We start from the raw sequence: 228935 nt of genomic DNA on the forward strand, positions 1-228935 counted from the left end.
ACCCCGATGACTCCATCCCAGCCCCTCCCCTCGCCTGCACGCCAGGCTGGAGTATCCACATGGACCAAGCACCTGTACCTACCAAGTGGTCCCACAGTCCGCTCAATCCAAACCTGTCTCAGGCCACCCTCGTCTCCAACTCCCCATCCCTCCCCCCTTTTCCAACCCCTGTCTGCCCTTTTCACCCCCTCTCTCCCATCTTGTAATTCATTCATTTAATCCTCAACACTCTGGAGCATTCACAACGTTAAGAAAGATCTTTACAAAGTGGTTCCTACTCTCAGGGGTCTCCCAGGGCCATGGGCAGGGGCAGATAATTACAATTCAACAAGAAAAGAGGTTTGACAAAAGGAAGCATAGGACTTAGGTAAGAGGGTAGGAGGGGGTCCACCTAGTCTCAGGATCAAGGCTGACTTCTCTTAAGGGGGCATGTTCAGCAGGAAAGCACCGGAATAAATTTTCCTCCTGGAGCAGGCAAGGGTGTGATGGGAGACCTCTTGATGCATTGCTTATTACCTGAGGGAAGGAATAAAGGTGCCTTGGCCTGCCAGACCTCCAGGCCTCAGGCACTCTCGCCTGCAGCAACCCTGTCCTACCTTGGAACAGGCATTTAAACCCATGTCTATCCCACAGGAAACATAGTTGTATCACTGTTTCTCTTATCGCTTTGCTTTTAAAAATTGTATGACATGAAAAAAAGAATTTAATATATATTTGCTATGAATTTCTTTCAAAGGTCACGAATAGTCAGAAACTCTTGAATATGAGAAAAATTTAACCTACAAATTGATCTTAAATTTAATGACATTTTTATGAAATCAAAGGGAACGATGAAAGGAGTCGACCTCATTTACATTTTGTAGCTACGGCAATAAAAAATTGTAAATTTTAATTTTGCACTTTTCTTCTCGTATTTTTGAGCCCATAATTTCCCCACCCCCACACCACCAGATTTCAAGTGTTTTAGTAGGACCATGGCACATTTGTAGCCTTGGTGATGTGCTTAGGGAGTTTACTGGGTCATCAGAACCAAGCCTGCATTAGCCACGATGGAGAGGACAGTTGGCTTCAAAACTCCCAGAGGTGACAGTTTCCAGTGCTGGTTCCATTCCACCCATAGTGGTGACATTAGGCACCAAACCACAGACAGGCAGGGGTATAGGGGACCCGGGAGAAGCAGAGGGCAGTGCCTTCTGAGACTGAATGGAAGGCACATGGCTGACCTTTTAAATGTTCCCTCCTTTACCAAAGTAATACACGTTCATTAAATATAACTTGGAAAACATAGGAAAGTAAATTGAAGAAAGTATATCCTACATGGACCTTTTAACCAAACACAAGCATTGCTCACTGATTTTTGCGGGGGGGGGGGTGGCGTGGTAATTAGGTTTTATTTATTTATTATTTAATGGAGGTACTGGGAGTGAACCCAGGACCTCGTGCATGCTAATCCTGACTCTACCGCTGAGCCATACCCTCTCCCCATTGCTCACTTTTTAATCTTCTTGTGATTTTCTCTGCATAGAGTTGTTCCTCTTTTTTTTTTTTTTTTAACATAGTTGCCATTGTGCCTACAATTCCATATCCTGCTTTTCCTACTTACTGTATTGTGTTTCCTCCTGTCATGACTCACTTTAGTTTACTAGAGAGTCCCTAAAATGTCATTATGGGATTTAGCATAGTTTTCTTGACCCTGGCCCTGTAGTTGAACATTTAGATTGCTTTTAACGTTTTGCTGTCACACATTTTTTGTTACTCTAAATGATATCGCGATTTAAACCTTTTTTTGACATTTTGAATTGTTTCTTAAGATAGAGTCTCAGAAGTGGAATTAACGAGATAACAAATATGAATTTTTCTAAAAGTTTAAATCCATATTGCTGAATTGTTCCCCAAAGAGGGCTGTATTATAGTACACAGCCACTAGCTGTACGTGAAAATTCCAACTTTGCAGTGGCTTCAACTGCATGGCTGTTATCACTTAAAAAAAAGAATTTTTTTTTTGCTGCTAACTTAAAAGGTAGAAAGTGAGATTTCTTATGTAAACTTTATAGTGAGATTTATCATGCAGTCAGAGAAGTATACAAATCATAAGCGAATTTTCACAGTGAACACCCCTAAGGAGCCAGCACCCTGATCAAGAAACTGAACATTAGCAGAAGCCCTGTTGTGCCCCCTTCCACCCTCTTCCACCCCACCCAGGGGTAGTTGCTAGCCTGACATCTCACACCGTAGGTTAGCTTTGGAAACTGGCATTGTCAGAATCTTCATTTCCTTGATTGCTAGAGGAGCTAACCATTTTCCATGTATTAGTCAATGAATTGTGGTTCCTTTTTTGTAAATTGCCTTTCCAAGTTCTTTGTCCAGGAAATGGCTGACTCTTAAGCAATCCTCTAATTTGAGTTTGGCTAAAGTTGGGCTGTAGTCATCATGACACTGTTAAAAAATGGAGAAGTGTGTGTATGCATGTGTGTTTTTATGCTCCCATGATCTCACTCTGACAATCCTCCTCGTTTGTTTACGCTTCTCTCCTGCAAAGCAAGATGGCGACTCTGTAGCCAACACCTGGCTTTTCGGTGACAGAGCTGAGCCTAAATAGACTGCTCTTCTTTCAGTGTCTGTGAGATTTACAGAAATAGGTCACTGAACCTTTTTAAAATTAGAACTGACACATTTGAGGAAAGCATTTTTTTTCTGCTGAGATAGCACACAGTACAAGATGAAATGATCTCTAGAGGGTAGATGAATTTAGACATTTTATATGAAAAATACATATTCTTAATGTTAATAACTCACAGGAAATGCAGTGTCTTTCATAAGAGAGGTCTCTAAATATCGTCGCCTGAACAGCTTATGTAACATTTTCCCACATGAGTCCCAGTGTGGGTTCTTCTGAGAGGCAGGCAGGAGCTTGCTAACCCCTGCCAGCCACACCCGGCGACAGTTGCTGATGGAGAGAGGGGCCACATCACCAGCTGTGGTCAGTGTTTCCTCCATCACCAAAGCCAGGATCTCCTGGCTCACTGGGTTTGCTTTCTCCCTTCTTAAGTTATTACACAACCACCTGCTCACCCTTGGCTGGCTATCCACAGCTGCAAAACAGGCAGGGACAAGGTCATCTCGGCACCTGGGTGCTGCTCCATGCCAGCCCTTCCGAGGGCTTGAGTGATTTGTGGCAGGCAGGCCCCAGCACCTCCTACGACAAGAGCTGTCTAGGGTCCCCCGAGTCTATCCTGGGGCAGGGGGCCGTTTTCGGCCTGCTCCTGAGCCAGCCTCAGAAAACTCTCTCTGGCTGTTGCCCCAGCCTCGGCCACTTCTCACACACCCACCCATTCTGCTGCCTTCAGAAGCCCCACGCACCTCAGGGGCAGACACATTTCTTCTCCAGAGATTCCTACGGAGCTGCCTACACCACCCACCATGCTTGGGCTCCACTAATAAGAGAGGCAAAAAATCTATTGTCTGGGAAAGCAGGGCGTGGAGTTACTAGGGGAAAGACACTTTGATTCAGCCCCTAAAATGACCAGGAGGCCGCATGAGAAGGCTGGCTGTCCCAGGAGTGGGGGTTGAACCAGAGCAGAGGAGAAGGATGCGGCGCTGGGGCAAGGAGACCTGTGTTTGAGGAATGTCTGGCAGCAGGGTGAGAGGTCCAGGGTGAGTGAGCAGCGGCCGTAGAGGTTGGAGAGATGGTGGTGAGGCATTTCGCAAAAGCAGAACACACACCGGACAACTTTGACACTGGCACTTAGGGAGGAAGAGGAGTCAAAACGCTGTTGCAGTACTTTCTAACCAGAACTCCGTTCCTTTTATACAACAGGTATCCATTCCATAAGTCTGTGTTGAATGCTTCCCTGTGTCAGCTACTATTGGAGACTCAGGGAATAACATGTTACTGCCCAAATCGTGTTTTCACTCTGCTGGGTGGGGGGCTGGCAGTGCAGACAACAAACAAGTAAGCGAATGAAGAAGGTGATTTCCCATCGTGTTGGTTGCTCTTGAAGAGAACTGGGGCTGGGGAGACTGTGTGATCAGGGAGGACCCCTCTGAGGAAGTGACAGTCCAGTTGAGACCTGGATGATATGAAACCAGTCAGGAGACAAGCCAGGGCAATAACATTCTAGGTAATCAAAACCACTTCTGCATGAGGCCCCAAAACAGGAACGACCTTGCACATTTCAGGAACAGGGAAGACCACTGTGGCATGACAAGTGTTTTGCAAGACACAATTGTTTTCTATTTGCTGAGCTGCGCATGTGCCTTAGGGTTTCATCTTTGCTTTCTAGACACTACAGACCCCTTCCAGACCCTTCCCACATCTCTTTTCTCCTTCTCTCCAGACCAGCTCCAGCAGGAAGTGAGACCATAGCCAGAAGATTCAATTGGGGGCTGAGGGATAACCTAGAACCAGTTCAGTCCTTCCAGAGCCAAACGAGGAGGGGGCCCTGGGGCCAGCCTGGCTCCTTTTTCCAGGTGGTTCTTAATCTCTTTTGAACTGAGAGCCCCCTTAGCAATCTGGCACAAGCTGCAAAAAAGACACACATACGTAACATAACTCTGTACACAATTTCAGGGGTGTAGGGACCCTTAGGAAAGCTCATTGTAGACCTCCTCTAGGACCTCGACTTCGGCAGTCCTTTTTAAGCCAACCTAGTCCATTTTCTCATTAAGGCTGTGTTGCTTCCACAGCCTTAATGAGAGGATACACGGAAAAATCATCTTATAAAAAAGAAAAAGAAAAAGAAAAATCATCTTATACAGTAAAGTAGGCTATCACTACAAATTCTTATGACCTTCATATCTTCCAGAGAGACAAATCCATATATGATAAAATGTGACTATGATGATTATAAAAAATGCATTTATACAGTGTTTTACTTTGCACACACATTTCCACTTATATCATTGTATTCCTCTGACAGCTTTGTCTGTCATATGGGTAGGAAAGGCATCGTTGTTCCATTCTACAGATGAAGACACTGAGGAATAGGAGGCTAAGCGGCTTGTGATAACAGGGCCAGTTGGCAGTGGCTTGGGAGAGGAGCCCAAGTCTTGTCACTCCCAGGCCCAGGCTCCCCAGGGAGCACAGGTCAAGGCAGTGGCCACCTTGACCTCTCTCCCCACTGCCTCACCCCAGGGCCTGTAGACACTGCAAGGGCAATCTTTGTGGGCACACACTCTTGGCCCACACAGCATTCCTGATGGAAAGAAACAAAGACATGGTGGAAGTCGTAATTTCAAACACAAGGAAGAAGTACCGAGCTGGCCTATATGAGCCTAGGTTGTGTGGATGGAGGGAAACTTCCCAGTAGAGGCTTCCCCTTGGCCAATCAAACCTAACCAGTCATTTCCTTTTTCTTCTCAAGACTTTAGAGCATTTCCTCCTACGGTCCCGCACGAATGAGTCTAAAGGAGCGCCACCTAGCGGTGGACACCGTAAGGGCGATCGCCGCTTATTCCTCCTCACCAACGCCCTGTCCCTCTCCAAGGGGCCAACCTGCCGAGCAGAAAATTGGACCCATACTTCTTAACATCCACCAGGATAAACGCCAAATGGACCAGAAACCTAAATGCAAAAAATTAAACCACACAAGTATTAGAAGAAAATATGGGTGGACTTATTTATACTCTGGGTGTGGGAAAAGCCTGTCTATGACTCAAACCCCATGCAAGCCAAGGGCAGCTCTGGGTACCTGCCCCTCTGGCTGAAAGAGAAGATGTGGGGCAGCTTTCTCTCCTGTGTGGCATCTACCCCTCCAAATGAGAGGTAAGTGACTCTCCCCAAACAAGGTTTCTTGGGTCAAGGAGGACTGTGGAATTCCTGAGAGAGGAGAGAAAAACCAGTCAGACTCGCTTGGCTCATGGCCCTCATCTTCTTGGCAGAAGGGGAACGAGGTCTCACCCTAGAGCCTCAGAAGAGGGAGACACAACACCAGCATGCCGGGAAACCCAGTCCAACCCCAGCCCAACCCCAGCCCAACTTCCAGATAAATGCTTTCTAATGAAAACTAAAATATTCAGATGCAAGAAATAAAATATTAATTAATTCAACAACATTTTAAAAAAACCCTTCTGCATGGCAAAAAAAAATGTGCAAACTGAGAGAAAAGTTTTGTAACATTTATTACAGATTCACAGATTCACAGATACAGGCTAACCTGTAATGTTAGGAATATAAGTAATAGTTAAATATCAAAAAAAGGGGGGGGCTAAGACTTAATAGAAAATTGGGGAAAAGCATGAATAGACAGTTCACACACACATACAAAATATGTAAATGGACCTTAAAAATATGAAGAGATGTTTAGCTTCCCTCATAATGCTATAGATGCATATTTGAACTACATAAAGATACTAGTCATTATGGAATTATCAAAAATGCAAAAGTTTGGTAATGCACTCTGTTGGCAAGGCTGTAAGGAAAAGGGGATTCTTATCATTGTTGGGATTGCAAAGTGGGATTGCATAGAGGGAATTTGGAATAGCTAGCAAGACTACATCTGCATTTACCCTTTGACCCAGCAATCCTAATAGCAGGAATTCACCCTGAAGGTACACTTCCACAAACATAAAACAACATATTTATAAGGTTATTTACTTAGACATTATTTATAATAACAAAATATTAGAAACAACTTAAATGCTCACCCATTTGTATACTAACTGAGTAAACTATGATCAATTCACACAACAGAGTAATACAAAATGGAAAAGGTTGAGGAATATTTCTGTGAATTATCATGTGGTGATTTCTGAGAGATACTGAAGTGAAAAAAGCAAAGTGCTAAAGAGTAGACATGGTATGCTACTTTTTGTATAAGAAGAAGAAACATAGGAAGAATAAACCAGAAACTAATAAAAATGGTTGTCTATAGTGGATAGACAGGAATGGAGTGGAAGGAATAAAGATGGGAGAAAGAACTTCTGAGTATACTTTTTATATACAGAGTTTTGACTTTTGAGCCATGTGAAAGTTTTATATATTAAAAATATATTAAATTTAAAAAGATTTGAAGAAAGCAAACCCTGAAACTCAATGTAAATAGAAACAAAGAAATTTAACTGCATATCAGATTGATAATGGAACCTCCCCAACCCCATACATACACAGAGTTAATTTCTATGATTAGTGATACTGTGCTCTGACTGTGCACCTTTAGTGGGATACAGTCTAAGAACAAATAGAACTGCAAAGGCTTGAATTTTTCTTAGAAGGCTTCTTGATGGAAATGGTATTGGAGTAGCAATTCTGAAACTATTTTGAGTTTGTTGTAGGATATAGCAAATGATTAAATATACTGATGTTGGGAATTGGAGGAAGAGACACAAACATGGAATGGGAAGGGGAGGAAGAACCCTACCGAGTTGGATTTGAATTGGAGGAAACTTCTTTTTAAAAATGCATTTCCTAATTCAGTCCGTGAAAAGGTCTATAAGCAATGATATCTCAGTAGCAATGAGCAGACTTAGTGGCCAGGGCCTGGTTTCTGAATGTCATTCTCCACTAAAAGAAACCTTGGAGAGAGAGAGATGGCTGATTCCAGGTCTGGGGCAAGGAAAATACAAAGTGAGCCAGAAAGTAAGAAAATGCTCAAAGACTGATGGAAACATGTCAAAAGGATACAGACCTCAGCTTGAACAAACTTTTACTAACCAAATTTGGGACAACTTGGCTATCAGAAAGAAGTTATGATAATCAATTATATCACTCCTGGGGGCCTCTCCATACAGTGCTTCACCACACACACACACACACACACACACACACACACACACACACACAAACACACAAACACACAAACACACATGCGGCAGCAGGCTTCCCCCAGGGCAAGTGACGCAAACAGAGACAGTTCCCAAAAAGAAAACCACAGTCTTTCTATAACCTAATTTCAGAAGGGACATTCTATATCTTCTGCTATATTCTAGTCTTTAGAAGTGAGCCACTAATTCCAGCCCACACTCAAAGGGAGGGGGACTCACAGGGTGTGAATACCAGGAGGTGGGGACCATTGGATGTGGGGACCGTCTTAGAGGCTGCCCATCACACCAAGCAAATATAACAACATCACTGATAATGGGACAAACTGACATTATTGACATTGATACAACGCAGTGGGATATACACGTCACCATGTAGTATTCTTGGGGGAAAAATACGAGGGAACAAACAGAGAAATACAGAATGTGGGACACTCTGCAAGAAAATTAGTCTGGACTCAAAAATGTTAGTATCATGAAAAAGAAAAAAAAAATCAAATTGTTTCAGGTTACAGGAGACTACAGAAAAAAGATAACTCAATGAAATTAGTGACCCTCAATTGGATCCTGGACCAAAAACCAAAAATAACTGTAAAAGGACATTCTTGAATCAATTAGGGAATTGGAGTACAGACCATATATTAACCATTAAATATATGTTAATTGGTTGGGTGTGATAATAGTATTGTGACTACAGAAGAGAATCTTTCTCCTTAACAGAAGCATGCCAAAATATTTGAGCTTGCAAATTATTCTCAAATCGTTTAATAAAAAAAAGCCAAAACACAAAAAACCCCAAAACTTGTAATGTAAAAATACATATATGTGAGTGTGTATATATATTTGCAAATATGAAGTATATAATCATGTTCATTGTCTTACTGACCTTTCTCTAGGTTTAAAGCTTTCCAAATAAAAGGTTGTGGAGCGGGGTACAGCTCAGTGGTAGAGGGCATGCTTAGCATGCACGAGGTCCTGGGTTCAATCCTCAGCACCTTCATTAAAAAAAAAAAAAACGGTCATGAGAATGGGAGACAGTGTGGGAGAGGGAGTGGTTATCAGGAACTCAATGCAAATCTCCATGAAGAAGACCCTTGGTATTTGCCAGACTGTCCTAAAGATTCCAAGTGCCATAAAGGTCTCTTGGTGGTGCTCAGTGTACATGTTTCGGATTCTTTGAGTCAGTCCTTACTCCATCATATGGATGAAAAAGTGATTTAGGGAGTCAGACAGACTTGCTCTGTCTAATCCTTGCTCTTGGGGTAAGTTACTAAACATCTCTGCCCCTCAGTTTCCTCATTTGTAGAAAGAGAGATCATGCTTACACTGCAGGATGGTTGGTATATGCTCAGTAAATAATACTTCCCAGTCCCACCTCCCAAACTGTCAATTCATTCATTCATTCATTCATTCAGCATTTATTGTTATTCCCTGCAATGGGCAAAGGATACAAATGTGACCCCAGGTTCATTCAGGAAACTCATGATCAAGTGTGAGGAACACACTATGGAAAATGCTGAAAGATAAGTGCCAGGTGTTAGAGGAACACAGACTTGGTAGGTAGGATAGGTGGGGTGACAGGATGTCCCAGAAGACTTCACAGAGGCGGTACAGTCTGGAATGGTGAGCTTGGTGAACCTCATGGGTGATGAGGAAGGAGAGTGACCTGCACAGCGGCCCTCAGGGGCAGAGGCTGGGACAGGGGAAGAGAGTTGGGCCGAGCGGGCAAGGCAGGGCAAGAAATGGGCATGAGGCCTCGTGAGCCCTGTGGGCCTGGGTCTAGGACGATGGGGCATCGCTAAAGGATGCGTTTCCAAAGGTCTTTTGTCACTGACCACAGCAGACCTTGATGTTCAGTCCAGAAAACAGTCAGCAGAGCCCAGCTGTATTATCCTGGTTTTAAAAACACTCAAGGGAGGATAGTTCCCCCATAGAGAGAAAAAAAAGAAGGTAAAATAAAAATGAAAAACACTTGAATTGACAAACAGAAGGAAGTTATCTGTATCCCCAGTCTTTCCCCTGTCCCCCTTCTCCCAGCCCTCTTCCCATTAGGGAAAGTGATTGCCAAAGAGTAAAGCTTGCCTGTCACCCTCCCTTTATCCAGTCTCTAAACCCAAGCACCTTAGACTGTTAGGTCCACCCACCACCCCAGACGGCAGGGACTTCCACTTTCCAAATCCCATATTTCTGCAATGAGTTACTTTTCCCCCCTCGCTGGGGGGAGCTGGGAGACCCCCACCCCGTGCCAGCGCCCCTAGGGGCTGAGAACTCCTGTCCGTACTGCTGGCCTCAGGCGGGCAGGGCGGTGAGGCTGGTGGGGGCGGTGGGGGCCAGGGAGCGCTCAGCCCGCCGGGGGCGCACACACAGAAGGAAGCTTCTTGCCTAATTCCAAATCATTTTTCTAAGAACAAAAACTATGTACAAATGAATATTTCCATCTTTATTTCAAATTCTAGGTTTCAACTGCAATATTAATGCTACTCCACAGTGTAATTTACTTGTAATAATATATCATTATTTCCATTTTACAGTTCTCTTCTTAAAGTAGTAAAGCAAATGTTTAAAACAGCACCAATCCACAGCCCCACAATTCTCCATTCAGGCTCAGAATTTGTGCTCTCCTTTCAGAATTGCACATAATTGAAAACAATGAAAACCCCCGATGTGTTAAATGCTCTAGTCATTAAAGCATTTTTTTACTTTGGAATAAAAGACTCTTCTTGTGGTTGTGGTTATTATTTATTTATTTATTTTTAGCAGCCCCAAACAAGCTGCTTCCTGTTCCCAGACTGACATCTGCTGGGGATGTCAGGCTGACCGGCTTCCCGCAGGCCCGCAGCCAGCTGCCAGTCAGCCCTCCCTGGGGGGCAGGGGGCTGACCCCAGGGTCCAGGGCCCTAGGGAAGGCCAGGGCCAGGGTGGCCCCTGCTCAGGACTGTTCTCCCTTCAGCCAAGATCCAACTGGCTCAGCAACCAGCCCTGAGGTCTTCATTTTCTCTCCTGCTCCCCGCAGCTGGCTTAAGCCCCAGAATGGCAATGGCTCGGCACAGGGTTCCTGGTGTTGGTGTCTCAGGCAAGGGGCTGATGGACAGGAGAGAATTTGGGGGCAAAAATAGGCACTCGGGCAGGATGGGTGTCCTCTGTGCGCAAACAGGTCCCCAGGCCCTTGAAAGGCAAGTCCTGTTTCCTTGCTTCCTCCAGGATGTCTCCATGTGCATCTTTCCTTTGTCTTTGGTAAAACAACTCCCTGCTTTGGCAGCCCAGGCCATCGGGTCCTTTAGGGAGGGTCTCCATCTTCTGTCAATCAGATCCCAGTTTTACTGGCTTCACTGTTAATAACCAAGAACCAAGCTTCCTTTTCCACCTAGAATGAGGACCCCTCTGCCGATTTCCCAGTTTGTAGGTCTCCTGGGTCTCCTCCCCAGTTTAAACCATGGTGAGGGTGAGGTTGGGAATGCAAGCGGTTGGGGGAGAGGAAGGTTCTTTTCTCTCTCTTAGAGATGCCCTCTAGCTCCAGGGCCCTGTTTTGCAAAAGGAGGACATCCAAACCTGCATCTCTGGCTCTGAGCTCTGGCTTCCAGTCCCATGAAAGATATTTTCCGTAAGGTGCCCTTAGCCCCCTCAAAGTCAGCATCCTGCCCCAGCCAGCCCCCTAACACACTGTCCTATGTACTCCAGCCCTGGCCTAACACCCCTAATGGGCCTGGATTCCTGCCCCCTTGACGCCTCATGTCTTCCCGCAACTGTCCCATGTCTACCCCTTCGTGACCACCAACCCTCCCCTTCCCTTGCCCAAGTTCTCCTGCTCCCGCCAAAATGCCCACCCTTCTTTCCCAGATGAAACTCTCAAGGGCAGCTCCCAACCTACTTACATACCAGTAGTGGGAACCTCAACATCCACAGAAAAAGCCTAAGCTCTTGGCCAGACCTTCAGAGACAGTGTGGCCCAGCCCAGCCCCAGCCAGGGTTTCCAAAGGCCTAGGTGTTGGGGAGTCCATGAGGTGATTTTGGGTGGAATGAGGACAGAGTATTAACAAATGAAATGATGGAATGAGAAGGTGATTCTGCTTTTTATTCTCTGTCAGTTCTTAATGTCAAGGAGAAAGTCGACTTTTCAAAAAAAAAAATGAACTTTTAACTTTAAGGTAGTTTCAGCTTTCTAGCGAAGTTGCAAGAATATCACTTAGAGATTCTGTCTCCTCTAACCCAGCTCCCCGCATTGCTGACATTGCCCGCAGAGGCTGCCAGCATCCAGAGCAGGGAGGGTGAGCTGGACTCAGATCACATGGCTTCCTTTGCCATGAATACATTTTCTGCTACCTTCTATTTCCAGCAAGTGATACTACTCATCTACATTCCAAAATCCAAAAAACTCTGAAATAAAAGGTTTTTTTGGTAAGGCTGGAGCCAAAGCTAATTTGAGGCAAGCAATATGTAGTTTTTATTTTAGTGTAAATATTCATTCATTTCTTTGCAGAAATATTCATTGATTCTTTTGCCTCCCTGGGGTGGGTGTTAGCTCATGTTGAGTATACACGTTATATCACCTTCTGAATCAGAAAAAAATCTGAATTTCAAAACACATTCGGTACTTTGAGCCTTCCATTTATGGCTGTGATGCAAAGCTTCTTTTAAAAATAAATTTAAGTAAAAATTGCAAGTCCGTTAAAGAAAAGTACTAAATAAATTGTAAATACAGATGACCTATATTTTTTAAATTTCCCTTTCACTCTTTTCCACTCTTCATATAAACACACATAACTAGCACCAAAACCCAAACAAAGAATCTGCAAGGTCTTCAGGATCCACACCAAATTCCTCAGCTGGTTTTCATGTTGCTCTGGCCACTCCCTCCCCCTATACGTTGGTTTTCCCAGTTCCCCCCAACACACCAGGCGTGCTTTCACACAATCATCTCCATCTCCTTGAAATGCCTTCTTCCACTTTCTTTCCCTGGCAAATCCCTAGCCCTTCTTCCAAACTCAGCTTGATGCCACTTCTGCAGAAAGCCTTCCTGGGTTGCACTGTTTTGACCTACATGGTCCTGCGGTACAATACATAGCGTTGTGGGTGGGGAAGTGGTTTGACCTCTGGCTCTGCTCCTTTTCATCTGTCTGATTCGGGTCACTTAATTATACTCACGAAGCTTAATCAGTGGATTTAGTAATGATAGCTACTATGTATTGAACCTAAGCCCTATTCTCAGTGCTTTGCATGTATAAATTCATTTCATCCTCACAAGCCTGAGAGGTAGAAACTGTTTTGATCCCTATTTAACATACGAAGAAACTGAGGCCCTGAAAGTTTAAGTTCCTTTTTCCAAGGTCACAGTAGGCAAGGGCCACCAGAATTTCTTCCTTCATCCCTCTTGCTCCTCATACAGAGCAGCTAGGGCAGTATATGAGTCACAGGGTTCCTGGGAGAAAAAGTGAGATAACCTTGGCCAAGGGTTGTGTTGTGCTTCATCCTCACAGGCTCCTCCTGGCCACACCTGCACTGGTACCCCAGACACAGTGGGCTCTTATTTGCTTCTGAGGGTAGCTCAGTGAGGGGCCTACAGGTCGCTGCTCCTGCTCTCCGCTGTTCCTCTTTGCCTTATCATCTCTTTGGAATCTTCTGGCCCAAGCCCAGGCTGGGTGGGGCCTGCCCACAGCTTTATACAGTAATCTATTTACAATTTTGGCTTCTCCCTCTGAGCTGAGCAGAAAGAAATGTGCCAGACTCACATTTGCCTTTCATCTAGCACCCTGCACAGGGTCTGAACCAAAAGAGTTTGGTAAATAGGCAAACAATAAATGATGAAGTCAATGGATGGATGGATGGATGGAGGGATGCATGGATGGATGGATGAAATAATAAGAAATGGCCACATTTTTGTCTTTCGAATGTCTAATGCATGTGACATACCATGACTAAAGCAGAGTGGAAAATAACATTATCCAGATAACATTCTTCTAACCAGATGTTCAGAGGCTGAAGATGAAAAGACAAAAACAAAACAAAACAAAACAAAAAAACCCCCAACCTTTTACACTGTATTGCACTCTGTCTGCATTTCTAGTGCAATAATGTGGTGGTAATATTCAACCCTTGTGATTCTCTCTTGAGATGGGAAGCTGAGAAGAGAACAACTGGCATTTGTGATAAAGTTAAGACACATTAACTGGCACTGAATAAATGTGATGGGATAATAACACTTATAAGTGAGTGTGAGGCAGGACCGTAAATGGCAGCAAACTGCTGTGGTGTGCCAGCAGGCATTGAAAGGTGCCCGGCCACGTGGGACCTTAAGTGATGGTCCCCACACTCCAGCACCGGGAAAGTAGCTCCTTAGGGAAAAACTACATAGATGACCAGATATGATCCAAGAGAGACAGTCCCTATTTCAATGATGACAAAGTGATAAAATGTCATTGACATTCAATTTATTAGACCACTGTCCTCCTTATCTTTTTTCTTCTCTTCTAAATTTGGCACATCAATGAGTGCAGGCTTTAAAAGTAGAAGTGTCTAATTAGGGGAGAAGAGGAAATTATTTTGCCAGGGAGTGCGGAAGAGTCCAGGAGTCGGGGAATGGCACCCTCCGGCACTGCTGTTTCATTTATCAGCTATTTATCTCCTCACTTACACCTGGCAGAAACAATTAGCACTTGGTAATTTGTTGATCTTATCGAGGCCCTGGGATCTGTTATGGTGGTTGTCACCAGTATAAGTGCTATGTGAAATAAACAACAGAGAAATGGCCTCCTAATAAATCATGCCCATTTAGTCGTGTTTGGATTTATTTTAGTTTGGTAGGGTCTGCATTTTGGTGTCACTTCTGAATCAATATGTTAATTCTCCAAGGGATTTTAGGATGCTTTCAGAGACCTACAGTATCACAGTGGGGATCAGGATCCTTTTCAAAAGTGCCATTGGCGCCTCAGAAAGCAGTGCCTGTGGAAACACAAGCGCAGTGGGGGAGATGCAATCTTGTAAGAAAGTTTTCAAAAGGCCACCAAGAACAGTAACCTCCCTCCACTCGCCCTCTGTAGCCCCCGGACTCTAGGTAAACTGGGACTCTCTTCACGGCAGCCTTCCTCCTCTTTTCCACCTACGCTCCGCTCCGGAAAGGCGGACAGGGTCTGGAGATGAAGCCTTCCGGACTTGACTGTGAGCCCTGAAGCCATCCTGTAGTACCTCCTGGGAACCCGGCAGGGTCCTCTGCAGGCCACGTGGGAAGCCGCCAGCAGAATTTTGCCTGGGCTGTTCCGAAGTTCAAACTGGTGTAATGGAGCAAAACGTATTTTCAGGTAAGAGCTTCTTTAGCCCATCTCTTCCAATTTCATACTTTCTTCCCCATTTAAGCAGATTGACGTACCTTGCTCAGTGCTTTAGGGGAGGCTTCTGTTAGAACTAAAAACAAAACAGCCAGCTTTCCTAGCTTTTGTTATTCAAAACCTAAATTCTTAGGAGAATTCAGCTGCTTCTCAAAAAAAGACTGCAAGACTTACAGAGGGACTTCCCCAGCCAGGAATGCTTTTGAGCGGGAGAAGGAGAGAAGGGAAGGGAGCTGGGAAGGAATAAGGAAAGGGGAGAGCAGGTGGGGAGCGGGTGAGGGGGAGGCGTGGGGCAAGGGAAGGGGGAATCGGGAAGAGAAGGTGGGGGGAGGGAACCCACGTCTGCGTGTGGTGCAGCAGAGTCCAGGGAAGTGGCAAAGGAAAAGGTGGGATTAGGGTTTGCATCTCAGAGGCTTTCTGGAGCCCTGAGGATGGGGGAGATGCCAGAGGCCCTAGGAGTGGTGCTGACAGAGATGCTGGAGAAAGTGCATACCTCTAGGTCAGGATTCCTTTGCCCTGAGTGTCACAGAAGGACTGGCCCTGACCTCAGAAACAGGGCCCTGTGGGCAGGGATGTGGGCCGTCTGAGCAGTGTCTGGTGCACCAGAGGGTGAGAACCAGAACCGGAAGGGCACCGCTCCTGCCACCTGGAACCAGTATAAAACCTGGCAGTTGGGGGGTGGGCGTGGTGAGAGAATTCCAGGAAGGAGGGAGGTTATGTCTTATTTTTTTTCCCTCGTCAATCTAAGAGAAAGGGACTCAGAATCAGAAATTGAATAGCTTCTTGTACACTTGAGACTGTGGCCTAAGATTTGTAACCATCTCATGTTTAGAAAATGCTTATTTCACAAAGTTAAACATTTTTCCTTATGGTAGGAATTCTCAGAATTTTAATAAGCCAAAATAACACATTCTGGATCTCAGAGAAAGGGATTCAGTAGATCGCTTGTGTGCTGGTAAATGATGAGTAACTGACTCAGGGATCAGATCAGGGATGAAAAACTCTGACTTGCAGCATTTGCCAATTTCCATGGTGTAAATACTCTAAAGGGCCATCCCAGCTCCAGAGCTCCCCTGGGCATGTGCTGAGGCCATAGCTGTAGTTCCACAACTCCCTGACCCCAGTCCTTCTGCTGGCACTCTCCATGGCGGGGAGTGCGGTGGCCTGGAGGACCGACTCTCCACAACAGATTTCATGCATGCACATCTCTGCCTTGCAGAGCTGACCCAAGACTTGTCCTTTTACACATGTGTCATCAGTTTTGATAAAGGAAACACTTTCCTGATTCACTGCAGTATTTCTGCATCATTGGGTTCTTTAAGTGATTATACCAATGCCAGTATCTATGACCTATGAGGAATGTAAGGAATGAATAAAAGGCAGGGTCCTCATGGTAGCCAGCCTCCAGGATGGCCACAAATGATTCCTGCCTCCTGGTATTCTCTACCTCAAAAGGATCAATCTATGTAACCAAAGGATATTTTGGAAATGAGCGTGTGACTTCTGAGCTACATCATAAAAGACACTGTGGCTTTTGCCTTGTCCTTTCTTGGATCACTCTGGGGGAAGCCAGATGCCTTGTCATGAAGGCTGTTGAGTAGGTCTGTGGAGGCATTCACGTGGTGAGAAACCATCTAGCGTCGATTTGCCAGCCAGGAGAGGGCACCACCTTGGAAGCAGATCCTCAGCTCCAGCCAAGCCTTTACTTAGATGACTGCAGCCCAGCTCCTGAACTTCTGACCTACGGAAATTGCGCTAGGTAATAAATGTTTACTGTCGTTTTAAGCTGCTAAATTTGGAGGTAATTTGTTATGCTAGTTTATAACTAACAGAGAATCTAATCTATAGGAGCTTTACAATTAGCAGGGGAGAAAAGACAGATATGGGTATATACAAACAGGTGAGGCTAGTTTGTGTATAATCATATACTGACTGTTACAGGTTCTGAAAAATGGGGAAAGGGCAGGGATGAGGTTGTACAGTTGAAAAATAAGGAGCCCCATTTGGTAAGCTTTCAAGAGGTCAATTTTGGAAAAAAGGTTTGAAGAAAGGCAGGATCATATTTTGGGGTTTGTCTTTGGAGAAATCAAATTCCTGAGGAGTTGACACAAATGTTCTTTGCAAAATGTGCAATTCACTTGAAAATCAAGAATATATCTTTAGAAGGGTAGGGTTTAGCTCAAGTGGTAGAGCGCATGCTTAGCATGCACAGGGTCCTGGGTTCAGTCCCCAGCAGTATCTCCTCTAAAAATAAATAAATCTAATTACCACCTCCTCCAAAAAAAAAAAAAAAACCTTAGAACAACATACGAATCAACCTGTTTTTATAAAGTAATTCAGTCTATAGAAAGCACAAAAAACTTACCAACACACACAAAAGTTGTTACCAGTTTGCTGTCTATCATCTTTTATGTTGGGTGAGAAATAAAAAAATATTTATTAGGTTGGTTTAAATTAAAAAATAAAAAGAGTCTGTTCTTGGTGGCTTGGTTTCTATGCTGGAGAGATGGATATAAGCTGAATAAAAGGGAATGAATTCTATTTAGTTGGAAGGAATAAACAAATAAACAAAAGTCCTTCAATCAACCAGAAAAAATTAGTACCTCTTTCTAGTCTATTGTTTTTCATTTAGCTTTGCTTTTTTTAAGGAAGTTTAAAACCATAGTGGAAGTCATGATGATGTGGAAATGCTGGCTGGGAAAGCATCCTGATATCTTTTCATTTTGCCTGATTCTCATTCAAGATATTAGTTTCAAATGGCATGGGAAGTTTGCTTAAATCAAATAGGAAATTAAAGCACATGAATTAAGCAGCTGGAAGAAAAAGTACTATAAATACAAAGTAAATGAATGAATATATAAAAAAAGATACCCAGCCTCACGATAATTAAAGAAATGCAAACTAAACTGCAAGGAGATGCAATTTTTAAAAGCCCATCAGACTGGTTAAGACTAAAAAGTTGGGTAATGCTCAGTAATTGGGACTAAGGGGAATAAAGAAGATCACAGGCCAGGGGTTGGAATGTAAATTGGTACAACCATTTTAGACAGCAGTTTGACAACACCTAGCAAAATGTTAAATGCATATACCCTTTGGCATACCAGCTCCATTCCTAGAAATTTATCCCAGATGTGATTGTATAAGTACACACTCAGGGAAATTCACTGTGGCCTTGTTGGAAATAATGGAAAAATTAGAAATAGCAACGTACACAATAGAGGATTGGCAAATAAACAAACAAATAAATGATACCAAACACGTGGGGTGCTTGCTTGTTGTGTGTCAGTACTGTTCTAAGAGCTCCACGTATGTGAAATCATGTGATCTCACAAGAACCTTGACACTTGGTTCCCTTCTTATGATGGTACAGCCATACCAACACCATTCAGCCACCCAAAAGCACAGGGGTAGGTTCAGATGTGCTGACACAAAGACTATTTATGAAATAGAAGGGATAAAAGGAAACTTCAGAACAGGCTCTAGAGCACAACTTCATTGATGATTAAAAAAATGATAAAGTGTGTATATATGTTTATATTTGTGCAGAAACCGGAAAGAAACAGTTAAAGTGGGATCCTCTGGAGAACAGGGATTGGTAAAGCCAGAGAAGGGGGGAGAATCTTCCATTTTTTAATTAATGCCTCCTTTACTTTTAAAATTTATTTATTTATGGACAGAACACATGTATATACTTTTTGCCTGGAGTTAGACAAACTGCAAAGTTTGAGGTCATTGTTCCCAAGACTGCCTTCCCTTCTGACACCAATTGCATGTTTGGGGTGGGGTTCCCAACATTGCCCTCAAGTTTCACAGTTCACTAGAAGGGTTCACAGAACTCACTGAGAGCTTTTATATTCATGGTTATGGTTTATCACAGGGAAAGGAGACAGATTAAAATCAGCCAAACGAAGAGAGGTGATGGGCAGAGTCTGGGAAGGTTCCAGATGCGCAGCTTCCATTATCCTGTCCCATGGAGTTAGGATGCATTTCCCTGCTGGCATCTATGTGTGACAGTAGGCATGGAGCACCGCCCACTGGGGAAGCTCACCTCAGTATCGGAGTCCAGAATTTTTACTGGGGATTCATTATGTAGGCATGATTAATTGATTGCCCACATGGTCAAACTCAGCCTGTAGGTTGATACTATGTGACCTAAGCTCCACCATAAATTATATGGCTGGTCTTTCTGGAGAGGCCAGTCCCCACCCTACCATCCAGTGTGGCCATCCAGTGCCTTACACAAAGACAGTCCTATTGGGTATGACATAGATTCATCCCACAAGCTGAGGGCAAAGGCCAGGCCTCTCTGGGCGAGGCCAAATTCTTTACTGCAGATTTTTATAATTAAAACCTGCAACAGCTATGTGGTTGGTTTTCCATGTGCTTGTCCATACATAGTATGGTTTCTAGGTTTTTTTGTGTGTAAGAGGATTGATTTGCACTGAGATCCTCTGATCATGTGGATTTTTTTTTTCTCTGTTTTCTTAGATTCTGTATTTGTCTACTTGGCATCCATTAGTCACAGGGCCAAACTAACAGCCACTGTTGCTGACATCTCCCCTGTAAGCCAACTTTTGTAGAGGCACAAAAATCATACTACAAACCTTCTAACCAATCATGAGTCCATACTCCCAACTGCCTCCTTTATTCATCCTCACACACCAAGCCAACACTCCTCTGCCCTGATCACCAGAGCCAGGTAGCACACAATGAGACATCACTCCGGTAGCCCAGAGCCCACCAACATTATTTAAACCAGGCAGTCCTCAGCTGTTTTCCCTGCCTTGCTTTGCCTTTCCTGGGAAAACAGTAAAGGCCTGGGCCATCTTTTGCCCTTGCTGCTTTTGCCTCCTGACCAGACCTGGTACTACCCCATAGGGCCCTGTGTAGTACAGCAGGCTCCTTTCTCTTGGGAAATGTAGGTAATCACAATCTTCTTTCAGTGGCATTAGCCTCTCTGTGTTGTCACTCAGTCACCTCCATATATTAAAATCCAGTGGGTACTATCAAGACAACTTTGAAACCCCTTCTCCACAGGCCTGGGTTTCAAGAGGCTGATAGTCCTTAGTAGTTGGCACAGGCCTGGCTCAAACATGCTTGTTGAATTTAATGAACAAGTTTACAGTCATTGTTCCAGGGATGCAGGAGATGAATTCTTCATCTGCTTGATGCAATCAGTGCTCTATGTAGAATCTGAAAATAAGTTCCATAAACCACTTGCGGAAATGCACTACAAATTCTGCACTGAGTTTACTGGAAGAATTATGTCCTAAGTTGGTCAGTGTTCTTTGTTCTTTTGTCACTCTTCCTTCTCCTCTCCCCAATCCCATTTCATTCAGCTAGCAAATAAGCTTGTATCTACTGTCAGTAACTAAATCTGCCTTGGCCAACATAAAAGCTAAAGCTCAGAATGAAGAGAAAGTTGTGCTTATTCCCTCTAGGCTTGTTGCATGGTTTATTGTAGGCTCTGAGCAAATGTTAGTTTAAGACTGTTTTTGCTTATTACAAAATGTCAGGAATTTCCTGGGGCTAGTTCAAACCTAAACACCTTAATTTTACTCTCAGGTAAAGATAAGAAAAACAGAAAACCTGGTAAACTGAAGTGTGCTTTTGGTAGTTAATCACAAATGACAGTATCATCATCTTCCAATTTGACCTAGTAGTCCCCACAATGAGGTTTGGCCATATTCCCACATTTTCAGGGATATAAGTTATAGAAATGTGAATGGGTTGGAAAAGAGGAAAAACTGTAATAAAAATATTTAATACAGAACAAATTTAAGCTTCTAGTAATAAACATGGATAAAGTGCTGAAGTTATGGACAAATGAGGTTAAGAAATGCCAAGCCATAAAGGAGGAAGAATATTTGGGATTTTAATAACACAGGTGATCTTTCATAGCATTAAAAAGAACCCACAGTGACTGCCTTAGGCAATAGCAGAGGCTGTTTATGGTTGGTTTTCAATAATTCCCAAAGGCTGATCCAGTCAAGAACTCAAATTCTGAACCAGAAAGGCTGAAAAACACTTTAAAGAAGAAAACTCTTAAAACGGCTATTTGGGAATACTAACATTCACTTTTCTATAGATCAGTTAATGAAAAAGTATTTTATTTATAATATTCCACTTAGCCAAAGTGCACTAGAAAATCAGAAGAATTAAAACATTTTGCTTTTATAATACTCTTGGACCTTTAACTATACACAACAAGCTACTAAGGAGCCGTGGCTTAACAGCCAAGTGGATGATGGGGAATTGTTTATGTTGAGTCGGGATAGAGAGTGTTAGTTATAAATGCTCTTGAGCATAGTAAGTTCTGTGAAGTCAGGTGTATCTGGAGGCTTTTAGCTGCAAGTAACAGAATACTCACCTAAAAGTGGCTTAAACAATGAAGGCATTTAATTCTTGCACAAAGAAAGTGTCTGGAGGGAGGCTGACCCAGTATTGGCCAACAGTTAGGGACGCTTCTTTGCCCATCTCTTGGCTTTCCTTTTCCATAGCTCCAAATACAGTTCTTTACTAAATCTATTTTCAAATAATAAAGGAATGATGTCCAGACGGCCCTGGAATTCACCCCCAAGTCCCTCGTAGCAGGAGGGAAAAGAGTGAGGCAAAGTCTTCTTGTCAGTCTCTTTTGATCAGGGAGGAATTTTCCCCCCAAAGCTCTGCCAAGAGCCCTCTCCAGACCTCTTTACATTTCACAGGCCAGAGCTGGGTCACCTGCCTATCCCTATCCCTGGCAGAGGAGAAGGGAGATTACATGATGAATTTAGACCAGTAATAATGCATTTCCTGGAGCTGGGCAAACTTACTCTCTGTTGAATAAAATTGAGATTTTTTTGCAAGGAAAGGGGGGTGTACTGGGTATGGAAGATGGTTATGGGTAAGTAATCAACAGTGTTTGTGATGTTTGGCGGCATTAGCAGGTAAAAGGTGGGACATTGGTCCTAATGCCTGAGCTGGTCATTACTTTCAAAGAATGCATAAGAAAGGAAATATATCTCTCATTTGTTATACTGTCTAGATTGGGTAAAGATCTTAGTCAAGCCAGACATCAGATTTGGCTTTGTAGGAGTTAAGCCATGGGACAGGCTCCCTCCTTGGAAATAAAACTTGGCAAAATCTAATACATTTCCTCATTAAATCTATTTTCAAGTAAAAAAGGAATCATGTCCCGAGGTCCCTGAAATTCACTCCAAAATGATACAAATATAATCAGCCAAATGGCTGATATCACTTACACACAGAGTTTGACCAGAGCAAATATGCTTGCTCTCAAGCTGCAGAACAGAGGAGCAGCAAACTGGAGGCTTTGTTCAACCCAGAGAGCAGTGAATTCTAAAGACAAGGGTCCTCAGAGGGGGCAGAAAAATATTAGTTAACAGGGCTAGTTAATTCACTCAGGCAAGAGCCACGAAAGTTCAAGACATGCTTTCTTGTCTGCACTACCATGGGATTTCAATGGATTGAAATGAAAGGCTATGAACTGTACACTGCCCCCAACAACACCCTCATTTAAATCACTGATAGCAGCAGCTGTAACTGCTATTCTCTGCCGAGACTAAAACTTTTTTGAAGAAGGGTAGTTGCCCTAAACAGAAACTGCTCATATTTGGCAGTCCTCACGAGAGCAAGAACTGAGGAATCTTATCACAAAAATAGAAAGATAAAACGCAGAGCCTCATGAGAGATTACCTTAAGCACTGGTTTTTCCTATTCCTGCAACAAGGTAAAGCGCAGGAGCACAAGGGGTGAGAAGGTGCCCATTCCCTCAGGACTGACACTCAGCTGATGCACTGTCCCCGCTGATTCTGGAATCCTTCTGAAGCAACTGGGAGTTGACTCGAACTGTGCTAGCCCCTGGAAATATGGTTTAAAAAAGAAAAAGAAAAAACAAAAGCCAAAGGGCAAGTTGAAGTGGCTTGTGGAAAAACTTCTGTTATCCCTTCAAATCTACTCTCTCCACACACCCTCTGCTATGGCTTCGATCCAAACATCACTGGGAAAACAAGCTACACCTCTACCCAAGTTCCCACTGTCTTCTATTTGAGTGGAAGCAGCATTCCTGCATCTACCAAAGGGCAGTTCCCCCACCAGTGTTCCAGTTTGTGCCTGCTCACCCCACAGCTTCTCAAAGCTACAATTCTTCTGTCTCCTCCTGTGTCTCTTGCCTCAACAGCCTCAAACTCTCCCCTTCAGGAGCATACCTATCAACATCCAGACATGCTCTAGCATTTCCCATCACACAGAACCAAAATAAAACAAAGCAAGCAACCAACCAACCCACTCACCCATCCTCTTACCTGAACATCTCCCTCCAGCCACTAACCCATTTCTCTTGTCTCCTTCAGAGAAAAACTTCTCAAAAGAGTAATCCAAACTTGGCTTTCAAATGAAACTTGTCAACCAGCACATCTTTATCTTCCTCTTTTTCAACTGCTCAGCAGCATTTGCTTTCCTTTTGAAACTGCTTTCTCTTGGTTGCTCTGACTGTACTTTTTTGGTTTGTTCCTGTCATTAGCTGCTTCTTTCAGTCTGTTCTGCTGATCTCTACTCCTTTCCTTGACCTCTGTACTAGACTCATTCTTGGGCCCTTTCCTCTTCTCTTTTTATACACTCTCCCTAGTCTGGGTGATCTACTCCAGTCCCCAGCTTTTAAACACCATCCATATAGTGATGATTCTAAATTTATATATCTGCTGCCTCAAACTTTCCTCTGAGCTTCAGATACATGTAGCTAGAGGCCAACTTGATATCTACCCAAAGGTGTTTAAAGGGCATCTTGAACCTATATTTAAAATATTTTTAATTGGGTTGTTTTTCTTATTGTTGAGTTTCAAGAGTTCATTGTATACTTTGGGTAATAGTTCTTTTTCAGATATGTCTTCTGCAAATATTTCCTCCCAGTCTGCGGCTTGTCTTCTCATTTTCTTGACAGTGTCTTCTGCAGAGCATAAGTTTTTAATTTTAATGTAACTCATCAATTCTTTCTTTTATGGATTGTTATCTTTGTCATATATAAAATGTCATCACCATACCCAAGGTCATCTAGATTTTCTCCTATGTTATCTTCCAGGACTTTTATGGTTCTGCATGTTTACATTTAGGTCTGTGATTTATTCTGAGTTACTTTTTGCAAAAGATGTAAGGTCTGTGTCCAGATCTTTTTTTTTTTTTTTTTTTGGATGTGAACATCAACTTGTTCCAACACCATCTGTTTGAAAGATTTGTTGAAAATCTTTGCTCCATTGTATTGCCTTTGCTCCTTTGTCAACGGTCAGTTGACTATATTTATGTGGGCCTATTTCTGGGTTCTCTATTCTGTTCTTGATCTATTTGTCTATTCTTTCACCAACATCACACTGTTTTGATTGCTGTAGCTTTATAGTAAGTCTTGAAGTTAGGCAGTGTCACCTACATTCAAAACAGATTCTTGATTCCCTTCCCCACACACATCCTATACCTGCTTCTCCCCCAAGTCTTTCTCGTCTCAGTAAGTGGCACCATCATGCATCCATTTGCTCAGGCTAAAAACCTAGAAGTCATTCAATTCTTTGGATCACAGAAAATAATTTACCTTCTCATCTATGGGAACCAGTCTTGTAACATAATTCCTGAAATAATACATCTTGTTCATTTGTGAAATGTGGCTATCTTAAGCATTAACAAACTTTTTGTATGCGGTTTGTATATCGATATCATCACTAACCAAAATTTTAAAAACCTTCAAGTACATAAGCACGTTATGAAGACTTAATATTGTAGTAATGCTTTGGACATAAGGGCTTTACCAACCAATCGTTTAACTGAGGGATGTATTTTTTTCTTTTTAAAACAGAGGTATACAGTAAAATACTCAAGTCTCAACTGTACAGCTGCATGAAAATGTGCATATATGTACATCTGCTCCTCAGATAAAAATGTAGAGCGTGCCCTCCACCTTAGCAGTAGAGGGGCAGCACATTTTCACTGAGTAGGATACTTTTTAAGCTTTTTTTTTTTTTTCCTTCTAATTTCCACATCCTTCATTTCTTTAGGACAAATACTCCTTTATAATTCTCAGGTAACAATAATTCAAAGGACAAAGGGTGAGGTGAGGAAATAGGGGCATCACAAGGGTCTGCTGGCTATTCCCTCATCTCTACTCATCCCTAATCATTTATTTATTTTTAGAAACTGCTTGTGGATATTCTAGTTTGGACTAATGGGAAAAACGTGTATTGCTGAAACCTTTTAAATATATATGATCCAGGCTGGTAGGATTTTCATCCTACCCTCCCAAACTTGTTTCTATTCATTAAGGCCAAAATGGGTCATTCAATGCAAATAATGGTCTACTGTACTAGTTGAAAAAAACGACCATCTTCTTTTTTTTTTTTGACAGAGGAAATAATTAGCTGTGTAATTTTGGTTAAAGAATTTAATTTCCTCGTGTCTTTACAAAAAAAGGAATAACGAGAGAAGTAGGCTGTGGCCAGATGATCAATGATCTCAGTTGCCCAGTTACCATGTTGAGATGTTTGTGATCTTTTTCTCATTCTTTTTTTTTTTTAATCAAGCAATTTTATGATTTTTTAACAATTTTGTTTGGGGGGAGAGGTAATTAGGTTTATTTCTTTAGTTTTAATGGAGGTACTGGGGATTGAATCCAGGACCTCGTGCATGCTAGGCATGAACTCTACCACTCACCTACCCCCTACCCTGAGATGTTAGACTTCCTTAGCCTTTTTTCTTGGCTGTCCAAGACTCCCTACAGAATTTCAGTGACACTGTGGTGAACAGGATTTTGTGGCTACCCTGAAAATACAATAACCATTTTCTATGTGAAAATTAATATCAACTTCCAAATAATGAATTTATAAATTAATCTTTGCAACAACATAGTTTATTATTTTATGACTTGTCATTACAGTTAGTATTACTTAATCTCTCTGCTCCTCAGTTACTTCTTATTTACAGTAGGTAAGTTAAGCAGGATACTCTGAAATGACATTTTCAGCCTGAGAATTCAATGATTTATATGAAGTCCTGGCATGTTATTAGCAAAATATCAACACTTATCACTCAATTCAACTATTTCCTCTTTCAGAAAATTCTTTAGCAATACTAAAATATTAATATTTCTTCTACAGGACAAGTATTTAAATAACCCCAGAAAAACATGCTCTGTATTTTCTTGTGTATGGTATGTAAGGATTGGGCCCGTTAACAGTGTTTACTTTAGGTGATGTTAAAGGGAACTCTCTGGAATTTACATTTATTGTGTAGCTATTATATACGAAAACTCTCTTTAGTCCTTTCATACTAGGCCATTTAATCTTTGATCTTCATTATACCTATGAAGAATCTAAGGCAAGGCAGGAAGAGTAATTTGCAGAAGGTGACATCTAAGTGGTGGAAGTGGAATCTGATCTAGATCTGATTGGAAGCTCTTTCCACCCAATAAAGCTGTGTTCATAACACAGAACAGAAGTTATAAACTCCAAAGAAGGTATAATGGAGACAAGAACAGAAAATGTCTATATTTGCTAGAGCAAAAAGCTAAGCTGCTACAACAGAAATATGGTAGCTCAAATACAGTAGCTTAAATACTGAAGTTTACTTCTCTTTCACATACCAGTCCCAGGGAAGCAGGTTACTGGGTACTCTGCTCTCTAGAGTCCTTCAGAGATGCAGGTTCCTGCCATATTGTTGCTCCACTGTCCCCTAAGGGGCTGTCCTCATATGCATTATTAATAATGGGTTCTCTGGAAGGAAAATAGCTGCTGAGGAGAGCACAGATCCAATGTTTTAAGGCCTATCTCTGGAATCAGCCTGCATTCGCATTCCACTGACAGGAGCTCAATCCTGCACCTACTCTTAGCTGCAGAGTCTGAGTAATAATCTGCAGCAGGTCAACCATGTGCCCAGGTTATGTGCCCATTTAGCGTTTTACAGGCATACCTCACTTTATTGCATCTTACAGATACGCTCTATTTAAACTGCGGAGAAAGAATGCTTTCTGGTAGACAATAAGCATACTCTCATATAATACCATTTTCTCAGAGTAAAATCAACATAGAATGGATCAAATAATGTGCAAATAACCTTCTTCAAACAAATAGTTTATAGTTATGATCTGGGGAGTAAAGTGTTTTATAAAACAATATCAAGAGGATGAGGAAAATGTGACTGAAACTTAATTAAACGAAGACGTGATCTATTCCTTATTCTCTAAGGCAACCAAGATTTTTATCACCAGAAAAAAAGGGCAATTTGCATGAAGACCAGAAGGAGAATCAAAGAATTGAACGTATCACTATCCTCCTCTCCCACGCTCTGGTGGCAATAGACCGCACTGACCTTACTGGGTGGGCTCTGCAGGCCCTCAAATGCAGGCCACATGTACAGGCCCTTATGAAAGTGTCTTCCTTCCCTAGTTGCTTGCCAAAGCATGAAAGCAACTCTATCATCCATATAAGAAAGCAGATACAGAAATGCTCCCCAAGAACAGCATCAAAATTGGTCATTCTCTGGTTGGGGAATCAAAAATTCAGTCAAAGGAAGAGCTGGATCTGAGAATTCCAAATCATGTGACTGAGTTTTTTTCATGCTTCACTAAGAACTCTGTTGCACAGCCTAGAGCTTGAAAGTCTAGGATGCTAAGAAGGCAAATCCCTCTATTATCTCTCATTTTTATGTGTCTTTGGAAGAAATACCGTAATTATTTGTGCCCCTTTTTACTGTGATCTTACAGAGACAGGACTAATAAAATGACCTACTGATCAAATAGACAGAAGGTAACCTCAACTAGGGACATTCATTAGAAGTCCTGGAAGTGATTTCCTAAAGAAAATTTACATTTCTCTCTTCTAATTTTATACTTAACCAAGCAACTCATTGTTCTATGGTTTTGTCTCGAGTGGACACAGATGCTAGAAAGAAGCACTCCAAATTATAAGTTAAAAGAATTGCTAACATTTACTAGGTACTTACTAGTTACTAAGCAATTTTAGCGTTTTACAGGCATACCTCACTTTATTGCATTTTACAGATACTGCCTTTTTTTTTTTTTTTTTAACAAATTGAAGGTTTGTGGTAAGCCTGTGTTGGGCAAGTCTATCAGTGCTATATTTCCAATAGCATTTGCTCACTTGTGCGTCTGTATCACATTTTGGTATTCTCACATTTCAAACTTTTTCATTATTATCATATTTGTTGTAGTGAGCTGTTGATGAGTGCTCTTTGGTGTTACTACTGCAAAATATTACAACTTACTGAAGGCTCAAGTGGATGGTTAGCATTTTTTTTTAGCAGTACTTTTAAATTAAGGTATGTTCGTTGGTTTTTTAGACATAATGCTATTGTACACTTAACAGATTACAGTATAGTGTAAACTAATTTTATATGCATTGGGAAACCAAAAAATTCACATTACAAAATGCAGTATTAGCTTCATTGCAGTGGTTTGGAACCCGTAATATATCTGAGGTACGTTTGTACTTGTATAAATTCATTTAATCCTCACAACCACCCCATGAGGCTGGTCCATTATCCATGATTTACAGCAGAAGAAATAGGCTCAGAGTAGTCAAGTAACTTACCTAACCAAGGTCACACAACTAGGAAGTGGTGTAGTCAGGATTCAAACTGGCCTCCTGAGTATGGTCCTTCACCACCATTTATTATTTATATATCAGGAACATCTGTAAATGAAAGAAACTGGGATTCTAGTTTATAAATTAGACTCCTAGAAGTTTGGAAAATGTCACACACAGCATCAGCTGAGCTGAAAAAATCAAGTCCCTGGACCTGCAAAGCCAAGAACCACATCCGATATATGAAAACTCTGTGAAGTGCCACCCTAGGGGTCACAAGTCTCCTCTTTTTTTGATTCCTAATTGCAACATGGGGCTTCTCATTGAGACACTAATTTACAAGTGGTTCAGGATATTAACAGAACATGAAGGCAAACCAAGAACTGTCAGTTTTTATATGGGGCCCCAAGTCAGTTAGGAGACAAAGTCACTCAAAAGTCAAACCTAGCTCTTTTATTCTATCACTAGAGTATATTTTTACAAGCTTAAAATGAGATCAATTTTCCCAGCTAAAGCACTGTGCTGTTAGAAACAACAATTCTGAAGTCTCTGGTAAAGTAATAATAATAATAATAATAATAATAATAATAATAATAATAATAATAATAATAATAATAATAATAATAATAGACTATTAAGTGCATTTAAGTAGACTAATCAAAAAAATATGAGACAGGAAAGGAAGGGATTTTCTGTCTCTGACTCTTTGAATGAGAGGGGACAGAGTTGTTACAAAGGAGCTTTGAGAATATAATACTAAGAGACAACTACAGGTAAGCATCAATCTGGATTTTGATGCAGGAAAGCTGATTACTCATGAGTAGGAAAACTTACTCTCCAAATGGAGCTGACAAATTAAAAGTGAACAGAAGCTTATGCACCTATGTTAACAATGAAAAGAGTCTGTGCTTTTTAGGGGGGTTCTGGTTCTGATTTGAGCCATGCCCAAAGTGAAGTTACGAAGGTAATAATGATACAACCACACTAAATGCTTATCACGAACTTTTTTCAAATCAAATCTCTTAACTACAAATCTGATTAAGATGGGTCTACAGGCAGGTGGGAAAAATGCACTTATAATCCTAAAAATACATTAATTACCACCAATATTAAAGGAGAGAAAACATGAACATATAGGCACATACCCAGTTGTCTACATGCAAAATTCTTGGAATTCTCAACTTTTGTAGAAAAGACAAATTTTTATACATATAGAATGTTGCAGAACTTCTAACTAAATTAAACATTTTTAGCATTTAATTTCAGCTCCTAATGAATGTAGTTACCTCAAAACTAACTGCTTTCTCTTATTAATGGTTCTGTTCTGCAATGTGCAATTATCACATTAGAAGTTAGAGTTAGTAAAATTACACAATCTTAAAAGCTTTTTCATGAGATTTCAAACTTCTTTAAGAAGTCTATGCAATTTATTTGGAGAGGACTCAAAACCAAGAGATTGGATTTCTTCTTATACTGCTGAAATCCCTAACAATCCACTAATCTATACATTCCTCTAACACAGATATATAACAGGAATTTTCACTGCAAACTTGGTCAACTACACCTGTACCTAAGTTTCATTTATGTTTTACTTAGTTCTTTTTTAAGAAAGGTTTTCACTTAATTCTATTCTTATTTCTCTGCTGCAGTTTACTAATTTTTATGTTAGCAAAAGATCATTACTTGAATCTCAAAAAGAGCATACTCACTAAAGAGCTTCTAAATTATATCCGTGACTCAACTGAATCCTCTTTAAAAATCCTTTCTTCTGTATAGCAAATCACCTTTAAAATCACTTCTTTTCTTGTTTTTTTGTGTTACATTAAGTAAACTTTCAATGTTAAGTTTATGTGTGTGTGTTTTAAAACTTCCTTATCTTTAATGGAACAAAGCAACACAGCAGAGGCAAGGGCTGGCTCAGGTTGGGATCTGTACTTCACTGAAATGGTCCTCTGATCACAGAGCAGCTCAAAAGGGCCATGGAGGGGGACAAGGGCGGTCTTGCAGGAGTGTTAACGGAGAAAGAAAGGGAGGGCTCAGAGAGGAGGGGACTCTAAGTAAGACTGTCATAAGATAAAAAGGCTAAGTGGCAATGAGCTCCAGTTAAGTAATTTATCATTATTTTCTTTTATAATTTTCTGCTACAATTTTAGAAAGTGCTTGACTTACATACATTAAAATTTCAACTGGTCTTAAAGTATTTTAACAGCAAGTATAAAAAAAGTTTTATAATTTTCAAGGTCTAATCTTTTTAGCAATGAACTCTTTATACTCACTCTAAATCGAAACAAAAGTATAACCCACCAGATATGAAAGGGTTAGTTTTCACAATAATTTCATAATTTCAAAGGAATGATTAAAAATGAGCGCTCTCTTCAATATGGTCAGAACAACAAAAACAACAACAAATTCTTTAATTTTTGAAGCAGACTTTTTTCCAGCATTATTTTCTTTTTGGTCACAGTCACGTATGTTACATCCTTTGGAATATCGTTGCTATCATCTGTCAATAAATGTCCATCTACAAATTAACTAACTTTCTTGAGACAAGCCCCTGTATACTATTCTTCTGATTCCCATGAAAGACCCACTTTTAAGACACAATTCCAGCTGCCCCACATGCCAGTTACTGTGTCATACACATGCCTTAAAATTCTGTAATCAGCAACCGCCAGGTGCCGTATCGCATTCAGCACACCACAGTCAGTCAATACAGACATCCCCAAGCACACCAAGGCTGGTTTTGTCAAATGTTTTATTGAGTGTAGACATCTGGAGTACTGTAAAACATGCATTATCTGTAGATTCAAAAAGGAGCAAGCCACATTGTCCTCACTGTCAAATGTGTCAGGCTTGGCATACATGATGGAGATTAATGAAGTATCATGAGAGTAATATGGTTCCTGAAAAGCTTCTACAATTTGGAGTAGGGTCTTAATCACATGAAAAGCAAAGCTGTTCACATTTAGTGAACTCGCATTTCATTGGAGGTACACAGTATTTTAATTTTAAAACAAATAAAAATAATTCTGTTTGTAGAAGAGTCCCATCCCCCAACTCTATTTGCCCCTTCAGTTCTCAGAAATTTTAATTTTAAAAAAAGCATATGCCTTTTGGAACTTGCATGTTTATCTGATCAATAATTAAAATTTATTTCTTCTTCGGTTGCTGAGGTGTATTAAATTTGAAGAAGATAATATCTCCATCTTCAACAATATAATTTCTGCCTTGTTGTCTGTACTTTCCAGCAGCCTGTAAATAGGAAATACAGAGGAAATGGGTTATTTCACAATTCAATATATGAGGTAAATGGTAGGAACACATGCAAAAAGTATTATACTTCTTGGGTCATACTAAAGGGAAAAAAAAAAAAAAAGAAATATAGGAAGGCATACAAGTTCAAAACCAGACTTGGAGAGAAGCAAAGTATTCCTGATTCGGGCAGCACTAGACTTTCCATATATACATAATCATAATGTATTCTCCACTAAATTGTTGGTACATAAATGTAATTATACCAATATCATTAAGTTTCATTACATGCTGTTTATGGTACATTTCTGATGTGTCTGCAAACATCCGGCAAGTCACTGTAACAAAACAGATCAAACCAGGCAGAAAAAATAATTATACAACTAGGTTAAAGCCGCTTCATTTGCTTAAAGAAATTCTTTGGTGATATCGATGATGCCAAAAAGACAGTTTGCTACAAGGAAAACTATTATCAACTGTAAGGTACAGATTTTTAATTAATTTCCTTGTGGCTTTTAATTTAGTCTCAACAATAGCCATACATAGTGGTGTAAACTAGAATTCATCACAGAGAAGTTGAGTGACTTATGGCCCTAGTTACAAGAAGACTCTAACAGGTTGGAACTGCAAAGACATTTTTTTTTCACTTGTAAATTAGTCGGCAAAGCAACTGATTCCACCTGCTGGCATGCAGATGAAGACAAGCAATCTGCTGGTAATTCTAATACAAACAAGCAGCGGGTCCCGAGACCCAGGTTCACCCTGTGGCACAGCACACATCCTTCATCCTAAGCACAACAGGCTCTTCAACATCTATGACATCCACACTTCCCACAGTACACAACCAACCCAGTCCCACATGACCACACACTGACCATGCAACATTGAGGACTTCAGGATCTTTTGGAAAAAATTTTCAAAAGCATTTTCCTTCTGTTGGAATTTACTGACAACACGAAACCTTTGCCCAACAAGATTAGTACTTCCCTTTGAAGATACTGATAAGAGTGTTCACAGTCAAGTCCAATTATATTAATCAGAAACAACACTAAGAAAGATCATACATCTGAAATTAAAATCAACAAATCAGATCATAGAGCCCTAGAAAGCATATTCCAATTATCTAGACCATATATAAAAAAATCATTTACTAATAATAAGTGCTATTAAAATGATGCTAATTTTTAAAAAGCCAATATACCATAACATTAAAAAAGGCACACACAGATGCTCTGACATGATTTTTGTAAAGGTGTGATGTATGGAACCCCATATGCTACTTATTTTGAGAATCTAAAGCCCAATGCTATAAAACTATATAGACAATTTAAATCAAACACATATTGACATGGTATATTAATATAAGTTTATATACTTTGTTATCACTCGTTTACTACTAATTAAAGGTGACAGTGTTCCTTTAAATTCTCTAGAGACCATTTAATCCATTTCCACTGCTATCAGAAACACTGGTTGAGAAAAAAAATCAATACCCATTTGTGAATCTTGAGTATGTATTAAACAAGACACGTCTAACCAGTTCATTTGCACTTGAAAGCAGCCATCTGTAGAAGCCAGCTTTGCCTAAGCAGATATGATTGCTAATAATGTGATATCCCTGTAGACTACAAAGCCCACACAGAGCTATTCAGTATATAGTTCACAGCACTGGCATTAAATTAGTTATGCTGCACTGGTGTTAGAAATACATATACATACATACATACACAAATACACAATCTTGGCTCTCAAACCTAAAATCTACTTGATAATATGCAGGTACGTATTTGTTGAATATAAGAACGTAAAGCAATTCATAAATGCTTTATTTTATTTGGAGCTCAAATTTTGAAATGTTAGTTTTAGAGATTAAAAAAACCTACATAAAATACTTAATGGTATTCTAAGCTGAAAAGTCAGAGGTCAATCTTTTCCAATTTATAGTATAAAAGCTCCCAGTTAGTGTTAAGCAATTCTATAAGCAGACAATATCATTTTATTGTGTATTATAAAATTTCTCTGTATTGTTAAAAGAAGTATTCACAACTTATATATCTTTCAAGTTTATTACAACATAGACATCTATTTAAGGATTGGTAAAACAAGCTTATCCCATGACAGCATAAAAAAGAAGCATCTGATTTCTGAATTCCAGTAACAGAAAAACATCCTTATTTTAATCATCTTTACTCTATGGAAAAAAATATACGCCAGCATGATGTAGCATGTTGAAAAATAATCTGAGATTTTTCAAGTCTAATTTGTATTCCTGACAAAGTTCAATCTAAATACACTATATTTTCATACCCATCTATTGACACAGATGACACCATCGAAAAGTTAATGACTTTATTTAGCTGTAAACTGTAACTTCTTTCACTTCTTTAAAAAAAAAAATAGCTCTCATTCCACACTGAACCAATTATACCAAGATTTCCCCCTCCTCTTCCTGGGGTTCAAACAGTTCTATTAACGTCCTGCTGTTCAGTATCAGCTTTCCAATGATACCAATGAGAATAAACTAAACTTCAAATAAACTTTTTTGCATTTCTTTCAAATTATGCAATAGTAAACACAAGAGCGACTTCTAAATTCTTTAACATTTTCTGTGGTAGTCTTCAAATAACAAATTAAAGATAAAGAGGCCCTCTTACGATGTCACTTTAATCACTTGACCTATCTATCAATTAGAGAGGACACATACCTAGTAGATTTTGCTAGGTAAAATCTAATAAAGCCAAACAAAATCAAGCCTGCAGCAGAATTTACATTTAAAAAATCATTTATTACTCATGTATAACATAGCTTCAGTATTAGTGGATGCAAATCAAATTATACTTATTAGCTAAAATAAAGCACAATTTTGGACCTGCCCTCTAGTGTTGAGAAAGCAAATCAAGTTCTCAAAGATCTTAAAAAAAAAAAAAAAAAAGTACAACCATGAAGTTTCAGCAAGAACAGGTTTTGTTTAACTAAATTCATATTGCTTTCTTTGAATTAATCATAAGCATACATATACTACTTTTATTTCAGATCTTCAAATGTAGTAAGTATAATTTTTCATTGGCCATCAGTGAACAAATTCTTTGAAATTATTTATAATTACTTAAAGCTAGTTTTTAAAAAAAATTTCAGTTTTAGAAAAACACCACAGAATTACTGACAATTCATACATTTAAAAAATTGTCTAAAAGCACATAAACATCTACAGCTCTTCAATCAGTTGATAGCAACACTAACACTGACACACAGTTTAAAAGACAGTTATCATTCATTTTAATCATGAGTATCTTCATATTAGCAAAGATTATAAAATGTGAAACTAGAAAATAATTCCTTACCTTGACCGCATTTTCAGAACCTTCCTCTTTAAAATCTTCGTATTTCATCACTTCAGCCATAATGAATCCTTTTTCAAAATCTGTATGAATCTTTCCTGCAGCTTGAGGAGCCTTCGTCCCTTTCTTTGAAAAGATAGACCAGAGAAAACTAATTGCATTTAAGATGATTGATGGTAAGCGTAGAGTTTCTTTTCTCTGATCTGCAGTTGGGCTCAACTTAAAGTTAGTTTAATATCAGTTAAGATGCCAAATATATAATTAGAACATTTTCAACACTGGGTACCTCTGCGCAGCAGACTTAGCACAGACAGATCAGTAGATATTAAAGAAGCGTGGCTTTGTTTTTCCTAACAGTCATCCACAGATTTATCGATTTAGATGCAGTGGTCTGGTTTTGGCGTAGGTTTCATTTCGATTTTCTATTCTTCACAGTGGAAAAAATAAGGATTTTAAAGTAGCTTTCAAGGTGAATTATCAAAGGATTTAAAAAGATAAAAAGCCTTTGAAATTTCAGCTCATCTAAAGAACATATAAAAATCAATATATAAAGGAACATTTTAAAGGCATTTCCAACAAATCATATAATCTATGCTCAGCAAATAATTTTGAAATCGTCATAAAATTTTAATAATAAAATTCTGAACACTTTACATAATGCACCCTGCCTCTAACCATCATGAAGGAAAATTCAAGTTGATACAGGAAGAGAAATGCCTTATAATTACCCCATATGTTAAATTACAAGGACATACATTCCAGACACACAGAACCATGGAAAGATATCTGAGAAATAATGGTGACCTAAAGGCTGCTTAATAAAGCATGTTAAAGTGATAAGGAGTCTGACACTATAAAGCACAGTTTTTACAATAAAAGATGTATTGGGTTAATATGGCTACTCACTGATGCTTACCTGACTAAATATCTTAGCACATTAAATCATGGATACTTACAATCAGTCTTAAGATAAACCAGCTTTCACATTTTCAAGCCTAGAACATGTTTTCTTTCCTGCTGCACATGCTTAAGTTTGGAAGTTTTAAGGCTTTAAAATATATAGTAAAAATAAACCCTGGCAATTTGTTTAGCAACTCAGATTTGCTTTGACATTATTTTCCAAGTCTGTATAAAAGGACCTTAGTTAGAAGTCAATCAAACTTTTTTTTTAACAAGGGAAAAAGGAGATCAAAGAAAAGTGAATCTCACTTTCACACAACGCATTTAACATTATGTTGAACTGACTCCATGTTCCTATCCATCTTAAATCAAAATAAATGCAACAATAAATTAAGGTAGTCAGTAAAAACAGAAATCAAAGCAGCCCTACATTTTTTTCATGTAGCATACATTAAAAAAGTATAATAAAAGAATGAATAAGACATTGAGTATTTCTAAAAGTTCTGACATTATTTTTATATTCTGTAACACTATTTCAGACCTCATGTATTTCAAAATATTTTTTAAGAGTAACCACCATATCACAATGTATTTTCATTTAAAAGCAACTCATTACAGTTCAGTTTCTATTGTCCTCTGGGAATAAATTAGTCATTCTCTCTGGTTGTAATCAGTTATACATCAATATTTAAAATACATATCACATTATTAAAGAAGACTGAGTATATAACATTGCAAAAATAAACACTATTTCTATGAATTCAAATAAAAAAAGGCATGAATTATCACACATTGAGTTTAGCTCTTTGAGCCTAACTGTGTATCTATGAAGAGCATAATGATGTCATATTGCTTTTATTGCTGAAAATGTAATCCGAGCAAAGCAAAGGAGGAAAGAACCACCCGCAACCCAAACAAACTTAGCGAATACAAAATGAAAAGCAACATCAATTTCACTGCAGACAAACCCAGTCACACAGATTAAGCAAGCACAATACTGGTGCGTCTTATCTCTGACCACAGGAGGAGGGTAGACAGATTCTACAGGATGAAGAAATTCAGACTATGTAATAGGCAGAATCAATTGTTACCTGCCTCAATCAATGCCGCTCCACTTTCACTGTTCAGCAGCTCACAAATAATTAAAGTTATCCTGGACAAAAACCTCATCTGTAATGACTAGCTAACCGCCACCATGACAAACTTCAAAGTCAGTGATATCAATCTGAATTCAATAGTGTGGAACTGGATATAGCTGATGAATAAGTATGAATCTTACCCTGATGGTCCATGCACGCACTTCATCTGGGCCTGCAGTGAAAAAGTATTCTAGTTGGAGTGCTGCAAACCCAGCCTTAATGATCTTTGGCAAAGCGCTGAAATAAAATGAAACAAATTCACTCAACATATAAGTTGATTGTGCCAGAGATCAGTACAGAGCTAAAATTATGCATTTCAAGCAGAAAATGTTAGAGATATTAGTAAATGACCATTCTTCTTTTATAATACACTTGAGGAGGTCAGAAAGCATAAAACTATTCCTAAAAAATCCCTTCTAAAATTGGTTTTAATTGTTAGTCTAAACATATCATTTTGAATTGTTTACTATAAAACCCCCAAAATCTGATCTACCCATTCTTTGATTAATTTCCTCCAATATCAATTATTTCCAGGATGTGGGTCATGAAAGCAAAATTATTTGATTGAAATCCAATGTTTAAACAATATATTACTGTTACTCGGAAAAAATTAAGGCAACTGATTCACCCTTTCCCCTCCCCCACTGAACATGACGAAAGAGTTTTGGCGATCATTCCTTCTCAAAAATATACATAACTAATACCTATGTTATAATTAAAACACTGTGGAGAGATGACAGATGACAGTTAAAAACTTAATTTAAAATAAATCTTTTCACTCTGTCTCATGGTAAAGAAAGGAGAAGATTCCCTCTTTATAATGGTAATTACTCTGTCATTTATTATTCTATCAGCGCAAGCAATTAAATTACTGCAAGGAAATAGTTGATAATAAAGTGTAGGGAAAATGAATGCTAATTAACCTTTGTGTCATGTTCGCTTCCAGATACTTCTGTCTCTCCTCAGCACTCAATTCTTGCAACTTGAGTTCCAAGGCCCCACTAAAAGGAATGACCAAGGCACCTGGGTCATACTTGTCCACCCACTCTTTAATTTTTATCAACCTGTAGACAAAAAAGGGCACAACATTATCTTGTAGTGCATGCATGACTGTACCACATTCATTATTATCAAGTAGCACATACATATTCATAAGAATTGCACGGTTTTATGATGCCATCTTTTTGTGTATAGCTTTCCAAGGTCAAGGCATTAACAGGCAGCAACTGCTTCAGGTATACACCATAATATTTTACTGTAATCTAGTTTTACTTTAACACATTATCTATAGGAACTATTATACAAATATTTTTAAACTTTTTAAAGTTATACTAAATTCATTCAGCACTAATACCTGTGACCTTGAAAATCTCAATGTTATGATTTATTATTTTCTCTACTTTACAAAGTAAATTTTTACAAAGCAAAAACACAAAGTTCTGTTATGTATAGGAATCACACCTATAAAGTGTCATTGAATTTTGAAGAGCTCTGACAAATAAATAATTTGTTACACCCAGATAGCTGTATGCCTGGTTCAGTTCCTTCTTGGACTAACAAGAGCTTATCATTGTCACTGGTTTTTAGGGAGATTTTTGCCAATCAAAAAAAAAAAGTGTCCAGAAATATAGATTTACAAACTTAGTTGATTGTGTACATATTGTTTTTATGAATCTCACTTTTGTAGGATCATGAATAACAGAACTACAGAGGAAATGAATTCCTTTAATAGCAAAGGGTTTGGAAAGGCAAGTTAGGAAATTGACACCAAGTGTTACCTGAAAAAAAATTATTGAGTGATTTTTTTTCTTCCAAAGCATGGAATGTTTTAGCCAAGTGGTAGTTAGAATATAAATGAAATAAGTATAGTGAATGCATTAACTAGGTTCTGGTCCTACAACTTTGCTAGCTTTTTATTACTGGGCAGGTTACTAAAACTTTTTAAGCCTCAGTTTCCTTATCTGTGGAGATAATAATAGTACATATTATATTGTAGGTAAAGAACCTAGAAGGGTAAAGTTTGGTACATAGTAAACAAATACTAACAGCAATTACTATTATTCATTTTCATTCTCAGGTAACCATAGCATATAGGACTATGATTCTGGAGTAGAGCTTAGTATACAACTGGATATAGATTTCATAGTTTAATGTATATCATAGTCTTACACAGTTCCACTTCTCTCCCATATTTAGACCAAGGTTTTAATAACTACCAAGGAAAAAAACTGGCAGGAAACCTTAAATAAACAATGCAAATGTCACTTTTGTGGATAAGAAACACAAGAACTAAACCACAAATTAATCAACACTCACTTATGAAAGAAAATGGCAGGGATCAGAATTATTAGAAAATTTAAAATATGCCCTATTGAGTAGAATTTAGGATGGGATAAAGAAAGGAAAAATTCACACAGTAGTTTGCACATGTTTGTTATACAGGCTAACCAATGATTCACTTATTTAATATGTTATCAGTTGTTTTTGATCTTTGTATTATTTTTTCTTTTCGGTCACATCCTAAAAATAATGGACCAATCCCTAAGATTTATTTGGGAATAAAGTATGTGTCCTTTAAAACAGGGAATACAAACCAGCTATTTTTTTTATGCAAAGTCATGAAGCAAAGGTTAAGGAAAAAAATGAAAATTTAAATTGATACTTCTGCCTTTAACAACATGAGATTCTAAGTCACTTTATAGATTTACACTATTCAAATAAAGCTGTACATTAAAAATGTTCTCATCAATGGTTTAGTAACATACACTTACTATACAAGTCAGAATAAAATATGTAATTTAAAAAAAAGAAAATCACATACCAAATATAAATTCAATGAAAGTGAAATAAAACAGGCCAGGTAAAAGGATAATAGAAAAATATCAAACACATTTTATTTCATAAATATGGTCAAAATAACTAATAAAACTAGAACTGTTATGAGACAACAAGATAAGAAATAATTACTTTGGCTAAAACATCAATTCAGAATAACAATAGTTCTACCCTGTCATTTTAACAGCCTTTCCTGCAGATTCCTCAGAGGGATTATTTGCATTCCTCAGGTGTTCTATTGTACAATTCAGATGAATAAAGACTTACAAATCATTCCTCTACCGCCAATGTGAGACTTTGATCTGGTGAATACACCATTGTACCTTAACTATAATTGGCAAAAAACCTGACAGTGTAGAGCATCACAAGCTTAATAACAAAGGAGAATATCTCAAAGTGTTGACAGATGATCTTCATAATGCAGAAGCAGAGCTGGTACATTTTAGCAATAAATGAGCACTGAGGTCTAAAGGTCTCTAAAGTGACTGACATCAGACCTGCTACAGCCTCACTAAAAGAAAAAGGTACCGTAGCACTCTCCGTAAAGTGAGTTAGGTCTTTGCCTGCAAGCTTTACTTTTGTGACTTTCACTGTCATAGAAAACACAGGGAAGATGAAAAGTGAGTTAGGTTCTTTGGCTGTCTGCTTTACTTTTGTTACTTTTACTATCAAACAAAAGTGAGAAATGCCCCAAAGTGATTTTTAATTACATATTTCAAATAAGCCTTGGGTAATTAAAAATATGAACTGATTTCAAGAGTACAGACTGAAATACATATAATATATCTATTAGGCCTGATGGTTACAAGAGTGTGATAATGAGGCCAAGATCACAAGTTTGAACCCCATTGGGACCAGTTACCTTTTGCAGAAAAATGTCTATTCTATTGCTACAAACCATACCCCAAACTACAGTTAGTCATTTCAAAAATGTCTGTTACGGGCAGATGAGGGCTATTTCAGTACCATTACTAGAAAAACAATTTCAGGTACATTCTGTCAAAGTGACTGAATAATAATCTCTGTATACAAATGTTAGCAAATATCTAAAGAAAACTATTCAATTGTTAGTGACCAAAATAATAATGATAATGATATTGTCATAAGATAATCAAATTATATGAGGGGAGAAGAAACAGTAAAGACAGTACACTCCCAAAGAGTTAAACTGTAGACTTCCATAGCATTCATTTCACAAACATATACGAACAGATTATTGCATAAAGCTGGAGATTACTCATAAAGAGATGGAGCCACAATGGTTTCCCCAAAGTCTTATGATTGATAAATGGAAAGAGGAACTGCCATTAATTGTATTTATCTTCCTAGTAATGATTCCACAGAAAGTGAACAAAGCAGGGACAATCAATTTTAAGGCTAAAAGGGTGATGCTTTGAGATACACTGGCAAGTAGTGATGTGTTAAGAGTCTTCAAGCAGAATGAGATCTTTAATATTAAATTAGTATTAGATTTCTAAAAGATTGTCTCAAATTTACCTTTGGTCTTATAAGCTGACCTTATCCAGCCTTGAAATTTCAGATTCCATAATTTGATTTTCCTAGGGTTAATTTACGTGGTTTGTATATCTCTTCCCAGATACTAATTTTATTTCTAAAAATTACATTTCAAAATCTACCTGCTCTTTTTTGGTAACATTTTACTCTTGTTTCATAAATTCTTATTTCTTTTCAATATTTTTAAAAGATTAATTTAAAAGTTCCTTCAGAGAGTGCTAATTAATTCTAGTTTCTTGTGTGTAACTCTGTCCCCTACCACTTGTCATCTGCTAATGAACTCTCAAAATAGTTGGTTCTTGTGTATAGGCTGTGATGTTCTTGAATGTGTGGTCATTTGGCAGAAGCTGTTATGTTTCAAGAGAGACTGTGGTCAACTCCTGGGTTGCTGAGATATATCAATGCGGTAGTTTTGTGGTTGTTTCTTCCAGGCAAAGACCTTATGGAGGGTCTTGGGCTCTGGATCATTTTGAGGCCTAGTGTTTCTGCACTACGTTATTGGCAATGCAAATTAAGACCCCCTTCCTTCTTACAGTGCAGTTCCAGTCTATAATTTCCTGAGAGTAACAGTTTTCTCCCTTTTTTGGAAGGGGTGGGAGTTGGGGGGTGCATTTTTCTAGTATTTAATCGTGGAAAGAACAGTTCTTTCTAGGCTTTATGAGTGAGCTTCCTTCCAGCACCTGTAGCCTGAGGCCTGTGCTGAGTCTTATTCCTATATAGACACCAAGGCCTCTAAGCCATGTAAGCTCAGCTTCCCCTGAGGGCCATATACTGTTGAGTTCACCTACTATGATCACTGAGCTTTCCTCTTTGTTTTTGGCACCCAGAGAATCCCTTTTCCTGCTTTCAAGTCCTACTGTGTACTAAAAATACCACACATCATCAATACTATCCTTTCCTGGTTATTTTTCTAATGTTTCTATATATTAGAAACAAGAAGGGAGGTTCCTGTATTGGCTCTGTCCACCCTCTTCACTGGAAGCTCCCTGGACTAGATAGAGTTAAATCCTCCATTTTATTATGTCCTAATACAGCAGCTTTCAAACTTTTTTTGATCATTACCCACAAGAAGAAATAGATTTCATACTTGATTCTAACATATGGTACACAGACTCATTAACTTCATACTCATATCCAAATTGAGACTTCTTACAAAACAGTACTTACCTTTAGAATGGGAAAGAGAGTAATCTCAATGGTGCTATTTGATATTCTGCATAAACCTAAATTCTTGCAACTTAAACTCCTGAGATCATTTTCTCTAATGTACTTTAATAAGAATTTTAATTTATTCTTTTCAACATTTTGTGTCCAACTAGCCATTCAACTACAAATGGTAATAAATACCATAAACCTGCACTAAAATTAATACCACAAACAACATACAGACTGAAAAATATACCATAAACAATATTCATTCAAGGTCAAAAATTAGCTCTAGAAAACCCAAGTTCCCAACTCTTCAAAATTCTTTGTTTGAATTAAGTTATTAGAAGGGGGTTATTAAGGAAGTCAGTAGGGAAAAAAGAGGGAGAAAGAAGAAATACCAAAAAACTCTAGTCCGATTAACTGATCAGTGTCGGAAATCTAATCCCTCTTCTAAAAGAGATACCCATCTTTCATGTATATAATAGATGTCAAGTTTCAATGGTTTTGTCTGGCTTTATGGACTTGTACAGAACAATTAAACTTTACTCCTCCAAGTATGGTCTTATCTCTTGGGTGCTCCCTAGAAAAGCAGAATCTCAGAATCTGCATTTTAACAATATTCTCAGGTATTTCATATGTATGTTAAGCTTTCAGAAGCACTGAACTAAAGGACTTTGAAAATAAAAGCACATTAACTGAAAGCATAAAATGTCTGAGATAACTCTGCAGCCAACTGATAACTAAGCAGATACTAACTACCTTATACCACTGATAAGAGAGAAGTGAGAATAATAGAAAAACACCTGCTTATAACCCTCAGGCTCAAAACCAAGAGGAAAAAGTCACTAGAACTTCAGGAAGTATAAGGGGAATGTTTGCTCTGAATCCCCTGCAATGTCAGAGAAGTTTTAGATTCACAGTAAAAATGATTAGTTTAGACCGAATTACTATGGTCAACAGCTCTTACTTTATAAGACCCAAGTATGCCTCTCTTATTCTAATAAGCCTCAATATCTGGAAAAATATCTGTAGTAAGTTAGCTTCAGAATCTAGATTCAAATGATAAGAAATGATTACAGAGCAAGACTTTGTGGAATCTGAATCCATAACAAGTAAAAGAGATATTACCACAAATTATTACCTATGAGGACCTCACAGAACCACTGTCTGAGAAACCCCATTCATTTTGCAGTCACTATATTAAAATGGCATTTGTAAACACACACATACAGGAAATAAATTCTCGGGAAATAGACATTCTTTTTGCAGCAAATAAGTGAAAACTGGGCTTCAGATTTTCCGTTTCAAGGATTAACAAGCTTTCTAACTCTAGTGGTAACTGGAATGTTATGAAGAAATTAAAATGAGTGTTATGACAAGCAGACAAACTTAAAAGCAAATTAGAAAACCTGGGAAATACTTATCCCAACACCTTGGGCTCATCATGACTTTGGGATTTAATTCTGAATATGCTTAAAAAGAGAAGATAATACAAAGATAAGACATGCAATTAATCTACATGTGATGAACATGTAACAACTCTACGGAGGTATTTTCTATGTTCAGCAAAAAGGCTCCATTAAAAAAATCATCTTGCAATGAATAAACAAGAGGAAACATCAGGATGAATCCTAATTACTTTGAGCAAATTATAGTAATCCCATTCTCCAGCTAGCAATGTCTCTGAGAGTGGGCATGTGAACCAGTTGTGGTCAACAGGGCATGAGAGGAAGCCTGCTAGGGGCTTCAGGAAAAGATTCTGAAAGGCTCATTTGACTCTTAAACAGGGAAAAGACGAGCGTCTGGATCTTATCTCTAGAATTCTAGCAGCCCTACTGTGACCAGAAGAATGGATGTGAGGAAAGATGAGAAAAACCCTTGTTCTTGAAACTATTACAGCAACACTGAATTAACCAACCCTGGAGACAAACTTCCTTGGGTCTAACTATCACATATTGGGACTGTCTTTGTTATTTGTAGCTGAAAGCATCCTGATACTGATAAGACCACATTTTGATGTTGTCCTCATTTAAGTATATGATTGCATCTCCTCTTAACTGGTCTAACTCCAATTTATTCTTTAAGAAACCAGCTCCTACAGAGCTTCCCCTGAGCTTCCATATGGATAGATGCTATTACCACCCTCCACCCTATACTATACATTGCCTATTTTAAAAATCTCCTCCCACAATCACAAAAACTTCTTGAGATCAGGGACTTGTCTTTGTTCCCTGATACATCTAAAGAACTTTCCTAGCACAACACTGGCACACAGTGAACGCTCAATATTTTCTAAATGGACAACAAGGTGGAAACTGCTTTGGCTAATAATCAGCTGAGTGACTACAGGTAGTATTTAAGTTCTCTTAGCTTTAGATTACCCATCTGCAAACTGACGAGTAGTTTTCAACCTGTTCTGGGTTCCCTATAGGAGCTCCTTTCTGCTAGGAGGATAAAGGGTGGAAAGAGCAAGGGAGGGAGAATAGGGAGGTTATGGATCCTCTACTTTTGCATTTCAGCCAGAGCTGCATCATTCTTATGTGCTGGATTTCTGCATCAGTTTTCATAAGAAAGAGTTCTATTGTTTTTAACAACTCTAAAGTTCAACGATTGAACGATTCTTTATAGATGGCAAATTCTAACATTTTATGGCATATGCCAGAAAATCGAATGGACAAGCGCTGAAATCTTTAGGCACTTCAGATCGCTGCTTAGATGTTACTTTGCACCATCTTTTTTTTTTTTTTCTAAACTTTTTTTTATTGAGTTATAGTCATTTTACAATGTTGTGTCAAATTCCAGTGTAGAGCACAATGTTTGTTATATATGAACATACATACATTCATTGTCACATTCTCTTTTACTGTGAGCCACCACAAGATCCTGTATATATTTCCCTGTACTACACAGTACAACCTTGTTTATCTATTCTACATTTTGAAATCCCAGTTCCTTCTCACCCCTTGTCCCGCTGGCAACCACAAGTTTGTACTCTATGTCTATGAGTCTGTTTCTGCTTTGTATTTATGTTTTGTTTTGTTTTGTTTTGTTTTAGATTCTGCATATGAGTGATCTCATATGGTATTTTTCTTTCTCTTTCTGGCTTACTTCACTTAGAATGACATTCTCCAGTAATATCCATGTTGCTGCAAATGGCATTATGTTGTCGGTTTTTATGGCTGACAAGCGCTGAAATGTTTAGGCACTTCAGATCGCTGCTTAGATGTTACTTTGCACCATCTTAAAAAAAAAAAAAAGCCCCTCCTTTCCCATTTTCTGGCACTCTCTACTCCCTTACCTTGACTTATTTTTCTCCATAGCACTTAATATATTACTGTCAACGTTTAGTGTCTTTCACATAGCATTGATGAACCCACTCACCCAGTTATTAGGGCAAGGAACTTTTTGAATATTTTGTTCACAGCAATATTTCCAGAACCACTTATGACAGGGCCTGGCAGAAGTATATGCTCAATAAATGTTGGGTAGGTCAAAGAAAAGGAATGAATTAAGCTGAAAGTTAATCTAAAAAAGATTAGGTAAATGAACACTCAGAAATACATATGACTCTTATAGATTCTAGCTACCTGTTTCTTCTGCCAGAGTCAACCTTTAGAAATTAATAAGCTATAGATGACCTGACAACTGGGGGTAATGCATGTTTACTAGAATGGCAAAGTGAAAAACCATACCACCAGAACAGGAAGGAATTATATCTAATTCAGGTAAGGCTACACAAAGAAAAAAAATCATAGTGTAGTGGGGTTATTTTCATTCCCAAGGTAATCTATGGCTTGAACTACTGTAATTTAAGTCAGAACCATCAAGGTTCACTGCGAATGTACCAAAATGAGTGCCTCAAACTTCAAGATGTTCCCAGAATCTCAGGCTTCTTACCCCTTTCAAGGCTACAAAGTTATGATTTACATTCATACTAAGTGGCCCTAAGCAGGGTACAGTTTAGCAGTGTTTCTCAAAATAATTTCTGGACCACCTGTGAATCTAGGACTCTACCAAAAACCCCCTAGATTTATGATCTCTGGAAGTAGGAATTGTACCTAACCCTTACAACACTTTGCACTTTGATGTCTGAGAGCCAATATTTGTGAATCTCTGCCATTTCTCTGCATATTCTAATTTTAAATATTACACATAGAAAGATTCTGTAACTATAGTTGTCATGAGGTATGAAACCAACATTTGCAGTTTGAGACTATGAAACTCTGTTAGTTGCAAGAAAACTTCCCAACTATAATACGATCCTATAGATGAGATTAAATTACTTCTGGCCACAGGGTTCTGGGATAAACTATCTTTCCTTCCACTTTTGTGCAAAGACACCAGTTGATGCAATCCATAATCAAAACATGAACTTATAGGGAGAGCCACAAATCTTGATTTAAGTATCACAGATAGAACATAAAATCTTTAATGTAGATGGTATCAGAAATGCGACGTCCATACCCAGACTACTTATGAAGATGAAGAAAGTCAAAAGGCTATCCTTGATCTCTTGGGAGAGATCAAGGAGAAGATACTTGGAACAAGAGTGAGTTTGTGTATATGTGGGGAATGGAGAGAGAGAGCATGTATTGCAACACGTGTTATTGTGGCAGTGTGCCAAAGAAACACAGTACCATAAAAATGATGAAAACTTCTGAATTAAGTCTTCATAAATTTAGACCAATCTCAAAAATGTTCTGGAACTAGTGGTGATGATGGCATAATATGGTGGATATACTAAAACTTACTTTAAAAGGGAAAATTCTGTGTGTATTATCTTAAAAAAATCCAAAGCTAAACTAAGAATTTAAAGATTTAAAAATGCTAACATTCTGCACAGTATGATCCTATAATGTCTATTCTTCCTGCAGAGATAGAAGAGATCAATAGATAAAGCAGAGATTTTGGAGTAAAGCAAATACTAATTCAAATGCCAGCTTAATCATATACTAGCTATAAATAACATTCTGGGAAAGTCATTCAAGCTTCCTGAACCTCAGTTTAATCACCAGTAACACAAATAATATACCCTTACAGGTTGATGTATTAAAGTGCCTAGAACCCAGGAGGTCTTCAAACATTAGCCCCCGATCTTAGCTGTCTCCTATCAGCGAGTGGGGTCATTCTCAACAGTAACTATAGAATTAATAATACCTTTAGACTACCTGCAAGTAAAGAATGAGAGTTCTTTTTAAAAATCAAGTCTGTACTTCTGAGAAGAAGTCTTGTCTAAACAACTTTTTATAGATAGGAAAGTAACTGGAAAGAATTCAAGCACAATGACTGCAAATATATATGGTAAATAACTATGTGTACTAATAAGCATTATGTTAGACCCTGGAAAAGCAACTGTGAAAAAGAGGGTGTAGGGTTGGGAGAGGAAAAACAGACAAATGCATAATTTTAAAAGGGCATGATAAGTGTTATGATAGGGGAAGTAATGTGCCACAGGCATGACAAGGAGGAGGGAATGCACAATTTCAGTAAAGGAAGATTTTGGCCTCATTAAAACCAAGAATTTTGGAAAAGGAAACCAATATATTTAATAGTCTTTTCAGTTATATAACTTTCTCTTTTTTTTTTAGGAAAAGTGAAAAGGAAAGGGTTTTTTGTTCATTATAGAGCTGGGATTTTGTGGGGCCAGTATGAAAGTTAAGAAACCCCCAGGGGAAAGATAAATATGGGTATGTATGTCCGAATCACTCTGCACAGACCTCCTCTCCCGTATAGATCCTTCTTCCTGAAGCTGTTCTTAATTCACCCACTCTGGAGGGTGCTTCCATATTCTAACAAAGGAGTCCATTCCTTCATGATCCTATTTATCCAAATTCTCTCACTATTTATTCATCTGGGATACATGTGAATTTCATAAAGGAGCAGACACAGAAGGATACAAACCCAAGGCAAATAGTCACTGTAAAAAAGGGAAAGTTGCTGTTTCTGTATCTTTGGAGAAAAGTGATTTGGGGACAGGGGAGAAGCAAGAAGCAATAAAAAAGAGAAGCACTCTAAAGCACACCTCAGTAATTGCAAATAGGCACATGCAATCATTCTTATTAACAGACATTTTCACAGGTGCTAAGTGGAACCATGTTAGATGAGAAATGAAGTGACTTTTCCCTATCCATGGTAAGCAGTCTGTGGCAAAACTACCAGCTGCTTCTGAAAGAAGACTTATTCTCTGTTTTAGGAATATTTATTTTAACATAATTTGGTGTGCATAGTCATATACAAAGTGCCAAATGGCTTAATGGAATATTTTCACACAAGAAAAGGGATACTTAGGAAACATGTGGGAGTAGAATCACATCTATCAAAATTTGTAGTTGGTTTCATAGCTTGTAGTTTGTCCTAGCAACTAATAATATACCAGAGTCCCTTATTTTACTGAAAAGACACTGTACACAAAATGAACTTTTGTAAATAAAATATAGAAGTTAATTTACTTTAATGCAAGGAATTCTATAATTAAAGGATTCCTATACACAATCCCTTTGCAAAAGGAGGTAAGTATAGAATATGGTTACAGAGTACTGAGGCCAGACATAGGAGGGATCCTAGTCACATCATGGAAACCCTCCAAAGTCTGCTTTCTCACCTATAAATGGAGATAGTAACAGCATCTATTTCAGAGGGTTGTTGTGAAGATTAAATGAGAAAGTGCACGTAATATGCTTAGCATGGTATCTGACACAAGGTAAGTGTCCAGTATATATTAGCAATTACTATTTATAAAGTGAAGAATGGCTTTGCCTTTTATGAACACCTCAATGTTCAAAACAATTTCTTAAACAGAATTGTGTTGCATATTTATCTGTTAATCAGATTTATCCGAGAAGGCAGGTCTAAGCACTAACCACTTCAAAAAATTTTTTAAAGGGATTTCTTTCCTGATTTCCTCCTCAAACTGTCATATTCCAGCAGATTCTAAAAAGGGGCAAAAAATTACTCAGGGTTGCAAGTATATATAAAAAATAGATTTGAAGTACACCAGTAGGACGTATACTTGACTTTGCTAAAATTCCTAAGCCAATAGTAATCAAAATAGTCGGTCTAGAAACCACTTGTTACCTGCCTCTGAGTATGCTTCTCACATCCTGTTCCCTGGCCATACTGGGAGATACAAAATTGATAAAACATTTATTCCTCTGCTCCCATTCCCAGTTCAAAGGTTTCTCTCTTCTGCCTTTACACATTGCCTGCTACATTTATCTACTGTTTTAAATAAAGTCACTTAAAAATGCCAAAAGTAATTTTATTAATGACACATTACAGTTAAATGCATATTCTTGAGTGGTTTCTCTTACTTTACAATAAGATTTCTGCTCTTAGAATACATCAAAATAATCACTATATATGAGAAATCAATGCAATGCAACTGACATAAGCCCATGTTTAATTTTGTTCCTAGTGGAGATACATCTTTTCTCTAATGATTAGTCTAACAGATATTAAAGGTACTCTATCTTTACATTGTAATCAAAGAAATAAAAATTAAAATAATATACCATTTTTTGTCTATTAGATTAGTAAAGGTTAAAGTAACAATAATACCCAGTGTTGGCTGGGGTTGAGGAAAATGTACCTTCTTGAATGGCTACACGGTGTTCATTGTACTTCATTTACACACACAAAAGTCAAATAACCTCAAAAGAAAACACTGGGGGATCTGGATAATCAAAAGGGGTTAAAATTGAAATTATACTAAGAAATTATACAACTCAATATCAAAAAACAATCTGATTTAAAAAATGGACATAGAAGTTGAATAGATACTTCTCTGAAGAAAAAATACAAATGGCCAATAGACACTTATTACAGGAAAATGCAAATCAAAACCACAATGACATATCACTTCATATCTGTCAGAATGGCTATCATTAGAAAGACAAATAACAAGTGCTGGTGAGGATGTAGAAAAGGGAATGCTTGTGCACTGTTGATAGGAATGTAAATTGGTACAACCACTACAACAGCCACTACAGAAAACAGTATGAAGTTTCCTCAAAAAATTAAAAATATAACTACTATATGATCCAGCAATTCTGCTTCTGAGTATTGACCTAAAGAAAATAAAGGCACTAATTTGAAAAGATACATGCACCCTTATGTTCACTGTAGCGTTATTTATAATAGCCAAGATATGGAAGTAATCTATGTCCATTGATGGAAGAATGGATAAAGATGACACATGTGTACACACAGGAATATTACTCAGTCATAAAAAAGAATGAAATCTTGCCATTTGCGATAACATGGCTGGACTTAGAGGGTATAACTATTCTAAGTGAAATAAGTCAGTCAGAGAAAGACAAATACCACATGATCTCACTTATATGTGGAATTTAAAAAACAAAACAAAATGAAAACAGACTCACAGATACAAAGAACATACTGGTAGTTGTCAGGGGGAGGGTGGGGGAGGTTGGGTGAAATAGGGCAAAGGGATTATTAAGAGGTACAAGCTTCCAGTTATAAAATAGACAGGTTATGGGGATGTAATTACAGCATAAAGAATACTTAAGAATACTGTAATAATTTTCTATAGTGACAAATGGTTACTAGACTTATGGTGACCATTTCATAATGTATTTATTTGACTATCAAACCAGTATGTTGTACACCTGAAACCAACACAATATTGTATGTCAACTATACTTCACTTTAGTAAACAAATAAAATATAGCATATCAATATAATAACATATCACATGGTAATTAGAAAAAGTATTATAAAATATGTGCAAAAACATTCATGGTACATTAAGACTATTCACTCACACAAGAGATATTTATTAAAAATTTACTATGTGCCAGCAAAGTGCTGAGTTGGTAGGAATAAACAAGACAAACATTGTCCTTATCTTCACAGAACTCACCAAGCCAGCCTGTTGATCTCTTTAGGTATTTTAATGTATATTTGGGTACACCTGATAGGAAACAAGGAGCCACTGATGGCTCTTGAATTTTATATACACATGTAACCACTCTTCAAAACAGATAGAGAACAAATAGTTCCACATCCTTAGAAAGTTCCCATATGACCTTTCCAAGTCAATCCCCACTGCTTCTCCAAGATACTCTGTGTATTTTATTGGTGAGGTGTTGACTTCCATCATATAAATATGCTACAATTTATTTATCCATTTTTCTAATGGACATGTGAGCTGCTTCCAGTTTGGGGCTATTATGAATAAAGCTGCTATTATTATTTTGTGTAAAAAAAAACATTTATAACATATTAATATATTTTTCATTTCTTTTAGATAAATACTGAAAGTTGGAATTACTGGGTCAGAGGTAGATGTATACTTAACTCAAAAGAAACTGCCAATTTTCCAAAGTGTTTGTACCATTTCATATTCCCATCAGTAATGCATGACAATTCCTATCCTCTTCCATGTCCATATTTGGTGTTATTAGTTATTTTGATTTTAGCCATTTTAGTGATTATGAAATCATATATCACTGTGGTTTTAAACTGCCTTTCCCTGATGACTTAAAGATGCTGAGTACCTTTTCATGTTTATTTATATATCTTCCTTTGTCAAGCATATGTTTAAATCCTTTGCCCATTTTTATAACTAGGTTATTATATCATTTGTTCATAGAAATTTTAAAAATATATTCTGGATGTAAGTTCTTGGTCAGATATATGTATAGTGAATGTGTTTTTCCAGTCTGTGCCTAATCTGTTCATTTCCTTAATGGTGTTTTTTGGTGGACAGAAGTTATTCATTATAATGAAGTCCATTTTTTTCTTTTAATATTAGTGTTTTTGTATCTCATCCAAGAGATCTTTGCCTATCCCAAGTTGTGAAGATATTCTGTGTTTCAATGAAGGTCACGGATTGAGAAAATGGCAGAGTGAATATATTTAAAGCAAATCAGAGTGCCTTGCATATGAAAATAAGCTACAAAGTCAAGGATGATAAGCTAGAAGGCTGTTACCCAACTCAAAAATGAAGTGATAAGATTTTAGTCTGGGTTGATAAGCGATGTAATGGAAGAGGAAGGAATGAGTTAGGGCCAGATTTATAAGAAAAAAGATAGAACTTAGTAATTAACTGAATATGATGTATGAAAGAACATATGCTAAAAAGATTTGAAGCACTTGAGCTTAAAAGGTTCAGAGAGTGCTGGTACTACTAACAAAGACAGGAAAGTTTAAAAGTAGATTCCACTGTGGATGTATCATAGGAAAAAATAAAGAGTTTAGTTTTGTACATATTAAGCTTCATAACGATAATGGAATAGCCAAATGGAGATTTCTTGTTGACAGTCAGGAATCATGAAACTTGAAAAGGGATAAGAGGAAAAACCAAGGCTGCAGATTTGCAAATCATTAGCAGCGTGCAGTGCATCTCAGTAACATCCATGTACCAGCAGCACCAGCAGCACCGAGGAACTTGTTGGACTTGACAATTCTCAGGCCCCATCCCAGACCTAATGAATCAGAAATGCTGGCAGTGAAGGCAGCAATCTGGTTTTTAATAAACCCTCCGGATGATTTTGGTGCACACTAAACTTTGAGAGTCACTAGCATTACAAGTTGGAGTTGAAGGTATAAAAGTTAACAAGAGTCACTCAATTTACTAATCCCTAGGGAAGAGCCATGGCAGACAGAGAGAAAATTAGTAAAGAGAAGAGATTAGAAGTGGAAGGCTAATATGCCTGTCACGCATAAGCCAAGCAGGAGAGAGTATCACAAAGTTTCTAAGTACAGTTTATTCAGAAAGGAACAGAGACAGAAAGACAGAGACAGGTACACAGTATGGAGCCTTCTTCCATCTACTGTATACCTCTTCCTCCCCATCTTGCCTCCTAATGGGGTCATACTGTTTTGAGGAAAAATATTATTCAGGATATATTTTCCATACTAGTTTTCCTTTAAATAAGGAAAATCTGCAAACAAAATTAACACAAAAAATGCTACTATACAACCATATTTCTTTTATAAGGAAAGGAGAAAATGATGGGCATCTTATATATGTAATTTCATTTAATACTTATATAACTCTTTTCAGAAGAAGTACAGAAAAGGCTGCAGTGTGAAAGGCAAATGGGGTCAAAATAAGTTGTTCTAAAGACTGGAGAAATAACAGCATGCTTATATGCTGATGGAAATGTCCACTCAGGAAGGAAAAATTGATGCTGCAGGAGAGACAGAACGAGGAACTATTTCAGTAGATGAGTGGGGTTATATAATCACATGTACAACTGAAAGGCTGGCTTGGGCTAAGCACAGAGAACAGGGGTCAGCAAATCACTGCACATTTTTGCATGGCCCACAAGCTAAGAACGGTTTTTACATCTTAAATTGATTTCTCAAAACAACAACAACAACAACAACAACAACAACAACAACGAAGACTATTTTGTGGCAGTGAAATTATATGAAGTTCAACGTCAGGGTCCATAAATGAAATCTCACTGGCCTGTGCCATGTCCATTTGTTTACACACTGTCTGTAGCTGCCCAAGCAGTACAACAGCAAAGGTGAGTGGCTGTAACAGAGACCGTGGTCCTCAAAGCTGAAGACACTATCTGACCCATTGTAGAAATCATCTGTGGCTCCCTGGCACAGTCTACCCACTTGTGCTCTAAACTTCAGATGTATCTAACCAGAACAGACAGACTTCAAGTGATTTAGATATTCCTATTAATGAAGACTAAAAGAGTGGAAACATTAATGGATAAATTCAGCTGGCTTTATCCAGCTGGCCATTCAATCAATCAACAAAATTTACTGAGTCCAATGCCAAGTGCTGGAGATAGAAAATGAACAAAACAGGCACGGTCCTCATTCTTATGGAATTTAAATTCTTATGGGACCAAAAGACAGACAAATAAATGAGATGATATACCTTGTGGTAAGTGCTCAGGAGCAAATACACATGATGCTGTGAACAAAAGGGAGTCTGAGGATTACTCTAGGCAGAGTTGTTAGGGAAAGGGTTTCTGAGGAGGCCACAGGAGCCAACCATGGTGGGGAAGGGTTGTGGTAAACAGAAGGAGCAGACAATTAAATGTTCTTAGATTTCCACACATATAGAAACATGTCAGGACAGAGAAATTTATACATTGTGAGTAGCACATGCATGGAACACTTTCCCTGATGAATTTTCCAACGGTATTTTTACTACAAAGTACACACAGTGTAATCATACAATGGGTTCAAACGGTTTGGGAACAAAATACAAATTTGAAAGAAAAAAAAAAAAACACCCAACACTGTATAATTACTTAATTACCCGAGAGATAGGAATGGTTCCAGAAAGCCATTTCTGCTTATCAGGTATATACAGTAACAGTCCTTTTTTTTTTAATGGAGGAGAAACATTCCATACAATGTAAGTTTTACAGGATACTGGCAAATGCAAACAGGCCAAAGAAAGTACAAATGGTAGGCATTTCTTAATTGCTTAAAACAAAGTTAAGCTTTTCTTACTATATCACAATAAATAAATACCAAAAATGATCATAAAGAGACAAACAATACTAGAAGTCATAAAATGTGCTTCAGTTGTAATTCATACATAGCTAATGCAGCATAACATACCAGTTGAAGCTTGACAAATGATAAGCTATGAACTTTGGGAAAGAGTTAGTGTCATTAGATGCTTGATTCTAATTTTCTTATTTGGCATATACCAAAGTAACTATTTAAAACACAACTTGTCCATTTTGTGGGTTGGTTATGTAGTTTATTCCATATTAAAATAATTAATTCCTTCATTATCTTGTTTTTCAGGCACAAATAAATTTCTACTTAGAATTTAAGCAGGTTAAGGAGTACAAAATAAAATGTTCAGTAATCTTTTAGATATTTATAAAATTATGCAATTCTAGCTTATTTCTCCTCATGAAAAATGATAAAACATGACTTTCAACCATTTGAAAAGCCAGACACAGGTCTGTCAAAACGTAAGGTACATTCAATGTAATGATTCATAGTGTCTCTAATAGAAAGATTCAGCAGTTCTCAATCGAGACCTTTATTTCTTCTCTGAATAAATGATGCCTGAAATTTTTATTCTTGTTCTAATGGAATTTCAATGGCCTTCACTGCAAATCTACTGGAAATTTTTGCATATTAAGTGGAAAAAATTAAATGATGTTAACCACATTTTAATGTGATTAAGGCTGACAGGGTCATTATTTCTGCTAATCACTCAGTTTAAAAAGCTCAAACAAAACTTTGTAACAGACAAGGTTTTTAATTTTCTGTATATCTTGCTGAAATTTTTTTTTAAAACTACAGAGGAATAAGAAGGAAAAGAAACCCATACAGTCCTTGACAAAAACCAATGAGTATTTCCTACAATTCTCAGATGGCTTTCATTATACTTAATCTGGTGATGTAAAAACAAAAATGCAAAACAATCTTATACAGCACATGCTTCCCTGGTCTCTTTCCCTTTAAACATGAAGAGGGTAAGAAAATACACTTTGTAGAATTCTGAGTTCTGTGTTTCCTATTTGTTGCTAAATGGAAACAAATACAGTTTTTTCTTTAGATCTTATAGCAAACTAAAAACAGAATTAATGCATAATACTCCCTCAAACAATACTTCAATGTTCTGTTTTTTAGATTAATCTATGCCATGCAACATGGAATGTTTCAAATTTATCAGTATAAACTAAAAATCTTCACCAATACAAATCTCCAAAAAGAGTGACACTAATCACTGTTAATAATAATAGGAATTCTAATGATCAGCAGTACTTACAAATAATTTGTCCTTTCTGTTTTCTGATAAGAAATTTATTCTGTTCATGGTCATTCTACATTAGAAACTTAATATTAAATTAATTACTTAAGATGGCAGGTATATTTGATGTAATGTGCTCTACTTGCAAAGAATTGTTCTTACAAGTATATAATATTCTTGAAGCAAAAATGAGTAGGAACCTAGCCTAAAAGGACTTAGACAGTATCTCTTCTAATTTTCCAAAAAGAAAAAGCTAGGTATATAACCCATACCGCTACACAATGAATCAGTCAAATACCTCACTACTCCTTTTGTTGGCTGTCAACTGCTTAACCAACACTGGTTGTTGAAAATCATCTTTATCTTTCAGCTACTAAAATGGTAATTTCTAAAAATGATTTGAGGACTGTAATTCATTTTGACATATGAAGGAAATATGACTATTCCTAATCCAGAAGTTACAGATTTTACAGAAACAAAATTAATTAGCTTTTACAAAAATATGACGAGCAAATGATTTTTGAAAAGAAACACACACCTGAAGTTCAGGCAGTCTAATTCACCTCAATCTAGTAAACTTAAATCAGATTCAATGACTAAAAACAAAACACTTCATACATAAAAAAAAGATTAAGTAACTATTTTTTGCATTGTAGTTTTTCTAAAGCTGTTTGAAACTGTGATCACTGCAAATAATAAACCAACAATTATAAATCTTAAGCTACAGGTGCAGTACCTTTATCCAAAACCAAAAACATCAAACCACAAACAAAACAAACAAAAAAAGATCATCCTTTTCATGGTAAATTACTCAACTGCATGCAAATAGATAAATGAGTTTTCCTCACTGATCACAATCTAAGCAGCTAACAAAAGCAGGCCACCTGGTCACAAACAAGTCCTTTGAAATATAATTTAGCATAAAGTTTGAGAAATTGCTGTTCCACTTTCATATTAAAAATCATAACCAAACTACTTTTCAGCAGGAAGCTCAGCCTTGTGTGAAGAGAAAGAGATTAAGGTCTGAAGTAGATTATATGAGTATCAGGAAGTTCAATATTAGTGCTGCATTGTAGTTATAATCTTTGACGTCTGTAGAAAGAATTAATATTGCTGAACTTTTAAAAATTTTTAGTGTGATGCTATGCACTGGTGCATCAACTAATAACCCTCCAGAATTTCTGTGCTCATCTAAAAAGAGTCCCTGCTGAATGTTCTAATGCATCTTATTGTGAATCTTCAGCAAATAAAACTTCATGTATGAGCTCATGATGTGCTTTGCTGCTGGAAAGTCACAGACTCTGTGGGAAGCTTTTTATCTTCCCAGCAGTCAGTTCTCTGAGAACATCAGTGCAGCTACTGTAGTTACCTGTAGATTACTTGTATTTTCTCACATCTGTGTCCAGCAATCTAAACCATGATGATAAAGGGTCATTAGGCTTTGAGTGAGGAAGGGGATGGACTAGACAATTTGCTCTGATAAGCTCCTTGTTGGGAGCTCCAGTTTAGAATGTGAAATGTCGGTATGTACAGTCCTACACTAAAAAGAAAGAAAGAATTTCAGTTTTCTGCACTAATAATTAAAAATGATGCAATTTAATATCTCCCTATAGTCTACTGAATCACATTTTATTTGGGGGATTTATAATTAAAAGTATTTAAGAGAAATAATTTTCTGCTTGTAAAATGGACGTCTACGCTCTATTAACCACAAAGAATTCAGGTACAATTACTAAGATAACTGCTGTTTGGAGCACAGCAAAGCAATTTCCCGCAGTGGGACTTACAGTTCAATTTACCAGTTGGGCAAATATTTTGTGCTCCGTAGTAGTCTAGAGAGTTAAAAGCTATAGGTAACATTTGAGCCGTGTTATACCTGGAGAAAAGTTTCTTCAATCCAAATGGATCGTCTATATTTCAAAGTAAAGAGAGTATCCCAGAAACATTCCCCCAAATTAATATTATATAATTTTAAAACTAACATAAAATACAGTTGTCACAAAAACTCTGACTGACCTCTTGTCCTCCCAAAAATAGAGCTCATAATTTAGAACTCAGCACTGTATTTTAATATTTTCATATTTGTGTTGGATCCTAAATCATTCTGATACTTAATCACATTTTCCTAGTAATCAGCTGATAGAATGTGTTATATTCTTGATTAGATTATAGAATGGGAATACTAATTACTTAATTTCAAATGGCTTAGAATAACTGTCAGGTTACAGAAATATAAAAAAAGAAAAAAATTTCTGGCATCCTACAGTTATTATGTGACCAACTATATACACAGGATGAAAAGGAGAAGTGTTTTTGTTTAGTGAAAGAAAGAGGGACTTTAAAAAAAAAATGCTTGCTAAATTTGCCTATCATAATTTATCTCTTTATTTAGGTATGCTTATTTTTGTACAATATTATATCCTCTACACATCTTCCTCCAAAAGGAAATTTTAAGAGATAACAGTGAACAAATAAAACACTACCCTGCCTCAAAGAACTATATTAAAGTTACAAAAGTATGTGAATAAAAGCATACAATATTTTAAAACATCAAGTAGTGATTTTTTTTTTGGAAATAGCTTGAAAATAGTATTCATTTGAGCCATTTGAAGGCTTTCCAATGCTGCTGGAAAAGAAAAATAAAAATACTTATTTTGAAAGTTGTTTGCTAGCACTAAACACAAGCAAGCAGTATTTTCCAACAGATTATAAAGATAAACTAAGCATTTTTAAAAACTCCTGTTCTTCCTTTTAAATATATGAATTGTCTAAAATCCCTTTAAGAAAGACCATAAGATGGAAGATATGTCACTATTACCAATGTGGGGATATTTCTTAAAATAAAAGTTACCATAAAATATAACATTTGGGTAACTAACATTAACATCCTCAGGCAATATGAGAACACAAATCCATAATAATTATTCATACACCAAGCCACTATAAACTTAAATCATTTCTGAAGACCTAAATGTGTCAAGAACTTTGACAATTATGACTGGAGCCAGGAAACTGTAGCAGCGCAGAATTTCTTATGAATTTCTCCAGTTACTTTTTATAAATGCTGTCTTGGATGACAGCTTAATGTGTACCACATGCAATATTTATTCTTCTTCAGTGTCAGACTGTCTAGCCATCCAAGGGAATACAAAGAATGTCACTTATTAGGATAAAAGCACAAGGAAGGTAATCAAGGACATATGTAACATCAGCCAATCATGCCCTATTTCAACATCCTATTCCATTCATAACAGTTCAACAATTATTTGCTTACTGATAACTTGCTTTCAGGCTGTTTGTGTTCACCATAATGGTGGTTTGCATTTATTTTGCTCTTTAGAATTGGACACTTGCTGTGCCATACATGTTTGTCAAAACTTTGTATCTTCTGTCAGAAATGGCTTAGCATATCAAATAATTTCTATTTGTCAGGAACCACAAATACAACAATCAGCAACCCTTGATGTCAACAGGGCACTAAAATAACCATAAGCAAATGTATAACTATTAAATATTTACTTTAAAAATTCTATAAGTGATATACAGTAAGAAAGTCGTCATTATTAGCTAAGTCACACTCACATACCTTTCCCTGCATATAGCTAAGAATATTTAACAGGCATTGCTTTTTCTTTGTTTCAGTTTTCCCAGATTATGAAGCTGATAAGAATTTCCCAGTGTAAATTTGGTGGCCTTTAAACTATATATCCAAAATGCCTAAGTAATATCAAGTCACATTAAAACATATACTTGACCAACAACACAAATTTCATTTGATAATAGATTTAAAATAACACCCACCACACATCATAATCGCAATATATGTAACTGTAGGAAAGTAATTACTTAATCATTAAACTTTTACCAGATACTTCACCCATGTATCCTATTAACATTTAAAAGCTTTTAAAAGTACTAATTTCAAGAGATCTAGACAACTAAGATGTTTACCTCTGAACATAGGAAAGGAAGCAAATGGTTGATACTCTCCATGTTTTCTCTCTTGGTCTCTTTTTTTCTCTTCTGTCTCAGATTTGTCCTGAAGTAAAGTTCTCTGATGCAAGAAGTATCCCATGCAAACTATTCTATACAATATCAAATTAGACTCAGAAAAAACCCACTTTTAAATAATAAAAACATAATTATGAATTTTGTTTTTTCAGTCTACATCTAAGAACGATCTTGTAAACCACTGATTTTCTTAGCTACATAGTACATGTTACAACATAGCTGCTGAAAGGACTAGGGAAAAATCCATTTGGATAGAGTTGGAAAGGTACAGGGATTAGTCTAGATTAATGAAAAGAGAAACACAGTCAGATTTCCTGAGTGCCACTGTTCCATTTAAAAGTCTTGAGTATTCACGAAACAGTAAGATCTCTCTAAATAGGAAGTTTGGTACTTATATTTCTAAACAGATTTCTAACTGGATTCCAAACTTCAAAATAATTTTTTTTTAATAGGGGATAGAGAGGAAACAAAAATACGGTGAAAGAAAGGGGAAAATGCAAATGACCTTACCCTTGTTAATTTCGGAGGGCAGACCATTACAAAATTATAAAAAATAAAAATAAAAATACGTATATTTAGGAGAAAAAGAAGAAAATGTGAAATTGCTATCCTTTATTTATTGAAAATTAACAGGTTAAAACAAACATTTTATTGCATTTATAGCATGCTTTTCAGCCATATGTTTATAGCAACAAAAAGTGTTAAAAAAAAGAGTTGTCTATATTGGTTGTACACTAGTGAAATGACAGAAACCCATACTTGTTGGAAAGCAAAGATAAATGCAGTATTTTATGTAGGTAAGACTCAAGTCCGTTAAGAGAATTTATTGTGCAGACACTAATTAATTAACTATGTTTTATCATATACATGCATTTTTCATCAAATTATGAGAATTAAATCTCAAGACAAATGGACCTATTTACACCACAGAATAATTTAATTTAACATATGGAAAATATTTAATTCTCATTATTCTATAAGAAAATTGTTTCTTTCTATTTCACAGGTGAGGAAACAAGGGCTACAAGGAAACTAACCAAACTATCTTGAGTCCTGCTTATGTAAAAACACTGCATTTATGTTTGCTCTCTAGCTGGTATGGGTTTCCGTGTAATTTTTACCAAGATACAACTAACACAGACAACTCTTTTTTGTACCTTCTGTTTCATGAACAGCATGCTATCAATGCAATAAAATGTTTTATACTTTCTCTCATGAGCTTGAAAGAAAGATAGATATTTGGGTAGATATTTGCCATGTTAGTAGGATTAAACCAAATGAAAGAATATATATAAGTGCCTCAAAGTCCAGCATACAATAGATGCACAAAAATGGTAGTCATTATTTTGCCCAAGACTTGGATGTATGTATAGATAAATATACATATATATGTATATACAATGTTCTTTCCAGTATATTGCTATGTGCTAATATAGTATTTGAACAGAAATAGTATACAAATTATCTGTTTGCAATTCAGTTAATAAAAGAGATATGCACACGTGCACATATATGCACAATTCCATGTCTCAAAAACACATCCAAGGTCCTGAAAATGCAAGGAAACAGAACAAACCACTATGAGGTTAAAAAAAAACACATAAATAAAACAACCAAGTGGCAGAAGAAAGTACTTATCTTAAACAAGGATTAATTATATGTATTTTCCATGTAAAAATATATAAGCTATCTTAACTGTTGGCCTTACACAAAGGGCTATTAAACTGGTATATGTTTGGAAAATAGTTTTCAGAGATAAGCTCATGAAAACAAAGATACAGTTTTAGATAACATTTTTACATTATGTTCAGTTAGCATTCTTTAACCAAGTTACAGTGAATTTTTAGTCTCATATTTTATAGTACATGAACTATTATTTCACAACAACAAAACCTAGGCTAAATGAAATGTATAGTGATAGGAAACGTGGCTAGCATGTGACCCATTTCTCAGGCCTTTTCTACCTTTCCAGCATCACCAATGCCCCAGTGGTGAGATACCATGACACAGCAAAGAATAAGAGCTATAGACATAAACTGCGTAGGCCTGAATCTTGGCACCACTGACTGGCTCTGTAGCCTTGGCTAAGTTCTCAATCTCTCTATACTTGCTTTGTCTTCCTTAAAATAATAATGGTACTTTCTTCATAAGGTTGCTGGGAGTCTTAAATGCAGTGCATATAGGTAAGTGTTGAGTACATGTTGAATGATGCCACTACTACTAACACAACACTTTAGGCACATGAATTACCTGCTGCTATTCTAGTTCCTGATATTCTCTCATTTCCCTGTTTATTTGCACATCAACCCCCTCACCCCAGCAGTGAAGAACTGCTCTTAACAAATTGTACGGTATGCTAGAGGAAAAAAAGAAGGAAAATTCTGCCTGTCATATTCATACATAAAAACTGATCTGTGGTTATAGATATATTTTCTGGGGTCTATTCTGTAGTATTATTTTAGACTTGGCAACTTGATGTAATTTTTAGACTCGTTTCAATAAGAATGATTATATTTTTTCTACCAAAACTTTCATATATGGTATGTTTAAAAATGAATGCTAAAGTAGGTGCTAAAATATATTGCTGTAACAATATTATACAGTTAACAAAATTACAGCAGTTAAAACTTATTACCCTAAGAATTTGTCATCTTGAGAATGGTTTTCTTTTATTAACTAAAACCCTAAACAATTTAGTAGAGACAATATTTTCTGAGATAAAACAGAGCAGAATGCAAAGTTAATTAAAGCAATATTTTCAAAGATTTCTAAAGATTCACAAATATATCTGGTACTGTCATGTGTGGAACTCCACAAATATTCAAGTCAAATGGGTCTATTTTTTCCACTTGCCTGCTACAAGGACCTGTGCATGTTCCATAATCTCTCCCGCTGCCTCATCTGTAAAATGGGCATGATAATAGCTATGTTTTGTAAGTATTCTTAAAATTTTCATGTTTTATCTATCCTTCTATTAACACCTCACCAATTTCTAAGCTCAAAAGGGAGCCTGGAACTGAGCAGGAACTCAATAATAAATGATGATTTGCTATGTACGTCTTTTGGTTTGGTACATGAAAAGCTAAGTCATTGTCATTTAATAGGAAGGTAGGGGCAGGAGAGAGGAAAGAAAAATGGCACAATTTAAAAGGTAACAATTTTAAATATAAATTATATATGAAAACTACTAGTGACCTTCATGTAAGCTAAAAAACAATTACCAACAGACAAATTTTTTCAATCTTTTCCTTTTAAATTTCAAAACGGACTAATAAGCCCAAAGATGTTTTCCACAAACTGTTCTTTTTAAAGAATTTCTGAGGAAAATGTTGATAACCGCCTAGGAATACTGATGCCTACCCCTTGATATTAATGACAGATTAAAATTTAAAGTACTGAAAAGGTACCTTTGTAACTGTATTAATGGAAACACAAATCTTGTTTATCTCTTTGCTAGTTTAACCCATTCTTAAACTAAAATGCAGATCTCTTAATCCAATTACGAACATACTTCACTTGTATAAAAATTCACTTTAAGGACAAAATAATAGTGTCATGAAGGCTATCTCTGGATTTGTATGAGGATCCAATGAAGTAACGTAAATTGAAACATTGTAAAATTTTGACAAACGTAGGTTGTTATTATTCTTAATAAAGTTTAGTCTACTTCTTTGAGGTCATTTACATCAAGGGACTTTTAAAAGAAGTGATTTATGAATAGTAGTCTGGATCAGCAAGCTGTTAGACAAGCATGAAAAAGGAAAGATGAAATTCAAAGTAAATCTATGTAACTGCAAATTTTACTTGAACACATTTAGGATACGTTTTAATATTTATTTAACTGTAATTTATTTGAATAAGAATTTATAAGCTCTTTTCTAGTGGTTGTCTTCACATTCTATTCTTTTTCGATGCTCCATCATATCTGCCTTTGCATTTTCTGTTCCCTCTCCATGGACCGAGCTTTCCTCAGATCCTCTCTCATGGTGCACTCCCTGACTTCACAAAGGCCTTCCCTGACTACCCTAACTAAACTAACACCCTCTTACCCTGCTTTACTTTTATTCGTCCTAATCACTTCCTGACATTATATTAAATATTTGTTTGTTTGTTGTCTACTATCCCACAAGGACTATAAGCCTTGTGGGGGCAAGGGCCTTTTCTGTTCAGGCTCAATGATTATTTGCTTAGAAAAGGAAAAAGGAAACAGTACTTATCTGCTCAATGAACTCATAGTCTTCATAAGAAACATAAATTTGAAATTTATATTCATAATGACAGTTTTCATGAAGTTAATTTCTCTTCTTGATATAGCATTAAAAAGACTGAACGAGGTACCACTGTGCAGCTCTATCCTTTTCTACAGCCTTCTCCCAGGAAAACACTGTTATTCAGATCATGCATACTGCATTAACACCACACCCTTCACAAGGCCCTGCACTCTCCTATCACCAACAGTCCTTAAGATTTCTGGGCTTCAACATTTTCCTCTACCTCTACCAACTACTGCTCAAAACTCTCATTTTATGAGGGCAGTTCATCTCAACTCATAGTTTTAGAAACAAAATCTGACTCAGTAGTCCTTAACCTTTGGGGAACAGATTTTGTTAAAAAAAATATTAATAGACCTCAAAGTATTCACCAGAGTCGGGCAGAGAAATTCTTTGTGTATATGAAACACTTGTGATTTGAAGAACACTATATAGCTGTATGCCAAAGTTTGTCTTTCATTTCCTAGAAATGTGTGTGCATGTATGGGGAATATATGTTTTAATTTCATCAGAGAATCCTAGAGAATACTTGTTTTTTAAAAGAGCTTTAGTCTCTCAGAATTAGAGAAAAATTTGTGAAACTCCTCCCTATTGTATGCAGTGAAATTCTTTACCTACTTGAAGAACAGATGAAAGCCCTGACGTATTTGATAAACCATATCACTCATAAATCAGTAAGTCAACAGACGGCGCTAATGAAGACAACAACTGCCTCTCCTGAAAGTACCACTTTCTCAAATTCAGTGAATGACCTTGCAAAGAGAAATTACTGTCTCTAAACTGTATTTTGCAAAAGGCAAATAAGCCAGGGGAAATTCCTAACATGCATAATATGGTGTGTCAGTAGCGTTGTGTCCATATAAAAGGATGTGCTTTCTTCCATAATTATGTTTTTCAAATATGGAATCATAAGTCTGATTTGGTTTCATTATGACTATGTGTTCTAGGGCACTAATACCTCTTGATACGAATATGAAATTGCTAAGAGTAACCAAAACACATTTAATGAAAACCAGAAAAGTTTACAAGTAATATTACATGAACACACTATACAAATGCCAAAGGACATTTCAAGTAAAAAGATTCCTGAATGGGCAAAGGTCTTTTTTCTCCCACTCCTTTCAGCCTTTCATCTTTTGTAATAAAAAGATTGTCCTGCTTTAGTACATTCTTTTTAGCACTCAAGATTTTGATCAGAGATATTAAGAAATAATCAATTCCACAAAATACATTCATCAGTAATTATTTGAAATCCCAATTCATATTGCATATGGTACTGTTTCAAAGTTTTATCATAATACAAATTAAAAAGCAAACAATTGGTTATTATACAGTAATAAAAACAAGGAACTGTAGCATAAATAAGCAAAACTTTGCCAGAAGTCAGGATACGGATTTTCTTCGGGAACATAAGTAATGACTAGAAATGGTTCATAAGTGAGGTTTCTGGGATGCTGGTAATGTTCTAGTTCTTGATATTGGTGGTAGTAATATGAGTTATTTAATTTTTTAAAATTCATTGAGCCGTGTACTTTTCTGTACGTATAATTCAATAAAAACTTTACCCAAAACTCTAAACCTCCCCCCACCCCAAACCCTCCAAGAAACTGTAAATCAGAGAAGGGGTCTTAAGAAAATATTTTCTTTTTAGATTAATTTATAACTTGCTTCAGTAAAATTAAGAATATATTGTATAGGATTTACCAATTTAATCAATTCCATACTAAAAAAAAAGCAAAGCAAAGCAAAGCTCAGTTTAGACTTCCAGAATACTCTTGACCTGTTCTATTACCCTTTTACATCTGTCAAAGGAGCAAACAAGCACTAGTCCTCATAAAGGCATCCCCACTAAAAATGACAATTTATAGCTTATAAAATTTAATTCAGCTAAAAAAACTCCTTACATGTTAAACTTATCAACACTACATTGTAATTTCAAGTCGGTAGAAACATACTTGGAAAAATAATGTATTCTCATAGGCTTCATAATGTTAGATGCTTCAAGATGAAGCTCACACAACATTCTCACAAAACCGTATGAACCACAAGTAATTAAAAAAAAAACCTAGAAATTATAATCCCCCCCAAATACTGCATGAATATATCAGCTTTTACTCTACCAGACTAGTGGATGATAAAGTAAAACATTTTAAAAAAATCTTAGATATGTGTATATTGCTTTATATACTAGGGTATGTTTCTGAAACCTTTATATGAATTGAACCTAATTTCAAATCTACTTGAGAAGTCTCCTGCACTAAAATGAATAATTTATTTAGGAATAATTAATCATTTCTACTTTATTTGTTTCAAGTAAATGAAATGTATAACAATCTGGTTTTTTCAAAGCAGCATATCTGTGTTAAATTTCTAGCTTCAGTGAATAATCTTGTCAGAAATTGATGACTCCTTATAATAGTTTTACAGAATACATCATAGTATTCCTGAAAGGCCAAGGAAATGTTGTGGGAAAAAAGTTATATTAACCTTCTACAAATATAATAGTTAAGTGGACTTCTGCTCAAGTTGAGTTAAGTATATAGCCTGAAAATAATGGAAATCAGTGAACAAATCTTCCTATAGTGGTGCATACTGCTCATATTGATAAGACACAATGGAAATGTGCTACTACATAATATGTGCTGTGGAGAACAACGTCCAAGGATGAGTTAGGTAGAACAATTCCTGTCAGACCACCTACTGTAAACAGGAAAATAAAACCTAAGGTTCACAGTAAGGCAAATGATCATTTAATATTACCTCCATGGAAGGTTGCCAATCAACTACTTTTACTCCTGTAGGAAAAGCAATAATTATAGTAGCTGTGTAAAGTATGCTCGTGTGTCAACATCTATACCTACTGTGAATATATGATGAGCTCATATGAAAAAGCCTAAGAAACCAATAGATATTATAGCTCAAACTACCCCTATATACCTGAAAGGTTTTTTCCTGAGGAGTATGTAATATATATAAATATAGCTTTATATTGTATATGTACACATGCACTCAAATTAGATGCAAAAAATGAACATACCCCCTCTGTAGGGTAGTTAGTGAGATATAGTACCTGTAATTCTTCCAGTTCAAGAAATCAAAATAATATTGGACTTATTCCATAATTTTCCCCTAACCAGGTACACAGTGCATATCACCAAACTACATTTAGTTGTTGTGTACAAATTAAGTGAAAAAATAACAAAAACAGAAAAGTGAGGGTAGAGAAGACTGAATCATAGAAAAATAATAATTAATAAAACATTTTTCTATTTAAAATTTATTTAGTGAAACTGACACATTGTCCTTGATTATCCAACAGTTTAAAAGACTTTGCAAATACTTGTCTACCTATCTTGAACCAATTTCGAGACTCAGATTAATTGACTCATATAATATTAGCCAGAGAGTAATGTTCAGTGACCACAAGCTTACCACGGCATATGCAAATAGATTACACACATACAGAGTCTGACTGTCTTAAGTTTTAGTTATACTTTCCAGTTGAATAGGAATATGTAGTATAATAAATAACAAAATACAATTATCCTTTATCAACAGTTTCAAGAAAGATGGGGACAAAAAGAACACAAAAATGAAACATAATTGGAAACTAGGTACGTGTTCTACTGATTTCATAATTGGATAGCATATACTAACAGAGCAGCAAAGGTATAAAGATTGAAATTCATATCTCTAATTAAGCAACAGTTTGGCAGGTCTAATGTCCTGTACCTGCTTGACACCATAACTCAGAAGGCAATCTCAAATGAAAATTAATACTACATGTAATAGAATCTTAGTTAAAACTAACTAATCACATTTGAAAAATGAAATCCTCAAGTGTTCAAAAATCACTGACATAAACCAAAGACAATAACAACTTCTGCATAGTTTTATTCTTCAAAGAACAGCAATATATAATGATAAAAAAAAAAAAAGATCTCTGTGGATTCCCCTTACAACATCTTGATTACTGTCATCTGATCACAACACAACTGTAACCAACCCAGCTGCCATGTCAGCTTCCATTCAGGGCCTAGGTCTTAATCATAAATCAACAATATGACCAATTCAGCATTGTTAAAATCAGTGAGTAGATGCTTGGAGCCATTCCAGTTTTTACATGTTTCAAAAAGGTCACCTACCCAGTAACACAATAGACTTAACTTTCAAAATGTTTCCTTCTTTTACTAGGATTGAAAAATAATACGTTACCATTTAAATTTAAAGTGAACTTTAGCTAGTAATTAAAATGTTCATTACTTCTGAAATAGTGACCCACTAAAATATACTTTGTCTTCCTTTTGTGGCCAGAATCACAAACCACTCCTTCTCTTTCCTGACCATTCAAAATAGTTTTCTAGATATAAAAGACCCATGAAAATATTTATTACTGTTTCCTGCATCAGTCTTAATTTGCTACAGCAATATTACATAATCTTAAAAAACAACTTTTCTTTTGTTAAAGGAGCAACCAATGTAAATGGAGCTTAGATATAAACATTACCCAAAAAACAAGATGCTAACACAAATTAAAAGGATTTAGTAATTAAAATATATTTCAACAATCTACATCTGCTTGCAATGTAATAAATGATGAAAACTTAGCATTCATATCTTTCATAATAAAAATTTATTCTGCACTTTAATACAAAGGCTATGTTGCACAAACAGAGGATTTAAAGCTGTAGCAGAATGGCTGAATGAAAGGAAAATGGCAATCTTTCTGGCTCCAGTAGATGCCATTCCCTATCACACAATGTTTCCCACTCATAAATACATGACAAATACTTCCTCAATCATTTTTTACGAGCAGGGATGCACAGGGGGTAGTCAATGGCTAGCTTGAGGGAAAATAGGAACAGCAGGCGGCAGAAACTGTACAGAAAATGGCTATGTGGTAAATTCTCTTCTGGAACATCACTCAGTTACCCAGTCTTTGATCTTTCAGCTACAATTACACTAACTTCCACAAGATCTGATCCCTCCACCCCCATCAAACATACACACTACCCCAAACCAGATCATTAGTCATACATAAAATCTAAAATTTGGTTTTATAAATAGGATCATCCGTACCTCTACATTTTTATAAATTAAAATTTGCTATTTAGACAAGAGTTTACTTTCAATTGGCTATAACCATATCATCATCACAACTGGTCTCACAAAAAACATGGGGTGTCTGGCGACAGCTAAATCACAGACTGGCGTCTCCCAAGCAGTCTGTCTACCATTAGGGTCTGGGAAATGGTATTTACTATACAATTAGAGCCAGGGAGTTCTACCTGTAATCATCCAAATACAGGTGTGAGAAGCCCCTTTGGGCAAGGAAACTGACTCATCCCTTTTCATGTAAACTTTGATGTCTGTATTGTTTCACAGAGCCTCAGGAAACCTTACCATTCATACCACAATGAGATTTATTAACTGAGGTCAAATAATTTATTTTAAAATTCCTTCCCAAAGGTAACAATTTTTAAATACTAATCATGAAATTTATAAGAATTTTATATAAGAAACAAGACAGAACTGTTTATTTTTAAGTAAATTAACTATTGGAGGACACTGACCAGGCAGAACTAAAGTTTCATGTCAGGTTTATGTTTTCTAGAACATTACCAATAAAGAGGCCAAATTCAGCTTCCTATCAGGAACACAAAATGTCTTATAGTATTATCAACAGGGCATTTTTAGTTGCAGTAATTTCACAGAATTTATTCTAATGATTTATTGGAGTTAACCATCTGACATTAATTATTGTTTTGGCTTCCAGTCTATGAATGTTTATTTTTCAGTTTAAAGCTTCTCACTCTTTGATATCATATGGAAATGAGAATTTTTAATGGAAAATTGAAACCATGTGCATCTAAGTACTTAATGAAGTACAGGGGGAAAAAAACGACAATATATTTTAGAAGAATTCAGATATTTTGCTTTGGATAGTTTTCATTGGTTTGTATGGCTTAATAGTATAAAATAATGAGGGTCCAGTGAGCACTATGCCAAATGTGTACATGCCCATATATTACAAGAACATAGGATTTTTTGAAGTTACTAGTGAATGAAAGGAAACCCTGTACATTTTGGTTACATGTCAAAAATAACAATCAACACATGAATGCATAGTTTTTACCTTTGTATATTTTAAAGTATTTGAATCAAATACCTGGTCTTTCCTTCCACTTACATATAGTTTTTTTTAATTAAAAAAAAATTCTTAAAGCATTCAATCTGGACTTTAAATATATATGCCCAGCTACAATCCCAAGTGGGTATTTTAGAGTCACATATAATATTAACATAGCTAGAAATTTCTAGTTCAAAAAGGTTTTTTTTGCTCTAACTACTTTTATTCTGATTTTGCAAAAGAAAAAAATTAATGTCTATTAAATTTAAATTTGATAAGTAAATATGTATAATTCAATATTGCCTAATTTTTTTTTCCCTTAAGTTCTCTCAGTGTAAATCATTAGGAGACTCATCTCCAAATGTAAACAACAGGCAAAGATTTCTCACCCATTTTAAACTTTTTAATAATGAGAAAAATAAAATCAAACATAGCAGCAAGTACATATGTACGTGTGTGTGTGTGTATGTGTACAGATTTGATATATCTGGGTATATCTGGGGAGAAAAAAACTTACCATTTGTTTTTCTTTCTAATGTAGTCTTTTTCAGAAAGATTAACCAAGTAGACCATTGGTTTTGAAGTCAGAAATAAGTGTTTATTCAACACTTCAATCTAAAGTGAGAGATAGAGAAAGAATCCTTTTAAAAAGTTGAGTAAATATTGAGTAAGTCACTGAAGAACTTGAAAGAAAACTCTTTTTAAACAAGTAGCCATTTTCATTTTTATAATTCTTGTTTCTAGAAGATTAGTTGTCATGAAATACCAGGAGTAGGGGAAAAGAAAAAAAAGCAAGCCTAGGAATAAGCAATCATTGTGAGAAATAAAGTTTAACTACATATAATAATAAGTGTAAAATAATGACAACTCTAATTTGTGGCCTAAGAAATCAAAGCAAAGGTAATAACAGATGGCATCATATTTGTAACTTACCTCTTTGTCATTCCAATCATGATAGAAGCGAACAGGTTTCTTTTGATCTATAACCCAGGATTTGACTTTGCACATTATGTCCTATACACAATTGAGAAAAAAGTAAATACAAGATGAACACTAAGCATTTAGATACTAAATATTAAAATTAAAAGTTTTCAAATTCTCAAAATAAAAATAAACTCAACTTTTTTACAAAAAGAGAACAAAGTCACACAGATAATTATTTTCAGTATCTCATTAAAAAACCAAATAGCAATGAAACATTAACGTGGCACTAAAATTTTAACATAATGAACTTGGAATACTAGCAAAATTAGTTAACAGTCTTAAAAATTTCAAGACAATTAAAACATAAAGACTACAAGAGTTAATAATATTTCAACATTATCTAGTGATGTCACTTGCAAGATAAACATGCTATTAGGAAACAGAGGGGGGTACTGGAGAAAGACTGAAATACAATTTTTTCCTTAAAAAGAAAAACAAACAAACAAAATAGAAAAAATTGAGCCTATTATTGATGATATACCCTCCAAAATATTAAGTCAACTGACCAAAACCCTTTTTATTCTGAATTAATTTTTTTGTCGACACCTTCTCCCTGCCCACTTCTCCTGTCCCCGCTCCAACCCTACCCCCCCCACACACAACCTGCCAAAGCCTCCATTACACAATGGCAAGAGCCCTGCACTGGTGACCTCCAACCAGCTGCATTCACTTTCAGAACATCTCTCTCTGCTGGAAATCTAAAGGCCTTTTAGTTAGCAAGCTAGTGTGCATTCAGAAGGAGTAACTGCAGGAAGAGCCCAATGTGCTTTGTTTCTCTGGCCTTTCTTCACAGAAAGATTAATCATCTGTGAAATGGAAACGGCAAACAGCAAGTGACACAAACTGAACCCTTCAAGCCTTTCCTCATCAGTTTTGTGGTTCTGAATCTAAAAGCTGCGTGTGGCAAGGTTCTCCTTACAGGCAGGTGTTAATAAAAGGCTCTTGGGTCTGAAAGGTCAAACTTAGCTCTTCCAGAAGAAGTGCGTTTGAGAGTCATCTGCTTTTGTTATTGTTGTTGTTGTTGTTAAAGATAATTTATGGATATGTTTTAAATATGCATTTCTCAAAATTTATTGTAATACATAATTATTAGCAATAAATTTCCTACATTTTCATTGATGTATTTTACTTTACCATAAATCAGTTAGTATTCTATAAATATCCACTTGTATAAATTACCTCAATATTTAGTATACCTTCCTTCCAAATCTTGCTGTTACCAACAGGAAAAATAAGGAAAAAGCCCTATAGCCTTAGATCCTGATTTGAAACCCTCCAGGAAAAGGACTTCCCACAGATTTTAACAAGGAAGGGGCAAGCTGAAAACTTTTAATGAAATCTAACATGTTCTGCTTAAGAATAATCACTTTTACTCTTCTATAACTGAATTTCACTCATAAATGTTAAAAAGTGGCTAATGTAACACCATTTCCTACAAGGAGAAGATCAAAGTGCTATATTACAAATGCATTATGATTAAAAAAGCCCTGTGCAGCCTTGCTATTAACTGTTCTTTAAACCCTAAAAGGCTTCCCATAGATCTCACTTGGCACTGCATATACAACCTTTGACAAGTAATGTAGACCATTTTTATTCATTGCCTAAAATTGTAGGCAATTATGTGCGTCACACTGGCCACCTGCAAATTCTGAATGCCTGCTCCAGTTGTCAGTGCAAAAAACTAATGTCGGAGGGGATTAATCTAGGGGGAGAGAGTCCTCTTTAATGGCTCCAGCAGGTGAAATGGCCCAGCTGGTTACTATGATGAGTGGCCAGAACAGCTTATGTAGAGACACGCAACAAGATTATACAAAAGGAGAAAACAGTGGTACCATCTTATATTTGGTCCCATTTGTTTTTTTCAATTAAAAAAAGAAAAGGGAAGAAAACAGACAAAAGAAAGCCAAACCAAAAATAAGGAAGGAAATTAAATTTTAATCGTATAAAAGTATAAAATACTTTTGTAACTATAAACATTTTTACAAAACCAAAGGGCCTCAATAACTGCTGATTGCTAGTGAAGGAATTTTGGTATTTCTCTTTCATTTTAAGTTAACTAGATCATCACTTCAGACGTAGAGATCTTATCGCAAAAGATTTCTGGCATTAGTTTTTTTTTTTTCCCCTTCACACCAACATTATATTACAAATTAGGAGCATTCAAATTTTAGATAAAGAAAATTAACTCATAATTAAAGTTCTCAAGCAGTATATTCACTAAACCACCTTCAAATCTTTTTAGAAAATTTTATAGATTATAACCAAGTTTTTAAACAGTTGAAAGTAAAAATATTTTAAAATTTAAAATATTTTATTTCGCACTCAGTAGTCTTAATTACCCCCATAAAAGATTTAACAGCCAAGAAGACACCTTAGATTACTAAGATGATAGTTTTACTTAATACAAAACAAAAATAGATTGCTCTCAGATAAGATAATCTTATGTAAATGATCTTTATATGGTATAGTTGCAAAGTGCTATTTTTGTTACATAAGATAAAAACTAACTTTAAGTTCAGCAAAATATCAAAGCTATTATTTATGTTCCTTATCTGAAAGACTTCTGATCAGATGAGAGAAAACGTTTGGACTTATCTGTATAAAATACTTAACGGACAGACTGAATTTTTTCTTATGCTTGTATATAATAATTATAGTTATAGGTATATTAATAATTATAGTTAGAACAATAAGGTTCCAGTTAATCGAATTTAGTTAACTGAAAAAAAAATCTACTCCATACTTAACGTACTTTCAACAAATTAGAATACAATAAAAGCATAAAATAAAAACACTAATGCTTGATGCATTAGAAGTTACTTTAGGATTTTGTATTTCTTTAGTAACATCATTATGTAGAAATTCAGATGTAGGAGGAGGACTGTTTTGATAACTAACAAATTGCACATTTTCAAAATAAATTCTGTACATGATGAAGATTATGCAAAAATCCCTAGTCATTTGAACTTTTGGTTATACTGCAGCAACGTGAGTATACTAATTTGAGAGGTAACAGCTTGATGCTTAAATGTGGGAATAAGTCCTAGATCCACCACTTACCAGGTCTATGTCCTATTACTTCATTGATAAAATGCAGATAATGATGCTGTCTACCCTCTGGGGGCTATTGCCAAGATCAAGAGAGATAATGCATATAAAATATTTAGCATAGTTCTTGGCATAGAGTAAGTTCTCAATAAATGTGAGTTGTTGCCGTCATGATTGTTGAAAGACTAAAAGCCAATGATCTACAAAATGGCAATATATTCTCTTGGGTATTCCTTTAAAGCACACATACATCTTCTCCAATCAAAATAATTCATTAGTCCTTTTCTTCAAATGTCTGAAGGATACCAACAATACAGGCTTTCTTAGTGAAATCTCAGTTCAGGCTTCTAGTCTTAACATTCTATAAGGACTAGCTTTTGCTGAACAACTACAATTTAATAACAAAGAAACTTAATTCAAATTCACCTCTAATACTTTGCTCTTCTGCTCTGACTCTTCTTTCTGATGATAGCCTCACATTTAACTTTAGAAATGCTCTATGTTCTCGGTGTATTTTATTACTGTTGTTATTAATAGCAGCTGTAACGTATATAGACTCAGAGAGGATGTATGACTTGACTAAATTCCCATTGCCAGTAAGAGGCAGAGCTGAGATTCATTGTCAGGTCTAAGTGACTTGAAAATTCATGTTCTGTCCAATCACCCTGGCCTCTTGTCTTCCTTACTACTCCTCTAATTACTCCTGGCTTAGCCTAGGCATTCCCAAGGTTGTTATTCAAAGTCCTCACTCTTATTCCAAGGTCATCAGGAAAATTCAATATTCTTAGTATCTGCATACAATAGGTATTGTGAATCCATGTATCACAAAAATAATATTTTTCTTTGCAAACACTAATATATAACCCTTATGTAGACTTTCTAAGATTACTTACTAGACTTCTCTATTTTGGTGTTCTTCAGTCCCCATAGCAGAAATTATTAATCTATGATCCATAAATGGATTTCAGGAGTTCCCTAATACCCTGAAGTTGTATGTAAAGTTTGGTTTATGTGCCTTTGAGGGATGATGGCACATTTCTTATAAATGCTTTTAAAAAGGGTTCATGAGGCAAAAATCCAAGAACCATGCTTATGAATGACTCAAATGCCCCAACAACAGTCAATTAAGTATATGTTCTAGGTTCATGAACTTCCAGGGCTGAGGTCCAGAGACAATGACCTAAAACTTGCTTTACCCAGACCCTGCACTCAAAATTTATCTATTCTTACCAACGTTGTGCTGATAAAAACTCCAGCCATTATAATGTTTATCTAACACAATTCATAACAGGGATGTTGGAGAATATTACAAATTGATATATCATTATTCTAAAAGAATGAAGTGAGGAGGTAGGGTATAGCTCAAGTGGGAGAGTGCATGCTAAGCATGCACAAGGTCCTGGGTTTAATTCCCAGTACCTCCTCTAAAAATAAATAAATAAGTAAACCTAATTACCTCACCCCCACCTCCAAATAAAGTTAAAAAAAAAAAAAGAATGAATTGCTTGAGAGTTAAAAATGTTTAGAAAGAAAAATATGTAACTTGCTTTACTATATATTTAAATAAACCATAAAGCTACAGTAATTAGAACAGTGTGAGACTAGCACAAACAGAGAGGTATAGATTAGAAACAACCTAAAAAACCATTAATTGGAGATTTATTAATGCATTCTGGGTCATTCAATAACGGAACAGTTTTTATCCATTAAGACAAGACATATATGGATATACATTTGCATGGGAAAATGTTAAAAATATATTGCTAAGTAAAATGCAGGTTCAGAACAATGGAATAAAGTTAAGAATATAGATTCTGTGGTCAAACAGATTTGGGCTCAAGTCCTGGCTCTGCCACTTTCTAGCTATGTAACTCTGAGGCGGTTACTTAACTAAAGTTTGTTTCTGCAAAATTTGGATAGTAATTTCAATTCAACAATTAAATGAGAAAATACATGTAAAATAACTGCCACAGTTCCAGGCACACAGTAAATACTCAGTAGATATTAAGTATTATTACTTATGGCAGAATGCATAATGTGATTCCATTAGTGGTTCTGAAACTATATATATTACATATAAATATAGTGTACTCATATAATGAAACTGGACAGATGCCTTACCAAATTGGTAGCAATAGAAATCTTGGGGAAGACTGGATTCCAGAGAGACTTTCCCATTCTGTCTTCTTTTTTTAAAACTATAATGCTGTTTTATTTATTTTTAACCAGTAAATATCTTAAAAACAGGGAAAAAATAAAGGTATATTTACAAGGTGAGGACAAGGGAGGACTTCATCTATCCTCAGCCTACCAGCTATAATCCTAAAATTTGATGGCTAACTGGATAGACTTGGCAGTTTATCAAGGTGACTGACTCTTATTCTGCAATAATTAAAGCTTCCAAGCCTGAAACTTCTCTCTAGCCAAGCCCACCACCTTAAAACCTGAAGCTAACACCCAGATGAACTGACCTATGCTGGTTGGGTAGCTTTCACACACATGGCCAACAATGCACTCAGGCCAAAAGAATGGGGGGCAAGGCCTCCAGCTCAAAATAGTCTGGCTAGAAGTCCACTAATACATCTTCCTCCTGCTCCAAGAAAGACCAATCTAGGCTTTCACTCACAAAAAAGACTTCCAGTTTATATTTTAAATTGAAATTTAGGATCTGCCTGAGTCAGAATATTAAGCATTTGTTGCTCTACTAAATGAATGCTGCTGTTTATGGAGACCAGAGTACTGACCCCTGACTACATTCTACATACTTCAGTGACTAACACTCCCAGAAAAGAAGTCAGGCAACACAGGAGCAAACTAAGACACCTGGCAGCAATGTTCTACATGGCTGAGAGAGTGTGTATGTAAGGGGGCATGTCCTTCAAGAATTAAAATGATAGGTTAATTCTAGCAATAATTTACTAGAATATATGCTGGCAGTTGTGGGTTTTCAGTTACATGATTCACTGAGAGTAAATAGTGGAAACAACACAGCAATGCTCCTGGCCCATGTTGGCTATAAAGTGGCAACAGGAATGGACACAAATTCATTTTTGAGGTATAAATCTCAGCAGAGGATTTGAGCATTACTAAGAAGAAGGCAACTGTCCCTATGATTCCTATAAATAAATCTGAATGGATTTCACCATATTCAAGAAAGGACAAAGAGAATCTGATTTTAATAAAAAAGCTACTGAATAAAGAGAATCATAAAGGAATAAGAAAATGATCTCTCTCTCTCACACACACACACAGGCACAACCCCCTCTTAATGAATTGTTTGGCATACTTGGCAGAATGCAAAAAGAGCACCTATGAAACATGAGGCCATTAAAGAGAGGACAGAGTGACATTAGAAAAAAATGGATGAGATGTCAAGAGAGTTGACAAACTAAGAAAGATTTTTAAGGAAACCAAAATCAATATAGGAAAATAAAAATATAATAGAGATTCAACTGACACAGCAGAAGATAATCAGTGGTTTGGAGGCCAAACTTGAAAAGGTGCTATACTGAAGTATAACATCAGTATAACATAAGTAGACTTGATGAAGTATCACAGATGAACACATGCATATAATTACCACCTTGATCAACACACAGAATATTCTTAGCAATGTAGTCACAATGTTCTACTCCTCTCCAGATATCCTAGCTTTTTTGCACCACAAATTAACCCATTATTGAAATTTACAGAAATGGAATCATACAGTATGTACTGTTTTCTGATCAGTTTCTTTTGCTCAACATTGTGAAATTCATCCATTGTTGGATGTAGTCTTAGTGTGTTTTTTCTTTGCCATGTAATATTCCACTATAGGAATATACCTCAATTTATCCATTCTACCATTGATACTTAAGTTGTTTATACTTTAAAACTATTACAAATAAAGCTGTTATAAACATTCTTGTACATATATTTTAGTAGATTTATGTATGCATTTCTCTTGAGCATATACCTAAGACTGGACTTACTCTGACATAAGTCACACATTTACTCAAACACAGTATACATTGCTAATCAGTTTTCAAAAGCAGATGCACTAATTTACACTCTCATCAGCATTGTCTGAGAATTCCATTTGCTACATTCCCTCCAACACTTGGTATTGTCAGTCTTCTTAATTTATGTTAAGTGTGTAGTGTCTTGCTGTAGTTTGAATTTGTATTTCCTTAATGATTAATGGGGAATTTTCTCTTATAAAGTACCTGTTCATGGCTTTTGCCTATTTTCCTATTGGGCTGCCTTTTTCTTATTTATTTGTAGTTTTTTGCATATTATGTAGACAAGTTCTTTGTTAGATACTGTAATATGTTCTTTCACTCTGTAGCTTAGCTCTTCAAATTTTGTTTAATGTAAGTCCTAATTTTAATGTAGCCCAATTCAAAAATATTTGCAGTTATAATTATTGCTTTCTATGTCCGGTTTTAAAAAATTTGTCTATCCCAAGGTCATGAAGATATTCTATGTTAATATGATAGATGTTTTATTCTATAGGAGTTTTACCTTTTAACTCTTTGTAAACTTTACTTTTTCTGTATAGCAGGAGGTGGGTGAGAATTTATTTTCTCTCCTACAAGGATATCCAGTGGACTCAACACCATTTCTTGAAAAAAGGATTCCTTTCTCCATTACTCTGCAGTGCCATCTTTATCACAAATCAAAGTGTATTTGTGTCTATATACTTATTCTGTTCCATTGGTCAATTTGTCTACCCTTGACTGTCTTAATCACTGCACATTTATATAGTCTTGATTTAAGATTCATGTATACCAAGTCCTTCAACTTTGTTCTTTGAGACTACCTTGCCCATTTTGGGACCTTTGCATTCCCATGAAAAATTTAGAGTCAGTTTGTCAATTTCTACAAAAAATAACATGATAGGATTTTGACTGGGATCTGGTTGAATCTATAGATCAATTTTAGAGAGGTTTGACATCTTTAAAATATCAAGTCTTCCAATCAAAACATGATATAACCTTCCATTTATCTAATTATTCATTAATTGCTCTCAATACTTTTTCATAGTCTTCTGGGTGAAATTTTAGAACTTTCACTACATTTATTCCTAGGTATTTGAATTTTTTAAATGCTACTACAATCAGCATCTTTTTAAAAAAAATTTCCTTTAAGTTCTCAATTATGAAATACAAATCATTTTTTATATTGGCCTTGTATCCAACAACTCAGATGACTTCATATACTAATTCTAATACTTTATATCCCAAATTCTGTCATGTTTTCTAAATACACAAGCATGTTGTGAATAATGTCACTTTTATCTTATCTAATATAAGAATTCTACAAGACTGAATAGAAGCAGTGATAGTAAACATGACTTGCTCTGTTCCCAGTATGAGGGGGAAAGCATTCAATATTTCACCATTAAGTATAATTGTTTATGTAGTGTTTTTTTTTTTTTTGTAGACACCCTTTCTCAGATTAAAGAGATTACTCTTTTCCTAGAAATCTGTTTTTAAATCACGAGTGATCAAATCTTATTAAATTTTTTTCCATCGTATCAATATGATCATATGACTTTTCTCCTTTATTCTGTTACATTAATTTTTTAACATCAAATCTGCTTTGCATTACTAGAATTTTAGTCATATCATATTGTCATTAATGTTTATTACAGCTTGCTAATATTTTACTTAATGTGTATTTATGTTCATGAAAGAGATTTGTCTTTAACTTTTCTTTCTTACATTGTATGGTTTCGGTATCAGGACTCTTCTGACCTCATAAAACTAGCTGGCAAGTTTTCCTCTTTTTCTATTCTCTGGAAGAATGTGTGTGAGACTTTAAATGTATAGTGAAGTCACCTGCACCAGTTTTCTTTATAATAGAGTTTTAAATGATCAGTTCAAAATTTCTTCCGTAGATACAGGACTATTTAGATAATTTTTATCTTTTTATGTCAGCTTTGTTGAGTAGTCTTTAAAGATATCTGTTCATTTCGCATATTTTTCAAGCCATTGTCATAAGTTGTTTGTAATATTCTGTTATTAGCATATTAATGTGTTGGATCTTTAGTAACATTCCTCTTTCATTCCTGATGTTGATTTTATGCTTCCTTTTATTCTCCTTCACCAATCTTACTAAGAACTTAACAATTTTATTAGTGTTTTCAAAGAAGCAACTCTAGGCCTTTTTGAGCCTCTTTATTACAAGTTTCTTTCTTTTCTGTTTCATTAATATTTGCTCTTATCTTTATTGTTTTTTCCACCTGCTTTCTCTGGGTTCTTTTTTCAACTCCTTCAGATGGATAGTTTGAGAACACTGATTTTATCCTTTCTTATTTTGGATATATACATTTGAGACTATTAATTTATAGAATTTGATTGTATATGTCAGAAAAGAATACAACAAATTTTGATATGTTGTATTTTCATTATCATAGGGTTAAAACATTTTATTTCCACTATGATTTAGCCTTCTAACATGAAATCTTTCAGATGTGTACTATCTAATTTCCAAACATTTAGAAATTTTCTAGTAATCTTTTCGTTATTGATTGCTAATTTTAATTCCATAGTGGTCAGATAACATATTCTTTTTCATTTCAATCATTTGAAATTTGCTCATTTGCTATATGGCTAAAAATATGGACAATTTTGGTAAACATTCCATTTGTACTTGACAAGAATGTCTGTTGTTGTTATGTACAGTATTGTGTATATGTCCATTGGGTCAAGCTCCTTAATCACATTGTTTAAATCTTCTATATTCTTACTAAAATTTTGTTTGCTTGTTCTATCAATTACTAAAAGAAGTATTAAGATATTCTATTATGATTGTAGATTTGGGTCTTTTACAAAATTTATTTAGTTCTATCAGTTTTTGCTTTATATATTTTGAGATTATGTTACTAGGCATATACAAACTTAAAATTATTTTATCTTCCTGGTAGATTGAACGTTTAGCATTACGAAACGTTCCCTTTAACTCCTTTAAAGTCTACTTTGATATCAGTATAATACATTAGCCTTTTTTTTAAGGGGGGGCGGTTAGAACTTGCACAATATGTATTTCTCCATCCTTTACTTTCAATATTTCTCTATCTTAATGTTTCAGATATGTCTTATAAGCAGTATACAGGTGGGTTTTTAAAATCCAATCTGATATTGTTTTATTTTTTTAAAAATGTATTGAGACAAAATTTACACAAACACAAAATTAATCATTTTAAAGTAATTTAGTACTTAAGCATTCATGCTATGCAACCACCACTTCTATCAACTTCCAAAATATTTCCATCACTCTAAAATAGAGCCCCATACTCATTAAACAGTTTCTCCCATCCCTTCCCACTAGCCCCTGCAAACACCAATCTGCAGTTCTGTCTCTATGAATTTACCTATTCTGGATATTTCACACATATGGAATCATACACTATGTGACCTTTGTGTCTAGGTTCTTTCACTTAGCATAATGTTTTCAAGGTTGATCCATGTCTAGCATCTACAGTCATTTACTTTTTAAGGCTGAATAATATTCATTGTATGTACTTACCACAATTTGTTTATCCTCTCATCCTGATAGGCATTTGGGCTGCTTCCACCTTCTGGCTATTGTGAATAGTGCTGTGATGAATGTGCTTGCACATATATTTGTTTGAGCACCTGTTTTCAGTTCTTTTGCAAATATTAATCTGGGAGTGGAACTCTTGCGTCATATGGTAATTCTATGTTTAACTATACTTTGTCTTTTAATTGGAGCACTATAACACTTTTAATTACTCCATTACCCCCTCATTGTGCCATTATTGTCATGTATTTTAACTGTATCTCTATACATTAAAATCATACATTTTAATTTTTGTTTTGTTTTTACCTTTTGTTTTGAAATAATTTCCAATAAAGAAAAGCTACAATAATAATGTCTGTATACCCAGATACATTAAAGTATCATTTTGCCATATATGTTTTACCCTTTATCTCTATGTATGCATACACACAGGAAAATATAGGTATATTATTACATCGATATATATATACATGTTGCCAGAATTCCGTGATGGACTACATGTGAGAAATGATGGAGAGAGAATGGGTTAAAGATGATTAGGTTTTTGGCTTGCATAATCTAACAGACAGTGGTATGATACATTGAGCTAAGAAATCCTGAAGAGAATCAGGTTTGAGAGAGGGAAATTTTTGTTTGATATTTAGATGTCCTAACTTTAATACGTCTTTGAGAAACATATGAGATGTCAAGTCAGGGATTAAATATGCTACCTGGAGCTCTGAGGGCAGATCAGGGCTAGAGATACAAATCTGGAAGTTATTTGTATTTAAATAGTAATTGTATCCATAGATACAGATGATATCCATAGGAAAAGAATTGAGAGAAGAGAGGAGAGCCTAAGACTCAACTTTAAGTAATGCCAATACTTAACAGCCAAGGTGCAAGAGGATGAGCCTTCAAAAGAAACTGAGAAGTTGCTAGAGAAGGAGGAGGGAAATCAGGAAAATGCTGTCATGGAATCCACGGGAATAACAGTTCAAGAAATGACCCAACAGCATCCAATACTATTGACAAGTCACGATGACTGAAAATGTCCCTTGGACTTAACAAAGCAAAAGCCACTGATAACCCTAGCGAAACCTATTTGAGTTTGATGAGCAGATAAACTGGATAGATTGAACTGAGTTATTAGGAGGCTGAAAAAAATAAGTCTTTCAAGAGGTTTTAAAAAAGGAAAGTAGAGAACATATGTTAATTGAAGGATGAGACGTGTGGTATTCAAGAAGTGTTTTTTAAAGATTAAAAAAGATACCTTTAAATAGTTGATGAAAACAATCTAGTTTGAGAGGGACAAGCTGTATATATAAGAAAGAAGGAACTACTGGTGATTGAAACAACTTTGTGAATAAACTAAAAAAAAATTGTATACTTTAAAAGGGTTAACTTTATGATATGTGAATTTACCTCAATAAAATCACTTAAAAGCAACAAAAGGAAAAAGAAGAAGAGATGACTAATAGTGTAAAGTTTCTAGAAAGTTAGTAAGTGATAAGATCCAAAGAACTGGGAAAATTAGCCATAAATAAGGAATGAATAGCAGGCTTTAGGTTTGGCTAGTGTAAAATTAGAGAGAAAATGAGAGAATTCCTATGTCTGATGGCTTTTATTTTGATTCGAAGTAGGAGGCAAGGTTGTCTGCTAAGGATATTGATGGATGAAAGCAGGGAATGGGCATAAATAAGAGGTTTGAGGAGAGTAGGGGAGCTGTGACAGCAGAGGGCAGGAGAGCAAACAGGAAAGCTGGATATAGCTGAGGGCCCACTTGAGGTTGGTAACATTGAGTTTACGGGGATATACTAACCTGTCCTATTTTTAATTCTCTTTATCTGTGTTCTGTTTGCAATTGGCAAGGAGAAAGTAGACAGGTAGGAATATCCAGGAAAGTATGTCTCTAGCATATGCACCATAACATCAGCTTTTATATAAGTTCATTCACCTCAAGTATACATAGATTGATGATTTGAAAGTAGTTTGGTCTCAAATGAGTCTAATTCTCGTGACCCTTGGCCCAAACACAATACATTTTTGTATTACCCTGATAATCGTAAACAGCTTTGCACTTCCTAACTGCTGTCTTCAAATAAATAATAGTGAACACTGAGGATCTATAAGCCAGACACAAAAAGACAAAAATTGTATAGTTCCACTTACATGAGGTACCTAAAATAGGGAAATTCATAGAGAAAGGATGTAGAACAGAGGTTACCAGGGGCTGGAAGGAGGAGAAAATGGGATGTTATTATTTAAAGCATACAGAGTTTCAGTTTGGGATGGTGAAACAGTTCCAGAAATGGATAGTGGTAATGGTTGTACAATACTGTGAATGTACTTAACGCCACTAAATTGTACACTTAAAATGATCAAAGTGGTAAATTTTATTTTATGTATAGTTTACCATAATAAAAATGTTTTTTTTTAAAGAGTAGGAAACTTCTGCTTTAGGCTATGTCTTAAAGAATGACTAGGAAATGGGGCTGAGCGAGTAGCAAAAGGGTAGAGTTCCAGTAAATGAGCCCATGTGAAGGCAAAATCTTTAGTTTACTGTTAGAAGAGTTGAGAAAATATGTCAGGCAAGGTTGCAACACAAAGAAATTTGTGAGCCATAGACTTTATGTTGGCAGTATCTTGTAGGAAGATGGCGAGATATTTTAATCAAAGGCATAACACAGTGAGATTTGTATTTTCTAACTGTGGAAAACAGCAGCAAGAATGGAGGTAAAGAAATCAATTTAGGCATGAACAAGGCTCAAATTAAAGAATTCATGAAAATAAGGAGGAAGGAAGAGACAAAGGAAATATTCAGGAGATAAAATCAAAAGGATGGTATATAAATGGTAAAGGAGAGAAGAGAGTCAAAGATAATGATTTTCAGTTCAAATAATTTGAGAACACTGAGTTAGAGATCATGAGGACTGCGAGAATTCAGGGAGAAAGTTGAATGAATGCAATTCAGGCTAAGCACTCTTAGTGTTGTTCTTTTAGAAATGATCTTTTTAAGTCATGGGGGAATAGTTTTGGAAAGATACATAAGAATCTAAAGAGGAGAAAAAGGTAAATGAGAAGACAGAAGTGGGAGGGAGAATTTCGTTTTTACAGTATACTTTTTTGAATATTTTGCTTTTAGTGAAAAACACATCTATTACATATTTAAATATGTTGTATGTTCTTCTAAAGTTATGTAAAAATCAACCTTAAAAACTGCCATAAGAATAATTAGAAGAAATCTGCTAATAACTATATGTTTGGAGGGATTTTAATTATTTAATTCAGAGAGGCTGACAAGAAAAAAAGACCCATTAATTACAATTCCTGGTTGCCTTTTTTATTCACTTAATTAGATAACTGTTAGTTTGAAAATATTTTTTAAGTATGATGATTTCCATCATTCATTGATCATTGATCATCAGAAAATAAAATCTGCCTTAAAGCTTTCTTTCTACCTTCATTTTCCAAATTTTGTCTTTCCAAATAGAATGTACACACACTTAAATGAATTTTAAAATCAGTCTTGATCTTGATGCCTTGGTGTTAATGCTATGGCTTAAAATGTCCTCCAAAAAAGACAGGTTAAAGTCCTAACCCTTCAGAGTGTGACTTTCTTTATTTGGGAACTAGCTAAAGAGGCCTATCTGGAGTAGGGGGGGCCCTTAATCTAATTATGACTGGTATCCTTATAAGAAGAGGGAAATGTGAACAGAGACACAGAGGGAATGTGGCCACGTGAGGATGGAGGCAAAGACTGGAGTTATACTGCCACAAACCAAAGAAAGCCTGAGGCTACCAGAAGCTGAAACAGCAAGAAAGGATTCTCCCCTAGAACCTTCAGAGGGAGCATGGCCCTGCCAACACTTTGATTTCAGGCTTATAGCCTCCAGAATTGTGAAAGAATACATTTCTTCCTATTTTAGCCATCTGGTTTGTGATACTTGCTATGGCAGCCCTAGCAAATGAATACACCTGGCTAATTAATACCAATAGGAAATGTCTACCCCACTCTTGCCTTCTTTGGTGTCTCAATTTTCACACAGCAGCAAGACCCACCTTATAAAAGGTATCTTTATATCAGAATCCATGAGTCTTACACTTAGGAAAGATTCTGTTTTAGCATTAAAAAGTTGGCTCATGTTTTATGCTAGAGTATATCTAATCCAAGTTTTTCCTGCTTATTTACATAAAAATACAAATGATTTCCAACTCTAGAAAATGTAAACTTCATAGGAAGAGAGGTTTGAATGTTGAATTTCTGAAAGATTATCCAAAAAATAGAGACACATTTGAATGAATATTAAGGAATAATCAGTAAATACCTAGTGAACAACATGATCTATCTATTTTTCTTATAACTTTCAAGTAGCTTTTATTAGCCTAGGATCTATGTCCAATTGAAGTCCCTGGTTCTGTTAGTCAAGATTACAAACACAAAGTGAAGAAAAGAAGTCAATCACATTTTGTACCTTTAGATCATTTGTTAAAGAATATAAAAAAATATTGGGAAAAAAAAAAAAAACCTCCCTGAGAATAACTAGTCGGTAACATAATTGCATTGGTACTCTTTTACTGGGAAAACTAAAGATAAATCAGAAACAAGGAAAAATATAAAATACCACCAAATTGAACTTGTGATCCTAAAGAAGAACCAAAAATAAATAAAGTGATTAGGATAAAAAATTTAAATGCACATTGGATGAAGAAATGTGTAGTAGAGACCATCAGTGCCCTGCCCATGTCTCACTCACCCACACAGACCCAGCACATGCTGACGGCTTCTTACTGTAAGCATCTGTAACTGCCTGAGTGCTGTGCTTAGACCACACAGATATCAGGTGCCAGGGAGTTAATGCTCCCAGGAGCAACCCATCACCAATGACTTTTGGAAATTAACTGATAATTACTCCATCTTCCTCACCCTTCCAGTAGAAAAAACTACAAAACACTTTCTACACTGTGTTTCAGAGGACCTTAGGAAGACTGATCCCCATCTGCTCAGGGTTTCCCACCTGCTCGTCTACATACTTTGTATTAGTTTCCTTCCTTTCTGGGTCTTAATTCCCCACTCCCTGATGTGTGCCTCCTGAGATACTCCCAAGGAAACTACTTGCACTCCAATCCTTGCCTCAGGGTCCAATTCTGAGAAAACCCAACCCAAATTTAGATTAAGAGGCAAAGACTCTCAGATGTGATTCAAAACGGCTTTGCAACTCAAAATGGCACGGTCTTGAGAAAACTCATAAGGAGCTGCTTCTTAATCTTTATAAAATACATTGCCTATCCAGTTTTTCAGGTTAGTGAAGATGGAATTGATGCTAAAGCCTACAACTTCCCATCTGTGTTTCTCTTCCAAGTTCACATAACCTACGATATTCCTTTACCAATTTCAGGCAGAAATTTCAAAACCTTTTGCCTGGTGCAAAGCTAAAACTGTAGTTTGATGAATATAGGTTAGAAACAGCTAAGGACAATGTAAATGCATTTAGTGCTTTTTTTAAGAGGCCACCTAAAGGAAATTTCCTTAGGCCTTTTAAAAACAAAATAGTAATGCATTGTTATGAAAAAAAGTCAAGTAACAGAGAAGTATAGAGCATAAACAGTCAAAGCACCCACCCCAATCACTCACTCTCCCACAACCACTTCCCTTTCCAAACATATTACTGTTAAAAACTTTTTTTACTTTCCAAATGTTTACTGTAAAACACAACTAAGTGTATTTCCATACCTCTTTTGATGAACTTACCAAGAATACAGGTATCATTTTTTACATAAACAGGATTATACTATAAATATTATTGTGACTTGCTTTTTTTAGGCGAAAGTAGTTGTAATGTAAAAACATGCACTAACAAACCAACTACTTAAAATAACCCATCCTCAAACGCCTTTCCCTGCTTAATGTTGGTTTTTGTCCCCACCAACTGTCATATGATGATATCAGGCAAATTGTTGGTAATATTACATCCAGTAGACCTCCACTTTCAGTAATAGTGAACTAAGTGATTCAGGGTAACTGCCCCTCTAAAGACAACAATAAAATAGGTCTAAACAGAAAAAAAATATCTTCTTAATACTACCATGGACCTAATAAGATAGTGAAGTATTGCCAGACTAAGAAAGCAGTTGGGGAAGGCCTAAGACACCTCTACCCTGGAAGGGGCAGGGTGGTGGCGGTTGCTCTAGAGGAGTGACCCTCAAACTTTCTTTAATATGCATAGGAGTTACTTGGAAAGACTGTTAAAACATATCCCCAGAGATTCTGATCTAGTAGATCTGTAGCTTGCATTTCTAACAACCTCCCAGATGATGGTGATGTTGGTGGTCTAAGGACCACACTTTAATTGTCCCTGATCTAGACTAGAGACTGGGACAGCAGGGGATGAGGAAAGTATAAAAATGATGTAGGGAACATATATAAGGCCAGAGAGTCAGTGGGACATCAACCCCTCATTCCATCTTCTCCTTCTCACCTTCATCTCAGCAGATCCCACTGCTGCTTTTGGTCACTTTTACCTGGACTCATCTGCCAATCCTCAGGAAAAAGTAAAGATGTCACAGCCCTTTGACTTATGACAGAGGTGGCACATCATTGGAGTAGGGAAAGGACAGTCTTTTTTAAAAATAGCACTGGAACAATAGGTTTTCCATATGGGGGGAAAAATAAGACTGGATGCTTGCCTTACACTATTTATAAAAAATAAATTCGAGGTAGGTTAATGACCTAAATGTGAAAGGTAAAACAATAATGCTTTTAGAAGACAAGAGATCATCTTGAGGACCTTAAAGTAGGATTCTTAAACAAGACACGAAAACACTAACCTTAAAATTAAGATCTGTTCATCAAAAGATACTATTAAAAGAGTAAAAGTAAAAGCCACAGAATGGGAGAAGATATTTGTAATCCAATCAAAACAAATGACCGCTATTCAAGAATATATAAGTCACTTTCACAAATTAATGAGAAAAAGACAATGATTCAACAGAAAATGAGCAAAAGAATGAGCAAAAGAAAATGAGCAAAACAGGCACTTTACAAAAGAGGAAATCCTAAAGGGCCAATAAATACATTAAAAAAAAAAGGTCTCCAATCTTACATAGAGAACTGCGAACTAGAATCATAACCAAATATGATTACACAGCTATCAAACTGCAAAAATGAAAAAAATCTGATAATACCAAGTGCTGACAACAGGATAAACTCTCATATACTAGGAAAACAGTGTTCTCTAGTGAAGTCAAAGATATACATACACTACTGACTTCTAAATGTATGCCTTAGACTACCCTTATGTGCACCAGCATGTAAAAGAACGCTCACAGCTGCATGTTCATAATTATAAAAAAATTTTTGAGGGAAAATTCATACACCCATTGACAGTAGAATAGATTTTTAAATTACAGTATATTCTTTCAGTGAAATATTTTACAGTAAGGGAAACAAATGAATTAAAGATAAATGCAACATATTTGTAAAATCAACTACACTTCAATAAAAAAATTTTTTAAAAAGAAATGCAACATAAATGAACTGTATAAAATCTTGTTGAATGAAAATGCTCATATAAATATATACAACATGATACCAATTATATAAAATTTGAAATTAGGAAAATAATTCATATTGACGTAGGTGGCACATACACTGGCAAGGAATTATTATAAATTTCTGGATTACAGTTAGCAGTATGAAGATAGAGAGTTTTAAGACTGGTAAGTGATGGAGATATTTTAGGGTGCTAATAATGTTCTATTTCTTGACATGGAAGTAGGTTTTACTAGCCTTTGTTTCACAACTGTTTGTTAAACTATACATATGAGGTTAATGCATCTTTTGGGACATATTTTACAATTTTTTTAAAAGTTTAAAAAAAAAAAGCATATTTGCCCTGTAGTTGGACTTATCTGGCTGAAAAAATTTGATCTACAATTTAGTAAGTATGAAATCTTGAGCAATTCATAAAACCTTGTGAAACTTGGCCTTCCTCAGTTTTAACATGGAAATAATATATATCTTGCAATCTTGCATGTTGTGAGGTTTAAATAACATATATAAAAAGTGCCCAAGAGTGCCTGGCTCAATAAATAGAAGATGTTCCTGCATTGAAGGATTCTGTATTGTAAAGCTGTAAATTCTCCCCAAATTGAGTAATAGAAGCAACCAAAATTCTGCCTTTGCTAACAACAAACTAAAGAAAATTTTCTAAAGTCATCTGCTTTATCTTATTTACCAGTACTGGGTTTGCTACAAGAAAATCTATAGCATGAATTCTTAATGGGGGTAATGTTACTACTAGAGAGGCAAAAACTGATTCTTGGTGGTGAAGAAAAAAATAGTTATTAAAAATGTTGTGGCCCTCCAAAGCTCAACCCTATCCAACAAAGTCTTACTTGTTAATATTTATCTCATTGGGGGAAATTAAATTAATTTATTTAAATTAAATTTTAATTAATTTTTTTTCCTTACGGAAGGTGATAATTTTTTTCGAAAAGGTTGAGAAACACAGATCTATAATTTATTCTGAAGCAGCTGAATCTAACATGAGGAAAGAAAACAACAAAATACTCAGTTTTTGGAAAGAAGAAAATTAGGCTATCATGCTCTCTAGCTACCCAGAAGAGCTGGATGGAAAAAGGGAAAATGAAGGGGGAAGTGTTCAGATTTTTCTGTAAATACAAGTTCAAGCCATCCTTTCAAATCTTGTAAAGAAATTTTAGGAAAATGCTTAGAAATGAGAAGAAAATGCTTTTTAGTAGCACCCAACATTCTAGCTTTCTTTGAGAGGAAAGGCCAGGAAATGGTAGGCCAAGAATTTCAGAAGAACTTGATGCCCCTACCTCCTATTTATGTAAAAGCTAGATTGATAAATTTATTTTTAAAATTTTTTCAAATTGAAGTATAGTCAATTTACAACGTTGTGTCAATTTCTGGTGTACAGCACAATACTTCAGTCATATAGGAACATACATACATTTGTTTTCATATTCTTTTTCACCATAAGTTACTACAAGATAATTGAATATAGTTCCCTGTGCCATACAGTATAAACTTGTTGTTTATCAATTTTATGTATATTAGTTAGTATCTGCAAATCTCGAACTCCCAATTTATCCCTTCCCACTCCCTTCCCCAACTGGTAAGCATAAGCTTGTTCTGTCTGTGAGTCTGTCTGTGTTTTGTAAATAAGTTCATTTCTCTCTCTCTCTCTCTTTTTTTTAGATTCCACATAAAAGTGATATCATGTGGTTTTTTCTTTCTCTTTCTGGCTTACTTCACTTAGAATGACATTCTCCAGGTTCATCCATGTTGCTGCAAATGGCATTATTCTGTTATTTTTTATGGCTGAGTAGTATTCCATGTATAAATATACCACAGCTTCTTTATCCAGTCATCTGTTGATGGACATTTAGGCTGTTTCCATGTCTTGGCTCTTGTAAATTGTGCTGCTATGAATATTGGGGTGCATGTATCTTTTTGAATTAAGGTTCCCTCTGGATATATGCCCAGGAGTGGGATTGCTGGATCATATGGTAAGTCTATTTTTAGTTTTTTTGAGGAATCTTCATATTGTTTTTCTTAACAGCTGCACCAAACAACATTCCCACCAACAGTGTAGAATGGTTCCCTTTTCTCCACACTCTCTCCAGCATTATAGTCGTTTGTGGACTTTTGATGATGGCCATTCTGACTGGTTTGAAGTGATACCTCACTGCAGTTTTGATTTGCATTTCCCTCATAATTAGCGATATTGAGCATTTTTTCATGTGCCTATTGGCCATTCATATGTCTTCATTGGAGAATTGCTTATTTAGGTCTTCTGCCCACTTTTGGATTGGCTATTTTTTTTTTTTCTTATTAAGTTGTATGAGCTGTTAATATATTCTGGAGATTTAGCCCTTGTCAGTCTCATCTTTTGCAATTATTTCCTCCCATTCTGTAGGTTGTCTTTTTGTTTTGCTTATGGTTTCCCTTGCAGTGCAAAAGCTTGTAAGTTTAATTAGGCCCCATTTGCTTATTTTTGCTTTTATTTCTATTGCTTGGGTAGATTGCCCTAGGAGAACATTACTGAGATTAACGTCGGATAATGTTTTGCCTATGTTTTCTTCTAAGACGTTTATAGTGTCTTGTCTTATGTTTAAGTCTTTAAGCCATTTTGAGTTTATTTTTGTGTATGGTGTGAGGGAGTATTCTAACTTCATTGATTTACATGCAGCCATCTAGTTTTCCCAAAACCATTCGCTGAAGAGACTAGACTGATAAATTTATTTTTAAGACAGTTAATGCTTCTGAAATATATGGGTGTCAGTAAGTTTCAATGAACTAAGGGTGACTGCATAAGGCTTTATTCTAATCAGTAACCATGCCATTTGGGGCAAATGAATTGTTTTCAATCTCAACATCTTTCTCATGATCTTTTTTCCCTTTTCAAAAAGGAATATTTTTCATACTCACAAGTGAAATCCTCCTTTCCATTCTAAATCTTGTATAATTTCCTCAGACAAATCTCTCTCCTTTTCCCGTTCTACTTGAATAGGAAAAAAGTGAAGTAACCATGATGTTAAGAAAAATAAAATGACGTGAGCTCACTCTAAATTATCAAGGAAATCAATCAGTAGCACAACACAGGTCTCCCTGTTCCAAGACCAGGCACTTTCGACCATAATTTATTGGTAGTGTGCCTAAGTATAGAGGTTGATTCTGTATTTGATTTCTTCCTATTAGAGTCCCCTAATCAATTGTATGTTTTCCAAACTTATTAAAAATAAATGAGAAAGAGGGGGAGGGTATATAGCTTGGGAGTAGAGTGAGTGCTTAGCATGTACAAGGCCCTGGGTTCAATCCCCAGTACCATGATTTAAAAAATGAATAAAATAAACCTAATAACTCCCACCCAAAAAGTTAAAAAAAAAATAAAGTGCCGTTCTTTAAAAAAAAGAGAAGATAATCACAGTTTCTGAAAATGAGAAAATAGAAAATAAACGTGTATTAAAAACACACAAAAAGTTAAAAAGAAAACTCCCTATGACAAAAAGCATATAAAGCAAGAACATTCTATGAAGTGTTAATAAATGAGAAAATATATAATTAAGACTGCTTTTTTAACATCAAAGACAATTTGATCATATTTAAACTAAAAGCTTCAAAACGAATTTTGAAACATTTATTTCAATAGAACTAATAATTATTTACTACAATGTGATAGAAAACACATTTGAATGTTAAAGACAATGGCATGTGTTTCCTCCCTGAAAGATTAAAATTACCTACTTTAATAGTGCATTCATTCAGTCAATCGCTATGGGAGATGAATTCCTCATATAAATCACTTCTTCAAATCTATAAAACTCATACTCAGTCATTTCTCTAAATCCAGTAAGTTTCCATCATCTAACCTTACATCTAACACTAAAACTTAAGGATATACATAGTAACCACATAAACACACAATATCACTGCTAAATGTTTGCTAAGAACACCTTAAACAGCCTGTCACCACAACCAGTGTGTTGCCAAAAGAAAATGAAGCTTCTCAACAATTATGTAACAGAAATAATCCTTGAGTTCTAAAATTCCAAATTAATATTAGATATTTTATGTGCTTTATTTAAAAAATTTAATCAAGGAAAATGAACTCAAATATCTAAAGAAGCCATCAGTTTTTACTTACATATTCAGGTTTTAGTTTTTTATCTCCTCCTCTCACAGCCACTTTTTCTAGTTTATCTATAATGGGCCCAATCATTTCCTCATCTTTAAGCTGAAGTTCTTCGTGTATTATTTCTATATCTCGAATAGGATCTACACTTCCTTCAACATGCGTGATATCATCATCTTCAAAAGCACCTAAAATAAATTAAAGGGAAGCAATTCAATAAACAAATAACACAGAAGGTCATTGTTAGAGTGACTTAAGATTCCCAGAAGGTTAACAGTGTATTCAAATTATTCTGAATTCTTGAAAGTAGGACATAGTAATTTTTTTTTCCTATTTAGTAATATTTAGGGCACTAGCAACAAAACACTAATTCAAGAGCCTCAACATTTCAAAAGCTGATTGAAATAAATAAAATTATGATCTTAACAGAAAGAAAATTATGCTCCAGAACTACTGGTATTTTCAGGCTTGGTACATTAAAAGATACTAAATTCCAGGCATGAGAGTCTGAAGTTCTAAACTGCACTATTAGGGTTTCCAAGGGAAACCGGATTTGGACGGGTGGGGGGGGTGAAATCATCTGGCAGACCTCTTCCCTGCTTCAATCTACTTTATCACTGTGGTTCTGACGGTGATTAGATAATGAACCACTCAGACACACAATTTACACAGCAGCTAATTTCATCGGCCTGATTTGAGGGTATGGTTTTTAGGGGGCTATCAAAGAAGCAGATGAAGGTGCATTTGTCATATATGAGTGACAACCACTCACACTATCTGAACAAAATGGTGCTGGCCCTTATTAGAAACACATGCTATTATCACATATTTAAAGTGCAGTTGAAGCCATAATTTCAAATTGCCAACTGGAAACATAAGGGTAAAACAACCAGACATTACTGAAGCATGTGTACTGACTTTATGCCCTTTTGAAGACATAATGTGGCAACATAATTTAACCGGGATTTACTCAAATTATGAGATAACAGTATCACGAAAATGAACAAATACTAAGAAATATTATAAACAGAAAGCAGTGGTATACTCACAAAACAATAAATACTTATAAATAAATAAATTTAATTAAAATTACCAATCAGATTAGAAATATTATAAACAGAAAGCAGTGGTATACTCACAAAACAATAAATACTTATAAATAAATAAATTTAATTAAAATTACCAATCAAATTATATTCTCAAAATGAGATGTTTTCAAACATAAAGTATCAATTATTTTAGATAGAGGTATCACAGGAACCTTGAAAGACCATCTGACTGAGACTGATAAGAGAAAAACAGTCACGATAGCTCATTCTCATACACCAGAAGACCAAGACATTCTCATTACAGGTTGTAAATTGAGTTTTTAAATATAATTTCTCAGAATTAAAAACAATTAAGTTGTTTGTATCTTAATGTGGAATTACTCAGTGAATAATAATTTTTAAAGTAAGTAAATTATTACAATTGAAATATAAGTATTTAAAATAATACTTAGGTGTTTTTGACAAACAATCAATGTTATATAGTACCTGATTCATATGAACAAAATTAGCAAGAAATAAGGAGGTATATTATACCTTACTAATAAACACATCAGATAGTAATTTAGGTAAATTTTTTGAATATTTGAAAAGTATGAAAGAAGTTTCCCTGGAAGTACAATATTATTTAGTTTTTATCATGATTTGAGGCATCTTATACAAATAGCACAATCAAATAGGAAAATTTAAAGTTAGCTTCCTGGCAGTCAGAGCAACAAAGGAAACATGGTCAGTACAGTTATAGAAATAAAAAAACTTTTTATGATACTCAGAATAAAAAATTTTCTATACAGTCATCTTGATGAAGGAGGTAAAAACGTAAGTGTACTCATTTCCTCATCTTTTACAGTGAGGAATCATGCCATAATAAAGATGAAATATGTAATTAAAAAATAATTTTTCCAGTCTTTTAGTGTTTTCATGATCCTTTTTCTTAACTCAAGCAGGATCATTTAAGAATATATCTTTTGCGAAAAAATTACCTGAAGTTCAGTAATTTCTTCTTTATTACATCAGTTCTTTTTCTTTCTTTTAAACTACATACAGTATTCTACTTAAAACAGTACATAGATTAATGACCACATTTTTATAAAATTGTTTCTTTTAATAACATGGACTAAATGCCAATGAAAATAACTCTTGGGCAGTGAGCTATTGAGCAATTTTTAAATCTTCTTTATCATTTTTGTCTTGCTTAAACTTTTCATAATGAACATGCATTTGTCCATACAAAACAAGTGATTTTTAAAAAGTCATCCTTTTTTAAACACAATAAGCAAGTTTAACTTGCAGAAAAATCTGCACAAATTTTAGTTAAAATTTTGGTTTTGCAGTGACTAGCCACAAGAAGAAAACCACTATTACCATAAAAATTATTTTACATCTGTACATTTCTTATATACATATAAAATGGGTGACAAAATAATACTAACTAAAGCCTCATTATTAAATGAGGTGTTATAAGAGAAATTTAACCCTAAGCTAGGCTCAGACTGGATTCCATCACAAAGGTTTTTCATCCAGCAATTCTGCATGTTTCCTTTCATAACAAAACACTTTTTTCAAACCTTTTTGACTTCTCTCACATTTCCAGTGCTTTCCTCTTCTTTCCTGCTACCCAGCAGATAACCTATTCTTTCTTACTTCACAGAGAAAATGCATGTCATCTTGGAACACGAACCCCCATCCCGTTTTTTAAACCAATCTTTTCTTCTTTCCAGCAGTAAAATGGAGAGCATTACCTTCTATTATTTATGTCCAACTTCTCTACTATCTCTGCCCTGGATCTTATCCTCTTCCAAGGAAGTTTGTTCCACAGACTGTTCTTTGTATTTCCTGGGATCTCAATCTACTATGCCTCTCTCTCTCTCCTATAGTTGTATCATCTCCATTTCAACTAATACTTTCCCATCAACATGTTAAGTAGGCTTAAGATTCTACATTGAATCAGTCATGTCAGTCACCCTCGGACATTAATTCCCTTTCCAGCTATTGCTTTCTCTCCTCTGGTTCAGGGCTAAACTTCTTGAAAGAGCTCTACCTGCTCTCTCCACTTCTTTACTTCCTATTCAAAACTTAACCTACAGCAGTTTGGAATATGCCTCTATCATGCTATCAGAAATTGATTTCAAAAAGGACACCAATGATTTGTCTTTATGATGCTAAATGAAATAACCATTCTTCAGGAATCCTGAATGACCTCTCAGTAGCATTTAACTTCAGAGCACTGACATCGTCTCTTTCCTTGCTTCTTTCCAAAGGCAGTCTCCTAATTTTCTTCTATTTTCTCTGGCCATTTCTTGTCAGACTATTTTTTCCTTGCTTTAACTACCCCAGAAATGATACCTCTCTTAGCTCTCTTCTCTCTTCCCTCTATTACACACTCATTAACAGCAGTTTCCAGCCCTGAACTCTGCTGACTGACTCCAGTATACTTTGAGGTAATAGCAAATAAAATGAACCAAAAAGTACCTTTTTAGTTGTTAAATAAATCATTTCTATTATAAAATCTATTTACACTAAGTGAAAAAATGCACAATGTCAATGCTCATACTAAATCTGTAACTTTTAAAAATTTTGGGTACTTCTTCACTGAGAGTCAGTCAAAATACAGAAATACTTGGTGAGAATACATCTGACTATCCACATGGTTTTGAACACTCTGCATCATATTTATTTCTTGGTATGATATGGTGGAAATGAGATGGCTATTGCCAATTATAAATGAACTGAAGATTGATCAATTTACTCATTCATTCATTCAAACCTATCTTATTCCATAAAGATTTGAGTATAAGACAGATAAATTCATACTTTTAGGGTGCTAAATCTAACTGGGAAGGACTTCAGAAATAAAAATACACTTCAAAAATTGAGGATGTCAATGAATTGTTTTGCTACATTACTACTTAGGTTTTGGCTATATTTAGTTTACAAAAGAAAAGCATCCCTGGCTAGATTTTTTAAGACATGATATATTTAAGTATATAGGCTTCACAGCAGTACTTTATAAACTACCTGTCATGGAAACCTTGATATCCCAAACTCTAAAATGTCTAGAATTTTCTTGGGAATGGGAATAAGAGGATATGTGGTCAAGATGGGCCTCTTTTACTTATGTTTTTTCCATCCTCTACCAATGTACAATGCAGAAATAAGGAATTCCTTAGTATATAAACCAATGCATAAACTGTCACCCTCTCAACACATATGCAAACCACAATACACCTTGCTAAACGTAAGTTCCCAGTTAAAGGAAGCTTGCTTGTATATTTAACAATCTGCTAAGTCTTGTTAAGAATTAAAAACAAAAATCAAACTAATAGGACCTTGGTAATCACTGAACAATTGGTTGGGAAAACAAATCTAATCTAATTAAAAAGGAGAATAATACTAGCAAGGACCTTAAAAGTAGGTTTAATTAGTAATAATTAGTTATCAAGGACTTTATATAAATTTGGTATAGGTAAAGAAGATAAAGAAAGGCATGACAAGTAACAGGGAAAACCATCAGAGAAAAAAAGTAAAACTTGAAATAAATAAGGCTGTAAATCTGACTACAGTAAGAAATTATATTGAAGAGTAGTAAAAGACAAAAATTTATTACACCTGGTAGGGGTGAAGAATAGGAATGCCCATATAGCAAGTTAAGTCTGGATTCCATCTGCTAGTCAACAGGGAGTCAACACTGGTTTTACGTCAGTGAGTAACAAATGGAAAGCAGCATTTGAGAAAGATAACCAGAAGTAGGGAACCAGCTAAAAGAGAATTGCTGTATTCCAAGTGTGGTGATAAGGAAGTGCACGAGGATACTGACAGGAGATATGATGGCAGGACGTATATTGAGACTTAATTAAAGAAAACAATGTTGACTACATAAAAGCAACGAGAGAGAGAGAGATCCATCAATCATGACAAGGTGTCAAGCCAAAAGATCTTCATTTGCATCTAAGGTAACATCAGTACATGTAAGATTCAGAGCCTAAATCAAGTACGGAACCAAAAAGCATTATATAACCAAAGTATAGACTAGAAAAAAAGAAACAAAATTATTACATAAATCTACTGAATCTTAAATCACAGCATCAAAACATCCTGCATGCTCTATTATTTCACATTCTTTCCAGCTTGTCTTATGTGGTAAACAATAAATGTTTTGAACATTTACATTCTAATCCAGAGTCCCACCAAAATCACTGAAAGGTTGAGGCCACATTCCTAAACAGTAGAAGATAAATTATTAAATACAATGTTAGAAATCAAGACAAGGACACCCTATTCAAAAAGTTTACCTTTTCAAATTTCTAATTCATTCTTCAAAGCAAAGTCCTATCTTGTGTCAGAACTATGATTCTCAACTTCCTTATAATTCTATAGCTCATTAATATATAAAGAGAAGGGACAGAACTAAATTTGTATTGACAATCCACTTAACATCCACAGCTTCATTTATAAACACTGAGAAATGCCAGTTCCTACTTATTTTTCATAAATAACATGACAAAAATTCTTTACTGTATGGGGGAAGAGTAGTTCAAAGGGGGAATTACAGCCATAAAATAATAAAATCTCGCCATTTGTGACAACATGGGAGAATCTAGAGAGTATCATGCTAAGAGAGGTAAGTCAGACAGAAAAAAATAAATACCTCACTTATGGGTAGAATCTAGAACACAAAACAAACAAATAAACAAAATAAAATGAAAACAGACTCAGAGATACAGAGAACAAACTAGTAGCTGTCAAAGGAGAGGGGTGGGTGGGTCAGTGAAATAGGTGAAGACGATTAAGAGGTACAAACTTCCAGTTGTTAAATAAGTAAGTCACAGGGATGTAAGATGCAGTATAAGAAACATGGTCCATAGTATTCTAATAACTTTGTATGGGGACAGGTGGTTACTAGATTTATCATGGTGATGATTTTGTAATGTATTTAAATGTTAAATCACTATGTTGTACAAGTAAAACTAACATAATATTGTAGGTCAACTATATTTCAGTTAAAAAAAAAAGAAAAGAAAACATACCTATCACCCTAGAAGGTTCACTCATTTTCCTTTTCCAGTTAAATTGCTCCCCTCTCCCAGAATAAACACCATTCTGACACCTATTACTTAGATTAGTTTGCAGGTTCTTGAACTTCATATAAATGGAGTCATGCATAAAAGGGGAGGGGTGAAAGCTGTTTATTGCACACTCCAAATGCTATGATTTAGAAGTGTAGTTTAAACCCAGGTTTACAGATGCACTTTAAAACTCTAGTTTAAATCTAGATAAAGTCCCTTCTCATCTTGAAAATAGAAATGATTTGAGCAAAAACAATCTAATTCATAGCTGGACCTCAAGCTTCTAATACTTCTTTATCTCTGTATTAATAAATGTGTAGTTTTAACTACTTCCCTAAAGTCAGAAAGTGGGAGAAGAGCATCTCAATTTATTATACTTACTTCAAAAGTAAATTTTCCTTCTTAAAGATATCAGGGAAGAAGGCAAGTTTGGAACACAGAAGAGAACTAATAAATCATTCTGTTAACAAAATTCTACCAAAAAGGATGTCGGTTTAAGGCTCTAAGGCTTCAGAGCTTGAAACAAATGAAAAGGGTTGTATCAATCAAATTTTAATTACTTTAAGTGGATATATTTATAGACCCCTGGAGAAATAAAATATTTTGTAAACATATAAAAATAGAAATAGTTGGTCTAGTAATATAAACTGTTAATTACTTGATGCAATAGCATAAATGAATATCATAACTACACTTGGTGGACTGTACTTATTTATAATAACAAATCAATCAGAAGTGGCCTTTAAAGTCTTTAACCTTTATTTTCCAGGGGAAAACCTATTATATGAAAAATAGTCCAGGCTATGTTGCAGGCTAATTGTTTAATACTGGAATAGAAAAGAGAACTATGGGATAGCCAAAAATACATGCTCTTGCTTTGCTTCTCCTCTATCTCCTCTCTCTTCCTCCTCTCTCATTATAGGAAAAGGTTCAAAAACCAAATCCTAGCCAACAGGAAGAAAACTGCCATCCCTCTGACATATTCAAAAACTGATCAAGGTTTTCAGAAAGTTTAGTAACATAAAATGCACATATGGCTGACTTTGAGGGACCAGTCTAAAAATTAAAGAAATTATAAGTGATTCACACAGGGCTTCAACACAAAGTAACGAGCTTAAATGGAAGCAATCAAACAGTGCTAGGAGTGAAAAACCATTCCCAATCTTGAGACAAATAGATATTTACTATAGGAAATAATAATAAAGTGGGTCAGGTTCTGAGAAACATTAAATTTCTTTTAATTTATTATTTTCTCCTAATTTTAAGAGTTCATCTAAATTAAAAAAAATAGCATGCTCTTAAGTAGTGACTCAAAAACAAAACATTAAGGTGAATATAATCAAAAAGAAACAGATTCACAGATACAGAGAACAAACTAGTGGTTACCAGTGGGGAAAGGAGAAAGACAGGGGTAGGGGATTAAGAGGTTAAAAACTACTGCATATAAAATAAATAAGCTACAAGGATGTATTGTATAGCGCAGGGAAACACAGCCAATATTTATAGTAACTATAAATGTAGTATAGGAAATAAATAATAAAACTACATATCTTATTTAATACAGAGATAAAGAAATATTATTAATGATACTATTTAACTGACTAGAAGCAACACATCACAATACTATACAATGTAATTTTTATACAATATAATTATATAACATAGTATAGATAATTAAACACACACCATTAACCTGTTGATTGCCACATCACCTATATCCGGGTGACAGCTGTGTTTCCTCAGGGGCACCCAATCCACAGTGGGCAATCACGTGTTAAGGAACCCTTGAAGACACTTAAAAGTTATGAACTATAACCCAGAGTCAACACCTGTACTTAATTATATTCAATTGTTCAAGGATTTTACATTTTTAGTTGCAGCAATATATCAACTCTTTCCAAAGAAGCAGGCAGAAAAGAAGTATCTCAATGAAAACTAACATTAAACTCTCAAGATTTTCACTTCTTACTCTCTATAATACTCAGATGTATAAAAGGTAAAATTAATCAATGCTATTTTGAATTAATATTTAATGAGATTCTTCTCTACTTCCAAGGTTCAGCTAGCTGCTTTTATTATATTTAATCTTTCCTAGTAAACTATCTTACTAGCTTCCTAATTTCTAAAACGGCGCTTAGCCCTCTGCCACTAGAAAAGGTGTTCTATAAACTGTCCTGGCCCCACCCTCAGTCTCCACAAATCCTCGGCTCAAGTCAAACTCTTGTAACTGACTCCCTAAGCCCTGAAAATTCTTAATACTCAACTGTCAGTAAACTTTTGCCCATTCTCTTACCTGGGCCTCAAAGTTACATACCTTTTCTTTCTATTATAAATCACACCCATCCCTAAAATACAAAGCTTAACTTCGCCTCATCTACACACCAATTCTGGAGGAGTCCAGGTCTAAGAGAGCTCTACTACCCCTATATAAGGAGAGGAGTTAAGAATACTCATTTGCAATCAAGTATGGTAAAACTGACAGTTTAATGCATTACCCTAAATATGACTCCTGGGAAAATCCATTTTTATACCTTTTTAAAAAATACTGTTGTGTACACCTGAAACTAACACAGTACTGTAAATCAACTATGCTTTAATTTAAAAAGGAATAACTTTATAAGGAGGGAAAATGCAAATCGAGAAATTAACAAAAACTAGAATTTTATCTTTACAACCAGTACTTAAGGAATGCATAAAAGGAGTCAGGTGAACTCTCTGCCATTCAAGAAATAAACTAAATGACAAATCAAAGCTTTAATTTTTTTAATGCTGATACCCATTAATATCCCACCTTTCAATTAAACTAACCTACTCTCAATGCTTTCATTTTACATTTTCAATGCTGTTACTCATATTCTGCATGGAATATTTTCCTCCCCACTTCTGTCTTTTGAAAAAAGTTACATATCTTTCATGGCCTTAATTAGATGTCACTGAAATGGTATCTTCACAATGATGCCTCCTCTAACCATATCCTAGCCTGTAGCATGTATATCTAGTATTAGAATATGTAATTCTATCTCCTAGTTATTTAAGCTCAAGGATTCTGTCTTAAATGACTTTCTGGTTCTCTCCAGTGCCTTAATCAGAGCTGATACACAATTAGGTATAACGTAAAGTGAAGAATAAAGGAATCAATGAACGAATGAATGTCTCAAGCACTTTTTAGCACTCAGAATGAAAAACTGTTAGAAAGGAACTATAGATTCTAAATGAGGCTAGACATGCAGCACAACAGCAAAGGATCAATTTTACAGCACACAAAAAGATATCTAGCCAGTATTTCAAAGAAACCAGAGCTAAGCATGTCAATCACATAAATGAACAGAGTAAATAAAGCATAAAACATAGCAAACTGAAATAACAGACATGAGAGGTTTCTTGTGTTTCATTGTTTCACCTCTGAATTGCTTGACTATTAGTGATGATATTCACTTAATTATTTTCTGAGGACTTCTTGGGCATGTTGCACTGGATTACATATTATGGTAAAATTTTTTACATGTATAAATTCAATTAGGAAGAGGGAAAACATACCTATACAACCTATAACTAACACCAATTAAAAGAGAGAGAGAGAGAGAGAACAAATTAATCAGCATGATTCAGGGTTAAGGATGGAAGGCCTGAGTACAGATGAAGACTGTTAGGGACAGATATTAGCAAAGGTAAATAGAGAGTCAAGAGAACATTCCAGGAAGGATAGAAGTATAAGTAGAGCAGAAGCGATGGAGGGCACAGATTCTGGAATCATATATCTGGATTCAAATCTGGATTTCAGACTGTTTGATTCATTACCTGTGTGATTATTTAATTTCTCCTTATTTGTAAAATCTAGACAATAATACCTACCTCGTAAGATTGTTCTGAAAATTAAAAGTGGTAATATATAAAGATCTCAGGATGTAAGTACTCAAAAGATGTTAACTACATTTGTAAATGAAAATCTAAAGACAAGATATATACCAGGATTTCTCAACCTTGGCACTACTAACATTTTGGGCCAGATAATTCTTTGTTGTTGGGGCCCTGACCGGTGCATTGCAGCATGTTTAACAGCACCCCTATACAAAGCAGATGCCAGTAACGCACACGTGTACACAAGAGTGTGTGCATGCACATACACACAAGCACGCACCCCAGCAGCGAAGATCAAAAATGTCTCCAGACATTGCTAACTCAGAGTTGAGAAACACTGGTGTACACTAAAAGACAAAGGTTGTGCTATATGCAACTAAAAGATGTTGCCATAGGCTCAAACGTGTAGATGTCAACTGATGAAAAGGTTCTAACACTGAGCTCAAGAGCTGAAATTGAATCTCTTCGATTATAAAATTCCTGTGTAGATTTTCAGAGGTGCTCTTGTGATCCTGCCCTTGCTTGCTTATTCACTCACTCTCTTATGAAAAAGCTAAGTAAGATTAGTTTCTGCCTTCAAAGATGTTTACAATCTAACAGGGGAGATAGATTAGCATATAATAAATACAAGAAAGTAAATCCAGGATGAAAGGAAGCAGTGAGGGGTCAGTATTTAGTACAAGCTGATGGAAAGTCAGCCTCAAGGTGTCAAACTGGAACACTGGTGTTATATATAACCAATATATATATAACACTGGTGTTATTTAAAATGTAGATTAGGATTCCTGTACATATTTTAATGGAAGTATAAATTATTTTTAATCCTATAAATATATTGATGTTCTGATAAGAGAGGATATTGTCTCTGCTAGAGTTTGAAACTGGTGTTTAATGCTTAAAAAATTTTAAATGTGACAGGTACTTATCAGTCAAATAAATGGCTGGCTATTAATTTTTTTAAATAACTATTTTTAGCTTTATTTATAATATCAAAGGATTATGACTCTTACTTAGTTTTTCTAGGGGTGGGGTGGGTAGAAGGAATCGAAAAGGAAGGACTCACCAAGAACATTTGGTGTTAGAATAGGAAAATGATGGGGATAACATTCTTGGGTCTGAACTGTGAAGGTAAATGTCATAAAATGAGATAGCATACCTCACAAAATAATTACATCCTTAAGTGCAATAATCCACAGTTCTAAAATGAGAGCAAAAACACAGAATAAAAGGGTAAAGCCTAGAAAGATTAAGGACAGACAAGCAGACTGCATCTTTGGAAGCAGACCGTGTAAGGCAGGTCACTACATACTCAGAAGTCCTCCAACCCAATCCACCCTAACTGGCTCAGCAAAATGGGTACCAGCCATCGGAGAGATTCCTAGAATTCTACTGCTACCCTAAAGTCCTAAAGATCTAGTCATCACCATCAATAGTTAAGTGAGAGCAAACAATCACCACCAGGTGGTGCCAAATCAAAGCCAGTAACAGGAGGGATATGGCTGGACCTGCACCTTGCCACACCCCTCACCCCCTGCAGCTAGGTGTAGAGGTTCACCCCAGTCAGTGCATTCATCTAGCAGTAAAGTGACTTCATATTTTATGCAACTGAAACTACTGGACCCAAGTAGCTCATTATAACAGAGAAGAGGTGGTTACTGTAATACATTCTTGGACGGGAGACAAGGGATGAGAACCAAGGTTTATTTACGAAGACTAGTTACAAAAGAATAAAGTTTTAAAAAATTATCTTGAAAAAATATTTTGCTTTATGCCATTCCTCACTAATATAAACTCACATAAATCCTTAAAACAATCAGGAAATCATAAACAATTCAGCCTACAAAAAGTTCTGACTAATCAAGTCTTTAAATAGTTAAATATGAATAACAATTAATGCTTCAAGGCTTTCCCACATGGCTTTAAATTGAATATGATCTTCAGCAACAGTAGAAGGATACGATATCACTGATCCCCCTGAAGAAAGTTAAATGATTCTATAGCTCTTTCGTCTTGAGAGCTATTCTGTCTTTAGAGCATAAAACATGGTGACTATACTAATAAAGTAAGACAAATCTCCCTACCCCTTCCCCAGCATAAAAAAAAATATGGAAGTTCCTCTCAATTATTTTAAGAATCACCTCAAAATTTCCAGTAAAAGATTTCATGGCAAGCTTATTCTCCTCCATCTCCATCCCATCCTCACCACCACCAGATTTTAGCACTGCTTATATGTTATACCTGTCAAGATCTGATGACTGTATGTTATGTATTCATCTGAACAGAACCACTACACTTAGTTACAGGCTATCATCAACCAATTCATTCTCTTGCTAAAATCAAGTCATCCAATTACTCCTTGACTAATCAAGGCTGTTTTGGCTTTTTCTTTTTTCAAAAGGTACTCAACAGCATAAACAGTTCACTTACAAGAAATGGAAAGGGGCTAATCAGCAGAATTATTGTTTTGCTGCTACAATTTGCAGTATTTAAATTTAGTTGCTGATTGGACTGAAAGTTTTATGATATAGCATATGAAACTAGTTTAATACAACACTGTGTAGCTATATTGTCTTGCCATGACTCTACTGGTCTATTTTGAGGGATAGATTGCTTTCTTTGAAACAAATATATTTAAAAAATAAGTTTCAGTATACTTTCCAAAATACATTGCTTTTATAAAGCAACGAGCTATTAATTCCTGAGCGTTATTTTTAAAGTTAGCAACTCTGTGTACACATGCACACTGTGTTTGTTACGTGTATATAAAACCCACAACTGCTTACGTTTTTAATCTATATTTATTTTGGCTTCTAAAAATAATAAACTAAAGAGACATTATTTGAATATTATTTAAGAAAATAAGTATTTTCTAAAACAGGTACATGTTTTAAATAAATACGTTACCCCTCATAATAAATAAAACAGTGGACAATACATTTCTAAAATGGGGAGTATTTCAACTATATGAATAATTCTGGGTGCACAAAAGCTATAAAATCAAATTATCATCCATCAGTATTGTTACTTTAATCTATACAGACTTTCTGAGAGAATATTTAGCATAATGATTAAAGATTAATATCTGAATACCAAACTGAAACTTATAATTTTATTTATTCATTAAAAAATAAGAGAAGATTTATATGTCAAAACCTGGACTTAAAATTTTGAAGAGAAATGTGAGCAGCTTTTAACTCAGATTTACCTTGTTAAATATGGAAATACATTAACAAAAAGAACAGATTTTATCTTGCAGGAGGAAGACATGCTTTTACAGTAAAATGAATAGTTTGGCTTATTTTTTAAACCATAAAGCATGGCCAAATTCTTTATACATTAATATACTGCTATGCAATAACCATCAATAAGAACTAACATACAGAGAAAAAATAACACACACAAATAGGATTAAAATAATTTCTGAATATATTATGTATGTGCACATGTTACATAAGTAATACTCTAAAGGCATATATTTTATATGCTACAACCTATCCAGAAATTAAATTCTAGACAGAATTGTAAAATTATACTTCCATCATATGTCTGATAGGACCATTCAACATATACATAAATATTTCAGAAAAGTCTTAATTTCACAAATACGTATAAATGCCAGTACATTTCAAACCAATTCTGCTTAATTTCAAAAAAGAATGCTACTATTTTAATATTTTTTAAGAAAGATTCAATCTGGTTATCTATGCTGAAATTCAAGGAAGCAAATAAAAAGTAAAATACATTAACAACACAGAACTAATATTCTTTAAAGCTGAATATTTCTGAGAGTAGGCACACCTGCCAATATATTAAAAATAAGTAAAATCAACTACAAAAGTGATAAATCAAATGCCATGGTAGACTTGACTTCTTGAGACAGCATTTTCAGCCGTCTTTTGTGGCTTTGTTTGGCGCCATAGTCCTTTAAGTTTTGTCTTCATAAAGCCCTAACTAGTTGTAATCATTTGCAGCCTAATTGTGGACATTTATCTGCTTTTCTTATGCATAGAACATAGCTATTAAAGCTGAATGGTGATGGTGTGAAGTATAGGTTAAATTGGGTGAAATTAAAGCAAATTACTCCGGGATGTGGAAATCTGAAAATAGAAACCACCAATGATTTGCAACCCTCTTGATGATCTGCTTCACAGAACCCTAAACGACAAGAAAACTTACATATTTTAAAGTTAACTAGGTTTTTTAAAATAATATGTATAAATGTATTTTTAACTACATGCACTTCTTAGCAATAGTGGAAAGATTATTTGTTTAACTCAGCTGCAATGTGAAAAAGATTTCAGGTTTCTATTTTAAATATTGCAGTTCATTTCTTAAATAAGATTTCCCTTCTGTCATATAAATTTTTACCTATAAGAATTCATCCAATTCTATCAAACACAATCTATACATATCATATATTATTTTGCTAAGTTTTAATCATGAATAAAAGTATTAATACTAGAAATAATGTAACACGAACTATAGTAATAAAAGCAAATTTAATGTAAACATACATGTATTACATCTACAGGCTTATTTATATAGACACACACATATACCTATATATATATACATACATATACACACATACATACATACATACACACACCATATAAAAATCTTCATATGTGACTAGCATACAGAAAAAATATAGAGGTCTAACAATAAATGTAAAACATTAAAATACAAGAATTTTATTTTCATTTATCTAAAATCTTACTCCTTGATCCACAGTTTGAATAAAAACAATAAAAACACATTCATTTGCACCCTGCATATCTTAGGCAAGCATGCAAAGTAGTATAAAAACATTTACTAGACCACAATTAGAGGAACTTACTCTACAGCTGGAAAAAAATTCTAGCAACAAAACTGACACCTTCCTTTTATTTATTGACTGCTATGTAGAAAGCATATTTAGATTACCTGGAGAGAGAGTAAATTATATGATATGACCCACACCTTCAAGGAGCTTATAGTCTAGTTGGAGACTAGTTGGAGAAATAAGACAAGCACATGTAACTAAATCACAGCTGCTAAAATGGTACCTACCACATAAAGAGATCTCTTTGACCTCAAAGATAAGGAAGAAAGAGCAAAAGGAGTTTGGGGGAGGAGGATCATAGAGGATATAGACTTAGAGAATAAAGTTTGTTCGAGGTACAGCAAAGACAAGGATGAAATACATAAGGAACATTCAGAGTACAAACAGCAAATCTGTCTGAGGAAAATTTGGACCAGAAAAGAGAACCCTGAAAAACATACTAATGTTTGACAAAGAAGAGCCTTGAGTACTAGGCAGAAAATGGATTTCCCAGGAAGGCCTGAATATTTTACAAGAGGCAGTAACATGATCAAATGCAATGATTCACAAACAGTAGTACATCTAATTTCTCAATGGCTATAGCACAACTAACAGTGACATGCCAAAGACATGGTCCTCTGAAATATAAGCAATATCCCTAGATCTTTGGTGTTCCCTTTTCCTTGCCTCATACTAGGCTATGAAGGTACTGCTTCTTACTTAGTAACTGTATCCTTATGTACTCATTATCTCTGCGTTTGAGTTAGCATAGTACAAAATTTAATGCTCACTATAATATTCAGCTACTGGTAAATTTTTATTTGTGTATATTTTAAAATCGTAGCAATAATATATTCCTAACTAATATAGCAATGTTAATATAACTTAAGTTGGAAATTAAACAAAATGCACACAATTATTTCCTGCTTTGTGAAAAATAGGCATTTTTTTTCCCTTCATGGTACAGGACCCAAATTCTTGGACACAGTCACTGTGGGACATAAGAATGGTTGAAAACCACTACTCTTGAAAGAAGAACCTGAAGAAAGGAAAGACTAGAACAGTGATTTTTAAAAATCTCCTAGGATGCAGTTGATTTTCCCAGGCCTCTCCTTGATTCTGAATCACTAGGGTCCCACCTAGGATTGTGCATTTTAAACAAAACTTGTCTGACATAAATGGTCCCAGGGTCACTCTGATCAAAAAAAGAGAGGCTCAGCAAAATTCATTACAAGGGTCAATTATAATTCATAAAAGCCTGAACTAAGAAGTGGTAGTGGAAACAGAATGAAATAGAAAAAGAAGCACTTCTAGAAAAGACCAGCAGAAGTGATACAGATTATAGCAATAATATAAAATAAATCATTATCTCTAAACAAAAAGTATGAGTGACTACTTAGAAAGCTGATTAAAATTTTAAAGAAAACTTTTAACCTAAAAAAATGAAAAAAAGAAAAAGGTTTTCATTTGGAAAACAGAATTCTTTATTTAACCAAATAAACAGACTGTTCACAAATAAACAAAGAGAAATAAAACTTTTAAAACATGGTATTAAATAAAATTTGCATTAACCAATATAGAGCACTATGAGGAGGCTCTAGTATCATTCTGCTTTATGTTTGGTGACTTCACAAAGTAATATATCAGTTTCATTTTCATGAACAATAAACTTCACCACATATTTAATGAAGAGGAAATATTTTTATTACAACTCCAGTAATAAAATTTCATCAGAATTATACTGCTTTAACTCATAATGAGATGTTTAAAACTGATATATTATGAGGTATTACCATGAAAAGAAAGATATTTGCCAGTTAAGAATCAAAGTATCAAAATGAATTAGTTCTTAAAAAATTTTAAACTTAAAATTTAACAGGCATTTTCTCTCCTCCCCAATTAAGAGAACTGCAAATAACAATGTTCAAGTTTGATATTGGAATGTACAGATTTGTTATCAACTCCCCAGCATCTACCTATGCCCCCTCTCTTCTAGCCACCCTCCTCCCCATTATTTTTTAGGAGCTTAAGGAGTTTAGATGATTCCATCTACCCATAATGAATAGTCAAGGCTTGGGCATGTGACCCCAGTAGGTTCAAGTGGAGTAAATCTCAAAGCCTTTTATTGGAAGGCTGGGCCAAAGTCACTCTTTCTCTGATGGATGTAAACTAGAAACCACGTTGCCAGTGAGATGCCGGAAGCCATCTTCAGGCTATGAGAGTAATCAGTCTTAGGATAAAGTTGGTAAAGGCAGAGGGCAAAGATAGAAAAACATTAAGTCTTTAGGAACAGTTTTGAGTCAGTGGATCAAATACTGCCTGAAACCATGTCTTACCTGCTCAGTAATGCAAGCTAATAAGATTGTCTTTATTTTTAAGCCATTTTAAAAATAGAATACTATTGTAACTGGAAATATCACAACTCAGACATTATGCTTCCTACCATAGGTAAACCATTATAATAATAATGAGTATCTATTACTTCATATTCAAAAATTAATGATCCAACTGGTATTAAGTTACCATCAGGCCAAAAGTCCTGGCTTCAGAAATTATGAGTTCTGCTACTAACTTCCCTAAGATCATGTAGCTAACAATAATTTTCTGACTCCTAGTTTCTTCATCTCTAAACAGAGATATTATCTACTGAAAAAAATTTTTTTTAATTTTGCATAGCAAAATCTCTGACACACAGGAAGTACAGAACAAGTGTTATTCCCTTTTCTGGAGACTGTATGCCAAGGGAATTGTTGCTCCTTTTCATCTAACCAAAGTCTATCCAGCTCAAGTTTTACTTCTTCCTTAAACATAAAATGATTCATTTAAAGGAGTTTAAGCCCTCACCGATTGAATGCAAGAGTATCACCTATCAAAGAAATTGGATTAGTTTTGTCAAATTAAATAATTTCAATAACAGAGAAAAATGCATTTTTTAAGATACTGAGAGTGTCTTTCCTCTTTTCATTATATAGCAAATGATTCACCACTCATAGTTTAAATGTCACCTAATACTTATCAGAAGATAATATCTGACACAAGTTTAAGAATTTCAATTCACATAATAAAAACAAGCCAATGTACTTATACAAGTGAGCCTAAATTTCCCTGCTGTGGGACAGGAAAAATATAACAAAGCCTCTGAGAAGCAGTTTCCTAGGCAGATTGAAGACAGCTCTCTCTCTATCACTTCTGAGCATGAAGAAACAATAGAAGACTAGAGAGCCCTGACAGGAACTCAACTGTGGGAGTGGCAGTACCAGTTCACATATCGAGGAAACATGATCTGAGCATGAGGTTCTGGTCCCCAATAGGAAAGTTGTTTTAATTTCTACTAATACAAACTACAATAGTGGTCCTTTACCATTTTGCAAAGTATCTCTACCTATATCATCTTAAATATCTGCAAAATTCTGTTCTGTAATAATACAGTATGCTATAAAATTTGTTAGTGATAACCATCAGAACTACCTTTAGAATAATGAGCACATAACAGGCACATGCAAAGATGCTCAACATCACTAATTATTAGATAAATGCAAACCAAAACTACACTGATCTATAACTCACATGGGTCAGAACAGCCATCATTTAAAATTTCACAAATGATAAATGCTGGAGAGGGTGTGGAGAAAAGGAAACCCTCCTACATTGTTGATAGGAATGTAACTTGATGCAGCCACTGTGAAAAACAGCATGGAGAGTCCTTAAGAAACTACAAATAGAGCTACCATATGCTCCAGCAATCCCACTCCTGGGCATGTATCTGGAGGGAACTCTAATTTAAAAAGATACATACATCCCAAAGTTCATAGCAGCACTATTTTACAATAGCCAAGACATGAAAGCAAACTAAATGTCCATCAATGGTTGGATAAAGGAGATATGGTATATATATACAACAGAATACTACTCAGCCATAAGAACGAATGAAATAATGCTATTTGCAGCAACATACTAAATAAAGTCAGTCAGAGAAAGATAAATATCACATGATATCACTTATATGCAGAATCTAAGAAAAATGAGACAGATGAACTTATTTACAAAACAGAAACAGACTCACAGACATTTATTAGAAAACAAATTTATGGTTACCAGAGGGGAAAGGGTAGAGAGATAAATTAGGAGTTTGGGATTGGCAGATACAAACTACTATATACAAAATAGATAAACAACAAGGATGTACTATGTAGCACAGGGAACTATATTCAATAGCTTGTAATAACCTATGATGAAAAAGAAAATTAAAAAGAATATGTGTGTGTATAATTGAATCACTACACTGTATACCAGAAACTAACACATTGTAAATGAACTATACTTCAATAAAAAATTTTTTTAAAAAACAACAAAAAAACTTAAGAGAAGAATTCACTTAATATCTCCTTTTAAAATACTGTCATTATAATTGTTATGCAAAATAAACTCAAACATTAAAAAGTATCAACAATTATGTCTCAAAGAATCTTAAACTTAAAATGGAGGTGGGGGGAAGAACCCAGAAGTCAATACAATATTAGCCTATCCCTATTCCCCCGTTAGTAAATATAAACTAGCTACAATTTAGTCACTAACATACTGGACTAAATCTTTTGTATCTTCTTCAATTTACCCCCAAAGGCTATATGAGAAAGAGCATGCCAGCACAAGTAAAGTCAGAATCTTCAGAAATGTAATTCTTATCATTAACAACTATTTACTTGACAAAGTTTTATTATATAATAATAAGGTATAATGATAACATATTATTACTAAGGATAAAATACTGTGTGATAATCAATTCAGGGTTTGATTACATTTTGGTAATAAGCTGAATTTAACTATAAATCTCAAATACATTCTTCTTAAGGTTCAAAACACATTGCCTTAACATGCATACTATTAATACAGGAAGTAAAGTGCTAGTGTACAAATTTGGTAAGAAATTGTATTCTAGTTTTGCCATGCCACTGAGTTATTAGATGGCCTAAAATTCCACCCAAAAGGGTTCCATTTTCAATAAAGGCATTGTAAAATCTCAAAGGAAAACCACTACTCCCCACTCTAGGAACTAGGAGGAAAAAGCACAATGGATCAAGAACAAGATACTAAAAAAAGCAGCTACCTAAAGGCACTGAAGAACAAAGATAGACAGACTGGTTGAGAATATACACTTAAAGGAGGGGAGCTGTATGAAGTTAGTTCCCATTTTCAAGACTTTCAATCTGGGGTGAAGTGTAGGGAGTACAGCACAAGAAGCAGATAAACTGTCTGGTGTAGGGAACCAGAAAAGTAAAGCCAGGGAAACTATGGCAATAAAAGAGTACAAAGAGACAGGAAGGAGCAACAGAAAATAGAGGGAATTCCCAAATTCAGTACACACATCTCTTTGACTGATGCCAGAACCATGTATGGGCAGGACAGAATCAAAGCAGACTAGTTAAAGACAAAATATCAGAACTGAAACTGGAGCTGCCAACTAAGAAATAGAATTTGTAGTCTAACTGCCTACTAAAACAGAAGAAACAACACATAGTAGAGAAGAACAATAGAATTTAAAATCACAACTTAGCATTCATAATGTCCAGGATACAATTCAAAATTACCTAAGGAAAATCAAACATATTGTTAAGAGAAAACAAGTGAAATTTAAGTTGAGATGACCCAGATGTTGGAAGTAGCTAAGGATAGTCTTAAGTGCCTATTAAAACAATCTTCAATAAATAAAAACATGCAGATGATGAACAAAAAGTTAGGCATTCCTAGTAGTGAAATAGGAATGATTTTTTTTTTTTAATCAGCACTGATAAACACAATACCTTAAAAAAAATTGCATGGACATAACAGCCAAAATGAGATGACTGAGGAAAGACTAAGTTAACTCTTAGATAAATCAATACAACTATCTAATCTGAATAACACAGAAAAATAAGAGTAAGCAAAAATGAACAGAGCCTCAGGGATATACTAGATTATATAAATGGTCCAGTATGCATGTAATTGAAGTCCTAGGAGGAGAGGGCAAAGAGATAGGGCAGAAAAAATATTTGAAGAATTAATGAATAAAAATGTATCCAAATGTATTGAAAGAGGAATTTACAGATTGAAGAAACTCAATACCAATAAAAATAAACTCAAAGAAGTCGACAAAGAGACACACTCAATGGCAGACATAACGGCAGAGGTATGACACAAATGTCAAAAGTAAAGAGCAAATCTTAAAAGCAGAAAAAGAAAATGTTTCAATTAATGGTTTGCTTCTCATCAGAAACTAAAAAGGCCAGAGGAGAGCACAAAACTTTTAAAGTGCAAAAAGGAAAACCAAAAAAGCCTGCCAACAAAGAATTTTATACACAGCAAAAATATTCTTAAACAATAAAGCTGAAATTGACATTTTCAGATAAAAGAAAACTAAGAGAATTCATTGCCAATAACCCTGCACTTTAGCATTCTAAAGAAAAGTCTTCAAGTCTTCATAATAGAACCTCAGATTATCAGAAAAAAATTACAAGTATCAAAAATGGCAAATATCTAAGTAAATGCAAAAGACTAATTCTTTTTGTTTTTTTTTCTCTTCATTTATTTGTAATACAAACATGTTTAAAGCAAAAGCTGTTTTGTGGGATGTACTAAATGCCACTGAAATATACACTTTTAAAGGGTTAATTTTACGTTATGTGAATTTTCTCACTTTTTAAAATTATTAGTTTATATATGTAGCATATTACATACAACTACAGCATAAAGGACTGAACGGGAATATGGGATTATATACTTGCAAGGTTTTTATATTTTACATGAAGTGATACAATATAAACTATATGAACTGTAAGAAATTTAAAGATATCTATATACCACCTGTGAAAAGTTAAGGATGTGTGTTGTAATCACTAAAGCAAGCACTAAAGAAACAGGTGAAAAGGTCTACTTAAAAATCTAGATGAATATTAAAATAAAATCCTAAGAAGACTTCAAATAATCAAATAATACCTAGAGAAACAGGAACAAAACACAGAAGTAACAAACAGGACACAAATATAAGTACACAAGTCTAAATCTATCAATAAGTACATTTAACAATGCATTTTAAAAGTTGCTGACTATCAAAATTGGTATTTTAAAAATAGGGCACAACTATATGCAGTGTACAAGAGATGTACTTTAAACATAAAGACATTGATAGGCTGAAAGTAAATGGATGGAAAACAATAAGCATAAGATAGTTACAATGGCTCTAACTATCTTATAATTTCAAAATTAAAAGTACTCCCAAAGATAAAAGGATATTTTATAGTGAGAAAAAGTAAATTTATCAGGAAGGCATATGTTCACATATGTGTATATGCTTTATAACAAAGCTTCAAAATATAATAAGTCAAAACTGACAGAATTAAAGACAAAATAGAGAATTCCACAATCAAGAGTTGGAGATTTTTTTTTTCTTGTGATAAGAACTTTTAAGATCTATTTTCTTAACCTTCAAATGTACAATACAGTGTTGTTAACTACAGTCATCTTGCTGTACATTATGTCCCCAGGATTTGTTTATCTTATAATTGGAAGTTTGTACCTTTTGATCATGTTCACCCATTTCACCTACTCCATACCCCTCACAGCTGGCAACCACCAACCTGTTCTCTATTTCTATGAGGTCGATTTATTTTTTAGATTCTACATTTAAGTGAGATCATAGGTATTTGTCTTTCTCTGTCTAACTTATTTCACTTAGCATAATACCCATGTTGTCAGAAATGGCAAGATTTTATTTTTTATGGATGAATAAGATTCCGTTACATATATATATATAAAACATTTTCTTTATCCATTCATCTGTCGATGGACACTTAGGTTGTTTCCATATCTTGGTCACTGCAAATAATGCTGTAGTGAACATGGTGCAGTTGTCTCTGACATAGTTATTTCATTTCTTTCGGTTATATTCCAAGGACTGGAATTGCTGGATCGTATAGTAGTTCCATTTTAAATTTTTTTTGAGGAACTTCCATACTGTTTTCCACAGTGACTGCATCAATTTACATTCCCACCAACAATGTATGAGTTTTCCTTTTCTCCACACCCTCCTCAACACTTGTTATCTCTTCTATTTGATGACAGCCCTCATGACATCTGAGAGGTGATATCTCACTGTGGTTTTGACTTGCATTTCCCTGATAACTAGTGATGCTGAGCATCTTTTCACATACCTGTTGGCCATTTGTATGTCTTCTTCTTTCAAAAAAGGTCTATTCAATTCCTCTGTCCATTTTTTAAATTGCATTATAGTCAGTTTACAATGTTGTGTCAATTTCTGCTGTACAGCACAATTTTTCAGTCATACATGAATATAAGACTTGGAGATTTTTAACACCTCCCCTTAACTAAATTGACAGAACTAGGCCAAAAAAGAAAAAATACCAATAAAGACATAGAAGATATGAAAAATGCTATCAATCAACTTGACGTAAGTAATTGATATTTATCAAACATTTACATCTAATAACAAAATACATATTCTTTTCAGAGCACATAGCTTCAATTAAAAAATTGCAGAATTAAAAATAAAAAGAGTACATAGCTCATTTGTCCCACACTACACACTGGGTCAAAAAAACAAGTCTCAATAAACTTAAAAAAGCTAAAATTAAACAGAATATGATCCTTCACCACAAAGGAATTAAATTAAAAGTTGGTAACAATAAGAATAATGGATAAACCCTAAACATTTAGAAACACATATATTTCTTAAGAATTAAGAAGAAATTACAAGAGAAGTAAGAATATATTTTATAAGATAATAAAAATACAACATATCAAAATATGTGGATTGCAGTAAAAGCAGTATTTAGAGGAAAGTTTGTAACTTTAAATGATTACATTAGGAAAGAAGCTCTAAGATCAAGTATCTGAGCTCTCACTTTAGGAAATTAAAAGGGGAAAGCAGATTTAAATCAAACAGGTAGAAAGAAGTAAATTTGATAGCCTAGATGAAATCACCGAAGTGCTAAAAAGATACAAATTAACAAAACTAAACCAAGAAGAAATAGAAAGTATGAATAGCCCTATATCAATTAAAGAAATTTATTTGCAAGTAAAATTCTTCCCACAAAGAAAACTCTAGGCTCAGATAGCTTTACTGGTAAATTCTATAAAGTATTTAGGGGAGGAGTAACACCAACCCTCCACAAACTCTTTCAGAAAATACGGGAAGAAATATTTTCTAACTCAATTTACAAGGCTATTATTACCCTCACAGCCAAATCAACCAAAGATCGGAAAGAAAACCACAGAACTGATAATCCCCTCATTAACATAGATGCAAAAATCCTTTTAAAAAATACCTTAGCAAATCAAATCAAACATAATGTAAAAAGGATTATTCATCTTGACAAGGTGAGTTTATCTTGGGAATACAAGCAGCTTATTATTATTCAAAATTCAGTCTATGTAATTCACCATATTAATAAAAAAGAAACACCATATGATCATTTCAATTGATGAAAGAAATGCATTTGATAAAATTCAGTATACATTTGGGATAAAAGTTCTCAGCCAACTAGGAATAAAAGAGAACTTCTTCAAACTGATTAGGGGCATATACAAATAACCTACAATATCATTTACAATAGCAAAAAAAAATTAAATACTTCAGGATAAATTTAACAAAATATGTACAAGACCTGTACAATGTAGCCTACAAAATATTGTTGATATAAGACCTACATAAATTAAGCGATCTACCATGTTCACAGATTGGTAGTCTCCATTCATAGTTTCAATACTAAGTCAAAAATCAATAAAAACTCAGCAGGCTTTTTTTTTAATTTGTAGAAATCTAAGTTGATTCTAAAATTTATATAGAAAACCTAGAAAAGCCAAAACAATCTTGAAAAAGAACAAAGTTGGAAGACTTATACTATTAGATTTCAAGACTTACTAAAGCTACAGTAATCAAGACAGCGTGGTATTGGGAGAAGAATAGACAAAAAGATCAATGGAAGAGAATAGAGTCTAAAAATAGACCTGCATTTGACCCCAAAATGTGGTCAACTGATTTCTGACAAGTTGCCAAGTTAATTCAATGAAAGAAAAGATATCCCTTCCAATAGATGATTCTGGAACAACTAGCTATGTGTATGGAAAGAAGTTAACTTTAACCCTTTCCTCATGCTATATGCAAAATTAAAATGGATGATAGACCTAAATGTAAGCACTAACAATACTAAACTTTAATAAAAGAAAATCTCTGTGACACTGAGTTATGTAAAGATTTCTTAAACAGGGCACAAAAAGCATTGAACCAATGGAGAAAAAAATGATAACATGAACATCATAATGAAAACCTTTTGCCTTCTGAAAGACACAATCAAGAAAACAAAAAGGCAAGCCACAGTCTGGGAGAAAATTTCACATAACATATATTTTATAAAGGACTTTTATCCAGAATATACAAAGAACTCTTTCAGCTCAAAATAATACAAACAGTTCGGTTCAATATGGGCAAAAGATCTGAACAGATATTTCACCAAGGAAGATATACAGATGGCAAATAAGCACATGAAAAGATGCTCATCACTAATTATCTGGAAAATAGACATTAAAGCCACAATGAGAAACATTTTAGAATGTCTAAGGTTTAAATGGCAGAACAATATCAAGTGTTGGAGAGGATGGGGTGTATTTGGAACTCCCATATTGCTGGTGAGAAATCAAAATTACAGCCACTTTGGAAAACAGTATATGGCAGTATTTTATAAAGCTAAACACATACTTACCACAAGCTTCAGCAATCCCACTTCTAGGTATTTTTCCAAAAGAAACAGAAACATATGTCCACATAAAGACTTGAATACATATATTCATAATAGTAAAATCAGAAACTTGAAATTCAAACATTCATCAACTAATGAATAGATAAGCAAATTGTGACATATCTATACCATTATTATCATGGCAATAATAAAGAACAAAATATTAATGCACACAATACGGATAAATCTCAAAAATATTATGCTAGTTTAAAAAGTCTAACACAAATATACTATATGATATTATATGAAATTCTAAAAATGATAAAACAGATAGAAAGCAGATTAGTGGTTGCTAGAGCAAAAGGGCTGGCAGAACTGCAAAAGAATATAAGAAAACATTTTAGGATGATTAAAATGTATTTACTGATTGTGATAGTGGAAACGTAACTGTATACAATAAACAAAATTCATTAAACTGTACAGTAAGAATGAGTGATTTTATTATACGTAAAATATACCTCAATAATATGTGGGAAAACTGCTTATCTAGAGAAACCTGATACATAAAATTATCTTTAATGAGTTTTCATACTTGATTACAGAAGCTCAACATTATAGGCCCTTGGAAAATTAACTAAGATTGAATTTCACCTATTTGAAATCTTAATATGGGAGAAAAGTAGTTTACAATGATTTGAAGTCAAATGAATTTCAAAAATTATTCTGGTCTCAGGTTTCTAGAAATAAAAGTAAAAGGTGATAAAAAATTTAAGTTAGTAAAAATAGTAGAAGAAAAAATTGGAAATAATATCAATTTAAAATACATATTGTCACAAATAATGAAAAATAAAAAATTTGAGGGGAACAATTCTATAAGAGGAATTAATTACATTCTACTCCTACTAATTTAGGGACTTTCCTAGACTCATCCCCTGAGATTTGGGAGCTTTTCTAAACACATTTTCATGTGACCCTGTGGCTAGGCAAAGGCTTTTGACATAGTACTTGGGATATTAAAAGCTGAACATTTTACCATGGTCTGGACCTAGAGAAATAAAGAGCTTCTTATCACAAAAAGGATGTGGGAAGGTAGATTAAAATGAAGAAAACAAAGTGTGTTTCTGCAAAAACTTTATTTTCAAAAGGAACCACTTTGTTTTAGGTGCCAAACTCATCAATGCAAAATTTTGTTTTGAAAAGATTTCCTCAATGAAGCAGTTCCTTTCCTGTGCTATTTAGTTCACTGTATTTTTACAAGCGCTAGGCTGAGCAAACCATGATTGAGAGAAGCCATCTTATGCACATTGCTGTTGTCCCACATCATTCAGAACAAACCTTTTTAGATCGTTAACTACCACAGGAGTGCTGATTACACAGGCACCAGCAATTTCCTAACCAATGACCACCTGAACAATGATGTGTTCAGCTTCTCAGACCCTGCAGCCTTTCAAAGGTGAATCATTTCAGTTTGGAACTAGATCTCCATAGCAACTTCCCTTTGAGGGTTTTAGAATCACCATCCAGTAATTCTATGATCATCAAGCTCAACCATTCCCAATGGTTCTTTTCACAGCAGATGGAAAAGGAAGCCTTGAAATTTTACAGTCTATTTCAAGCAATTCATCTGGCACCCTATTAGAATTCAAAATATTTCGACCTTCAATCACAAAGCATGTTATCTGAAGCTGTGGTGATCTCAAGTCAAGACAAGCAGACGTTTTAGTCTAATCATCCATGATGAGAAGAGACTGACAAAAACTCTTAATTCAACCACCATCAAAATGCTTATTTTAACTGCATGAAAGTCTTTCAACAGGCAATGAAAACACACCATGTACCATTTTATCACAACCTTCTGTTCAAGGAAAATAATGAATTCTGAATATTTGACATGGATCTCTGCACTTCTCAGACTGTTTGGAACAAATATGTTTCTTAAAAGTCAATAAAAAAAAGTCAGCATAAATCCAATTTAAGAGCACTATTATTCTCTGCCTGCAAAAGCCAGAAACCATAAGCAAATGGCAATGGACTTTTGATAAAGTCAGTCAGTTTAATAAAAGCAAGTACATCTGGATCACCTGAATTTTTTTTCAGGCAAATCCTAACATGCTTAATCATAAAATATCAATTCCTCAGGAAATCAATATCTTAGAACTAAGAGAAAAAGGCAGATCTTATAGAAAAATCTTAATTTACAAAGTCATTGACTTTTCCCCAATTGAACAAATTCTCCAATGGTTTCAAAATATACTCACCTTCTGTCTTTAAAATGCTGGATTCAATCACTTTAAAAAGCTGTACATTTCAAATTGCTAATAAATGCAGTTAACAAGTTTTATCCAAGCCCTTTTATACTTGAAATATCAACTATATGTAGTAATTTCATTAAATAATTTAAAGAATTTATTATACATGTAAACCAAATGTAAGTATTTCTTAGTATTTCTTACAGATATTTAGTGGCATGTTATAAGACTGTGCAAAATTTTTAAATGCCTATTTTCCAATTAACTAATCAAATCAAAATACATTTCCCTATGAAGAACTAAACTAAATTTAAGGATAAACTAAACACTGGTTAAAAAAAAAAGACAACCATAATCTATAAATCACTAAGTCAATTCAAAGATGATTTTTTAAAAAATGTCAGATCATAAATATTAACTATTTTTGCATAACCTCAAATGTAAACTAGAACATGGAAATATATATGGTTTTTTAAATAACCACCATTGAACTAATAAGTCAATTCTAATTTATGAATCTACCTCCTTCCACAAAGGAACACTATAAACAAACACCAGTTCCAAAGCCTCAGTGCTTAAGAAAAAGTAAGATCTAAATTTAATCATTTCATAAGCATGAAAAATTTTAATACTTACTCTACTTCCTTAAGACAGAGACATAGACATACACGCACTTCATATGATCAAACTGCTATTATTTTCTATAACAATTGTGCCAGCTAATTCAAACTGTCCTTATATGAGCCTATGAAATAAGTATATTTCAAGTCAAATACATATATATTTTATTTTCCACCTAATATCTTTAGCCTAAGCTTTATTCTTGGTTTAAATATTTAACCACAAAAAAGAGAAGACAGCAAATTATTCTACATTGTAGAATTAGTTGCCCAAAACTTGTACAAACTACATAAATGCTTGACTTCTGAGAACTAGTACAAATTTTTAAACGAAAAATAAGTAACTTTCAAATTATTTTAATAACAGCAAAATTAAACTCTCCTTCTAAGAAATATCTCTTATTTTCAGAATTTCCACTCCTACCAGGAAATACAGAAGAAGAATGTAAGGAAGATGCCAGAACATTATGCCTTACTTGCCTTATTTTGGATTGGTTTAGTTTATGACCTGAGGTATATAACTTAAATTTAAACCAAGGATAATGTTTAAATTAAAAGGGTGATGAGCAGAAGATTATATGCACATGTATTCATCCATTTTCTATTTTTAACTGTAGGTAGTTTATTTTACTTATATGCAGGGGTAAAGCACAACCAAGAGGATCATAAAAAAAACTTACTAATGAAATTCTCACTAATACCTCAAATTCTCAAAGTAAAATTTAATGGTTACAGAATGACAACAATGTAAAAAATTGCTGGCTATTAATACAATACATCAAGGTTTAAATGAACAGAAACTTCTCAAAGTAGTTATGCTTTGAGTTCAGAATACTATTTGAGTTTATCATAATACTATTTGAGTTCAGTTTATTAAATATTCTAAACTTCATATCCATATCCAGCAGGATATTCAAATACATATCTTTGTTGGCCTACAAGGCTCTTTTAGGAGCACCCTAACTTAACTTAGGAATATTCATAAATTCTTCACTATCAATAATTATGGATCTTAAAAATATTTTTACTCAATTATCTACAGACAGAGGCTCATGTGGGATGCCTGACAATATATAAAGGCTAAGTAGACATTTCTATTGGTGGTAAAACATTATAATAAACTTCCTAAAACCACATGCCCCTTTAGAACATGAAGCAGATTCATTCTGAGTTATTATCCATTCCATCATTCGTCTTAATTTCCCCATTTGGTCATGAATTTTGTTAAGGATAGCTATATTATGAAATTCACCAACCTTAGGGCTTTACATTTGACACTATAGGTACTTAATAAATACTTGCTATCAGTTATCAAACAGCAGCATTAGACATCAGTTACTAGATGACTATAATTCAAAAACTCCATGTTCCTAAAACATTCTGGACTGGTAACTAAACTTATTTTCACTTGCTGGTCACATGAGAACTAGAAAAAGAAAAAGATTAAGTTGTGAAAGCCTAATGAAAGAGAAAATATCTTGATATTTTTATTTTTTACTTTTATCTTTCCCTTCCCTCCCAAATTTACAAGAAACCTACTCCTAACAATAAGCTAACATGCAACTACTGAGTTTAGCAGCCTAGGATAAACTTAAGTTTACTTATTTTATAACATATAATCAAGCAACATACTGTAATTGAAGCATACTGAAAACAGCAGTTACTAGCTAATTAACAATAGCAGAAACATTTCTCTCAATGAAGAAAACCTGAAGATTCCAAAATAAAATATAGTTTGTTATAAATACAATACTTATTTGGAAAAAATTTACATTCAGTAAAATGCTACAATTATAGGACAAATGTATCCATTTTTATTCTTAGCAATAGCTATGCCTACATTCTCACAACAAGATACTGGGAACATGCAAGTAAAATCAAAGTATTTGACTAAATCCAGAATCAGAAATCCATCCATATAATCAGAGTACAAATTTGGGGGTGGGGGGGTGTTAGTGCTCTATTTCTTCAATCAAAATAGCAAGAGTGCAGTTACCACAATACTTGACCTCTGACTGGGGCAGCAATCTAAAGGAAAATACCTCTGGCAAATGAGTTATTCCTCAGATAAGGCAGCAGAATGCAGTATAATGGCTAAAACTTCTTTCCTTAAAGACAGTCATACTGCTTCAATGATATTCTAAGTCTCCAATACTCTGTGGATACAAAACTTCAGGAGCACCTTTTTCTATTTGACTGTCTAGCCTCGACAGAGTATTCAAGTATGAAACTGCAAGTTATACTGGAATTTTAGCAATGTGGGAAAAGATACAAATCTGAAATAGTAAAAATATTTAAGAGGTGTTCATAATAAATGCTAAAGCCATAAAAATAAACAAATACTAACAGAATGTTCTGGTTAAGGAGGCAGCTTAATAATAAGTAACAAAAGCCTCTAAAATGTGTGTAGTCTGACTCAGTAATTTCTACTTTTAGCAATTTACTCTAAGGAAAAAAACTCAGGCAAGTGGACAATGGTGCATATAAGGTATGGACAAGGAGGTTGGTAGCATCATTTACCCACACATTCAACAAATATTGAGAAGCACCCATGTGCCTGCTGTTGTGGAACTTACACACTAGTAGGTAGAAACAGGTGATAAACAAGTAAATGGATAACTGGCTAATATTTATTCAGAGAGAATGATGAAAATGGAGCATTTGTCAACATGGAGGTCATTGGTGACCTAGACAAGAACATTCTTAAATGCTCTTTGGGGGTAAAGCCTCACTGGAGTAGGTGTAAAAAAAGAAACAAAAAAAAGAATGGACTGCAAAGAAGTGGACATAGTGTAAACAATCTTTTTTCAGTCCCACTGTGACAGAGAACAGAGAGCAGTAGCTGGAGGGGGTCATTACACCATGTCTGCATGGTCATGGGAACAAATTAATAGAGATGGAAAAGAGAGGACATGGCAGCAGAATAGCACAATCATACATGAGAGAGAGGGAAGCAGATTTAACATACAAGTGAAGGGGTTGGTCTTGGCAGGGACAATTCACCTGTTATATGAAAGGTAGAGTACGAATCAGGTGGACATAGGATAACAGAGCTCAAAAACACCTGGCCCCACTCGGCCTCGGGCCCTTTTATTTCCTATTACCTCTGTGCCCCAAATATTTGCATAATTTGACCCCCTATTTCCTTTAGTTCTTTACTCAAATATCAACTTCTCAGTGAAGCCTTCCTTTGTAGTGTTTAATACTGCAAACACCACCCAAACATTTACTATCCTCTTTCCGTACTTTATTTTTCTTAGTATTTATTACCATCAAATATACAAAATATTTTACTTTTTAAACATTTTATTGTATACAACAAATCTCTAAAGATACCATTAAAGAAAACTCTGACATCTCTTTAATAAAATGGGATACTACTTCAATAACAAAAAAAGGTCAATCTTTTAATACAACTACTGTATCTGCATAAAAGGTACTCTCAGAAAAATCGTAAGTTTATTTCACCATCATCAGTTCTGAGGGAGAAATTGGTAAGTAAGCCACTGGCATCAGAATGAACTGGCCAATGGCAAAATCAGACTATTGATAATCCAACCATTAGCTATACAACAGTAAGCCAGAACTGAGACCAGGAGAGTCCAGTCTCTCATGAGTTTCTTCTGGTATTCAGGAAGTACACACTTGGGCAGAGAAAACAGGGAGCATATGATCTAGGTTGGGGAAAAGAGAATCCTTACTTGAAAATCTGATTATATCAAATAACATTAATGAGAGGTTTGTTTTCCTTTTTTTCTCTTTTTTCCCCCATTAATGGTTCTTATCTTTTCACACTACCTGTTAAGTACACCAAACAGCTATCATATCCCTCTATTTAATGATAACTAGGTTGTTCTCATTTTGTCTTAGAGACAAAAGAGCTGCTGGCACTGTGATGTATAGAAGGAAAAGGTGGGGTTGGAGTGGGGGGGTGGAATCGTTTTCACCTGGATACTCCTCCTTGCTTATAAGCTGAATGACATTAGGCAAGTCAAAATCTAGTCTCAGTTTCTTCATGGTAAAATGTAGATAACACTGGTACTTTCCTCTTAAGATTGTTCTAAAGATTAAATATGATTCATGTAAAAGGCCTAGCACAGTACTGGTTCCAAATGGAACTCAATAAATGGTACTCAGTAAATCTTCTTCCCATTAAAACTACCAGAAATGTTCAGGTCTCCAGAGACAGAGAATTTAATTTTGATATCCAAACCAAGATGACCAACAGAAAAATTAGGTATTTGGGGAAGAATACAGGTATATTCTCTGATCCCATTTTTTTCCCTCTCTTGTTCCCAACTAGTAAGCTATACTCTATGCAATTAAAGAAGGAAATTTCAGCCTGGTTCCATGCTGACTGGTCAGCTGCCCATAGGATCAAACAGAAAATTTCAAATATCCAAAGTTGGTCTGGCAGACATCAAGGTTGATACCTATCGGATTAAATTTAGCCTTCAAAAATGGTATTTTCCCCTTTGCCTTTGAATGTGGGCTAGATTTGGCTTATTTCCAAAAAAAAGGAAAAGTGTAAAAAAGAAAAAATATTAACTTTGCAGTGACAAAAACCTGGCAAACAGCACCTTCACCAAGTGATTAAGGTTTACATATCACTGATGTCATGTAGATACCATGTACTCCTGGATATGATGAAAGGGGCATATCACCTCTGCAGTATTCTTTCCAAAACCTAACAACCCTGGTCTAATAGTGAGAAAAACATCATATAAAACCAATTTGAGGGGCATACTACAAAACACTGCAACAGTCAAAACTGTCAAGGTCATGAAAAAGAGTAAAAGACTAAGAAACTATCAGAGGAAACTGGGAAAGACTAAGGAAATATGACAAGTAAATATAATGAGGTCTCCTGAACTGGATCCTGGAACAGAAAAAAAACATCAGTAGATAAACTGGAAACCCAAATAAAGTCTGGAGTTTAGTTAATTGTAATGTACCCATGTTGGCTTAATAAAGTAACACATTTTATGTACTTAGTTTTGACAATGTACCACGGTAAAATAAGGGGATACTAAAACAGTAAGGGGAAACTGTCACTGCGTAAGGGGTATATGGGAATTCTCAGTGATAGCTTTAAAACTTTCCTGTAAATCTATAATTATTCAAATAAAAAGTTTATTTAAACAAAAATGGGCATTGATAGCATGACAAGATATTCAAGATACAGTAAATGAGGGGGAGGGTATAGCTCAGCGATAGAGTACTTGCTTAGCATGCACAAGGTCCTGAGTTCAATTCCTGGTACCTCCATTAAGTAAATAAACCTAATTACTTCTCCCCTAAGATATAGTAAATGAAAAAAATCAAGTTTCAATAAAATATGTATATGACCCTACATTCTTCAAAAATGGATTTTATTTTTTTAATTATGAAAGTACTGTGTGTTCACATATTTAGAACACACAGGTTTATTAGCCAAAATAAAACTAGAACACAAAATAAAGAGAGCCAAAAATAGAGTGCATTAAAGTTTATTTCTGTTTAATTTCAATCTTGAAATGAACGGTCCAGCTTAGTGAGGCAGCTCTGTTCTTTGTAGTCTTTCATGGATCCAAGTTCCTTCTAAGACATGGCTCAACTATCCTCTCAGGCGCCACTATCGCCTGCATGATCTAAGCACTTCCAATTAAACCAGCATAAAAGAAGAAAAGTAACTACTAGAGGAGGCTTAGCCAATGCCTTAAAATCTAGGATAAGTATCACATATCACTTCTTTTCATAATCCACTGCTAAAAATGCAGACATGTCTATTCTCATGGTAGGTTTAGAAATGTAATTTAAAAAAAAAATTAGTAAAGATGAATAGAGATGTGCAAGGAAGAAGAACCTGGATTTTTGTGGACAACTAGTAATTGCCACCAGAAAAGGTAAGCAAAAAGAAGAAATTATCTAGCAATCTCCAATTAACCATTGTTAATATTAGAATACATTTTTGAGACTTTTTTCCCTAGGGCTTAAACAAAACCAGAATACTTCTGTATATACAGCTTTGTATAACCTACTTTTTCACTTTAAGTATCACAGAAAGCTGTTCATTTTAATATAAACTGCAGAATATTCCACTGAATTAATGTATTATGTATAATTTCACTTAATTTATATGTTATCCATTTTTAAAGACCTTCTTCAAAATCTATGTCATCTTGTAAGGCCTCCCCTTGCTGAGTTTCATAAATTCATTCTGCTGATGCTAAGCTATCATTAAGTCTCAGCTGTAATCTGAAATGTGTAATTTAGATATGAATGTAAAGTATTCTGAGTGTTTCAGATATATAAGCTTTATATATTCAACCTATGTATTAGTCATTCTGGAATATGGAAAATTTTTCACATTTTCTTTGGGTAATTTCTATGGTACCTAACAAAGAATCATGTGAACTGGCTAATTTTTCAAAGTATTCTTTTTTTTAAAAAACATTTTTTATTGATTTATAATCATTTTACAATGTCATGTCAAATTCCAGTGTTCAGCACAATTTTTCAGTCATTCAAAGCATTCTTAATGTACAAACAACAGTCAAAAACATAATGAAAGAGTAGACCACATTTACAATACCAAAAGCAACAGAAAAAGATAAAATACCTAGAAATAAATTTTATAAGAAACATACAAAACCAACACAAAGAGGATCTTTTCAAACATTTCAAAAGTAGATCTGAACAAGTAAAAGAACATGCCATATTTCTGAATGAAAAAATTATAAATTCTTCTTAAATTAACTTGTAAATTTAATGTCATCATAGTAATAAGGCCAATAAGATTTCTTTTTCTGGGATGAGGAAAGTTGATTATTAAGTTTATATAAGAAAAGTAAACGAGCAAGACTAGACAGGAACACCCTGAAAATGAAGGGAACAGCCCTACCAAATACTACAATATATAAAAAGAATTAATGATTTAAAAAGTGTTGCCTTAGCACACAAATAATAAACTGACACAATGATGAAACAGGCTCAGAAGATTCAAAATAGACCCAAATACTTATAGAAGTCTAGCATATGATAAAGGTGGCATCTCAAGTCAGTAAAAGATAGACTTTAATAAACATTATTTTACAACCAAAGAACCATTCTCAAACAAAACAAAACAAAACAAAAATATATGTGTGTGTATATATATCTGTGTGTGTGTATGTATATATATATATACACGGGAGAGTAAGAGGGTATATGGGAACTCTGTACTTACTGCTCAATCTTTCTGTAAGCCCAAAACTGCTCAGAAAATAAAATCTATTAATTAAAAAAAAAAATATATATATATATATATATAAATCCATGTCTCAAAGCACAAAGATAAACTCTGAATGGATTAGAAATTTACAAATAATAAATGAAACCATAAATATACTGAAAGAAAACAGATAAATCATTTTATAATCTTGAAGTGGAGAATACCTTTTTGATAATAAACTTTGTTCAACTACCAAAAGAAATTTGTATAGCAAAACACAAAGACAAATGACAAATTGGGAAAAAATATCTGCAACTCATAGATCTAATAATCCCAACATATAAAGAATTCTTAGTTATTAAGGGGAAAAAAAGGAAAGAAAGAATATCCCAACAGAAAAATGGGCAAGCAACATAAAAAAGCAATCTGAAGAAAAACGCAAACAGCTATTAAACATATGAAGAGATGCTCAACTTTACTTACAATGAGAAAAGCAAATTAAAACTATACCCACATACCAATTCTCACCTAATGACCCACAAAAATCTGTAAATTTAACATATATTCTGCTAGAAAGGTTATAGAGAATTAAGTATTCTCATACATTGCTGGAGGCAGTACAAAAACTGCACAACCCCTAGGAAGGAAATCTGCTATAATTACCAATGCATTTTCCCTTCAACTCAATCATTTCAATTCTAGGAACCTATCTCCCATAAACTTACACATGTATGAAATGACATATGTACTAGATTATTCACTGTGGCATTTTAACATTGGAATAAACTGGAAATAAGCCAAGTATCTGGGAATACTGAATCTTCTGAATAAATGACAATACAGCCAGCCACACAATGAAATACAATGCATCTGTGAAGAAAGATGAAAACAATCTCTGTGTATTGATATGGAGAGCTGTCCAGGACATTTTAAATGCCAAAAGGAAGGTGCATCACACACTATGTCAGGGTTTTTGTTTAGGAAAGGGAAAGAAAAAATATTTAAAGTATTAATATTTAATGTATTTGCTTGTATCTGCATTAAAAAAACTGTAGAAGAAAAGCAATAAACTAGTGAAAATAAATACTAGAGTTGAGGGGATGACAGACAAGGTGCAAGGCTTTTCAGCATATAACTTTAGATATCATTTCTACTTTAAAGCCACATATATAATTATATATTCAAAACAATTACTTTGGGATTTCAATTTGTATAATATTTCTCAGTATTTAGTGTTTGACATACATTATATTTCATTTAAACCTCACTATAAGCCTGTAAACCAGGTATGATAATAATCTCTACTTCACTCAAGGAACCTAAGTGTTACTGCCTGCACAAAACTAGTTAGTAAGTAACAAAGCTGGAACTGAAAACCACCAATCTCTTTCCAAATATTGGATTATTTTCAAAGACAATCAATACTGCTCAAATTATTTACAAGAAAGTTACCAATACAATGTTAAGCACAGACTCTGACTAACCACACGGTAGTATTTATCACAGAGTAATGTGGAAGCATGCTTACAGTAGTATATAGTCAGCAGTATTCCAAAGGGAAAATTATAGGAATGCGTGTGTATCTAATATACATTACATTTCACAAATGAATTTTGAAAACTTCCTACATAAAAAATTACTCCTAATCCAATGTCATTTAGGTAACTGATAAAGCAGAACAGCTTCAGTGAAGGTGCATTTACTGTAATGCTTTATTATCCTTTATTTCAGATTGATGTTTCCAAAACCTTAAATACAATGTACTCTTTCATCTCCACTCATACCCAAGTCAGTTTTTACCCTTAAAATGAAAACTATTTCTTGAAGGTAAATTACCATTAAACTGATGGGTATCACAGTACACTATCAAAATTCCTCCGGAAGCAGGTAAATGAGTATCTAAATTCCAGGAACTTTCTTGATCACAATATACATGTAGAAACAAATGAAACTGTAATTGGAAGTACTGTGACAATCCTTGGTTTAACCACCCATATTTAATATGATTATTGATACAACTAAATTAAAATCCACCATCTTGCTATTTGATATTTGCTTCCTTAATTCTATTTCTTTAGTCCTCTTTTTCTAACTTCTCTTGTGCTAAGGATTGTTTATGATTCCATTTTATTGCTTCCACAGATTTATTATTTATGCTTCTATTTCAAAAATTTTAGTGGTTGTCCAATATACATTCTGAGGCCACTTTCAAATATTATACCATTTCATGTATAGTAAGTACAAGGCTTACAGAAATATTTTTCCAACTCCTCTCTTCCATCTTTTATGCTATTGTTGTCATACCTTTTATTCTTAAATATGCAATAAATATATAATACTGTTTTTGCTTTAGACAGTTATCTGTTAGAGCAGAGGTGAACCAAGTATGTAGTCCATGGGCCAAGTCTAGCCCATCACTTGTTTTTAGAAGTAGTTTATTATTAGAATACAGTCATATTCATTCACTTACATATTTTATACTACAATGGCAGAGTTGAGCAGATGCAACAGGCTCTCAAAGCCTAAAATACTTATTGTCTAGCCTTTTATATAAAAAGTTTGCTCACAGAAATTAAAAATAAGAAATAACTTTTTTTCATGTCTAATGGTCTTTATATAGATCTAAGTTTGTGTAGATTATATTACTTCTGCCTGAAGAACTTACTTTAACATTTCTTATAGGGCAGGTCTCCTGTCAGAGAATGCCTAGTTTTTGCTTGCCTAAGAAAAACTATTTCTCCTTCATTTTTGAAAGATATTTTCACTGAGTATATATCCCTAGACTGACAGGCTTTTATTCATTCAGCATTTTTTAAATGTCACTCCACTGTCTCCTGACTCCCATAGTTTCTAATGAAAAGTCAGCCATCAGACAAAATCTTATCTTTGTTTTTTGTATGTAATGTTTCTTTTTTTTTTCTCAGTGCCTTTGAGATTTGCTCTCTGACTTTTGTTTTCTGAATAGTGTGTGTGTGTGTCTGTGTATTACATATCAAGGTTGTTGTTCTCTGAGCTTCTTGTATCTGTGTTTTCTGTCTCATTAATTTTGGGAAATTTTCAGTTATTACTTCTTGAAATATTTATTTTATCCCATTCTGTTTACCTTCTAGTATTTCAATTATGCGTATGTTAGACTTCTTAATGTTTTCCCACTGGTCTTCAATACTTTTTTTTTTTTTTTTAAGTTTTCTTCTCTTTGTGTTTCAGTTTTGGTAATTTCTATTGAACTATCTTGAAGTTCACTGATTCTTTCTTCCATTGAGTGAAATCTACTAATGAGACTACTGAAGACATTCTTACCTGTTACTGTGTTTTTCATTTACAGCATTTGCACCTGACTCTTCTCTTTTTTTCTCTCTGCTGAAACTACCCATTTATCATGCATGTTGTCCATTTTTCTATGTCATATCTTAGGTTAGTTCCAATGACTGCTTTTTCCGAGTGTGATTTTTCTTGCCTTTTTTGTATGTCTAGTGATTTTTTGTTGAAAGGTGAACATCTTGTGTAGGACAGCAGAGACTGAGGTAAACAATTTTTATGCCTGAGAAAGAGCAAGCTTTTTCTTCTCCTAGGCTTTTGGGGAGGGGAAAGTGAGTTTATTTAGTTAGGAGTTGAGCTGGGTTTGAAGTTATTGCTATTGTTACCCTCAGTGCACTACAGGTTTCAAATTCCTATAGAAATCAGAAGTTAGTGTATCAGAGTAATGTCTATTCTATTTTGAGTTTAGGTCTCCCCCCTGCACTGTGTCTCTCTGTCTATTCTTTTTCTTCTCCTGTACCTATTGTGCTATTATTCATATTAGAAACATCTTAGTTTGGAGGTAGAAAATGGTTGGGGAGGATGCATCTTCTGCTGTTCTGAGCAAGCCTAGGCCTTGAGATTGTAGTTTTTTCAATTCTCCTCCCCATTGACCTAACCCCCACAGTTGTGGGCTAAGCATATTCCTGAAGGTGTTCCTCCCTTCCTCTCCCCCAGCTGCAATGAATTTCATCAGCACCCAAAGGCAGAGGTGAGGCTTGTTGCCTCCTTTCTCCACCACTGCCATTGTCCACAGATTAAGGCTTTTGCTATGTAGCAGAGAGAGGAGAGAAGAATCCTGGCACTGCTGCCCTCTTCCCATAGGTGTGCATTATATTACTACTGAGATCTCTTTCCTATCTCCTATCTCTTAGGGTTCTTACCCCACCCACTTGGGTGAGTAGGGAAGAACACACATGAGGGTACAGGGTTCTCCAATTTCTGATGTCCTCAGAGATTACACATGTTCCTGTCAGCTTCTACTTGACCTTCACTAATTTGTCCACAATTCTAGCTGAATCCTTCTTACTGGTGTCCAGCTGTGTCCATCTCAGGTGAGTGAGTATTCATGTCTCCTCTTCCCCTGCAGGCAAATGTATGTCCTTAGGCTGTGAAGTCAGTCAGGTTCTTTTTCATTGTAAGGGTAGGAATAACACTCCTTCCAGCTCCCTACATCCCAGAGCAGAAATTAAAAATCCTGATAACTTTTTAAAACCCTCTTTTGGAATAAAAAATATTTCCTGATGACTATTCTCTATTTCCAATATTTTCAGTTCCCGATGTGTAAAATAACTGTGCCAACTCTTTTTCAAACCCCCGTACTCTAATTACACTCATTTTTCTCTTGTGAAAAACATTAATTGAATGGCGAAATATAAATTTTCTAAGAGAACAGGGCAGATTTCTTCTACTTTAGATTGTATCCTTTAGTAAAATTAAATATGATCATAAGAATTATCTTCTGTGACTTGCTAACTGTAAAGAATAAAATACACACACATATACCACACAATTCTCTGTATGTCATTCTCATCATCTGGTATTCTACAATGTGCTTTTGCTTAGAACTTTTTAACCTTGTATGAAACACATCAACATGCACATACACCTTCCCTCCTCTGCCCTCCTTCCCTCCACCTCCCTGCTAACTCTCTCTGGTGGCAATTTAAAAACTGTAGGAATGCTCTAGTTCAGCCTCAAAATATAATCTTCTATTTTAGTTAAATATCCTATCTGAATCCTGCTGTGCTTCAGGTTCCATTTGGATTTCTTTCCTGTTGTAACATCAGTATTTGCAAGAAAATGTCCTCCAGTAAGCATCTATGGGTCTTTAATGTAAAGTCCTATCATCAATAATCATTTTAAGTCAGGTAAAAGTAAAAGTTTGTATGCTTACTGCTATTCCTTAATTATTACTATGCTTAAAAAATCACTGTAATTTTTAAATTCAGATATCACAGGCACAAATTTTCCAGTTGCATGCAGGAAAAAAAGATTTTTAATATGCTGTCTTCATATAGTAACTAATCCAAAATAGAAAACTATCCTTGTACCAACTGAAGTCTCAGGGACAGATGCACTGATTAGAGACTTCAACAACATAACTTATGCTGTCTGAAAGGGCTTCTGAGGCAGATGTTCATCTTATGACTCATCTGATCATTTACTTATATACTAATGTCCACTATATTATATCACTCACATCAGAGCAACCACACAGTGAAAAAGAAACTCCAAATTTTGTCCCTGCAAATATAAAGTTTCCATTTAGTTTCAGATCATTTTTAAAAAGAAGAAAAAAGTCTTATTTGTGAGTAGGTTTCTGCTTCTGAATCACTGAACCCATGTATACTTTCTATATACAAACTATTGTCAAGTGTAGCAAGTCAATTATATTGCAGAGATTCACCACTGGCTAACTTGGAAAATGTACTTATACTATACTTTACCTTTATAATAAAACTGAATAGTGGCAGTCCTAAAGCTATTTACAAAATACAAGACACATTTGCTTTAAGTAAGTAATTTTATTCCATTAGTTCTGAAATCTGTTCCCTGAAAATTTTATCTGAAGGAAATACATATCAATTTAAATAATCCAAATATATTAGTGCTGTTAACTTATTTAAATAAATTATAACCAGGACTATTTTAGAAGACAACAAAGGGAAAATGTTCAGACTACTTAGAATCCACCAGTAAAGTTCTCTAAGCATCCAGATTGCTATGTAGAATTAATGTTGTTATAAGTATAAAAGAAGTTATCTAACAGTCTAAATATTTATTCTAGTATCAATCTTAAGTCTTAACCGAACAGTTATAGTTTGTTCTTTAACAGAAGAAAATGAGTAAAAATGTCTGCAAAACACTTTTAACTGGGAATTTGAAAATTAGAACAATACTATTAAAGTGCTCATGAATATATCATATTAGAAGTATTAAACTTTATTTGAAAATCAAATCATATTAGGATTATCCATATACATGGGGTTTTCTACATTTTATCTCTTAATGTAATATTTATTGAAAGCAAATTTTTAAATTGAGAAAAAACTTTATTAATATAAAGTCACCTTCTTATTTGTTACCAAAATAGGGGAAATTTTTATGAAACTCTCACATTAAATAGCAGTCAATAGTCGCATACAATCAGTAAACAAATTCAGTTCAAGGCAAGAAGAACTAAATCACCATTTAGTGGTTGCAATTTAGATTATTCTAGCGTGTAATACTTTAATTGTATAAAACAAAGCTGATGTCACAAATACAAAAGGACTTCTTGCAAAGCAAGTACCACAAGTAATTTCTACGCTGCCACTGATGGCTGACAAGTGATAAGCACTTTGTTCAAATATATACACTATGCACATAAGACAACAGGTGGTTTATAAAAAGAACATACTGAAGAGAAGCTCTTAAATTTTTCATAATCAACATTTCTATAATGTCATGCCAGAATATCTGTTTTAATCTTTGAATAGCCAAAAGATTTCTTCTAAAGGGAAATATAGTATTCTCAAAATAAAAAAGGTGAAGTTGAACCAGACAAACTAGGACTAATACTGGGCTAAAAGTGTTTATATGAGACAATGTATTAATATATTTCCAATGTGTTGATATATTGCCAGTGTATTTCATAATTTAATAATTTAGGTTAAAATATTTTCAAATTTTAAAAAAATCTATTCTCATTAATTGATATCTGGGTACTGCTTTTCAGTGCTAGAGAAAAATCTCCCCATAAAAGCAAACAAAGGAACCAACACCCAAGCTCTTTAGGCCTAATTAGCTAGCAGTGTTAGAGGTGTTTTCTCACTAATGGAAAGAAGTGAAACAGATGGCAGTGTCCAAAATGACTAGCACTCCTCACTACCACCACTATCCCAATCTAAGAATCAAACTTTTAATAGAGCACAAGAAGCTATGTTGTTTTTGATGTTGTTTTTAAAGGAGACTAATGCAAAATCAGACTGAACTAAAACTTCAAAAGTTTAAGATACACGGAACTCACTACCCCCAGTTCTCGTACTGCAATGAACTATCACAAAAAAGATTTGATTATGAATGGATTATGATTAAAAGATTCTCCCCACTCCCCCACTCCCAAATATTCCTATACACAAAGGATCCTTAATTGTCTTAAATGATTTTAACTGTTCTAGTTTTTTAAAAGGCAACAACTGGGGATGGAGAAGGGCAGACTAAGATACTAAAAAATAAGGAAAAAATAAACAGGCACATAAAAATATACAACTTCCCTTATAGTCACATTAATACAACCAAGGAATATTTAATTATCTCTATGGAGTATTAAGTTATCTCTAAAACTCACATTATAACTGTTTAATTCTGGGACACATATGTAACATCCAATTTATTTACACATTCTGGCCAAATATTCATTTGTAAGCAAAGTGCTTGAAATACGCCATATCTATTATTTAAAGTTTTTTCAAATGACCATGTAGCTGAAAGCTCTGCACATTTGCAGTGAAATTTTGTATGCAATGCTTGCAAAACCAAAATGGCAAAGTTGAGTAATAAACTATTTTCATTTACTGAGAATAATAGAACTTGAAGAAATTCAGGTTGTATTAACAGAAGATGAGAAAGTAGGCAGATTCATAAAGACTAACAAAGATTTCTGGGCAATTTCAAAGAATTTAGAACAGTGGTTCTCAAAGTGTGGTCCAGGGACCCCGAGGTATCTGCAAGTTTAAAATATTATTTCATAATAATACTAAGATGCTATCTGTCTTTGTCACTGTGTTGACATTTGTAGTCATGGTACAATATCAATGGTGTGAAAACTACCAGGATCTTAGCCATGAATCAAGGTATTGATGTCAAGCTGTATTAGTAGTCATTATATTCTTCAAACAACAATCAAGTTTCACTTAAGAATATCCTTAAAGTGAGTAGAAATTCCCATTTCTATTAAATCTCAACCTTGGGTACACATCTTCTTAATATGCTGAGGACACAGAAGTACACACAAAACACTTCTGCTGCATACCAAAGTCCAATAGTTGTCAAGAAAAAGCATTTGAACTGCAAGCTGAACTAACCACTTTTTACGTGGAACATCACTTCTACTTGAAAGAACAACCGATATTCAAACGATGGTAACTTAATCTTTGGTATCTGGCAGCCATTTTATTATAAATGATAAAATTCTTTTTATTTTCAATTGAAAATTAGAATTTTGGAAAACTTGTTCCTGCCACCATGAGGTTGACAGCTTCCCAATATTCAAAGACTTTTCTTATGAGACCTGTGATAATAACAGATGTGATTTTTTTGATACTGTATAATGAAATGTGTCATGATTTTAAAAATTTACATCACTTACTGAGAATTCGCATTTTCCAAGTGACTACAGGCATGCATGAAGTCATTCAAAGTGCAAGACAGACCAGTGGACTTTAATGTGAAAGAACAAAAAGTCCATTGCCATAGATGCAGACTCTACATTCCAATTAACTTTTAAGAAACTTCTATTTGTCAAGCTTTGATATAGTATCAAAGAATAATAGTCACCATTATCTGAAAAGGTTATTAAAATACACTTCCTTTTTCTAACCACGTATCCGTACGAGGCCAGATTTTCTTCATATATCTCAACCAAATCAATATATTACAAAAGATTAAATGTACAAACAAATATAATCCAGACATCCTCTATTATACCAGATATTAATAAGATTTGCAAAATATAAAACAATCCCACTCTTATTAAATATTTTGTTTCAGAAAATGTACTTATTTCTCAAGAAATACATTATGTTAACACATAATGGGTTTATCACTGCTATTTTAAAATACATTAAGAAGAAATAAAAATGTTTAGCCATCTTTAATTTCTAATATGATAAATATTGATTGCTATTAACCTATGTAAACACAAATTTTTGGTATATTTAATAATTTTAAGACTATAAAAGTCTTGAGACCAAAAAGTTTGAAAATTGCTGCTTTAAGAGGTTATTAATCTCAATTCCTTTTAAGATATTTTTCCATCTTTCCATATGGAGATGAGTGACTAGAAAAGTTGCATCCTTTTTTATAAAACTTAATTTCTCTGGGGGATCTGAAGAGAGATAGTTGAATGAGGAATATTGGAGTTAGAAAAAGGAACTGTGGTTCTTCGAATACTTCACTTTTTCCAGGCCTAGAGCAGGAAATGGAAAAGATAAGCCAGGAACATTCTTCATATCATACCAGATAGCATAAAACTATCAAAGACTAGTAGTGTGGTATCTAAAGAGTTTAGGAGCCAACTTGAAGAGGCTCCCTCAGCCAAAGCTGGAACAACCGAGTATCAGTAAGGATGGTATCTACAATGGACTGAAATACGTGTTTAAATCTATGAATTAATGATCCTAAATGAAGCATTAACCACCTTTAGAGGATGCTAATGAACCAACTCATTACTGTGCCAACTTTATCCTAGTAAAACACCAATATAATCCCATTTTTCATATCCCACCCAAATGCCCAAGAGGATGGAAAAGGCCTAAGTCAGAAAACTATTTCTTATTTAGTAAAAATAAGATCCTGTAAACTTTAAATACATTTTTTAAAATTCCAGATAAAATACTGATGCATCAACGCTAATTAACAGTAAGCATCCACTTAATAAAGTAAGCTGTATTTCACTTACCATACATAAATTACCTTCAAAGAAACGCACACAAAACATCTATCTTTATGAACCAAACAAAATTACAACTTCTCCGACTAAACATGATCTCTCCCTCTGAACTCTATCCCTAGAAATGCTTGTGAACATCAAAGTAATTACCACGAGTACTTTAGGTTCAAAAACAGAATGTGAAGATTTTCTTGAAGTAACTGGGTTCTAAGATAAAGGAGACTAAAGACCTAAAACATGGGCCCATGAACGTTACAGTCAATTAACTAAAAATGTACACAATATATGAGAGATAATGGTTAAAAGAAGGGCTTTAGATCAAAGAACCCAAGTTCAACTCCCAGTTCTGCCATTTACTAACTTGAGTGAGTTACTTAACTTCTCTAAGTGTTTCTCTAGTATGTAAAATGGGAATAGTAATGCATGCTTCACATAAATCTTGTGAAAGATTAAATAAGGTAACTGATGTAATAATAAAGCTTTAATAAACTATCTATAACATGTTAATCCTCAACAAATAAAGCTTCTGGTAATAGGACTTGTTATTCTTCATGTCATGTAAGGGGAAAGAAAGGAGATGAGGGGAAAATGTTGGGCAGAACAGTTCTTTTCACCAACTGTCAAGGGATATCATCATCACACCAGAAAGCTTAGCTACCATTCTGCCTTAGCTGGTATGGGGCAGTAAACAAAAATAATATGAAAATACAATGTATAAACATGTACATATATTTTTTACATACACCATCTGAAATAACATTAACTTTGTTTCCTTTATTAGATTTTCCTAGTAAAATCTTATCTAACAAATCATTCAGGGAAAAACATAGTGACGTTTATAACATAATCCTTTTATGTAAATATTCAGTATAAATCTATTTGCAAGTAAAATAGGTCAGTCTCCTAATGCCTCTCAAATCAAATGAAGCAAACTTTTAAATTCTCATCCATGAATTACAATGTTATAAAGAAAGGCTGACAAAAAGAACAGAAAGTGATTACAACAAAGAAGGATTCAAATTCAAATTATAGTCTGATCTTAATTTACATCAAATTTAACTCAGAGACTAACCATAAAACCCTGCCAAGAACAGCAAACCAGGTACAAACCATCCCTCTTGTAAATTCCAGTGCATTTAGTCTCCTCCATTCTTTCCCAACAACTATCTACCCATAGGCTTTAGGGACTGTCCCACTCTTGGGGCTTCTCCAGCTATTTCCTAATGAAAGTCACCAAACTCTTCCCCTTTACTCTACATAGGGTAAACAGTTACTAAGTAATCTCATTTCAATGATTTGTGTACACCTTAAGTTGTTCCCAATACAACTGTACAACTGACATTTACAATTGGTTAAACCGGGTATGGTAATATCCACAAAAAGCAAATTCAAGAAACCCTATTAAAAATCAACGTGGCAATGTCTAGCAAAAAATGAAATGTAAAAGAAGTGTATCTTTTGATTCATTAATTTCTCTCCAGTAAGTATTTCTTAAGGAAATAATACAATAAAGGCAAAAGGATATGAATAAAGTCACTCACTGAAGAGTTACTATCACAGCAAAATAAGTGAAAACATATTCCAATATTTAGGAAATTATAAATTGTAGATCACTGACACAATGAAATATTATCCCCTCATTAAAAATTATTATTAATATTAAAGCTATTTTAAAATAAGAAAAATGTTTTATGATATAATATTAAGCAATAAAATAGCTTTTAGGAAGTAAACATAGGATAGTAATTAAAGTATGGGTTTTGCTAAAAGTCTTGACTCTGCCACTCAGTAGCTGTATGATTTTTGAAAGTTATTCAAACTCTGAGACCTAGTTTCCTCATTTCTAAAACAGGCTAATAAGATCTAACTCACAGGGTTCTTAGGAGAATCAAATGAGAGCACTGCAAGGTGCCTGCTCCTAACTCAGTGAATTCCCTTTCCTATTACTCAATTGACTCCTTCCTATCACTGGGACCATGAATTTACAAATAGCAGGTCATATCTAAAATGGTGATGCATGATAAGATTGTGGTTCTTTATTTTAAATTATAACCTGTAGTAAATTTCCTTAATGGGGGCTTATATTTTCCTCAGTTCTTTAAAAGTACAATACCAACTCTTAGTCTGACTATAACCGCTAATATAACACTGCTTCAATTGTTTTTAAGAATCATATTCAAAATAATTTTAATCAGAATTCTTTCCCAAACATTTTACCCACAATACACAAATCAGAATTCAGCCTGAATATATAAAGATGGAAAATAACAAGTTAGTAAAATGGGTGGAGTATGTGCAATCCCCTGTATTTTCATACTAATGCTTCATTAAAATTTGAGTAATAAATTTAGTTGCAGGGATAAGGGAGAACACCGTTCCCAGAAAGCAGTAAATTAATGTATAACCCATTGTTTCAGTTCTATCCAGCTGACAATCTGGCATGCAAGAGACCTTCACAACTGTCCTAAAGAGAAGGTTGATACAGTTGTTCCTTTCAACTCAAGGAAGAGGGAAGAAGAACAGAACCATCTCTCTGAGACCCAACTCCTTATCTATGTGATGTGTAAAATATCTAAAGTTCTGGTACAACGGGCTCTTCCTTAGGTCTGATGGCAAGAACGGAGTCAATCAAGTCTAGACCAGCCAGGCAAGGTCCCTTCCTCCCTCTCACAGTGGGAGCAAGGACAGCAAAGACAGGGTTGGGGGGAGGAGAAGATGACCAGGAAGGGAACATCATGGATCTGGACAAGATAATTCCAGGCTCATGTGCAGTCTGGGGATTTTGAGGGAACACCTTGACCTCACCAGTGCAGAGGAGAGGAATCGTCTGGTTCTAACAGACCAGTGTTGCTACATAGCCTGTAGCCCTTAGAGGAAGCCCTGCCTTTCCTTCAACTGCCTGGTCTGGCAACCCATAAGCTCCAAATTATAAGTCATTGATGCAAGAAAACTGTATGGCCTACAATGGGTGGTTTAAGGGTATCAATGTAAAGTTTGCAAAAGGGCAAGTTATAAGGAAATTGAAGACTCACTGCAATAAAACAAGTGCTCATCTAATTTTATTCATGCAAGTTAAGTATAACAAGAATGCACTGGTTTTCAAAACCGAATCAAGTCTCAATACTTATATTGTTAACTTAACATAATGACAGGTTCCTTACAACTAACAAATACACAGTTTAAAATTTGATGTTTAAGGATCAAGAGACTCTCCAGGACCTTAGAAGATGCCCTTCCATCCCTAAGTAATTTCAACCTGTTAGTGAGAGAACAGTCTTAAAAAATAATCCATATAGTTGCTATTTCCAGCAAAGAGGACGGGAAACAAGACCTCTAAAACATGTCAGAAAAGACAATCAAGAAAAAAAATGAAAATGCCTCAAGCACCTAAAGTAGATATGAGACCACCATGAATACGAGGATATGTTCGAGCAATTAAATTGTAGATAGCTAGTAGATTAAACAGCTTCATACAATATTACAATGCAAACTAGAAGGAACTGTTTCTTACTGCGGCCATATTTTCCACAGTAAACAGAAGTTGGTTATTAGAATGCATTGTATATGTAGATGAGAACCACTACATAATTATTTAACCCACTGAATTTGTACTGAAGAAACAAAGAAAACATATGTTTTTTGGTCAGATTGTTTACAGCCATCCAATACCAGATTTATTTAATAAATACTGCTGAAAAGGAAAATTACAGGACCCAAAGAAAAAAAACTCCATTATTTTAGGATACAATCAAAGACAGCTTTATATTGGCAATTTGTGTCTGGGCAAAAATGTGTGACTCATTTTAAACTTTTAAATGATATGCTTATGAGGAGGGGGGATAGGCTCTTGAAAAACAGTAATTTATGTTCATGGTAATTAAAGGTGATTTACAAAACATATAAACACCTAACTTAACCTAAAGGAGGGGGTAGCAATTAAATGAAAGCATTTTTACCTTCTCATTTAGCAGTTCAATAAAGTTGTAGTGCCTTGAGGGCTACAATTCCACATAAACTAGAAAGGCAACTTAAGACCTATTCCTTCCATCAATGCTACCTTCATCCTTTTTTAGCAAACACAGGCAACAAAACTAAAGGCACTCTCTGGAATCTTACTGTTAAAGCTCTAACTAAGCAATTTAAACATATGAAATTCAAACAGATACAGAGAGACAGTAATACAAAACAGAATGAAGACCCATCTGTTATTAATAATAAAGGAGAAAGGATAAGGGCTTTTATTTTTCTTGGCCAAAAATTCTAACCATCTGTACAGAAATCATCTACCTAGATTAATCTTAGCTCTATCTCATAAGGACTTGTCTCCCCAGTTTAAGGGGGTTGAGCCCAAAAGAGAAGTGAAATCAGTCAAGGGCTTACAATCATATATGGATGGGGTGGGGACAGACATATTTTCTAAGAATTATAAAACCCAAAAAGAAGTAACATCAAAATCAAACAGTACAATCAGCAATTATTCCAAAAACTGAAATGCTCTACCTACTAAAAGGAGTAGACTCCTTTTTTTAAAAAGAAAATAAACACTGAAAAGTAAATGCAAATAGAAACTACACTCTTCCGTGTAATCAGGAAAAGAAAATCAGCATATATCTTTTCAGATTTTAAAGAAAAGAAAAGCAGACACTTCTGGAGATTGGAAACAAGGGGCAAATAAGAAATTTTATTGTGAACACCTTAATTATTTCCTATTTTGTTTATAATAACCATATATCATTTAGAATTTTTAAATATAATGATTTTTTTTAAGTAATAGCATTTGGCCATTTACAATCAAAAGGTAGAGTGACATCTGATAAAACCAAAACTGTCTACTCATTAGGTACAAGAGGGAGGTTAAACACACAATTAATGTACAATGTTATGTGCACTATGAAACAATGCTCATTTTTTTCTAAAGCACAAGTTTTTGTACCTAAATTGCATATAATTCAATCCATAATAAGGTGATACTTTTTGATATAAGTAGATGGCTACTGATCTCGAACAATAATGGGCTGGCATGGCTAGCAAGGGTTTCCGAGCTTTGACCAATCAACAAAGGAATTTTGTTTAGGTGACGACACTGTGCATGCTAAAATAATTGGTGTAAAGACAATAAAAATGCTAAGAATCTATTTAGAAGACTATGCTTCTTTTCCTATTATCATTCTTACTCTTGGGGGGAAAAAAAAACAGATGAAATGAAATACTGAGTTCTCAATCTCAATCTTCCAGTCTTTCAAAGTCCAGCTTAGGTTAGGTGGCCAGTTCCTGACTCTACTTGGCAAGGACACAGATAAGGCTCCGCAGATATCTTCTTACCAAGAATACATGGAAAGGGAAGAGATAAGTGCACAAAATAGACTTAGCTTGTTATTAGGACAAAGAGAAATAAAGGCAGTCCTGCCTCTCCCATAGCCTCCTCTTCTCCCCTTAACACACACACACATACATACACACACACATACACACTTTCACTAAGGAATCTTAGAAATGCAAGTATCATTTTATGGCAGAACAAACTATCTAAATATAATGCTGTGGGAGCTATCAAGGAAGTAAATTCTTTAACAACAGAACCCTCTAATTTAGTTATCTGAGAGTAAACTCCTTAACTAAATCATCGTGGCAGAACCATCCTGATTAGCACTGCTTAAAAACTAAACATTTTATAGAGATCACAATAGATCAATGACAACTCCAGAATCACAACATTCTAAGCCAAAGTCATCTTCTCATTGTGTTAATGCACAACTCTTGAGAATTTTATTTGAATCATTTGTGCATATCTTACATTGGTATTTAAATAAGAAAATTCCTCATGTTTTATAAATCAGAATAGTACATGTTCACTAAAAAAAAGCCAAGAGTCTAAAGTAAAAAAATAAAGTCACCCATCTCTCTCACCACCCCAGTTCTATTTGCCAAAAAAACTATCAACAATTTGATGATCCTCTTCAAATTTCTTTCTATGAATATAGAGCAGAGCTGATCTGTTCAACACTGTAGCTACTAGCCACATATGACTATAAAGTACTTGAAATGTGTTTAGTCCAAATGGAGATGTGCTCTAAGTATTAATTACACACCAGATTTCAAAAACATGGCATAAAAAATGTATCAATAATTTTTCAAACTGACTACATGTTGAAATAATATTTTGATAGATTAAATGTTATTAAAGTTAATTTCACCTTTTACTTTTTTAATGTGGCTATCAGAAAATTTTCAATTATATATATAGCTCACACTGTATTTCTATTGGTCAGCACTGGTGCAAAAGCTTACAATGCAGGTTTTGGAGTTAGCCTTGCCTTACTGAGTACTATTCCCAAGTACACCAGCCACCAGCTCTGTAACACTGGACAAATTTCCTAACCTCTCTGTACCTACTTCTGACTTGTTCTGGGAATTAAATGAAATTCCTCACATAAAGCACTTAGCACAGAGCCTGGCACCTAGTAAGTACTTAATAAATATTTGATGACAACAAAAGATTAAAACTATAACCTAATTCTTAAAAAAAAAAAAATCACTATATAGGACTTGTCTCTTCAGAAAAGTCTTCAGATATGCCTGTAGGTCACCTCTGTGCAGAGAAGGTAGTCTCTGAAAAACAATGTACACCAAGCACTTGAATTTTCTTTCTCTCTCTTTCTCTCTCTCACACACGCGCACACACACACACGCACATACACAGATACATGTATCTTGAACATGTTTACTATATAGATCTCAAACATTTAGATCTAAAAATGTACAACAGTAGTATGGTATAGTGAAAAAACTAGAAAGAGAAAAAACCTTAAAGAAGAAAGACGGCTCGATGCCCAATTTACTAGCTATGTACCCTAGGAAAACTACTTGGCCTTTCTTTCTCAATACCCTCATCCGTACAGCTGCAGAACTGTTAAGATTAAATAGAATAATACATTAGAAAGATCTACCATAGTACCTAATACATACCAGGTGGTTAATAATCATTTCCCTTCTTCTGGAAATCAAAATAAAATGCCAACAATTCAGACATATGGTAATAAAGTTAATATTGAATTGCTTGCCATGCCACAACTGCCAAAGCCTGCTCACATCCTGAAGAAGTAGTTTAAAAACATGCTAACTCTACAGTCAACCTTGGTTCCCTACATTTTATCCCTTATATGAATTGGAGCTACAAACCTATACTATTATATAAAACAGTATAGGTAAATACTCCAGAAAAGATGAATACTTCAGGGAAAAAAAAAAAACTAATGCTGCCCTCTATTTTCATCAAGTTTTACAGGAGGAGGTAAAAGATTGTTTCCAAACTACTGCCTTTGATGCAAACTAACAGCAAACACTACACAGGGGGCTGTGCCTCAGGTCTCCCCTACAAAGATGCAATAAATTTCAATTTAGAGCTAGGAAAGGGTATCTCTTCTGATATATAACAGATATATATGAAATTAGACAACGTATAATTTTTTCTCTTTGCCTTGGCTGTTTTGGATGCTCAATGGTAAGATTTATTCTCAATTTCAATATTTTATTTGGTGTTGGTTATATGTTATCATGTACTCAGATTCCTGACAGTCCATCCATCCCATTCGTTTTAATTCCCATTCTTCATTAATTGGCCTTTGTCATTTTCCTGTTATTTTAATGTGTTTGTCTTTCACTGTAAAGTTCCTTTTAGAAGTCAGTAGAGCAAAATAATAAATGCAACTGAAGTTCAAACAAAATTTTCAAAATAAATCCACAGGAAGAAAATTTAAGAAGCAACTGGAGAACAGAACTGGAAAGATCAGGACACCATTAACCCATACTCTCAGCATTACCACTGACATCACACATGCACATGCAAATCAATTTAGCTGAAAATAATCAAATTATATTTGAAATTTTGTTCTCTATAACTAATAAATGTTTATATACTTCATAATTATTAGTTCTATAAATCCAAACCTCATACATGTTTCTAAATTGGAAATAAAACTGTCCCATAGCTCAGAAAGCAGAATTCTTGTTTCTAGCCTACAAGGTCATATCTCTAAGCAGCTGTTGAGAAACAAGTTTCATCTATAAACAGCTTAACATTGGGTGCAGTGATACTGCCAAAGGTGCTGTCCTTCAGGTAACACACAACAGATAGCTTCCCGTTGAAAAATCACTTCAAAACTTCTAATGCCAGCTTAAAAAAACTAAGGATTCAGTAAAATCAATAGCCTCGTCATGTTCAAAGCTTTAAAAATCTAACGACAGGAAGTTATACTGCATCTAAAAATTGGTAAAAGCAAGTCACGTTGGCTCACTAAACCCTAGAGAAAAATTAATATTTTTCTAAATAAAACACCTGTTAGAAATTACTGCATGTATAAATTTTAAAAGAATTTGCTTCCAATAATATGGTTGCTGTTCCCCTATTCTATACTGAATCTTTGGCAAACAGTCTTATTTGAGGAGACTTCTGTTTATAGGAGATGTAAGAAAAGCCTATCATTAAATTCCTATCCCTTCTTCACAAAGTCTCTCAAATTTGCTTTCTCTCCAATTGCCACTGACAGTTTTCTGAAATCCAGTGCTTATTATTTCCTCCATGAAGTACTACAAAAACTTGCTGGCTCTCCTTTTGGCCCCAAACGTCTTCCCACTAAAATTTATTCAGAGTGTGTTGATAGAGCATCAACTGTTAACTAAGTGACATAATCCTGCAGATCACTTGTGAAGTGGATAAAATCCAAATTTTTAACTTAACAAAAGTACAAATTATCAATACCAATGGACACAATAGGGATGAATCTCACAGACATAATGTTGAGAGAAAGGAGGAAGGCAGAAAAGGATAGAGAATGTGCGATTACATTTATATGAAGTTCAAGAATAAGCAAAACTAACTGATAATAGAAGTGAGAAGAGTCATTATCCCGAGTGGGGGACTGGCTGAAAAGGGTGACAGAAATGTTCTCTATCTTGATCTATGTGGTGGTTACACAAGTGTATACAAGTGTACAAATGCATCCAGCTGTGCACTTCGGATCTGTGCATTTTACATTACTTTACTGCACATATTTTCTATCTAAATCAAAATAATGGAAAATAAATTAGAAGAAAACAGTTGTGACTACTTACCTGATTATGCAAAGGCTAAAGCTAACTCAGCTTATATGAATAACTAACCTGTTAAGACTCACTTCAACTTTAGCAATACTTGTTTAGTGAAAGATAAATTTCTGTTTATGTAACTGAATCCACAGCTATGAGTTAGTATATAGTAACTCTAAAAATACATTTTAAAAGACAAGTATACATAAAACAGATAAATAAGTTTCATCTGTATAGCACAGAGAACTATATTCAATATCTTGTAGTAACCTGTAACAAAAAAGAATATGAAAAGGAAATACATGTATGCATATGTATGACTGAAACACTATGCTGTACACCAGAAATTGACACAACATTGTAACCTGACAATACTTCAATTAAAAAAAGACAAAATGTAACTCCAGATCTGCATACATGTGAACAACACAATCTTTTATTATTTCTAGCATCTCTCCTGTCCTTAGTGTACTTTGTAAATAAGAGAACTATTGAAAATAAAATTTTAAAGAGAACTCTAAAGGACTGATGGAGGGAGGGGTCTGAAATACCTATACATTAGGCAACAAACTGCACAATGGGGAAAAAAAAGCAACTGCTATTTGAGGAGTAAGGAAACTATGTGATGTATACAGACCCTTTTACAAAAGAAGTATTCTATGTTTTTCAGGCTAAGACTTCATCAATGGAAGTCATTATTAGTAACTAGAAAAATATATTTTTATAACAATAAAGTTTCCAATTATTGATGCCTAACTCCAATTTGATTTCTTGAAACATTAAAAATGCAACTCAATTGAATAACTCCTGGGAACAGTTTAATCTGCCTCCCTGTCCCAAGTCTCCATTCAAAACTTTACACTTAAGCCATTAGAGAAGAAAATCCTTAATATGGTGGACATGGTGAATACCCAACTACCTCCCGGGCTCTTTTCCATCACTCTTACTCCTTGCCATTCATCCTATCTGCGTTTCATTGCATGAGGGCCTTTGAAACAAGCCAGTTACTATGAATAGTAAATCTCTCCTTTCCTCCTTCCACTGACTTACCAGCTCTCACCCTCTAGGCAGAGCCATCACTTCCCCAAGGTAACACCACACACACACACACACACACACACACACACACACACACACACACAGAGTCTCTCTTCTTTGCACAAAATTGGAGAATGACATCTAGTATTTATACGACCATTTATTCAATTTCTGTCTCCTCCACTGGATTATAAGCTCCATGAGGGACAGTCATATCTGTTTTTACCCATGATTACATCCCTCAGTATCCAACACACTTTTAAAAAGGTCCTCCACAAATGATGTGTCAAATGAGTAAGACAGAGTGATCTAAAGATTTAAAGCCACTAAGAAGTACAAACAACTAGGCTTTCTATAATTTATAAATAAGTTATAAGGATGTAATGTACAGTACAGGGAACATAACCAATATTTCATAGTATCTTTACATGAAGTACAATACATAAAAATATTAAATCACTCTATTGTACCCTGAAACTAATATATTTTTTAAGTCAACTATACTGCAATTTTTTTAAAAAGTGCTTTTCAAAATTACTAGATTTTCAAGTTAACAACAACAAAAAAAAGACTTAACAGCCAAAGTAAACCTGTCAAAATAACTATTTACATTTAAAACACGTATAAATTTTTAATACAATGTATACATTTACATCCAATAACCAAAAGATGTAAACAAGGTGAGGGGCAAGTTAATTTTTTAAAATCAAACTAATAGAAAGAAACATAGCATTAATAAATTAAAATTCAGTAATAAACCAAAACTTCCCATTGATAACTTTTTCTCTCTCTTTTGAGGTTCTAATGGAAAGCTTCAAAGTGCCCTAACACACTAATATATATCCTTCTATACTGCCCTCATCCTTAGTAGTTGAAACAAACTGTATAGAACAAAAACAGAGAAATTAAAAGATATAAACATAAAAAATGGATTTTTCTTACCAAAATAAAAAATGAAGAATTAAAATAAATTTCAAACTTATTTTAAGCAAATAAGTAAACAATTCACAGTATGTGTTTTTAATAAAAGTCCAAATCCAACAATGTAATTACACATTTATTAATATAATTATTCAATGTTTATTTCTAACACTAGACTAGAAGTTTCACAAAACCAGAGACTATATTAGCTTCTGCTACCTACTATACATATTTCCAGCACCCAGAACAGAAAGCATTTACTATTTAATTAATGAATAGTAAATAAACAAACAAACTGCATTTCTGGTGACTAAGATATTTGAAGAAAATAATCCTTAAATAAAGAGTAATATTAAAGATAAAATCTTATTTCACACTCATATTTCATAATCTGTTGAAGATGAAAATATATAATTTGGAATGATAGACTCCTCAGTTTTCATAGCGTCAAAGTAATCACTTTATCCTTTTATTCTCTACAAGTCTTTTTTACTGCCTATAATTCTATGAAGGTTTTTTAAAAGTTCTTGTTATAAATGTCATCACTGTGTGTTCTGTGCATTATACAAATAATACATAAAGTATTTCATCAATTCTAAGATGCATATTTTCAGTTTAACATTTTTTAAATCAATTGCTGTAAGAAAATACATTACCTAGTTTAACTGGATTTTTTTCCTTTCTTAACAATGTCTTTAGCCTGAATGAAATACAATAAAGTATGTATGCTCCTAACCAAATTCATTTTTCCCCTATAGGTTAGAAAAATATATCAGATGTATATTACACAAAGGACAACAAAATCAAAGACTTTATGACATATAGTAATGGTTTCAAGCTATTCTCAGGAACTTACCATCACCCTAAACTGCTCTACCTCTGAAAATTTTAAATCAAATATCCTTCCCTAATCACACATCTGCTCACAGTCAGCAAATCTATTCCTGAACCTCATCAAGAAACAGATCCATGAGGCATCCATTTTTCAGTCCTTTCCTCCTTTCACTCCTATCCTATGGTAAGCTCTAAGCTACCCTAAACTAAGCTCTATGCCACGCATCAGTTCAATCACTCACACTGAATCCTTCACTTCTCTTCCCCCATCTTCCTGTCACACCTACCCTATCAACACTACTTTCTTAAAGACATTCCTATCTGGAAGTCCCAGGTGTACATTCAAAACACTATTCCAAACTGAACTCATCAACTCTCTCCTAAGACTTGCTGCTCCTTCTGTATTTAACACTTCAGTGAGTGGCATCAAGAGTCATTCAACTGATGCAGTCCAGAAACCTAGGAGTCACACTTGATTCCACTCTCTTTTTGAAACTCACACATCAGTCACCAGAACCAGTGAAAAAACAACCTGTCAGGAAAACAGAGGCTCCTACCAACGTACAGACATTAGGTAACACTACTCAACATAACTGAATCCCCCCACACACAAGTATATAACCTTATTCTTTGCCTGCACCACGAACCCTATCAGAAGGTGTCTCCAAACCTCGATCCAAGGTAAAGCTACTAGACTAGTGCTTCTCAAACTACCTGCGGTGGACTTTTGTAAAATACAATAAAAATTAATAACTAGGCAAATGAATTTTTTAAAAGACATACAAAAACACTGGCACAATTTTTTAATTAAATATAAATGACAAAAAAAATTTTCAAATTGCTATAAAATTTTCTAAATGCTCATTCTCAATTGCTTATAGTTATCAAGTCAAGGACTAGTAACTAACAAAAACACTAAACCAGCCCACAGCTGGACCCCATCTCTAATTGATGCTTCCTTCGTTTGCATTAATTTGCTTATTATAATACTATTACCATAAAATGCAGTCTTTGACTGGAGCCTTAACCTAAAACTTTCTATTTTTTCAGAGAACTGTTATGTTCTTGGCTCACTTTTACAGTCAAAAGAACACAAACGAACACATAGTTCTACCTATTTTCTCCCTTTGCTTTATGTCCCTCTTTCCATTAAGGACTAGCTGACCTATAGCTTCTCCTTAATCCTTTCATCCCTAATAAATAACCTGGATGCTTTTCTCTCCTCTCAGATAGTGGAATCCCCTCCTCTATCAATTCTGCCTTCTCAACACATGGAAAAGCAAGAATGCAGAAAAGTCCCGTAAGTTAAAAAATTTCAAAATGCCTTTACAATCAGCAAAGTTACTTCCACATAGAAACACCTCTCAATGGGTCTAATCCAGAACAGGATCAAATTCAATTAGAATATAACAGCAACACAGCATATACTTGCTATGGAATAAACCTTCTCATATGGAGATAACACTTAATAACATTAAAGTCAAAATTAACAGAAGAATCCGCGATTCATCATTTGAAGCTAAGCGAATCCTATTTTATTATTTATTAATTTTATTTGAGCAATAATGGAAAGAAAACTTGGATCATGGTAAAATCAATTAAATAAACAACTGTACTTACGTGTTAGATGAAAGATTCCATCACAGGCACTAATATGAGACAAAAAGGCATTTCCCAGACCTTGCCCATTGTGAGCTCCTTTCACAAGACCAGCAATATCCACTACATTTAGAAAGGCAGGAATTTTGCTGAAAAACAAAAGACGATTTTATTATAAAATAGTACTAAGAACCTGTTTGTTAACCAAGTAGCTTTCCTAAACAGGTTACATGAGTTAATTCTTTCCTTTCTAGAACAATGTTTTGTTCTAGACTCTCAGGGCTAATGATCTGATAAATGAATACAAAGAAAAATTTTTTAAACAAGAAATTATTTCTATAACATTAGGACTTTCTTACCCAGGAAAATGAAGGGAAAAAACTTTAAAGCAGAATAGATATTTTTATTCTGTCTCTAAAAATTAAAACTCACATCACATCATTAATTTTATCATACTGTTCCATTGACACATGCACACATACACGAAAGCAGTGGAGAATGTTTAAAGAGTATAAGTCACAGGCAATGTAATCATCATAGAATGAACCGACACACTCAACTAGTACTTTGTGACAGGAACTGGACTAAGTGCGTTACATGTGTTGTCATTCCCAAGTTCAAAACAACTTTATACAGTAGGTGTTATTTATTAAACCCACTTAACAGATGAGGAAATTGAGCCTTAGAGGGGTTAAGAAATCTACTGCATGCAGAATCACTAAGCTAATACTGACAAAATTGGGATTCAAATACAGGATATCTGGGTCTGCATTTAAGCACCACACAAGTTATACAGCCCAAAAGTGCATGTAATGATGTGAACTAGCTATTAGCATATTAATAACCTAGTTGTTAACAACAGCAACAGAATCAGACACAGTAAAGTAACAGTTAACACAGAACAGAAACCAAGTTAGGAAAACCAGTCAGCCATGTAGAAATGGAGATTAAAGTATATGAGCAAATAAAGCTGCTTTCAGTGTCATACGACAAAGCTGTATGGTATATATGTATACTTTGTCCATTTTCAAGAGTATTCATTTTTCAGAATGTCAATTTTATTACATGATAAAATACAACTTAAAAGTTCCACAAAATACTTCCCTATTATTTGCATGGAAAATAAGTCCTTTTAAAATAATTGTTCTATAAAATATCCTTTATACAAATAGAAATTACTTCATAATTGTTACCAGCAAATCCACAGAAAACATACACAAAATGTGGTTAGGTTTTTTTTAGATATTGTGGTTGCCTCCCTGGCATCCTTTGCTCCTTCTCTTAGTGACTTACTGATTGTCATTTGGCTGGCCATACCTCCCAAGTACAGCCCAGAGCTTTAGAGAAGCTGGCTCTACACCTAGCTCTAGAAAGAAGCATGTAGCCTGGGCCTATACTAAACAGTTTAACCTCATCCCCTGGGCACAATTAATGATTACAGCATCTTTGTCTTGCTCCATTTGCCTGGAAAGACTGACAGAGTGGTTTGCCAGAGAGCATTAAGAGGGTTCTTGAATACAGAAGCTCATCAGTCCTCTGAGAGAGCTTCTAGAAGCAAACCCCTCTTCCTTCACTCCAGACATTCATGAGAAAGTACACAGTTTCAAGATTTGCAAGGCATCCTATGACTAAAGGGGAAGGCAATTTTTTTTTAATTTAAACATTTAACATTAAACATTGTTCTATACTTCAATAAAAATGGGGAAAAAACATTTAAAAATTAAAAAAAAAAAAGAGCCCTGTTTTGGAAGTCTTTCCTGATGAGAGACAGCTTCTGTCTAATCCACAATGGAATACTGTAGTCTTTTTAAGACCTCTTCAAAATACAATTATCCTTAAATATTTAAGTTAAAACTAAAGATCTGTCATTAAAATGTGTTATTGATGAAGCATTAGCAGGAAGGCATTTTAAATAAGTGTTTTAAAAAATTGACCATGTTAAGTTAATTTTCTTGTGAATTCAGCATATTCTTGATGTTTTATATATATTTTTATTGAAGTATAGTCAGTTTACAATGTTGTGTTAATTTCTGGTGTACAGCACAATACTTTAGTCATATAGGAGCATACATATATTTGTTTTCAATATTCTTTTTCACCATAAGTTACTACAAGATATTGAATATAGTTCCCTGTGCTATACAGTATACTTATCGTTTGTCTATTTTATGTATATTAGTTAGTATCCGCAAATCTTGAACTCCCAATTTATCCCTTCCCACCCTCTTCCTCCCCTGGTAACCATAAATTTGTTTTCTATGTCTGTGACTCTGTTTCTTTTTGTAAATAAGTTCAATTGTCTTTTTTAAAAAAAATTCCACATATAAGTGATATCATATGGTATTTTTCTTTCCCTTTCTGGCTTTCTTCACTTAGAATGACATTCTCCAGGGCCATCCATGTTGCTGCAAATGGCATTATTTTATTCTTTTTTTATCACTGAGTAGTATTCCATTGTATAAATACACCACAGCTTCTTTATCCAGTCATCTGTTGATGAACATTTAGATTGTTTCTATTGTCTTGGCTATTGCAAAGGGCTGCTATGAACATTGGGGTGCATGTGTCTTTTTGAATTAAGGTTCCCTCTGGACATATGCCCAGGAGTAGGATTGCTGGATCATATGGTAAATCTATTTTTAGCTTTTTGAGGAATCTCCATACTGTTTTCCATAACGGCTGCACCAAACTACATTCCCACCAACAGTATAGGAAGGTTCCCTTTTCTCAACACCCTCTCCAGCATTTATTGTTTGTGGACTTTTGAATGATGGCCATTCTGACTGGTGTGAGGTGATACCTCATTGTAGTTTTGATTTGCATTTCTCTGATAATTAGTGATATTGAGCATTTTTTCATGTACCTATTGACCATTTGTATATCTTCAATGGAGAATTGCTTGTTTAGGTCTTCTGACCATTTTTAGACTGGGTTGTTTGGTTTTTTTCTTATTAAGTTCTATGAGCTGTTTATATATTCTGACAATTAAGCCTACAGGGGAAGGCAATCTTATTATCAAGTTGATAAAGTGTAATGGAGAGGGGAACAAAGCTAGGTCCTTGATGACACAAGTAGGGTGCTAAAACCAACACTAAATACCAAGCTACCTGTTACTAACTCAATAAATTTTTTAAGCCAAAATACTAAGTGCAACCAAACTCATCCTAAATAATATAATTTCTTACAACTAAAACATATCACCCATATGACAAATATGAAGTAGAGCAGCATAGATATGAGTGAAAAGGCCTTGAACTTGAAGCAAGAAGTCTTGGGTTCCATTACTGGTTGACATTAACTATCTATGTGACCTTCAAATCATTCCCCCTTTCTGTGCTTCAGTTTCTTTTTATGAAGAAACTAGACAGGATAATCTATAGCTCTGAGATTCTGGTTTCTAATAAAAATGAGTTTCTTAATTCTGATTCTCAATTTAAGGCCAGGATTAATATAATATCTCAAAAAATAAAAACTTGAGTCCTAATTTAATACTGTACCAATAATTTTAAGACTACTTGAGCAAAATAATGTTTTTAGACCATATGAAATTTTCTTGAGACTAAAATGATAAGGTTAAAAATCTTTTTAATCATTACAGTATAATGAACACAGAATACCAAAAATATTTATAAGTTTTTCTTCAGTAGAAATAGACTAAAATAATGAGGAAGATATTTTTTCATCAAAAACACACAAAAAAATTTGAGAACTTGCAATATAACAGATAAGTTTGGGGTAGCAAGAATACTATGAATTATTGTCAATTCTTTGCTTGACCACAAAGAGGCCATAAGTTATGGAAAAAAATGAAGATGGGTTCCCATTCAATCTTTTTATTTCCATAAAAGCATTTAACCAATGTTTACCAATAAAGAAAATGCAAGAGAAATTTTGAGAAATAAATTCCGTCACTGCCTAAAATTTCAACAAATTTTAAGTCCAAGGGCTTTTTTGTCATTGTTGTTCTCTTCGTGTTTCTGAAAAATTTCAGCAATGTCATATGACCATACAGTTGGGAAGTGGCAAAGGCTCACACAAGGAGAGTGTCAGAGCAAGGAGAGAAGGCAGCCCAACAGCAGCTGGAGCCTGTACAAAGAAGGTATCTGGGCAGAAGAGCAGCCCAGCATAGACAGGGCCCAAGCAAGAGTGTCTAAACTGGGCGACAACCTGGTGAGTTTGAGAGATTTGCTACCTACAAGGAGACTGAGCAAAAAAGCACATTATTGAGACAACTGGAGAAATCTAAATGGAATCTGTGAATTAGATGGTAATATTAGATCAACGTCAACATCCTGATTATAACTGCTTACTGTGGTTATGTAGGAGAGTATCTGTATTTAGTAAATACAAACTGAAGGATTAAAGTGCAATGTGGCACTGTATCTGCAACTTATTTTCAAAGGTTCAGAGAAATTTGAGTGAAGGGCATATAAGCATTCTATGTATAATTTTGCAGCTTTTATATAAAATTCAAATCATTTAAAAATAAAAAGATTTTTTAAAGGATACAAAAGTCAGCTTGAGGAACCAGTTTAAGGGATATAATTTGAGCTATATCCAATGATTGTGACAGATTATAACCAAGTGAGTAACACTGATATAAATAATTACATGAATGAATAAATGAAAACAAGGAAGCTTTTCTTATAGTAGAATGCCAACTAATAAATGAAGAAAAATGGTGGAATCACAAAATCATCACGTGACAATCAACACAGTAATACTTAATTCATCAAAAAAAAATCAATAGATGCTAAAACTAGTGGATAAGAGTAAGAGAAGTAAATGAATCCATTATATATTTTCTACTTACAACTCATAGGAATTTCTGATAGACTGGATGTAGGGGTGAGGAAAGAGAAGAATCATGGATAAATCTTGGACTTTAACTTAGCAACTGGAAAAATAATACTGCTACTTATTGACTTATAAAAGTCCTGAGAAAGAACAAATTTGACATAAGGCAGAGTGAAATCAGGAAGTCCATTCTGGACATGTCACGTCCGAGGCACCTGTTTAGTCATCTAAGTGTCATGTCAAGGAGGTGGTTAGATATATATCTGGAGTTCAACAGAGTTCAGGGCTGGAAACAGAAACTTGGGATTATCACCACATTCAAAATAGACAAACTAAAAAAACTAAAAGCAAACTGAATTCTCAATAATAGAAAAATGGTAAATAAACTGTGCACATTCATATAATATAGTATTGAATATAATTATTATATTAGAAATTATATGTGCATTTTTAATCTAGAAAAATATTAATAATACTCCAAGTTAAAAAGTAGCCTCTTGCTATAAATACATGTATGCACATTCACAGAAAAGTATGGAAGGATCTACCTCCAAAGTATTTATACCCATTAATTATATCAAAGTAGAAGCAGAGGTGACTTTTACTCCTCTCTTCATATATCTCTACAGTCTGAACTTCCTACACACCTGTATTATCTTATTTTTTCTAATTAAATATATAATATCTCCTTATTATAAAAATTTCAAAAAACAGAGAAAAACAAGAAATAAACAAAAAAATGACCTAAAGATTGCATTACCCAGAGATAACCATCAGTTTGTGATCTTCATTTCACACATTTCCCATGAATGCATACATACATGTATAATTTTACATGAATGAGACCACCTAATACAGACTAACTTCTCCCTCTACTTCATACTCCCCAGAAAAAAATAACTGCAATGCTAATAATGGATGTATCCTTTCTCACCCTTCTCCATGCTTTACATTACTTTTATAATCACCCAAAACTATGCTACATTAATTTTACAAAAACAAAAAACAAAAACAAAAAACCCTTCTACATGCTTTTAAATATATCACTACATATATTTACTCATTCTGTACAAGGCCACCAAATAAACAATGACAAAAAGATTTTTCTTACCTTGCTGGTTTGTGGTACTGGCAAAGAAAGTCAAACCTTTCATCTGGCACAGGTACTCTGCTCTCATTCGGATCAATAGTGCAGAATGGGAAGTTTTCTGCTGAAGCTTGACTATTGGTTAATACATTGAAGAAGGTAGATTTCCTAGAAGGAATAAAATAATTTCAAATCAATTCCTAGGCTAACACTGAGAAAAATTTATCTGACTCTAATTTCAATGCTCAAATAAGATTTGAGGATTATAAAACCAATTCAGAAAGGGTGCTGGGGAGATACATGTTTTTACTAACAGAAATGAATGAAATTGAAAATAATGCAGCTCAAGATTTACAATTAGGTTATGCTCCTATCTCAGTCTATCAGGACTATTTGAAAATCATTTCCCCTAAGAATCTTTGTTATAAATGACAGCTAGTCTCACATCATACACAAAATCGATTTTACTCCTAAAGTACCTAGCAGCACCAGTATCATTTCACCTATACCTAGCATAATCTTTTCTGGCATAAATGTAGAGAGATGTGTATTTAGTTAGGTCAATCCCTTCCCAAGCATTCTGAAACTAGAGGTTACCAATGGGGACAGGGAAGGAGGAGGGGAAAGATAGGGGTAGGGAAGTAAGAGGTACAAACTACTATGTATAAAGTAAATTATTAGCTACAAGGATATATTGCACAGCACTGAATACAGCCAATAATTCATAATAACTATAAATAAAGTATAATCTATAAAAATTTTGAGTCTATTTATGAGTGCACTATGTTGCACCCCTGAAACTAATATAATATTGTAAGTCAACTATACCTCAGTTAAAGACCCCACATATATTGCTGTGGGAACACAGAATGACATAGTCACTTTAGAAAAGCTTGGCAGCTCCTCAAATAGTCAAACAGTCACATATAACCCAGAAATTCCACTCCTAAGTATACACCCAAGAGAGATGAAAACATGCATCAACATACAAATTTGTTTATTCCAAAGCTGGGGCAGAAAAAGTACAAATAAGCCTGGAACATAATACACAGCCAGAAAGTAGAAAATATTCAAAAAACAGAGGACACGTCCAAAGGAATACGAGAGAACAGGAAGTCTCCTGATGGCCAAATCTCGGCAATTTGAACAACAAAATAAATAACAACAGTAGCACGTTATAACCAACAAAATAAAATTGATCCTGATATAAATAAATTATAAATAATTTGCATGAATAAAAGGGAGATTCTTCTTTACAACAGAATTCTATACAATAGAATTTCCATTGTTCCTTTTATAAATTGTTCCTTCTATAAATGCAGAAGGAACAATAGAAATTTTAAAATCACCACAATAATAACTATTTCAAAGAAGAATCATTAATACATGCCAAAACTGGGGGGCAAAAGTATGAGAAACACTATATTTACGTCATTTCAAAGTATCCCCCATAGGATATATTTATTAATTGCAGTGGGAAATACAGTAAGCCTTTCAGTGAAGAAATTAGTCTGACACCTCCTTAGATAAGTTATCAAAGTTCACATCACTAGTAATGGGACAAATCAACATTGTGTGCTTCCTGATAGAATACACTAAGAAGCACATGTCACTTCTGCGCCCAAAATTGCATAACTTGAATTTAATCACATGGAAATATTAGATAAACCTCAATTAAGGGCCTACCATAAGTGGCCAGCATTCTTCAAAAGAATCAAGGGCATGAAAGACAAAGAGAAACTAAGAAACTGTTCCAGATTAAGGGAAACTAAGGAGACAGAACAATTAAATGCAACATATACGTAATCCTAGATTAGATCCTGGACCAGAAAATGGACAATAGTGAAACAATTGGTAAATCAACGCTAATTTCCTGATTCTTATAAACTGTACTAGGTTAACATTTGGGGAATGTAGCAGACCTCATATAAGAATTTTTTTTAATGAGCTTTCCAAGTGTGAAATTTTTTAAACTGTGAATCTACTTCAAAAACAATTTTTATTTAATCTTAAGCAAGAAAGTCATGCAGACTGGGAAGAGGTAGTTCTAATACATATCCAATAAAGAATCTATATCCATAATTTTAAAAAAACTAATCATTAATAAGAAAAAAAAGATGTCCAGTAAACATATGAAAAAATGCTCAAAATCATTAGCTATCAGAGATATGCAAAATGAGATACTATACACAAGAATGGTCAAAATGAAAAAGAATGACAATACCAAGTGCTGGTGAGAATGCAGAGCAATTAGCACTCTATTACAAGATGGGCACTATAAATTAGAACGACCACTTTGGAAAATTGTGTGGTAGTATCTGCCTAAAGCTATTTAATTCCTAGAGGTGGGGCAGTAAGGGGATGGGAGTGCAGAGGGTGAGTGTATCCATTCACCCAATAGAAGTGAATGCTTAGGTCTACCCACCAAAAGACATGTACATGAATGTTCAAAACAGAAATGGAAACAATCTAAGTGCCCATCAACAGCAAAATGGGTAAATATATTGTATAATCTCACAGACATAATGTTGACTTATAAACGACATAAAGAGTGTATAGTGTGTGATTCTATCTGTATCAGGCAAACTAATCAATGTGGTAACAGAAGTTGGAACATGGTTATCCTAGGAAGGACAGGACTGACTGGGAAGGGGTACCAGGAAGTATTTTGTGACACCGGATTTGTCCTAGATCTTGATGTGGGTACTGGTTACATGAGTGAATTAAAATGTAAAAATCTGATATGTGCACTTAAAGTTTTCACATTTTACTGTATATGTTATACTTCAATTTAAAAATTAAAAAAAAAAAAACTCACTGGGGCAAAAACAATAAGAATCACTATAAATAATGCTCTGACAGAAAGCCCACTTAAGAAGCCTCTGGAATAATTCAAGTAAGAAATGAGTGGAAATGAAAATGTGAAGAAAACAAATCAGAGAGATTATCTGCAGCAGGTTTGGTGCCCTACTGAAAAATTCAATTAAGGAGAAAGTATGCAAAGATAAATCTCTCAAGTATCTGGGTGGAAAGTAGTATTATTACCCAAGATAGGGAATGCAAGAGGAAATGAGCTCAGTTTTAGTCATACTAAGTGAAGATATTTAACTGGAGATATTCAGGGCAGTTAGGTATATGAATCTGGAACTCAGATGCAACCTGAGCAGGACATATACATTAGAAAACAGAAACCAATAGATGATTAAAATCAGGAGAGGATGAGACTGCCCAGGGAGAAAGTATAAAAGAGAAGACAGCCAAGGACAGAAATCTAATATTAGAGAGCAAACACAGGAAGTGTAGCAAGCATAAAGGACTGAAGGAAGAGTAAGAGAGGTGGGGAGTTACTAACTGTCAAATAGGACAGCGAGGTGAAGTACATTAAGGACAAAAATGAGTACCAGCTTTGGCAATCAGATCACTATTGTCAGGGGAATGGTAGAGCTCAGCAGTAGAGCCCATGCTTAGCATGCATGAGGTCCTGGGTTTAATCCCCAGTACCTCCATGAAGGAAGGAAGGAAGGAAGGAAGGAAGGAAAGAAGGAAGAAAGGAAGGAAGGAAATCAATCAAATTACCTCCTTCCCCCACCAAAAAAACAAAAATAAAGTAAAACAGATCACTATTGTCTTTTGCTATAGATTTTGTCAAAGGAAGTATTTTTAAAAGGCCTTTAATGATCTAAAAAATAGTTAAAATATACCATTTGCACTACCGTGGTACCTTCATTTCCACATCAATTTCAAACTAGTGCATGCAAGCAATCTGCAAAAAAATTAATTATTAATAGCAATAACTGGAATATTTTAAGAAGTTACAACTATAAAAGGAAAATATAATCTATCCCAGAGATAAACATAACAGAATAATGTATATATAAGAAACAATATTCCATATAAAAATTCAGTGGCTTTTCTGTACATGAAATTTTTTATAATCAAATATTGGAAAATATCTGGCCAGCATGAGAAATAAATATATGCATTTAAAAAGCCAGTTATTTTTTGAGCACTTAGAGAATAATCTTCCTCCGGTGAGTTTCTTCAAGCAATCAAGATGATACCCCTTCAGCAAGAACAAGAAGCTAAGAATCAGCCAGGAAGACCTCCCCAGGGAACAAATGGGAGTCACACAAATTATATTAGGAAAATAGGAGACTACAGTGAATTCAAGATGGCCACACTTTCTTTGCCACTTCTCCCAACACTAGGCTTACTCTATTTCCCTTCTTTCCTTGTCTCTGGGCTGGTGTCACAACTTGCTTTGACCAAAATAAATAGGTAGAAGTGTCCTGGGCCACTGTCACATTTTCCCTCTCTTGGGAGCTAGCCACCATGCTATAAATAAGCTTGGGCGGGCGACCACTTGGAGAACAAGAAGCCAAGTAAAGGAAGATATCCCCGGACTTCTAGCCAACCTGATAAGGTCCCAGCCCTGTGGGTGTGGCCATCTTGGACCTTCCAATCCTGACTAGCTACCTGCTGAATGCAGCCATATAAAGGATCCCAAGTGAGACCAAAAGTTAAGACTCACCCAACTAACCTACAGAATAATGAGAAATAATAGTTACTGTTTTAAACCACAAACTTTTGGAGTGGTTTGCTATACAACAATAGATAACTGAAACACTGAACATAATTATCTTGTGATTGTTTTAAAGCATTTCTTACAATGTTTTCCTCAACAACAGGATATAGGTTTCAAAGACTATGGTTGGTCTCTTGCAAACTGCAAAAAGGCAAGTTGTAGGAACAACCAAAGGACATTCCCAGAAGCATCAACTAAGCAAGACAAATACTCCCCTAGGGCAACTGCTGAGTATTAGAATAGAGTATTGAGTTGTCTCCCAATATCAATTCTCTCCTTCTTTCATAGTAACAGAATTTTTAACTGAACATATGGCCATCAAAATAAAGACTACATTTCCTAGCCTTTCCTGAAAATAAATTCTTATGACTCCATTTGGACAAAGGAATGCTACCAGAAGCACAGTGTGGTAGCTTACAAGAAAAAATCCCTAATAGACTTCAGGGAAAGTTGTTTGGCCTTCTGACCTTCAGATAAACAGCTGTCTGGAATTCACAACTCTTTGGAACATGAAAATGAAAGGCCACATCTCTGGGATTGCCAAGGTATGAGTTGAAAGGAGCTGGGGTTTCAAGGACTTCATACAGCAAGTCACTATACCAATCTAGGACTGCAAAGTTTACACTTCTACATAAAAAATAAATGTCTGTTTAAGCAAAAGTTATTTGGGGTTCTCTGACACCCTCAACTGAACCTCATCGCATTTCATGCAATGGTAGTAATGAGAAGAGCTGTCCCATGACACAGTAAAGAAGCCTAGAATACCAAAATGTAGTTTCTCAAGCAATGGCAACACAATGGAGCAAAGATAGTCTTTTCAACAAATGATGCTGGAACAACTGGACATCCACATGCCAAAAAAAAAAAAAAAAAAAAAAGAATCTAGGCACAGACTGTACTTCCTTCACAAAAATTGACTCAAATGGATCACAAAAAGCATAAAATACAAAACTATAAAACTCCTAGACAATAGAAGAAAATCTAGATGAACTTGGGTATGGAAATGACTTTTTAGATACAATACCAAAGGCATGATCCATGAAAGAAATGGTAAGTTAGACTTCATTAAACTGAAAACCCTCTATTCTGCAAAAGACAATGTCAATGTCAAGAGAATGGGAAGACAAGCCACGGACTCGGAGAAAATATCTGTAAAAGACACATCTGATAAAGGGCTGTTATCCAAAACATACAAAGAACTCTTAAAACAATAATAAGAAAATAAGCAACCTGATTTAAAAACAGGCCAAAGACCTTACACATGTCCCACCATGGAAAATACAGAGATGACAAATAATAAGTATAAGAAAAGATGCTTCACATTATATGTCATCAGGGAAATGCAAATTAAAACAATGGAATACCATTACACACCCATTAAAATGGCCAAAATTCAGAACCCTGACAACACAAAATGCTGACAAGGATATGGAGCAACAAGAGCTCTTATTCATTGCTAGTGGAAATGCAAAATAGTACAGCCACTTCCGAAGTTCCTTATAAAACTAAGCATATTCTTACCATACAATCCAGCAACCATGCTCTTTGGTATTTACCAAAACAAGTTGAAAATTTATGTCCACATAAAAACCTGCACATGGATGTTTATAGCAAGCAGTTTTATTCATAACTGCCAAAACTTGGAAGCAAACTAAGATGTCCTTCAGTTGATGAATGGATAAATAAACTATGGTACATTCAGGCAATGGAATAATATTCAGCACTAAAAAGAAATAAGCTGTTTAACTCAGGAAAAGACGTGGAGGGAACTTAAATACATACTACCAAGTAAAAGAAGCCAATCTGATAAGGCTACATACTGTACGATTCCAACTATATGACATTCTGGAAAAGACCAAAGTATGGAGACAGTAAAGAACTTAGTGGTTTGGGAGGGTATGTGAATAGGAGCAGCAGAGGATTTTTAGGACAGTGAAACAACTCTGTATGATACTATAATGGTGCACAAAGGTCTTTATACATTTGTCCAAACCCATAGAAAGTACAACACCATGGGTGTACCCTTAGGTAAACTACGGACACTGGGTGATTATGATGTGTCAATGTAAGTTCATCAATGATAACAAATATACCACTCTTGTACAGGATGTTGATAATGCTTGTATAAGGGCCAGGGGTATATGAGAAATCTCCACACCCTCCCCTCAAATCTGCTGTGAACCTAAAACTTCTCTAAAAAAATAAATCCTTAAAAAAAAGTAGTTTTCCCCAACAGCCTCCAAGCCTCACACCTACAGTAGTATACTGGCCCAAGAGGAGCTAATTTATAAAGGTCATTTGGTTAAGAAAAAGCAGAACAAATCTAGAAACCAAATGTTCACACTCTTGGTTTAGTATTTTTTCCATTTCATTAAAAGTGGCCATTAAAACATGCCTTCTTATCATTAAACCTACACATGGCATCAAGGGTGGAAAAACTATCCCATTCATAAATAATTACTGAGTGTTTATGAAGTTCTTGATATCAGTCTAGGTGCTAGGACTATAACAACAAGAACAAGACAATCCTTGCCTTCATGGAATTTAAATTCTAATGGGAAGGGGAGGGGGAAGAGGTTAAACCACTGATTAAATTATATAATACATATAAAGCTCTCAGAAGAGTGACTGGCATATAGTAAGTGTTCAATAAACATCAGTTATTGTTAGCTATGAATTTTACCTCTAAGTTTCTAGGTAATCAGCCTTATGGTTACTAAAAAGCAAAACTTCCTATTCATTCAGTTCTCTAAAAATCACAAAATTCTTTAGATGGTTTCTGTACTAAATATTCTTATTTTTGATCAGCAGGCCATCCTTTATAGAGAATTGACCCCTCTCCCCAAACAATGTCTTGTAGGTCTACCCTGAGGTCCAATCAGATCTTCTTACACAGGAATCTGCATCACTGGAGAGAGAGCAGGAGATGGGAAACACCTAGAAGCTCAGTTCATATGGCTGAGCTCCACGTGGACCCATCTCTGCCAGCACCACCTTAGCTCCTGTTCTTTCTGAGGCCTGGCTGTTTAGCTTGGCCTTCAACGCTCTCCTTCCAATAAGTCTCTTTCTCTTGCTTAAGACAGCCAGAATCTATGTTGCTTACAAAGAACCTGCACCTGACACAGGTAATATAATATCATTCTGTAAAAAGGAGTGTTCATAACCAAACACAAAACTCCTCAAACTGTACATTATTAACATGAGTGAATTTTACTGTTTATAAAGTATACCTGAATAAAACTGGGAGAAAGTATTTAAAGTATTTAATTTAAAGGCATAAATAGCACATTTATACTAGATAATAAAATATCTTAGATTATTTACATATATATATATTGATTTTATTATGCTCTAAGCTAAAAAGCTCATACAGGAAACACTTTTTAAGATGCCTCATTTTAAAGTAGTCCCATTTAAAGTCAAGCTGCACTGACTGCAATGATTCTACAATAAGAGAAGTATGTTAATATCTGAAAACTGTCTTGCTTACTAATGCAATACACACACATACATAATGATCATATCTTGCTTTCAAGTTTATTGACAGCACCCTACAGTACTTTGCTTAATTATTTGTTTTGCTTATATTCCCATTCTCCACTTAGTCTTACTTTGCAAGCAGCCTATATCACAGCAGGAAACCCCCTCAAAATGCAAACCTCTCAGGCTCCAGACTGAAATTAGGACAGCCACACTTGTCATCTTTTACATTACAAGAATTTCAGAACTGCCTTACTTGGTCACACCATGCTCCGTTCACTAAGCAATCTCTGTGACAGAGACTCCAAGGGACACACGAAAGAACTCCGTTGTCTTACCTGCTGCCAAACTAAACGCCCAAAAAGCACGTAACAAAATACTTTCAGTCACTTTAATAAATCGATACTGGATCTGTTATTCCTTAGTATATCCTAATTACTTCTAGACATTTTACATTTTAATATTAGTAAAAGGTATTAAAATAGAAGGGCAAATAAGGAAAAAGTAGACTTTGAACATCCAAGTTGCATGTGTATAGATTTGTATAATAAACCCCACAAATATTTCCTATTACTGTGTTATTTGTGATGAATAATTCACTTTAATTTTAAACATTACAGAACTCAAAATTCTGCTCTCACAACTTTCAGATGTAACCACTTTGTAACAGATACCCTTTTATCTAGCAAATTCCAATATTAAGTTTAAAATTGTCACCTTCTTCTCCAGTAAAAATTCAGCCATCTGACTCCTGATCTCCCGAGAATCTATTCAGATTTATAAAGGGCCTTTTAAAACTATTTCCTAAAGTATCCTACTTCATGGCCTCTGGTAGCCAACCTAGGACCCCTACATAGCCAGCCAGCACAACAATCTAATTTAAACTACTCTAGTTCCACTTAAATTCATTACTGTGTGTCTCCCAACAGTGTTTCAAGCAAACAGAACTGATATGGTTCAACTTGATGTTTAAACTCCCATTGCTTCTTCCTCCAAGTTTAGCAAGACACACACTATAAGTAACAAGTTTCAACACAGTATCTGTGTAGAAAACCAAAAATAAGATACATCTAAATGAAAACCTTGTTTTGCAACATATTAATATTCCAGCTTCCTAGCCTCTTTTCTTCAATTTAAATTTTAATTATCTCATGAGTTCCCATTTCTACAACAGGAGCCAAAATATTTACAAGATGAAAATGAGAAAAGCCCAACATCCACCTACCCAACATTTGGCAATCCAACAATACCAGTTTTCAAGGAGGTTCCAAATCGTCCAATGATTGGAGGTGGTTTAATTCCATCACTTCCCTTTTTGGGAGGCATCTGAAATGTCAAAACACACATATGAACAAAATTTTTTACTATGCCCATCGAGCAAAAAAGTATTTCATCACACAAAATGCATTACTGAATAACAGATTAAGAATAAAGCACACTGTATATATCAATCCAAAACTGACACAGAGCTAAATTCACTTTATTTTTCAACAAAAATGAAAAAAAAAAAATTCTGTTAACAGATCCAATTCTGATAGTTGTCAAAGCAGTCACTCCTGAGAAGTCCTGGAAAAACTAATCTAAAAAATATGTGGCATCAGAAATTAAAAATAAAATTTAGCTGCCAATCCTCCAGCAACTCTGTTCACAAAATACTTTCTTAACCTGACGTGTCATTATACGAATGAAAGTATTTGGAAGCAGGAGCATAGGTAAGAGCGTCAAAGCAAATCCATTCTAGAACCACCAGCACCCCGAGTCACCGCCCACCAAACCATTTCCCTCCTCCCCTTAATCTGGAACCTGTTCTTTCCCATTTACCGACAAGCACCATTTTTCACATGAATGAACACATGCCGCTATTATCAAGGTCTTTCCAACAAGTCTCTTCTACCTCTGGCACTGTAGGTACAACTCATCAGTCCACTCAAGCAACCTTTGGAATCTACCCTTCGGTTATTCCTAGTCGTAAATGGATTCACTACCCCTTTTTGTTACAGGTCGAAACATTCTTGGTCCCTGCCAACCTGACTCCAAGTTCCTCCGTGTAGAATTGATCCCACTTTAGTACTGCAAACTCAACTCATGAGGATTGCTAACCTCGCGTTTTATAAGCTGGGAACTCAAACTGTCCCTGTCTTCTGGCTCCAGTTGAACCTTCCGGGGCCACGCTGAGGCCCTGCTCATCCCAGCTTCTGATCCCTGACTCCGAGGGCTAGGAATCTCCCTTCTCAGTGTCTTAACTCACACCTGTTCCCAGCCAAACCCCAGGTCTCCGAGGCACAGCTCCAGGAGCAGAGAACTCTCCAGTCCCCTGGCCTCCTACCGAGGGGTGGCCAGCCGCCCAGCCCAAACGGGGCCTCACCCAACATCTTCCCCCGCTCGACTGGGCCACTGGTTGTCCCGGCCTCCGGAGAAGGCTTTTCCCAGAGTGTGCCGGGTGACGCGTGGGCCGCTCTCGGGACGCGCGGCCTAGTCCGAGAGCGCCTCATTCATCCACACACCCCACGCCGCCCGCTGCCCTCGCCCCATCCCGGCCACGCGGCCTTGGCCTGACGCGGGCCTCAGAGCAACGGGCCATGGGGTCGAAAACGCGGCGGGGAGCATACCCGGAGGTTCCCCGAGGGCCTCACCGTGCTCGGGGCGGGCGATGACACGGGGTCCCAGCGGCAGCAGGAGATGGGTCCTGTCGGGAGCGGGAGGCGGGGAGGAAGGAGAGAGCGCAGGCCCGGCCCCTCCGCCGAGCGGCACGCACGTCGGCGGCGGCAGCGGAACGGGCGGGCCGGGAGCCCGGCGGCACCTGCGCGCAGGCTGCGCGCCCCGCCCCTCCCTGCCCCGGCCCACCCCTTTTGCCCTCTCGCCCCGCCCACTAACCCGGCTGTCCGGGAGGCGGGAGCAGGGTGGGAGGGGCCGCGCGGCCCCACAGAGGGCGGGAGCGGGAGCTACCGCCTGGGCCCTCCTGACCGCATCCCACCCCGGAGCGCGCGTCTTCCGCCCTCTGCACGTGGGGCTACTCGGCTCCAGATCTCAGCTTCCTCACGGTGCGCGCCCAGCGTCGCCCGTACACGCTCGCTCGCCGCTCTGCGGCCCCACACTTCACCCGCTGGACCTCGAAGCACCCTCGGACTTGGAGAGGGGTCGCCTGAGGTCTGGCGATGGGGGTCGCCTGAGGTCTGGCGATGAGCCTTGCCAGCCCTGCTTGGCCGCCAACTGAGTCCTCGGGGACCACGGCCCCAGCTCGTCTTAAATTCCTATAACTTTCTGCAGTCAATCCACATGGTGAGAAGCTGTTAAACTTTGCTGAAGGAAAAAAGGGCTAAGGGAAGCTTAATATCTAAAGAGACATTAGTCGCCTTATTGTTAAACAGGCGTTTGATAGGTGCTGGATCCCAGAATGCGTTTAATACAGCCAGTTCCAACCCCACCTCCCCTTTCCTCTGGGTGGTTACGAACAGGGGCCTTGGAATTCCAATCTGGGACGTGTATGTTCCAATCTGGATTCCACTACTCAGCTGTGTGACCCTAGACAAAGTAACCTGTCTGGACTTCAATTTCCTCCTAGACAAAATGAGGCCGTTAAGACCCACCTCACCAAGTTATGAGGCTAAATTGAGATACTATGTGTAAAACTTTCAGCAACAGTACCTAGCACATATAGGAAAACCTCATAAACAATAATAAAGACTATTGTTAATATTAAGGTTTCATCTTATCTCACCCACACCTGACTACACTATGAGCTCCATGTGTAGAAGGAATTCATTCATACAGGTCCTGGCCTTCAACCAGCTTTCAAGTATTTGTTCCAATGAATGTAATACTTGTACAGAAATTGTGACACTGGAAGCTTCTTTCAAAAAAAAAAAAATAGTTCCTAATAAAGGAAAAGATATGAGTTGGCTGATATCCCCAGTTTACAGATGAGGAAATAGTATCAGAAAGGTTAAAAAGAGAAAAAAAAAAGTAATTTGGATAGAGTCACACAACTAACTGGTAAATGGCAGAAGCCAGATTTCAAGCCCCAGTCTAACTGAAAAATCTGTTCCCTTTCAGCCAAAATTCTAATAGGGACTTTTTATAAGCAGCAACTGAGCCATTATTTATAGTAAAATTGCATTAAGGTTTTCCTTAGCCCTATGAGAGTGGTCCACTGAGATAAGTTAAAAAGCTTTGTCTGTAAATTTGGAAATTTTGAAGGACACAGGCAACTTGATTTGATTTTGGTTTTGTATTCTTTTTTCTTTATATCATTGGCAAATATGCACTATTTACTATTTAAATTCTCTCAATCTAGATCCCTTGTCCCCAAAACCTTATATTTATTTTTTTTAGAAGTGTCTGGGTGCATGATAGCTACGAAACAGAAAGAAACTAACTAGCCCACATTTTGTACCCACCATCAGTATAAACTCTTATGAATAGCCCTAACAAAGTAATTCCTAAGTTGTTTACTGTTTTAGTAGTGACGTTTTTATAGTTGGCTTTCACACTGCTGCTTGTGAAAAAAGAGAGGAACCATTACCTAAAAAGCTCAGAATCCCAGAGTCCAATCTGCCCAGCAACCAGCCACTCCAATACCACTTGAAAATGTTCCCCAGTTGTGGAGTAGTAGAATTATCTTCAATTTATTACTGTCTTTTGGTGAAATCCCACTATTTCTTAAATCTCAATATCTCTGTGATCTACCCATTCTCTTCCATTCACACTGTCAAGTCCTTGTTTCTGTATTTGCAGCTACATCTTTAACTTGAACTTTTGACTACCTTTAAAGTGCCTTAAAGCAGTTCACGCAGATGTCAGTGAGCTAGACAGGGTTTCAGGAGTAGCCAATTGCTGCCAATGGTTACTCAAAAACAGGACTCCATTTCCAGCTCACTGGAGGAAATGTGACTAGCTCGCAGTCACTGGGGGTCAATTCATAGTCACAAGAAAGAGAATCTGATTGGCCCGGTTTAGATGAAGTTCTGCTAAGGGTCCAGTCAGCCTTGTTCGTGTGGGTAGTGGTCACACAGTAGAAACATCTGTGTGAGTTACCTCTCTCTACTAATGAAGCAGGGTTTCTCAGAGAAAATCCTAGTATGCATCTTCTATTCTACATTATAAATGAAGACTCAGTGAGACAAACAGGATATGAAGAGTTAACACTAATGCCAAGCCTAAGAAAATGACTTTGAACACAGGGAAGTTTGTCCTTGAGCCTTTTGCACAAAGAGAAGTCTATTTAGGACCTGTTGGGCTCAGTGATTGAGTGAAGCCTAGAGGAAAGAATCAGAGTGGTCTAGGATGGAAGTGGAGCAAAAAATCTCTGTCAGAGAAAGAATGAGAATAGGCCATCAGATCAGCTCCACATAAGGCTGCTGCCAAGGAAAGATGAATGGGATGAAAAAAAACTAGAGCTCACATTTTTCTCTCTTTGCTATTATTAGCCTTTCATAATTTTTCTTTCCTTCCCAGCCAGTAACCAGGGATCAAGTGAGTTGACCAAAGATCACATAGGATCTAGGGAGTGGCTTGGAGTCAGTAATTTACCCCCCCAGTACAGAGTAGCTCAGTTGGAAATCCAGAGATTTAGTGATCCTGCACAGAAAGCCAAGGGACAGGAGACAGGAAGAGTTTACAGAGAGAGGATCAGAAGGAAAGAAAGAAAATGCAGACGTGACACATTCACCATGGGCTGGCAGGACCGGACTACACTTGTTGGCCAACCTTGTCAACATCTGTTACAGGCATAACAGATAGCAAGATAATAGTAGTAACTACACTGGAAGGGAAATGGAGTCCTAATAATAACTTTACAGCATAAGGGAACAGCTTGCAAAAAAAATAAATAAGTAAGTAACTTGTGCAGGGTGGAGGAGGGAGGCTGTGGAATTGAGAGCATGTTGGGCAAAGGGTACAAGCCTGCAGTTAGAAGATAAATAAGCTCTGGGCATCTAATGCACAGCATTGTGACTATAGTTAGCAATACTGTATTATATATATATATACTTGCAAACTGCTGAAAGACTAGATCTTAAATGTTCTCATCGCAAAAAAAAAATGATAATTGTGTGAGGTGATGGAGGTGCTAGCTAAAACTTGCGGTAATCAACACCTTAAACTTACACTGTTATATGTCAATTTTATCTCAATTAAAAAAAAAATAAGTACCCTATAGAGAGTTACTAAATAGCATTTTTTCTGTTATCTGTATCAGATTTTCTTTTTATCTACATTAAGGTTTCTGTCATACCCGGTGTCAAGAAAAGAGTCCCATATATTTAGAATATCCTGTTCTTCACTTTGTGTTGTTGTTCATATAAAATTATATTCTTAAGTACCTATTCCAGGCATTGCTCTAGGAATTAGAGCAGTGAAGAACAAGATAAATATGGTCCTGGCCCTCAAGGAGCTTGCAATCTAACAGGTAGGCAAACAGTAATTACACAAATAACTATCTAAGAACCTGGTAAAAATCTGCAGGATACCTAAGTACTTTAATTACAATTTGAAGATTTAAAATACAGCACCTTGATTTTCACTTACTTGCAGGACTTCTGATACTATATGTACAAGGCGGTGCTTAATCATCCCCTTTCCCTATTCCATTACCAGCAGTACTCAGACCCTGTCAGGCATCAGCAAGGAAGCAGATTTTCAATTTTCATTCTTCCACTTGACAGACCATGATTTTGAATCTTTGATATTTGACCATAAGTTACCTGTGAAGTAAAGCATGTTTAACCATCTGCTCTCTATTCTGGAATTGCTCGTGGTATTTGAAAGAAAGTTGATTGATTAAAGAGTCCAGTTATCATCGCAGGCACTGCTAGAGTTTTGTTATCTAATCTCTATTGTAATTCATGGATAAAGACTTAGGAAGTGTTAAAAGAAAATTTTACATGCTGTTTTCTCAGAGGCAACATAAAAAGGCATATGCCAATCTTAAAAAGTAAAAATATTATTAAGGTATTAGCTAGGATGCTTTTATCTGCAAGTAATAGAAATTCTGATTCAGTGGAAATTTGTCCTATGTCACAAAGTCCAGAGAGGGAGAACTTCAGGACTGATAGATTCTGTAGCTCAACACTATTTTCAGGGATCCTGGTTCTTCCCTTATCATAGTTCTGTCTTCTCTGGGCATCCTCTGGTTTCATCCTCAGGCTAACAGCAAGAAGACTGCTGTGGCAGTTCTGAGCAACACATTCAGAGAGGGTAGAGGGAAGAAACCACCTCTTCCTCTACCTCTTTCCTGGAAAGAAGGAAATCTGTCTTAGAAACCTTCCAGAAGACTTCTTCGACTGGGCACAATGGGCTCTCATGCCTGTACCTGAATCAAACACTGGCAGAGGGAATGGCCTGAGGCCATTCAGCCCAGCCTTGGGGCTGGACAAGCGATCAAATTCCTCTGAGGCACATGACTGTGAGGGCTATGGAGCAAAATCAGGGTTGTAGAAGTAAAGGACACCTGTGTCCACTTACACTTCCTGAACCATTTTCTCAAGATAACAGCTTGAGCACAGAATGGTAATTCTGAAAGGAATCAGTGGCATTGGTGGTCACCTGATTTAACGTACGTAAGTGTAATAAATGTTGGCACATCTAGTTCACTGAGAAAACACTGAAGAAAACTGACCATCTTCTGATAACACTTAATAGTGTTATAAAATGACAGCATGTGAAAATAATATTTTTATTAAACTTTACAAGATGCTTAAAATTCTAGTCATGGAAAATGATGATTACTTACCAAAATATATGAGTCCCGTCAGTTGAACTGAAAACTGGGGAATCTTGTACATAGGCCGGTATCACCAAACCCGTGGCCTCTCACATTAACACCAGATTAGCATAACATTTCACCTTCAATATAGTATTGAACCTGTGTTGTTCATTTCAGAGAATATTTGTCCTAGTCAGGATAGGCTGGATTATAATACAATAACTGACAAACTCCAAAATGTCAGGAGGGTTACAAAATGAAAGTACTTCTCTTGCATAAGTCCCTGGGGATCTGCTGGATATCCATGAGTTGGCTTGTCACTTGCAGGCTGTTTCAGTCCCTCCAAATCCTTCCATATCAAAGTGCTCTCCCCACAAAGTGGCATTTCATTGGCCAAGTGAAGTCACAAGGCCACATCAAATTTCAAGGGGCAGGAATCCTTGTACCTGGCAGTAGAGGAGAATTAGATACTAATAAATAGTGATAATACCTAATATAATATTCATAATAGATTCACAAATAAATTCTATGAAGGACATTCTTTGTAAATCAATTTGCTATTGTCAGTCTATGAAATACTGCAATCACGGGTGCCCTTCTTTCTAGGATGATCCTTATAAAGAAGCCATGACTAACATTACTTGGTGGCTCCTCCTTATCCCGTGGCCCCTTCCTTCTAAGAAGGATCCGTCCCCCCTCATCCATCTGAGGGCTTCCTATTTATAGCACAGGAACTCTCCAGCCACAGCAGATTGAACTAGTGGTGGGTGAAAACCCATCCCAAGCTGAGCAATCAAAAGTCTCTTCTCTTAAGAAGTTGGACTTCGGACATAGCAATAAATGCTGTGGACTGCTTAAAGGGAACATAGACTCAGGTTATGTCAGACACTTGATTGACAGTACAGATAAAGGTCTTCGAAAGAAAGAAAAACAAAACAGGCAGGCAGGGAAAGGGTAGGTAATCAATTATCCATGTGGTCCTTTAATCACAAGTTCTGAATTTCCTGTTACAGTCTAGCTCTCCTAAAGCCATGTATACTTTCTGAACTTGGACTCTGTGATTCAGCCGTGTGTTCTACCAAGGCTTCCATTTTCTGTTTAATTTGGTTTGCAATGGATTTCTATTTCTTACAGCCAAACAATGGTTGCAATAGCCAAAGCAAAGAAGAATTTATACTGTCCTGAAAATGATTAGTGTATGTTAGGGGGCCCATTGGCCCCATGTTCCTCTTCTCTGTAGTTTTGAATTATAAAATATCATTTCCCAGAGTGTGTTCTGTGGAACAGTGACCCTCCACACTGCTCTGTGGAGCAAGGGATCTAGGCTCAGATAAGTTTAGGAAGTGCTGCACTCTGCATCCCCCTTTGGGAGACTGTAATTACATTAGTATATTTAAGGATCTGAGAAATTCTGCAATAAAGAGACCTGTTAAATCTCCTTAACCCAGCATTACCAAAGGGGTACCTGTGCTTTCATATAATACACATTAAACTCTCTTGGAACATGTGCTCTAAGGAGATCAACTCTTTGAAAGTTGCTATTAAATAGTGATCTAGAAGGAGTACTTTTGCTGCACAGTTGAACAGTGCTCTCTTCCCTTGCTTTTTTAACAGCTGTCTAATGACAAAAATGATTATTTAACACTGAAAAAAAAAAAGTACTGATATAAGGAACACATTGCTCCCACCAGATGTCTCACTACCAAGATGAAATTTAGAATTGAGAGTCTCGTGCTTTATTTTACTCTGGATGAGAAAATACCTTGTCACATGGAGGGAAAGATTTCCAAGGAGTGGGATGAAATATGTAGGTTTTCTTGAGTGACCGTGGACAATTACTGAGCAGTCTTCTTCTAGAAGCTGTCTTTGGGATATCCTGTCTGACAACTGAAGAGACTGCTCAACACTGTGTCTTCTTGGCCAACTGAAGCAGTAACAGCTTAGGTTGGCGCTCCTTTAAAGCAGAGCCAGATTACACAAAATGACCTAAGAGAGAAAGTAGCACTGTACCAACAGTCATCTTTAAGATCAAATGATTTTTTTTTCTGCTTCTGTTTCTCTTAAGAGGTATTTAGGTTGAGAAAATGGAGATAGTAAACCCCTACTGTGTGCCAGATACTGTCCTAGCCACTTTACTTTTGGGACCTAATTTACTATCTCTACAAATATGGATTGCTATGCCCCTTTTACAGCTCAGGACACCAAACCCATAAAAAGTTAGGCAGTTTTATTATAGTCTCATTGTTAGATGATAACCTATTAGGTGATATAAAACCAACTCCATCTGATTCCAGATCCACTTTCTATTTAAGCATGCTTGTTCCACAACAACCAAATGATGTTTTGTACATAGTAAATGATATGGTCTAACAGTATAGATAAAGAAGAAAGAGGGGTTTGTGTGTGTCTGTGTGTGCTTTTTACTGGAGCTGAAGATTAACTCAAATATTTCATGTAGAAAAAAAAATTGACCTCAAAGGGAACTTCTGGCTAGGATTTCTTTTTTTAATCATGAATATTTCAGTTTAGTAAATAGGACTATTAACAGTATTGGAAGACATATTCTGTATATCTTTAGGCTTTGATATTCAAGGACAAACAAGAGCCTGGAAACATTAAGACTTCAGTGTTCATGACATGACCAGGATTATCTAAATTGATGCCATGATTAAAATGTTTTGTCAGGGAACAGTTTATTCAGGGAATCTTGGATGAACTGCTGTGAAATTACTGGTGAACTATTAAATGATGCATATAAGCAGGAAGATGAGGTCCCAGAACTGTGCTTCTTCCCATTTAGTCTGTCTTTTAACTTCAATTCTCATTACAGCTTGAAGAAAAGTGTTTTCTAATGATGCTTATAAAACAAAGCACATTGCCTGACAAAGTACCAAAAAGACTGTTTTAAAATAAATGAACTTAACTGTATATCAAGTTAGTGATACAAACACACAAAGAGAAAAACTACTTTAAGATTTTTTAGAACGTAAGACTTTGACTATATTTTCTTAGAAATATGTATTCTAAGGACAAAAAGGCAAAATTTTAATTTCATTCAATAGTCTAATTATTACTAAAAATATTGGTATCATTTTGAAACTATTTTACGGACATTATAGAGCAAATGATTATGTTAATGTGTTGTGATCCAAAATGTACAAAATGAGTCTGGGATGCCTTCTACCTAAAAGGAAGGAAGTTATCAAAGACTGTTGGGGTCATTATCACAATGACACAACAGTCAACTTCCTCTGGGCTTCCTTTAGCCAAATATGGAACCATGTAAACACCCAAAAGAAAAATGATTGCAACAAATTGAAATGCATCGACTGTATAAAATCCATGTGTTCATAACAATATGAAAAAGAGAAAGAAAGCTAATTAATTATGTAAATACACAAAAAGTTATTGGTCACCCTTAGAAGTAACTAGGGCATTAAATTAGTTTGCTAGGGCTGCCTTTTTTAAAGGAAAAAAAAAAGAACTTATCCTGCATGTCCTGTACAAAATACAGTGAATAGCCCTAATTGAGGAGCAAAATCCAGGTAATAAGTGTAAACAGAATGATGGAATTAGAAAACCAGTATTTTGTAGAATAGGCAGTGCTCATCAACGGATGATTAAACTGTTAAAGAGAAAGACTGATAGTTCACTTTATAAAAGATTAAAGCTAAAGATTAATCTGTTACCACTTAAATCTACCAATCAATGTAGTGTCACTAAAAGTAGGACAACCAGACATCGCATGCCTCTTAATGTGATGCAGCATAACTTAGCTGGCATCGCCTACGAAATATTCTTGCTAAAGAAGCTAAAACTAAATCTAATTGAACCTTTAGTTTTAACTTCCAGTTTACAGGGAAAACGGTGGGTGGAAGGACAAGTTAAATTACACTAAAAAGAAGCAATTATCTATATGCAGAATGTAAGACATTGTATAGGATAATTGACCTGATTTTGTCAACAAGTCAATGCATGAGAAAATAAAAACAGGGAAAGACAACTGTTCTACATTAAAAGAGACTTAAGAATCACAGCAAAATGGAATTTGTTGACCTTGTTTTAAGCCTGATTTGAACAAACCAATCCTAAAAAGTGTTTTTGAGATAATCAGAAAATTTTGATGATTATCAATTAGATGATTTTAAGGAAGTAGTGTTAACTTTTAGGTGTGATGATACTATAATATTTTTAAAGGCCTTATATTTCAGATATATACAGAAGTATTTAAGGATGAAATGCATTTAGAAAATACAGAAGAGAAGGAAAGAGGAAGGGAGGGAGGAATAAATGGTAAATATTGCAAAATGTTGATAATTGGTGAAACTGCTAGACCAGTAGTTCTCAAAACATGGTCCCCCAATCAGCAACAGTAGCATCCTCTGAGAACCTGTTAGAAATGCTAGTTCATAGACCATTCCCAGACTCACTGGACCAGAAATTCTGAGGGAAGGGCATAGCAGTCTATGGTTCAACAAACCCTTCAGGTAATTCTGATGCGGCTGAAGTTTGAGAACTGCTGTGCAAGAAAGAAGGGCTTCTGAGAATTTAAAGGGTGTTGAATATTTTTCAGTATGTGTGAAAACTGTCATTATTTTTTTTAAAGTTAAAAAAAAATCTATTTGTAGTATATGCGAGAGTCAGAAGGAGAATAAACTGCAACTACCTCCAAATGTTCGTCATAGCATAAATAACCCCAGGAAGTGAAGTACAGAGCATGTGAATTCTCTCTCAATAAAACTATTTAAAAGAAAAAGTAAGATACTGTTTTTTTGTGGTTCTCCTTGAAGGTACTTTTCTAAGGCTTTCATTCTCTTTTTTAACAGACATTTACTGAATCTAATGCTGTGCCAGGTACTCTGCTGAAGGACGGTGAGATAAAGGTGGATAAAATGCGGTTGCTTCCCTCAGTGGTTCCATAGCATCATGGGGAAAAGAGACAAAGGAATCACAGTGGAATGAGCAAGAGCTAAACTGAGGGTAAGTAAATGTGGTGTGACTGAACAGACTCCAAGACTGAAAGTGACTGGAGTAGGGGACACTTGTGCTGAATTGTACGGACTGAGTAGAGATTAATGAGGTGGGGAGCAAGTCTCAGAGACGTGCAAGAGTACCACTCACTCACAGAGTCACAGTAAAGAGCTGCCAGTGGCCAGGACAGAGCCAAGGGCTCATGGTGGCACTGCACAGAGACACAGTCCTAAAGGAACCAGCCTGCCAGATTTCTTACTGCTGCTGTCTCCATCAACATTTCTGATAATGTGCACAATTAAAGTGTTGTAAAGACCCTACCGACTGGAAATATAATCCTAAGAAGTGCCAGACTATGAATTATGAAAGTCTAGAGCAATCAAATAAAAGGAACAATCTGACCTAAAATCGTTGCTCACATTTTATATAGAACTATACTGCTAAAGACAATGCTAAGAGACTCCTTTGTATAGTATTGTTAGCTAAATATAACTACCTAATCATTTGTGAATAAATTGAAATGAGCTATCTTGTGAAAGTATAGAAACATCACTATTCTTTAACCACAGATTCCATCTTATATATGGGGCTTTGAAGCAGACATTTCATGCTGTTTGAAGATTTCTTTTTTTAATGGAGGAACTGGGAACTGAACCCAGGACCTCATGCATGCTAAGCATGCACTCTACCACTGAGCTATTTCCCACCCTTCCCAGTTTGAAGATTTTCTAATGTTAGTGTTCTAATCCACATTATTTTTTAAGTCAAAATCTCAGCAATATTGTGCTAATCAAATGCAACTATCTTCTGATGCACTTTTTATCTGTCACAAATACTAAATTTTTAAAAAGTAGAATGTATTGAATAGATACTCATCAGCTGGTTTGACAGCACTAAACCAACAAAAGAATTTTGTAAGTAACAAGAACAATAGATTTTTCCATAGGAATATAATTAAAATTTATTATCAAAATAAGCAACAAATAAATCTTCCTGTTATTTGAATAAGACATGCTAAAAGAAGAAATTAAGTTCAATTAAAGTCTATTAACTGAGACTATGATAAAGCAAGTATTTGGCTTTCTATACATTAGCATTATATATAGAATAAGAATTTGCTGTTCTATAATCAAAGGTTCTAGAGTAGTACTGTTTAAAATCACCAATCATATTTTTCACTAATTTAAACCTGAATTTTTCCTTTACAAAATGTTGGTGAGTGTCATGGTATACTAAAAAAAAACACAGGCTTTGGAGCCAGATATTCTAGACTTGAACTCTGGTGTTACCACTTACTAGCTATGTCATTTGGATGAGCTTACCTGTCTCAGCCTCAGTTTCCTCGTCCTACCACCATCTTCCTCACAAAGGTTTTACGAGGGCTAATGAAAATGGTGTGTACAGGGGCAAGAAGGCTACACAGCACAAGATGAAAGCATCCTACAGATATTAGTAGTTCTATTCTGTTACAGTCTTCTGTCCAGCCAAAACTTAGTGGCTTAACACAAATACTTAGTATTTCTCACATTTCTGTGGGTTATCTGAGTAGTTCTGCTTCAAGTGGGATTGCCAGGCTAGGCAGTGGGATCACTAGAAGATTCCGATGGCCTCACTCATTTAGATGATATTTGGTGCTGGTCAGCCGGGGCTGTTGGTTAGGGCACCTTGGTCGTTCTCTGCATGGCCTTCCATGTCACTCAGGCCTCTCATAGCAGGTGGCTGAGTTCAAAGAGGGAGCGTTTCAGAAACCACGGGTGATGGAAGCTGTCAGTTCTCTTAGGGTTTAGTTCCAGAAGACCTAGAATGTCATCTTGTTCACATTCTACTGGTCAAAGCCAATCTGGACTCAAGGAAAGGGAGATAAGCTTCATCTCCTAATGTGAAGAGTGTTAAGTATACAAGCAGGAGAAGTGTTTGTCAGGGACATTCATTGGAGGTTAGCTACTTTGGTCCCACCCTCTGGCCACAACAATTCAAATCCTTCCCACATGCAAAATATACTCACTCCTCAGAACCCCTACAATCTCATACTCTTAGGCCATCAGGTCAAAGTCCAAGACTTGGTCAGCTAAATGAGGTCCAGGAGCAATTGTAGCTCTTCAGGTCTCTGTGGTGCAGCCCTTGGTTGCAAAGACTTGTGAATGAAAAAGGCAAATTATCTGCCCCACCTGCATCCAACCATACAATGATAGAAAAGGGACAGGAAAATCACAATGGACACTTTCATTCAAAAAGGTGGAGGATGGGAGGCACATGGCTGTTGCCAGACCATGGTAATTCTGAAATTAAGCCAAACATATGCTATCATTTCCTCCAACTCTTACATCAGAGAACATTCCTTGATTAAGGCCCAGATCTGCTTGCTCAGAGTAGTTCTCTCAGATTCTCTAGGCGCTTGGCTCTGCCCTGAGTCATTCTTCATTTTCCAAAAGAAATGGCCTGTGTTTGCAACTGAGTAGTTTTCTCTGCTTCTTGTCCAGAAGAAGTTCTGGACTCTCTCTGTCTCTTCAGGCCATGCTTGTGTAATTCCTTTAAAAAAAAAAAAAACAACTTTATGTGCTTCCAGTGTATCAAATTTTAATCTACTCTTTTAGATAAGAGCTGTACTGATAAATCTCTGTAAGACAGAGCCCCTCTATCCTGGATTTAGAGTCAGGTGCTGTGGAACAATGCCCTTAAGATTCTCAGAAGTCCTTTTGTCTAGCAGAGAAAATTTAAGAGGTGTGCACTTAAAATTCTTAGAAGCCCTATCATCTAGCTGGCAGCACTGTGGATTTGATCCTTGCCAGCAGAGTCCTGGCTTGGACTCTTTATATTCCTATTTCATCATATGCAGCTTAGAAAAACCAGCTGGTACTGCAACATTCTGCCTGCAAATCTTAGCCATAGTCACAAGTTCATGGACCCAGATATGCTGGCACCCTGACCTCAGACTTCCAGACCCCAGAACTTTGAGAAATAAGTTTCTGTTATGTAAGCCACACAGTTTGTGCAGTTTTGTTGTGGTAGCCCCAGATGACTAAGACACTTCACTTCAAAAGATGAGGAATACAGTGTGTATTCAGGGAAGGCAGGAGTTGTTGGGGGCCAATTTTAGCCCCCAGTTTTATCACAACAGTTAAGTCTAGTGCTACTTTGGTTGGGGTAAGTTGCAGGAACTCTGGGTTCTGACTCCTTTCTTCCTATATGTTTGTGCACATAAGTGTGGGGTAGATCTCTGACTAGACCAAGCACTGCCACTCTCAACCTCAAGCCCTTTTTCAGATCATCAAGGAATGTTAAGCCAGAGTTAGAAGATTGCAAAGTTCCCTCTTCCTTTTTCTCTTTCCTTCCTTCCCTCCTTTTCTTTTTTTTTTTTTCTATTTTCTTTTTTCTTTTTTCCTTTTTCTCTTTTTCCCCCCTGCTCTTTTTTCTTCTTCTTCTGCTTCTTAAAGAGACCATGGATGCATTTCACTGGTCTTGGTAAAGAAGAAGTTAATGATATTTCCTTTGACCCAATCAGCTACTGTGCTTGAATTATAAAATATTACTTCAAAAAAAATGTTATCTCAACCAGTTACCATTTGACTGGTTCTCCCAAAGCAGTATAAGAGAGTGTGTCAAGTGGTATAATACTTATTACCAATCCATTCCACTCCTGGCTGTTTGACTTACAGACTGTAGACCCAGATTCACCATTAAGGGTCCAGCATGTGTAGTGAGACTTTCCAAACAATGGACATAAATAAGAAATGTGTAATGCATGTAGAAATCTTAAATTCAAACAAAAAGGAAATATGACCAACTGATTAAAAGATGAGTTTGACCCCTTTTTTAAAGTCTTAGATCAGATAACTTGATCATTTAGGGATGGCAGATGAGTATAACAAGGCAAAATAAACTAGTCGTGGGGCATTAAATTGGAGTAAATGCTTTATTTCCATGTAGCATGTCCAGTAGGTCATATAGACCTTACTTTAGTCTCTGGTAGCATTATTCACTGTTTTTTTTTAATGAGATAGTAGTCACATAACATGAAATTCATTTTTTAAAGATACACAAGTCTGTTTTTCAGTATATTCACAATGTGCAACTATTACCACTGGGTAATTCTAGAATATTCTCATCACCCCAAAAAGAAACCCTGTACCATTAGCATATACCTGTTGGTTCTTTATGTCTGGCTTCCCTCACTTCGATGTAGCATGTATCAGCACTTCGTTCCTTTTTACGGCCAAATGACAGTTAATTATATGGATAGGACCACATTTTATTTATTCATACATCAGGTAGGAGACAATTGGGTTTTTTTCACTTCTTGGCTGTTATGAATAATGCTATGAACATTTGTGTCCAGCTTTATTCACTTTAAAGATTCCTATAGAATATTCCAAATAAACAAGGTTAGTGCTTTTTCTTTTTTTAGTTTTTATTTTAATAATGTAGAGTTTTTTTGGAAAAGAAAGCTGTCTAAAAGAAAATTGACTTCTAGAGGGAGAAATTGGGGTAAATAATGAATAGTTAGATAAAGTACAGAGTGTGAAGTTAGAAATTACAGGTCCACTTTACTAATCAAACTTGTAACCCCAGGAGGATGACAAGAACATAAAAGAGAATTCAAGCTGTTTTTCAAGGGTAGGGGGGATTTATATAACAGAACTTAAAAGTTCTCTTGTTTCAAGATTTACAGGAAGTATAAACCAAATAAAATTGCCTTATTATGAAGATTTAGGCACAAAATTCTCTCTAGCTAGTTATTTAACATCGCAAAAGGCAGAGTGCTTACCTCTCCTGTCCTGTTTCTTGTTTTGAGGGTGTTTTTGTTTTTACATATAATTAATGGTCCCCAGATGTACTTGCTTTTCAGAGCTCTGTCTTTTCACTTTCATGTTCCTTAGGGAACAGAGGTTTCCAATAGTTCCCCAAGCCCAAAATTTTAAAAAGGCCAAACAATAGAGCCATGTTGACAGCATCTTTAGGAAGTTTCCCTTTTACATCTAGTATCAAACTCTCCCCTGTAACCTCAGCATGTCACCACTCTTTAACATTGACTTCAGGACCTCGTCACTACCTAAAGCTGCTCTTCCTCTGAAATCTTTAATTAGAAGCCTCTTTGTTTTCACCACCACTTCCTTCATGCCTGCATTTCACGTGTCCTGTCTGTCATTAAACCCATTACTTCTGCCTTATCTCTACCTCGACCATCCTAGCTTGTCAGACTTCTAGCCCCTCCTAGTTCCTTTTCTTTCCCCTGGCCCGGGTCCCGAAATATGGGTGACTCCCTCACCAGTGCCTCTAATTCCCTCAGCCTGGGACTTTGTCCTTATCAACTTTGTCAGCTGTCCAAACAGAAATCCACTGAGTTCCGTTTCTCTGTTCCAGGACAAGCGTCATCTAGCCTGTCCTGTGAAAGCCATACAGTTCACTAGTGTGGCTCAGAAATTATTTTATCCCCTTCCTATTCACAGTGGCCCCTCCAAACCTTTACTGTTCTCTTCAAGTTACGGACTTCATCCACCATTCTCCCAGCAGAAGCAAAAACAGAGGCCTCAGGCAGAGACTCCTTTAATGCCCCTCCATCTGTTAACTTATCTGAGCCTTTACTCACCCTTGCATCTTTCCACTTTTTTTCAGTGATTTCCTTCTCTGTGCCTCTTGCGCCCCCTTGGCTTCCATTGAGACCTAGTCCTAACAACGGGCTCATTTATAGCTTCAGCTTCTTCCACACCATCTGCTCCTTTCCAGTCTCTGCATAGCACCCTAAAAACTCCTTCCAGTTTCCCCATCCCTCTGGATTCACCCTTAACTTCTTAATTGGTTTCCCTGCTTTCAAACACTTTCCCTCTCTACAATCCAATCCCCAAAGCAAAGCATCCAAAAACACAAATGTGATTGTGCCATTTCCATAATTTAAAATTTCCCATGGCTCTTTAGTCTCCAGGATAAAACCCAAACTCCTCAGCCTGATAGACAAGCCCATGCAACCTATGAGCCCCGTCTACCTCTCCAGCACCATCTCTCTCCCTCCTCAAGGAGCATGTTACACTTCTGCTACAGAACACACTGTTATCATCATATGCTTTCATGTCTTTGTGCCTCTGCCTACAATGCTCTCTGTTTTAGGATGAATGTGTCCCTCCCCCCAGATTCATGTGTTGAAGTCCTAACCCCCAGTACCTCAGAATTGTCTGTATTTGGAGACAGGACCTTTAAAGAGGTGATGAAGGTAAAATGAGATCATATAGGTGCTCCTTAATCCAATATGACAGGTGTTCATATAAGAAGAAGAGATTAGGACACAGGCACAGAGGGAAGACCCTATGAAGACAGAAAGACGGCCCCCAACAACCCAAAGAGAGAGACTCTCAGGAGAAACCAACCCTGCTGACACCTTGATCTTGGACTGCTAGCCTCCAGGACTGTGAGGAAGTAAATTTCTGTGGTTTAAGCCACCCAGTCTGAGGTATTTTGTTATCACAGCCTGAGCAAACTAATATACTCCCCATGCAGTCCACCAGAATCTCCTTCTAAATACCTACTATTTAGGCCACCTACTGCCTCCTTCAAATTTTTTGAATCCCATCTCCTCTCTAAGACACTTCCTGTTAGCACACAGCCCCTCCCACGTTGAGCTCCATTCCTCCAGGGGGCCCTGAACTACCTGTAGGTTCTGTCACATTATCACCCTCATCGGTCATGAAGATTCTATATGCATCAGTTGCTCCTTTCACCCAGAAGCAGTGAAAGTAGCATCTCCGTTACTGTGTGATCAGAATCTCGCAGGACACCAAATATTAGGAACAAATATTTCTTTCCCTGATAGGGACACTGGTAGCCTTAGAAACCATCATGATTTCACATCCATGTGAAATTCTCTCCGTATCTTCTAGTAGACCAACAACCTGATGTGATCTGAAAATATATTGTACAGTACGGATGTTCATTCAAGAAATTTTTGTTTATTTTAAAACTCTTACCATGTGCAACTAGTGACATTTTACTAATTCTTCACATTGAGCATTTCAGATCTTACCTATAGTATTTATGCTTCCTAAAAGTGTATTTTTAAGCATGGTGGTAAAGGATATGGCGAATTTTACTTAAGGAAACAAGTACTTGTAGAGGGTTGCTTTTTAAAGACACCCCCAAATAAAGATTAGTTCTTTAAGATGTGAAACAGGTTACAACCTTTGCCAGATCAGCTGGAGTTCTTACGACTGCAAAAGGCATCTTCCTTTAAAGATAGCACTTTCTGCAGTAACGATGGAGACAGAATGTGGCTGCATGCTATCCGAGGTCAGAGGAGTAGAGAGAAAGGAGCAATGACATGTGTCTATATCCTCACTCATTAGAGACGGAAGGAACATCTTCGTCAGGTGGGCAACAAAAGAAACTACGGGACTGTCACCTCTATCACGATGAAGGCACTGGGAGAACCGTGTGCTTGCCATATAGTTTGAGGTTGGAGTCATCTCACTAAGGCTTTGCTTCATGCCCTTTTCAGGGTGATTATATGGCTATCCAGCTTTCTTATGACTCAGTTCTAACATTTTAAAGGACATGAGAATGTGGCACACACCTCAGCTGCAGAATTTAAGGGCAGAAATTGTATTTTGTAGGTAGAAGATAAACCTCCCAAAATCTAGTCTGAAAAAAACAAACAAAAAGACAGCCCAGGGAATTGTGGAGGAAGAGTTTCACGGGAGACTCCATAGTCTCATTTTCATCGCTGCTACGGCCTTCACAGCAATGAAGGAAGACAGTCCCATTTCTTGGCTGTTACCTTCCTCACTGACTGCGTAAGTCACTATTCTCAACTTCTAGCAAAAATCACAGTCAGGATCTAATTTGGTCCAGCTTGCACTAGCTCTATTTCCCTTTCTGTTTCCAGCTTCTCCTTATCCATCTTCCATCCTATATAGACAGTGACCTGAGCATTAGGAGAAGTCATTGGCCAAGAAATGGAACAGTCTCCCTTATTGCTTCGGGGCTTTTTTTTATAGCCACATGAATGAGATCAAAGGACAGTGCTCCTTCCTCCTTTGAGTTAATCAGTGTCGGGTTTCTCTCTTTCCCACCCTCTCCGGATCTTACTTTCCACCAGATACCTTAGTTCAGGTGCACTGAATTCCCACTTTAACCCCTAATTGCCAAAGGCATAGTAGCTAATTTTTAGGTGTGAGGGGAGGGAGGATATCTAGGGCAAAGGAATCAAAGAGTGGTACTACCTACCAATCCTTCATGTGATGTGACGTTCTGCACATCTTCCTGTCCTATTGGTCATTTTATATTGTGTCTATGGAAAAGACCCTGGACTCAAACCTGGGTTTAAAGTTTAACTTTGCTACTTCACTCTTCCATTGTACTAGGCACCCTGATCGCTGCCCTGCTGTAGGATCCCGGTGGGCAGGAACAGCAATCTCACATCCGCCCTATTCCCTTTGTTATTATGCCATTCAAACGAGCTGACATTTGTGACAGCGCTCTAGGAACTCTAAATCATTATGCAAATATTATTGTTATTGTTCTAACATTTCAGATACACTGGAAAAAGTGCCGGGCAATTCCTTCATTTCTTCACTCATTCATTTATTCATTCAACAAACTGTTGACCTTAGAGATACAGATATAAATATGTAAAATAGCTACCATTTATTCACTTTTACTACTTCCAAAAAATACCCTTTTAAATACTTGGCATACCTTATCTCATTTAATTCTCACAAAAACTCTACAGGTAGGTATTGGTATCTCTGTCTGCATGTGAGGAGCTTGTGACTTCTCTACATGTATAACTCAAGATCTAGTAACTTTAAAGTGGCAGAACTAGTTCCTAGCTGAGGCTTTTTAAAAAATATTTATTTATTTTTATTGTGGCAAAATATACACAACCTAAAATTTACCATTTTAACCATTTTTAAGTGTACAATTCACTGGCATTAAGTATAATCACATTGTTGTGCAGCCATCACCACTATCTCTCTCTAGGAGTTTTTTATCTTCCAAAACTAAAGCTTTGTACCCATTTAACACTAATTCCCTATTTCCCCCTCCTCCCAACCCCCAGTAACCACTATTCTATGTTCTGTTTGTATGAGTTTGACTATTCTAGGTACCACATATAGGTAGAATCATGTAATACTTGTCCTTTTTTGTCTGACTTATTTCACTTAGCATGTTTTCGAAATTCATCCATATTGTCACATGTATCAGAATTCTATTCTTTTTTAAGGCTGAATAATATGCCTTAGAATGTATATCATATTTTGTTTATGCATGCATTGCTCGTGGACATTTAGCCCAGGTCTTTTGAACGACACATCTCTTAACCACTAAACCAAGCCCAATTGTTATTCTAATGGCTACTAGGATATCAGAATATACTAAAACTGTTACCATTAACATTTTACTCTGGGTGATTCTAGGAATCATTTAATTTCCCTAGCATAATTAGCCATCAAATTTAATAGGATTTCCTGCCAAATGTAATAGTACCAACTCAGATTATCAAAGATGATGGAAAAAATATTGGCATGAATTGTGTCTTCCTAAAATTAGAATTTATTTTCTCATTTCAGAGTTAAAAAACTATTCTTTTAACTTTTAGCAAAAATTACAGTTGGTTCTGATCATCAATTCTCATCTAATACAGTAAGAAATTATTTAAGTTCAAAAGAAAGTAATCTAATGGAAGCATCTTAATTGAGCCTGGTGTGAAGTTACCAAGGCAGAGGGTTGCCTTGATCAAGTTTTGCCCTCTTGTTATATTAATCTATCCATAGGAGATCCTAACCCAGACACCATTCCAATTATGATTTGGGAGACTCTGACAACAACATCAGTAAAATTATACATTGATTTTTCAGAAATAAATCTTAATGGTTTTTAAACAGCTATATTGAGGTATAAATGACATACAAAAAATTATATATATATATTTAAAGTGTAAAACATGACAAGTTTTGACATATATATGTCCATTCATTGTTTTGCATGTGGATAACCAAACATTCCAGCACCATTTTTCGAAAAGATTATCCTTGTTTCACTGAATTGCCTGAATACCTTTGTCAAAAAATCAGTTGTTCATATACAGGTGGCCTATTTCTAGACTCTCTGTTCTATTTCATTGATCCGTTTGCCTGTCTTTGAGTCAATATGCCTCACTGTCTTGGACACTGAAGCTTTACAAAGCCTTAAAACCAGATAGTGTTAGTCTGCTGACTTTGTTCTTTTTCAGTGCTTTTGGCTAAGCCAGGTCATTGGCATTTCCATATGAATTTTATAATGTTTGTCAATATCTATAAAAACAGCCTGCTCAGTTTTTTATTGGTATTCCACTGCAGGTATAGATCAATTTGGGGAGAATTAATGTCAACAAAATTGAGTCTTCAACCCCACGAGCAAAGTATAGCTTTCCTTTATGTAGGCATTCCTTCATTTCTCTCGGAAATGTTATGTAGCTTTTAGTGTACAAGGCTTGCCTGTCTTTAGTCAGAAAAGTATTTCACATTTTTGATGCTGTTGTAAATGTTTTTAAAAAAGAAATTGGATCTTTAAATTGCATTAATTCATGTTTAACAACAGATTATTTGCATGTACAGGAATATGGCTGTCTGTTTTAAATATAGAAACGTTTTAATGTAAAGAATCTTTAAAAGTTACCATACTTCCAGTTCTGTTTCTTATTGACAAGAAGGAGAATAAGTAGCCTTGGTGGTAAGGCTTCATCCAAATGACTAAGCATTTCAGTCCTTATTTATGGTTACTCCTTCCCAACTACAAAGAAAACATGCTTCTCTCTTTAACTTTCTAATTAGGAAACCCATGAAAAGTATATATTCCAGTTGCAGTTTTGGAACCAAGCTCTATTTCTCTGGTGAATGAAAACATTTCCAGCTTTCCGCTACAACCCTGGAAGGTGCTTAGCAAATATTTGTTTTGAAGGAGTGAATAGCTAGCATATGGGGCACAGAGGCTGTCTAGGAAGATGCTTTCTGCAGCTGAAAAAGTCAGGAACTTTCATCTAAGCTCTGCTTGGGTTCTATAATTTCACTCAACCTATTTGCACTCACTATTTTGTATTTATTTCAAAGAACTTTTAAAACAAGACAGCCTTGAGGATGCGTAAATGTGGACGGATGGGAGGGAGCCAGTAGAGATGAGTTGGTTAAAGTTAGAAACAGGGAAAAGCAGTCATCATTTAAGTGAGTTCTCTGAGAAATCAGAAGAAAATAGAGTCTAGGGCACAGATAGAGGGGTTGGCCTTACACAGGAGGAGGGAGGATGCCTCTTCCTCCACAGTTGGAGGAATAGAGGTTAGAGACACAGTGCAGGCTGAAGGGGTGTTGCCAAGACATTGAGGGGGTTGGGTCTGATGGTGTCTGCTTCCTCTGAGAGTGAGAGGTGAATCTTTAAGAAAGAGGAACAGGAAGGTGTAGTAGGAGGACCCCAGTAAAGAATCGTATTCCGGATAATCTCCTATTAATGATAAGTATACCTTTAGGCTACAAAATTATTCTTTTTTATGCTCTCCCCACCCCCAGCAATCCCACCCCAAACCTTTGCCAAGCCATTGAGGTCAGAGTGATGTCAGAGAATAAATGAATGAATGAAAAGCTCACCTTTTAAGAAAGAAAGTTGTATGTATATAAGCACTGTGATCTTACTGATGACTTCTGGTTGCACTGTAAGATCATAAAAATTAAGTTTTAGGAATCATTTTTGTTGCTATGATTTTAAGCACAAACCGATGAAGTAATTCCCTCAATAGTTCAAAATTTCAATATTACTTTCTATCATAATCTTTAGCACTTTGAAACTCCAAGGTGAGAAACAGTTTCATTATCTAGACTCTTCCCTACTAGTGATATGTGGTTGATAACCGTGTTGTCAGCCATAAAATTGCTCTCATTTCATCTGTTCTAAGATATATATTTTTTCACATTTTAATATCTCAAAAATGTATATTACAGCTGATGGCATCTTCCAGTATTATAATTGGAAGTGTTTTTTTCTTTTTTAAAAATATACCAAATAAGGGTGCTCTTTATGACTGATAAAATCATAGGTTTCATGAAATAGCCATTCTTTCACTCCACTCCCTTACTCTTTTCTAAGACTAACAGGGGAAAAAAAAAAAAAGATGCATTCACTCTTTTTGAGGGACTGATGGTTAAGAATGTTACCTATCCCAAAAGTATTTATGTTTTTAAAAAGATAGTTGAGATAGGAGAGTGAGTTTATCTTATCCTATGAGACTGAAGGAGATTTCTGTTGGGGAAAGCCTCAGGGACCCTCAGATCTACCATGCTGGCAACTCTGCTCCTCTGAGATAGTTCTGCCTTTACCTCCTAATAATTAGATAAACTTGTGAGCAAAGTGAGGTCTAGGTTTTTGCCTATAGAACTACCCTAAATACAACTCCAAAATTCCTTGTGGAGTGCAAGTATCCTATTCAGTGTGTCCACCAAAACAAAGAAGACAATCTCTTAAATGGTCTGGTTTGAGAAGTTATTGGTCTCTAAAAATATCTTCGCATCAGGGTACACTATCTTCTTCTCTTTCCAGAAACCACAATACAGACTTTGGGTAGTATTTTTAAAATAATAATGTAATAATTCTTTTAAAAGGAGCAACATGCCCAGAGGGTCTTATTTAAAAGATGTGCTTTTTTGGTAAAGGCTTAAGCGTATTTCTCAAATAGGATGCTCCGGCCAACTGCATTAGAATCACCTGGAAAGCTAGTTAAAATACAGATTCATAGGTCGCATGTCAGGAGATGAGCCACAGAAAGTAGCATTTTTAACAGGCTGGTTCATATGCACATCGAAATTAGAGATCTTAGACCTTTTCAGAGAAACTCATTACCTTATAAGAAGTTTTGTCTGGCAAACAAGAGCCTGGCACATAAATACTACAAATAAATGGTAGGGGCTTCTAGTAATTATCTATGGTACGTAGAAAATCGCTGCCAAACTTAGCAGCTTAAACGATGAACATTTATTACCTCACAGTTTCTGCGGGTCAAGAATTCAGGAGAGATTTAGCTGAGGGATTCTGGCTCAGGGACTCATGAGGTTGCATTCAAGATGTCAGCCCTGGCTACAGCCATCTGAGGGTAACTGGGACTAGAGGACAACTCACTCCCCTGGTTCTTGACAGAGGCCTCCTTTTACTCCTGTTGGCTGCTGTGTGGAGGCTCAGTTCCTCAACCAATGGCCCTCTCCATAGTGTTGCTTTAGTACCCTCTTGACATTACCTCATGAGATGGCCACTGCTTCCCTCTAAGTGAATGATTCAAGAGAGAGCAAGGAAGAAGCCTAATGCTTTTTTTTTTAAAGAGTATTTTATTAATTTCCTCTGGAAATATCTTTTAAAAATTATTTTCTAGTAAAATGATTATAAATCAGTTAAAAATGTTAAAAAAAAAAGAATAAAAAAATTATTTTCTAATTTAATTTTTTTTAAAAAAGCAATACTGGGGATTGAACCCAGGACCTCATTCATGTTAAGCATCCACTCTACCACTGAGCTATACCTACCTTCACCCCAGTGCCTTTTATGACCTAGTCTCCAACATCATGCCCCAGTATTTTCATCATATTCTGTTTGTCACTAAGCCCAGCCCACTGTTGAGGAGAGGAGCATTAAGTGCCAGTTCTTGAAGAAAGAGTACCAAAGAATCTGTGGACATATTTTTAAATTACTACACGGCTAATATTTCTTTAAGGCAGTTCAGAGAGCAAAGCTTTGTGAAAGGGCCCCTTGATTTAAGTTCCCCAGAAATGCTCGTAACTTCCCATCCATCTTTTGGGGGAGACTGCAAAGAACCCAACCCTCCAGAGGCTGTTTTGTGCCAGACACAACTTGCTTTTCTAATTGTGGATAGGAAGTGAACCTCCCTATACTCTTCCTTCCCCAGCAAACAGGCTTTGGCTCAGCTAGTGGTTAAAAGAGCTCGACAACCTGTGATCATAAATGTTGCAGAGCTATAGGAAGAGAGAAGAAGCTTGAAGTGGGTGTTATTTTCTCCCTCTGTGGTACCATGTAGAAATGGAAATGCCAAGTGGAATTGCCACAACTACACTGAGACATAGCCCCTGGGCCTGTCCATCTGGAGGTCAGCACTCCATAAAACCAACAGGGATATGCTAATTTGCCTTTTAATAGCAAATACTTCATTTGATAAAAATGTTTACTATACCATTCCTCTAAGTAACCAGTCCTACTAACATATCTAAACTATTTGTTTTAAAATTTGACCTACAGGGATGTATGAGAGATGCATCTGCAGAACTCTAGAAGCCGGTCAAAGTAATGCAGCTTCCAAAAGCATCTGGTTTACAGCCAGCAAGTAGTTTAAGCAGTGGAAGCACTGGGCTGATTCCAGGGCTGCCTTAGCTGACAGTCTGAAGAGAAACTGAGTGCACTGCAAGATGGAATCCATTCTGATCTTTCTTCGAATGCCTATTGTCCATTTTATCAAAGACATTCGATATTGACACAGTGCAGGCTATTGAGTCTCAATAAAATCTATTATTCACTTCTTTTACCTCATCTGCAGACTGTTGACATTTTCTTTTATTTCACCACTGATGTTTTTCTTCTGCACTGGAGATTTTAGCACTGATGTTGTTAATTGCTTATCACACAGCTGGCCCTGTTATGATGTTCTTGTGAATGTCCCTTCATTTTCCTGATGGTCCTGTGATCCAATCTACAATCCATTTAAAAACAAAGCATTCATGTGCCATTTTATGCTGTGGCTCTTTTGGAGTTCCATTTCAGCTTCATTAATATTGATGCTGTCTGTCTCCTTGCTTATTTCAGAAGATTCTTTGAAATTAATCTTCAGAATTCACTGTGATTTGTTGCTGTTTTGCCCGTCAGCCCCAGTACAGCTTGTCTCTCGTTAATTTTGTTTTTCTTTATTTTTACGCGTCTGCTATGACTGTTCTCCTACTTGTACTACTGGTGTGTGTCAGGTCCTTTATGGAATCCCAGTTTCGCCTCTGCCTTTCACTGTGATTTTCCATCATTAGGGACCTCTTGAATAAAAATGTAGCCCTTGTTTCTGACAGAGTCCATGTTCCTTTTCTTTCTGTGTGATTTTCCATCATTATGGTTCTTAAATTTCTTGAATAATGATACATACTATGAACAAATGGACAGAGCAGTAATGGCTTCATCAGTGTTTTCTAAAATGTATCTGCAGCTTTTAGAGCACACAGTGCCACAGCAGAATCTGTACTATGTATGTAAAAGAATTTTTAAAATAGATTTTTGTGGTCTGTTGGTGACAATGCTATGGTGCATTAATAATTCACATTCTTGCTTGTTAGAATGGCAGTTCCACAGAAGCTAGGTTGGAGAATAGCCTTAGGTCTGAGTGTCTTTGAGGAATATAGGTGCATTGCTATATCTGCTTCTTTCCCTCTGTAACATTTTCAAAAACAGCCAATATTTCCTTGAACAGGAATTCTAAGTTGGAAATTATACTAATTTCAAAAATGAGGTAGATGAAGCCAGACTTTACTCATTTGAGTTATTTTTCTCTGCTGAGTAATTTCATTGACCACTTCTGAATAAAATAGCTCCATACTTCTATTTACAAGTAGGCAAGGGAGCATTATAGGTGACAGAAGAACAGAATTCAAATTTAACAACTATAGTTGACTAAAGCCAAGTCAATAAGTGCCAAGAAATAAGAGGGTAAAGCTGAAAATACTGGTTATCCAATCATTGCTGTAAAACCATGGAGAGAAAGTAATACTAAAATCAGACGATAAAATATACTGTTCACTATTGGTTAAAAACTATCCTTGCTTCATGTTCAGAATACTAATTACCAACTGGAGAATTCAAACTCAACTTAAGCAATTTGTTTTTTGAAAATGCCCTGTAAGAAACTACCAAAACCTATAAATAGCTGATACTCCAGAGAGCTTTACAAATCTTTAATGCTAAAATGATTTCAAAGGACACCATCCATAAAGTGAAAAGACAGACCACAGAAGAGGAAAAAATATTTGCAAATCATTTATCTAATAGAGATTTAGTAATCAGAATATATAAAGAATTCTTGATACTCAACGATTTTAAACTCAATTTAAAATGAACAAAGGACTTCAGCAGACATTTTTCCAAAGAAAATATACAAATGGCCAGTAAGCATATGAATGATGCTCACGTCACGTCATTAGCCATTAGGAAAATACAGATCAAGACCACAGTGAGGTATCACTTCACACTCATTAGAATGCCTACAATGAGAAAGATTCACAGGTGTTGGCAAAGATATGGAGAAATTGGAGCCCTTGTACATTGATGATAAGAATGTAGAGTAGTGCAGCCACTTTGGAAAACTATCTGGAAGTTTTCTCAAATAGTTAAACAGAGTTATTAGATGACCTAGCAATTGCACTCCTAAATGTACACCAAAGAGAACTGAAACATTCTTACACAAAAACTTGTGCACAAATTGTTCATAGCAGCATTATTCATAATAGCCCCAAACTAAAAACAACTCAAATGTCCATTGACCAATGAATAGATATACAAAATGAGGTATATCCATACAATGGAATATTATTCAGCCATAAAAATGAATGAAATACTGCTTCATGCTAAAAACATGCGCAAATCTTTAAAACATTATGCTAAGTGAAAGAAGCCAGACACAAAAGGCTACATATTGTATGCTTCCATTGATATGAAATGTTCAGAATAGGCAAATCCATAGGGATGGAAGGTAGATTAGTGGTTGCCAGTGGTTGTCTTCCCCGAGGACACAGGGGAATGAGAAGTTACTGCTAATGGGCACAGAGTTTCTTTTTTGGAGTGATAAAAATGTTCTGTAATTATAAAATGGTAATGGTCACATAATCTTGTGAATATACCAAAAACCACTAAATTGTACACTTTAGAAGGGTGAATTTTATTTTTTTTCTTTGATTTTTCTTTTTGAATTCTTTATGAATTTTCTTTTTAAAAAGAAGAAGAAGAAAATGTCTGGGAAGTATCTTTATCAAGCAGAGTATTATGAGAACTGAAATATTCTATTGGTATTAGTAACATGGATTTTTAATTGTATTGAATAGAGGAGATTGTTTAAACCTGGGAAAATGTAACAGAATTGGGCATTGAGTGTAAATAAATACTTGGAGGCTGAATTCACATTGTCCTATGAAGATAATACTCTGGAAAAAATTCAATTTTTAAAGATCTGGGTGTTGGACATTACATTTTTGACATTTCATCAAGATATTTTGATATTTAGACCTTAATCTCTTTCCCAGCAGGATCCATTATTTGGTTCATCTTTTCAAGTACTATATATTCAATAAACATATGTGGAGTTATATGTGTTGACATAGTTATTGGCTCATCTACATAATATTGAGCTCCAATCACTACTCAAAGCAAGAAATCCTGGGAAAAGAAATGTTCACTTCTGAATCTAGAGTGTAATGATGCTACAAGAGCATTGAATGTCAAAATATATTTCAGAAATGTATTTCAGTTAAACTAAAAAAAATTCACTAAGTTCTGATCAGAGCTGATGACTTAGTTTACCTGAAGTATTCATATTCATAACTCATTTTTAGAGAATTCTTGGATCTAAATTTTGCTATAAATCAGACAAGTAATCAGAAAGTAGCAGATGCTGCCAGTTCATGGATGTCCTTTGAAGTCCCTAGGAATGCTCGAAATTCAATGTTACATTCTTCTCTTTCTGCTTCCAACAGACAAGGCCATCAAACTAGCAGAACAATTTCTGGCGAGCAGCTGAATTCCAGGGTTACCATCTGGGCTCAAGGATCTTGGCACAAGGTAATAGATTCCTGATCAAGGTACATCCAAATATCTAGCAGCTAGCTCCCCATATCATAATATCCTACTTTATTATGTCCTCTCACTGAGTCTGAAAGCCTGAAAACGAGTTCCATGTAGTACTGTTTACCTTACCACCATTTTTTCGTTCTTATTATGATTTATGGGCCACCTTTGGCCAACACAGCCTTGTTCCTTGAGAGAGCAATGTATGTAGAGAGTCTAAATACTTTATTGATTTACATGATGCTGGTCCTTTCATCTACCACAAAATAGGCTGCAGAAGGCCAGCAGCAAATTGCTGTTCTGTGCAGCACTTCAAAGGGGACAGGAGAGTTGGGTGCAACTTCCAGAAATTCAACAAAATTAATTTGTAGTATTCACCCATCATCAAATGGATTTTCTGGAATCATGTGGATATGATCTTTGTGACAGTAGAAAGAGGAAATAAGCAGGGAGCAATATATTTCCATTATTCTGTAAAAGAAAAGGCCTGCTGGAATAAGAAGGGCTGTAGAACAGCTGTTTTCTCTCCAGTTTTACACATAAAAGAATCCTATATGTAAAACACCTGTAGAGCATGGATTATTTAATGTGTTTACTCTAAGTCCACTACACAGTATATTGCTTATCCAGTCATAAGTCCGAGCAGACATTTGAAGCAAATGAAAGGCAAGCATTTGTAGACCTGGAATCTGAACACCACTGAACACATTTGGTAGCCCTGAAAATCCTGCCTCTTTGATATTGCCCATGGAGCATGAGTTAATTCTCTCCAAGCAATAGAATGAAGCCAGGTTGGAACAGGTTCAGGTTGGTGTATTCTGTTCTTCATAGAAATTTCCAGGACACAAGGAAGATTTTTTTTTCTTTTTTTCCTCTTTCTTTTTTTTAAGAATCCAACTGGATTTTATTTGACACAGAATACAATATGGCTGCAGGAATAGCAAAATGAAAAGACAAAGCAGAAAAGACGTGGTTCTACCTAATTTACAATAAGTAACAGGATGGCAAGTCATTAAATGAATAACAAAACAGTTGAGCTTGATGGAAGAATTCTCTTTTTCTGGTGCCCATACTTTTGGAATTCCCACTCTCGGTTGCCCAGCAGACACCCCTGTTGTGTTTTAAGCCCACAGGAGATGCAGTGGAGGTGCAAAGACGGGTACAGATGCCCCACGCAACAGCGTCCCCTCAGAAGTAGCAGACACCTGGCTAGCTCAACATTCTGTGCGAAGAGCCATAATGTGGTTCCTGCAGATGGCACAGTCGTCAACCACAATATCCCAGGCGCAGATTTTCCACTTTTTCATCCCATTTTTTCACTTCAAAGCACTTCTTGCCCACACCGCTGTTGGTGAGATTCAGGAATATCCACGACCATCGCTGCCACCATTTTGGAAATACACCGTCTGTCTTCTGGCCACCACAAGAAAGATTTCTTAAATCGGTAGTTTTACCTAGACCAAGCAAGACTACACTCTCCCTGCAAGGGACTTAACCAAGGAACTAAAGCATCTACTGCAAAAGGAGAGAGAGAAAGATAACCCAGCCTTCCCCAAGGAGGCAGGCCCCTGTTCATTTGATTCCTTTCATTCCGTGAGTGAGGAGAAAGTACCCCAAAGGAGCAAAATATCTCAGTGTTTTGAGCAGAGGCATATGTCAGCTTCTGCATGAAAGCAAGGAGGAGAAGAAAATGCATGTCTTTAATCACAGTGACCCTGCCCACAGGTAACTGTGGTCTAATAAATTTCTTGACGTCTGACAAAGGTATCAACTTCGTCTCCATGGAGAAAGGGGCATGAGATTTCCCTTTCCCTTTTTTTAGTTTACAGAACACAAAACCTTTCTCTAAGAAACTAGCTTTCAGTGACTTTGGCTGACACAGCTCCCATCTCCATGCCTTGCTCCTGCAAGGTCTGTGTTGGATACTTGGTGAGGTACTCAGCAGTCAGACTGCTAACCTGAGCAAGATCTGGGCAGGCACCAACACTAGAACTGACAGAATTCTCTCTCTTCCCGGAACTGTCTACTGGTTTCTATCACAGGATATGGGCACAGTGCCCTAACTAGTGCCAACACCACTTAGCTTCTTGAGTTCTGCCTTTTCCTAATAGCCTAGAGACAAGAGAGAGAGTTCCCTCTCTGGTTTCAAAATTCCTTGGAGGAATTCTGTATTCACTGACTAATCATCTCTTTCATGTTGTTGAAGATGGGGCCTTTAGCCTTGACCCTTTTTCACAGTTCCTTAAGGATTTCTGAAGCCCTTTTGCTGGTGAATTGTGAAGGCATTTAAGGAACATTTGCTTTTTCAGCAATTCCATTTATCTAAGTCCTCATAGCGTGAGTTCCATCTTGTGTCAGCATCCCACTAGGGGCAAGCAGAAGAATTTCTGACTCTTCAAGTTCAAAGTTTATTCCTCTCTGTTGGGTCTTCCACTCAGTTGCTGGTTTTTTATCTTTTGGAAACCTCACACTCTCCCCTCATGTGCCTGGCAAAGATGAGAGACAAGTTCCAAACCCAATGAATAATCTCACCTTTATCTACTCAATCAGATCTGTCCATTATCCAAAATCTCTTTGATGACTCATCTCATCCAATGATAATGATAGTTTTCTCTCTAAAAGCAGCAGGGTAGGTTGGGATGGGGATAATTCTTTCACATGCACTAATAAAGAAAATTTGACAATAGTTATCAGGAAAACCATCATATCATAACAGAAACTGAAAAACAGGGTGGCATCAAGCTATAGACAAAAATTAAAGTCTTTGAAATTCTGGCAGAGTTCAGTCACTCTCAAAAAATATAAAACTTGACATCACACCAAAATTCTTGAATCACAAATAAAGACTTACAAAAAAAAGTATGGTAGCAGGACTCTTCAAAAACAGTTCCCTGCCGAAGACAGGTGTGTGGCATCAGCAGAACCAGCTAGCTCCTATATGATGAGCCAAAGTGAAGGTGTGGGGATGATTACAAGCCAGAAGAGTTGCTGGAAGGATATTCTCTGACATTCTGCTTCAAACAATGTGGCATCTCAGTGGAATATGGGAGAAAATCAATGACAGCTCTTCTCGAGAAAAGATTTTGAGTAGGGGACAAATTTTAAAGAACAGAGTTACAGACAGTAATAGGAACTGTGAATGGTGGTGGCTGCCATGCATTTTAGTAAGAACATGTGAGCCATATGTGGGAAGAAATGCTTTAGAGCACTGCTGTTATTGGAGAAGAGTCACTGTCTTTGGCATAACTAGTTAGTGATTGATCCTGTTAAGGAGACTTTTCTCCCCCATCCATGTTTCCAACCAAAAAAATTAAAAATCAAAACCACACACACACACAATAGCACTGAGTAGCAATGGTTTGTATTTTACTAGAAGTCTCATGATTCTTAAATTGAAAGTACAGTGATAACATTTGAAAGGATGTTATATAAACCATCAGGTTGGTCTTATTTGAATGATCAGAGCAGAACAGTCTGTTGAATTATTTCTTCATCAGATGCATCCCATTTAGTAATGGTGGAAGATAGCATTATTGTTCTCAATTATTCACCACACTTCCTGTAAGAGAATTATGTATCCTACACAGTTTCATGTGGCTTGCAGTCCCTTCGTATAGGAGGCACGGACTTTCTTACTTTATTAACATTGAGTTTAACCATGTGATTTGCTTTGGCCAATGAAATGTGAGGTGTAATCAACATGTACCATCTAAAAAGAGACTCAAGTACTGTTGCCTGGTCCAATTATTACACTCCCTTCCCTTCACCACAATGATGAGTGTCCTAAATAGGTGTTGTTTCTTCAGCCTGGATTCTGAAATAAACATGCATTGAACACAGCCACAGATGATATGTTCCGTGAGTGAGAAATAAACCTTTGTTGCTGTAAGCCTGAGACATCTGTGCGTGTTTCTTATTGCGGTATAAACTAGTAGAAGCTCATTCATACAATAACCAGGCAGATTAGTACAGTAGTTATCCATTAACAGCATTTGTCAACTATGCAAATTTTCTTATAAAGTGCTAGGGTCAAATAGATTAGATAAAAACATGTTTCACAAAGAAATGTAATTGATGTTAATCTTTATTTTCTTTGCAGGACTTTTTCACTTAACTGGAAAGTTGATAACAGGTTGTAGAGTATAATATATCCAGCTTCTCCATTTTCATTAAAAAGATTTTCATTGTACTCAAGTCAGATTAAGACTGTTATCAACCTAATGTCTCTCCAAATAAAAACCATGTGCTACCTTTTAAGAGAATCCTCATTTTTGGTCAAAATAGTACTAATTTCTGGAATAATTGTATAGAATGAGAAATGAATTTATATTTTATGAGTTAGCATAAATAATTCAATTGATCTGCAGCATTCCCAGCGGTATCAGAAGCAAAATCCTATGTCAGAACAGAGCACAAAAGCACTAGGAGCCAGACAGCTTCTATGGGTTTTTATAGCTAATGAAGCTCCAGACCATAATTAGTTCCTCTCTCAGTTGTATTTTATCCTAAGAACACATTTTTTGATAATTTTTAGGCTTGATATCTTTAAGGCCAAATACTTCAACCTCAATTTTTGAAGAAAGAAATAATTCCAAGTTCTATATCTACACAATGTCAAAATAATTGATCAAATCAATGAAAATATTAGGCAAATCGGTTGTTTGATACAATGTTGGTACAAAGTAAGTCTTACTCCTGGCTTTGGTTTTATAGTTAGAAATATCTTTGTCTCCCTGTGGTTATAGAGATATATGCCATTTTCTTTGGGTTCTTATACTGGAGGTCAAATAAGAAGAGTTAAGGAAGAGCACCTAGGCCTGTGTAGGGGGCGGCTGCCTGCCCATTAGCTTCTTGGAGAGGCAGCACCACGAAGCCAGGTGGTCTTTGCCATCTGAGTGTTCACATAGCTGTGTCCCTCTCAACTGCGGAGGGCCAACTTGCTGGAACCTTCCTGAACACCTGTTCCCCAATCTCAGCCTATGCTAGGCCAGGCCTGTGTGCAAAGCCTGCTGCACTGATGGCCTGGGGACCCAATGAAGGGGACACTCAAAGGGAGAATCAAACACTGACCTACATCACTGCTGAGGAAATCCATACCAAACCTGTTCAAATCAGTCTACACCTGCTTTCCTTTTCCTCAGGAAAGAAAATACTGGCTTTGAACTTACCAGTGGGAGACCTTGACTCAACCTCTAGGCCTCTACTGAGTTTAACATATTATTTAGACACAGAGCCCCTGGATCACCACCCCCAACCCCTCACCCTGCCACTGTTGCCTCCTCTCCAAGCAAATCAGCACTTTGTCCTATTGTTGTCATGCATTTTACTTCTATATATGTTGTAAGCTGCACACCTATGTTATTTTATTGTTGTTTAAACAATTATCTTCCTAAAAGATTGAAATAACAAGAAAAAATGTTACACATTTATCTATATCATTACCATTTCTTTTTTTTTTGGACGTGGGGATTGCAAGGGCTGTGACTGCCTGGCCCCCTTCTCCCCCTCAATTATTACAAGTGTGATTTTGCCTTATTTTTACATATATTTTATTAATAGCATATATTAATTATTATAATATACATTATTACTATATTTATTATGTTTGAGAGGATTTGGAGAACACTTCAAACCGGCCTTTGGAACAAAGTGCGTTTTTGCTAAGTCCTGGCTTGGTGTCAACTTCTCTATGACAAATCTGGCTGGCCACCTGTTTTGTAAAGTTTTGTTGGCACACAGCCACACTCATTCATTTACATACGGAGTTGAGAGTTGTAACAGAAACACTATGACCCACAAACCTAAAATATTTACTATCTGGTCTTTTGCAGAAAAAGTCTGTTGGCCTCTGCTTTACGATATAACACCAACCTGCTTTAACATATTTACTGCAAATGAAAATTCGGTTACTTTTTTTAACTTAAGATAGTTAGGGGTTTCTGTACCCCCAAATGTACAATGCCATTTGTAGGGGTGGAGGGAACTTCTTCATTTGGGGGAGACTGAATAGCACAGTGTTCAACATATCTCCCACTGGCCTTGATGTCAGAGTGGGCTGGGTTTGAACCTGTGCTTTCTCACTTATAGCTGAGAGACCTTGATCAAGCTGACAAAGCTTCCTAACCTTTAACTTTTCTAAGCCTCAGTTATCTCATCCATAAAATAAGAATAATGATATCTTATATGGTAGGTGTAAGAATTAAATGACCTGCTATATGTAAACAGCTTAAAACCCAGAACATAGAAATTCATGTTGTTATTGGGCACCAGCAAACTTTGGAAAGCATAGAAAAATTAGATCTATGCCTGTTTTTATAACCTTCTAAATAATGTCCATTATCTGTTGCCAGCCTGCCCAGCTTAAAGCTTCTCTCCACTAAGTCCAATGAAATTCTCTTTTTCCTACTCAAGAGGTAAAACACTTTGAAGACTGTGTGTTTGATTAGTTGGGGACACTCCAAGGGGAAATCTCACTGAGGTATCCCTAGCAAAGCCTCATCCTTATTTTGCTAGACTGATTGCAAAAATAGCCTCAATTCTTTTCCAGGTGTTCATGCCTCTTATTATGTGACTTTGCATCTCATCTAGAGGTGGAATCTATTTTCCTTGCCTTCGAATCTCTCCTGGCCTCATTACTTGCAGTAGAATGTAGCAGAAGTGAATGTGCCGGTTCTGGGCTGAGGCCTCAAGAAGCATTACATGCTTCTGCTTGCTCTTTTGAACCCTGCCTTCACCACGATGACAAGACAGAATAGCCTGCTGGAGGTCGAGCATGCAGAGATGAGTCATCTCTTCCCAGGCCATCCTACTTCAATCAGCTCCCAGCTGACCTGCCAGCTGATCACAGACTCAAGTGGACCCAGCTGAGAGCAACCAAGCACAGCTCAGATCAGCAGAACTACCTAACCAACTTACAGATTCATGAGCAAAAATACATATTTATTGTACGCCAAAGTAAATTAATATTTGATCATTTCTGTCATTGTAATCTTGGCTGCTGAATGGCTGCTCTCTGCTACTGTTTGCTTGGGGAGTGTTCACCATACATATCTCACTTATCGAAGTACAATGATCATCTGAAAATATGGTCCTAACTCAACTCTGTTGTGTTAGGACATTGCTGAAATGATTGATCCAGATGTATACTCAGGTAGAGAATTTCCCATTCAAGACTTGGGCAAAATTCACAGCTCTTGGCTACATATATCAGGTTAACAGTAGTATTATGAGAACTCTTAAAGAAAACATTGTAAATAGTCATTCCATCTATGAGACCAATTCTCATAATAGGGACCATTAGAACCGAAATGTTTGCATGTCAAAGGACTTTTGAGTTTGCACTGGTTAGCCTTCTATTGGAAATAGTAGTTGATAGGCCAGAACTGAGTATGGCTAGAAAATGCACTGTTCCTTGAGACTGGGACAAGAAGTGACATGATTATATTATGGGCATGTTTTTCCCCAGGTAGTTAAAAAGGGAACAACATTCTTTCTGGGTCTCTGGTGTTTCCCTTGTGATTTTCAGGATGGCTATGCCCTTGCCTTTCCACTGTACTGACACTCTGCTACCCTGTGTCATTTTAAGCCAGTCATTTAACTACTCTGGGCCTCAGTTTCCTCGTATGTACTATGAAGTTATTGGTTAATTTCTCAGGTCTCTTCTATCCCATGTCAGTTGCAAACAGAAATTGTTTGCTTACCAATTTTTGTTCTCACTTATCAAACATTTATTTCATATGTATTATGTGCCAGGCATTTTACTAGTCACTAGAGATGTGGCAGTGAATAATGAGACATAGCCTCTGCCCTCACATTAATAATGATAACAAAAATGACAGCAAGCTTATCATTAACAATAACTGATACCATACTACATTATAGGTTCTGAAACACTTTCACTGGCATGTTTATATTTGACCTTCACTGCAGCACTGTTAAATGGTTAGGACAAGTTGTTATCATCTACATTTTACATATGAAGAAACTGAGACTCAGACATTAAGTAACTTGGCCATGGTTACAAGGAACTCAAATTATCATTAGGGTTTAGAAATTTCAATCCTGATTATTTACAAAAAAATTAATTTTATATGAGATGTTTCAAAACTTACTAAAAATTGTAGGATGATAAATCCCATGTACCTCTACCCTCAAATTTTGAATTAACAATATTTTGACCATACTTCCTTCCTCCCCCTTTTTTCTGTTGCAGAAGTATTTTAGGCAAATCCCAGACATCATGTTATTTCATCTCTTCATACTCAACATAAATCTTTAAAAATTAAGGGACTATGTTATTGTAATTATAATGCCATTTTCACACTTAACACCGATAATACTTTGTCTCATTTTTATATCATTTTTTATGTTTACTTGGAATAGAATGAAATTTAAAAATCATTTTGCTGCTCAGTCACATACTGACTAGCCCAATGCAGTACATCTTGCCACAGCATGACAGTTTATTGGTTTCTGCATTATCCCTTCTCCCCCAACACATTTATTTTGTGGTAGAGAATACTATTTGCTCTCTAATGTCTCATTTCCCCTTTTTCCTTCATGGCCATAAGGAATAAAGACTGTATTTCCCAGGCTTCCTTGTAGCTAAATGTGGCTATGTGAGTAAATTCTACTGCATGAAATGCTAAGTGAAGTGTTAAATTAAGCTCCTGGGTGATGTTCATAAAGGGAAAGAGTATGTTTTCTTTGCCTTCGCTCCTTTCTGCTGACTATAAAGTAGAATCAGTAGCTAGAACTTAACATTTTGACCTACAAGGCTGTGTTCTAAGTAAAGTAGAAGAGACATCAAGAGAGTTGTCAGATGCCTGATGATCATGGAGCCACCATATCAGTTTAGAAGTAAACTTCTGTTTTGTAAGCTTTCAGCCAATGTTTTTTTATCTTGGTTACTGGTTGTTTTGACACAGGTATCCAGACAGATCCAAACTCCTGTACATTTCTGTGTGCTGCTTTCCCATTCCTCAATTACGGAGGAGCTAGCACACAGAAAAATGGGTTAGCTCTGAGCTAACGTCTCCAGAGCTAATATAACTAATAACTGAGGTGTATTCCAGTCAACTTAATGTTTTAAAGTGACAAATTGTCAACATCAAAAACTCCAGTCCTTTTGAGCCTGTCGTGATGTAATCAACATCTTTTCTGTCTTCTTAATTGAAAGGCTACCCAAACTTACCAATTGTTTGACTTCTTAAAAGAGGTGTTTTGTCCATAAAGTTTACAGAAAGAATTTGGAGAAAACTGGAAAAGGCCTGAACTATTGAATGAGTAACAAGCATTGAATACTGAAATCAAGCCCAGCCTGTGACCTGTCTCAGATCTCTGAAAATGCAACACTGATTTCAGAGCTAGTCTGGGTAAGCTATAGTGAGCTGTCACAGTCGATAAAGTCACTATCAGAAGATCACAGTATATGTACAGAAGTTCAGCTATTGTCAACAGTTCTACATTTAAAAGATTTCTTATGTAATTTTACAGCTGTTAAATCAACCCCTGATGACAAAGTGAAATAGGACCAGTATATTAAAGCATTTAAACATGGGTTTTTAATTTGTTAACCAAACATTAGGACATTTCCTCAGTCTCTTTTCATATTAAAAAAAAAAAAAAGAATTGCAGTAACAAAGAAAAATATTAAACTTTCTTTCAAAGATGTAGGCTGTTTTCTAATATTCCAAGACTTTGCATTATGTAACAAAATAGAAGCTAATAGAAAGGAATGCACAACATAGTTCCCTATGCTATACAGAAGAAGTTTGTTTTTTACCTATTTTTATATATAGTGGCTAACATTTGCAAATCTCAAACTCCCAAGTTAAAAATATGGAACACTTCATGAATTTGCATGTCATCTTTGCACAGGGGCCTTGCTAATCTTCTCTGTATCGTTCCAATTTTAATATATGTCCTGCTGAAGTGAGCACTATCACATTTTATTTTAAAGAGATATGAATGATCAAGTTATTAGATCAATACCTTCATTGCAGTGTCTTGAGCCAAAAGAGCAACTCCAGTAGATACTGAAATTCTGGACTTGATATTGTTCATTTGCTGACAGGAAGTTTAAAGAATTGTAATGCACTTGCCCATTGTGCATATGAGAGCAAAATGTTAATCAAAACACTGCAAACTTCACACTTGCAAGAAATTAGTGGGAAATAATTCTTAATAAAGAAAATGTAGGAAATATGTAAAATCCTGCTTTACATCCCAGACTGACTTTATTACTTTTTAATGGATCACACAAAATATTTATTTCTCACTTCTATGAATTCCAAAATGGGTGTTCATTTTTGGTGGGCAGCTGCAGAGGAAAGACTTTAATTTTCAACTGTCACAGACAGTGGAAAATAGCTCTCAGATGTCATCTCTCTGCACTCTATTAGGGAGCTCTCTTTACATGTATATACATATATTATTGCAGACAGTATTTTCCAAGAGACTGAAACAGCATCTCATATCCTGAGTGTTCTTTTTACAATGTGATCTTAACATTACTCCCTTGGGGAGTTTATGTTCTTTCTCCTCAAACCTGGGTGAATATTTGTGACTGCTCCAATCAAGAGATCACAAAACTACCATGCTGTTTCATCTTGCTCCCTTGAGACACTTGGTCTAAGAATTCACATGCATGCTGTGAGAAAGTCCAAACTAGCCCATGTGGAGAGACCATGGGGAGAAACCACATATATATGTTCTGCCCAGCATCCACTGCCAGACATGTAAATGAAGACTCATCAAGATGATTCCAGCCCCTGATGGTTGAGTCACCCCCAGCCTTTGAGTCTTCTCAACTGAGGCTTCAAATATGGTGGAGTGGAGATAAGTCATCCATACCCACTGTACTCTATCTGAATTCCTGACTGGCTGGGTAGGGGAGAAGTTAGATGTTGGTTAAAAGATATAAACTTCTAAGTCATAAAGTGAATAAGTTCTGGGGATCTAATGATACACAGCATGGTGACTATAGTTAACAATACTGTATTGTATACTTGAATGTTGCTAAAAGAGTAAATCTTAAATGTTCTTACCATTACCACCACTACAATAATAAAGATGGTAATTATGTTATGTGATGTGATGGATGTGTTATCTAACCTTATTGTGGTAATCATTTCAAAATATCAGATCATCATGTTGTATACCTTACATTTATGTAATGTGTCAGTTATATCTCTAAAAAGCTGGGGGCGGGGCGCAGGGAAGAAGCAGTAGATTCCTTTAAAGATTCAGGTAGTTAAGAAAATGCCCGGACTGACACTGCTGTTTCTGCCTCTTTTTTTTTTTTTTTTTTTTTTTTTTTTTTTTCTATTTTGACTTAGAGAGGAATGCAAATATGTTTGCAAAATTTTTTGTTCAGGGCAGGTCTACTACAGAGAAATTACATTTTCTGCAAATAGAAGCAACATTCTCTCTTTCTTTTTTAACTTCTCACCCTGGCTCAAAATGTAATTCCTCAAGTTAAAATATTTTACCTAGGTAGGGCAATCTGAAATAAAATGGAAGGACTGGAACCTTCATTTTATTGACCCATTATATTGCAAAGGAGGACTTCCTGGACCAGGAGACTCATAAAAAGAGGCATCTTGCCAACAGGAGTAGAACTGCCCAGCACTTCTTTTGCTAAACCTTTTGATTTATCCACACTATAGCCCCAGGTCTTGAAACCAATCTCCCTTCTACTCAAAAGAAAGGATTTGGATATTCGTAACTTATCAAGTCAGTTTGTTTTCTGTTTTTGTTTTGTTTTTTGTTTTTTTTTTTTTTGTAAAGGAAAGGAATCTAGAGCTGTGTGCACAAGAATATTTGTGACTGCCCCATTCAAGAGATCACAAAAATATCATGCTCTTTCATCTTACTCTCTTGGGACACTTGCTTTGCAAGAGGAGGGGAATTGCAAGGGGAATTTTATTTAAAAGCATGTGAATATTCTCACAAATGCTCAGAGTCTTGTTGCTCCAAAGAGCCCTAATATACAGCCTTTTTCCTTGCTGATTCTTCCCTGCTTCACTTCCTTGAAATGCTAACACATGTCTTATCAAATCTATAAAACTCAATGCTATGTGCATCATCCCCTCCCTTATTCTCTCATCTGACTAACATCATTGCCTGCTTCGGCAACTGCCTACCTACCAGTTGTTTTCAGAAAGATTCTATAGTAGACCATTGGCTCTTCAACTCACTTTTTTTTTCCCTCTTGCTAACTCTCAAGAGATTGTCTAATGCCCTTTAACCATCCCCCCTCTTTTTTGTTGTTGTTGTTTTTTGTTTGTTTGTTTTAATAAATGAAGCCTTTAGGTTTGTTTTAGTGTTTTTTCTCACCTAGAAACTCCACTGGCAGGTTGAGGCCCTTGTATGGTTTCCAGTGATAGATGCTGAATCCCATCCTTACTGGTATTTGCTCCTTGGAGGTGAAAAAATAAATGTTTTATAAAGCTCAAATTGGCCTTATCAAACAAAACATCTGCTAGATCAGTGAATGACTGGTGACAGCAGGAGACAGCAGTGCTGGCCTCTCCAATAGAAGTCACTGCAGTTAATGGAGGCTATTATGGGAAAATTCTGGCAAGAAGTTTTCTTTTTCTTTTTTTTTCTCCTCCAGACAGCTAAAATTTTTTAAAAGAAAAAATGTATTCAGTTGCTAGGGTAACTGTGGTTTCAAAACTACCGTAACAAAAGCCAGATATCACATATCAAACTACCAAATTGTTAATTTGACTGGTATTTTAAAATAACTACTTAAAAGAGATGTTTTCTCCTTATCTAACTATGGAGAACACAGACAAGAGGGAAATAGAAGGAAAAGAAAGGAAGAGAAGAGAGAAAAAGGAAACTGGTAGATTTGTTTAAGAAATGTTTTTGCTTTGCTAAATATTTGCTGGAAATAAAAATCTCTTCACCACGTTATAGATACATTTGCATGCAGGAAATACTTAGTCAGATCCAAAACATAAGGAGGATACTGGGGGTTTGGAGGGAGGGGATCCTGTTTTCAATTTCTCTTCCCAAATTCAAACTCTGCCTAGGTTTCAAGTGAATGGTTTTCTGTGAGCATTTAGTAAAGGAACTAGTTACTTAGAGGAGTCATGCATGTTCTGAAATCTTTTATGGGTGAGTGTGTTTTTCCTGTGTCTTGCTTTTCATCACTTGGTTTAAAGGGAATATAATAAAGTCATTAAGCACTTGGACTCCAGAGTCAAACATAGCTAGGACTGAATACTTTTTCCATCTCTTACTAAATTCCTTTATCCTCTCTGAGCTGGTTTCATCATTTATAAAAAGGATATGAGGACAAATGACTAGGTTACTTCAATAAATAAATTGCAAGGAAAGAAAAAGAGGGAGAGGGACCTTGATTAAGAGACATAAGAGACTAACTGTGTGGATATTGCTTAGATCTGATTTGGAAAAAAAGATTGTAAAAAATCATTTATGAGGTAACTGGAGAAACTTGAACACTGACTAGATGTTTGAGAATATTAAGGAATTATTTTAAATATATTTAGGCATTATAATAACATTGTATTGTGGTGTAGTTTTTTTAATAGAGTTATTGTCTTTTGATATTTAGATAATACTGGAATGTTTGTATTATGTCTGAAGTCTGAAGTTTGCTTTAAGATAAGGGATGAGGAAGTCAATGGGGTAGGAGTTAAACAAATTTGGCTATGAGCTGACAATTATTGATGCTGAGTGATCAACATAGAGGGGTTCATTATACTATTCTCTTCACTTTTAAATATATATTTGAGATTTTCCATAATAAAAATTTTAAAAGAGAGATGTCAATAATATTCATGATACTCACCCGATAAGATTATCATGTGGATTAAATGAGATGTCGTGTGTGTAAAGAATTTGGCAGCATGCCTGGTGTATAAGTGCTCAATAAATGTTAGCTACTATTGTTAGAGACATCTCCTCTTTCCCATGTGTGGACCTGTGAAAGCCAGACCACAAAATGCATTGCTGACTGGAGCAGCTAACCTCACTCCTTCCAAAACTGGCAGCTGCTAGCGGATGTTGCATTCATCCTCACCCAACCTGATTTTGTACTAGGCCCTGTGCTTTCTACACACACTCAAATTCTGTGTTATAAAAGCTGTTGATTTTGTCTTGAGTTCCACAGTAAGTTTTAGCTGGGAATTTCAGTGGAAAATGGAAGGAAATTTAATAAGTATTGAGCACATTACTAGGAATTTCCCTATACGGATTTATTTAGCCTTTTCAACAATATTTCAAAGTCGAAAATATTAGCTTCATTTTAGGGAGGAGGAAACTGAGAAGTTTCCTGGCTCGCCCAAGGTCACAGCATTAAGTGATGGACCTTAACTCACATGCAGCTCCTGAGAGCCTCAAAGGGCTATGCTCATCCAAGAGCTCTATCACCCCCTTGCCTTTCTTTTCCTTGTCGTAGCTTAAAAACAACCACAATCTAGAAAATGTTAAATTGACATCCCCAATCAAAGGAGTCTGATATAGTATCTATCTGTCCCGTGTACTGACTGGCAGGCTGGTTTGCAGCAGGGTGTTAAAAGATCCGCATATCTGATAAGGAGATTCACAGACTTGGGTGGGAGCTTGAGGCTGGCAGAGGCGAGTCTCAGGAAGAAGTATTAGAAAGAAAAAGGACTTCAGGATTGCACTGACATTTGTGTTTAATTTTCCTCTTGTTCTAAATGCTATTCAACTTTTATGGGAAGGAGAAAGCAGGGAGAGATACCTTATACCAGAGCTGTTCAATTCCAAAAATGAAAACCAGCCAGCTACCAACCAGTACCCAGGGCCCCAATTCAAGGCCCAGCTGTCATTTAGTTACGTGTTTGTGCCGACACCCTGAACTTGCAAATCATCAGTTGACTTTAGAATCCAGCGTACTGAATGCGGGGAAATTCCAGGCAAGGCGAGTATCTGATTACAACTGGAGTTATTGGTTGTTTCTATCGAACTTTCCCGGGAATGGAGCGGAGAAAGAGCCACCACGAGAAATAGAAACTCACAGGAACGAAATGCCCGAGGAGAGAGTATTAGTGCCACAAACTGTAGGGTCAGCCTCCTGGGCCCCACTCTAGGCGTCGGGAAGGGTTGGGTTTTTCCAAAAGCCGCCAGGAAGAGTCCCAGCTAATTGACCCTTTCCCTGCCGGGGCCAGAGGCCTTCACTCTAAGGCCATTCTGCAGCCACGCCGCAGTAAGGAACCGACGCCACCCCTTGCCAGAGCGGACCGCCCACTTCCCCAGGCCTGCCCACTCCCTGCTGCGAATCCCATATGCTCTCCCTCGCGTTGGGCTAAGGTCTCCTTAATTAGGAAACAATAGCTGTTTAGGAAGAAGAGCAAATACCCCGAGCTCTGCGCGCTCAAGCGTGGCGTTCTTCAGAGTTCCCGCGGGGCAAGGAATCCGGCTGCTGTGAGCAGAGGGAGAGGGAAAGAGGGAGCCCGCTTGGGGAGGCTGGGGCATCGGGAGCAGCCCGACCCGCCTCCTGGGGCCCCGCCCTCAGCCTTCCCGCCCCTCAGGGACCTGCTGGGTGCAGACCCACCCTCTTCACCGCTGCAGATTAGGAGGGGAGGGGTCCAGAAACCCTCTGGGAGACGGCGCGGAGCGCGAGATTTAGCCGCTCGGAAGTCCGGGCGGTCCCCAGTGCAACCTCGGGCCCCGGCGCCTCGCGCGCAGTGTCTCAGCCACGAAGTCCTTTTCTTCCCGGAAGGGAGCCAGCAGAAGGGTGGAGATTCCTCACTCTCCCTCCTCTCGCTCCCTGGGGTTGGAGGAGAGATGTGGGATTAGACTGGGGTGAATATTCCGTGTGCTCTGTAATTACGCACACACTGAAATCTTCACCGTTGACTTAAGTTACTTGGCGCTGCGAGGACTGGGGCCCCGCGTATTGATTAAACGCAGCCTGTATTTACCTAAACAATAAATGTAGAGATTAGCAACGTTCACTTGATCACAATAATGGGGTTGACAATTAAGGGGCAATGCATCCCAGATGTAACCGAGCCTGTGGAGGCGGGTGGGCCGCAAGCTTCTCCCGGACAGGCGCTCGGGGGCTGCGGCGGTGGAGGTGCGGAGCCGGACGCAAAGCAAGGGGCCGCTCCGGGACCGCAGCACCAGGAGGCGGATGGGAGGCCCAGCCGCTACGAGGTCGGCGGCCAGAGGGCCAGAAAGGCCCGCAGCTGGCTTTGGGGGACCTGAACATCCCTACTTCCAGAATGGCATCTGGAGCGCGGAGCCTGCCTCCCCGCGGCGATGTCACCTGCCTCAAGGCCGTCTCGCCCGCTGCAGCCTGGCTGGGAAGGAGAACCGACGCCGCTGGCTCGAGCCTGAGTGAGTGTATCTGTGTCATCAGCGTGCATTCTGACTGCGGCAGCAGGGAGCGGGGGAAGGGGGTGGGCAGGAGGAGGCGCACGTGTCTAATGTGTGCGGAGCTTCCCTCTGCCCCTACGTGTACCCAGCTCTCCACACTTCAAGAGGCGAGTCAGGGTGGAGGTGCCAGTCTGGCCTCCTTGATCGGGGTGGGTATAAGGACTCTAGAATGGCTGAAATCCAGAAAGCACGAAACTGTCGGCCCAGGACAGGCCTGTTCTCGAGGATGTTACAGGAGTGCCTGAGTGTTTGGTGGGACTCTTAACCGACCTTCTTTCTCAGTCTCTCACTGAGCCATAGAGCCCTGAGAAGTCCTAGGAAGGAGGAGATAGAAAGGAAATAACTCAGGGAAGAAGTCAGGAGAGTAAGATATGGGGTAACAAAGGATAGATAAGAGCAGTTGGTGGTGGGGGGAGGGGTGCGTATGTGAGATCACGATCCACCTAGAGAAGTTTTCATTTCCTGGGTTCCCATCGCATATTGGCTGCAAAAGATACAGGTACCAACTCTCCCAATGCATGTAGTTTCTGTGCTTCTCCCCTCTTCCCTCTGTGCCCCATTATCAACCCAGAATGCTTCCCATTCCATATATAGACACAAACAAAAGGATTTGTCCCAGACACCCATGAACAAGCCAGGACGAAGCCCTTTCCCGCCAAACCACTAAGTCCGAGAAATAAACAGCTCCTGCCCAGGCTCTTGGCCCGGGAGCCGGGGAGAAAACTTGAGTGGTAAGAGGATCTAGAGAATTGGAAAAAGGGAGGGAGAAAGAAAGAGAGAAGATTGGGAAAGAGAAGAAGAGAAGGGAGGAAGGTGGGAGGGAACTTACAGGGGCAGAGTTGGACGTGGACTTCAATTACGATCGCCCCCCTCGGCGCCCAGGGTCTTTCGGCCGGCTGCTTGTCCCCCATTACAGAAATGAGAGCAGACTGCGGGAGGGGGAGATAAGACAAAGGGAATTCTCCTCCCCTGGGAAGTGTGAAGTGCGTCTGTCCTCTCCTTGCAGGCTCTGGAAAAACTGGCAGGAATTTCATTGTCGTGAGAAGACCGACCAGTGTCTGCAGCAGAGGAGACAACTACAAACAGACTTTGGGGCGGGAAGGAAGGCGGGAGGAGGGGGCTAGCAGGGGGCAGTTTTGATCGCTTCAGCTCTGTTGTAATTTTGTGTTCGCCAGTTAGATTAGCTGAAATAGTCAGCCCTAGTGAGGAGTTCCGTTCTAAAGAGTCCCCTCCCTCCCCACCACCCTCCCCCGCCTCCTGTGCACGCGGGGAGCTGGGTCGCCGCTCCTCCCGGAGTCGCGCCTGAAACTTCAAGGGCTAATGGTTCTGTGTTCCTGCCGTAATTAGGAGGCCACACAGCTCCCTAACACTCCGTTAAAATAAATATGTAAGTCATCCTCCCCCTCTCCGGGGACAGATCAGGGAAAGGAGGCAGCTGGGACTGCTCCAGGCGGTGTCCTCCGCTGGGGGAGTGGCGTCTCTGGGAACCCCGGCTGCTCCTCCCGGCCTCGGTCTTTCTAAGCTCTTCCTTAGAGAGAAGAAAAAGGGGCAAAGAATGGGCACCTCGCCATCCACCGAACGAGCCAGGCGAGCCTGTGTCTTTGCTTGAAAAGTTTTCTAAATAAATCGCTCTGGTGGTTCCAAGCAGTGATGAAGAGGCTGGGTCCCAGTCTTCTCCAGAACAGTGCGACAATGTAAAGGATATGGAGTCGTCCCCACCCCCTTCTCCTTTTCTTCTCCATATAAATCAGCCATATAAATCATTTGCATTGTTTAAGGTACATTGATCAATCTAATGGCTTGTAATAGGCTCCTAATTGCCAGTTGCAGAGTTCTGCAGGCTCCTGTTTGAGTAAGAAAGGTTCTCGATTCCAGCGGAAGTCCACCTTAATCTTGAGACTGGTTGATTACAGACCCAGGAAGAGCACCACGATGACCAGGTCACTGAAGTCTCAGTGCCTCAGGGAAGGGAGGAAGTGGGGCTTACTAGGGATATTTGCTGGGGGTTTTTTCTTTTCAAATTTCACTGATGAGCAAAGCCCAGGTTGTGATTTATTTATCAGTACAGATTGAGGATGATTTTGCTTTTATCAGACAAGAAACCTTCCTTATTTGTATTCCCTGTGTATGTGTATACAGTAAAAATTTCCTTAGGCACAAACCAGTGTGCTCTTAGCCATACCTTTTCTTTTTACTTACTTATTTCTAACTTAATTCCCATCATGAATTGTGATAAGAAATAATACTGGGGGAGGAGGTGGCATTCTTAAAGAAAGGAAGAAAAAGCAAACTTTCTCCAATATGGTGTCCTGGAGATATGCCTAAACTCTTGCTTCACAACTTGTAGTTGTGCCTCCTCCAAGACCTGAGGAAAGTGGTACTCTGGCTGGGGGAAGCTGATGAATGACCAGAATTCCTTAGCCTTTGGCTTTTAAAACAAACCAGAAAAAAACTCAGGATCTGTGTGAAAAGATTGCTTTAATGTCTCCAAAGATTGTTCCATTAGAGTTGCTGAGACAACAAATGTGCTCCATTTTGGTAGAAATGATCTAAGAAAGAAGAAGCAGCCAACACTGAATGGTACATTTGCTTAGGTGGAAGACCCCTCCGTGGTAGTTGGTGAGCAAGGGAGGGAAGAAGGTTAAACCCCAAGCTGAATAGGCCCCCTAGAGTTTCCAAGTAAGGCAGTAAACAAATCTATGATGCTTGTTGAATAATCTTCCAATAATTGCAGTCATTAAAATCATCACACAGTCTACAGTCACCTTCCTTCCTTTGACACACCAGAGTCTTTCCTTTAATTGTTCATGCATTTTTGGCTTAGATAAACAGATCAAGGCAGGCTTAAAATATATGGCCCAAATATGGCCCTAGCAGCAGAAAATTAGTTGTGTAGCAAATGTTAGGCTTGTACTTAATAGACTAAGGGTTTTCAGTTTCTTTAGTAGACCTTACAGACAAAAAGGGTTTGCATCTCCTGCTACCTCTAAATAGCAGTAACACTTCTGAGATAGAGAAAAGATGAAAGTTCCAAGACCTATTGATCCTTCCTGGCTCTTTTATTTGCAAGGGTTGAGCTGGAATGAGGGCATTATAGAACAAATATTAAATGAAAACCCAATGGAAATTGTAAGAGAGTTCCTCAATTTTCAATTAATGTTCTCTATCCATTTGATCTCAAGCCTGGAGCTTTAAAAAAAATACGGATATGTGTTAACTATAAAAGAGTCCCTTCTAATCAAAAGCTGCATTTCATTTTCATCCACAACTGACAAACTCCAACTGAGGAAAAGACTCATTGGACTCAACAGGCAATATGGTCTGTACTGGCTTCCTTAGCCCTTGTTCATGGCAGGTGACTGTGGTACACAAGGGCAGCTTTCCATGTGTGTTTTTTTGTTTTGTTTTGTTTTTAGCTCAGGTTATTAATGTATCTCCCCACCTCCCACACCGTGCTGACCTGATAATCACTGCTGTAGTGTAGATCATACAAATGAAAAGCACAATTAATTGTGCAAATTATTCAGAAATGGAGCTCTGTGGCTAAGCAAATAAATAAAGGCATGCAAGAGGAGGACAGGTCAGATAAACACTTTCTACAGGCTCCTCTCTGCCCTCTCCTCTTCTCGCCCCGGGGCATCCTGGTCCTGGTGGCCGAGGCTTTGGCAGCAACCGGCAGGGCCCAGGCAAGAACCTTCAGTTCCTCCTCCCTCAACACCTCCCCTCCATCCCACATCCTCGAGTCTCCCCAACTTCACCTCATCCCACTCCTTCATGCTGTATGCAGCCGCTAAACTCTGCAACTGGCCAGAGCTACTGGGATACTGAGCAGCCACCTCAAATTTCGAGTTATTCAGAAGGCAACTGGTTCTCCCCATCTCTCTGTGCATCAGGGAGAAGCATTTTTTTTTTTCTGTGGCGTAGGAGCTCCAATCCTTCGGATCCCCGCTAATGACGGAATTGTTTCCTCGGCTTTGCCTCCTAAACGCAGGAACTTGAGCAGTTGCTCAGATCAAAGCTCTCGGGAGAAGCAAGTTGGGGGAAACAATATTTGTTCAAAGGAAGTGAACGCTTCCCTTTAATTACCCTATTCTTCTTTATTAGGATTCCTATTGAAATTTTTTGCAAAAAAAAATTATGTTGATTTAACCATAGTGGATTTACGATGTAAATATATTCCAAGATGAAAACGTCACGGATCAATTGTAAAGGACCCGGATACATAATTTTAAAAAATCAGTTTCAGTGTATATGAGGTTCTCACCCCACTTTCGCTGCTCAGTCAGATTTGTTTATGCAGAATCGACATTTAATAGTGCTAATTGCACTCCAGTTAAATTGCCCTGATTGCAGAAAGGGAAGCAATTTTCGTGCTCTCTGTCTGGGTTTGGAAGAAATTGTTTTATATTCACCTCTTTATAAAGAAGTGGAGATAAGGCACCGGGGCCTTTGCACAAATTGCACTTAGGGGCTGACTGGCAGCATTCAGGCGCTATAATAGAGCATTATTTGGCCGTTTTGAATAATGTAAAGCGTTTGCTGAAAGCTATTCTCCTGAAAATTGCTTTAACTTTTAAAAGGGTGATGATTCACTCCAAACCAGGCCTTTGTTACATTGTCATTATTTCCCCAAATGTTTTAACAGTCAGCTCAACACTTTAGCATAACACATTGATCTTTGTTTAAAAACTAGATTTTTTAGAGGATGAAAAAAAATCTGTCACTCACACAAGCACACACAAAACAACTGGACTTCTTCGGAAATATTTCCTTGGGGGCCCCACCTTAGAGTTGAAGTGCCTAGGGCGCCTGCCTGCGATCGTTTGGAAGATTTCCTAACTTTTATTGTGATCCGGTGGTGTGTATCTAAAGGAATATCCGAGTGCCCACGTAGAGAGTCTGACAGCTGGAACTACATTGAAAACGAAGGGAGGGGGAGGGGAGGAAGAGGAGGAGAAGAGGAAGGCAACTAGGGCTCCGGGAGCCGGAGGCGCCAGCGTGAACTGTTTTAAATGGTTGACTTGAAAATGTCACCAGTGCTAAGTGGCTTTTCGGATTGTCTTATTTATTACTTTGTCAGGTTTCCTTAAGGAGAGGGTGTGTTGGGGGTGGGGGAGGAGGTGGATGGGGGAAACCTCCGCGCTTCTCTTCCTGGGGCTGCACTGGGTGAGTCGGAAACGCCTCGCTGCCACTTAACAATCCCTCTATTAGTAAATCGACGCGAAGACTCTACAGGAAGCCGAGCACCAGTCTGCCCTTCCAGGGCAGAAGTCACCTGTTGGGAACGGCTCCCGGGTCCCCCTGCCGGGCTTTCTGTCTCTTCCGAGCTGCCTAGATTCCCCCTCACCCTTCCACCCCAAGTCCCCCGGGGGCTTTTCACACCTTTCCCTCCTCCCTCTGCCGACTTCAACTGCAATCCCTAGGGCACAGAGCTTCACTGTAGCCGCGCGGATCTTCACACTCTCTCCTCTCCTCTTTCTCTTTCTCTGTCATACTTTCCTCGGTTTTCGCCACCTTAGACCAAAGGGAGGAGGGGAGCATTTTGAGCAAAGATAATTTAACGAAAAGCAAAGAAAGCAATTCATATAGCCTTTCCCACCTACGGAGGCACGAGGATGCACTCAGGCTCCATCTTAGTGCCGAGAGAAGAGCCTCGGTGGTCGCACTTTTGGGCGAAGGGATATTGCAAAAGAGGAAAGAAAACACTGGGGGCACAGTTCCACGTCCTCCTCGCTTGCTACCCCTCCGCAACGACTCGTCTTTTGCACCCAAGCATTTGAGGCTCGTAGTTAAAAATGTCTTTTAAAGCAGGATATGGGTTTGGAAGGGAATGTGGTACATTCAAACTAGTACCCAGGTCTGTCGAGGGCACTGGTATTTCTGGTTCAAAAGCTGCTTTTAGCTGCCTTGAAGAGGAAAGAGAAAGCAAGATCCAGAAAGAAGAAAAACAAACAGTTCAGCGGGTGCTGAGGGACTCCAGGACGTGCAGTTGTGTGTCTGAGGACGTGTCTTTTCACAGCCCGGAGAGGACTTCAGGATGCTTCCAGCCTGCAAAATGCGGAGTTGCCCATGTGTGGCTTCGTCCCCCTCACTTGCAGATGGAGGTCGGGAGAGAGGCTCCCTGAGCACGTCCACGAAAGCAGGGGGGCTAGGGAGGAGCCTACCTCTCAACTGGGCGCCCTCTCCCTGCAGAGAAGACTTTAGGCCCAGTCGGTCTGGAGTAGGAGTGGGTTGGAGCTGGGGCAAGAAAACTCGTCTCCAGGCTGAACAGTGACATGCAAATCTTCACCGAGTTAAACAAACAGCCGAGCAAGCTGCAGCTTCATCGGGGGGTGGCGGTGGGGGCGGACGCGGCTAGCGCCGGTCTCTGTTTCCAAAGTTGTTACAATATGAAAATAACAGGCTTCGTGCAGCATGTTGTATGGGCTGATGCCTCCCACCCCCACGCCAGCCCCCAGCGAAACCCGGCAGATAATCAGCACGTCCCACTGTTTAGTCATATTTGACAACTGGGTTAACCTGGTATCTAGGCGCTGGCGAAACGGTACAAAGGATGCCCTCAATTACCACTAGAAGCTTCTGGTGTGACTGGCACTTGTATTACCCCCCGGGTCAGAGGCCAGAGCGACAATTAGGAAGTCACTTAGACCTCTAGGGGAAATGGTGGGATGCAGCAGGCTCCAAGCCCTCCCAACAAGTCTGTGGGTAAAGACCTGGATGGAGAGGCCTATTTCTCTCCTCTCGGAGGAAACATCCCTTCGCCCCTTCTCCTCAATGTGACTAAGAGTAAAACGGAATCCAGTGGAAATAAGAAACTGGGTGGACAAACCGCAATGATAAAATTGCGAGCGAGAATGATGGATTCCAGCTGAAGTTGTGCTCCGCAGTTGAGAGCCTGGACACACAAAGTGAGCGTTGACATTTCCGTCTCCACTGGGGCCTTGGTGCGGCCTCCGCCTCGGCGCCCCCTCCCCTCCTACCTCCTTTCCCACAAGTGGAGAGCCGATTAGGACTGTCAGTCCTAACTTGCCTCATCTCGGGGAGGTTCGGGGGACTTCTGACTCGGTCTCAACGGTATTTAAACCTGGCTTGGTGCGTGTGTGTAAATTTTTAATTGCACTGTAATTTCTTCAGCCCTAGCCCGCGACACCCCCCCCCCCGAATCTCGCTAGCCGCGGTGACTGGCACGCGCCGGGAGCCCGGGCTTGGGCCCCTCGGCGCGTCTGATTGGCTGCGGGGCAGCTCCCGTCTGCTCTGCCTGCGCCCTCATTGGGTGAGAGGCGCAGCCAGCGGCACTTCAAAGCGGGTGCTCCTCGCACTTAGGCTGAGTTTAGCCGGCGGGAGCCCGGAGTCCGCTCAGCGCGAGCGCGGGGACGCGGGAGCCGCGCGGAACCAGAGCAGTTTTCCCGAACAAGCCGCCAGGCTCAGCCCCGCTCCCGGCCCCGCCGCGCCGCCCAGGGACCTGATATGGCCACGTCTATACTTGGGGTAAGTCAGAAGTGCAGCATTTGCTTCTTTTAACTGGAGTAATTTTTCGTTATGGCTTGTCTGAGTCCAAGGCTCTGGAGAAACTGTTGCTGCCTAGCTGCAGCTTCAGCTTCTTTTAGCACTTTCCACATTTCCGGACCTGATTCTCTCCAAGTTATTGCAACCCAGGAGGTGCCTTTGTAAGAAAAGGATTTGTTAATCAAGTTCTTTTATTAGTCGGTTTTAAAGAAAACCTAGAGGTTTCTTTTCTTCCCCTTGTGATTTATAACCCATCCCCCTTGCTTTGGGGATTGTGGCAATTACGCGACAGCGGTGTTTCCAGAAAATAGCCTTAATTGTTTTGCAGTCCATGTAGTCACGTTAACAAACATTTACACTTCTGCGGCTTCCTAGTTCATCTGTGACTTTGAAATCCCTTGCGGGGCTACTTTTCCTTGGATTCTTGTTTTCATAATCGTGTGTGTGTGTGTGTGTGTGTGTGTGTGTGTGTGTGTGTGTGTGTGTGTGTGTAAACATTTAAAATATTTTCCATTAAAAAGAAAAGTCGTGTCCTAGCCACCCTTGGGAGGAATGCCCAAGTTTCCCCCCGACCCTACGCTGCTGTTTCAGCCGCCTTTGGCCTCACCTGGTGTTTGTTGTAGATGTGTTTACCTCCGTGTTCATCCCAAAAGGGCGATTTGTGGGCTTCTGTGAAAGCAGCAGGATTACGGCTAGCGGAAGGCGAGCGACTCGAATCCGGTTTGGGGCAGGGGTTTCACCCACAGAGACATCTTTGATTTGTAGCCTCACCGAACAATTTTCCAGCGCCGAGACCCTCGTCCTTGTGATCGCCTCTGCCCCGCGCGGGCGCGGGGCGCGGCGCATCCTCGGCGTGCGCACGGGGAGAAGGCGCGAGCTGGGGAGCCACGACCCCCCGGGACCAGCCGCAGGGGGACGAGGCTGCTCACGGGTGCACTTTGTGTCTTCCTCCCACTTCTTCCTGCCCTCTTCCTTCTTGCTCCCTCCCCCACCCCACCCATTCTAGGAAGAGCCGCGCTTCGGAACGACCCCGTTGGCCATGCTGGCGGCGACCTGCAACAAGATCGGCAACACGAGCCCGCTGACGACGCTGCCGGAGTCTAGCGCCTTCGCCAAGGGCGGCTTCCACCCCTGGAAGCGCTCCTCGTCCAGCTGCAACCTTGGCTCCAGCCTCTCGGGCTTCGCGGTGGCCACCGGCGGCCGCGGCTCAGGCGGCCTGGCGGGCGGCTCGGGCGCAGCCAACAGCGCCTTCTGCTTGGCCTCCACGTCCCCCACGTCGTCCGCTTTCAGCAGCGACTACGGCGGCCTATTCTCCAACTCCGCGGCGGCCGCGGCGGCGGCGGCCGGGGTGTCCCCGCAGGAGGCGGGCGGCCAGTCGGCCTTCATCTCCAAGGTGCACACGACGGCGGCCGACGGCCTGTACCCGCGCGTGGGCATGGCGCACCCGTACGAGTCATGGTACAAGTCAGGCTTCCACTCGACGCTGGCGGCGGGCGAGGTGACCAACGGCGCGGCGTCGTCTTGGTGGGACGTGCACAGCAGCCCGGGCTCGTGGCTGGAGGTGCAAAACCCCGCTGGGGGGCTCCAGAGCTCGCTGCACTCGGGCGCCCCCCAGGCCTCGCTGCACTCGCAGCTCGGCACCTACAACCCCGACTTCAGCTCGCTCACGCACTCGGCCTTCAGCTCCACCGGCCTCGGCTCCTCGGCCGCCGCCGCCTCGCACTTGCTCTCCACCAGCCAGCACCTGCTGGCCCAGGACGGCTTCAAGCCGGTGCTGCCCTCCTACTCGGACTCCAGCGCCGCCGTGGCGGCCGCCGCGGCCAGCGCCATGATCTCGGGCGCCGCGGCAGCCGCCGCCGGGGGGAGCTCCGCGCGCTCGGCCCGCCGCTACTCCGGCCGTGCCACCTGCGACTGCCCCAACTGCCAGGAGGCCGAGCGGCTGGGCCCAGCCGGGGCCAGCCTGCGGCGCAAGGGCCTGCACAGCTGCCACATCCCGGGCTGCGGCAAGGTGTACGGCAAGACGTCGCACCTGAAGGCGCACCTGCGCTGGCACACGGGCGAGCGGCCCTTCGTGTGCAACTGGCTCTTCTGCGGCAAGCGCTTCACGCGTTCGGACGAGCTGCAGCGGCACCTGCGGACTCACACGGGCGAGAAGCGCTTCGCCTGTCCGGTGTGCAACAAGCGCTTCATGCGCAGCGACCATCTGAGCAAACACATTAAGACGCACAACGGGGGCGGCGGGGGCAAAAAGGGCAGCGACAGTGACACGGACGCCAGCAACCTGGAGACGCCCCGTTCCGAGTCCCCCGACCTCATCCTGCACGACTCCGGCGTCAGTGCCGCCCGGGCGGCTGCAGCGGCGGCGGCTGCTGCAGCGGCGGCGGCCGCGGCGGCGGCCTCGGCGGGAGGCAAGGAAGCCGCGTCTGGCCCCAACGACTCTTAGAGGCTGGGCGAGAGGCGCGAGCGGGCAAGCAAGTAGAGACGACGAGAGCGAGCTAGAGGTTCGGAGGGCCAGCGAGCGGGGGACGGAAGGGCGGGGGCTCCAGGGAGGCCCCGGGCCGGCGCGAGGTGGACCGGCGTCCGGCTCCCGGGCCACTGCTCGCCGGCCACGCGAGGAGCTACCCTCTGCTGCCCGAGCCCAGATGAGAATCGAACGCGTGGTCCAGGAACAAAAGCGAACCATCTTCCGACACAAACAACACTTTAAAAAACTGCACATACAGACACACACACACAAACACACAACACCGGAGACCTACAACCACAAGCACGCACACGCAAGCGCGCGCACACACACTCAAACTCAACACAAACTTCTCGAGCGAAGAGCAATACATAGAAACGCTCCCTCCTCCCCCACCGCCCACCCTCTTCCACTACCTTTCTCTTTCCTTTTCTCCAAAAACAAGCCACCACCCTGCAAAGGACTGTCAGAACATTTGAAAACAAACGGGACCTATAAGAACAGACCCCTTTGTGTGGATTATATTATATATAAAATGCTCCAAGTCCTTCTTGATATCTACTTACAATGAGACTTTTTTTTTCCTGTAAAAGGAAGCATCAAAAAAGGCCGAAGGTGAGAAATTAAACTGGAAGTCTAGTGACAGTTTCTCTGTATTTCATTACATCTGTATAAATAGGGTTCAAAAGATTGTGTTCTCTTTTATTTTCTTGTAAATGTTCATTCGAATAGAGGTTTTTTTTTTTGTGAATTCCTGAAATTCAGGGAGTTTTTTCCTTTAATTTTCTGATGCACTTTGTGAAAGTCAGTATATATGTAAAAGATATTTAAAATGTTGAGTTATCATTTCACTCACAACACGTAAGTTAAGGTCATCTAAAGAAATTAAATGCGTTTATCTGTATGAAGAAAATCTTGACATATTTTCATTTTGGTATTATTAAAGGACTCTGAACAATACACTTTCTTTTTTTTTTTTTTAATCCTGTTACCACCTCAATAACCTTTACGTGGGTCGACTTTTTTTGTTGGGAAAAATTCTCTTAATGTTAGTTTTAGGTAATGTAAGGTTTATGTGAGTTATAAAAGCCATAATACATATACGTCTTTGAGAAGTCAAAATTATTTATTTGTATATCAACAGCGTAGATTGGGCTATAAGAATGTGTAGTTGTATTACTTAAGAGAGCTCTCAAAAGGTGACGTTTTAAAACTCTGAAGCACCTGCGAAAAAGTAAAGGTCCTTGGCAGCTTTAACTGGGAGGTGCCTACTCCTCCCGGAGGGGTCAGACAAAACTCCAGTGGGTTTGTTTGTTTTTAAAAAGCGATTTAAAAAAAATCTGTGAAAGGAAAAGCTTTTTAAAAGAAGTCTTTTCGCTCCCAAGACCCTCTACGTTGGGAGGCCACTCAGGGGAATAAATCGCTAGAGTCAATACCCCGGAAAAGACATTTCATGCCTAAATGAAAATCTTGTTAAATGTTATTAATTTTGACTTAGAGCACACAGCAGCCCCCTGTGCCTTGTATTCCCTTATTAGGGATTCATGTCTTATCAAATATCTAATTAATCTCCTAGACATCATTTGTTCTGGCCAACTTTATCTCAGCTGGTCCACGGGGAAAACTCCAAATATTCTCCGTGACAAAGCTCCCTTGAAGATCTTTTTAATTGTCTAAATTAACTGCACCAAATTTGCATGTCAAACGGTAAAGGGCAACCTGAGATAAAATGTAAACGTTTTAAAAGCCCCCAAACTAAGCACTTGATTTGATAACTAGGCTTTTTAATGTTATGGAAGACAACTGCTCCTTTCCTTTTCAAAGACGACTGATCTATGCAAATAGTGAATTGGAAATGCCTAGGTCCCCGCGCCGTCAAATGGCCCTCGCAGGTTATTTGAATATCAGTGGCGCTGCTTCTGAAAAGGTTCAAGGATGCTCTCTGACTTCTTTGTGATTACTCAGTGCGGCGTCTTATTCTGAAGAAAAAAACTCGGGAATAATTAAAGGCTGGGATCAGGCCTGGGAACACATTTGGGACAGGAATCTCATTTAGACAGTCTCTTTCAAAATAAGGCACAGTTAAATTGACCAGAAGGCAATTATTGAAATGAAAATTATTTTCACTCTCTTTGTCTTCTGACCACCAACTTAACAGGCCCAGTTTAAAAGAGAGGAAGAGAGGGAGAGACGAAAAGAAAATTAGTAAATAAGATAATTTCACAATTTAAAAAAATGTTAATTTAGAAATAAAGTACATATTTACAGAATAAAAATATTTCTAAAAGGCTCCCCACACAATAGGAAATACAAGCAAAGTCAGCGCCAGTGGGGGGGAATTTTTTTTTTATTACTGTCTTGGGAACTTGAATGAATGTTTTGATTTTTAGGAGAAAAAATAAATTGTTGTTCTCAACAGTCAATAAAATGTTTTCTCGCAAACTCTGCTCTGAAAAGCCAAGTAGCAAAGTAGCGATAAAATGTAGAGCGAAGGTCCCCAGAGGGGCGTTTGCAGCATGACGTTGGGTGGCTTCTTCCCACTCCATGTTCTGACAGTCCCCGCAGCCTCAGCTGCCCTGCTCTTCCTCGAGTGTTTCTTTTCTTTGGCCATTTTCTCCTCCGGCTCAGACAGTTCATCACCGTGCCCCTAGCCCAAGCCCCGGGTGCCCTCTGGTCCAGGTCTGGCCGTCTGGAGAAGTTGGCGGGGTGCGTACGCTCTGGGAGCTTGGGGCCCAGGTGCTGGAAGCCGATAGGATGCCCGGCGCGCTTGGGAGCTACTGGCAGGCGGCACAGAGGTGAGGGCGTGGTGGGGTTTCCTGAGGAATAAGGGCGCCGGGGCTTCTGTCCCAGGAAGCTTTGTTTCTTGTGGATAATAAAGGCAGATCAAAGGGCCTGGCCTGCAGGTTCCGCTCGCCGCGCGGCTCCCTCCGCAGCCCAGTGATCAAGGCCTCTGCGCGCTGCCTCTGCCCCGCGGGTCAGCCAACGTCCATCACCCCTGCTCCCCCGAGCCGCGGGCGGCGGCCGGGCCCGAGCGTCCCTCCGGGAGAGCAGAGCTCTCGGAACTTGCACGCAGAGGGAGCAGGCCCCTGCCTCCAGCCGAAACCAGCTAGCAAGACAGACCCCCGCCCTCCTACCCAACCCTCAGCCCCAGGGGACCCTGGGGGCGCGGGGACACCTTCACTGGAGCGGGCGGCGACCCGCTGGGGCCGAGCAAATTGGAGGCAGCGTGCGTGGAAGGAGAGAGCCCACGAACTGGGAGACAAGGGCTGTCTCCACCCAAGGTGGGGCCGCGTCTCTCCAGGGACACCCCCGTACTCCCGCGCCCTGGGCCTCTCTGGCTCCGGGGCCCGGGAAAAACGGGAGGCGGAGGCCAGGTGTCCGGGCCTAGGAGGCTAGCGTGGGGCAGGGGCTCAGGCCTGGGTAAGGGGAAATGCGATTTCGTTTCAGCCGGTTTCTCCCACTGTTTTCTGTGGTGTAGCTTCCTGCGTAGCAGAGGAATGAAGACCAAGTTTTCCTCGGCCCTGCGCCTACCCAGCCCCAATCTCCCCCCTTCCGCCGGCGGTTTCCTTTCTGGCTTGATGTTTTTTTCCCTTGGAGTGAATAGGATCTTACCTGATGAGGCGGGGAGTGGGGGGGAGGGGGGCAGGAGAAGTCAAGAGACATTTTTCTCTCCTCAAGGAGGGAAAACATTATTTTGACGAGATTAGATAATGCACCTGAGCGGCTTGTCTGGACATTCCGTCAAATCGTTATAAATCGTGGAAAATTGGATTTCTTTTTATTCACATGGAAACTTTATTTATTCTAACTCTAATCTTATTTGCATCTATTATCTGTATTCACCAAGGCTCTCTCCCACTACAAAAAATGCAGATGAAGTAAATCTTACATAAATCCCACCCATTTGTGTAATTGGTATACTAAGTGTTTATTTTAAGTGAGAATAATTTAGCTACAAATTTTCTTAAGGAATAACATTCTTAACACATTAAAAAAACTGAAAACTCTGATTTGCTTTTATGTTTGACAGTCGCTCTTGATTCCCTTAAGAGGAGCTTGGCGAGTGCGGCTCGCTGGCGCCATCTAGAGCTGCGGGCCGGAAAAGCCGCGCTGTCCGACCTGCTCGCGGCTAAGAGCGTGGGGAGACCGGCGTTTACTTCCAGCTGCAACAACCCGGCTAATCGAGCAAAGAAAAGCGAGGTTTTGTGTTCCAGGGTTGGTGGGGAGACAAGCCCTACTACTGGGGGGCACTGCTTAGTAATGGCTAGTATTACTGCTCCTAGGGAAGGAGATCTTTTCTGGAACGTACTAACTGAAAATCCAAACAAAACAAAATAACGCCTTGCTTGGCCCTAGTCTTAGAAGTGGCTCGTTTAACATCCCTTTCAAGGCAACTTCAGGGTCTTTCAACTCGGAGTTGAGCACGCCGGGCGCTGTCGGCAGCGACGTGGATGCGGCTTGGGGACCCAGCCGTGGGTGCGGTTCCCCCCCGCCCCCCACCCCTTCCACGCTCTCTTCGGCCAACGACCCCGGATCCGAGAGCTCCCTGTCGGCGGGGCCCAAGTGGACTATCCAGGACCGACTGAACCAAGCAGGTTAAACCAGGCAACCAGACCGTCCCACGTCCCCAGGCCCTCCCTGCCCCCGCTCCCCGAGAAGGGAAAGGAAGCGAGGGAACCGCAACTTTCTCCAGCCCCGACCTGGGGTGGCCGAAGCAGCCTCCTGCCTCGCCCCCATCCTCCAGGCGCCATCCTGCCCGAGTCGGGGGCTGGGGTCTGCAGGGCAGGCTGGAGCCAGGAGGGGCAAGCAGGGCCGCTGTGGGCTGCCAGAAGCCCCGAAACCCCTCTTCCAAGCTCCTCCCGAAGGGTCTGCACTCCCTGCGGGCGCAGACAGACCCCTTTTACCCCCACCTTTCCCCTTTGAAACCCAAATCTAAAATTGGGTAACAGTTGGGGGGCGTTGACCAATTTTCTCTCCTCTCAGTGCCTCGCCCTTCCCCCGCCGCCCCATCCCTCCTCTTTCTAGTCCACTACCCCACCTCT

At 36.9% G+C, this 228935-nt stretch overlaps 2 protein-coding genes, 1 non-coding gene and 1 pseudogene across 4 annotated transcripts; 1 reads left to right on the top strand and 3 right to left on the bottom strand.

Annotated features, from left to right (window-relative positions):
* Positions 1 to 31391: 31391 nt before the first annotated feature.
* OLA1 (Obg like ATPase 1) lies at positions 31392 to 169824 on the bottom strand. Of its 2 annotated transcripts, none has more exons than XM_074363903.1 (11): positions 169684 to 169824; positions 168276 to 168376; positions 159010 to 159153; positions 153123 to 153250; positions 94124 to 94299; positions 71844 to 71924; positions 71428 to 71525; positions 38206 to 38346; positions 37423 to 37519; positions 35247 to 35369; positions 31392 to 31905 (listed from the first exon to the last, which is right to left on the bottom strand). In XM_074363903.1, the coding sequence occupies exons 2-11, from the start codon at positions 168374 to 168376 to the stop codon at positions 31804 to 31806; spliced, it is 1191 nt and encodes a 396-aa protein (XP_074220004.1). In that variant the 5' UTR covers positions 169684 to 169824; the 3' UTR covers positions 31392 to 31803. The 2 variants fall into 2 exon arrangements, with proteins under 2 accessions (XP_074220004.1, XP_074220005.1); XM_074363904.1 differs by having other exon boundaries at positions 169660 to 169797.
* A 28731-nt stretch (positions 169825 to 198555) lies between these two features.
* On the bottom strand, positions 198556 to 198939 carry LOC105073468 (E3 ubiquitin-protein ligase RBX1 pseudogene; annotated as a pseudogene).
* An 8438-nt stretch (positions 198940 to 207377) lies between these two features.
* Positions 207378 to 207484, bottom strand: LOC123618493 (U6 spliceosomal RNA). Its single transcript, XR_006726936.2, has one exon. It is a non-coding gene; the product is annotated as a U6 spliceosomal RNA (small nuclear RNA).
* A 13906-nt stretch (positions 207485 to 221390) lies between these two features.
* Positions 221391 to 223872, top strand: SP9 (Sp9 transcription factor). The gene is made up of 2 exons (XM_074363224.1): positions 221391 to 221411; positions 222436 to 223872. The coding sequence occupies exons 1-2, from the start codon at positions 221391 to 221393 to the stop codon at positions 223870 to 223872; spliced, it is 1458 nt and encodes a 485-aa protein (XP_074219325.1).
* The last annotated feature ends 5063 nt before the right edge of the window (positions 223873 to 228935 follow it).

Source organism: Camelus bactrianus, chromosome 5, assembly GCF_048773025.1.
Source record: "Camelus bactrianus isolate YW-2024 breed Bactrian camel chromosome 5, ASM4877302v1, whole genome shotgun sequence".
Lineage (NCBI taxonomy): Eukaryota > Metazoa > Chordata > Mammalia > Artiodactyla > Camelidae > Camelus > Camelus bactrianus.

Excerpts from the sequence above, each read along its gene's own strand:
- OLA1 (XM_074363903.1), bottom strand. The coding sequence starts at position 168,376 with ATGCCTCCCAAAAAGGGAAGTGATGGAATTAAACCACCTCCAATCATT. Across the intron at positions 94,300-153,122 it reads TGGAATCTTTCATCTAACAC|GTGCTTTTGAAGATGATGAT; the intron begins GTAAGTACAGTT and ends AATTTATTTTAG. Across the intron at positions 71,925-94,123 it reads AAAAACTAAAACCTGAATAT|GACATAATGTGCAAAGTCAA; the intron begins GTAAGTAAAAAC and ends AATTGTGTATAG.
- SP9 (XM_074363224.1), top strand. The coding sequence starts at position 221,391 with ATGGCCACGTCTATACTTGGG. Across the intron at positions 221,412-222,435 it reads TGGCCACGTCTATACTTGGG|GAAGAGCCGCGCTTCGGAAC; the intron begins GTAAGTCAGAAG and ends CACCCATTCTAG.